The sequence below is a fragment of the Paramisgurnus dabryanus genome, chromosome 24 (genome assembly GCF_030506205.2).
Source record: "Paramisgurnus dabryanus chromosome 24, PD_genome_1.1, whole genome shotgun sequence".
Lineage (NCBI taxonomy): Eukaryota > Metazoa > Chordata > Actinopteri > Cypriniformes > Cobitidae > Paramisgurnus > Paramisgurnus dabryanus.
This window is the reverse complement of record NC_133360.1, coordinates 29,601,486-29,868,985: the sequence shown is the minus strand read 5'-3', so window position 1 is coordinate 29,868,985 and position 267,500 is coordinate 29,601,486. Positions and strand designations below refer to the sequence as shown.

Here is a 267,500-nt window from a genome sequence, read left to right as displayed (position 1 = left end):
ATGGAAGTAAAAGGGTTCCACAAAGGGTTTGGTTACAAACATTTCTCAAAATATCTTCCTTCATGTTTATCAGAACAAAGAAATGTATGTGGGTTTGTAACTACATGAGAGTGAGTAAATGATGACAGAATTTTTATTTTTTGGTGAACAATCTCTTGAATAGAAGGTATGCACATGACGTCACCGTCAGCGAGAGAGACTGCAGTTTCGCCCACTGAGTGGCAAAAGATAGAGCGGCAGCATTTGAGTACAGCGTGACAATGACGAAAACACAGTGAAAACGTGTCGAAATGGGAAAAAGCTGTTGTGTGATAGACTGTACTAACAGATTAACAAGAATTCAGAGCTATCGTTTTACAGACTGACAAAAAAACACAGAAAGGAGAAATGAATTGATCGTTCATGCCACAGACCACAGGTGGGTTGATAAGTTGGGTCACTATCAAGCAGAGGTTTTACTTTCTACTGAAACGTATTTTTTCAAGTATTTGTATTTTATCTGTGTTTTCCTTTGGAAAACATACATTCCAAAGCATATTATCATCATTTTTATTCTATTACATTTCATAAATAATACGTTTTTGTTTTACATTTAATATTTAAGTACATTAACGTACTTTTACTCAAGTAAAAGTACACAATTTTAATGTAATTAGGTATTAAATATTTTTTTATATGCAATATTAAAGAATACACAGTAGCCTATGATTCTATGCTTTAGAATGTAGTGAAGTAATTTTTTTCCCAATACAAACACCCTAATAAAGCACAGATGTTTGGAAAATGCAACTAATGTAACTAAGTATTGTCCACCTCTGCTATCAAGGCCAACTAAATTCAATGTAAGCTGATATAAGTCAGTTTTACTGGCATGTTCGCAGCACCCGCTATGAAAACCAGCCATTTTGTTGAACGTTTGCCACTCAACAGGGCGAGTTCATGCGGGGTCACGTGGAAAAGTGACGTCAATGCATACCCTCTAAAACCCAGTAGCGCCTCTGCAGAACACGACATCCAGGGGGCGGGGTTGGATTCAGATCCAGGGGCGGAGCTGGATCCAGATCCAGAGATCCCATTGGTCGGGAGTTTACCACAAGACACCTCATACACGTGTTACTGCCTTACCATTTCCGCATTAAGTCTTAACTAAATTAAGTTATTCTTCTCTGACATAAAAACGAACTTTACTTATGACTACAAATAAATTAGTGCCTTTAAGGTGAAATGTACGTATTTTGCTATAATGTTTTGGAGTAAAACAGTCGGGTGAGCCTACTACGAGTAATCTTACCACATGCAGTTTATGAATAGATACAGTATAAATATGCATAATTATTAAAATATATAGGCTATGGCATGTTATTTAGAAATTAATATATTGAATGTTTATCTTGTATGGACTTTGAACTTGTTTTAACGCGTCTTTGCTTACAGCCATTAGGAAACAGGTTTCCCTCGTAGATGGTTTATTTATTTTTTTAAATCTGCTAATAAAAGATATCAAATAAATTTGTTTTTATATTTACTCGTTTAGGAATAGCTGTGTAATAAGTGAGATAATGTACAAATAAATCCCTTCAGTGATATCACGCTGTCTGGGATACTTTCTAAATTATGAATCTTTCTCGACTATATTATTAATCAAAATTTAAATTGATAAGAGCACACGTTGGCGACCACAGGTTGCAAGTTGCAACTAATCGCGGGCTGCAACAACGCAAATATAACGTTACTGGTTCATTTGGCGATCAAAGTATATAAAGTGGGAGGAGTTGGATCTAGATCCAACCCCGCCCCCTGGTTGTTGTGCTCTGCAGCGAGGACCATCTCTCTAAAACGGCAAGAAGTTTTTTCTCTCTGCTCGTGTTTTCCTGTCCGTCTCTGCGCAGCTCTATAATTTACTTCTTTCATTGCCAAGTCATCAACTATTGCAAGCAGCATCATATTTAAATTTTGCACCACTTGGTGAGCGGAAAAAGGTGTGTAGTTTGTGTTTTATGTTTATAAAATGTGAATCTTTATTTATGTTATTGTCTATTTTACAAAATGCGTGGTCTGAAACACCTCACGTGTTAACAAAATGAAACTACTGTTCACATGTCGTAGGACCTACTTTTATTCGTCTTTAAATGTAATTTAATGTAGAAATAAACTGTGATAAACTTAAAGTGTTCCTTATATATCCATGTTAGGTTTACTTAACCTGCTATTTGTGTTATTATTTAAAAAAATCGATTGCACCCGTTGCAGCTACAGATCTAGTTAACTTACACGCGTAATAGTACTGTATAATAGTAATAAGGTTATTTTCTAAAGGATACAGAATTAACCTCTTAAGTTAATGTACAATTATGAGAATATTCGCTTGGCGAATGCATTAATTACTTGTTATTATTTATTCTGATAAAACAGTTCAAACCTTATCATTTTGTATAATTAATTACAGTTAATTGTACTTATTCCTTTTGAGCTAAATCGGTGAGTTCCCTTTAATTAAAGTCATGTTTCGGTCGGATGTTCATCAATCATAGTGTTTTAAATAACATTATTCACTTCCTCCCGCTGAATCGCTCATTTTAAATGTCTCTTTGTGAAGAACTTCTTTCTTCCACCACGGACTTAAAGCTCAGAATGACAGATAACCCTTTCAGCTGTTTGTTTTAAATCTCATTATAACTTAATATGTAATAGCCGTTTATCAAGGGTCACGAAATAGTTTTAAGATTCAGGCGATAATATTTATGTATAATACTCAAAGGTGAAATCGATTAGTAACGCCTATTTAAACATTTGCTTAGAAAAAGAATATGATTGTTTTATTATCATTTATGGATGTGTTTCTTTATAGGCTACCTCATGCTACTTCCTCACAGCAGCATAGCTAAAGGAGAAACGTGCTGTTCTTCTAATCATGATAACCCCAACGGACTCGAGTCTTTAATTTATCTAGCATTCACATACTGCTTCATCTGTGGCATGCATAGTATAAGGTGTGTGTGTGTGTGTGTGTGTGTGTGTGTGTGTGTGTGTGCGTGCGTGTGTGTATGTATGTGTGTGTTGACTTCATGACGCATATCATTGCTTTTGACAAATATCTTTGTGGGTTTCGGTCCATCTAAATAAAGAGGCTCGCAGAGAGAGAGAGACAGCCTGAGCATATCTTTAAGAGACAGCTCTGGTGCTCTCCCTCAAGAATTGTGAAACCCTTATTCGTGTCTTATTTTGTTAAGGGTTATTAGTAGAATAAACCTGACAGGGGATGATCATTTAATCCACAAATTCATGACCTAGTAAGCTAGGGAACTGATTGACACCGAAAGTTTTAAAAACAGCGTGATTGTGTGAGCGTGTGACCATCCGCTCTGTTGCTCAGGTGGTTCTCGTCCCCCTCACTCATTGTAAAATAAAAAATTATACGTAAATAATTCAAAGTGGTCAAGTACTGGTGGAATATCTCAGCCAACATTGCAAGGTGGGGCCCATGTGACCCAATATACAGTATATGGGCCCTAAATGGGTTTGTCTACAAGTACAACTATAGCCGCAGCTTGATTAGCTCACATGAATTTGATATAGAATCTGACTGGAACTCATGTGGGGCCCAGCTGGGCAACTTACATAGGACCCATATTGCCCCACTTAAAGAAGCCCATGTTATATAGCAGGGCCCAGTATGGGTTTTTAATGGGTACTGGACTGTTCCCTCATTATGTAATAATTATACTTTTAAATAGGGATGTAACGATTCAACCGTGTGTCCCATTAAAAATGCCTGTCTGAAATCGATTCTGAATCGCAAGGCTGCGATTCTTTGTTTCATACACAGCTTGTGCGTGTACCACGGCATTTGGTCTGTAGGAAGTCCTTATTAATCTAAAATCATAACTAGTCGGAGTCGTTTAAAACTTGCATTTAAAAAAGCAACACTCGTTAAACAAAATCATTTAAAATATTCTTTATTATCATGAAAATACCTGAAACAATTGGAAGAACAGTGATATAAATATTCCTGTAGACATTTCCTGGAATAGCATTCGTAATGCTACTACTTCTGTGGCACAAAGGGAGTTTCTGCACGGGAGCGCCCCCTGGCGTTCGGATGTGCCTGGATTTCACCGTAATTCATTCAAATTCATTCATTGAGAAAACGCGCATTTGCACGGTTAATCGTTACACCCCTACTTTAAAAGCTTAATTGTAATTTACCTTATATGTTTATTTAAATATCTGATTACAATTGATAACTGATAAAAGCAACATAATTTCAGTTTGGTAAATATCAGTTTTCAGTTCATTCATCTATAACATCACAAAACATGAAGAACTACTTTCTTTTTTTAACTAAACTACTTTTTATCTAATTTTATAACACTTTCAGCACTTAAATAATCATCAACATTTCAAAACTGCTAATGCAGGAAATGACTAACAATTTAACATAACACTTAAAACAAGCAATGAAAGAAGTTCATCAAAAGTTAAATAGTTGATGATCGAAACCCCAGTGCTCTTCGTAATAAACCACATTGACACAATGTAAAAAATGCATAAAAACACCAATGGTCAGTATTTAATTTCTTTTATTTTAAAATTTTATTTTTTTAGGTAAATTAAAGGAATAGTCTACTCATTTTCAATATTAAATTATGTTATTACCTTAACTAAGAAGAGTTGATACATCCCTCTATCATCTTAGCACGTAAGCGCTGGAGCGCGCTGCGACAGTTCGATAGCATTTAGCTTAGCCCCATTCATTCAATGGTACCACTCAGAGATAAAGTTAGAAGTGACCAAACACATCAACGTCTTTCCTATTTAAGACGAGTAGTTATACGAGCAAGTTTGGTGGTACAAAATAAAACGTAGCGCTTTTCTAAGCGGATTTAAAAGAGGAACTATATTGTATGGCGGAACAGCACTTTTGGGAGTACTTCGACTCGGCGCTGTAACACTCTCCGGTAACACTTTATTTTACGACCCGCAAAGTACCACGTAATTAAACCGAATTTACAGCGTACCTATTTGTAACAACAAAGTACCTCTACAGTACGTACTTGTAGTTATAAGGGAACAATATTTTAAGTTTGGGGTAATAAGGGGGTAAGAATATATGGAAAATTATTCTCTAAGTATTTCAGAACTACAGGGTACCTATTGTAATATTACGTGGTATGTATGACTTACGTCTATGGGTAATATGGTCTATGTGTAATATGTTTTTTTTTTCATATTTGCTACTTACCTGATGAAGTGTTTTGTATTGCCTACAGTTGATGTCTACAAGCCACGTCGGCAAATAAAATATAACACACAATAAAAATAATAGCAACTTGTACCTCTTTGATCTGTATATGTATACATGAGTTACGAGGTAACTCTTATATTTGCGGGCTGTAAACTAAAGTGGGGCTTATTCCCCCATTGTTCTGTGTATGTACCAAGTAACTCTTATATTTGCGGGCTGTAAATTGAAGTGGGGCTTATTCCCCGATTGTTCTGTGTATGTACCAGGTATCTCTCATATTTGCGGGCTGTAAACTAAAGTGGTGCTTTGTTCACCTCTTGTTATAGGGTAAATACCATAAACATACAGAATATTGTTATTTTTATTTTAAAACAACTTATTTCAAAACATCTTTAAAACACTATAATTAAGCCAACACTTAATGTTTATTATCACATAACTTTTATTTAAAATAAAAAGTCATGACAATTTTTCATTGTTTTTGCGGCTTGGCTTCCTCTGTTGGTGTTCTTGTCCACTCGGATGATGAGTTGATGTCGTCTCACAAATGCTGATCTGCATTACATATAAAAAACATAAATGAAAGCCTTCAGTAAATGTTTCTTCACTGTGTCTTGACAGAAACAGAGTTTTCTGAGCCAGTTACCTTAATAACTTTAGGCTAACTTATGTGCTAGCTAACCTGCTACCGTTAGCTAGCAACTTTCTTGAAAAAACATTGTTTGAAATGCGGGAGTCATGTATTAACAAAACCAGTCACCTTATCCAGCATGCGGATCCTGCTAACATCACTCGCAGCCGTACTCCACAGTGTCGAACGTTTTTAAAACCTCTTAAAGAAATTTCACCTCAGGATCGCGTTCCAGCAAACCTCCTGCAGACGGCCGCGCGCTCTACACCTGCGCAGTAGCCTACGCATGTAGTCGTCTTTTGCTTTAGCGCGATCTGATATCTGCTGTTGTTTCATTCTGGTTTGCCATTGCATAAATTATATTTGGCTAAAATACTTGTGTTTACAGTAAATAAATTGCAAAGCACCACTTCAAATATGTCCGCAAATGTAGGAGTTTCCTGGTAAATAGGGAATAAGCTGCTATTTTTATTGTACTTACCTTAAAAAAAAGATAACCACATTAAATCAGCTGGACTTTTGTTATTAAAAGCAAGTGATATAGGCTACTAAAATAAAAGTGATGTGCTGTTATATTTATTTGCCGAAGTGGCTCGTAGACATTGACTGAATATAACATTCAGTAGTCAATATGAAAAATTTACAATAAAAAAAATAAAACATAATTTCCCCATAGACTTGACTAAGTCATACATACCACGTAATATTACAATAGGTACCCTGTAGTTATAAAATACTTAGAGTATAAATCATTTATAATTCTTCATATTCTTACCCCCTTATTACCCCAAACTTAAAATATTATTCCCTTATACCTACAAGTACGTACTGTAGAGGTACCCTGTTGTTACAAATCATTACGCTGTAAATTCGGTTTAATTACGCGGTACTTTGCGGGTCGTAAAATAAAGGTTTACCCACTCTCCCTCTCCCATTATGAGAGGGAGAAGGGGAGCGGATTTTTCAGGCGAGATGAAGTATATGTAGATGTCGCCTTGGGGTTCTAAGCATGCGTCAAAACCGCCGCCATCTTAGAACAGGGGTCTTAGGAAGTAGCTAGGTAAAGCTGCTATCTCCGCCTGTACTTCGAATTAATGGACGATGCTGCACTTTTATGCTGCTTATGAATGTTAGGCCTACTAGCACTATGCATTATAGTTAGAAAAAGTAGATTTTCATAATATCACAACTTAATTTTTTTTTCTGGACTTAATGCTAAATACATGTCTGACTGTTGAAACAAACCAAAAGAAAACCAAGAAAATCGCATTCATAACGATTTATGGTGATTTTATTTCCATTACACCATTGCCTACAATGATGCGGGGTTACCCTGTTTCAAGATGGCGGCTCTAGTTGACGCATTCGGTCCAATGGACTGCCGTAGCCAAGGCGACATCAAGTGTACATATCTATGTAACGAAGAGACACGAGCATCAACCGCTGTGTTTACGTCAGTTTTGTTTTGTGATTGCTGATTTTCTGTAACCAAATTCTTATCTCTGTGTATTTTAGTGTTGAGACGTTGATGATGAAATCAGAAGAAACTGAAGAGGGCTTACAGGATGAGGAATCTACTGATCAAACCTCCACAGAGTCTCTGGATTTTGTCTGTAACGCTGGAGAACAGCAGCAGATCCTGCAGACCAAAATCAACATGTGTTCAGTTAAACTCATCAACTGCAGGGAACTCATGATGAAGATGAGAAGAGAAACCACAGCCGAGGAAGATCACACTGAGGAAGAAGACCGTTATGATTTTGACGGCGACTATGATTTAATTCCTTCGGGTAAGTTTCTTCTGTTGTCTTTTCAAAAAATGTAATTAATAATTTTATAGAGACTGTTGGACTTTTATCTCTAAGTCCACCACAGTTCAATGATCGGTCTGTAGCCAAATAGTAGATGAGTAAAAATGTGTTTATTAATCAATGTATTAGCAAGCTTTACTGAGCTCAGGATTCAGTACCACACACAGATAGCAATGGCTATTGCAGAATCAAAAGTTGCCAGGCAGCTTTTGTTCTCATAGGTTGTCTCACACAGGGATCCCATTCTGCACAGAAATATAACAGCAACATATCTCCCTCATTTTCCCACAGGGATTTTTTTCTTCCTTATGAAAACCTTTACTTAAGGGCAAACAACTCTTGATGTGTTCTCCTTAGAGAGAGTTGTGCTGCTGTGTCTCATACTGTAGTCCATTTAAAACACATTTGAAAAATACAGCACTGAAAAGCAACGAAACACTTTTCTCTTTATGTGGAGTTTATGATGCATTCCTTTGGAATTCGCCCTCCGTCTGTGTGTGTGCACACTCAAAAGTGCATACACGGAGAGATGCATTTCAAAAAGCAAGTGAACATAAAATCTTTCAGTTCTTGACAGGACACATTCAAACATTATGATCTGGAAAACCACAACATTCTTTTTCTAATAAAAACATTTGTTTATGTCTTAAAGGTGGGGTGCATGATCTCTGAAAGCCAATGTTGACATTTGAAATCACCTAAACAAACTCGCCCCTACCCCAAGATAGACCCGTCCCACACATACGCAACCCAGGCAACGATGTCGGTTAGTAGACACGCCCCTTACTGCTGATTGGTTATAAGTGTGGGTTTTTTTGTACTCTGCCTGAGTCACTTTCCCAAAGTGTTTTTCAAAAATATTTAAGAGACAGTTACCTCAATTAATCTACTTAAGTCTGTGGCTGTTTCTCAATATGCGTTCTTCAGCGATCTCGCGTCCTTGTGTTCTCGCTTTACGTCATCATTAACCGTCGAAGTTCAATTTCAATTCTCAAGAACGCAAGTACAGAGGACGCATGTAAATACCTGGATGTGTTCTTGATATTGAGGATGCAGCGAGTGCAGACTTGCGCGCTGAAATCACTTAACGCCCCAGAAGTCATTGCGGCAAAATAATGGCGGTCAGGTGAACAACAGGAAGATCGCACACATAATTATCACAAGTGCGTTCTGTGTTCTCGCGACCTCCTGAGTTCGTTCTTCCAGGGTCGCCTGGCAAGACCGATCTCCACAAGAACGCAAGTCTGTTCTTTGCGTTTTTGGAATTGATAAACAGCCTGTGTCATTAATGTTAATCAACAACCCCAGACAAAGAGAAAATCACTTCTGTAGCTCTAAAAAAACGACTTATATTTAATTAATACAATACAGATGGTGTTATCCGATCTGACATTTCTATGCGCACATACTGATCACATACAAAATCACACACTGAGGAGCGCAGAAACTCAAAAGCATGCACACAGTCGTGCCAAATTGAATTCCCTTTTTATTATCTGGACACACAAAACACCACATCTGTCTCTGCAAATATTCTTGTAAACACAATTGTTCATGTCTAAAGCCCAGAATACACTGCAGGATTTTTGCACTCCTAAGATCATTATCTTATTACACTGTGCAACATGGATTGTTTAAACTCTGGTACGACAGGCATGTATACTGTACGATGATGACACGGAAGCTTCTGCGACTGCGTGACATGTTAGTGCAACGTCAACAGCATGCGCCCGTGGTAAACAAATACCAGTACGGAGATTGTAGCAGCAAACCCACTGTGCGGTGATCATGCTGAATTTCTGACACTGTCAGAAAACTATCGTAGGGTATCTTTGGACGCAAAACCGGAAAAACAGCCGCTTTTGAATCTCTCTTACTGTACGACATAGGACCACCAATGAAGAGCCACGATCACAGAAATCGCGACGATTGTTTCACGATGGCAATCTTTCGTCTGGGACAGCCAATAATCGTGCTGTGCATCCGGGCTTAGGTCAGTTATCAAACTCCCGGCCCGCTGTCTATTTGCGTCCCTCCCTCCCCTTCTGTGCTGCCTGCGTCTGCTGTCAAATATATAACATTCCGGTCAGCAGAAAAATGTATATTTAGTTTTATATTCATTTGATTATTGTTGTAAACGTTAAAGAGGCCGTTAAGTCTGTAGACCTAACTGTTGACTGGGGTGATATTAAATCATGAATATGAAAACTGACATGTTTTTAAGGTCTTGGTCTCGACTCTGACTTTATTCCACAAAGACTCGGTCTTGACTTGGACTTGACTCTATTTGAAAACAAACGGACTCGGTCTCGACCCTTCAAAGACTCGGCCTTGACTCGGACTCGGCATTGTCTCGTCCCCATCACTATTTATAGGTTTGCTAAAAGAACCCAGCATAGGTTATAGGGCTGCGCAAAAAAATCGGTTTTTCGATTAATCGTTTTTTAAAATGTGGTCGATTCAGAATCGATTCTCAAAGAGCAGAATCGATTTTTTTTCTTTCATATTTATTTCTGCAAACATTGAACGAAAGATTAACTTTAATCAAATTACTAGTCTTCTTCACTAGATGTCACCCTATTTTTTGCTTTGCACGAGGTTACCAAGGAGCAAGAGGCAAGCCTGTCATTCATTAATTAAGTGCTTAAAATGGCGGTTTCAGGTGCTTCATCAATTTTAATAATTAATTACCCACTTGAAACCTGCTGTTCACTGTTCTTTTTATTAGTATAGTATTTGTATTTAATCTATATTTATTGAGTTGAGTCGAGAATCGAGTATAAAAAAACTGCCCGAAAACCGGAATCGAAAATTGAATCGAAATCGAATCGATTTGACAGCTTGTGAATCGAAATTGAATCGATCTGGAAAATCTGAATCGATACCCAGCCCCAATAGGTTAATAACCTAAAAGTTGGGTTGGTTCCTGTTTAACCTCCTAATACTTGGTGTGTTCACATACATAGACATGACATTTTTTGTTGTTTGCACCATAATACTTAATTGTGTGTAACTGGAACCTGTTGTACACAAACATGGACAATAACACTGCTTCATGTTCAAAGAAAAATATTTGGTTATTATATTTAAATGGCATAGCCTGTCGGCCTTTGATGTAAAAAGCCGTGCCGCCGAATGCCTGTTTATTGCAGTACACATGCGGTCGGATTGATCCATAATTTAATCCAAAAATTAGAAGGGTAACTTTGCAGTAACACATTATATATTTCCTACTATGTGATTTCCATATTATAGAGTATTCAACTGCAATATGAAAATAAATATCCTCACATCATTATTATTTCTCATAACTTTGACAAAAATTATTTTCAAAGGAACTGTATTCTTACAGATATTCAAAGATGCACACATTATTCCGCATATGATTTGAATATTAGAGGAGAGTATTTATATAACGGCAATGAACATCTCATATGGCAATAAATATCCACATATAACTTAACATAACAGCATAATGAAATGAATAAAAAGACAAGGAAGCAGAATTGGCATGTAAATTGTATTATTTTTACTGGAAAAACAGCAATATTACTGAATTAAACTCTGAGGTAATGCACACATTATTCCATATTTCTCCCGTTAATGAGCACGTTCATTTCTGGCCTCGCTCTGTTATGTAATAGCTGATTGACAGGTGCGCATCTCCGTCTTTCAAACAGGTATCATTTTATATAGTTAGGCTACTCATTGACGAAAATTAAAAAAAATTGGCAGATTAATTTACGATTTGTATTATCCTAGTTTTACTACAAATACGAGACCATTTTTACCACGGAGGGCCGGTGGTATACGAAATTTACGGTAGATTTTTTTGGTCCCACTCCGCCCCTGCATAGGGCAGACGATACGCCTACTTAATCCTGGTCGTAAATTTGCGGTAACAAAGGATACATCAGATAAGCTTGTAGCAAATAATTCAAAGTAAATTAGTCAAACATTCAATTGTATTTGGCAGGTAAGTTTCATGCCAATCACATAACCAATTCAAGGACAATAAAGAAAACAAAACATCAAACACTTACGGTGTCTAAGATTCATACAGAGGACTCTCTGCCAATTTGACAGACAATTTCTGGGATCAAACTGCTGGGTGAATGAGGTTCTTGACTCCGGTCTTACAGCCTGATCTTGTGACCTCCGCCTCATGCACGTAACATTCTGAGTGGTGAAGGTTGTGCGTTTCTGAATAATCCATGTGCGTCTTAAGACACACTCATTATAGTGCTCTTCAAAATGGATTATTGTGTAGAATTGACAGTTAAATACTAAAATCATACAGCAAAGTATATGGGTTTCTGCTAGGCCTCCTATGACCAGGGCCCTTAGAATCATCCTTATCTTCCCCAATTATGGCGCCCCGGTTAGGGGAACGTTATGCTAATGTTAGAAGAATGCATTACAAAAACAGAACGTTATTTTTAGTTTAGTAAAGTAACCTTCCTGGCAAATCAAACCATAATAAAATCATTGACTACCCCTGTAATGTTGAAAATACCTTACCCCCCCCATGAGAAACCATTACCGGCTGAATAGGGCTTAAAGTGAAAAGAGAATTAAAATTTTTATTATGTTTCTTTCAGATGTGATGAGTGACTCATGTTCTGATGGAGAAACGTCCTCAACATCAAAAGAGCGACGGACAGCACAAACTCTTTCCTGCATCACCTGTGGAAAGACATTCAGCTCACAGAGACATTTAGAGAGACATGAGAGAAAACACACAGAACAGAAACTCTTCACCAGATCTGAGATCAGCTTTACTACAGAGAAGAAACTTCATTCAGAAGAGCACACAGACAAGAAGTCGTCGTCGTCAAAGTTCTTATCTCATCAGAAATGCCACATGAGGACACACAGTGATGAAAAGCCTAACCACTGCAGCAGCAAACAAAGTCTTGTTCATCAGAGAATTCACACAGAAGAAAAACCATACAAGTGTCCTCACTGTGAGAAGAGATTCAGAGATAAAAAACTCATGAGGAAACACATGCGTTTACACACCAGTGAGAGACCGTATCAGTGCAGTCAATGTGACAAATGTTTCAACTCCAAAGACAATCTTGTTGTTCATCAGAGAGTTCACACTGGAGAGAAACCTCATCACTGTAGTGTTTGTGGGAAGAGTTTTAATAAACATGACCATTTAGTGTCACACCAGAGAACTCATACAGGTGAAAGACCTTACAAATGCTCTCAGTGTGAGAAGATGTTTACTCAGTCAAATAACTTAAAAACCCATGAGAGACTTCACACTGGAGAAAAACCTTACGTCTGCTCTCACTGTGGAAAAAGCTTCTCTGATTTAGGTCATATGAGAATCCATGAGAGAGTTCACACTGGAGAGAAACCTTATCACTGTAGTGTTTGTGGGAAGAGTTTTAAACAACATGCCAATTTAGTTTCACACCAGAGAACTCATACAGGTGAAAGGCCTTACAAATGCTCTCAGTGTGGGAAGACGTTTGCTCAGTCAAGTAACTTAAAAACCCATGAGAGAGTTCACAGTGGACAGAAACCTTACGTCTGCTCTCAATGTGAGAAGAGCTTCACTGATTTATCTCATTTGAGAATCCATGAGAGAGTTCACACTGGAGAGAAACCTTACGTCTGCTCTCACTGTGGTAAGAGCTTCACTGATTCAGGTTCAATGAGAAAACATCTGAGAGTTCACACTGGAGAGAAACCTCATCATTGTAGTGTTTGTGGGAAGAGTTTTAGTCTACATAGCCATTTAGTGTCACACCAGAGAACTCATACAGGTGAAAAACCTTACAAATGCTCTCAGTGTGAGAAGACGTTTGCTCATTCAGTTTCCTTGAAAGTCCACGAGAGAAGTCACACTGGAGAGAAACCTTACAGTTGCTCTCAATGTGGAAAGAGCTTCTCTGATCCAAGTTTTGTTAAAATTCATCAGAGAACTCACACTGGAGAGAAACCTTATTACTGCAATGTTTGTGAGAAGAGTTTCAGTCGACCAAGCAGTTTAGTGACACACCAGAGAACTCATACAGGTGAAAAACCTTACAAATGCTCTCAGTGCGAGAAGACTTTTGCTCGGTTATTTTCCTTAACAGTCCACAAGAGAGTTCACACTGGAGAGAAACCTTACGTCTGCTCTCACTGTGGAAAGAACTTCTCTGATTTAGGTTCAATGAGAATTCATGAGAGAATTCACACTGGAGAGAAACCTTATTACTGTAATGTTTGTGAGAAGACTTTTTATCAACATGGACAATTAGTTGTACACCAGAGAACTCATACAGGTGAAAAACCTTACAAATGCTCTCAGTGTGGGAAGACGTTTGCTCGGTTAAATCACTTACAAACCCACGAGAGAGTTCACACTGGAGAGAAACCTTACGTCTGCTCTCAATGTGGAAAGAGCTTCACTACTTCAAGTGCTGTTACAGTTCATCAGAGAGTTCACACTGGAGAGAAACTTTATGTATGCTCTCAATGTGGAAAGAGCTTCACTACTTCAAGTGCTTTTACAGTTCATCAGAGAGTTCACATTGGAGAGAAACCTCATCACTGTAGTGTTTGTGGGAAGAGTTTCAGTGGACATGGTGGTTTAGTGTCACACCAGAGAACTCATACAGGTGAAAAACCTTACAAATGCTCTCATTGTGAGATGACTTTTGCTCGGTCATTTACATTAAAAACCCATGAGAGAATTCACACTGGAGAGAAACCTTACGCCTGCTCTCACTGTGAAAAGAGCTTCTCTACTTTAACTCATTTGACAATCCATGAGAGAACTCACACTGGAGAGAAACCTTACATGTGCTCTCAATGTGGAAAGAGCTTCAGTAGAAGATATCATTTGAGAATCCATGAGAGAATTCACACTGGAGAGAAACCTTATCACTGTAGTGTTTGTGGGAAGAGTTTCACTCGAAGTCACCATTTAGTGATACACCAGAAAACTCATAAAAGTTAAAGACTTTACAAAAGACGTGTACTGGGTTAATATTCGTTTTTTCGTCTTTTCACTAAGATGCAGTTTAGTTTTAAGTCATATTTTAGTCATTTGAATTGTATTTTTAATTTAGTCTTGTTATAGTCAAATAAAATTGAATGGTTTTAAATGTAATTTAGTTAAGATAATGTTTTATTTGTCATAGTACAAGTACAACGAAATTGTAGCCATCAACCTGTCCATACATACAATACATAAAAAACAAGGTGGGTAGACAGAACAGGTCGACAGAGCATTTAGAAGAAGTACAGCATTACATGAGGGAGGGGAGGAGAAAAAAAAACAGACTATGCTCCAAAAGGAGTACAGTTTGGGAACAGGGAAAAAACACCTCAGCAACATAAGCACATAGTCCGTACACCTTACAACATGAACAACACACGACTTGCAACACGATAGGTAGGAATGGGGGTTTGAGATAGCCCAGCGGCTATTCGGCGCTGGTCACAGACCCGTCTGTCCGGCTGGGGGGTACAAAGCGGCGAAGGCTAGGGATTTGGGTACTGGGTGGTGATTGCATATATATGTGTGTGTGTAAGAGTTTGTGTGTAGGCCTTGAGAGAGTCGCTTCGCCCGGCATCCAAATCTCGGTGCCTCAGTCCGCAGGATGTTAAAGCGTTAACACAACAAATTGCAGTGGAGACAACCTTGATTAGGTCCAAACAGAGTCAACAATCATCAGGTATCTGTGGGAGAGGGGGTAGGGAATGCAAGAGCGTCTCGCTGCAGTGCTCTTCCGGGGGATTTGTTGTTCCAGCAGCGGCCTTGGCCAAGGCTAGATAAGGGGTGCCGAAAGCAGATAAGATTGAAATTATTTGGTCTTGGGGCGAGTAGCCGCATTCCTTTACACGACTACTCTCTTAGTCCATTCTGGTCCATCAGCTTTTCAAATCCGTGAGCATCTCCTTGATGTTATCCATATTGCGGGTCATTTCCAAGTTGTTATTCAAAATGCGGTTAATAGTCCCAGCCTGAGTGCTGACCGCTCTGCCCACTGCTTCAATCATCCCGGACAGATTTTTTGGGCTTTGGTCGTCTTAATTTCTCGATATACCAGGTCAAAGCCTAATCCAGTCAGCAAGCCCCATGTTATCATGGTTCCGAATAGGTAGATATCTTCAATGTCCTCCACGGAAAGAGCCGCCAGACACACGACCCGCCACCTCTCCCATGCGTCCATCGTGTAACCGCTGCGAACGTTCCGGCAGGGCAGACAAGTTCCCTCAAACCCAAGCTTCTTGTCGAGAATATGGTGTCAATTGCGTTGAGAGACCAGTTGATCAAATCCATGATTTTTAGTTTCGAGAGCAGTGCAGAGAGAGTCTCTCAAAGTTAAGACACATAAGACTAAGACTTAAAGTGTAATTGAATGTGCCACACTGACAAATATATAAGTGCTGTGATATAAATATTCTTTCATATCCTGAAAAAAGTCATAACCTTAATATTTCAGAAAAGTCTATTAATTAGAGTCCTGTAGGTTGTATTCAGGCAGATTATGACACTTCTAACATTTATCTCAATGCCTAAATTTACCTCACATTGTTTTAACACAGAGTCAGAGGACACTGGGCTATGAATGACATTATCAGTTTATTCAAAGAATGCATTGAAATATTATTGTTCGCTAATATCTACACAGAAGCTGTGTGGCTTTATTAAATGCAAAAGTTAACCAGAAACATTTTTAGATTTCCTTTAAGAACCCTAGGATTTGCCTGAATTATGACCTTATTTGAAAGGGTCATGAATAATAATGTTGAGCTTTGCTCTGATTGGCTGTTTCTCCTTCAGTTGCTCTGTGTGTGTGTGTGTGTGTGTGTGTGTGTGTGTGTGTGTGTGTGTGTGTGTGTGTGTGTGTGTGTAAACAGATCTTATGTACTTTAAGCTTGTATTAGGGATGTTGCTGTGTGGAAATTTTCCCACCGGTTAATTGGCTTGTGACAAACCTGGTGATCCTGGTATTACCAGGTGGGGGGGGCTTATAGATGCACGTGCAGTCGTGCCCATTTTACTTTCACTTTTGAATTAGAGGCAATTGTTTAAATGCAGCGCTTGCGTAAGCTACGTTAAATTGCTTATAAATCCGCGTGCATCAGTGAGCCTTTTACTAGGGCAAAACTTATTTTAAATAAGTGCTTATGCCAGTGTGCACTGGTACTTCTGACAATTTATCAGTATTTATAGAAATCAGACTTTGCTTTTGTCTTGTAAATAGTAAAACAAACGTCATGGACAAAAATGAATCCCTAACCTAATATTTTTCTGCAATCAAACGATTTCTGTAGCTCTCGAAAAGACTTCTGCACCTGTTAACAGATAGTTTGATGCACTGTTCCTGAGCAAACTGCTCCAGTTCTCTCAGTTTGATGGGTGTCTTCTCCAGACTGCAAATTTCAGTTCTTTCCATAGATGTTCCATAGGATTCAATTCAGGATCCTGCATAGAGTCATGGCACACTGTGCCAGGGGCAGCAAAACAGCCCAGAAACATAACCGAGCCTCCTCCGTGTTAGGGCGCACTCACACTATCCAAACCAAACCGCGCTCGGGCGCGTTTGACCCCCAAAGCCTGGTTTGTTTGACTAGTGTGATCGCCCTGTTCCGTGCCCGGATTGGTTAATCGCGCCGCGGCCGGGTTGCAGAGGTGGGCCGGAACGCGGTTCACTTGGGCTCAGGTGCGGAAGGCTGTGGTGTGAGCACAATCACGCCTGAGCGCGATTCAAAAGGTGAAGACGTCAGTTGCGCGACCACTCACCTTCATCTGCCTCCGTAAAAACCTTTTGATGCACGCAGCGGGGTTACGTGAATGTCTGAGCTGCACACGTGACAGATCAACTAAGCAATATGATGACATGTGAGAGGGCTGTCTGTAATCGCGCCACAAACGACTCCGAATAAAAAACACAGACTTAACATTACAGTGGGTTCCAGTGTTAAGAGAGAGCTTTACTTCCTGCTTTTTCAAAACAATGGCATCTTAATGACGAAAGCGCGCCCGGACTCGGATCGATAAGAAGTACAGTGTGAGTGCGTGCACCTGGGAGAGTAGGGATGGGTGACAATCGCGCTGGGGCTTGGTTTGGTTTGGATAATGTGAGTGTGCCCTTATACTATAGGTATGAAATATTTAAAGTTTAAGCAGACTTTCAAAGTAACCCATGGACATCCTGAAATACAGATGAAAATGATCATGATACAGTGTGAACTCTTGTAAGGTGCTTCCAATAATGCTGTCTTTCCTTTTCTCAGTCAAAACAAAATCTTCTCATCCTCGCTTCTGCTGCTAGAAAACTCCACCATACGCGTGTGTGTGTGCTCGTGCGTGTGTTTCCTTTAGTGCTATGAGCCAAGTTTAAATTATGCCGTCTTAGCAGTGAAAAATTTTTTTATCCACAACTTTTATCCATGGCAACTTACATTGCATTTAAGATATATATTTTATTAGTGTGTATTTTCTTTGATCTCTTACATGAAAGGCTTACATGAAAGAAGACAGTTTGATAAAGCAGCAAACCGTGCCTTCACATTAAGGACAAAATAATTGTTCGCCTTGAGCAATATCACATCTGGCAGATAGGTGTCGACGATCAAGACTGCATTTTATGCCTGTACGCTTGGTGCTGTAACCCACTTTTCAGATGTCCAGCTTATTATTTGTTTTTATTTCATTTATTACATATTGCATGATTTATCATTCATTTATTTTATCATTCACTTTTATTCTTATATTTATTATTCTTTTCTATTTTATAAACATTTAGTTTATATTATATTCATTTCATTGTATTTAGTTATTCTATTTTGTTGTTTAAATCTTATGAGCTGTATGATCATGTGATATGATATGAGTCTCAAATGGTCTCAATCTCAAGGTTTATATTAACGTAATGAACAGTAAATTTTCACTGTCTGTGTAACAACACCTGATAAATCTTTGCTTCTAGTCAGACAAAGTTAATCCGACAATCGACATCATCAGATAGATCATTGAGAATACAACTAAGATTATTCAATAAACCATTTTTATTCCATAACACTTTGTCTTTTGTCTACTGTTCTTCTCTTTATCTTTGATCTGTTGATTTGAAGTAAAAACTCATAACAGAGTTGATATTTGAGTACAGATTTAGTGATTTCCCGACAGACAGAAATGGGCAGAATTTTTAGATTGTAGTGGCAAAACGCAAGTGCGAAGCGCAAAGCGCAAGTGACTCTGTGGGCGGATCTTGGGCGCTGTTGCTATTTTCCCGGCGGGAGAAATAAGTCTTGCCCCGGGCGCAAATCAATAAGGGGTTGGTCTGAAGTAGGTTCATTATTCATAGGTGTGGTTTGGGCGTAACGTCAAATAAACCAATCAGAACGCTATCCAACATTCCCTTTAAACGCAAGGGCGCAAGTTCCATGGCGGGTTGCTATTATTATGACGGATTTACCAGGCGCACGCCAGGAGCGATTCACAGCCGAGGAGACCGACGTTCTTGTAAGAGCAGTCAAAGACAGAGAAGTTGTTTTATATGGGGATAGGAGAAACCCGCCCAAATCAGCGTCGGTTAAACAGGCGTGAGAGGAAATAGCCGCAATTGTCTCATCAGCTGCGCCAAGCACAACAATGATGCCAGGAGACGGGGGGATCCCAAGCTTGCCAGCATAAATCGGGCACGCCAGGCACACAGGAGGACATCGCGTCCACCCTCACCGCTGAAAGGGTTTGGGGGCTTTGAAATCGGACACAAGAAACGCAAGCAAGGTCCAACCCCAAAGTACACTTACAAATTAAGTTCACATACATTAAGGTTTCTTATGAAAACATTTTAATTATTATTTACATAAAATAAACGTAATACAGCCACACAACAAACTTATGAAAATATTTTAATCGTTATTTGCATGATAATTGTTTAACGCTGCCACACAAAATAAATAAAAACTATCACCACAATGCTCACCACTATGATTTCCCTTATCTCATGTATTAATATTTTTTATTGTAACAATTTATGATTTGCAAAAATAACTGTTGCATCTGTGTAGATTAAATAGCAATGCGCGTTGTGCACGCTATACATTATGGTCACGCATGCGCCCTTAAAGCAACACTATGTAGTTTCCATGTAAAAATGACTTACAGCTCCCCCATGTGGTTGAAAAGCGCAACAGTGCCTGGTATCAGACACTCTTGTGCAGGCAGGGGGAGGGGCGGGGCTGTGTGCTCTACCCTCCACCGCCACTTTCAGAGTGTGCTTGTAGCAGCTAGGAGGCTGCTCAGGTTGCAGCAACAGTACAATTTGTCCAGTTAAAAGTTGTTCTATCACTTAAATAATTTTAGAGACATTATTTAAAGGTAAAAAAACTACATAGTGTTGCTTTAAAATAGCATAATGAACAACGCGCCACTGACTTTAGACTAGTTTTTTTTGGTTAGTAGCGCAATTGTTTTTTGAAACTGCAAAATAGCATAAGAGATGGTTTGCGCCGGAGCACGCCTCCTTTTTGCGCTGAACCGCCCAGGGAGCGCAAGTTCATTCCCTAGTTTGCCGACGTGCGTCTGTGGAGGGAAAACCCCGCTGTGCGCCAGTGCGAAATACGAAATGATACATGCGTCACTGACAAAGTCAATTGCGCTGGGTGCAAGATAGGGCCCATGCTGTTATACTAGCTAAGGACTTTCATGAATCAAAGGTCCACAAGTAGATCTCTAACACAGACTCCGTAAAGACACCGCACTCCCCCTCAGGGAATCAGGCCCAAAAACCTTTTGTTTGTTTCATTGTTTGTATTATCTTAAATAAAGGAAGGGGAAAAATATCCTGGACCCCTATATAAACTAAAGAAGAAATATTTCCCTCTATAATATGCAAAATAATTTAAATTGCCAAGCAGCTTGTGTTAAATCTGGACGTAATAAGCACACACAGTATTCCTTCAGAGACCTCGTATTTTATTCCGAACAGTAACAGCACATGTTAACTCTGAGTGTACACACTTCTTCTCTTAGTCACTCCCTACTTCTCTCTCCTATTCAGCGTCTCTCGCGGCAAGATGAAGAACTACATACTAAGACACAACAGCTTGGTGAAAAAGGTCCACTGTTGGAGCAATCATTAGAAAATGGAAGAAGCTAAACATGAGTGTCAATCTCCCTCGGACTGGGGCTCCATGCAAGATCTCAACGCGTGGGGTCTCAATCATCCTAAGAAAGCTGAGAAATCAGCCCAGAACTACACAAGAGGAGCTTGTTAATGACCTGAAAAGAGCTGGGACTACCGTTTCCAATGTTACTGTTGGTTTGAAATCATGCATGGCACGGAAGGTTCCCCTCCTTAAACCAGCACATGTCCAGGCCCATCTTAAGTTTGCCATTGACCATTTGGATGAACCAGAGGAGTCATGGGAGAAAGTCATGTGGTCAGTTGAGATCAAAATAGAACTGTTTGGTCAAAGAAAGTCTTGTTGTTCATCTGAGAGTTCACAGTAGAGAGAAACCTCATCACTGTAATGTTTGTGGGAAGAGTTTTAGTCAACATGTCAATTTAGTGTCACACCAGAAAACTCATACAGGTTAAAGACTTTATATAAGACGTGTACATGGGTCAAGCCACTTAAAAGCAGTGTTAATTTTGACAGCAGATCTTGAATTAGTTTTAGTCATAGTATTTTGACTGAAATGCAATTTAGTTGTAGTCACTTTTTAGTCATCTAAATTGTTTTAGTCAACTTAATGTCATGAGATTTTAGTCAACGAAATCTATATAAGATTAACTAAATGTAATTAGGTAAAGTGTAATTAAATAAATACAGGGAGTGCAGAATTATTAGGCAAGTTGTATTTTTGAGGATTACTTTTGTTATTGGACAACTACAGAGCTCTTGGTCAATTCAAAATGTTAACAAACCCTCAAACCTGAAAATTTAAGTAGTAAAAGTGAAATTTTGGCTTTCTTAAGAGAATATTTCTATGTACATCATTATAAGGCAACTATTAGTGTGCAGAATTATTAGGCAACTAAATGAAAAACAAAGATTTTACCATCTCGCTTGTTTTTTTTTCACCCGTTAAAGTGATAATAATAAATAAACTCTACATTTACAAAAAAAATGAATATAACAATAAAAAATAAAAAAATATATAAACTCAGTGACCAATATAGCCACCCTTCTTTTCGATAACAGTCACAAGCCTTCCATTCACGGATTCAGTCAGTTTCTTGATCTGATCTGAACCAACATTTTGTGCAACCACAACCAACTTTTTCCTGTACCACTGCTTGAAGAAAGTGTCTTCTAAAAATTGGCAGTAGGTCTGAGAGTTATTTTTTATTTCTATTTTCAACCCAAAAAGGTCCAACAAGCTCATCTTTAATAATACCTGTCTGTGCTTGCCTGCCTGTAATGTAGAAGACACTTTCTTCAAGCAGTGGTACAGGAAAAAGTTAGCATCTTTCAAGAAGACTTTTTTATGCAAGACAACGCAGTTCCCTGACTACTGAACACAAGAGCTGATGACACAGCCTGTGCTTTTACATCAACAACAAAATAATTGTTTGCCTTGAGCAATATCTCACCATAAGCACGCGCTCTGGTGTGAGCCTGGTTTGAGCCCTGTTGGAGAAGAGGGTTATGCTTAAAAGCACCTTCCGTTGTGTTGGGTTAAGAAAGGTCTTTTCCAGTTTGATTTTGAACCCCATTTTCTCCAGGTGCTGTGCCTGTGTGCATAAATTTCCTGTTTATACTGAGCTAAAACAAACCAATTGTTGAGATGTAAATGTCAGAGGGGCAAACACAGCATCAGCAGATTTGGTAAATGTATGTGGGTTAGAGATTATCTGATGGGCAGGGCCTTCCCTGAGGAAATTCTATTGTAGTTATTTCCTGTATCAATCTATTCTGGTACCTTTTCCTCTCCATCCTAATGATAAGGAGGTGAAAAGTTATCTTTTGTAGGTGCTGCTATAATTTGATTTTAATTTTCTTCTAATAGCATTTCTCTTCTCACTTTTACACCTTAACATTAATGTCCTTAGTGTAAGGTGTTTTTATATAAATATTTAATTTGTTCATGATTCCTGTTATAGAACATTTTCTATTGAATTTTCCTAAATGTATAGTTCCATAAGATTTTGTGTACTTTTCTGGAAAAGTTTATCTTTTCTGTTTTAATTAGCGCCCGAGCAGCGAGGTGCAAAGCCCTATTGTTTTCCTTAAAATTATTTTTTAAAGGAATAAATTCAAAAAAAATTAACACTTTTGGGCACTTTAGGTTCCTTAACAGTATGATGGCACAAGTTTGATAAAGAAAACTAGAAAACAACTGGTCGAACGTCAGATGGAGGTCTTTTCGTCTGGATTGTTTAAGTTGTGACCTTAAAGAGTTTAACACCATACCACCAAGACGAGGGGGGCCAGGATCTGCTCATAATGCTTTCATTAAAGATCCTAATCTCTTCCCGAGTCCTCTGGTAGATCGTAAATTAGGTGACAATCTAATTAAATTAACACTTTGAGCAAGCTACAAATGAAATTCCAGAGAAACCTGAGATCTAAGAGACAGAGCAGGCATTGATACAGAGATGTGTCTGTAGCTAAAGATCACATAAGATCACAATAAGCTAGTTTAAATTGTATCTATTATATATCCTCGTTTTGTGTGTTTGTATCTGTAATGTATTAAAAATGGGATACAGGAAATACAGGACTACAACTTTATGAAATACAAGAAGTAGCAGTAGTGAGGATAAGCAAAAGAAGCACAAAAGAGGAAACTATTTTAACAAGATTAAGGCTGGGACATATTATGCTGAGTAAAACCTTAAAATCTATAAATAAACATTCAACAGGAAAATGTGAGCACTGTGAGAAATCATTTGAACATGTTATTTGTATATGTCAAAAGTATACTCATGAACGAGAAATAATGATCGGAGTGGTTGAACTAAAGCTTAAAAATAATTGATAATGGATTAAAAAGTTTATTTCTTTATCTCAAGACAACCGGGCTGATTAGGAGAATTTAGTGAGTTAAAACATATATAAAAATAATTTTTTAATAAAAAAATATTGTTTGCTTTTGTTTTTTGTTGGGTTTTTATTTGTTTGATTTTTTGTTTGTTAATAAAAAAACTGGTCCATATTCCTGTACAATACAGTAGGTGGCGATAATGCACCTTAAAGTTGGTGCCATCCGCCATTAAAATCCAGAAGAAGAAGAAGATCATAGATATGTATAAAGGCTAGATGTGTTACAGCGGAGTCTCTAACGTCATCACCTGGCTGGCGGCCATATTACCACAGGGCGATCGCTCGCTAAATGACCATAACTTGCTCCGTTTTCTACCAATTTTCAAACTGTTTGGTTTCTTACAAGCGTTATTAACGTGGCTATAAATCTGGATGCTTTAACATGTTTCATTATTTTTTTTTTGTATAAGTATGCAGTGTCATATGTACATCTTTGACGTTTATAACAAACCAAACCGTTTGAAAATCGGTAGAAAATTATGGTCATTTAAAAGTACCTGCACCATTAAACCACAAATGCTACGAGTGAGCGAGCTGCCTGTGGTAAGATGGCCGCCAAATGCGGACGTTCCACTCAATTGGCCAGCAGCGCGGGTGTGACATCTAACCTTTATACATATCTATGGAGAAGACTGTGAACCCCGGAACTTGAATAACGGCAAAAAGTTTTTCCTCTCTGCTCGTGTTTTTCTGCCCGTCTCTGCAGCTCTATAATTTACTTCTTTAATTAAGTCAGCAACTATTGCAAGTAGCATCATATTGAAATTTTGCACCCCTTGGCGAGCAGAACAAGGTGTGTAGTTTATGTTTTATGTTTATAAAATGTGAATCTTTATTACTGTATTCCTGCCAAATCTTTGTTACTCTCTCCAGAAGTGATTATGAATGCCTTTCAGTTTGAATCTTAATGTTTCTCATTTTCTCTGCAGCTATCTTTTATCTTCTATCATATTTTAAACCATTATCATCACCCATAACTACTTTATTTAGTACAATTAAGAAAAAAGAGAGAAAAGTAAAATCAAAAGCTCTGTTTTTAAAGATGAAATTAAAATCACTCAGATTCACAGAAATCTCTCTCACACAGCCAGTCTTTTGATAGCATGCAGGTGCTCTCTTATCTCTTTATACTCCCACAGAAAGATCTCACAGGCACTCAAGCGTGCTTCTCTTCTGTTCTCACGGCTCACACAAACAGCTTTTACTATGAAACTATTATTTACATGCAATACATATCACTTTCAGAAATATTCACCTGGGCCAGCATACAATATACACTAACTTCCTATTTTCTTTTTCCAGTGAATACTGTTTCAACACAATTTACCACAGAATATTATGGAAATTGGAGTGAGCTTGCCATCTAATTTATCTGAAGGTTTATGTGAGATTTAAGTTCAGTTTATTTACAGTGTGCTCCACTAATATTGGCACCCTTGGTAAATATGAACAAAAGCGGCTGTGAAAATAAATCTCCATTGTTTATCCTTTAAAACTTTTATTTAAAAAATCACAAAATTCTATCCTTTCATACACTGTAGTCAAAAAATTGAAAGTGTGGAAAACACTTGGTTGCGAAATGTTTTTCTCTAGTTCATGTAGGCCACAATGACAAAAGTAATTGGCATTTTGTGGACACAATTATTCTCCACCAATTATTACAACGTCATTTTCCCAAAATAACAGCTCTGAGTTTTCCTCTTTAATGCTTAAAGAGTTTGGAGAACACCTGATGAGAGATCAGAGATCATTTTCTTCATACGGTATCTTTCAGATTCACAGCTCTATGATGGTGCTTCTTCTCTTCCGTTCACTCCTCTTATTTTCAACAGAGTTCAGGTCAGAGGACTCGATGGTAAAAGTTTCATTATGTGCTCAGTGACCCATTTTGTGTTGATTTTGATGTTTGTTTTGGATTATTATCTTATCTCAGTCAAGTCTCTCAGTGAAGTCACCATGAGCTCACAGGATCCTCATAATGTGATCACAATGTGTGGGACACAGTAACCACACTGCACACTTACTGTGTGATCATACACATAAAGCAAATGATATACAAAGTTGCTTTATTGCAATAGAACTTGAAATATTAAACCTCGATGACACATGCAGTCTGGAGGACGCACCCGAAATCCTGGCCAGGACGCGTAGAGTGAAAATGGCACGTATGGCCACCCACATCAGCCTTTAAATTGCAAATGATATCCGGCTATGGCCTGTACAGGACTGACCAAAGTGCTGAAAAATAACCAATGAAAGTAATAAAACAATGCCAAATAAAATAATACTAAAACAAGAAAACAATAAGAGCAATTTAAAGAGCCCTCTTAACAGGGATGTGCAGAGTTACAAAGCTCGGAGTCCAATCTTAAAGGAAGATATTCTCTTTTAACCGAATGTATCACAGTAAATGCCTGAGATGTAGTTCTACAGTTATTTTCGTGACCTGATTACGTGGACGTGTTCGTTAGAATAATGCCCGCCCACTATCTGCTTATACCCGCCCACTTGCTGTTGCCAAGGAGACCTGATTTGTTAACTAGCCCAAGTCTGTTTGCCAGCAGTATTGCGGATTTATTGATTTCAGTATGTCTAGAAGAAGCCATTTTTTTGATGTGAGAGTAAAATAATATTGCACAGTATGCATAGGAAGGAAAAATAGTGGTGACAGCTTATGCAATAAACAGTTGCAGTGCAATTCTTTTGCACTGTAACCAGAAACTATATTTCTGCTCTTTCATTTTTGTAATCACTGCTTACTTAAACCATGAATGAAGAGGTCAAGGCTGGATTTGTAGGATGAATCTGCAAATGACAGTATGAACATCGACAATACTATTATTTGCCATTTTTCTTGAATAAAACAGATGAATAAATTACTTTTAATTATGATTTTGTTTTCATATTTTTCTCTATATTTTGAATATTCCACTTCCGCACTACTAATTGGAAACTGTTTGAAATAATGTGTTTTTACCTATAAAAGATCAATTTTACCAGCTGCTTTCATGTTTATTTAGAAAGGGTAGGCACGTGCCATCTTATTTGTTTACATTCAAACTTTACCTACTTCAGGTGTTTAGTTTTATGAATAGGGTTGTAGTGTAGGCTAAGATACGAAACCAGAGAATAAACATGACAATGTAAGCCAGTATTTAGTTATTATAGAAGTAAAAAGTAACTGACTTAATTAAAATATGATGTATAATTTCATCCATGACAAATGTTGAAACATATATAAACATATTTACACATGCAACATCAGTTTGAAGCTTCATGTTTTAATATATTTTGAAAATATGTATTTAAAATATATGTCAATATATATTTAACAGTGGTTTACACATTTGTGATTATATTATATTCTGTTAGGTAAAACGAGACTTGTGACAAGAAATTGACGTGATTGTGTGCAGGAGATAAACATCTCCAGAAGATGGCAATATAGAGTCACACTGTGAATACAAGCCGCCCTTAAAACCAATGAAGAGAAAAAATTATATCCAGAAGATGGCGCTAATGCCCTACGAGGAACCGCCAATAAACACAACACGAAGAAGAAGAAGAAGAAGAAGAAGAAGAAGAAGAAGAAGAATATACGGGTAGGCTAATAAGGGCAATAATGAGGTTCTTAAAAACATCGCGGTAATTAATAGAATTTAATCAGAGTCATGCAGACTATATTTGTCACACTCCAGTAGAGTAGGTGGCGGTATGCACCTTTACTGTTGGTTTGCAACCCGCCAGTAAACCCACATAAGAAGAAGAAGAAAAGACACGAGCTCAGCCGCTGTGTTTACATCAGTTTTAGATTCTGTTTGTTGGGAGATGAGATGGATGTGATTTGCTGTGAATCAGAAGAAACTGAAGAGTGTTTACAGGATGATGAATCTACTGATCAAACCTCCACAGAGTCTCTGGATTCTGTCTGGAACGCTGGAGAACAGCAGCAGATCCTGCAGACCAAACTCAACATGTGTTCAGTTAAACTCATCGACTTCAGGAACCTCATGATGGAGATCAAAACTGAACCCACAGAAATAAAAACTAAAGCTACAGAAATAAAAACGGACACTACGGAAATAAAAACTGAACCTACAGAAGAGGAAGATCGCACTGATGACGATGACAGTTATGATTTTGACGACGATGATCATTTTATTTTTTCCGGTATGTTTCTTCTGTTGTCTTTTCACAATTAATTACTAGCTCTCAAGCGATTAAAATATTAAATCTAAATTAATCGCAAATTAATCAGACATTTTATCTGTTTTTAAAATGTACCTTAATTAAATAATATTAATTAACAAAGTTTTTAATGTTCTAATCAACATGGATGTGGACAAATAGATGCTTTATGCAAACGTATGTTTAAACCATTTTCGACAGATCCATCAGCCATTGTTTTGTATATGAGTTTTCTTTTCTGAAGAACACCCTTTTCTTTCTTCATTTCTGTTTGCTGCTGCATTATTTGTGACCCGTGCTGGCAAACTGAGTCAGTAATGAGCAAATTCTCAAAAATGAGTTATTTATATTTTGACATTCTCAATTAACAAACTTCAACAATGATTTGTTGGAAGCTGACAAAACATGACAGAACTACACCTCTTTGAAGTTGACAGAGTGCAAGTTCGGATTTTTTCAGGCGACGTCCGAAGTAAAAACATTATTGAAATTGTAATATACATTTAGTTTTAATTGCTAAACTACAAGTGAACGAAATTTGAATTAATTTGAATGAGTTTTACCACCCACAAGATGAAAAACAATGGGACAAAATAAAGAAATGACTTTCGAGTGTTAAATGGCCAGTATTTTGTTATTCTTGAACCCATAGACAATGTCTTTGTGTCATTTTAAAGGATTTTTCAATCTCTTTTTATTCTGAATAACTAATTTGAGCATTTAACCATGTTGAAAATTTTACTCCCATAGTCCAAATTCACTACATACAAACCTTAAACTAACTGGTAAAACTACTAGATTTGGCAAACACAAAAAGTCAAAAACAAAATCAATATATGAAGAGTTCGGTTCCAAAACGAAATAAATCAATTTAGATTAATTTTGGTAAAAACTTGTTTTCTATACCAAGAATGTGACAAGATGAAAACCACTATTTTCTGTTAAAGACGTTCACATTGCATCTTTAGGTTATAAAAACATACAAAATTAAAATCCATAATTTAATTTTCAAAGATTTATTATAAAACGAAATATTTTTTCCACAAAATGCAATAAATCCAAATCCAAGTTTTTTTTCCCCAAAATGCTATAAATCTATTGAATCAATATATACATGTGCATTCATCTTTGCCATGATATATTCATTTAGTTGATTAGGCCAGTGGTTGTCAAACTGGGGGCCGCGAGATGGTGCCAGGGGGGCCCCAGTTTTATGACATTTTATGAAATACATTAATTTATCATGAATTCTGTGTAATTAAGCTGCAGGTTTATCCATGGCATTAAAGTATTATTTTGTTTTTGTTTGTTTGTTGTTCACTAATTAGCCTACAAGATGAGTAAACCTAAGATTCCGTGTGTTCAACGTGCCGCCATTGTTTGTTTACAATGTGTGGAATGGTGCGCTGTGATTTGTTGAGTGGATTTATTGCATTCTGCAGAAAAGGAGGAGTGGCGTTTATTGCGTTTTTGGGGAAAATGGAGAAAATATGACAGAATAACACGGCGGATATTGTATTTTGCGTAAAATTAAGAATTTATTTTTAAATACTGACCTGATAATACTGATTTTGGCAGTAACTCGTTTTTTTTTTTTTTTTTTTTGCGTTTATGGCGTTTTAGAACCAAACTCTTCATATCTTAAACTTTTTTTCTTCTTTTATTGTTTTGATTGACATGAGTGGCAGCTTTAAGATCTACTGTATAATGCGAGGATAATATGTTGTTACACATCACATATTTTCCACCAACACCAAACCCAAACATTAAATTAAGACATAACTGATTATATCTGTATATGTCTATATTGGGGTCGCGCTGCTCGCGCATGTGTCAGTCAGTGTGAGGAAGATCGTTTTTGAGTCTTCTCGCTCTTGATAATTATTTTAACATCAAGCAAGTGCTAGACTTTATTTTCTAATTCCTGCATGTTTTAAAGCTGAAACCAAAATGTCAGATGGATGGACGGGCATCATTTGTATTACGGTACTCATAAAACGTAAAAATACGTTTAAAGATACATAAAAAGATAATTAGAGATGTTTAATGACTATTTAGAGCATTGGATTCGCTAGACGAGAGCTTAATGCTTTTATTTTTATGAAAACATCAGACTCATTTAGACAGCAGGGGTCTTCAACATTTTTTAGGGCAAGGACCCCTTTGAGTGAAAGGCATGCAGGGATCCCCTGATATTAAATGTGTAAAACAGCAATATTTAAGAAGCAGTAAGGTAAGCTGGTTTATTGTATTATTCACAACGCAAAGTGGAGTAAAGTACAACTATTGACGAATCCGAATCAAGGACTGGAACTGTTTTATAAATAAAAACAAACCATATTGTCACACAGCCATATGTTAAGACACTACATTAGCATGATTATGCTGTTGTTGTACATGTGTACATTGTTGTATTGTAGATTTAAATTAATTATTTTTAGGTATTTGCCGTGAAATACATTTTCATGTTACTGTTAGATGGACAATCCAGCTTTCAGTTTATAAAGATGAGTGATCATGGTTCAAGTTCAAATTCTTTATTTGTCAGTGGAGCAATTCATTGTGCAACAGGTAGTAACAAATCACACATAATACCAATACAAAAATTGTCTACCATGCGGGCATGGTTAAAATAATAAAAACAAACCATCAATAAATAGTAAATCACCAAGTTATCTGTGGTTCTTTATAGGATTGAGAAGCAGAATGGCTGCAGGCACAAAAGAGTGTTTATATCTGTTGGTTAAGTTTAAAGTGTAATCCCAAACGGAACATCTGAAATTCAACCCTGTAAGGGATGAGAATTATCTAACAGGATAGATTCAACCCTTCTTAACTGATCATGGTGAATGGCACAAAGACTGTCTAATCTGGTGGGTCAGTAGCTACGTTTACATGGACACATTTTGCCTCCATCGGATTAAATTCCTTCCGATTAATAAATCCTATCATAGCGTTTACATGAACACTTAATAATGTGATCGGATTGATGTGCGTGTTTATATGACACAAGATTTACATCAGATTTGATAATTTGACATGCGCACATTGCACAAATATAGTTTCACGCTGTTTCAAGATTTCCTTTGTGCCTCACAGCAGCAAAAACACCCATTCACTTGTGCCCAAAAAGAGTATTTTACTTCATGCAGTGCTGCAGAGAGACCATTCGCGAGAGCGAGTCCAAACACGCACGTTTGTGGATCAGAGAATAAATCATGGACTGACCGGACAACGCCGTCTTGTATCACTTTATGGGGAATTGGAAGGATAATAGGAACAAGATTAACAAGACAATCACTTCTTGTGACTTCCTTCAACAAAACAAACTCGAGTTATTTGCGTCACATGTCATTACGGCAATTCTACGTCATTGCACGTGTGAATATGCTCCACACTCCCGTCCTGTAGGTGGCGGAAATGCGCCTTTCAGTGGGTTTGCCACACGCCATTAAAAAATAAAAGATGGCACATGCGCAGAGCGTCCCAGTTTCAGTTATCCATCCGATCAAGTGTATACATGTCCTTTTGAGCGGATTACAAAAGGTATAAACCACCCCTAACAAGCGGATTAGATTTTTAATCAGATTGGCACTTTTTAGTCCGATTGAGGTGTTTACATGGAGCATTTTTATTCAGATTGATCATTTAAACGGATTACAAATGTCCATGTAAACGCAGCTAGTGTTTAAAATGCATTCACTAGCAAGGACCATGCCACAACTGCGCAGAATTGCTATTAGCTTTATTAGTGAATAAGGGTCAAACAGAAATGGGAAAAGGAGGAGTTACATTGATTCTCCATCTGGCTGATCAGAGAGTTTGACCCGGGAGACTCAGAGTGGGGGCTTCGTCTCGGTAGGCAGTAAGCGGAGTTAAAAAGGTTTGGATGAAACGATGGGGGCTTGGGCTTGACGGAGATCGTGAATATTATTACGGATGTACGAGCGGTATGCTTCAGATGACCAGCGACCTAAGACCCTGATTGTCTCATCTGAGATGCCCATCCTGGCGGCCGTAGTGGCTGCTCCGATCCAGAATGAATGTAGAGAGTAAAGTTCGGAGATATGCCGGAGGCCCTGAGAATATTTTGGAAGTGTTTGTTGAAGAAGAAGAAGAAGAAGAAGAAGAAGAAGAAGAAGAAGAAGAAGAATATACGGGTAGGCTAATAAGGGCAATAATGAGGTTCTTAAAAACATCGCGGTAATTAATAGAATTTAATCAGAGTCATGCAGACTATATTTGTCACACTCCAGTAGAGTAGGTGGCGGTATGCACCTTTACTGTTGGTTTGCAACCCGCCAGTAAACCCACATAAGAAGAAGAAGAAAAGACACGAGCTCAGCCGCTGTGTTTACATCAGTTTTAGATTCTGTTTGTTGGGAGATGAGATGGATGTGATTTGCTGTGAATCAGAAGAAACTGAAGAGTGTTTACAGGATGATGAATCTACTGATCAAACCTCCACAGAGTCTCTGGATTCTGTCTGTAACGCTGGAGAACAGCAGCAGATCCTGCAGACCAAACTCAACATGTGTTCAGTCAAACTCATCGACTTCAGGAACCTCATGATGAAGATCAAAACTGAACCTACGGAAATAAAAACTGACACTACGGAAATAAAAACTGAAACTACGGAAATAAAAACTGAACCTACAGAAGAGGAAGATCGCACTGATGAAGATGACAGTTATGATTTTGACGACGATGATCATTTTATTCTTTCCGGTATGTTTCTTCTGTTGTCTTTTCACAATTATGCTCCACACTCCCGTCCTGTAGGTGGCGGAAATGCGCCTTTCAGTGGGTTTGCCACACGCCATTAAAAAAGAAAAGATGGCACATGCGCAGAGCGTCCCAGTTTCAGTTATCCATCCGATCAAGTGTATACATGTCCTTTTGAGCGGATTACAAAAGGTATAAACCACCCCTAACAAGCGGATTAGATTTTTAATCAGATTGGCACTTTTTAGTCCGATTGAGGTGTTTACATGGAGCATTTTTATTCAGATTGATCATTTAAACGGATTACAAATGTCCATGTAAACGCAGCTAGTGTTTAAAATGCATTCACTAGCAAGGACCATGCCACAACTGCGCAGAATTGCTATTAGCTTTATTAGTAAATAAGGGTCAAACAGAAATGGGAAAAGGAGGAGTTACATTGATTCTCCATCTGGCTGATCAGAGAGTTTGACCCGGGAGACTCAGAGTGGGGGCTTCGTCTCGGTAGGCAGTAAGCGGAGTTAAAAAGGTTTGGATGAAACGATGGGGGCTTGGGCTTGACGGAGATCGTGAATATTATTACGGATGTACGAGCGGTATGCTTCAGATGACCAGCGACCTAAGACCCTGATTGTCTCATCTGAGATGCCCATCCTGGCGGCCGTAGTGGCTGCTCCGATCCAGAATGAATGTAGAGAGTAAAGTTCGGAGATATGCCGGAGGCCCTGAGAATATTTTGGAAGTGTTTGTTAAACCAAAATCTTGTAGCCATTTTTCTGTTTTCTGTGAGAAAGAGTGGTTCTTTGGGAGATGAATGGTTGGCATATCTAGAAGAAACGTATTCCGAAATTGGCTCGTAAGGACTGAGGAATGAGTGGAGGCAAAATATGTATATTGGAAATGACTCTCCAAGTTGGTCGGTTTTGCTTCTCTTTAGGTTGTAGATCATAGAATCTGGCATATGAGCGGTGATTAGGGCTGAGTTGAAAAAATCGATTCATCGATTCTGAATCGATTTTCATGTTTATTTCTAAAGATCGATCCTTAACTCAGAGAATCGATTTAATAATTAATAACTTAAACTTGCCGCGTCATTGAATTCACGCATGCGCGCGAGGTGGAAGGACATTAAAACAACGAACATAGCAGTCAGTAACGTTAAGCAAGCGGTTGTTTTGAAAACTCTAGAAATGCTCAAAGCTGCGATCTATATGTAAAATAATCCACTCATAACAAATATACGAGTTATTTGTGTTATTTTTATAATAAGCGCCAGTAAATCCACCGCAGGTCTCCAGCGAAACTCTCTCTGTCCCTCCCTCTGTGCTCATGCAGCCGGTCTCTGACGGGCAGAGGTTTCTTGAGGCGCGCGCAACGGGACACCAAATAAAGAGTTCTTCTTTCTTACACATAATGCTTATAGTTGTAAAGTTTTCTGAACTTTAAGCAAGCTAAGACAAAACTTGCATTTATATCAGTGACACGTGCGCTGCTGGAGAATTAGTTTGACGCCTAATTCGCTTATAGTACAAACATCTTTGATCAGAAAGACGAGAAAGAGACGCAAATGTTAAGGTCCAATAGAAAGTAAAGAGCATCAAGACCTTAAAACAGACTTCATCACATTATAGCACCCGTCATAATATATATATCTAGAGCTCCGACTCTCATATACAGGTATTTATCCTGTCTGTAGGTTTGTGCATATATTTATACCTGTTCATTTTACATACTGCCTATTTTTTTATGTAATGTATTAGGCTTGGGCGGTATCCAAATTTTGATACCATCAAACCGCCTCCCTATTTTACCCCGGTATACGGTATTACCGTGAATAATTATAAAATTATGACGTAAGGCTCAGACAGCGTCACCATAATGTTGGCTTGTGCCTAAACCCTTCAGAAACTGAATACCAAACACTAATACTGAAAAAAATAGCAAAATAACATGCACAACAATATTAACAACTTTTATTAGCAACAACTAGCAGTTTATAAAAAAGTTAAATACAAAGGTCAAACAGAATTAACCAGTTGCTGGTTAAAAAGTGATCTCTTAATTAGGCTATTATAGACAGTGGACTAAACGCTACTACAGTTAGCCATCTCATTCCAATTTCCAGGATCTTTTTGTGTGAAGTGAACAAATCCCTCACACTCAATTTTTCATAACTCGCCTGTTTGTACTTATAAACCAATAAAAACATTTGGCGCAAGGTCAGGGCATTTGGGTTCTGGCGCGAGGTCACGGCGTTTGGTTTTGTGCACTCACATTGCATCAAGCTAAAATGTTATCAAAGCAAGACTTGAAAAAAATTGCTCAACATTTAAACCTATTTTCTGCACATTCCACCATATTTTAATGAAATAACGAAAGTCCTCCTTCTGTTAACTTATATTTCTGCATATTCCAGCATATAAAATAAAAATATTTTTTTGTAAAATCCAGCAATAAAATAATTAAAACGAAAGTCTTTCCTGGTTGTATTCCAAATTATTAACATTTACGTCTTTTAACAGTAAAGTGCAGATTAAGTTTTGTTTTTGTAAATCATTAGACATTTTTACCACTTAATTAGGTTTTGTTTTGTAGAAAGCCTTTCTTTAAAGTGAATTTCGTTTTGTATAAATTGTGTCTTAATTTTAATAAATGTTTCATCAACCAATTGCATGTATTTAATAAATAAAAAGTAAATATAGTAGAGAATATAATAACCGTGACATGGAGGCGCCGGCACGGCGCGTTCGCTTGCATTGCATTGTTAACTAGAACGCACGGATCTCACCATAAATTAATGAAACTCATACATTAGCATTAAATATCTTTGCTGCATTCTTTCTAAAGCAGACAAGGGCTTTCTTGCGGCTCGCATAAGCAGAGCATTGCATCGTCCATGTTTCACTTAATAGAAGTTGACACTTGTCTTTTTGAAAAATAAAAAAGTAATTATAATTATACAAAAGAGTTGTTCTAGTCGTTATTAGAAGGCACAGAGTGAGTTAGACCTGCCTTGGCGGTGCGTCTTTTATGCATTCTGAAGGTGCCTGTTTTATCCATCGTGTTGCAGTCTATTAGGCAACATTCCGCATAAGATGGGCTTAGATTTGGAAATAGATTACATCTACATTTCAGTGCTAACTGATAAGGTGATGATGATCATCATCTTTCTTTATTATTTTTAGCACTACCTCAAACTTAAGCGGCTTCTCTTCGGAGCTGTCATTTTCTTAAATAAGCCGCGGCAATGTTTCAAATGAGCTTCTACTGAGACAAACGCCTTTATTTTCCACGCGATCACCTTACTCAAACCATTTTGAAACTAAGGAGTCATTTGTCCTCCGATTGCATAAGCAGCATACAAGCTCCTCGGCGACGCGTTTGCGGGAATGATGTTTCGGATGAGCCGGAGGCAGAGCAGCAGAGAGATGCGACAGAGTTGCGAAATTGCATGCGCAGCTCGAAATAGCTGTTATTTCAAACAGCGTAACATATTTTAAACTCTTTGGTTAATGGCTCGATGGTAGGTAAAGAAAATTTTTAGATTTCGCCCTCCCTAATTTAATATTTAATCCTTGTCTGCTATATAAGTTCATTGTTTTTTTTTAAATGCCGGTATGGCGGTATAGAAACTGATACCTTTGCTATTTTTAGATCCCGCGGTATACCATATTACCGTATTACCGCCCAAGCCTATAATGTATGCATAAATACAAAATACAATGCATACTATAGCTTCAATAGTCTACAAAATTAATAACTCAATTAAAAACAAGATTCTGTCTATCAAGACTTGTTGTTATCCTCTGGGCATTTTCACTTTAACATTATTTACTTTAAATTGTCCATATTTTAAAACTGTGGTGAGCAGTTAAAAGCTAGAGTGAGTGACAAATAACTGCACATTTTTATAATCCAAAAACAATATAAACTGAAAAACATGTATACCATGAAATATACAGTTACCATGAAATAAAATGACTCATTCTGTGGAATAGATTTTTGGTCATCCCCCCCCATCTTGCACCATTTCGGGCTTTTTTTAAAACACTTATCTAAATCTCGAAGATGGGATCAGATCGGATCGAATCGAATCGAACAATGATAATCGATTCAAGATCTTGAGAATCGGAATCGAATCGATTCTTGAAATTTGAATCGAAACCCAGCCCTAGCGGTGATGTCTGAGAGGCTGGGATGGATGGCTGGATCAAAGGTTGAAGTCGACGGGGCGAATTCAGAGCATCTCAGGAAGCCGAAAAATGCGAGAAGGAACATGGATTCTAATGTTTGGTTGGTCGATGGGCTTGAGTAGCCGGAACGTAGTGTGTGTATGCATTGGCTGAGGAGGTCAGAAGTTAAGGCCAGGCGTTTAACGTTGGGGATTGGTTCTTGTTTTCGTAGACCTTTTAAAGGTGGAAAAGAGGATGTTTCCGCCGACTGAGAATCCAAAGACCGTTACGGAGTTTTTTAAATGAGCGCATGCGTAAGAACAGCCTCCCTCCTTCACAGCTCATTTCTAGGGAACGCCTTCCAAAACTCGTGCACGAGTATTTGAACACGAGTGTTTGTTTACCACTGGCATATGTTGTGTCGCGTGACTCGCGTCAGTGGATTCATTAATCAGTCTTTCCCACAGGATTTTGAGAGACTGTGGTGGTGATGACGCCACCCACTAATTAGCAAATATGTGACGTCATCATGTCGTGTTTCATTTGATCTCGTGTTGGCACCTGAAATATGTTTCACTTCTACTCTTTGATCTGTATATGTTTTTGATCTGTATTATATGTCAAAATATATTTTAAGCCGAATTAAGCTGTTTTAAATAGTGAAATAAAAATGTAAATGGGAATCATGAAAATTCTATTTGTGGGGGCCAGTGTTGATTCTGTGGTGGGCCACCACAAATAAATCAATGTATGGGAAACACTGGTGAAATTATATGATAATAAACACATAAGACGTAAAGTTAGATCATTCGACGCTACTCCCCATTTCAACTAGCATTTAGCAGACTGGTCACTGCCTTACAACTACAGTACACAAACAACGTCAATATACTTGAATAACAGTACAACAATAATTATTCCCCAAAGAAAGAATAATCACTGTTACCTGTCGGGAAGAATTTTTGCGAACTGCGCGTCTGTCTTGACACCTCTCTGTTCCTTCATTGCTCTCCAGTGTTGAAATGTTTCTCCAATAACGACTCTGGTTACATTAAGTTACGTTCTTATGCGATTTTCTCCTCTTCTCAGCGACTTAAAAAGTCTTTCTTTTACGTCCTCCTTCAGGTTTCTTCTCTTCCGTGGTGCAAATTCGAGGAGGAAAGCAGGATCGACAATGAAAACAAACCGAAACTTAAGACGGAGTTTCATGCGCTATGCGCATGCGTCACTCGTTTAAAGTTACTGGAGTTTGCACGTCTCTCACAAGGAACGTAATGGCAGTGATTGACAAGCCAGAGGGCCAATCGCTCATGCGATGATTACGTCAACAAGTGGCTGATGTTTTTAAGGCCCTACCTTATGCACAAATGACATATATTAAATTTATTACTTTCAGTGCACCTAATAAATAGTCTTTTATCATTTTGAATCTATTAACGAGTTTCAAGTAATATTGCAAAAATGTATTAAACAAACATCCTCTTTTCCACCTTTAATCAGCATAGATACATGGGGATGAGAAATGGTTTGGCATTGGTCGCCAGTGGCGAGTTTGTATATGTAGTTAATTCCAGATAGAGAAGTCTGAATGGAGGAAGCCCTGATGTTTTGGTAGGAATGGGCGTGAGTAACGAAATTGCAGATGGGCCAAACATTCATTAGAGGGAATGAGAGTTGGTAGAAGAAATGGTACGCCTTGAAACAATTCCAACCGGTCCAGTAAGCGGAGAGGGTACCGTTGAGAATAGCTTCTCGCGAAGCGTTTGAAAGGTTTTCCAGCAGTGGATTTAGTTGAAAATGGTGGCTGAAAATGGTGGAACTGGCGTGGGATGCATGTCTGACTCTGGAGCTAAGATTCTGAACTTCTGAAAAGAAAAACGGGACAATGAGTCAGCTATGCTATTGCAGTATCCTGGAACGTGTGCTGCTCTGATGATGAACTGATGTTGCGCTGATATAAGTGTCAGTCTGCGGACTAATTGCATGATAGCCAGGGAACGGGATCTCCCTTTATTTATGATTTCGACTATTGGGATTTCTAATGGGGCTGATGCGAAAAAGAGAGAAAGGAGGTTCTTTAAACGGGCCTATCATGAATCCTTCTTGGACTTCTTTGGCTATTAATGTGTCGACAATGTCTTGTTCTGAGAGGGCGGATTGAAGGTTATGTGAGAGATGAGAAGTGTCTTGGATTATTTCTATGCCTGGAAGGAAGCCGTTTTTTGAATCTATTAACGAGGAAGTCTACGAACTCTCTGTCAGAGTGGTCTAGTAAGGCGGTGGCTTATTCTTCTTCCTTGACTGGTGTGTTAAGATACTGTAATAGTCAGTCGGGTACAGTAGTTGGGTTGTGGGGGCAGAAGGGTTTGGAGTGGGCGCCTCCGCAGAAGGAGCAGGTGTGTAGGAATCTGCAGTTGGAAAGAGAGCAGCCAAGATGATTGAAGTTGTTGCACACCATTCTGCCTCCTTGGTAGAGGATCGGTCGTCCTCTTTTGTCGATGCTTTTGGGAAGTGGAACGTTGGCTGTGGCCTGTTTGTTGAGAGGTTTCGGAATTAAAGGAGGAGGTGGAGCTGCTGCGGATAATCTATTGAATACTGATATTTTGCGTGAGAAAGGTCGGAATTGGGAGGGTGTGATGGTGCATGCTGAAGCTGGATGTGATGATGCCCCGCATAGTTCACATGACATGGAAGTGCGTGCTGCAAAGATCCAACAGTAGAGTTCTGCATCAAGAGTGCCCCAGTATTTCCCCTGATTGAATTGCTGTAACCGGCCTGCTACTTGGGTGGCAAAAAGAACATGATAGTTGTAGAAGCCCGTCCCTCCGAAGCGCACGCCCATGTCTAAAATGATTGAAAGGTAATCATCTAGCTCGGTTCTTCGATCGGGAAAAACGGAGCAAATTATATCTCTGTAGATCAAGAAAGCTAAAGCAAATTTGGTGGGAGTGAGTTCCTTAGAACGAGAGTTTAATGGCTGACTGAACTGCATTAAGCCTTGACTGGTTTGCAGCTCTCTGGGCTGGCTGGTATTTATGAGGGATGGAGGGAGGAGCTGGGCTAGAGATAAGATCTGAAGACGTAAGGCTGAAGAGACTGGGGAGGGTCGGTGAAATGATGAAGCTGGACGAGGAGGCGGTGCGGCTGTGGCCAGGGTATATGGACTAGTATTTATTTGGAGGATGTGAGGGTTTTGAGGAAGGGAGGGGTATGGTTGGGGGGGAGGGGTATGGTTGGGGGGAGGGGGAGAAGGGGTGGATTAGTTGGGTAAAATTAAGAAATAGGAGAAGCTTGATAAGGTCCGCTGAGAGGTAGAAGTCCTGTGTTTGCTTGAGGGACTTGGATTGGGTTATTTTGTAGGGAAAAATCAGAAATTACAGGAGCTATGTGGCTGTTGATGCTGGAAGGAAGGGTAGAAGAAGGGATGCTGGGATGAATGACTTTGGAGATTTTGAGCTGTTTGTGAGTTTAAATATGCAAAGAAAGATGTCATAATTTGTGTTAAATCTGATGTGGAAGTTGAGGGTAGTATTGCTTGGTCTCCACTAGGTGGCGCACATATTGCTGGCTGAGGTCGCCGTGGAGGCAGTGCGGTGACGTCATGAGTGACGATGGGAGGATCGCGTGTCAGAGCCGGAAGTGTTGGAGGCTCGGGATTTGAAATTGGAGTCTGTGTAGATGCTGTGAAAAGCTGAAAAAGTCTTGATTTATTGTCAGATCGGCTGAAGTGGATAGCTTTGTCTTTAAGAGCTCGCTGGAGGCGAGCCACGGTCCAATTCTTGATGGTATTCTCTCGTCTGGGGGACGTCGCTGAGAATTACTGCGGTTTGTTGTGTAATGGCGCGGTTGACGAGGAGAGCGTTTGCGCCGGCGATCGTTGGTAGTTCTCGTCTGCGGAGGAGAATGGTCCTGTCGAGTTGGGGTTGGAGAAATCTTCGATGATGAACTGTGCCGTGAATGCCCGTTAGATCGAGGGATTTATACGATGGAACGCAACCGGTGTGAATTTTGGCTGCCTGGGGATTGTTGTGAAGACATGACGATACTTTGTGACGGAGAAGAGTTTTTGAATAGGTCGTCTTCGGAGTCAGAGGGGTTGATCTGCAGCTCGGAATCCATGTCGAAAAACTGAGACAAACGTGTGTTGAAGGTAGGTTCGTTGTATATATACACAAACAGGAAATGAGCTGATTAGTTGAGGCGTGGTCCTGCTCCTGAACCTTAATTAACTTGTTAACTTCATTAATAGGGGTGCACCGATATATCGGCCGATGATGCTTGCTATGCTTCTCAATGAATTTCGGTGAAACCGCTACATCCAAAAACCAGAAGGCGCTCTCAAACTCAATATGCGCTGTAGACGACAAACCATAGACATGGAGCTATGACACGCAGCTCCAGGAAGTGGCTTAGACATATATTTATATCCCTGTTCTTCAAACCTTTTCAGGTATTTTCATGATAATTAAGAATATGTATAATAATTATAGTTATAAACAGTTATAGTTATTTAAATATTTAAATGATAGTTATTTAGTTATTAAAAAGTTATCATCCAGGTATTATCGGCATTTATGGGTGCACCCCTAATAATAAACGATAAAAACTGTGAAGCGTGTGACCATACAGTGATATTCAGTGGTCTATAATGATGTGCAGAATGACTTTTGCAGTGACCATGTTTTATAAAATCAGAGATGTGGGTTTGGACAGGAATTAAATTACCACATTACTTTGGTGGCCAGGAAGATTAGATGGTTGGAGGAAACCACTGACATTCTGGATTTGGACACAATAAAATCATCAACTACCCCTTATGAATGTTTTTAAAAAAAAACTTATGTTCCAATGAGAAACAATTACTATCTGAATAAAGCTTATGAGTGAAAGGAGAATTTTAATTTTTATTATGTTTCTTTCAGATGTGAAGAGTGAATCATCTTCTGATGGAGAAACGTCCTCAATATCAAAAGAGCGACAGACAGCACAAACTCTTTCCTGCATCACCTGTGGAAAGACATTCAGCTCACAGAGACATTTAGAGAGACATGAGAGAAAACACACAGAAGAGAAACTCTTCACCAGATCTGAGATCAGCTTTACTACCTTACAAGAGAAGAAACTTCATTCAGAAGAGCACACAGACAAGAAGAAGAAGATTCACTGTCAGCAGTGTGGGAAGAATTTTGACTACTTATCTTGGCTAAAAAGACACATGAGGACACACAGTGGTGAAAAACCTTTCAACTGCAGTGAATGTGGCAAATGTTTCAGCACCAAAGGATATCTTGATGTTCATGAGAGAGTTCACACTGGAGAGAAACCTCATCATTGTAGTGTTTGTGGAAAGATTTTCAGTCAACATGTCAGTTTAGTGAAACACCAGAGAACTCATACAGGTGAAAAACCTTACAAATGCTCTCATTGTGGGAAGACTTTTGCTCGGTTATATTCCTTAAAAATCCATAAGAGAGTTCACACTGGAGAGAAACCTCATCACTGTAATGTTTGTGGGAAGAGTTTTAATAAACATGACCATTTAGTGTCACACCAGAGAACTCATACAGGTGAAAAACCTTACAAATGCTCTCAGTGTGGGAAGACTTTTGCTCGGTTATATTCCTTAAAAATCCATAAGAGAGTTCACACTGGAGAGAAACCTTACGTCTGCTCTCACTGTGGAAAGAGCTTCTCTGATTCATCTTATTTGAGAGGTCATAAGAGAGTTCACTCTGGAGAGAAACCTCATCACTGCAGTGTTTGTGGGAAGAGTTTCAGTCAACTTTACAGTTTAGTGAAACACCAGAGAACTCATACAGGTGAAAGACCTTACAAATGCTCTCAGTGTGAGAAGACGTTTGCTCGGTTATATTCCTTAAAAATCCATAAGAGAATTCACACTGGAGAGAAACCTTACGTCTGCTCTCAATGTGGAAAAAGCTTCTCTACTTTAACTCATTTGAGAGGTCATCAGAGAGTTCATACTGGAGATAAACCTCATCACTGTAATGTTTGTGGGAAGAGTTTTAAACAACATGTCAATTTAGTGAAACACCAGAGAATTCATACAGGTGAAAAACCTTACAAATGCTCTCAGTGTGAGAAGACGTTTGCTCAGCCAGGTAACTTAAAAACCCATGAGAGAATTCACACTGGTGAAAAACCTTACGTCTGCTCTCAATGTGGAAAGAGCTTCTCTGGATTAAATACTTTTAAAGTTCACGAGAGAGTTCACAGTGGGGAGAAACCTCATCACTGTAGTGTTTGTGGGAAGAGTTTCAGTCGAAGTCAACATTTAATGTCACACCAGAAAACTCATAAAGGTAAAAGACTTTACCAAAGCCATGTACTGGATCAGGTTACTTAAAGGCTCTCTAAGCGAATCTGCGAGATGTTAGTTATTGTTGACATTTGAAACTGTTTTCAAACAGACAGAGCGTAGCTAACTCCTCCCCCTCCCCCTCCCTTCCGTGCTTTCCCCACCCCCAAATCCTTTTTGTCGTTTATTGGCTGGAATACTTTGTTTTGTTTTGTGATGCTAGGTTTGGCCACTATGTTGATATTGCCGTTTGTGAAGCCTGGGCTGTCTACAGAGATCGCGTTTTTTTACAGTTTGATCAGCGGACAGGCAGCAAGCAGATAGTGAGGAGATGTTTCCGGTATGTAACAAAAAATGTTTTATGGTCTAAAATGCTTCAATTCGCTTAGAGCGCCTTTAAAAGCGGTATTAATTTTGACAACAGATTTTGAATTAGTTTTTTAGTCTTTTGACTAAGATGCAATATAGTTTTAGTCATATTTTAGTCATCTGAATTGATCAGCTGAATGGATTCCAAAACGGTAAAAATCAAAATGTAACTCTAGGGTAGCTGGAAAATGAGCATATTTTCAAAAAAAGTGTAGTGTCCCTTTAAGCAGCATTCTTGTGGTAAAATATATGTCCTTAAACAGTGCAGGGGTAAACAATGCAGGGGTAAACGCATAATCCCCTAACGTTATTTTTTTTTGTTATCTTGTGTTTATTTTTTTGGGAACCAAATAATAACGTTATGGAAATGTTCTTTTTAGGTTTTATTTTTGTAACCATACAATAATGCTGCAGGGTGGTTATTTTTAAATAACCTAAAAATAACTGACACAGAACGTTCTCTAATGGTTATTTTCTGGTTATTTTTGGAACCATAAAATAACGTTCCCATAACGTTGCAGGGTGGTTATTTTTAAATAATCTAAAAATAACTTATAACGTTCCCTAATGTTTTTTTTTTTTTTTTGAGGAAATGAAGTGAAAGCATAATTAAACCCATTATTCTTTTAGTGTGCATGTGTGATGTGCTTGAGCTCCTCTGCACGCGCTTACCCCTTGCTCTTCGGGACTACCCACTTTCTCGCATGCAGCAAAAACCGCGAAAAATATAATATGAGTGATTTCCAATCGATTTGAGGAGAATGTGCGGATAATATGATGTTAGAAACTTTTCATTGTTGTATAAATGGTTCTTTTAAACTAATTAAAGTGAATGAAATGTTTATTTATTTGTCATTTCGTTTTTACTTCAGAGTCAACTTATTCTAGCGCTTTCTTTTTTCTTCATTAGTAAGGATGGTAACGAAATGTGAAAACGAAAATATATTTCAATGATTTCCATGAAGAGAATATGATGTTAAAACTTTTGATTGTAGTAAAAACTGAAAGCTATGCGGCTAACGTTAAACTGATCTGTTAACCTAAAGTGAATGAGATGTTTATTCATTTGTCAATACGTTTTATCTCAGTCTAACATTCTAGCGATTTCTTTTTTTCTTCATTTAGTAATTTACGTGAGAATTAAAATATACTTTGATTCCCGTCTATATGAAGAGATGATGTTGTTAATTGTTGTACCTTAATAATGGAGATGCGGCTAACTGCTGTGGTAAGATGTTAACCTAAAGTAAATGAAATGTTTATTCATTTTCAATAAATATCTGTTTTAAGTCTTCTTTATCGTGTTGAAGTCACTACAGTTATTTATATATTTGATTAAATACAATGTGTAATGTGTTGAGGTATTTTTTTTTTAAATAATCTGTGTTATAATACATGTTAGTTTATAATATTTCAATAGACATTTTTTCCAGTAATAGAATAATTAAATTATTTTAGAGTTTGTATTAAATGTTTTATTCCTCCATAGAAATATGTTTTACTTATTTTAGATAGATATGATCAATAAAAACACAACACTTATACACTATATTACTAATAGACAGGCAGTACTTTAGTAAGTCATACTTATTCACTGCGGCTGAGTCTTTCCTTACGAAAATTAACCATGTTATTTTTAGGGTAAAAGTGTAGTAACCATGTTTTTTTGTGTGTGTGTATTGAACAGCAAAACTATGGTTTTGCTACAGTAACCATGTAACTATGGTTCTTGAAAACCATGGTTGTCAAAACCATGGCTATTTTGTGGTAACCATGTTTTTTTCTAACTGTAGTTAAAGCATGGTTAATTTTCGAGGGTTGAGCTCTGTTTGCTCCTTCAGTGCGTGCATGGAGAGCGGCAACACCTTGGCATGTAGATCATTGAAATGTCAGTAGATGGCGGTAATATTTGGATTATGCATGCGATCCGCTTAGAAAGAAGAGGAAGAAGTAGTCAAGAAGATTCACTTCCGGTCTTTGAAACTGCAGCATTGATCATAGATATCATATAGAAGACTAGATGCCCTATTGTCCCTTACGAAAATGAACCATGGTTTTACTACAGTTAAGACCAAAAAACCATGGTTACTACTGTAGTAAAATTACCACAAAATAACCATGGTTTAGACAACCATGGTTTTCAAAAACCATAGTTAAACCATGGTTAGTGTAGTAAAACCATGGTTTTGCTCATAGTAATCAATTGACCAAAAAAACATGGTTACTAAACTTTTACCACAAAAAAAACATGGTTCATTTTCGTAAGGGGTCAGCTGGGGACTGAGAAATACGGCGGCCATCTTAAACCGGTCGTTCTCCTAGTTTCGGTGCATGGCAGCAGATAAGATGCCAGAGCACTGTGGAGCATTTTCCTGTTCTATTCGGCAGACCATCGCAAATAGAGCTCGGAGGATTATTATCACAAGTACCTTTTAACATTGCGGTACTATTGGTTGTATTTTGTGAATAGAATATTACAAGAAAATTGAGAAAGAGCCAGGATTATTGATTTTACTTTACTGAAATCGTAGCCAGCTAATGTTCTCTAGGCTATGTTTACTGCACCAGCCGCTGTACACCCTGCAAGGAGAGATGGGGTAAAGTAAAGTAATAATTACAAGAGTTTCTCTGTTGTGAGTATTGTGTAAGGCGCTATATAAATGTGTATTTATTATTATTATTATTATTATTATTATTATTATAAGGTGCTGTGAGCTGCGTGATCCGCCGAGCTTTAAAAAGCTGAGATGTCAACAGTCATGCACGTTGTGCGGGAGGATCTGGAACAGAGGATGTTTTCCTTTCGTATGGAGGACATTGAGGAGACTCGGTTTGGAATCGACAACTATCAGTCTGACTCGTTGTCATTGGTTGTGCCTGTGTTTTTAAAGATAATGCTCTTGTTGCCAAACTCAACTCTCTTGAACTACAGAAAGGGAGCACGGGAAAGAAGCTCTGCAAAACAGTCCTCTTTCAGGGGTGTGTGTGTATGTGCGTGCGTGTGTGTTGGGGGGGGGGGTACAAATCATGTTTCTTCACCTTATTAAAAAGTCTTATTTTACTGCAACTATCTGTTTCTGCATCTTTGTCATATTTATAGTGTGTGATTTATAAAATATTTTATACACAACATATTTTGATTTTGGACTCACTTTATATCTTATATCAGAATATTTTATTACTGTTTAGTGAATTTTCATTCATTCCTAGTGTCACACTGTGAATACAAGCCGCCCTTAAAGTCGCAATGAAATTGAAATGAAAAACTATATATGTATTTTTAATAGTGTGGTATTATTAACAAATGACTTATCTGTGAGCTTCATTATTTTTTAAAAATTCGTGTGTCTCATAATCTTTAATCAAAAATGCAAATCTCCTCCCCTCCTCAAAACGATCTCTCTTCACTTCCGGTCAAAAGTATGGCAGGTGGGCGGGGTCCGGGGTAGGGTTGCACCAGTCGTTCGTAAGTTCTTACTTAAACTGGGACGTAAAGTCCAAACTAGAGGCTTAGTAACTACTAGCTAGTTTATAACTAACTCTTTACTTAATTCGGTTGCACCACTTGTTCTTAAGGAAGAACGTAGCTAGTAGGTCGTAAGCTCTCCATAAAGTAATGCGTTGTCGCATAGAATGACGTTTATTTTCCTTAACCCAATCACAAGCCTTATAATGGGCAAGCAGGAAATAGTCTGAACAGTACGTAATTTCAAACTCATTCTTGTCTCGCCTAAACTGAAAGTTAAAAAAAGACGTTAAAGCATATGTTATCGAACTCAAAACATTACACTTTTAATTGAAAATATATATCCCACACATGGAAGAGAAAATAAACAGGAAGAAATTTTAAATCTTATTTTAATTGATGGATACACAGAAAATTAAACAGTTCTTGAAAAGTGGTTGACGAATTTGCGGCTCTTCATAATTAATACGAGCTCATCGATGTTATATAATCTGGATGACATCTTATTCCAAACGTTATTCATGGACAGGGGCTTCCGTAAATATTTAGTTACAACGTATTGTTACGTTTAAACTAAGTTTAATGGTGCAACGCAAAAACATTTAGTAGTGCGTAAGTTGTAACTTAGTGCCTATTTACGTCGTAACTAAGCTACGTTGTAACTTACGCACAGCTGGTGCAACCGGCCCCGGGAGAAGATCGCAGTGATTAGCAATTAGCAACACGACCCAACTTCAAACGATCCAATCAGATCTCGATGGACAAATTCAAATCCAGCCCTGCCTTATTTCATCTCAAAAGCCCAGTAGCAGTTTTAACATAAAGTGGCATGGCATCTTACGCACAGAAGCCACTGGCACGTGCCACTATGTTTAGTGGCACTTCCGGGTTCCATTGGCTCGTACCAGTGGCTCGTCGAGTGGCACTTCCGGTGTCCAGTGGCTCATGCCACTTTTTAGTGGCTCGTCGAGTGGCACTTCCGATGTCCAGTGGCTCATACCACTCCGTTTGGTTGCTCGTACACTGACACATTTCAGTAAAACTTAGGTCTGTTTGATTGAGGCATGTGGCACTGATAGTCACTGATCGATCATTACAGATTCGAGCGTAACTTACGCGTGCTGCTGCTATGTTCATTTAATTGTGACACAATGATTTTGTGTGTCCTTTTAGACTCTGATGTTTCAGGTAACCGAATGCGTAAATTGAGTCGAGAGCTATCATCTTGACGCTCGTTCATAAAGGAATTGTATGATCACAATATTTAAAATGGAAATGCATAATATTATGAGTGTTTTCATTTAATAAAGCACAGTATTTGTCTGAGCCATGGTCGTGTGAACATTGTGCCTTTTCTTAATATTTATTCAGTTTTTGTAAATCTTTTTTTTTTTTTTTTTGCCTAATTTAGGTGAGTCTACTACCCTTTAAATGAAAGACGAGATCGAAGAAAAAAAACTGACCCCTTCTTAAAGCATACTGTAGGCAACATTTAGATCCATTGAAATGCATAAAATAAAGGAAAAACTGTGTTTGATTTAATCATTTGTAAAGTGTTTTGCTAAGTGTTTTGTAAATCTGTTTTGTTTTGAAATAATCCAACAATTTATTTAAAATAATTACTCTCTCATAAATGTTGTGAAATAATAATTTGTTCAAACCCTTATTTCTTATAGACAACAATCTATATAGACTATATAAAATTTAATTTTGAAGGGCACGTGACGTATCTGCACTGTCAACACCGTGTAAATATCAAGTTGTAAAAAAATAAAATAAATATCAAGTTGTAAAATATGTAATAGGACATTGTTTTTTTAAACATAAACATGGTTAGACTGACACCTACTGTTTTGGCGTGCATGTGTGTAAATGCGGTACTTGCAGAAAAAAATATTATAATATCCTGCGAGATTCTTATAAATGACACTTTTTATTAAATACAACACATTGGCACTGGTTACAAATAAAAACATGCCACTCACAGACTACATTTTCACAAATAATGCAATTAGAAAATTTATATTAAAAACTAACAGTATTATGAAATATAGCTCAGGCATGTTGTGCTTTATTAAATATATAAAATATTTGCCTTCCCATTTTAAATATTTACATTTTTAATACTTAAATTGTGAATTATGATCATTATGAATATCGATGCATTTCACGCATTCGGTTACCTGAAACACCAGACAGTCAAAAAGGACACACAAAATCATTGTGTCACAATTAAATGAACATAGCAGCAGCACGCGTAAGTTACTCTCGGATCTGTAATGATCGATCGGTGAATATCAGTGCCACATGCCTCAATCCAACAGACCTAAGTTTTACTGACATGTGTCAGTAGACAACCCACAAACGGAATGGTATGAGCCACTGGACATCGGAAGTGCCACTCGACGAGCCACCACTAAACAGTGACATGAGCCACTGGACACCGGAAGTGCCACTCGACGAGCCACTAAACGGAGTGGCATGAGCCACTGGACACCGGAAGTGCCACTCGACGAGCCACTGGTACGAGCCAATTGAAACCGGAAGTGCCACAAAACACAGTGGCATGTGCCACTGGCTTCTGTGCGTAAGATGCCATGCCACTTAATGTTAAAACCCCTTCTCCAAAAGCCGTTTCATTCGGATATACGTCACCACGGGGAAAATAAGGCAATCGCTACTTCCGTTTCATGGCGACTTTAAAACAATGACGAGAGAAAATTATATCCAGAAGATGGCGCTAATGCTCTACATAATAGTACGAGGAACCGCCAATAAACACGAAGAAGAAGAAGAACGAAGAAGGAGGAGAGGATACACGATCGAGCATCAGCCGCTGTGTTTACATCAGTTTTAGCTTCTGTTTTTTGAGAGATGAGATGGATGTAATTTTCTGTAAATCAGAAGAAACTGAAGAGTGTTTACAGGATGATGAATCTACTGATCAAACCTCCACAGAGTCTCTGGATTCTGTCTGGAACGCTGGAGAACAGCAGCAGATCCTGCAGACCAAACTCAACATGTGTTCAGTCAAACTCATCGACTGCACGAACCTCATGATGAAGATCAAAACTGAACCCATAGAAATAAAAACTGAAACTACGGAAATAAAAACTGAACCTACAGAAGAGGAAGATCACACTGGTGAAGATGACAGTTATGATTTTGACGACGATGATCATTTTATTCTTTCCGGTATGTTTCTTCTGTTGTCTTTTCACAATTAATTAATAAATACTAGCCGTCAAGCGGTTAAAATATTAAATCTAAATTAATCGCAAATTATTCAGACATTTTATCTGTTTTTAAAATGTACCTTAATTAAATAATATTAATTAACAAAGTTTTTAATGTTCTAATCAACATGGATGTGGACAAATAGATGCTTTATGCAAACGTATGTTTAAACCATTTTCGACAGATCCATCAGCCATTGTTTTGTATATGAGTTTTCTTTTCTGAAGAACACCCTTTTCTTTCTTCATTTCTGTTTGCTGCTGCATTATTTGTGACCCGTGCTGGCAAACTGAGTCAGTAATGAGCAAATTCTCAAAAATGAGTTATTTATATTTTGACATTCTCAATTAACAAACTTCAACAATGATTTGTTGGAAGCTGACAAAACATGACAGAACTACACCTCTTTGAAGTTGACAGAGTGCAAGTTCGGATTTTTTCAGGCGACGTCCGAAGTAAAAACATTATTGAAATTGTAATATACATTTAGTTTTAATTGCTAAACTACAAGTGAACGAAATTAATTAATTTGAATGAGTTTTACCACCCACAAGATGAAAAACAATGGGACAAAATAAAGAAATGACTTTCGAGTGTTAAATGGCCAGTATTTTGTTATTCTTGAACCCATAGACAATGTCTTTGTGTCATTTTAAAGGATTTTTCAATCTCTTTTTATTCTGAATAACTAATTTGAGCATTTAACCATGTTGAAAATTTTACTCCCATAGTCCAAATTCACTACATACATAGCTTAAACTAACTGGTAAAACTACTAGATTTGGCAAACACAAAAAGTCAAAAACAAAATCAATATATGAAGAGTTCGGTTTCAAAACGCAATAAATCCATTTGATTAATTTTGATAAAAAGCGTGTTTTCTATACCAAGAATGTGACCGTTTGTAACAGAAAATGGTGGTTTTCATCTGTTCACATTGCATCTTTAGGTTATAAAAACATACAAAATTATAATCCATAATTTAATTTTCAAAGATTTATTATAAAACGAATTATTTTTTCCACAAAATGCAATAAATCCAAATCCAAGTTTTTTTCCCCCAAAATGCTATAAATCTATTGAATCAATATATACATGTGCATTCATCTTTGCCATGATATATTCATTTAGATGACTAGGCCTATACACAGATAAAAAAATAAACATCAATGACATTAATCAAAACATTTACTTTGTCATATTAATTACACTGTCATTGCTGCGGTCATCCTTGGGACCTCGTCGCTTAACATTTTTCACAGCGATCAGCTGTAAAATGTTTTGGGCCTCGATTTTCGTTGACTTCGCATAAAATAATGGAAAGCATTTTCCATCTCCCAAGTGCCAAGTAAATTATTATATTTTGATGGCTTATGTTTCTTTCCCGTCACAGAAAACCACCGCAGGTTTATCCATGCCATTAAAGTATTATTTTGTTTTTGTTTGTTTGTTGTTCACTAATTAGTCTACAAGATGATTCAAACTAAGATTCCATGTATTCAACGTGCCGCCATTGTTTGTTTATGTGTGCGCTGTGATTTGTTGAGCAGATTTATTGCATTCTGCAGAAAAGGAGGAGTGGAGTTTATTGCGTTTTTGGGGAAAATGGAGAAAATATGACAGAAAAACACGGCGGATATTGTGTAAAATTAAGAATTTACTTTTAAATACTGACCTGATAATAATGATTTTAGCGGAACTCGTTTGAGTCTTGTCGCTCTTGGACGGGCATCATTTGTATTACGGTACTCATAAAACGTAAAAATACGTTTAAAGATAAATAAAAAGATAATTTTAGATGTTTAATGACTATTTAGAGCAGTGGATTCGCTAGACTAGAGCTTAATGTTTTTATTTATATGAAAACCTCAGACTCCTTTAGACAGCAGGGGTCTTCAACATTTTTCAGGGCATGCAGTGACCCCCTGATATTAAATGTGTAAAACAGCAATATTTAAGAAGCAGTAAGGTAAGCTGGTTTATTGTATTATTCACAACGCAAAGTGGGGTAAAGTACAACTATTGACGAATCAGAATCAAGAACTGGAACTGTTTTATAAATAGAAACAAACCATACAGCCATATGTTAAAACACTACATTAGCATGATTATGCTGTTGTTGTACATGTGTACATTGTTGTATTGTAGATTTAAATTAATTATTTTTAGGTATTTGCCGTGAAATACATTTTCATGTTACTGTTAGATGGACAATCCAGCTTTCAGTTTATAAAGATGAGTGATCATGGTTCAAGTTCAAATTATTTATTTGTCAATGGAGCAATTTATTGTGCAACAGATAGTAACAAATCACACATAATACCAATACAAAAATTGCCTACCATGCAGGCATGGTTAAAATAATAAAAACAAACCATCAGTAAATAGTAAATCACCAAGTTATAGAACTGAGAAGCAGAATGGCTGCAGGCACAAAAGAGTGTTTATATCTGTTGGTTGAGTTTAAAGTGTAATCTCGATCGCAACATCTGAAATTCAACCCTCTAAGGGATGAGAATAATTTAACAGGGTAGGTTCAACCCTTCTTAACTGTTCATGGTGAATGGCACAAAGACTGTCTAATCTGGTGGGTCAGTGTTTAAAATGCTACATCCAAAAGCCAGAGGGCGCTCTCAAACTCAATATGCGCTGTAGACGACAAACCATAGAAATGGAGCTATGACACACAGCTCCAGGAAGTGACTTAGACATATATTTATATCGCTGTTCTTCTAACCTTTTCAGGTATTTTCATGATAATTAAGAATATGTATAATAATTATGTTTGACGAGTGTTACTTTTTCACGTTTTTATTTTATAAACCACTCAAACGAACAGTGACTTCAAATTAATAAGGACTTACTGTTCAAATGTTTTATAAAATCAGAGATGTGGGTTTGGACAGGAATTAAATTACCACATTACTTTGGTGGCCAGGAAGATTAGATGGTTGGAGGAAACCACTGACATTCTGGATTTGGACGCAATAAAATCACCCTAATAAATGTTGAAAAAACGTACGTTCCAATGAGAAACAATTACTGTCTGAATAAAGCTAATGAGTGAAAAGAGAATTTAAATTTTTATTATGTTTCTTTTAGATGTGAAGAGTGAATCATCTTCTGATGGAGAAACGTCCTCAATATCAAAAGAGCGACGGACAGCACAAACTCTTTCCTGCATCACCTGTGGAAAGACATTCAGCTCACAGAGACATTTAGAGAGAAAACACACAGAACAGAAACTCTTCACCAGATCTGAGATCAGCTTTACTACCTTACAAGAGAAGAAACTTCATTCAGAAGAGCACACAGACAAGAAGAAGAAGAAGAAGTTGTTTCATTGTGAGCAGTGTGAGAAGGTTTATGTCTCTTCTTCTATGCTGAACATTCACATGAAGACACACAGTGGTGAAAAACCTTTCAACTGCACTGAATGTGGCAAATATTTCAGCACCAAAAGAAATCTTGGTGTTCATCAGATAATTCACACAGGAGAAAAACCATACAAGTGTCCTCACTGTGAGAAGAGATTCAGACATAAAAACCACATGAGGAGACACATGCGTTTACACACCAGTGAGAGACCGTATCAGTGCAGTCAATGTGACAAATGTTTTAACTCCAAAGACAATCTTGTTGTTCATCAAAGAGTTCACACTGGAGAGAAACCTTATCACTGTAGTGTTTGTGGGAAGAGTTTTAATAAACATGACCATATAGTGTCACACCAGAGAACTCATACAGGTGAAAGACCTTACAAATGCTCTCATTGTGGGAAGACTTTTGCTCGGTTATATTCCTTAACAGTCCATGAGAGAATTCACACTGGAGAGAAACCTTACGTCTGCTCTCACTGTGGAAAGAGCTTCTATGATCCATCTCATTTGAGAGGTCATCAGAGAGTTCATACTGGAGAGAAACCTTATCATTGCAGTGTTTGTGGGAAGAGTTTTAAAAAACATGACCATTTAGTGTCACACCAGAGAACTCATACAGGTGAAAAACCTTACAAATGCTCTCAGTGTGGGAAGACTTTTGCTCGGTTATATTCCTTAACAGTCCATAAAAGAGTTCACACTGGAGAGAAACCTTATGTCTGTTCTCAATGCGGAAAGAACTTCTCTGATCCATCTCATTTGAGAGCTCATCAGAGAGTTCACACTGGAGAGAGACCTCATCATTGCAGTGTTTGTCGGAAGAGTTTCAGTGGACATAGCAGTTTAGTGACACACCAGAGACTTCATACAGGTGAAAGACCTTACAAATGCTCTCATTGTGAGAAGACGTTTGCTCAGTCAGGTCACTTAAAAGCCCACGAGAGAGTTCACACTGGAGAGAAACCTTACGTCTGCTCTCAATGTGGAAAGAGCTTCTCTGATCCATCTCATTTGAGAGGTCATCAGAGAGTTCACACTGGAGAGAAACCTCATCACTGCAGTGTTTGTGGGAAGAGTTTTAGTCAACATGGCGGTTTAGTGTCACACCAGAGAACTCATACAGGTGAAAGACCTTACAAATGCTCTCATTGTGAGATGACTTTTGCTCGGTTATATTCCTTAACAGTCCATGAGAGAATTCACACTGGAGAGAAACCTTACGTCTGCTCTCACTGTGGAAAGAGCTTCTCTGATCCATCTCATTTGAGAGCTCATCAGAGAGTTCACACTGGAGAGAAACCTTATGTCTGCTCTCAATGTGGAAAGAGCTTCTCTGGATTAAATACTTTTAAAGTTCACGAGAGAGTTCACAGTGGGGAGAAACCATACGTTTGCTCTCAATGTGGAAAGAGCTTCTCTAATTCAAGTTGTTTGAGAGGTCACGAGAGAGTTCACAGTGGGGAGAAACCATACGTTTGCTCTCAATGTGGAAAGAGCTTCTCTAATTCAAGTTGTTTGAGAGGTCACGAGAGAGTTCACAGTGGGGAGAAACCATACGTTTGCTCTCAATGTGGAAAGAGCTTCTCTAATTCAAGTAATTTGAGAGTTCACGAGAGAGTTCACAGTGGGGAGAAACCTCATCACTGTAGTGTTTGTGGGAAGAGTTTCAGTCGAAGTCAACATTTAATGTCACACCAGAAAACTCATAAAGGTAAAAGACTTTACCAAAGCCATGTACTGGATCAGGTTACTCAAAAGTGGTGTTAATTTTGACGACAGATTTTGAATTAGTTTTTTAGTCTTTTGACTAAGATGCAATATAGTTTTAGTCATATTTTAGTCATCTGAATTGATCAGCTGAATGGATTCCAAAACGGTAAAAATCGAAATGTAACTCTAGGGTAGCTGGTAAGTGTCCCTTAGCAGCATTCTTGTGGTAAAATATATGTCATTAAACAGTGCAGGGGTAAACAATGCAGGGGTAAACGCATAATCCCCTAATGTTATTTTTTTGTTATCTTGTGTTTATTTTTTTGGGAACCAAATAATAACGTTATGGAAACCTTCTTTTTAGGTTTTATTTTTGCAACCATAAAATAACGTTGCAGGGTGGTTATTTTTAAATAATCTAAAAATGACTTATAACGTTCCCTAATGTTCCGTGTAATGCAGTTCTTTTTTCAATTTGCACCATCAAAATGAATCCAATGAAAATTTGGTTTCAAACTTTCATTTTTCAATCATGAGTACTTTACAAACGGATAATTGTCTTTTGGTTTAATTTTTAATTCTACGTGTTTAGGTTGTTGCTTTAGAATTTCAGGTTTTGGAACAAACAGAAAAATTACGAGTTATTCTAATTTTCCATTTCTGTGTTTGCGCTTGCGGCTGGAACGTACTATTATCGCCGGGGGTGGAGTGTAGTCTACAGCCAGTCACGGATCCACAGCGCTATCGCGTTAAATCTCACCATATTTATCTCCTCTATGTATATTACACATTTATTAAATATATTTTAATAACATTAATGCAGCAAGGCCTGTAAACATTTATCTATTGGGCCTCGGTTGCCGTTTTGGTTTTTATCAAAGATGGCGATGTAACGCCCTGGCAGTATGCATGCACTCGAGACGTGATGGATAAACTTGTATCTGCCGCAGTTCAGCCTGCATATTGGCTCGAAAAGTTTAATCATGTTACCCCGAGATATTACGAGTTAGCGAGTCAGGTTTGTAACCCGAAAGTTGCCGTTTCGAGTCTCACGGCCGCCCGCTTTTGACTGACGTGCTTGAGCAAGGCACCTTAACCCCATTGCTCCCCGGGCGCTGGGTGTATTCAGTCTAACATTCTAGCGATTTCTTTTTTTTTCTTCATTTAGTAACTCACGTGAGAATTAAAATATACTTTGATTCCCGTTTATATGAAGAGTTGATGATGTTAATTGTAACTTAATAATGGAGATGCGGCTAACTGCTGTGGTAAGATGTTAACCTAAAGTAAATGAAATGTTTATTCATTTTCAATAAATATCTGTTTTAAGTATTCTTTATCGTGTTGAAGTCACTACAGTTATTTATATATTTGATTAAATACAATGTGTAATGTGTTGAGGTCAGAGGCGTCATGCCCATTCAAACTGAGGGGGGCACCTGCCCCCTTGTTTTTTTTGAGCCAATGGATATTGCATCCAACCTCAAAATCAAATAAGCGTCCATTAATCTGTTATTTGACTTTTAATCTGTTTAATATGCACAATATTATACATTCTGTGCTGCATCCTTGTCACTTTTCGGAGATTTTCGCCGTTTTGATAGTGTTTTGATCATGTTACATTACTTTATTCTGGCGGCAGCTGGCGCTGCAGTCAGCGCAGTCGCAGACGCCATCAGCGTCTGGGCGCGCTCACGAACTCTCTGCTGTTGCTGGCTTGCATCTGCATTTGGCTATCTGAGGAATTAAAACGTGTTAGAAACGCTCACAAACCCCAGTACGGTAATGTACAGTTAACCTCCACTGTGTAGAAAATGTATGGTTTTTAAATGTGACCGTCTCAACGTTATATTAGTAGAGGTTCATCTTCTTGGCACAACGGCAGTTCGCCGGAGTTCACGCGGGCGCGGAATCTCACATGCTCACATGAGGTAAAATTTAATGCAAAAATCCGTTCCTCTAATAATTTTATCTAAACATATTTTTTTAAATCATTATTGAACATTAAAATCAATCACGTGGCTATAGCTTATGTCATTTTCGTTGTTTATATACTTTAAATTACATAAATTTTATATGATAATGTAGTTGTTGTGCAAAATGCATTAATGACACAATTAAACAAGCCATTAAGACTTAAATAAAACATGCCGTTTCAGATGTAAATATGATGCAAATGTGTAATTATTCCGATTGAATAGTATTTGATATTAAAGTTAGTCATCACTCTTATTTTGGAGGTTTTTGCATGAAAGCAGGGGTTTTAAGATTGTTAGAAATGTAAGTGCCATGGAAAAGACTGAAAGCTCTATAATATTTTGTTTGATGTCTGTACAAATTTCTGTGAGCTGTTGACACTGTGCCCCCTTAAAAAAAAATAGTGCATGACGCCCCTGGTTGAGGTATTTTTATTTAAAATAATCTACATTTTTATAATATTTCAATAGACATTTTTTCCAGTAATAGAATAATTAAATTATTATAGAGTTTGTATTAAATCTATTGTTTTATTCCTCCATAGAAATATGTTTTACTTATTTTAGATGGATATGATCAATAAAAACACAACACTAATATTACTAATAGACGTGCTGTACTGTAGTAAGCGGTACTTTTTCACTGCGGTCTTACCTTACGAAAATTAACCATGTTATTTTTGTGGTAAAAGTGTAGTAACCATGTTTTTTTGTGTGTTTTGTTTAGCAAAACTGTGGTTTTACTACAGTAATCATGGTGTATTGTTCTTGAAAATCATGGTTGTCAAAACCATGGTTATTTTGTGGTAATCATGTCTTTTTCTAACTATAGACCGTTTCAGCAGTAACAACATAAACAAGCCGCTGTCGCGGTCCGCACCTAACTTCCGGTAAACTCCGCTAATAATAAATAACAACAAATTCTTTAAACATAGTTTATTTATATAACAAGCAAACAAAACAACACATAGATTACCTAGGAAACCAAAACATTTGTTATTTTCGACGAGGCATTTGTTCAAGAGATCAGTTTAGCAACTAGTCAGACCATTAAAAAAACGAAACCGGAAGTAAGGTTCGAATCCAGACGTGTATCGCGTGCGTCCGATGAAACCGTCTATAATCAACCATGGTTGATTTTCAAGATTGGTTGTTAAACCAGGACTAGGCCTTAGACAAAATTAGAATATTTAAGTCATTTTTGAAAGCATAATTTTTAAATCAACATTACTGGTGTGCATCTTGAGACACAACCCTTGCACTGAGGTATTATAAAATATGTTAGTGCAAGTTGTTTTAGATCAGGACAACACTAACATGTTAACAAGTCAGTCAGGGACTGGGCTTAAGGAAACCGCCCTGTAGTGCTGTACACTTTTTTAAAAATCTTTTTCAGACTTTGCTTCCAAATGCTTCCCCACTGCCAACATGTTTGTTGCATTTATAAAACCATGAGTCTACTCTGATTGCTATGTAATCGCGTCATCAAAAACGTCGTCATTGTTCAGTCAAATTTACTTGTTCTTTTTATCTTCACGGTTGAACTTGCTATTTTCGTCCGAATAATTTCGTTGGCAAAACATTTGGCACAGAAATACTTCTTTATAGGTTCAATTGTTTTTTTATACTTTGCCTATGTTAAGCATGAGATTACAACTCTTTAAAAGTGTAAATAAGTTGGTTTATGTTTATTTTAGAGACAATGGAAGTAAAAGAGGAAACAAATGAAGTGGAGGAGAAACATCAGGAGCCTCATGATGTCATTACTGAAGAAAAATCTTATGATCACTTACAAACATCAACAAAGAAAAGAAAAATGAAAAATTCCCATCAGCGTGGAAAGAGTGTCCGAATGAAAGGACACCATAACAATAAAGAGAGATGTCGTACTTGCAAGCAGTGTGGAAAGAGTTTTACAGATACAAGAGACCTTCATGAACATTTGAGAACTCACACTGGGGTCACACCTCTTACATGTCATCTGTGTGGAAAGAGTTTATATGAAGGAAGACTTAAGTATCATATAAGGATTCACAATAAAATCAAGAAGACTTTTTCTTGCTGTCACTGTGGAAAGAGTTTCACACTGAAAGGAGACCTAAGGTCTCATGTACGAATTCACACTGGAGAAAAACATTTCACCTGTCCTCAGTGTGGAAAAAGCTTTGCACATAAAGCGACCCTTGACATTCATGCAGTGATTAACACTGGAGAGAAACCACACACCTGCACTCAGTGAGGAAAGAGCTTCAGACAGAAAAGTCATCCAACAACTGAGAAATGTTTTACTTGCATTCATTGTGGAAAGAATACACCAGAAACTTCATACCAATAAGAACTCTTACTCGTGACGTGTTCTGTTTGTGGAAAGAGTTTTCCACTGATTGAATATTTGAAAATACACTAGAGAAAATACATGGCGAGAAAACTCTTGTGTGCTCCGAGTGTGGAAAATCCTTTTCAACCGGCAGAGGCTTGACAGTTCATCAAAAAATACACACGAATGTTCGCAGTGTGGAGAGAGATTTACAAACTTTTATAGCTGGAAGAGTCATGAGACGATGCATACATGGAGAAAAACCATTCTACTATTCTCTATGTGGAAAAAGTTTTACTTTTTCAAATAGTGTAGGGCGACATCAAAAATTACATTGCAAAAAGTTTTCAGAAAACTTATCCTCCAATTAAAAATGAAAAGAATGCATTTTATTTTTAGTTTTACTTTTTTGTTTAGTGATTACTTAATTGTTTTTTTTAGGTTGTCCATCTCCACTTCATGTACTGTACACCTGAACAGTACAATTAAATGAGTGAACTGTACTTAAACCTATGAAAAAGTTTATTAAGTTTAAAGGTATATGTGTCTTCAACAAGTTCACCTTTTTTATTTTTTAGTTCTGCAAACTCAAATAAAATGAGTCCAAGAACTGCGTTATATACTACTTCCAAAAATTTGTCATCATTTTAATACCACAGCCTCATTTGAACAATCACTGCAAATAATTACAAACTTTTGCTAGGGAAGCTAAGAAAGATTCTAGCACTGCAAATTTACTTCAAGTTAAATCAACACGATTGGTTGCATGAGCCTGCATTATGAGAGCATTTTTTGAAATAAAGTGATTTTTTTTGGTTTCTAGTAAAGCGAAAGACTCAATTAAACACTTATTTATGTTGGAGATTTAGAAGAGTTTCTATTTTAACTTTTTGTGGTTACTATTGTTCATTGTTAGTGCCTGTGCTTAGACTGTGTGTCAGATATGTGTTGATTTATAAACAATAAATCAACACATTGCATTATGAAAAATAATGTAAAAGTGAGCACTGACCTCAGTCTATTCACACTTACACCGGTCTTAATTTTGTGCGTAACCCCTAATTATTTTTAAATAAGATTTAAAGTTTAGTGCAACAGAATTATTAAATAAGTTTTGATTTCAACAGATTAAGCCAAATCCTTGTTGGTGCAACCCACCATTAGGGGACAGAGATCAGACTAATCCTAAAATTAATTTAAAGGGACACTTTTTTGAAAATATGCTCATTTTCCAGCTCCCTTAGAGTTAAACATTTGATTTCTTACCGTTTTGGAATCCAGTCTGGCGCTAGCACTTTTAGCATAGCTTAGCATAATCCATTGAATCTGATTAATAGAGTTTCAATATAGTACAAAGGAGGTTTAGGGCCAAGCTAAAATAAAAAAAATAAAACCATCTCGAGATTAAAGTCATTAAAATGCGAGAATAAAGTAATTATTTTTAAATATTAAGTCTCAAAATTTCGAGAATTAACTCAATATATTCAGTTTAGGCTTATTCTTGTTTACTGCATTAAGACAGTGATATAAATAAACTAAATTCACTACACACTATAATATCTTATTAATAAGCATGTATGGTCAAGCAGAAAATGCATGCCCAGAATGTGCTCGTTTTCTTTGAACGAAACAAACGTGCCATTTAGCGGTTTGTATTCTTATTCTGGGATCTTCTGCTTGCCTGTACACAAAATGTTTTTATTAATTAAATGTTTGCTAAATTTGGTGTTTTAATATTACTGTGTAGATGCATTAACCCACATTCAATGTTGTCTTTTAGGATTTTATAAGGGTCTGCACTTAACGTAAAGCTTTTATATTGTTCCTTTCATAAGAACACGCCTAAAGTGAAACGTACTCGTTGCATTTATCTCAATTGTTAGTTCACAAAGCCGCAGAGTCTTGATTCCTCCCTCATCCATACTATTATTATCACCTGTCCTGTGCACTTTCATTTAGGTGCGCCTCCATGTGCATTAACAAAACCCATTATTCATCACGATATTCTGCATGCCTGTTTTATTAAGCTATGCACCGAATTTTGTTCGTTCACATTATCTCCCCCCATATTGCCTTTTATATGAGGGAGATTCCTTAAATTGCCTTTCTGAGCGCATCTCCCTCATACTGTTTTATTAATAAGACCGGTATAATTTGGTATCTGCTTTGCAGATCTGCTTGTTCACATCACTTCAAACACGTTAATGCAAAAATATGACATTATTATCAAAATATTACAACTTTATTCTCGAAATATAACGATTTTATTCTCGTTAAATAACGACTTTGTTATTCTCGTTAAATAACGACTTTGTTATTCTCGTTAAATAACGACTTTGTTATTCTCGTTAAATAACGACTTAGTTATTCTCGTTAAATAACGACTTTGTTATTCTCGTTAAATAACGACTTTGTTATTCTCGTTAAATAACGACTTTGTTATTCTCGTTAAATAACGACTTTGTTATTCTCGTTAAATAACGACTTTGTTATTCTCGTTAAATAACGACTTTGTTATTCTCGTTAAATAACGACTTTGTTATTCTCGTTAAATAACGACGACTTTGTTATTCTCGTTAAATAACGACGACTTTGTTATTCTCGTTAAATAACGACTTTATTCTCGCATTTACTGTCATCTCGAGATGTTTATTTATTTATTTTAGCTTGGCCCTAATCCTCCTTCGTATGTGAAGCCATGATGAAGTGAGTGTTTATTAATCATATTATGATTAATGAGACACTTTAATACAAATTAATACATGTAACATTTTTAAAAACAAAAAGTCATGTACACCGCGTGACAAAAGAATATGAATCTTTTCACTAGAAACCACTTAACCATTTCAAAAATCCCAAAATCAAATTTAAGGTAAATATATGTGTCAACAGTTTTTTAAAAATGTTGAGGATGAGATCAAAAGTCATGGACACATCTTTCTTGCACTATTTCTTAATTTTTATTACACATTAATATTCTGAAAATGCCCAGAGAATATAGTAAAATGTCCAATTATTGTTTTCATTTTTTATTGTACAACATATACATTCAGACATTGTGTAACACATTGTGTAATGATATTTTCAGAACAAAAAACAAAAACAAAAAATACAACTAAAACATTTCTACGTTAAAATTATTATTTTGTTATTGAATTATGTTTTATTCAAATCTTACTGCTAAAGTGAATGATCAAATAAATCAATATATAATAAAAAATGAGTAAATATATATAATTGAATTAACAAACAGATGTATGTTTCTACTCTGATCTGTCAGAATTTTTCTGGCAGTGATTGAGAAGAGAAATGACTGATACTTATTGATTTTTAGGTTTATGTAATTTTCTCTTTACAACCCTGAATTTTGTCTGGTATTTGCAAAAAATGTTTAGGCAGATTGGACGTACATAAAAGAAGAAAAAGTATCATCAGAAATCACTGGCTTTAAACCAACTTCAACTCCAATCTACATAAAAACTTGTGACGTTGACCTCCACTGGTAGAAAGCTTTTGGGTTTGACTGACTTACAGATTGAGACGCTGTGTTGATTTCAGTGTACTTTGTTCTTCAGTATCTTTCTTCAGATGAGTCTTAAAAGATCCTATATAAGTGAATCTCTCTCCACAGATCGATCAGACCTAAAGTTTCCCTCCAGTGTGAACTCTCTCATGAATTTTTAAGGAATATAACTGAGCAAACATCATCTCACACTGAGAGCATTTGTAAGGTTTTTCACCTGTATGAAGTCTCTGGTGTCTCACTAAATGGTCACGTTTTCTAAAACTTTTCCCACAAACATTACAGTGATGAGGTTTCTCTCCTGTGTGAACTCTCTGATGAACTCTGAAAGTACTTGGATCAGAGAAGGTCTTTCCACAGTGAGAGCAGAGGTAAGGTTTCTCTCCACTGTGACTTCTCTCATGGATTTTTAAGTTATTTGACTGAGAAAAAGTCTTGTCACACCGAGAGCATTTGTAAGGTTTTTCACCTGTATGAGTTCTCTGGTGTCTCACTAAATAGCAATGTTGTTTAAAACTCTTCCCACAAACACTACAGTGATGAGTTTTCTCACGGGTGTGAACTCTCTGATGAATTCTCAAATGAGATGGATCATAGAAGCTCTTTCCACATTGAGAGCAGACGTAAGGTTTCTCTCCAGTGTGAACTCTCTCATGGATTTTTAAGGAATATAACCGAACAAACGTCTTCTCACACTGAGGGCATTTGTAAGGTTTTTCACCTATATGAGTTCTCTGGTGTCTCACTAAATGGTAGCGTTTTCTAAAACATTTCCCACAAACACTGCATGGATGAGGTTTCTCTCCAGTGTGAATTCTCTTATGAACTCTAAAAGTACTTGGATCAGAGAAGCTCTTTCCACAGTGAGAGCAGACGTAAGGTTTCTCTCCAGTGTGAATTCTCTCATGGGCTTTAAGACTAGGTTTAAGACGGAAACGTTTATCACAGTGTGAACATTGAAAGGATTTCACTTTAGAGTGAATCTTCTGGTGCAATTTCAATGAACTTGAATCCCTGAAGGTTTTTTCACATTCACTGCATTGATATGGTTTCTCATTGGTGTGTAAACGCATGTGTGTCTTAATATACGAGACATTGGAAAATTTCATCTCACAGTGAGGACAATTGTATGTTTTTTCTCTCGTGTGAATTCTCTGATGAACACCAAGATTTCCTTTGGTGCTGAAATATTTGCCACATTCAGTGCAGTTGAAAGGTTTTTCACCACTGTGTGTCCTCATGTGAATGTTCAGCTGAGATAAGAAGTCAAAATCTTTCTCACACTGCTTACAGTGAAACAACTTCTTCTTCTTCTTCTTCTTCTTCTGCTTCTTCTTCTTCTCTGGGTACTTTTGTAAATGAAGTTTCTTCTCTTGTAAGGTAGTAAAGCTGATCTTAGATCTGGTGAAGAGTTTCTGTTCTGTGTGTTTTCTCTCTAAATGTCGCTCTTTTGATGTTGAGGACATTATTTCTCTATCCAAACATAATTCACTTTGCACTTCTGAAAGAAACATGATACAAATATTTTACTTTATACTCTCATATAAAGACAAACATAAATTCTGATGTATCTGTATAAATTAGGAAACAAAGTCCTAAAAATAGAGTCCTGTCAAACTATGACAGTTTTTAAGAAACTAGTTATCCCAGCTTACAGAATAAAGTTCTAAGAACGTTCTTTGAAAGATCCCAACGTTTCCAAAACGTTAAGCCAACATAAACATTTTTTTATGTTAATCCTCAGGGTACTAATGTTGTGTTCAGAGTCAGACCAGCCACAGTAGAGGAGCCAAGCGCGAGTGATTTCAATGTTAAGTCAATGTAAAGATGTGTTGGTTTCGCGGTGCGAATGATGCGTTTATCGCGGCGCGGTTACACGAGATTCCGCATCATTCGCGCGAATGGCGCGAATTGAGCGTTGCCGGGAAACACGCGAATTGAGCGTAGCCGGGAAACACGCTAGTTGAAAAATTTGAACTTTGACGGAAAAACGTGCCACGTTAACCAATCGGGAGCTTGCTCTAGTAGTGACATGATTACGGAAAGTGAGCAGAGTCGTAGAAGCCCCTCACATGACGCGAATTTCCGCGTAAAAGTCTCGATAACTAGAATTTCAGGCGCGTCTTTCACGCGTGAATTAAGGGAGTAAACTCAAAATGTTCAAGCGGCAAACTAGACACGGTAGACGCCTCAAATGTGGCTGGTGTGAACTTTGACCTGCACTAACATTTGTGCTTTTTCAGTTGCTTAAAAACACAATACTGGCAAAAGTCTCGTAACAATGTGTTAAACACAAACTGGGATACAATATTATGTGAGCAACATGTATGTACATGTTTGAAAGAAAAATGTTTATGCGTGTTTTTAAAAAGGCAACATTTTTAAGTAACTGATATGTCCACAAAAAATTTGATTAATCCTTACTAAAGTTACAAAGGTTATTCAGTGAAGACATGGACATTATGATTTGATTAAAATTAAAAACAGCATCAGCTCTAAAAATGCAATTTTAAAACCCATTGCACAAAACACAGAGCACATGTGTACTTTCACTTCAAGTGCACGGATCCAATATGTTGTTACACTCAATTTATTTCTCAACTGTTTATATTCATTTAGGTGTAAAATACTGTAATTACGGCATTTTTAAATAATTGTGTTAAAAGAAAACAAGCTCAGTTGGCATTTGTGCTGTCTTTTCCATTTGCTTGTAGCCTAGTGGCGTGCTGTCAGAAGCTTAAAGATGTTAACTCTTTCCCCGCCAATGACGAGATTTTCCGTCTTTCCGCAATACCGCTATTATCCACCAGGTGGCGCCCTTCCGCAACTTTTTAAAACCGGAAGTATTGCCCTATGGCAAGCTGCATCATGTCCGTGTCTGTTTTAAAGATCGCTCTGAATGGGATCTCTATGAAAAGTCCGTCACAAATATGGAATTATTTTTGCTTTTTGCTCAAAATATGGTGTTTTTGCAAAAACCTACCCATATTCAAAAGCTGATTGCAAAAGAACCACTAAAGGTAGGATGAAACGGTTTTTTTTGTTTAAAAGCAGAGGGTCTGTTCTTTCATTTGGTATATTGTATGTTTATTTATTTAAAAAATAACATTTTCTGGAAGGCATTAAACTTTGGTGAAAATCATGAAAAACGCTGGCGCTGGCTGGCAACTTTTTTTTAAAAACGCTGGCGGTGAAAGAGTTAATAGTCGTGATCTGTTTCACATCTTTTTGTGCTTGAATATTTAAATTGGCCAATCATGCCAGTGACTGTTGCATCGCTGCTAAACAATACACATTAATTTTAAAACGTTTGTAATAATTATTTTACCAATGATGCACAGATGCACAGAATATAATCCCTTATGTTGCAGTAAATTAGGTAAATATGTAACAAAATTCCAACAACGTTTAAACGCAAAAGTGCCTTTTTTGAGCAGTGTTATGTGCACATTTTACATTTTAATTGTATAAATACATACATATGAAGAGTTTAGTTGCAAAACGAGTTAACTCCGTTTTTAAGATTTTTGTCAAAAAATGTTTATTATTATGTTATCATGTTATTATTTTGTTCTATGGTGCTACTTAGCTGTAGTCTTTAAGTTATGAAGGTTTAAATCAAAACAAACCAACTGCAGTTGAATTGATATTAATTGAAATGCAAGATTTCTGAAAAATTAAAAAACGGAGTTATCTTGTTTTGCAACGAAACTCTTCATATATTAATATTTAAACAATATTTAGGAGTGTGGCCTAATCACAGCCGTGATAATAGAGCTATATCACACGACTCCGAGAGCAATATTTCTTTTATACAACAGTTCAACGGCACAAGTTTGAAAAACTTGCCCTACGATTTTTCATGAATACGGCCCAGATGTTTTAAACAATAAGAGAACATTAAAAAGATGACATTAATGAATTTAACGACAGAATGACAGAATTTAACATTAGTCTAAGATTTACACAACCTAAGATATGTTCTTAAAACATAACAAAAGAATCTTGGACACTTTTTAATGGTTTCTATTAACACCATTACACCCAATAGAATTTATGTGATGGTTTCTATTTTTTTTAGCAAGGCGTTCATAGAACTTCTGTTAGCTGGGATGATGGACATGAATATATATTCAAAATATTTTAACCCATAAATTAAAAACAAATAAGAAAACATACCTGAAGAAATAAAATCATAATCATCAGTGTGATCTTCATCTTCTGTAGGTTCAGTTTTTATTTCTGTGGGTTCTGTTTTAATCTCTGTTTGGTTTCCACTGTGCATGAGTTTGAGTGAACACATCTTGAGTTTGGTCTGCGGGATCTGCTGCTGTTCTCCAGCGTTACAGACAGAATCCAGAGACTCTGTGGAGGTTTGATCAGTAGATTCCTCATCCTGATCACACACTGTAGTGTCCTGAGTGTCTGTGGGATTTGATTCAGTATAACAGAGTAAAGTCAGACTGAGCTCGGAGTCCTGTGTGTGTCTGGATTTCTCTTCAGAGTCCAGCTGTGGTTGTGGTGTGCGGCTCTGATCTCTGCTCGTCCACACTGAATCCAGACATTCAGTGGAGCTCCCACAGGTATAAGCTGTACAAACCTCTCTGTTCAGTCCTTCATCTCCTCTTAACCTCAGCTTTGTCTCCAGTAACGCCACCTCTTTCTTCAGCTGAGAGATTTCTGTGATGAAATCATCAATATCCAGCATGGACAGATCAGTTCCTACTGATTTACAGCACATCTCATCTCTCATCATCATTAACACTGAAATACACAGAGACAAGACTCTGTTTAAAACACCCAAGAGAGAAAAACACTGAGGATACACAAACACATCACACGCGAGCTCTTTCTTTCTTTCTTTCCTTCTTTTCTGCAGCGCCTCCTGCTGTACTGGAGAGAGAAATTCAGACTGCAGGTCTCTACATGTTGGTTTAAATCTCACAGAAGTGTCTTTAAATTGCATAAATCTACACAACAAAAATGTAAAAGGTGGGACACATTTATTTAGACATCTAGACATGTGTGCTGGTGAACAGATTCTGAACACATTTACAAAACAATTGCAAACATATTGTTAAAAGTCATAAATTATCCTCAAATATTAGTGTCTGTATTTTGTTTCAAAAATTTCACTGATTGACTTGCCACTGATGATGACTTAACATTATTTGTTGTTTCAAGTTCAAAAGGAGATAAAAAAATATTTAGGCCTAGTTAATAATATTTATGTATTTTAATTGCATATAAAATTTCCATCCATTAGGATTACATATTTTAATTTAAACAAACTAATAAACATTTTGTGATACATATTTGTCTGTTATAAAACCGGTACGATTTACCGAGTGCTTAAATTCATAAGAAACACACCCAGTTTGATTTTAATTCTGTCAGATTAGATGTTTATGTTTTATTGAAAATGTTTGTTTTTTAAGTTGAAATTTTTTATAGTGTATGTGTACACAGTTCTTTAAAACATTTTTTCCCCTAAATACCACTCAAACTACAAGTAAAAATTAGCCCCTTTAAAAGTACTCAAGAGTAGTGAGTATTGAGTATTATGCTGTGACTGTTAAACCATGCGAGTTAAAATGTAGCTTTATATCAGTGTGATTCTCTTTTATGGTAATTTTTCAGTAAAAACAAAATAATATAATAACAGTTTTATTGAATTGCCATAGAATTTAAATAATTCTCAGAAAAACCTTAAACAAAAGTATAGAAAGCATAAAAAGAAGATAAACAAAAACAAAACTTAAGCTTACTGAACATAGTCAGTCATGAAAGAATGGGAATAGTAAATAGTATATGTATATATATCATATATAATCTCTTATTAAAGGTAGAAAAAGTGATTTAGTCAAGAGCAGTGAGAGATTTTCAATGCTGTTTGATTAAAATGCTCTTTAAGACAACGTTCCAAATGCGTTTTCTCTTTCAGTTGTTTCTCTTAAGCCCTGCATGGTCCCGTTTATGAGGATACCAGCAAAGACAGAAATTTTGACGCATATGTGTTTTTAAGGCCAAAAAAGCGGCAAAAAATGCGCACGAGCTTAATGAGCAGCGGATACGTGCGCGCTCCTCTCACACAGAAAAGGCACGCGCACATAGCACTGTTGTGTTTAAATAGCTTAAAACGGCGGTGCTTAAATACGTGTAGAAACAAAAGTTTTCATGGCCACGCGCACAGAAAAGTGACGTGGGCGCGGAGCCGAAACGATAGTCCAAAATCTTTACTGGTTGACAAATCACTAGACAGGAATAACTGGACTGATGATTCTCTTTAACCAATCAAAACTGACAGGAACAAATAAGCAGAAAATATAGTGACGGCAGGTTGAGAGAAAATAGTGGAGTAAAAGTACAGATACAACACTAAAAATGTACTCAAGTACAAGTACTCTGCTTTAAAACTAATAAAATGGACCCATCTATCTTTCACTATTTCTTAATTTTTTATTATACATAAATATTCTGAAAATGCCCCCCCCCCCATTTTCTCATTTGAGAATATCTAGTAAAACATCCAATTATTGTTTTCATTGTTTTTTTTTTATTATTGTACAACGTATAATGCACTCAAGAGACATAGGGACAATTTATGGTAATTACATTTTCAAAATTAAAAGTAATAAAATACAAAAAAATTTAAAACCAAAACAGATGTTTTCCTGTTATTCTTTACACATCATGTTTTTTCTTTATATTTCATATTTTTTCTACTAACAAGCACATGCTAGTTTTTTGGATACTAAGTCACACAGAGACTATTCACTGACATACACTAACCGATACGGACACTATTCTTATATATGTCCACTGACACTGAAACAACCTTTGTTAAAAAATCATCATTGTGAGAGCTTTTATGATAGCATAAAGAAGCAACACAAAAATGTTTGTGTAATGAATGAAATGAATGAAGTGTTGAGCGTCTTCTCTCTCCAGTACAGCAGGAGGCGCTGCAGCTCTTATAGTCCGCCGATAAACCCACTAAAGAAAATGAGAGCTCGCGTGTGACGCGTTTGTGTATCCTCAAGTGTTTTTTAGTGTTAATGAAGAGATGGATGTGATTTGCTGTAAATCAGAAGAAACTGATGAGGGTTTACAGGATGATGAATCTACTGATCAAACCTCCACAGAGTCTCTGGATTCTGTCTGTAACGCTGGAGAACAGCAGCAGATCCTGCAGACCAATCTCAAGATGTGTTCAGTCAAACTCATCGACTGCAGGAACCTCATGATGAAGATCAAAACTGAACCCACAGAAGATGATTATGTAGACAATCATAATGGTGGTAATGATTTTATTCCTTCAGGAATGTATACATTATTATTTAAATCTTGTCTCCATATGCTCATTGCAAAAAACATGCAAAATATGCATAGTTGTTTATTGTGTCATTTATTTGCATTAATTTATTTATTTCACTATGAATATTAGAATAAAGCCTCTTGCGCTGGAATGAGCTTATCTCCCATATTGGCACGGATTTATGATTAGGGCTGCGATGAGACTATTTTATTGATTAATCGATTATTCTAAATGAACAACTTACCACCAAAAATCAAACATTCAATCAACCTAAATCCTGATGTTCTTTTAACGTGGCATACTCTTTTTATATCTTATACCCTATTTAATAACTGTATATTAAAGCAATAAACCCCGAGAAGCAGTGGGTTACCAGTGCATTTTATAACAGCTAAGGGGCGTTGTTCGCGGAGTGCCTAAACCGCCTTAGCTGTTATAAAATGCACTGGTAACCCAACGCTTCGAGGGGTTTATTGCGTTTATAAAACGGTTATTTCATATGCCTAACGTTAGCGGGATTTTATAAAATAAAACCCAAAAAAGTTGTAATTATATTAGTACAAATATTACTCTTCCGCCAAACAAAGTAGTTCCTCAGAATCAAGTGTGACTGAAACAGAGCGCAGTACCCAACCAACACAGACACAGCAAAGACACAATGAAAATATGATTTAAGACTGTGGTGTTTATTTTATAAATCACCATTCATCTAATTTATACATTAACATTTATATCGTGCAACTGTTGAAGTGATGATCAAATATGCTTGGAAGCATGCTGAACTCTTTCCCCGTCAGCGTTTTTTTTTTTTTTAAAGTTGCCACCCAGTTTTAGTTTAATGCCTTCCAGAAAATTATCTTCTTTATATAAACATAAAATATCAAAATGAAAGAACAGACCATCCGCTTTGAAACAAAAACAAACAAAAAAACGTTTCATCCTACCTTCATTTGATCTCTTATCACCTCTCAAATTTTTTTATTAAAAGCGGAGATAATTCCATTTTTGTGAAGAACTTTAGTAAGAGATCAGATTCAGACGGAGCCATGAACAGTACTACACGGTGTTTTCAGTGAATGCGTCAGTGTTTAAGTTGGGTAAGATCGCCACCCAGTGGATAATAGTGGACGTATGAACTTGAGTTGTAAAATCCTCAGACAACGTTTTCTCTTTATCGACGAGATGACTCAACAATATTTATTGACATTCGTCTGGATATCGCCATTAATTGTGCAATTTTAGACAAATTAAAAATATGATTTAAGACTGTGGTGTTTATTTTCATAAATCAATACGCAGTAACAGTGGCGCAGTGATACTTATGTAATGTGGTCTGAACCGTGAGGTTACCGGTGTATTTTATCACGGCTTAGAACGCGTTTCAACCAATCAGAATGAAGAACCAGAACTGCCCGTTTTATAATTTGTATTTATAATGTATTGTTGTTATTCATTATGCCTCGGGGTTGCACAATTAATCGCATGCACGTGCATCTTGTCAGTGAAGCCAGTTCCTTGATTAGTAATAAATCGCCATCAGCTGCTTTCAGATGGAGCGGCATTTACTACACAGAGCCGTACACTGAAAAAAAATATTCATTCAATTTACTCAATTTTTTAAGGTTAGTGGTTGCAATCATTTTTTTTAAAGGAACACGCCCAGTTTTGGGAATTTAGCTTATTCACCGTATTCCCCAGAGTTAGATAAGTCCATACATACCTTTCTCATCTCTGTGTGTGCTGTAACTCTGTCTGATGCAGCCCCCGCTAGCTTAGCTTAGCACAAAGTCTGGAAGTAAATGGCTTCAGCTAGCAAACTACTCACAATAAGTGACAAAATAACGTGAACATTTTCCTATTTATGTGTTGTGATTTGTAGTCACACCGTGTACAAAAAACAAGGTGATATGAGACACAGCTATCTTTTAACAGTATACATACTGGGAACTATATTTTCAGAAGGCGAAGCACTGCTACGTGGGCGGAGTGATTTGATCGCAGTACCCGAGAAGCCCCTGGTGAGGAGCAGAGATTCGGTCAGAGTTGTGCAAATCACTCCGCCCAGTAGCAGTGCCTCGTCTTTTGAGAATATAGTTCCCAGTATGTATACTGTTAACAGATCACTGTGTCTCATATCACCTTGTTATTTGTACACGGTGTGACTATACAAATCACAACACATAAATAGGAAAATGTTCACGTTATTTTGTCACTTATTGTGAGTAGTTTGCTAGCTGAAGCCATTTACTTCCAGACTTTGTGCTAAGCTAAGCTAGCGGGGGCTGCATCAGACAGAGTTACAGCACACAAAGAGATGAGAAAGGTATGTATGGACTTATCTAACTCTGGGGAATACGGTGAATAAGCTAAATTCCCAAAATCTGGGCGTGTTCCTTTAAGGTACATTTAAACAAAAAAAATAGAAATGCAAAACAAAAAACTTTTGTTTAAATGTAGCTTTAATAAATTGATTGAAACCACTAACCTTAAAAAATTGAGTAAATTGAATCAATTAGTTTTTTCAGTTTAGAAAAGTTGTTACGAATCGCCTGCGATTATGAATGCAATATATTTTTTAGTTTTTCAGTGAACTACGGCTCTGCCAGAATTTAAGATTACATATTAATCTGTTCCCTAAAAAACGGCGTCTGGTCTCCATCCCTGTGTATAGAGGGTATGCATTGACATCACTTTTCCACGTGACCACGCCGGACTCCTGTTGGAGTGGCAAAAAATGTAACAAAATGGCTGGTTTTCATAGCGGCTGCTTAGCTTGCAGGCTTCAATTAGAGAGGTTCTGTGTTTGCAGTTCCGATATCAGATCCATTGCGGATGCCAGTTCATTGCGTTGGCAGCCAGCCTTATTTCGCATGACGTTAAAAAGCCCAAGTGTGTGCTTTGCATCAAGCGGTTTGATCATGGCTAGTTTAACTTCTGCTCGATCACTACATTTTTTATTAGTTGGACTGAGTGACAAATCAACGTTTATGGTTTCATTTTTCAAAATATCTGGACTTGCGTCATCACATCCTCAGGAGTTTGTTCTTCTGAGGCTGATCTTGCAAGTCTGAACTACAAAAGGATGCAAGTCTGAACTTGGCATTCTTGGTGTTGAGAGATGGCAACAGAATCTCAATTCATCCTTCTTTATGTAGATAAAAATGAAAAGATAATTTAATTCTTTATATTTCTTTCAGATGTGAAGAGTGAACCATATTCAGAAGAGCGATGGACAGCACAAACTCTTTCCTGCATCACCTGTGGAAAGACATTCAGCTCACAGAGACATTTAGAGAGACATGAGAGAAAACACACAGAACAGAAACTCTTCACCAGATCTGAGATCAGCTTTACTACCATACAAGAGAAGAAACTTCATTCAGAAGAGCACACAGACAGGAAGAAGAAGAAGAAGAAGAAGCAGTTTCAATGTGAGCAGTGTGGGAAGATTTGTGTCTCTTCTTCTAATCTGAACATTCACATGAGGACACACAGTGGTGAAAAACCTTTCAACTGCACTCAATGTGGCAAATGTTTCAGCACCAATGGATATCTTGTTGTTCATCGGAGAATTCATACAGGAGAAAAACCTTACAAGTGTCCTCAATGTGAGAAGAGATTCAGACAACAAGGCGATCTAAAGAGACACATGCGTTTACACACTAAAGAGAGACCGTATCAGTGCAGTCAATGTGACAAAAAATTTAGGGATTCAGGTTCATTAAAATTACACAAGAATATTCACTCTGAAGAAAAACACTATCAATGTTCACACTGTGATAAACGTTTTAGTCTTCAATACAGTCTTATAGCCCATGAGAGTAGTCATACTAGAGAGAAACTTTACATCTGTACCATCTGTGGGAAGAGTTTTAAACAACATGCCAATTTAGTTTCACACCAGAGAACTCATACAGGTGAAAGACCTTACAAATGCTCTCAGTGTGAGAAGACTTTTGCTCGATCAAATGTCCTGAAAACCCATCAGAGAGTTCACACCGGAGAGAAACCTTACCACTGTAATGTTTGTGGGAAGAGTTTTAGACAACGTGACAATTTAGTAAGGCACCAGCAAATTCATACAGGTGAAAGACCTTACAAATGCTCTCAGTGTGGGAAGACGTTTGCTCAGTCAAATAACTTAAAAGCCCATGAGAGAATTCACAGTGAAGAGAAACCTTACGTCTGCTCTCAATGTGGAAAGAGCTTCTTTGATCCATCTCATTTGAGGATTCATCTGAGAGTTCATACCGGAGAGAAACCTTACAACTGCAATGTTTGTGGGAAAAGTTTTAATCAACATGCCAATTTAGTGTCACACCAGAGAACTCATACAGGTGAAAGACCTTACAAATGCTCTCATTGTGAGAAGACGTTTGTACGATCATATTCCTTAAAAATCCACGAGAGAATTCACACTGGAGAGAAACCTTACGTCTGCTCTCAATGTGGAAAGCGCTTCACTGATTCACATTCTATCAAAGTTCATCTGCGAGTTCACACCGGAGAGAAACCTTATTTCTGTAATGTCTGTGAGAAGAGTTTTAGTCAACAGTCCAACTTTCTAATGCACCAGAGAACTCATACAGGTGAAAGACTTCATAAATGTTCTCAATGTGAGAAGACGTTTGCTCGATCAGATGCCTTGAAGACCCATCAGAGAGTTCACACAGGAGAGAAATCTTACCACTGAGATTTGCTCATTTCAGAAGTTTGCAGTGTCATCAGAAGAACAAACTACACTGAAATCATCATAGCGTCACAACCTGTAAACGATATGCAAAAGGTACAAATCCCAAAGTAAACGATGACGTGAAGCTCTTTTTCTGGACTACAACAAACACACGGATTGTAGGCAACAGTTTACTTCCTGGTATTGGTGATGTAGTAAAGACCGACATTATCATAATTCCTCCCACTTCAGACCCACAACCTGTAAGTTAATTCCTGTCAGCATTACATTGTGACTGAATCTTTCAAACATGGTAAGGAGCGTCACATTTCCAGCTGACGTCAGAGGTATTCAGGCCAATCACAACGTACAGATTAGCTGACCAATCAGGGATACAGCGCTTTTCAAATCTATGAGTTTTGTACAAAAATCTGCGCGTTTCAGGAAAAGACGGAAATCTGTAGCTACAGAAATGTACAAAACCAAATACACAAAACAACATTGTTTTTTAGCAATGAAATAGGTGCACTTTAATGACTTGTAAACTATGTAGAATTATGCACTAAATACTTTGTTGGGGCTTATTTTGCATGAATTACTGCTTCAATGTGGCGTGGCATGAAGATGATAAGCCTGTGGCACTGATGAGGGCTTTTTGAAGCCAAAGTTGCTTTAATAGTAATACACAAAAAGTACAACAACAGCATGCATAATAGTAGTACTGTCTTAATATAGTATGACTGTGTGACAATATGGTTTGTTTCTATTTAATAAACGGTTTCAATTCTTGATTCAGATTAGTCAGTATGTTTTACTCGATTTGCATTCTGCTTAATATGATAAAGCAGCTTCTTGTACCTAACTTAAATATTGCTGTTTTACACATTAAATATCAGGGGGTCCCTGCATGTCTCTCTCATCTAAGGAGAGCGAAAAAAAAACGTTGAAGACCCCTGGTCTACATGATTTCACTAAACATTATTCTATTCTACATTATTTTTTTTCTTGATATTGTTTAATCTCATGTTGAGCTGAGTTGTCTTTTATTTGTCTCCATCTCAAGGTTTTCATAAACCACACGATAATAAATTTCCACTGTCTGTGTCTGCTATTGTAACACCCCTTAAATCTGCTTCTAGTCAGACAAAGTTAGTCACAAGAATGCCACAAGATTATTCAATTAACCATCTTTATTTTATTTAACATCACATTCCCTTCATTTGTGTATCTGTCTTGTGGTTAATTTGAAGTATTAACCATCACAACAGAGATGATATTTGAGTACAGATTTGTGATTTAATGATGGTTAGAAAGAGAGCGAGATCTAATGAAACTGGACTCTAATTGGAACGATCAGATCTGTAAGCCATATCCATAGTTGGATCTATCACCTTCAACTTTTTGGGTTATCTTTACAAAAAGTGTTAACTTTACAATAAGGTTATATTAGTAAACATGAACAAACATACTCATTCTTGTTAATGTTAGTTCATGGTGCATTAATTAATGTTATCAGTTTCAAGGCTTGATTTTATACATGTATTAGCAATTAACAAATTAATAGATTTAAAAAAAATGTAGAAGTATTGAATGCATTAGCGAATGTTTTAATTAATGTTTACAAATACAACCTTACTGTAAATGTTTACCAACTTCTTTTAATCTATCTATCTATCTATCTATCTATCTATCTATCTATCTATCTGTTTTTTACATGTGCTGGGAAATATTCATACATCTTTGTGTGTCTGTGTATCAGTGGAAAATGGTTTACATGGATCACGTTGGAGGACTGTCTCTTTTATTAGGTATTAAATAAAAGTTTGTGTTTGCATAATACACAGTGTGGACTGTGTGATTATTTGCATGTATTTTAGATGCATCTTACGCACGTGTGGTGACGCAATAAGCGTCTGGTCCGAACTTTACTTCCGGTTTCTGTTTGTTTAATGGTCTGACTAGTTGCTGAAACTGAACTCTTAAACAAATACCTCGTCGAAAATAATTAATATTTGCAGAGTTTACCGGAAGTTACGTGATGACCACGAAAGCCGCGTGTTTATGTTGTTATTGCTGAAACCATCTATAATTGCTGCTGTATTGAATGTGTAGAAATCTGTCCTATATAGGAACTTTTTGTGGAGCGTCGAAGCTGACTTCTACTTGAATAAATCTATCTTGGTCATCAATAATCATTACCAATCTGTGGTTCTTCACTGTATATCCATTCACAATGTGCATTATCAATTATAAACAATTTATTAAACTAGTGTATGGAGTGTGAACATTGTAGGCAAATGTGATATATATTTGGTCTGATCAGTCTTCTCGTCACAGACTGTAACGTCTTGTTCAATATTGATCTGTCTGCTGCCTCTTCATTCCTCTTACTAGTGTTTCATGACAGATAAATGTCTCCAGTGCAGCAGGGGGCGCTGTGTAGCTCTTTAGTCCGCCGATAAACCCACTAAAGAAAGACAGAAAGAGCTCGCGTGTCCTCAGTGTTTTTCTCTCTTGAGTGTTTTAAACCGAGTCTTGTCTCTGTGTATTTCAGTGTTAATGATGAGAGATGTGATGTGCTGTAAATCAGTAGGAACTGATCTGTCCATGCTGGATATTGATGATTTCATCACAGAAATCTCTCAGCTGAAGAAAGAGGTGGCCTTACTGGAGACAAAGCTGAGGTTAAGAGGAGATGAAGGACTGAACAGAGAGGTTTGTACAGCTTATACCTGTGGGAGCTCCAGTGAATGTCTGGATTCAGTGTGGACGAGCAGAGATCAGAGCCGCACACCACAACCACAGCTGGACTCTGAAGAGAAATTCAGACACACACAGGACTCCGAGCTCAGTCTGACTTTACTCTGTTATACTGAATCAAATCCCACAGACACTCAGGACACCACAGTGTGTGACAGTAAACAGGATGATGAATCTACTGATCATCAAACCTCCACAGAGTCTCTGGATTCTGTCTGTAACGCTGGAGAACAGCAGCAGATCCTGCAGACCAAACTCAACATGTGTTCAGTCAAACTCCTCGACTGTAGAAACCTCATGATGAAGATGAGAAAAGAAAACACAGCTGAGGAAGATCACGCTGAGGAAGAAGATGACTGTGATGATGACGATGATTTTATACCCTCAGGTATCTCTTTTCTGTTGTCTTTTCACAATATGTAAAGGTGTTGTAGAATGTAAAACTGTAATTATGTAGGGATAGATGAATAATAAGAGTTGTGTAGATGATAATAACACATCTTGAGCCTAAAACACGAGTGTTTCCTCCTTCTTATGTAAACCTCGTGCATGCAAAAGACCGCTGGAAAACAGACCAATCACAACATAACACCAACTGTGACGTTACAGTCCAGATGTACACCCCAACATTAAATTAAGTACAGTGTTGTTACAATGATAAAAATTAAGTTGTGACTGCTGAGTTAGCATTATATGCTAGTATATGCAAAAGTTCTACTATTGACGTTACAGTTACGTTTTGCAGGTCCATACTGAAAAAAACACAAACTTATCACTCAGAAACGTCCATTAACAATCTCCAAACAATTAATTATTCCTCAAAATCTAATACAGACTCAAACATAAGATCTGTTTACACACACACAGAGCTACTGAAGGAGAAACAGCCAATCAGAGCAGAGCTCAACATTATTATTCATGACCCTTTCAAATAAGGTCATAATAGACCATTTCATTATAAAGACAAATCCTAGGGCTGTAAATGGACATGAAAAACTTTTTTGCACTTAATTAAGCCACAAACCTTCTATGTCAGGGGTCTTCAACTACTCTTTTCGGGGGCCAGATTTTAAAATCGTAAATATGAGGTGGGTCAAAATTTTACCCATATTTTTACTTTTTATATATATTTAACTTTTATCTATTTTATATATATATATATATATATATATATATATTTTACATATATAATTGAAAAACTATACTCTTCTCTGTTCGTTCATGTTAGTTAATCCAGTGGTTTTCAAACTGGGTGCCGGGGCCCCCAGGGGGGCCGCGAGATGGTGCCAGGGGGGCACTGTTTTACGAAAATTGTATGATATACATTAATTTATCATGAATTCTGTGTAATTAAACCTAAAAAATAAGGCTACTAACCAAAAGCACTACTTTTTGTATAATTTAATGTTTTTTTTATTAAAATGTTGAGTTTTAGAACAGTTTTTTGTCACAAATTTTCTTTGGGGGGCCGTGAAGGAATGCACCGTACACAAGGGGGGGGCCACACGCTGAAAAAGTTTGGGAACCACTGAGTTAATCCATTAACTAATGTTTACTCATAACAAAGTTATTGTGAAGTGTTACCAATATGTTTATAGGCTAGTTTTTAAGAATGATATGCTTTTAATGCATTTAAACAATAATAATAATAAAATGTTGATTACAGCTTTACATTTTACTTTTTATTCACTGTTTTTGCAGTGTTGATCATTACAGCAATCACAGATGTGACTGTTGAGCGCATGAGTTTTTCAGTAATGTGCAATAAATAAATAGCAATAAAATCATTTATAAACACTTCTCTTTTTGTTTGTGTAGTCTATAAAAATATGGCGTTGATGTTTAAATGACTATGATAATTCTGGTTACAGTATGAAGGGTATCTGTGCACCCCCTTGAAATTATTTAGTGCATGACACCCCTGGGTAAAATCATGCTAAATTTACTGTTTTTGCATTTGGTGGAAATGTAAGTCATAATGGATTTTTAATGTTGTTTGTTTTTCTTTTAGATGTGATGAGTGAACCATGTTCGGATGAAGAAATAACCTCTTCGACATCAAAAGAGCGTCGGACAGCACAAACTCTTTCCTGCATCACCTGTGGAAAGACATTGAGCTCACAGAGACATTTAGAGAGACATGAGAGAAAACACACCGAACAGAAACTCTTCACCTGCAAAAGATGTAAGATCAGCTTTACTACCTTACAAGAGAAGAAACTTCATTCAGAAGAGCACAAAGAGAAGAAGCCGTTTTACTGTCAGCAGTGTGGGAAGAATTTTTTTACAACAACGTCTAATATAAATGCTCACATAAAAAGACACAGCGATAAAAAGTCTTTCCACTGCAGGGAATGTGACAAATATTTCAGCACCAAAGGAAATCTTGTTCTTCACAAGAGAATTCACACAGGAGAAAAACCATACAAGTGTCCTCAGTGTCAGAAGAGATTCAGAATAGAATCAGGTTGGAAGAAGCACATGCGTTTACACACCAATGAGAGACCTTATCAATGCAGTGAATGCGGAAAAACATTTAAGCATCCGTGTAGTCTTGTATCACACCAAAAGACACACACTGAGGAGAAACTTTATCAATGTTCACACTGTGATAAACGTTTTAGTCATAAACCACACATGAAAGTCCACGAGAGAAGTCACACTGGAGAAAAACCTTACGTCTGCTCTCACTGTGGAAAAAGATTTTCAGATCCGTCTCATTTCAGAGTTCATAAGAGAATTCACACCGGAGAGAAACCTTATCATTGTAATGTCTGTGGGAAGAGTTTTAATCGACATCACATTTTATTGTCACATCAGAGAACTCATACAGGTGAAAGACTTTATAAATGCTCTCAGTGTGAGAAGACGTTCGCTCGACCAGATGCCCTGAGAACCCATCAGAGAGTTCACACCGGAGAGAAACCTTACGTCTGCTCCATTTGTGGAGAAAGATTCACTTATTTGGGAGGTTTTTATACTCACAAGAAGAAACATACTGAAGAACAAACTACACTTGAATCACATTAGTTTCTGTTTATTTAGAAGTTTCATGCTGATTGGAAGCCAAAAACAATGGGTCTCATTCACTAAGCATGCATATGTAAAAATTTGTGCATGAGATGTGTATGGATGTTTTCACAAACATATCATGATTAAACCAAAACTTTGGTATCAAAATTTATTTTAATGCATGAAAAAAATACATATGCTATAATCAAATACAAGGCTATTATTATATAATATGTTGATGTATAAAATTGACATTATTATATTTTATACAACAGTTCACAAATCTGATTTGAAAAATGATAATTATTGTTTTTAAGAATGTTAAAAATTAGGTGAAACAAATCTTATTTGTTTCAAATGCTTGTTAAAGAGAACTTGGGACTTATTTATAAAATGCTGCATAGAAAACGTCCTAAATTTGACCTCACAATCATTTCTTAAAACAAGTGCGATTCATAAAACGAACGAATGCACAGAACACCAATATGAAATTAATAAAGAGAATAAATCCAAAAACTTGCAGCAATCGTACAAGCAAAAGTGCATACGTCTGCTCAGACCCTGACGTGGTGCTTTTCCATGTCAAAGACAGTTTTAATAAATATGGACTTTGCCGTGGATTTTTGCGTATGCACACTTTACCATCAGATCTGTGCATACGCACCCTTTATAAATGAGGCCCCTGGTGCTGTACCGGTGGGCTTTATCTTTCACCATAAAAAGGACATTTTGTGTCAACTAACTAGCAAGACATAGTTGCATAATGGTCTATAATTTTGTAGTTTAACATTTAATTATGTTGGCTTGAGAAAGCCAACATACTGTTGTTGCACTTAAACTTATTATTATTATTATTATTATTATTCTTTTTCTTCTGAGACTAAAATTTCTAACTCTAACTCGTCCTAGAGCTTTCAAGCTACAGCCATCAAACTTTGGACATACCTTCGGTCTGATCTGACTCGAGTTGCTATATCTTTTCTAACTGATGGGACCTTCCGAATTCCTAAACGGGGCGCTGAAACACCCCAAAATTTCCATTGACTTAACATTGAGACAAACTTTGACAGGTCATAGCTGCGAGTGAGAAACTTGTAGAAACTTGTGGCTTACCACATTTAAGGAGGCTGACAGGCTGTGTAAGAACATACCTCACAATGGGGTGTAAGCTGTACCCCTGGGGTGTAAGGGGCCCCCAAAATTTCCCATTGACTTATAATGGGGCAGGAAACATGCCCATAAAAGGGAATAAAAGCGTCCCAGATGGAATATCTTCACTTTAGAGTGTCTTAGAGACATGGGGGTGGGCTCATTTTACTCAAGCATCCAATCAGTCTCTTAGGATCACCCCAGAGCTATTAAGCCACGCCCCTAGCAACAATTTTGGGTACCCTAGCAACATCTCCCATAGACTACCATTATAAAAAGCCCAGATGGATATCTTTGCACCAGAGTGTCATAGAGACATAGGGGTGGGCTCATTTTACTCAGGCATCCAATCAGTCTCTTAGGATTCTTATTGAGGTATTAAGCCACGCCCCTAGCAACAAAATATGAAGACCCTAGCAACATAATAAACAAAGCCTTATATCTCCGCATCAGAACATTGTAGAGACACAGGGGTTGGACCGTTTTACTTGTGGCTTGAAGTGTGATCATTATGGGATGCCAATTTTCTCCCTAGCAACCAAACTTAATACCCTAGCAACGGAATAAACAAAGCCTTATATCTCCGCATCAGAACATTGTAGAGACACGGGGGTTGGACCGTTTTACTTGTGGCTTGAAGGGTGATCATTATGGGATGCCAATTTTCTCCCTAGCAACCAAACTTAGTACCCTAGCAACGCAATAAATGTTAGCTTCATGCTAGCTTCCTGCTAATCATCCTAGCTTCATGCTAATCATGCTAGCATCATGCTAGCTTCATGCTAATCATGCTAGCTTCATGCTAGCTTCATGCTAATCATGCTAGCATCATGCTAACTTCATGCTAATCATGCTAACATCATGCAAGCTTCATGCTAATCATGCTAACATCATGCTAGCTTCATGCTAGCTTCATGCTAATCATGCTAACTTCATGCTAGCTTCCTGCTAATCATGCTAGCTTCATGCTAATCATGTTAGCTTCATGCTAGCTTCATGCTAATCATGCTAACTTCATGCTAGCTTCATGCTAATCATGCTAGCATCATGCTAGCTTCATGCTAATCATGCTAACTTCATGCTAGCTTCATGCTAATCATGCTAGTATCATGCTAGCTTCATGCTAATCATACTAGCTTCATGCTAATCATGCTAACATCATGCTAGCTTCATGCTAATCATGCTAGCTTCATGCTAATCATGCTAGCTTCATGCTAATCATGTTAGCATCATGCTAATCATGCTAGCATCATGCTAATCATGCTAGCATCATGCTAGCTTCATGCTAATCATGCTAGCATCATGCTAGCTTTATGCTAATCATGCTATCATCATGCTAGCCTCATGTTAAATTATGCTAGCTTCATGCTAGCTTCATGCTAAATCATGCTAACATCATGCTAGCTTCATGCTAATCATGCTAGCTTCATGCTAGCTTCATGCTAATCATGCTAGCATCATGCTAACTTCATGCTAATCATGCTAACATCATGCTAGCTTCATGCTAATCATGCTAACATCATGCTAGCTTCATGCTAGCTTCATGCTAATAATGCTAGCTTCATGCTAGCTTCCTGCTAATCATGCTAACTTCATGCTAGCTTCATGCTAACATCATGCTAGCTTCATGCTAATCATGCTAGCTTCATGCTAGCTTCATGCTAATCATGCTAGCATCATGCTAACTTCATGCTAATCATGCTAACATCATGCTAGCTTCATGCTAACATCATGCTAGCTTCCTGCTAATCATGCTAGCTTCATGCTAGCTTCATGCTAATCATGCTAGCACCATGCTAGCTTCATGCTAATCATGCTAGCTTCATGCTAATCATGCTAGCTTCATGCTAATCATGCTAGCTTCACGCTAATCATGCTAGCTTCATGCTAATCATGCTAGCTTCATGCTAACTTCATGCTAATCATGCTAACATCATGCTAGCTTCATGCTAATCATGCTAACATCATGCTAGCTTCATGCTAATTATGCTAGCATCATGCTAGCTTCATGCTTATCATACTAGCTTCATGCTAATCATGCTAACATCATGTTAGCTTCATGCTAACATCATGCTAGCTTTATGCTAATCATGCTAGCTTCATGCTAGCTTCATGCTAATCATGCTAGCATCATGCTAACATCATGCTAGCTTCATCCTAATCATGCTAGCTTCATGTTAGCTTCATGCTAATCATGCTAACATCATGCTAATCATGCTAACATCATGCTAGCTTCAGGCTAATCATGCTAGCATCATGTTAGCTTCATGCTAGCTTCATGCTAATCATGCTAGCATCATGCTAGCTTCATGCTAATCATGCTAACTTCATGCTAGCTTCATGCTAGCTTCATGCTAATCATGCTAGCATCATGCTAGCTTCATGCTAATCATACTAGCTTCATGCTAATCATGCTAACATCATGCTAGCTTCATGCTAATCATGCTAGCTTCATGCTAATCATGCTAGCTTCATGCTAATCATGTTAGCATCATGCTAATCATGCTAGCATCATGCTAGCTTCATGCTAATCATGCTAGCATCATGCTAATCATGCTAGCATCATGCTAGCTTCATGCTAATCATGCTAGCATCATGCTAGCTTTATGCTAATCATGATATCATCATGCTAGCCTCATGTTAAATTATGCTAGCTTCATGCTAGCTTCATGCTAAATCATGCTAGCTTCATGTTAAATCATGTTCGCTTCATGTTAAATCATGCTAGCTTTAATTTAAATCATGATAGCTTCATGCTAAGTTGTCAAACTCTACTCTCAGACTAGGCTTTCTCAAGCCAACATAAAGTTTGTTCCGACGAACTTTTCTATCTAGTTATAAAATATAATTTACTAGTGCACCACATGTTGAACACTTTTGTAGTGCTTCCAAAAAGTGAAATATTGGGAAAATTCTGAGATGAAAAAATGCCATGTGCACACAGTGGTCTTCAGTAACATGATGACCATAAATGGGTTTCTTTAACTACCGGTAATTAAAGTTGTCGGAAATCAGGATATGGTGTGAAACCAGACGACATGGATTTCAGTGACAAAATTTCATTTAGTTTTTAGAAATATATGGATGAAAAATATACTTTTTACTATAAATCAAAGGTGTAAAGTAATTTTGCTCACTCCTCAAGTACTCAACTACTACATCAAAAGGGGTTTTTCTTAGCCAAACTTTTATTTTACTAAATTCTGATGCATAAAATCATACTTTTCCACTACATTTCATAAATACAAGGTTTTTTTACCCTTAATACTTAAGTAAATAAAAAATTTTGTTCTTTCTAATTAATATTCAAGTAAAATTTTGTTACTTTTACTAATGATATTATATTTTTAATGTAATTGGGTATTAAATTTAATATGAAATGTACTGTATTCAAAACTATGATATTATGCTTTAGAATGTAGAAAAACACTGCAGATACTTGAAAACTACTTTTTTACAGTACTCTGTACTTACCACTAATAAACATGTCACACACGTTTCCCAGGGTGCTGCAGTGATAGATGCCCACTGCTCTGGGGTGTGCGTGAGATCACTACTCACTAGGATGGGTTAAATTCAGAGGTCATTAGGTGTTATGACCCCCGGGGTTTGTTAAGGAGTATGAAGGTATGTAACTATGAAATGATTATGATGTGTCTTTTTAATGGTTCGTGTGTGACAGCCAAGTATGGTTCTAAAACTGTAATTTATTATTTACAAATGATGGTGGATATATTTTCCTATATATTCCTTTGCCTGTCATTCCTGAGGTAGGGTCTTCTAAACCATCAGTATAAACTTGAATATCTTCATAATATAATATCTTATTTTTGTCTCCAAATTATTACAATCTCTGAAAAAATCCCCGCCATCACTCCCCATACAGGAGACAAATTACACTCAGTCTCAGCAATCTGAAATTTATCTGTTAAAGAATTTATTTTTCATCATATTCCAAGTGATTACTTAAAACATCCATAACAAATAACAATATGATTTTCCACAAAAGTTTTTATGCACTTCCAGTAAATTAGGCATAATTTTATTCTTCTCAACTCTAATATTTAAAGAGCTGCATAGGCCTGAATGAATGAAGTTTTGATTGTCTCCAGTACAGCAGGTGGCGCTCTGCACTCCGCCGATAAACTCACTAAAGAAACCGAGCGAGATCAAACATCAAACGCTGTGTGTTTACATCAGATTGTTCAGATTAAGTAGTATCAGATTTACTTTAATGTACTTTGTTGATTTTAATTCGTGTATATGTTTAATTGATGTGTTTGTGCTGGAATCTTTAAAGCATTCACAGAGGAGACATTTTTTTGTTTATTGCTGACATGTTAAGTAGTGATGGCCAAATGAGGCTTCCTGAACCACTGAGGCTTTCCAGCCCATTGGTTCGCCAAAAGGTTCAGTTACCCGAAGCCTCGTGAACAGTGTGCTCTCTAGTGACACCTGCTGTGGAAAGCAATGTATTGCACACAAATCTATTCATTCTAAGCAACCAAATTGTTGTGGTGTAGGCTTTATCTATTGCCTGTGTATTAAATAAAGTATTTTACTCTGCTTGTGTTAACCAATGCACACACAACTCATACATACACATCTTTGTGTTCAACTGTTCAGTAGTTCTTTGGGTTATTGATAACCATGAATGCCCCGAATGAGTGTAAATAAATTATTATGAGTGCAGTGCTGACTGGGAAGGCAATAGTGCAATGCTTATTGAACTGAGGGGTGCAATAGTGCAATGCTTATGGGACTGGAAGTGTGAAACAGCAAACTGCAACACAGAAAAGTGTTTACTGGTTTTTATTTAAAACAAAAGTTTTTAACAGTATTTGGATTGAAGCGGTTTCTCTTTTTAGAAAGCTCCTCTCAAGCCTTAGAAAACACCCTTTCACAGGGCACTGATGATGCTGGACAACATAAGAAGGTCAGTGCCAGCTTATATAAATTGGGATATTGGAGCTTCTGTTTGTTTCAATATCCCAATGGATCCTCAGTCCTCCTAGGCTATCCCTAATACAGTATAGTCTTATAATAATAATAAATAATAACAGCAATACTATATATAATAATAAAACTACTACTAATATAGGCTATATCAAAATATATATAGCAGAATAATTACGTATTATAGGTATTAGAACTAGATATATGCTAATTTACTCTACTAATCTACTTTCCTATGCTATGTATAATTTACTCTAATAATCGTCTAAACTAAGTGTAATATAATATATAATACAGGCTATGATATATAATGATAACTATACTACAAACTCACTACAAACTCGCCACTACGTACAACCAACACCTCAACACCAATGCAAACGTACTGCAAAACCCACAAGAGGCGCGAGTTTCGAACCATTTTTTTACGGAGGCGATACTCAGAGTGAAGCAATGACGTATTCAACAGAAAACGAGGCCTCGTTTGTCATCGTCACGTGATTTTCACGGAAACGATACAAGCCTCGAATCGGGGCTTCATCTGGAACGCCCCTTTTTGCTCGACACAAGCTCCGGAGCTTCGCTTCAGATGTCCCATCACTAATGTTAAGTCTAAGGGCAAGTGGAGAAGAAGGACTGAAAAAAGAGGTTTGTTAATCCTTTACCAGAATCACTCTGTCTGTCTGTTTGATTATTTATTAAGTGTGCTTGCAAAAGCACACTTGTTGTTCTTCTTAAGTTTTATTATTATTATTATTATTATTATTATTATTATTATTCCCGGGTAGATTTTTTGTGTCAGCTCTAGCGACCAGACCGTTTGACTCAGAGACGCCGTTCAAACTTTAAAATGTTCGGGCAGTACCGGTGTAAGTTGCTTGAGAAGATGAAGTCACAGATCCATGTCGTTCGGCCACCATATTGGATAGAACACAAAACCTTAAAAAAGTTTCACAGGTCACAAATTTTGTCGAAACTTCATGAAATTCCACGTACACGATCCTTGGACCGAGCCTCACAAAAGTTACTAGAAGGATTTTTGATTTTCGGAAGCATTTGCCCATCACAGACCAAAATATACTTATGGCGTAGTCGCCAAACAGGAAGTAGTTCAAATCTCAATATGTCTGTAACATTTATTAACCAAAAATTTTATATGAACTCTTGACTCCAATGTGAAGATGCCCAAGATAAAAAAATATTGCAGAAACATGTCTATATTATGTTATTTCCACTTTAAAATGTCCAATTAAAACCTGTGTAAAAATAAAAATGTCATTAGCTTTTACCACTAGAGGGCAGCCCAAGCGTGTTTAATTGCCTTGCCTTCACACGTGACTAGACCCAAACTAAGTCCGTGCCTATTGAAAACTATATATACTGAGGATTATTTGATACTAAATCCGATGGAATATTAATATTTCTCATATACGTTTGTTTACAAAACTGCAAATGGATTTTATATTCTGAAGGCGTGAATCAACGCGAGCTCTCTGGAGAACGTGCAGTCTCACATACAGGTATGTTTCGGGGATTCAGACGTAAAACCCTTTCTTTTATTTCAGTAATATATTGCATGACAAGTTTAATTCCCTTTTTCATCAATGTAATACATTGTAAATGTATTAGTTTGTAAAGACGCGTCAGTTTCGCGTCCTCGCGTAACAGTGATCGCTTGGCATCGGCTCTATAACAGCTGCATGGTTTAAATGATTGTGAATTGACGCGAAAAAGTGTCACTTTACCTTAAATCATGCATGTTATGCCAAGTGTATTTAAACAGTCATGACTTTGAGAAATGTATGACACATTAAAACACAGCTTGCCACAGCAAGAAGACTGCGTATATGCCATTTACATAATCTTCAGATAAGAAAAGCTATATATCTAAATCGTATGCTTAACTAACGGGAACACGATTGCATTATGCTGTCAATCATTATGCTGTCAATCACTCAGCGAAGCATTGATTTCACATGGAAAGCAAAAGGACAGGGTCGCAATCTTGATGCGCGTGCATCTTTTGCATGAAATGCAGAGCACGAGTCACCCCTTCACGTGTATTCGCGCTTTGGTCTGCCCGCGTCAAGATGCGAAGACTGACAGTGGCGAGTTAAGAGACCACAGACTCTATGGCTGTTTTAACTTTATTTATTGTATTTCCAGCTTACAATAACAACTCCTTTTCCAACAGTTGTTGTCTGATATGTCGGCTCAATTATGACTTGCTTATCCACAATGACATTAGACGTCTTAATAAAGGAAACATTTTTTGTGAACTAGCTGGCGTTTCTCCGAAGTTCAAAGCAGACAAAGGCTCCCAAAGGCTCAAATATTATGTGAGTCATCGTTCTCACACAAGAGTGCAATTTAAACGATTTACAGTTAATCGCCTATCGCTCACAGCCCAGCACCTGCACCACTGTATGCGTATCGCGCTGACAAACATACACCTGATTTAACTGCCCTGACGAAATCTAAAAGTATAATTTCTCTTATTAGAAGCTAGCTTAATGTTTGCCAGTTATTAAGATGGCGATTGTAGTTTAAATAGAGGTCGTGAAATAATTGCATTGACAAAACTGCATAAAACAATGTAATGTTCCATATTATAAACTTTTGGTTATGTGTACTTAAGTGAGTAAATAAATTAAATTCTCAATGAGTGTGATGTGCAGCACAGCCATTATAATTGGTTCTAGGCTAGCTAGAGCAGGTGATGTAGGCTAGTGATCCCTGTATTTACATAAAATGGTCTGGGCTAAGCCCCGGATGTCCTTCAATGCTGGAAACACCCCTGGTTACAAGCCTGTGTGTGTGTGCGTGTGTGTGTGTGTGTGTGTGCGTGTGCGTGTGCGTGTGCGTGTGCGTGCGCGTGCGTGCGTGCGTGCGTGTGTGCGTGCGTGCGTGCGCGTGTGTGTGCGTGTGTGCGTGTGTGTGTGTGTGTGTGTGTGTGTGTGTGTGTGTGTGTGTGTCTCAGCAATGCTTTCACAATGCGAGGATTTGATTTCCAATACAAGGATGCACAAGATAAAAAAATATTCTAAGATTTTACATTTCACAAATCACATTAGTGACCGCACCAGAGCAAGCACACTTTTGCAGTTCGTCCCGAAATGCATTTTCTAGTTAATCATATAATCTTACTCTATTTGTTGTTTCAGGATGTGGATGTGGTTTGTTGTGAATCTTCCACACAGGAACTCAGTCTGACTTTACTCTGTTATACTGAGTCTAAGCCCACAGATGATGAATCTACTGATCAAACCTCCACAGAGTCTCTGGATTCTGTCTGTAACGCTGGAGAACAGCAGCAGATCCTGCAGACCAAACTCAAGATGTGTTCAGTTAAACTCATCGACTGCAAGAACCTCATGATGGAGATCAAAACTGAACCTACAGAAGATGAAGATCACACTGATGAAGACGATAATGATTTTATAACTTCAGGTTTGTTTGTTTTTTATTATTGCTCATATTTTGTTATGAACTACAACTTTCACGAGTTTAGTGCCTATAATAAAAATAAGAAAATAGAAAAATGAGGCACTCCTGATAAATGTTAAAAAGCCTTTTTGATTATCAGGAGTGCCTCATTTTTTCTATTTTCTTATTGGTATTATACGCCCTTTTTTGAAGAGCACCCTGAATTGTTTATTCACTATTTATATATATTTTTTTCCCAGAGAAGCGTTCCTTTTTCTTTTTTCTAATTCAGATATTAATCAAAGATAACACAAAATATATTTGTCTCGACTGTCACATGCAGCAAGACTGACAGTGTGTGAATATAGATCGGGTTTTTTAAAATATTGAATGTTGTTGTGTTTCTTTCAGATGATAGAAATAACTCCTGTTCTAAGGGAGAAATAACCTCCTCAACATCAGAAAAGCGACTGACGGCACAAACTCTTTCCTCACAGAGACATTTAGAGAGACATGAGAGAAAACACACAGAACAGAAACTCTTCACCAGATCTGAGATCAGCTTTACTACCATACAAGAGAAGAAACTTCATTCAGAAGAGCACACAGACAAGAAGAAGAAGCAGTTTCAATGTGAGCAGTGCGGGAAGGTTTGTGTCTCTTCTTCTAGTCTGAACGTTCACATGAGGACACACAGTGGTGAAAAACCTTTCAACTGCACTCAATGTGGCTATTGCTTCAGCAACAAAGGAAATCTTGATGTTCATAAGAGAATTCACACAGGAGAAAAAACATACAAGTGTCCTCACTGTGAGAAGAGATTTATCCGCAAAAATCAACTACTAAGACACATGCGTTCACACACCAATGAAAGACCGTATCAGTGCAGTGAATGTGGAAAAAGCTTCAGGGATTCAGGTTGTCTAAAGTCACACCAAAAAATACATTCTGATGAGAAACTCTATCAATGTTCACACTGCGATAAACGTTTTCGTCATCAATTTCAGCTAATACCCCATGAAAGAACTCACACTGGAGAGAAACCGTACCTCTGCTCTCATTGTGGAAAGAGCTTCTCTACTCCAAGTTCTATTAGTGTTCATCTAAGACTTCATACTGGAGAGAAACCTCATCTGTGTAATGTTTGTGGGAAGAGTTTCAGAAGACTTGACGTTTTTAGGAAACACCAGAGAACTCATACTGGAGAAAAGCATTACAAATGCTCTCAGTGTGATAAGATATTTGCTCGTTCAGATGTCCTGAAAATCCATGAAAGACTTCATACTGGAGAGAAACCTTACCAGTGCTCAATCTGTGGAGAAAGATTTGCTCAGTTAGGCAGTTTTAAACCTCACCAGAAGAAACATGCGAAAGAACAAACTACACTGGCATTGCACCTCAGTCTGGAAAAGGCGGAGTAAGTGTTTACTGTCAGTAGAGGTCAATGCTGCGTTGAGTTTTCAGGTGGATTGAGGTTTCATGATCCCTGGAAAATCAATGTTTGCAAAATGTCTTTAGTTGTGGTTGTGGCCTTTAACTACACCATGCTGGATCAACAATGAAAGCAACAATCAGTCAGAACTGAAAGCACATAACGGCATGATTTTTTTGACGTGTTTTCTGCTATATATGCAATAATGTGACAAAGCTTTTATTTTAACTGATGTGATTTTTATTTTAACTGATGCAATTTTTATTTTAACTGATGCGATTTTTATTTTAACTGATGTGATTTTTATTTTAACTGATGCAATTTTTATTTTAACTGATGCGATTTTTATTTTAACTGATGTGATTTTTAATGTAATTGCATTAATCTATAAAGCACACACTGATGATTGATCTGTTAAGTACTTGAGAAAACAGGGTGTGTTTGAAAGATCTTGTTTGTGAATAAAGCTTTCTTAAAGATATACAGTGTGCAGTATTCATTGGTAAGCATTACATCCTGAATACAGCCATGACTAAAATGTCCAACTGTCATTACTAAACTGGAAAATGTTAATATTCCGATGTAGTGTTGTGCCGATAGCCGATAGTATCGTGTATCGACGATCGTCCGACATATCGCCAATGGCAGGCTTTCATGGCGATAGTCATGACGATAGTTGGCGAATGGTTGTTATTATCATCATCATCATAGTTTTGCATGCTTTTCCTCGCATGAGGGTTTGTGCTTCACTTTACGCTGAGAGCTTGTAGAGAGAGATCCTTCTTGCACGCAGATGTACTTAATGCGCGCGCTCGGACTCGTTCTAGCACCTAAATCCAGCGCGTGGATGAGCAGCTACGCTTCCCTCTGTCTCACATGCACGCGCTCTCGCATCTGTCCGAAGTCTAAACATAAACTGAAGTAGTAATCCTTATGTATTTGTGCGGTTTAATGCGTTTCATGCGAGCTGAGGCAAACTATTCCTTTTGTTAAAAATATAACCCGCTGCATATTGGCGCCACTCTCGCGTACGTGCAGAGAGCTGCGCTCTGTCTGAACTTGAAGTCAGATAGTAATCCTGTTTATGATATGCTTTTCAAGGAGTTTTAGCAATACATCCCTCGTGTTTAAAATATGATTGTGTTCCGCTGGACCAGTGTGTTTAAAAAGGCACCTCTGAGAGCACCACTGCTTGACACGTGTAACCTTCTGCAACAGCACTAAACAAATGCATTTAATTATTTTTATGTGCGCTGCGTGTGTCTGCGCAGGTGCATGTTTTGACAGTCATTAAGTAATCGTGTTAAAAATCAGGATTATGATTTTTCCCATAATTGAGCAGCCCTATCTCTGACATTTCCTTGCACTAGAGAGGTTGTTAGCGCGCAGAGGGTTAAAACCAGCGCGTGTCCTGTTCTCGCTCTCTGGCACGCAAAGAGCGTCTGGGCTTTAATGACGCACTCAGATTAATGGCATTAGTTTTAAGAAAGATGCATTCATGACGGTGTTGCTCTTGTTCTTTTTTCCACCAATCAAGTCTTGTCATAAATGAACAAATAAATAAATGAGTAAACTACTGCCCCGCCCCCCGATACTATCGTGTATCGCCGATCTCACAGGCTGACGATAGGACGATCTCAAAATGGGGCATATCGCCCAACGCTATTCCGATGGCAGTATGCTGGTCAAAATAATTTTCACAGCTGTCACGCTTACAGCATCCAGTGTTTACCCATCCAAAATAAAATGGAGCACACCCATGTATACACTTTTTTTTACACGCATGTACATCCGCCTTTCCCTGGCCTTAAGGTGTGTTTTCAGTCACGTCTAATTGAACCCCAAACTCCTAAACTCTTCTACCAGACAGCCCTAACCAAAATGTAAATTAAATTAAATCTTCCCATCTTATTTTCTGGTTAATCAGGAATGTCACCAAAGAATGATTGCCCGCATTCTCCACCATTAACTGTTGGGGAAATGCAGTTAAAACCTGTATATCTGTGATGATAAATAAAGACCAGAAGTCAGAGATGACGTTTATAGAAGAATTTTTTACTGAAGAGACTTCTTTGCAGTTCACACAGCAGAATTCAGCTTCAACACTCAACAATAAGTTCCCAGGCCGATCTGCTTACACATTACAATACAGAAGTATTTGTACTCTAACAGAGATAATAAAACATTACGTCAAACTTCATGATTCTGATTGGTTGAGCTATACATAAACTTAGAGAACTACATGGACGTCCCGTTCAGAGCATATCTAGTTTGAGTAACAATATAAAAGCAAGCAGGCAGTTTAGGCACAGAATGACCACAGGTCAGACCATCTTTAGCCCAACCTTCCTCAGAGCGCTGTTTGTTTGGGAAGTGTAATAAAAACATTATGATAAGAAGTGCTCTCTTTTCTTATATTTGAAGACTATGGCAACTATGGTTTTACTTATGAAATAAGCTTGTTTCTCTGGATTAAAATCACAAGCGTTTGCCACAGGATGAAAATGTCATTATTGAGATAGCAAAATGGCAGAAACTACCATGTAGGGGGATCAGCTGTGTATGTAGATAAAACGATTCATTCTAAGGCAATAAAAACAATACAGTTCATTATGAAAGGTCTTTATACACCACTGATATAGTTATGTAAGATATAGACAGACTTAGAAGTCAACAATATAAAAAACTGCTGTAAAGTTAGAACATTTAATTTAATCTTCAAGACAAAATCTTTGGGTTTTTTCCCCCCAAAACACACAACTACATTCACTGTCTCACACACAATGTTTTTGGCTTCCAATCGACCTGAAAGTTCACTTAACTCATTCTAAATAAACATAAAGCTACAATGATTTCAGAGTAGTTTGATCTTCAATTTGTTTCTTCTGATGAGTCTTAAAAGGTCCTACATTAGCGAATCTATCTCCACAGATGTAGAGGTAAGGTTTCTCTCTAGTGTGAACTCTCTGATGGGCTTTTAAGGAAACTGACCGAGTAAACGTCTTCTCACACTGAGAGCATTTTTTTACGTTTTTCACCTGTATGAGTTCTCTGGTGCAATTGAAAGTTTGATTGTTGATTAAAACCCTTCCACAAACACTACAGTGATAAGGTTTCTTCTCTGGTGTGAAGTCTCAGATGAACTTTGAAATGAGATGGATCAGAGAAGTTCTTTCCACACTGAGAGCAGATGTAAGGTTTCTCTCCAGTGTGAACTCTCTCATGGATTTTTAAGTGACCTGACTGAGTAAACGTCTTCTCACACTGAGAGCATTTGTAAGGTTTTTCACCTGTATGAGTTCTCTGATGTGTCATTAAATTGTCATGTTGACTAAAACTCTTCCCACAGACATTACAATGATGAGGTTTCTCTCCGGTGTGAACTCTCTGATGAACCATGACTTGAGATGGCCTAGCGAAGCTCTTTCCACAGTAAGCACAAATGTAAGGTTTCTCTCCAGTGTGACTTCTCTCATGGGTTTTTAACGAACCCGACTGAGTAAAAGTCTTGTCACACTGAGAGCATTTGTAAGGTCTTTCACCTGTATGAGTTCTCTGGTGTGTCACTAAATTGATATGCTGTTTAAAACTCTTCCCACAGAAACTACAGTGATGAGGATTTTCTCCAGTGTGAACTCTCTGATGAACTCTAAATTGAGCTGGATTAGAGAAGCTCTTTCCACATTGAGAGCAGACGTAGGGTTTCTCTCCAGTGTGAATTCTCTCATGGACTATCAGATAAGACTTATGACGGAAACGTTTATCGCAGTGTGAACATTGATGGAGTTTCTCTTCAGAGTGAATATTCTGGTGTGATTTTAATGAACTTGACTCGCTGAATGTTTTTCCACATTCACTGCACTGATACGGTCTCTCTTTAGTGTGTAAACGCATGTGTGTCTTCAAACAGCCTTTTTGTCTGAATCTCTTCTCACAGTGAGGACACTTGTATGTTTTTTCACCTGTGTGAATTCTCTTATGAATATCAAGATTTCCTTTGTTGCTGAAGTAATAGCCACATTCCCTGCAGTTGAAAGTTTTTTCACCACTGTGTGTCCTCATGTGAACGTTCAGACTAGAAGAAGAGACACAAACCTTCCCGCACTGCTGACACTGAAACAACTTCTTCTTCTTCTTCTTGTCTGTGTGCTCTTCTGAATGAAGTTTCTTCTCTTGTAAGGTAGTAAAGCTGATCTCAGATCTGGTGAAGAGTTTCTGTTTTGTGTGTTTTCTCTCATGTCTCTCTAAATGTCTCTTTGAGGTGAATGTCTTTCCACAGGTGATGCAGGAAAGAGTTTGTGTTGTCCGTTGCTCTTCTGATGTTAAGGACGTTTTTTCTTCATCCAAACATAAATCACTCTTCACATCTGAAAGAAATATGAAACAATTACATTCTTTTTTTACTCTACACATTTACACAAAGAAGGATGAATTGAGATTCTGTATCTTTTTCTATGTTCCCACAGAGACAGAAGACAGCTGGGTCATTGCACACTTCCTCCAAACTTTTGATAAAACTTGAGAGCCCTTGATAACAATGATTGTGTAATAGGGTATACTGTGATGTTTTCTGAGACGATGATTACTATAACGTGGAAATCTCAAACCATTACAACCCTACCCGCATGATATTTATGTAACCAAATGTTTAATTACCAATAAGATTGTGTCATTTATTCCACTCAAAAAAATGTTTTCTAACACAAAATTCATATCATAATATACATTTAATAAAAATATTTATTACACGGCTCTCTGGAATGCTTGATTCTGATTGGTCAGTTGAGACATTTGCAGGTTCGTTCTTTTCGAATAATAACCGCTCCAAAATAATAACGCATAGCCGGACTACTTTTACGAGTAAGATCGCTCCGCGCCAATAAAGATCAATAAAGATTACTGTTTGTTTGGCGCCATCTTGTGACAAACACTGGACAACCACGACAAGACACAGAGAGCTTACTGAGACTGAACTTGACAAAATAGAGCATGACAGCTACGAAGCCAACACACAAAAAAATACAGAATGGGCATTAAAACTTCTCAAAGACTGGCTAAAAGAGAAAAAAATGGAGACAGACAAGTATGAAGCAGAGGATCTTAATAAGGTATTACGATCATTTTATGCATCTGTGCAAAGTTTCGCGGAAGGATAAAAATGTTAATTTAAAACAAATATGCCAATAAAATGTTTCAAATTCATATTCATGTCCAGTTTTTTTCTTATGTGACAAGTAGCCGTGTAATAAGCGGGATAATGTAGAGTCAGCCGGTAGTTATTGGGAAATAAGCCCCTTCAGTGTGATAAAAGACCCTCCGCTTCGCGTCGGGTCCTGATCACACTGTCGGGGCTTATTTCCCGATAACTACCGGCTGCCTCTACATTATCCCTTACATAAAAACATACCTGAAGGAATAAAATCATGATGATTGTCTTCATCAATGTGATCTTCCTCTGCTTTGGGTTCAGTTTTTATTTCTGTAGTTTCAGATTTTATTTCTGTGAGTTCAGTTTTTATTTCTGTAGCTTTAGTTTTTATTTCTGTAGGTTCAGTTTTGATCTTCATCATGAGGTTCGTGCAGTCGATGAGTTTGACTGAACACATCTTGAGTTTGGTCTGCAGGATCTGCTGCTTTTCTCCAGCGTTACAGACAGAATCCAGAGACTCTGTGGAGGTTTGATCAGTAGATTCATCATCCTGTAAACACTCTTCAGTTTCTTCTGATTTACAGCAAATCACATCCATCTCATCATCAACACTAAAATTCACCGAGACAAGAGATAAAACCACTGAGGATCCGCTACGCAAACACTTCTTCTTATAGCAGTCGGATTGCAACCATGACTTATAAGGTGCTTACCGCCACCTACTGTATCGGAGTATGCAGAATGGAAGTGATCTACTTTGTATTTCTTTTAAATAATAGTTAAAAAAGGGAAAAATAATTTAATAAATAACCTAAATCCGATAATACATCCATATATTCTTCAGATATTCCACAACAGCGTTCTGGGTATTTTTAACCCTTTCTGTAACCAAAAAGTCCAAAAAAGGCTCCATTTTCTTCCCGTTTGACTTATGCTTATATTATCCTCTCTTCCCTATTTTTCTGGCGATGCAGTTATGTCATGTGAAAGGTCCTACTGTTTGTATTTTCATATGTACACAAATGAGATACAAAGCTTTTTTCCAGATAAATCCAAGAATTTATCCTCGCTGAGGCAACAAAACTCCCACACAACACACCAGTTAAGGAGCTGCACACAACTCAAATTTTTTTATTCATATAATGACAGAGAAGTGATTTGTATGTTTAACCTGAAAGATGACATTTATCAAAATAAATAAATACATCTATTTATAAATGTAAAAATGTTTGCAATAAATGAGTAATATTTTAATTGACATAATATTTTAATGACCAATTTATGATCATTCACTGAATATCCATGGGTTTAGGACACAAACAAAACATTTGCAAAAAATTAGGTATTCATGTATTAAAACTTCACGTTTATTAAAGTCACTTCACTCTCTAAGTCACTTAAAAATCTTTCAATCTAAATGTGTATGGTTACATTCTTGAAATTTCTTTTGTAGACAAAAATATACATGTGGGACGTAAATATATTTTCTAGACTTAAAATATTGAGGACTATGTATAAATATTAAAGTAAATGTAGCAATGTATTTTGTGGCAATTTTTTGTATATTTTGAAATATATTTTAAAAAATATAAAAAAATTTGCACTATGAGTTGGACGAGTTTATTATTATTTTGTTATTCTGTTATGTGGAAAAAATATAAATTAAGAACGAGAGAGTGTTTCACAGAGGTAGTGTATATAATTATATTAGCAGTAGTAGTATGATTATTTTCTAGGATCTGTGGAATTGAGCTGAATGGAGGGGCATCTAAAATCTGATCGATTCTCAGTTATGGCGCAAGTTATATGCATGCATGCGAGCCGCTTATACAAAGGTAATACACCATAAGTTGGCTTGTCAACCGCCAATAAACAATACAAGAAGAAGAAGAAGAAGAAGAAGAAGAAGCTTATACAAAGAAGAAGAAAAGGACTTCCGGTCTTTTAAACTGAAACAGCAGCAAGCGGTAAAATAAATCCACACACGCATGGTAACTATACTTTCACTTTATTTATCAACATTTAAACAAGTCTGCACGAGTATTTTAAATGAGAACATTATCATGATGATGTCACTGTTATATTTCTGTACTGTATGTGTAGAGTTGACTGAAATCTGCTCAGATCAGTTAAAATATAAAGCTCAAGATAAACATGAATGTATTTACTGTTGATGTTATAGAGAAGAAGAGGAAATTAATTCAGTCTTTAGTTTAAAACGAAGATGTGTACAACAAACACCACAGCAGATTATCTTCTCATCCTCATCTTCTGCTTTATAATATAATTTTGTTTACTTCACTCGGTTTCTGGTGCACATTTTTACATTGTGTGCACATAATTTGCCCTATTATAATAACTAATGTGACATTTTAATTGACCTTTATGTTTTATAAATGTTTATCGTTTAAATCCATACAATTTACATACATTTTATTATATTTACTTTTTCATTTCTCTTCAATTATTACAGTAATTTACATAAACTACATAAATGTTTCCTTTTAACTCATGCCTTTAACAAAATGATATTGGATGTTTACTGTATATAAGAGATCATCTAATAAGTTAGTTGATTTGTATTCAGGGGATTTATCATGCAGCCCTATCATCAAATTGAATTTAGTTGGACTTTTGATATCAGATGTGGACAATACTTAGTACATTTGTTAAATTTCACAAGCTTTGTGCTTTATTAGGGAGTTTGTCTTGGGAACATTTTACATTTAAAGCATAGAATCATACTGTGTATCCAACATAACAAATTATACATCGTTTTAAAGATTTTATTTATAGAGAATGTAAAATATAAAATAACTCCTTTTTGAAAATGTGGTCATTCTGACCCGGTTTGCCAGCACGTGTCACAAATAATATACTGAATGTAGGAATTGTTTTCCGTGAAGACACATTACCTGTCAAGAGACGGAGGGGGCACAAAATAGAAAAAACTAAGTGAACCGACCCAAAACACGTCTTATCAGACCGAGAGCATTGGTTAAGGCTTTTCACCTGTATGAGTTCTCTGGTGTTTCACTAAATTAATATGTTGACTGAAACTCTTCACACAAACATTACAGTGATGAGGATCTGCAGTATGAACTCTCTGATGAGCTCTGAAATAAGATGAAGTGGAGAAGCTCTTTCCACACTGAGAGCATTTGTATGGTTTCTCTCCAGTGTGAAGTCTCTTATGGATTTTTAAGGAACCTGACTGAGTAAACGTCTTTTCACACTGAGAGCAGAAATAAGGTTTTTCACCAGTGTGAATTCTCTCGTGACCTTTCAAACTACTTGAAGTAGTGAAGCTCTTTCCACATTGAGAGCAGACGTAAGGTTTCTCTCCAGTATGAAGTCTCTCATGGGCTTTTAAGATACTTGACTGAGTAAAAGTCTTCTCACACTGAGAGCATTTGTAAGGTTTCTCTCCAGTGTGAACTCTCTCGTGACCTCTCAAACTACTTGAATCAGTGAAGCTCTTTCCACATTGAGAGCAGATGTAAGGTTTCTCTCCAGTATGAAGTCTCTCATGGGCTTTTAAGATACTTGACTGAGTAAAAGTCTTCTCACACTGAGAGCATTTGTAAGGTTTCTCTCCAGTGTGAACTCTCTCATGAATTCTCAAATGAGTTAAAGTAGAGAAGCTCTTTTCACAGTGAGAGCAGGCGTAAGGTTTCTCTCCAGTGTGAATTCTCTCATGGGTTTTTAAGAAACCTGACTGAGTAAACGTCTTCTCACACTGAGAGCATTTGTAAGGTTTCTCTCCACTGTGAACTCTCTCATGGATTTTTAAGGAACCTGACTGAGCAAACATCTTCTCACACTGAGAGCATTTATAAGGTTTTTCACCTGTATGAGTTCTCTGGTGTGACACTAAATTGTCATGTCGACTGAAACTCTTCCCACAAACATTACAGTGATGAGGTTTCTCTCCAGTGTGAACTCTCTGATGAACAAGACTTTGTTTGCTGCTGCAGTGGTTAGGCTTTTCATCACTGTGTGTCCTCATGTGGCGTTTCTGATGAGATAAGAACATTGACGACGACGACTTCTTGTCTGTGTGCTCTTCTGAATGAAGTTTCTTCTCTTGTATGGTAGTAAAGCTGATCTCAGATCTGGTGAAGAGTTTCTGTTCTGTGTGTTTTCTCTCATGTCTCTCTAAATGTCTCTGTGAGCTGAATGTCTTTCCACAGGTGATGCAGGAAAGAGTTTGTGCTGTCTGTCGCTCTTTTGATATTGAGGACGTTTCTCCATCAGAAGATGATTCACTCTTCACATCTGAAAGAAACATAATAAAAATTAAAATTCTCCTTTCACTCTTAAGCTCTATTTAGACAGTAATTGTTTCTCATGGGAAGTTGTTTTTATGATCACAAAAATGTGAAGCTCTGGCCTGCCATCTCAGTTTCTGACTTAAACTGTTCCCGCTCAGGCGCACAGAGTGCGTAATTCTACATTAATATGTTTAATTAATTTCATTATTATTTAATTTTAAAATTTAATTAATTAAACTGAGAAGTAACTCACATTACTTTTATAAAACAGTAACTCAAAAATTATTGTGTACATTTATAAAGTAATGCGTAACTTGCATTACTCGTTAATTCAGAAAAGTAATATTATTACGTAATGTGCGTTACTTTTAATGGGTTACCCCGAACACTACACAGTACACGAACATATATGATGTAAACAAAAACTTTTATTCTGCAAGCAATTAATAAATATGCAGCCGTAGATTAAAACAATATATTTAATTAAAAGTATCCAAAATAATTATTGTGAAAATAGAACATAAGAAATATACCCGAAGGAATAAAATCATCATTGTCCTCATCTTCATCAGTGTGATCTTCCTCTGCTGTAGGTTCCGTTTTCATTTCTGTAGGTTCAGTTTTTATTTCTGTAGGTTCAGTTTTTATTTCCGTAGGTTCAGTTTTGATCTTCATCATGAGGTTCCTGAAGTCGATGAGTTTGACTGAACACATGTTGAGTTTGGTCTGCAGGATCTGCTGCTGTTCTCCAGCGTTACAGACAGAATCCAGAGACTCTGTGGAGGTTTGATCAGTAGATTCATCATCCTGTAAACCCTCATCAGTTTCTTCTGATTTACAGCAAATCACATCCATCTCATCTCCCATCATCAGTATATCCACACTAAAATATAGATGGTTTCATCGGACGCACGTGATACACGTCTGGATCCGAACCTTACTTCCGGTTTCGTTTTTTTAATGGTCTGACTAGTTGCTAAACTGATCTCTTGAACAAATGCCTCGTCGAAAATAACAAATGTTTTTGTTTCCTAGGTATGTAGGTCTATATGTTGTTTTGTTTGCTTGTTATATAAATAACCTATGTTTAAAGAATTTGTTGTTATTTATTATAAGCGGAGTTTACCGGAAGTTACGTGCGGACCGCGACAGCGGCTTGTTTATGTTGTGACCGCTGAAACGGTCTATACCGAGATAAGAATCTCTTTACAGAAAATCAACAAACACAAACTAAAACTGATGTAAACACAGCGGTCGATGCTCGTGTCTCTACGTTCTTCTTCTTCGTGCTTATTGGTGGTTCGCAATCTTAGGTAGAGCATTAGCGACATCTTCTGCTCGTTGCTGGATATAGAGGGTATGCGCATGACGTCACCGTCGGCCAGAGGGACTGCGGTTACGCCCACTGAGTGGCAAAAGACAGAGTGTCAGAAGTAGTGTACAGTGAAATCAGCGAAAACACGAGGAAAACGCGTCTAAATGAGAAAAGGCTGTTGTGCGATAGACTGAACTAACAGATTAACAAGAATTCAGAGCTATCGTTTTACAGACTGCCAAAAAAAACACCGAAAGAAGAAATAAATAGATCGTTCATTCCAACGTCCACAGGTGGGTTGATAAGTTGCTAGGGTCAATATCTAGAGGAGGTTTTACTTTCTAAGTATTTTTTTTCAAGTATTTGTATTTTATCCGTGTTTTTCTTTGGAGAACATGCATTCCAAAGCATAATTTTAACTCTATTATATTTCATAAATACATGTTTTTGTTTTACATTTAATATTTAGGTACATTAACGTACTTTTACTCAAGTAAAAGTACACAATTTTAATGTAATTGTGCATTCAATACATTTTAATATGCAATATTAAAGAATACACAGTATGATTCTATGCTTTAGAATGAGAAAGTGATGTAAAAATTTTCCCATTACAAACATCCTCATAAAGCACAGATACTTGGAAAATGTAACTAATGTAACTAATATTGTCTACCTCTGCTATCAAGGCCAACTAAATTCTATTTAAGCTGATAACAGTCAGTTTTACTGGCGTTTTCGCAGCAGCCACTATAAAAACCAGCAATTTTGTTGAACGTTTGCCACTCAACCGGACGAGCTTTCGTGTGGTCACATGGAAAAGTGACATCAATGCATACCCTATGTAAATCCTGCACGCAGTCACGTCAATTTTTTGTCATAACTCTTGTTTTAACATACAGAAATGTAAAATATTCACATATATGTAACCTATCTGTTTCCTCAGAATTATTCCACTTCAGAATGGTAGTACACCCTCTCAGACTGTTATTCATTCAATATAATCATAATTTGGTGTTAATAAATTAAACAGCTCTAAAAGGTGTTATACATGCTGTATTAACCAGCACCTTTGGATAGATGTTAAAATGCCACAGGATACAATGCAGAGGATTGTTTTAACATGTAATAGTTTATTTTTAATGCCAGATGAACATATAATTCAAAAATATTGTTTGCTAAGCCATATCAGTTTTTATTTGCTGAAGTAAATAAAAGAGGAGTCATGAGGAAAAGTAACACAATACTAGATGTTTTAAACCTTCCAGTTGTGCAGTGTCCTATGGTTGTTAGCTGGGATAACACACCACACATTTTCAGCCGTGATGTCCGTGTTTGCTGAACTCAAGATCACCTCTGCTTATTTGCGATCCTGAACTCATATGCGGAAACCAGCTGCTTTTTTCGTAAATAACCCACAAATATTAACACACTCATCAGCGGTTTTTTGGAATTGCGCTTGCACGCTAATTTGCCCCGTTTAGTAAATCTGGCCCTATAACTAAAACTAATTAAAAATCTGTTGTCAAAATTAACAGCTTTTAAGTGACCTGACCCAGTACACGTCTCATGTAAAGTCTTTGACCTTTATGAGTTCTCTGGTGTGTCACTAAATTGTCATGTCGACTGAAACTCTTTCCACACAAACTACAGTGATGAGGTTTCTCTCTGGTGTGAACTCTCTGATGGGTTCTCAGGACATTTGATTGAGCAAAAGTCTTCTCACAGTCACACTGAGAGCATTTGTAAGGTCTTTCACCTGTATGAGTTCTCTGGTGTGACACTCTTGATATGTTGTTTAAAACTCTTCCCACAAACACTACAGAGGTAAGGTTTCTCTCAAGTGTGTGAACTCTCTCATGGATTTTTAAGGAACATGACCGAGAAAACGTCTTCTCACAGTAAGTACACATGTAAGGTTTTTCTCTGGTGTGAAACTAAACTGCCATGTTGACTGAAATTCTTCCCACAAACACTACAGTGATGAGGTTTCTATTCAGTGTGAACTCTCTGATGAACAACAAGATTGTCTTTGGAGTTAAAACATTTGTCACATTGACTGCACTGATACGGTCTCTCACTGGTGTGTAAACGCATGTGTCTCCTCATGTGGTTTTTATGTCTGAATCTCTTCTCACAGTGAGGACACTTGTATGTTTCATCTCCTGTGTGAATTCTCTTATGAACATCAAGATTTTCTTTGGGGCTGAAATATTTGCCACATTCAGTGCAGCTGAAAGGTTTTTCACCACTGTGTGTCCTCATGTGTCTTTTCAGACAAGCAGAAGAGGCACAAACCTTCTCACACTGCTCACAATGAATCTTTTTCTTCTTCTTGTCTGTGTGCTCTACTGAATGAAGTTTCTTCTCTTGTAAGGTAGTAAAGCTGATGTCAGATCTGGTGAAGAGTTTCTGTTCTGTGTGTTTTCTCTCATGTCTCTCTAAATGTCTCTGTGAGCTGAATGTCTTTCCACAGGTGATGCAGGAAAGAGTTTGTGCTGTCCATCGCTCTTTTGATGTTGAGGATGTTTGTTCATCAGAACATGATTCACTCTTCACATCTGAAAGAAATATAAAAAAAAAAAATTAAATTCTCATTTCACTTTTAAGCTCTATTCAGACAGTAATTGCTTCTCATTGGAACATTTATAAGGGGTAGTCAATGAATTTATTGACGTCCGAATACAGAATGTCATCGTTTTTCTCCGACCATCTGTGTAAAGTTCCCGGACACCAAGGTCGTGTGGTAATTTAATTCCTGTCCGAATCTAAATCTCTGATTTTATAAAACAGGGTCACAGCAAAAGTCATTCTGCACATCATTATAGACCACTGAATATCACTGTATGGTAACACGCCTTACATTTATTATCATTTATTATCCATTATAAACACAAGGGCTGCCCTCAACCAAAGAATTTCCTAGTTGACAAGTCGTAGTTAATTTTCCACATTTAATGATGTACCGCATCTAATGAAAACAAAGAATGCAAACAAACTAAATATTGTCTATGTATTAACAAAAAATTAAAAAGATATAACGCAGAAAACGAAAACACTAAAAAAAAAGAGTCACTTTCTCCTCAGATGTTGTCATTACATCCTAACTTAATCCTGGAGTGAGTAAGTAACTGTTACATACATCTATCTAAAATAAGTAAAACACGTTACCATGTAATTTGGAGGATTACATCAATATATTTAATTAAAAGTACTAATTCACTATTGTGAAAAGACAACATAAGAAATAGGGATGCTAAACAATTAATCGCGATTAATCGTTAGCAGAATAAAAGTTTTTGTTTACATCACATATGTGTGTAAACTGTGTATAATAAATATGTATATATATATAAATATGAACACATTCATGTATAATTTTAAGAATTTTTTTTATATATTAAGTATTTATATTTATATATAATATAAATTATACATAAATATACAAATGTATATACACATGTAAACATTTCTAAAACATATACATGCATGTGTGAACATTTATTTATACAACGTTATTAGTTCATACACATAGGCCTATATAATGTAAACAAAAACTTTTACTCTGCCAACGATTAATCGCGATTAATCGTTAAGCATCCCTAATAAGAAACATACCCGAAGGAATACAATCATTGTCATCCTCATCTTCATCTGCTTTGGGTTCAGTTTTTATTTCTGTAGCTTTAGTTTTTTTTTCTGTAGGTTCAGTTTTGATCTTCATCATGAGGTTCCTGAAGTCGACGAGTTTGACTGAACACATCTTGAGTTTGGTCTGCAGGATCTGCTGCTGTTCTCCAGCGTTACAGACAGAATCCAGAGACTCTGTGGAGGTTTGATCAGTAGATTCATCATCCTGTAAACCCTGATCAGTTTCTTCTAATTTACAGCAAATCACATCCATCTCATCATCAGCATATCAACACTAAAATACACAAAGATAAGAATCAACAAACACAAACTAAAACAGCGGTTGATGCTCGTGTCTCTTCGTTCTTCTTCTTCGTGCTTATTGGCCGTTCGCAATCTTAAGTAGAGCATTAGCGCCATTTCTTCTTCTATTGTTTAAATAGCGGGTGAAGGTGCATATACCGCCACCTACTGGATTGGAGTATGGAGCACTACTTGGTTGAAAATATTTGGTGAGAATAGAGAAAAAAAAATAATTAATGAATAACGTTATATATTTTTCACCAGTTCTGTATCATTAAAAAATTTTAATAGTTCCTAACGTATTTTATAATTTGTTCCTTCTCCTAATATTTCCTTGAGTGAAAAACTACTTAAACCCCCATCCATTAAAGGGACACAAGGCAGCATTTTTATGTTAATAAATCATCTTCGTAAGTCGGTATATAGTTAAATGACTCATTACATGACGAATGAAGACTCTTTCGCCCGCCCCTACCGTCTGTAGGAAGAATACCCCACTTGCAAGTTCGCTGTATCCGACCCGGTGTCCTTCAGTCTTGTAAAGTCTCAGATGTAGAAAGCATTTACTCCCAGACACTAGGGGGAGCTAGTAGAGAAATAATACTCAGACTTGCCTTGTGTGCCTTTAATAACTGAACTAGTTCAATTCTTTCTCTGTTGTATGGCATTAGTGCCATCTACTGCTCTTTGCTGGATATAATCTTCTTCTTCTTCTTTTATTTTTAATGGCGGTTGGCAAACCCACTTAAAGGTGCATTTACCGCCACCTACTGGACTGGAGCACTTATATTATAATAAAAAATAATGCTGCATCCGAAAACTCTAAATTGCCTTCCGAGGCAGCATTCAAAGGCAGGAAGGCATCAACAAAGAGCATAGAGGAACAAGAGACAAAACTCTGATGCGTTTTTGGAAAAATGGTTGTCAAAACCATGGTTATTTTGAGGTTACTATGGTTTTACTACAGCAACCATGTTTTTTTGTTTTGTTTTAACTGTAGTAAAACCATGGTTAATTTTCGTAAGGGATTCTCACAGCAATTTATTCTCAATTCATTCTCAGCGAATCTCACAGCCAAATCAGAAGCGCAATAGGAAATTTCTTAAATTAAGCCATCAGTAAATTTTGTTCATTCGCTACAGTACACCTACAGTAAATGCTGTATTGTCTTTTATGTATGTATGTATTGTGTTGTTGTTGTTATCAGTTGTGGAATCCAATCATTAAATAGATAGACTTTTTAGTTTTTTTCTCGCTTTATTGAGTAATTCCATTTTATGCTACTTTATACATTTACTACTATTATTAGTTACCAACTACTATATATATTTGTGTGTGTATGTATGTATGTATATATGTATAGACCCTTTTGTATACAATGATGATGTGGTAACGTATGCGTGCGCAGTTTGGCAATGGAAGTATGGTAAGAATCAGCAGTGAATCAACACAGACAGAGAAAGTTATTTTAAAAAGTTAACTTTATCAGCTTTTTCAACACAGCTACCAGATCCGTGTACTGTAGTGGAGTGGATAGAAGACGTTAGCAGATGGCCAAAAATAAAGCTGCCAGATACATATATACACGTGTATATTATATTAGTGCAACCAAATGCAACAACCAGACATTTTGATACTGAGAAACCGTTTTAATAAACTTTCTGAGTTGATAACACGTTAGAACCAATGGGGAATAACACCACTTTTGTTGCCGAAATGCGCGCGCAGGCTATTTGATCACATGAGCTGTAAAAGGGTCTATATGTATGTTTGTATGGATGTATATGTATATGTATATGTATATGTATGTGTATGTGTTTCTTTTAATTGCTCTTTTCTTTTTTTATTGCTAAAAATAAACTTCAATCAAATCAAATTTCATATGTTGTTTGTAATGATTTAGTGTTCAGCAGCTGTAAAAAGGGATTTGATGATCACTAATCTAATTGTAAGTTATTCTGTGTTATCATCATTCAGTTTGGATTTGATCTTTAATGTACTTTTTTTTACAAAGTAGCTGATATTGCCATAGCGACAACAAGAAGCTACTGGATAGTGTTGGGAAGTCGCCTGTTTGTAAACGCCACATCACTTCTAGTCGACTCCTGAGTCGCTCTCATTCCAAAATTGCGGAAGCGCATGGCTGCTGCTGGGCGCTGGTGTTGCAATGGAACTATTATTCTGCATCTGGTATTTTTGTTTTGTGTAGGTTTAGTTTTATTTAGCCTAATTTCACAAAAAATAAGCCAGCCTACTCTGTTTTTTCTTTAAACCTTTAGAATATAGAAAATATATAATTATAATTATTATAGAACAAAAAAAAAAAAACGTATACCATCTCTTGATTCATTTACAAGATGTAATATGGGGACAGTAATGAAGCAGCACCATCGGTGAACACAGGCAAAATATTTTCACATTACCCCTCATCACACAGTCTAGAAAAAGTCAGAGGGTCACAGACACTTTTACAACCAGCATGACACTGTAAACATTAACCCTGTCAAGCTACTGAGTAATGTAAAGGTGCAGCATCTAGGATATTTCACTTACTTAAGACTACATGTTGATATAATTTAACTTGGTTTGTGCAACATCAAGACTTAACTGGGTCATGGTAGCATTATTTTTACATTTCACATGAGCTGGATGGATTCAGTTTCAAACATCAGTCTTTAATAACTAGGACAAATCTTCATGTATTTCATATTTTGAGCAAGATTGTAGGCACAAACATTACTAGGTCAACAACTCCTCAATACACCACAAACATAAGAGCTTTAACTTTGCTCGTTGAATGGCTTTGCACTTTGCCCATCAAATAAATCTGACTTTTCCATATTTAAGTGCTATCATTGGGGCCCAGTGCTTTTTCTCATACTTGCTATAACACAATTAATAGTAGGTTATTCATCTTCTAATGAAAACACGTTCCCGTTAATTTTATTACGTTTTTGCTTTAACGGCCTTCCATAGAGACGAGACGCATGATATGTATATCAGGTACGTCACAACAATGCATCTACTACGTCATTACGCTGCAGTCCGGAGCGAGGAGTTTTCATGATCGAGTTTAATAACTAACCGGTTAATCTGAGATCCCTGGACTAAAGGTAAATTCTGAATGACTTTACAGAAGCGATAGAGAGCGATAAACACTTAGTAAAGCGTTTCCTCACTAGTTTAAGACACAGATTATCTCTCTGCTCGTTTTGAGGTTGCCGGTGAGTAAATCTATGAAGCAAACTAGCGGCTGTTATTGACTGTTTGTTGTTTACGTTAGATGTGTCTTGTTAAGGACGAAACTGTTTGTTTTGTCTTATAATATTAGATCCGTTCACAAGATTCACTTGAAATCTGACCCGTGTTTACGGCTGATATATTGTTCCGCACATCATGGCGATATCCAGTTGTGCACGCATCATTTAGATTAACTGTATGGTTTTGTGCTTCAAATATGATAAAGATCATCACAATTTGTGTCCTAGATCGATTACATGTTTTTAACCTTAGGTGAAAAGTGACATGACTAAGCTAGTACACGCTAAGTAGTAGTAATAATGTTATTAAATGTGCGTATACTAGATCATCGCTTATATTTTACCCCACCAAGAAATGAAATTAGCATAAAGAAGCGAAGCTGCTTTAGAACCATTAAGATCATTTGTATTATTTAAATTTAATGAAAGTATAGGAGTGTGTATTAGATCAGACATCTGTTCCTGCAGGACAGTGGATCAGATGTTGCCTGATAAAGATGGACCGAGTGGAGGTGGAGTCGTTCAGGATAAGACGGGCCCAGAAGATCCATCAGTGACTCTGTTCAGAGAATATCTGAGACTGAAGACCGTCCACCCTGAACCTGATTATGGTACCGTATTTGATTTACAGAGACACTGTTACATTATAGGGACATTTAATGGTTCACCTCTGAAGTTTGGGTTTATAATAAAGATTAACCTTCGCCCAGTAATACATCTTTGACCCCTAAATGCTAAAAACAATCCCCCCTCACAGAAGAATATATTTAATTTGTGTGTAGACAGAGGCTTTCAGATGTCAACCTTTCTTTTTCTAATATTTTAATCTATTGCCAGTTAGATTAAAAGATGACAAAACATACTTAAACTTAACATTTTAATTAAACAAAACATATTTAATAATTAAACGTATTGATGTTGGTTAGTAGCCTTATTTCTGAGGTTTAATTACACAAACTAATTACACAAATGAGTGTATTTTATAACATGTCTATGTGTTTATTAATCATATATTCTGACTAAATTAATATTTTCTTGTTTTCTGTGTAATGTGTACCCGTGAAGCTATGCCATATCTTGTCGTATCTACCTTTACAGTAAATGTTTGCATGATCATGGGCTGTTGTATATAGACTTAGATCATAGGGGATTTCTAAGTGGGCTATTCCCATCAAGCCAAATATTGAATTCATACAAAGAAATCAGAAAATGTAAGTATACAAGTTGAGTCATAATAAGTAAAGTGAAATGACACAGGAAATAAGTATTGAACACATGCAAAATGGCATAGAAAGCAGGAGATCACCTGAAATCTGTCAGTATTGAGAGAGAGAAACCCTGTCCCTTATCAGTACTAATTGATATCAGCTGCTTTAGTCCTAATTGATAGCATATAAAGGCTTCTCATTACCCAGGAGGCACACAGGAAAGACTTCATGATGGGTAAAAGCAAATAATAGCCCACTTAGAAATCCCCTTATTGATAAAAATGCGGATGTGTCAAATATTTATTTTCCCCACTGTATTTGGGTGGTCTCTTCAATGTGAAAATGTTTTGTCACCTGTCAATCATTGTTAGACGCTGCATTAAGATTTCTGGACCGGTTGGCAAAGGAACTTGGTTTGCCTATGAAGAAAGTGGAGGTAGAAACATTAATCTGTTACTTTAAGGAGTAAATGTATCCGTGTGTTTTGAACCCATGTCTTTGCTTTTGATTGTACCATGTTCTGCTAGTTACATTGATCTGACTGTTATCATGTTCTTCATCATGCATATTTTAATAGTTTAATTAGTGTGCTAACCAGACATGATGACACAACAATCAAATCCCTTTCAGTTTTCCCCACAGATCTGAAATATACTTGTGGTGGTAGCCGCTGAAATTGCAATTATTACCCCTTGACAAAAATCGGTCTACGTAAATCGAACCACCCCATCGAACCTCTCTTTGTCATGAACGAAGCTGACACTGTTTGACTAAGCAACACAAAAACACTTTAGGAAGTGCTTCTGGAGCAGTGTTGTTTAAATCTTGAAAATGGTCTATAATGGTTTCTTCACTTTCTATTAGAGCCGAAGCAGTAAAAGTGCCTCTCTTTCTTTTCCTCTCTTGCAGCTTAATCCACTTGTTATTTCAGATTCAAAAGTCTACTTGCTGTCTCGTTGACGGGTGACTTTACATTACAGCTTTGTGTTTTTTAGATCTAGAGTCAGCTTGAGCTTTGCTCTTTTAGTGCAATGAGCTTGACATTAGCATTGCTTTTTTGCTACCGTCTCTGTGCTCTATGAGAAAACTTTTAAGGTGGTTCATTAATAATTATATTATAAAAAATGTGAAAAAGAAAGTGCAGGGCATGGTTCTGACATTCAAAACGAGCCAATTGTTATCGCCATAGAAACCAGAGGCGCGGTTGAAACTGCACATGCGCTTTAGCGTGTTACCGTGGATTCACACCAGCCGCGGTTGAGGCGTCAAAATCACGTCTAACGCTTCTAGTTTGCCACTTGAAAATTTTGAGTTTACATGGGAGGGGCTTCTGCGACTCCGCTCGCTTTCTGTAATCATGTCACTACTAGAGCATGCTCCTGATTGGTTGACACGTTTTTCTGGCAAAGTTCACATTTTTCAACTCTCGCGTTTGTTGCGGTAACACTCAATTCTCGTGGACGAGGTGGAATCGCGTCTACCATGCTACACTAAACGCCTCATTCGTGCCGCGATACCTCCAGATGCGCGTCAATGCGTCTTCACGCTTGACGGCTCTACCGCGGCTGGTCTGAATGCAGCATTAGCGCTGACTGACTCTGATCATGGCCGTTCTCCGATCGACTCTGGTTTAATACACACACTGTTAATCAGACCCGGGACCCGAGGTAATTAAACTGGGACACACCAGGATGCGACTGCCCATTGTGGAAGACCTGGAACCGTACAGGTCCTGGATCCTCCGTGAAGAACAGGGCTCTTAAAGGGCCAGTGTCCTGCAAACTTGTTCGAAATTTGTTGATCAGAGCTGAAACTAAACTCAGAACAGTGTGAACAGCAAACTTTAGGCCCACCCAAGTAAGTCAAAGTGTGGGAAACACTGACTTTTATTCTAATCTGAAATTTTCTCCTATGCATCTGAGTTTGAAATGAGCAATACAACAATTCACGTGTCTCTTAAACCCCATTCACACAGCACTTTGATTCCAGAAAATTTTGGTACATTATCAGAGCCTTCTGTGTGAACACAAACACACCTGTAAATGATCTGGGATCGCTCCGTTACATTGCCTGGATGAATGAACCAAAATCAAATGATCCCCAGACAAATCCCAGATGCATTTCCGTTTATTTTCCGTAATCTGTGTGTATACATGGTTTGTATTTCTGTTAAACATTATTGGTGTGCATGTGATACCTGTATGTTAATGTGTGCCAAATCCCCTTGGAAAGCCACTGATCTGAGTTTAGTTTAAGCTTTGATCAACAACCTGAACGAGGCTGATCAACATCTTCATTATTACTTGTACATTACAGGCAGAGGTTAAAGCAGAGTTTGCAGGACACTGGCCCTTACATTGCATAGATGAGTGTTTATAGCATGTTGCTGTGCAGTTGTCTGGTTTTCTTGGTATTTGTTGTTGTTGTTCTGTTCATGGGGGTTGCTCAAGTTACATAGGTCACTATGATATTTTGGTCTGTAGATATTGCTCAGGTCCCCCTCCAGTGTCTTGTATATATTTTGTGCATGTTATCCTCTGCCAGATAAACATATGACCGATCACTTTGGAAGGACATTATTTGTATCCTTTTCATAATACATATAAGTTTATTCTGAATGACGTGTGAAGAGTGTATATAACCGAGTAAAGAGTGTTTCTTTGACTCTTCCTCAGGTATGTCCTGGACGAGTCATTGCCATCATGACGTGGGTCGGCACCAGGCCGGAGCTGAAGTCGGTTCTGTTAAACTCACACACTGATGTTGTGCCGGTTTATGAGGTATTGTGGTGTAACACAGCAGATACCCCCCCACCCCACCCGATCAGATCATAATGTGTCAGAAACTCACTTTATGCCCATCTGTCTCAGGAACACTGGAAATATGACCCATTTGCTGCCGTTAAAGATGCTGATGGCAACATTTTTGGCAGAGGAGCTCAGGATATGAAATGTGTAACAATTCAGTAAGTTTAAAGACATTTACAGCACATGAAATGTTTGCTTGTGTCAGCTGCTTTTGATTTAATCGATGTTCATTTTGGCCTGCAGGTACATTGAAGCACTTCGCAGACTGAAGACCGCTGGGAAAAGATTTCCTCGCACTATACATTTAACATTTGTACCAGGTCAATACAAAACGATGCCATATTTCATTTGATGAGATTGAAATCGATTTCTGTGTAAATTTATTGATTTGTACAAAACAAACCAATTTTGCTAATTTTCAAGTTATATTTTTATTTATTAGGACATTAAAAAAAACATTGAAAAACACCTTCAAACCAACAAATAGCGATATATCCAGGGTTCCCACAGGTCCTTGAAATCCTTGAAAGTTTGTGAATCTTGGGGAAAAATTCAAGGCCCTGGGAAGTTTTTGAAAATATACATACATCGATACAGGTCATTGAAAGTAAAAAAATAAAAATCCATATTATTCCCTTTGTAGTGTAGTATAATATCATAAAAATTCTAGACTTTTTAAGCACACATGCTAAACTGTTCACTTTAATGCTTATATCTTTTGTATGTGAATGTTGATTCATACCAAAATGTTTTTTTCATAGTTGTGTTTGACACATGAAAACGTCTCGGGTTACGTATGTATCTGTTGTTTCCTAAGAAGGGAACGAGACGCTGCGTCTCTCTTGTCATACTTCCTGCGTCCCTGTAATGCCGTCTTTGGCAATATTTCAGATAGCGATATACTTCCTGCATCACCCTGTCTTTGTCGTTAAGCCTCACCATTGGTTGAATTTGATATACACATTCAGACGCACTTACCCCTGGAGGCGTCCCCAAAGTGTCACCGCAGTAGGAAACTCGATAGGAAACTGAAACAATGTATCTGTAAAGGTAACACAATGTAACCTTGCTCTCACTTGAAATGTGTCCCCACATTTAGTCTTCAAATTCAAGGACCTTTCAAGGACTTTCCAGGTCCAATACCCTTAAATTCAAAGTTAACTAAACTTCAAACCCAGTATATCCCTTACGTAATATGTTGGCCAATCAGAAGACATTGCAGAGGCTCACCTTAGCACGAACGGCAACGTCACAGGCCAAAAGCTCCGGTTTCACCAGCTACACGATAACACTACTACAGGAGTTTATAAAAAACTTCACCCTAGCAGGAGTTCAGTAACTTGATATTGTGTTTGGCCGATTATGAAATACTTGTGTACGTTTGGACAGGGCCTCAGTTTGTAAACACAAATCCATAACTATTCAAGAAAAATAATGTGCTTTAAAACAAAATCAAGCATAATAATAATCCTTTTAACACCCATGTTGTTGTATAATACATGTATACATGTTTGTTGGCTAAAATATAATGAATAAGCTCAGTTGGTGTCTTGAGATATTGATAATATTTGTCCGATTCTTTCCAGATGAGGAGGTGGGAGGTCATAAGGGTATGGAGACTTTTGTGCAGCACGCTGAATTTCAGAAGCTCAATGTGGGTTTTGCTCTTGATGAAGGTAAATACGTCTGTAGATTGAAGACTTTTATTTCCTGTAGTTGCATCAGTTTATTACAAACATTTCAGGATAGTTTTAGTGATGAATGCACACAGGCTCCTTCTTTAGTGTCTGTATTTCTGAAAAAAATTTGTTGATTAGGTAAAGACACAAACAAACCTATAAAGTAATTTATAATGTTGACATTAATTTCAGTCGTGAAACTTTGTTACAATGGTCCTGTTTTTATTGTTTATCAGGCACAGTGCATTATACTTTTTCATCTTCCCTTTGGACTGCTGCTATATTAGGTGTAATAAAGATAGCTTGCAGTGAAAATGTAGTAATACATGGTGACCCATTCTAGGCCTGCTTGATACTGGGGTTAAACTGACATTGTAATATTTTGTTTTCTGAAATTACTGGATAACTGGTGAAATACTGGATGACTTCACCGGATGACTTAAAAGCTCTGTTTAAGAAGAATTAACTTCTTTAAGTATAATATATGGCTTGAAAGAGATCATGCAAAATGCCGACTCTGCAATCATGGTTTGACTTTCAAACATGAAAGCGGCGTTAAGGTAGCTATGCTAAGGTTGCAAAGCACCTATTTGCACACAAAGAAACTTTGAACCCCATCACCGGATTTTTACTCTGATGAACGACTTCACTTCAGTCCTCCATCAAACAAGACACCATGTCAAGAAACTAAGCCCTATCTGCAGAGGTATTGTGGGCACTAAAGGTGGCTAATTCTCACTATTCCTACAAATCGTGTGAGGATATAAGCCTAGTTTTTCAGGTTATGTTCCCCGACAGCAAGATAGCTGCTAGATTTGCATGTGGCGAATGTAAACGTTCATATATTTGCACGTTTGGAATGGCTCTATATTTTAAGAAACTAACTTTTTCAAACATACCAAAGCAATTAGGTTGATGGTAAATAGGAGGCATAGTTTGTTTAAAAATGAATTGTCACTAAATCGTGTATTCAGTTTTTTAAGGTAATGTCAGTGTTTCTGGATATTTTATTCATTTTATGTATTAATACTGCTGCCTCCCAGTTATTTACTGTGGGTATGTAAACTTACTGACTGGTTACCATCTTACTGGTTCTGTGATCTTTAAATAAACTTTTATTCTGTCATTGATTGTAGTTTAGGTGTGGTACATTTTACATTTGGGCGCTTAGGAGATGCTTTTATCCAAAGCAAAAGGAAAATTTTCATTTCATTCTGAGTACTTAAGTACCTGAAAACATTGTATTGTATTGTAGTGTATATCTGTATAAGATCTTTTCTCTATATTTAAACCAGTGCAACATGAACAAGCCTTTCCCTTCTTTCATTTTTACACAAAGGTTTGGCAAATCCCACAAACAACTTTACTGTCTTCTATGGAGAAAGAAACCCATGGTGTGAGTATCATTTCATTTTAGTAGTCACATTGATTGAGCCCCTGTGATGTTAAAGTGTCTGATGTTAATTCTGTCTTACAGGGATTACGGTTAGCTGTCCTGGAAGTCCAGGTCATGGCTCCAGGTTTGTGGAGAACACGGCAGCAGAAAAACTAGTGAGTGTGTTTGAACCGTAACTAAAACTAATCTCTGTGATCAGAAACTGATTATGTCCTTTTTTATTGTGTCCACAGCGGCGAGTCATAAACTCCTTCTTGGATTTCAGAGAGAAAGAGAAATGTCGGTTAGTCCAGCTTCTTTGTTTTAATACACCTTAGCCTGCTGTTCAGTTCTCATATAACTAGGAACTACCTCAGACGATAATGCAAAATCCCAAAGATGCAACCTGATTCCAAGGCTTTGATTTGTTAGAGAGGTGGTTAGAGTCATGTGTTCGTGATCAGACTGGTTGTGTTGAAGTGTCTGATTCACTAAAACGAAGCAGTTCATAAGAGTCGTTCATTTGGACAATGCATCTTTCTAGTACTGCGTATTCTTGTTATTTACAGGTACACGACCTTCTATCTCATCAACATTGAAGTGTAAATTGGTCGTAGAAACTGATTAAATATTTTTATACATCAGGATACCAGTGCTGGGGTGGCATATGGCGTGGCAATGCTTTTTCTTAGGGTGGCACTTGCCAACCTGGTAGATCAGCCCATGCATTAAATATTTTTTGTGCTCAGAGCAATCATCATTATGAAATAAAATCATGCTTTGGAGGCAAATACTGTGAATATTTTTATATCAAGTGTTTTTCGTCACTTTTAGGCTGAACACCAGCGAGTGTTTCACACTTGGTGATGTCACGACTGTTAACATGACGATGGTGAAAGGGGGAGTGGCTTACAATGTTGTACCAGCAGAAATGGATGTCAGCTTTGATTTGAGAATCCCGCCCACTGTCGACCTACAGGTTTGCATCTGAAGCTTAAAGCGGCAAGCTAATACCAGAATGTTTTATGAAATTAAACAAATATTTTCAGCTAATAAATCATTTAACAGAATTATGTATATATTAAGATTACATGTGTCAGCCGTCAGGCATGATGCTCTCTTGATCTGAATTGTCTGCTGTAAAATAATTATCAGTAACACAACTGGAGTCCACATGAACTACAATTTTACACCATCAGATAAATATTTACATTTATTCATTTAGCAAAAACTTTCATCCAAAGTAATTTAGAAATAAGAGAGCATTTAATATTTCGTCTAGTCAGCCAACAATATGCATAGTCTACATAGTTATGACCACCAATAAACGACTCAAAGCTGTCACTAAATTTTCTAATGTCTCATTCTTTAGGAGTTTGAAAAACAGATAAAAGCTTGGTGTAAGGAAGCCGGTGAGGATGTGACCTACAAATTCGCACAGGTCAGTTTAACATTTACACCATTATTCCAACATATTTCTCTCATCTCTCTCATGCATATTAATAAACTGAATGATAGACAGACACCCAAATAACTTTAAAAATCATTGAGATTTGATCAAAATGATGGTTTTCCTAATGTTTTGTTTCATTATCTTTCTCAGAAACACATGGACCAGAGCACAACGTCCACAGAGGAGAGCGACCCCTGGTGGCAAGCATTTAGCTCTACCTGCAAAGCTATGTGAGGAGACAAATACACAAACACATACATTACTAAATGTTTTTAAGTCTGTATATGTGACTTATTATTATTATGTGTTATAACAGGAATATGACTCTGATAAAGGAAATCTTCCCTGCTGCCACAGACAGTCGCTTCATCAGGGAAGTAAGTCCTAAAAACAAACCATCCAGACCTTTAACCAAGTGACCTTTTATTAACATAAAGAAAGCACAATATATATATATATATATATATTTTATGTATTTATATGTGTGTAGAATTTGAAAAAGTTTGGTTCTCCGATTTAATTTTCATAAGTGTTTCCCACAGGATTTTTAGAGACTGATGACATCACACATTAATTTGCCTATTTGTGACATTGTTTGCGTTTGATTTAGTGTTGAAATCTGTTTTTCTACTCCCTGATCTCTATGAATCTTTTTCTGTTTAGTTTGCAGTGGTTTGGCCTGTAGCTCATAATTGTGTTTCTTTGTTTAGTTGGGTCTTCCAGCTATTGGATTCTCCCCGATGAATGTCACTCCTATCCTCCTCCATGATCACAACGAGTACCTGAATGAAGGAGTATTTCTACAGGGCATCCAGGTGTATGAGAGACTCTTACCTGCGCTTGCCGGTGTGTCACCACTGAGCGGTGAAGAGTAAAAATCAATGCATCTATCAAACGCTTCTTTCTCTTGCGGTTTTAAGTATTGGTGCTGACTTTCGCACATATCAAAAAATTGCCATAACACCAAAGAATGGGTTAAGCCCATCACATTCATACATTTGATTTACTTAACTCAGGAGTTTATTTGTTTTAATAAAGTCTTAGATACACTTGTTAGACTGAAGTCTTACTGACCTTTACATCTGTGTTGAGTGATAAATCTAAAAATTAGATGTTGTGTTTCATTAACCGTTTAATGAATACACATAAATAATTAGGCATTTAGTGTCATTATAAAAAATCATTTCAGAGACACAACTGTATATTTGCTTGCAATAGATGCATTATATATTCTAAACATGCACACTTGATGCACAGATACAATAAATGCTATATGCTGCAATGCATCTATAACCTCATGATTACTGCGTGATATGAAAATTTATTAAATTATGCAATGTCTTAAGTTTCTTCATTTTAATTTTGTAATACATTTGAAATCTTGTAATTTCTTGTACAAATGTAAATGGTTAAATTTAAAATGATAGTAACAACAATCATGTTTTTTTCTTTTTTATTTAAGCATAAATATTGAAATGAATGCTTTTAGGGTAAAATGTTTGGCAGGTGCTAAGTTGAACTTGATTAAAGTTAACTGGTACATATATAAAAGCTTATAAGTGCCTCTAAAAAGTATCTTGTGGTTAAAAAGAATAAATTAAACCAAATAAAGAAATACTGAAGAAAAACTGTTGTGTAATCACTTTTCTGAAAAAAAGAAATTTGAAGATGTAAAACTTCCTGACACCAATGTTTTGCAAGATCAGTCTAACATGTTAGCAGTAAATGTGATCTCTCTGATGAAGCCAATACAAAAGTGACTTGAACTGCAATTCATCATGTGGCCACTAGAGGCTCCAAAAGGGAGTCAATGCACACAGACCTCTATGTTAGAATGCACAACTTTACAGCAGAAAATATTATGTTTGCAGCCTGGTGCAAAAAGTGTTTTTGGTCGTTATAGCTAATTTTGCCATTAATGGCAACTGTGAGGGGGGGAATTTTTTTGTAAGTCATCAATTCAAATGATATTACGACTAATATACTCAGCTGTGTATTCAATTCTTCTCAGGATTTTAAAAGTGACAAAATTGAAAACAAAGTATTAAACGATGCAATATTTAGCACAATTTGCTGTCAGTTTACAGGTAAAACTGAAAAGTTGGGAACCTTTTCTCGTTGGAACATGTCTGTTGTATATGTATACAATTCCGGTTAACTTTTGAATTATTCTTTTTATATATGTGACACTGAATTTTTTTTATGGCAAAAAATGCCATCTTGTAAACCTGAAAATTTTGGCAGGGCAAGTGAAAACCTCAACCACCGGCCCGGTTGAACCCTGACTATGGTACATGCATTTGAGGACTGTATCTCCAGTTGTCTGTGTATTTGTCCTTATACAAATTTTTTTTTCTTAAAATATATCAAATTTTTAGCAAAAAGTTGAAATAATTGCATTTTTGTAAAAGAATTTTGCTAGAGATCAAATTCAGAACGATGAAAACATAGTATACACAGAGTTTAAAATTAATAAAATTAGTTTTTGCATCAGTTTTTTTTATAAATTAGGTAAGAGACATCTAGTGGATAATAGCAGAAATACAGATTACTGTTAAAACTCATCCGGAAAGCGTCATTGGCAGGGAAATGTTTTCTCTCAATTGACGAGATAACTCCTCAATGGTGGTGAAAGAGTTAATATTGTCTGGGTAAAAATACTGATCAAGGTAAAAAGACCTAGAATTAAGGTGTGTAAATTAAGGGTAATTGTCAATTTTCTGCTAACTATTTCTTTAAAGTAGTAATCCCGTCATGAAATCAAGATTTCCTTGAGCTTTTGGCATATTTGTTTTATGAATACACTGCAAATTTCACAGCGTAAAACATCCTTCTTATGTTATCAAGCTTTTAAATGGTTTGTCAATATTGCTCATTTGAATACAAAACATCATTGCATGAAAAACCCACGTCATGACCCCTTTAATTCCTCGACAAAAATGGAAATGTTTGATTCTTTTTAGTATTTTTTTAATAAACCTGTTTGCATGAGTTAATTCAGAGTGCAAACGTGTATGTGTCATTATATTGCACTTAAATGAATTTTGGCTTTACGGGAATTTCTCAGGATTTAATAAATGACGGTGTGACATTTAGTTTATTGGATTTGTCCCCCTTTGATTGTATTACCCTGTGTACTTTTGTTTTTAATACCTGCTTTAAAACATTGTGACAATTGTGTTGCTTGTTTATGCTACCAACACACCACCGACCATTTGGACGAAATGAAAGAAAAGATCCGGTTCAGATTAGTTTTTTAATTGAAGTGGTCTACTGACCTGGAGATGAGACGAGTGGTGCAGCGCCCTCTAGCGGCCGCGCGCAGATCACATCTGCTCCACTTTAATCTGAAGCTCCGCCCCTCACCATCGCAAATCTGTGTGTGTGTGAGAGAGAGATGAGCTGAAATCCATCCGGACCGTGTGCATGAAGAGTGAGGTCCAAAAACAACACAGTCCAGCTCGAGTGTCGCTTCGATGATGGCCGCGGCTATGGAGAGAGGAGGAGTCCGGGCGGCCTTCATGAATCCGGGTGTCGGCGTACCCGCGGCCGCTCCCGCTGCGCCCGCAGGATCCGTTATGGCTGGTGCCGCCGCGGGTTTGGGCTCGGGTTCGGTGGGTTCGGCTCCGATCATGCCCGTGCCAATGAATTTGTTCGCGACGTGGGAAATTGACCGCTCGTCTCCGAGCTGCGTTCCGAGGTACCTCAGATGATCTAATGCGATTGTTTATATGTGTGCATCAATAAATCTGTAAGGTTTCATCAAACACACATGCATTTGTTTGATTGCATGATTTTCAACATGCGCCTTTAACTTTTAACTTACATGTACAGCATGTCGGGGTTCACCACGAAACGCATTCATGCACTGTTGTGATGGAGAGCAAATATCTGCAAATTATACCATAAATATGTTTATGAACGGAGCATAATGTGAACTATCATAATTTGCATGCTTATTTCAAAAATACATGCATGCATAAATGACACGCAGAGTTAAATATGAGCCTAAATAAGCACAGGGACATAGTTATTATATATCCAGTTGGGATTTATCATCATCATGTGTACAGTATGTGTGTCATATAAACACAGTTGCAATAGTTGTGTTGTTCATACATTGATGTTCTTCCGTTGTGTTATGATGCTTGATTGGGTTAATGCATTAGTGACCCAGTTAAAGATCCCTCACCCATGCTTTATATCCTATTGCAAGTGGAATATTGAACACATTTATTTCTTTGTTTTGGTTTTTAAATTCGTTACTGATTACTTGGGAGTTTTCTCAGTATTGAGTCCAGTTGGTGTCCCTTACAGTCAAATCAATGCAAATTTCAGGTTGTTGTGATGAGCAGCATAAATGTCATTTGTTTATAACAGCTCGTCCATCACCAGTTATAGTTAAAAGCTGTGTATCACACACACATAAAGCATATTAACTGTTATAAATGCTGTATTACGGCTTTTTATCTGGTTTTATGGAGTTGGTAAAACATATCCTACAGTATGGTCCTATAATGTGTGATTCATTTAATGAAGAAATCATTTTGAGCAGTTTCAGGTTATTTTTATTGTAGTAATGTGCTTTGCATCCTCTCTACAGTTTCGGTATTTTCACACAGTCAGTAAACACCCCGCAGATTTTTCAGAGGTGCTAAAATGACATAATAGGGATGGTTTCCCAGACAGGGTTTAGATTATTTAATTGTATTAGGAAATGTATGAAGTTTTTACAAACAAAAATAAATACTGGTGTGTATATAGATTAGAGACAAAATCACTGATATATGTTAAGATATTTCAGTACCAGCTAGAGCTGTGCAATTAATAGTTTGTAATTTTTATTTAAATCTTTGATTCTAACAACTAAACAAGATAATCAATGTAAAACAATTATTGTGTAATTAAAATATAAAATGCGTGGTCCTGGACTGATGTGTTTGTAAGGCACCACCGCTTTGATACTTATAGCCTATTGCAACACTTTATTTAAAAAGGTTAAATAAATGCATGTTTAATAAATGCATGCAAGTCACTGAGTAATTGTGTTAAATAAAAGTTTTACCTAAATGTTTGTGATTATGATATTGCCCATAACCGAGCAGCCCTACTACAAGGTGTTTTGAAATGAAGACATGCATTTTAGTCTGTTGGATAAGCCCTGTCTGGAAGACCACCCCTTAATGTTCATGCCTTGATTTTCATACAAGTGTTTTTCTTTACATCACTTCATTGATACACATTGACCTGCGTTGTCTACCTGTTAGACATGCGATTCAGAAATAATTGTAAGATACAGTCAGGTGTAGTGTACAGTTTGTATTGGGTATTGTGAAGCAGATTTTGCATTAATATATTCATAGCAAGAGTTTGTTTTCCTCTCTAGGACTTTATCCAGCTGTGGTGGCAAAGGGCATAATCGCCCCCCCCCCATGGTTGTTAAACCTCCCCACCCAGGAGTCGCACTTACACACAGGGGGCATAAATAAGTGGCCTAAATAGCTCATAAATAAATAACGTTAATGTTAGCTGTAACTCAGGGAGGGCCCAGCGCTGGTCAGACCAGTTAATGCACAAATCCATAATGATACACAACAAAATGTCTTAAAAACTGTTTAACTTATGCAGGGCCGGCTCAAGCCTATCTGTCGCTCTGGGCAAAACAACCAGCTGCAAATGAATATTAAGAGTATTTACAGAATATAAGCGAACAGATAGTTTATCACTTTTCTTTATTTGCTTTGCCTTGTTTAATTTGCTAATTATTTAAGTCAAATGTTATTTTCACCTGAAACTAAACACATATAAATGTCACTAAACCCATAATATATATACATATATTTTAGGAGATTTATTTATAATTGCATACCTCCAAACTAAATTTGTCGTTTTGAAAAAAAAATGTCATTAATGTAAATTGTGTAGAACCCACAAGATTTGTTTTTTGGTGTGTGTGTGTGTGTGTGTGTGTGGGGGGGGGGGTTGTTCAGCAAGCACATAAACAAGTGTCGTGACCACATAACTTATTAGTCGTGGTAACCAGAAAAGTGCAATTCCTAGAAACGTTGCCACATGTAACTTTTGGATGTTGTGCCAACATCATGTGATAGTTGTTGGTTGGTAATAAGGATGCAACTAACAATTATTTTCATAATTGATTAATCAGCCGATTAATTTGGCCAATTATTGTCTAATCGGAAAAAAAACTTACTTGATTCGATTTTTCAATTCTTAAATAAGGCACTAAATTCAACTGTAGAAGTGTCCTTTTAAAAGTGCAAAAGCTTCACACTACTACAGAGTTTTACCTAAATATATTTTTTGAACATGAACATAAATAAATGTCAAAATATAAATAAACAAAACAAATTAAGTCTTTAGAGGTGTGCTAGTGAGAAAATTTTGCCCCGGATAAATAAACTCATTTAAATCTTCAACTTTAGACCTTGATGAGATTTAACATTAAGCCATTATGATATGAAAATTATATACAAGTGTTGTTACAGTAATAAAATCCTTGATTTCTGCAAAAAAAAAATTGTGGTTCACACTATTTGGATGAAAACCCAACAACAATTAAACAAATACAAACTCGCTTATATTAAAGGATGAAATCAAACCTCTATAAACCAGCGTTCGTTTGCACTTTTGCTTCCATCATTGTCCTGTCAGGGTTGCCAGATTTGCGTAAACAAACCAGTCCAACCAGCCCCTTTTAGAAATATCAGTTTTTAGGCAGAATCCATTAAGAGTCTGATTTAAAATGCTAATTATCAAGAAATCATGCCAGACGCACTTAGCAGGTTTTGCATTGATCTCTTTATTTAAAGCCATATATAAATCTTTTTATTTCAGTATAACAGTAAAGACACTGTTTGTTCAACATTAAACAGAACATGATCACATGGGTCACCTTTCTGTTGATTTTGTCATTATTTTTGGAAGTCGTAACACATGAAGTAATTATCTCACCAAATTCAAACCTAGGGCTTTTTAAGCTCCACGGAGAGCAGGAAGAGCTGAGATTAATCTGTGTGGCCCAGATGTGTCTCATTGGCTGTGATAAGAGCAGATCTGTTTCTTCCTACAGGTATCTGTATCTCAGTGCTTAAGACCTGAAAGAAAAAAAAAATGTGAACTGTGGTTTCATTCTAGATGAGTGCTGAGGGCTGACCGGTCCAGACAAGTTAGGTTGTCCCAAGAAATGTTCATTCAGCATTTTTTAATAATACGTTGTAAATGTTTTATTACAAAGTGCTCTGAAATGATTGATTCTGATTGGTCAGTTCCAGCATTCAGAAATATATTATTCCCAGATAACAACCGTCTGAAAACTAATATTATTCCTTTGAAAAAAATGTAACCCTGCTGGTGAAATCCATGATAAAGTCTTATAATCTGATGATTCACAGTTTTTTAAACTAATTTGAGAGAGAGAGAGAGAGAGAGAGAGAGAGAGAGAGAGAGAGAGAGAGAGAGAGAGAGAGAGAGAGAGAGAGAGAGAGAGAGAGAGAGAGAGAGAGAGAGAGAGAGAGAGAGAGAGAGAGAGAGAGAGAGACTGTAGCCTTGACTTACTGTGCTTCTGGTTGATTCTGGTGTACAGTTTTGGCACACACACACACACACACACACACACACACACACACACACACACACACACACAGTTCTTATCCTTGCCAATTGAATGACTACTCCACATGATACAAATGTAATCATCCTTTGGAAGTGGAAATAACCGGGATTTGCTTTCACAACACAGAACACAGCGCCTTCTCACCATGACGCAAACTAGCTGACGTGTTTCAGGGTGGGTCAGAGTTTTCATTTCTCGTGGGCTAAGATTATGATGATGTGTTACCTACATATAGACATGATACAAGGCCTGAGATTTCAACAGATTTTGACTCTTCAAGGCCGTTCAGAGTTGATTTTTTTGAATGCTAATAACTTTATTATTCTATAATAATAATAATGATAATTATTAGTATTATTCATTAATCATTAATATATATATATAAATATAAATAATAATAATATAATAATAATAATTAGCACAGTAAGTTTTATTATTATTATTATTAATAAAATTAATTATAGATATAGATATAGATATAGATATATATATATATAAATAATTATTATAATTATTATTATTATTATTATTATTATTATTATTATTATTATACATTTTAACAAATATAATATTTAAGTTTAACTTTCATTTGGCACTTTACAGTACATTACAGTTTTTCTGAATTGAAAACACATTTCTTAAAGACCAGCACTCATTATCTCACAAATCCAAATTTTCAATCTAAATTCACAGAACCCCTGACTCAAAATCAAACAATCCCTTCAAAACAATTTATATAAAACCATTATATTGTATTTTTTAACATATCATCAGTTTAATAAATGAATAAAATAAAAGTCCTACCTTAATGTGGTCCAGTTTCTACCCCAGTTATGATATTAGGATGTGTTGCAGTGCAATGTTTTTGCTAATGTGAGGTGAACAACTGAGCCACAGCTCCCAGTCCCTGTCAAGGCATTCAGCATCTCAATAAATGCACAAATATTAAGAGTCTTATTAAAGTGATTTATTGACCTCATATTTCCCAATTTTCTCCTCCTGTCCCTGTAAAGACTAATGAGTGTTAACTTACTCAGGCATAAATCAGACTGCAGTAATTACACGTGTGACTTCATTCTTTATTCTGGCAGTCGCGTGTCAATTATTCATGCTTATTCATTTGATCTTAATTGGTGTGGGACTCTGCGTAAGGTCATAATGTAAATTGAAATGGTAGCTGATGTTGTCCGGGTACATGATGTGCTTCAAGTCTTTTCCCGGAATTTCAGGAGGTGAGAATGTGCCAGACATCACCAAACATCTTGGAAACCTTTGGGTTCCTTTGCATCAGGATCCCTTGGGAAATAAGCTAACGTGTTATTTTTGTTAACGATTAATGTAAACTACAGGAATTGGTAGATGTCTGAAGGTGATTAGGATGGTTAACGTAGGATTACTTAAGATATCTAGATATGCTTCAATGGAAAACGTAGCCATCCTTCAGTTGTGCAGCCTGATAAACAAATGAATTAATTGGATACTCACCCTATCCAATCTTAACCACACCCAAACCCATTTAAAGTGTAGTTCATTTGACTACTGTGATTGTTCTGTTTATTTAAATGCACCCTGGCCCATTTGAAGAGGTGAAATCCCGTTTAGGTTTAGAAATCTGTTTTAAGGCTATGACGATTAATTCTCATAGATTTTTTTGTTCATGAAACAATTTTCACACATCGTTGTGATTATTACGCCATTAGATACAGTCTCACTTTTACAGGCATTGCAGCTCCCCCTTGTGTTTTTTAGAGAGATGTGCAATCATTGTGGTGATCTGAAATCATTGTGATGAGGTCAAACAAATGCGATGAGACGATTATTTATCATTATTACACGGCTCTCTGGAATGCTTGCTTCTGATTGAGACATTTGCAGGTTCGTTCTTTTCAAATAATAACCGCTCCAAAATAATAACGCATAGCCGGACTACTTGCACGAGTAAAATTGTTCCGCGCCAATAAAGATCAATAAAGATTACTGTCTGTTTGGCGCCATCTTGTGACAAACACTCGACAACCACGACAAGACACAGAGAGCTTACTGAGACTGAACTTGACAAAATAGAGCATGACAGCTACGAAGCCAACACACAAAAAAAATACAGAATGGGCATTAAAACTTCTCAAAGACTGGTTAAAGAGAAAAAATGGAGACAGACAAGTATGAAGCAGAGGATCTTAATAAGGTATTACGATCATTTTATGCATCTGTGCAAAGTTTCGCGGAAGGATAAAAATGTTAATTTAAAACAAATATGCCAATAAAATGTTTAAAACTCATATTCATGTCCAGTTTTTTTTCTTATGTGGCAAGTAGCCGTGTAATAAGCGGGATAATGTAGAGTCAGCCGGTAGTTATTGGGAAATAAGCCCCGACAGTGTGATCAGGACCCGACGCGAAGCGGAGGGTCTTGTATCACACTGAAGGGGCTTATTTCCCAATCTCTACATTATCCCTTACTTGTGACCCCCCCTAGATGTAATACAAGATGTACCCCAAACAAGACCAGATGATTACAGCAGCAGATATTACAATGTTATTTGTAAAAATCAAATAATAATCGTCTGATAAGAGTTCTTAATATCGGTTTCCGCCATTACAGGCAACACTACATTTGAGATAAACAACAGTTCACAGATAAAGTAACTTAAAACACTTATTTGACAACAGACATTTTTATGCTCAAATAAGATGTGTTACATAAATGCTTGATGTGTAATTTATGCATGGTGCTTAGAAACAGAGAGGAGTCACGAATGAGAAATTAAGTTGGTCCCAAAGACGTGACTTAACATAAAAAAAATGAAAGAACCTAGGATTAGTGCCTGATGGAAAACTGTTTAATTCTCACTATGATGTCTGCACTTGTTATTAATCTTGTAAAGCTGCCATTCAACTCCCCAGGTTGATGCTCAGGGATGTTTCAACTCACAAGGATTCTGTCTAATATATCAAATAAGAGCTATGGCCCGGTCCTGTTGCAGAGGAGGTCCTGCAGCTTTGTCTGTGGTGACCTTGAAGAATCTACCCAGGCACTTTAAGACAGACATAGTATTTAAAATTAAACCTTGGGGTCCAGGGCAGAGGTCTTCTCGAGTAGCTCTTGTACGGCTGAGTTTCTGTATTTTTCATTGAGGTAATCTACTATCTTCTGTTTGTGCTTTTGGCAAGGTCTGTGTTTTATCCTCTTGCACTGCCAGTATTAAATTGTTGAAGAGGTGGAGGGTTGGTTTCAGAAAAGACGCACTTATATATTTCTCTCCAGAAAGTGCATCAGTGAATTTAACCAGATGACTAATACACTTATTGATGGCCTCCAGTACTTTAAAGTTTTAAGTTGCTAGAAAGTACTTGGGTGATGGCCCGTTGCTGCTCAAGGACTCTGTTGATCATGGCCTGCTTAGATTCCCATCTGGTTGGACATTCTGTCCGGATTAGCCCAAGTATCAGGTTGGTGCATCCCTAGAAACAATGACTTAAATCAAACTTTGATGCTTTAACTCGGATTTCTCCTGGATTGATACATTGGCCAGCCCTACTCTTGTTTCTTTTTATCTAATGTGTGTTTAGGTCAGTTCAACATGCCTGTGAGCAGTGAGATTATGATAACTCATGAATGCATGTTTTGTTTATATTACAAGCCTTTGTTCTCTTTCCTTATGGAGAGAGCCACATACATAGGCAAGCACATGTCTTGAAAGCATTTTGTTTCCTGTTTGACTCAGATCCGGCCTGCAGGGTGGCAAACCTGCGGCGTGTGAATAAGGACAGAATGTGGTATTTGATTGCCACACAGTCTGCCAATGTGTGTTCTTATTATCAGAAAAGTAAAGCGGGGCAGCCAGTCTCAGGTGGTCTAATTGAAACACAGAAGGTAGAATTATACTGGATTTATATATTACTCTGATGTCTTAGGTTACAAGGTTTCTGAAGAACTTCTTCAATACAGGTAAAGTATACCACACCAAAGCAACATGACATTTTGTCTTTCAAATATTGCAATTTATTTTCCATAAAATTGCCTGAACTGAAAGTCGGAATGATTGGATGTTGTTTGAATGGAAACACTGCAGGTTGTTGTTCATTATCCTTGAAGTAATAATCCTGACCCCTCAAGAGAGAACACATGAGGTGTTTATGCAGACATAGACTTTGATATGAGCTCTTAAATGAGAAACATGGAGCACTCAGATGTACTCAGATACTGTCTTCAGATGGGAAACATGCTCTGCAAAGGTTATTAGCATAAGGCGATATGATTGGCTGACGCACGTGTTGCCCCTTGAAAAGTTGAGAAATGTTCAACTTCTGCCATGAGCAACGCACTGACACGGCGCAGACGGATCCACAATTCAGTTTGGCAATGCATCACATCACCCATTAAAGTGAATAGGAAGCATTAACGCTTACGCCCCATGTGAATGCTCCGTTATGCTACATACACACTAAACGCAGGGCATTACTCGCTCTAGATCAGTGGTTCTCAAACTTTTTCGCGTGGGGCCCCCCTTGTGTACAGTGCATTCCTTTCGCGCGCCCCCCAAAGAAAATTTAGGACAAAAAACTGTTCTAAAATGTTACATTTTAATTAAACAAAACATATTAAGTTCTCAAACTGTTTATTTGACAAAAGTTTTATTGTTATGAATGTACACATATAAAAGAAGACCCTTTACAGTTTGGTATGATGTCCTACAGGTAAGTGTATGATTATTTAAAATATGAGTATTTTAAGTTAATTCCACTTTGATGAGGAAAAATCCATCGTTAAACCGCAGGAATTAACCTCAGGTCTTGAATTTTATGGAGAAAACACTCAGCAATGGTGTTACGTGTTAAAAACACCACATAGACATATAAACACCAATAAAACCCAGATTTTCCTCACAGTTTGACTTTAAGTAATGGTTAGTCCTGTAATTTGCTTTTGCCTGTGAATGTGATGATTTAGGGTTCAGTGTCTGTGAGTGGTAATAATGAAGCTCATTGATTGGCGGTGGTCCTAATGAGTTTTCTTCTTGTTCACTTCTCTCGTGATAATGTGATTTCCATTAGTTTCAATGCCTGAGGCCATGCTGAAAATCACTGCTCATTACAACCATGAAGAAAACACAGAGCTTGAATTTCTGTTTGAAATGTTACTTTATGGAAAAGAATAGAGTCCCACCGACGCACAGTTGATCTATTTACAGGGTTGTAATCAGGTTTGAATCAGGTATTAATGTCCCGCTGAGCATACCGGCTTATGTAGTTTGATTAGTGGCTATGTTTACATGCACTTATTTTCATCAATACGAATGAATTCAATCTGAAAGTACAGTTTATATCAACCTTAAACGTTCTGATCAAACATTTGTGAAAGCGCACATGGGAGAGTCTATTTTCAAGTTGGTTTAATCCAGGACCATGTTTAAAATAGACGGTTTGCATCATATTACTATCTGATACTACTCTATCTAGGACATGGAAGATATTACAGACATGTACTTAAGTTCTGTACTTGTTGGTTTTGATCCAGATGGTGGGGTTGTTTTTTACCTTATCTCTGCACTTTACATTGTAATTGAATTACGTGTATATATAATGGACAAAAGCAGTCTATCCATTTACATTATATTTACAGTAATGTAAAGTGTTCTTGAGCACTGAAAAGGCGCTATAGAAATATCACAAAATATTGGAGTTTTTAAGGTTTAGACACTGACTCACATAAACACACAGATTGGCAAAGCAGTTTTTTTTTTGTCGAGCAGTAGACTATTTATCATGACGTCAAAACATTCCCCAAACGCCAGCATCATCTTTAATTTATTCAGAAAATAACCACAGTTTTATGTGTCCTCGTCTGTGTGTTGTCTGTGCCGTGTTCATCTCTGATTAGATTTTATAGTGAAGAAATCATTAGAGATCTGTGTCGTGAGATGAGGATATTATAGGAAAGTGTTAAAACTGAGTTCTGAGTCACTCAGTAAAGCAATCATATGAGGTATTGGTGAGCTAACAAGCAAAAGTCCTCACTAGGTACACTGCATGATGCATTGTAATCTGATTGGATGAATCTGTCATCATCAAATAACAAATGAAAATAAATTAAGAAACAGACCAAATTGGTTGCAAGGCCACCACGGTTTCTTTCTGTCTGACTGGTGCGTGTGGGGCTACATTCAGGTCCAGTCGGGTTAAAAAAACTCCCACTGGGTCAGGTCTGACTTGGGTCTAATTTTGTTTTGTTTGTCTTGGGTCAGGTCTATCTTTAAAAAACAAATCATTGGGTTATGTCGGGTACATTTTAGTGCCCGACCGATAAAGGATTTTAAGGGCCGATACCGATACAAGTGTTTGTTGGATATTCTGATATATCGGCTGATTTTTTTTTCAGAAACGCACAACAAAACATTAACAGATTTCCCTAACATTAGTTATTTGTAGTTATTTGTGAGTTTTAACTAAAATATGATATTTACTAGGTAATTCTGCTTCACTCTCGGCTTATTTAACAGCAGCAAAACTGGACATGATAGTCACAAATTTTGTCATGCTTATTTGAGTTAAGAGAACTGATTGGGATGTTCTTTTAATTGTTATTCAAGCAATGTATGTCTCGTGACCAAATCATCATGAACTCACTTAACCGTTGTTAAGGCTGTTTCATCCGTTTTTTTTAAATATCCATTTATCGGCCATTATGAATGCCGATACCGATAGTTTGGAAAATGCCCAGTATCTGCCGATAATATTGGCCTGCCCGTATATCGGTCGGGCTCTAGTACATTTCCTTGTAATTTTGAAGAAACTATGACAGACAATGAACACATACTAGATTATTAATGAATTAAATGTTTTTTACCTCTAACGGGAATAGCTGCGTGATGAAGTGAAATTAAAGGGTTAATAAACACAAACTAAAGCAGATGTTGTAGAACGTCTGGCGAATGATGTTAGATAGCACAAAAATTTAATTCGCAAGAACTATAGACTAATATAATAACAGGCTTAAATAAACCCAAAACATAAGTCCACTTACAGTTCTCACAGACACCCGTTTTATCAACTGGCTATCCTCCAGACAGTGATGGTCTGGATCATGTCTTTTTCATTTTGGCTGTGTGGCGCGCGTGCCCACTCATGGTGTGAAGCGCGTCCGCACTTTTCTCAGAGATGCACTTGACGGTCTTTTGTGCAGCTAAATGTTTTTTTTTTTGGAGTAGACCTGGTTAAGGCGGTAGGGTTTCCCAGCTTAGGCGGGCCGCCCAAACTGCAAAGTGCTGTGGAAAATCCTGCTGTAACCACGTACACGCGATGTCGCACCTGCAACCCCCTACACGTGGCAGTGCACCTGTAACCGCGTACATGCGACAGCGCACACGAGACGTGCACCTGTAACCATGCACACGTCACATCACGCCTGTAACCGCGCAAACACGACAGTGCACTTGTAATTGTGCAGATATGCAATCCCATGCTGAAATATGTAGCCCATGTAAACACATTTACTGTAACCCAAAATTAGTTTACAGGTTTACTGAGAGTTCTTGTCTCTCTGTGACAATGTTTTGAGTTTTATCAGAACTGATTTTAAGACATTTATCCTTGATGTCATAAGGAGACCTTATTATAATAATACCGCCCCTTTAATCTGCACTATCCAACCACAGCACTGCCATTTACAGTGCAGAGAGAAAGAAAGAGAGAAAAAATAATTGACAGCACAATTGAGTTTGAATTGCATCAATCCACCATCATTGTGATAAGTGTTTGCACTTCATCTGCTCATTTGCATTTTAAAGGACACACCCAAAACAGCACATTTTTTGCTCACAACTACAAAGTGTCAATGCTAACATTATCATGCCATGGGCCCTTTAAGTTGAGGTAGCCGGTTAACAGTTGTTTTTCCCTGATTCCTGGCATGGAATGTTCCTGCTGTTTTCGGCGCTTTTCATGCCACAGGGCTTTTCAAAGACCACAGCTAAAGAGGGTCAGTTGGGTGGTTGTGTTTTAGCTGACCCAGCACAAATGTTTCTCTGCATGTTTTCTATCAGAGCCGTTTGTCTTGCACTGTTTGTGGCTCAGACAAGGATTATATGACTTAAAACATGTGTCTGCTTTTATAAATTATCGACTTACATTATGGTTCTGGTGAGCAGAATATTTGTCTGATGCACACACAAAGCGGAAGTATTTCAGATATTGAAACATGAAGATAAAGATTTTGAGATGTTTTTATCTTTCAAAGGTTTTTTATTACATTTTCATTCTGCCTGAGCTGCAGCATCTCTCTTTTAGAAATCATCATCAAAAGATTTAAATCAGTGCAACTTGAAGATGTAATGATGTCACAGGATTTGGAGGACACAGCTTTCTGTCTGCACATTAATGATCCGGTTAACCACTACAGAATAATTATAGCTTAGACATTGTGTTGACATTCACTACAGTATTCTAGTATTCAGATCCACACGCTTTATTTCATGTTGATCATGTTGATTTCTAGATGACTGTAATAACTCTCTCTCTCTGTCTCTCTCAGGCTGTGTAGTCTGACGCTGAAGAAGTTGATGGTTCTGAAGGAGTTGGATCGTGAGCTCAGTTCTGTGGTTATCGCTGTCAAGATCCAGGTACAAAACACTTGTGTGTGTGTGTGTGTGTGTGTGCGCGCTGATGGTGTGTTTGATATCACTGCTGAGTAACATCTCTACACAAGACACTGTGGAAACTGTGTGCTGTTGCCAAGGTGACAGCTTGCTTAGTGAGAAGATGGGATTGAACGCAATGAAATGACATATGGGGGGGCAGTGAGGTGCATTATGGGATACACTTAGAGTACTTGTAGACACTCAGCATTCCAGACGGGTCACTTTGGTTACACAGTGTGTGTGTGTTCGTGTGTGCGTGTGTGTTTGTGTGCATGCTTTCAGATTTTCAGAAATAGAGATTTTATATTTCAAATATATATTACAGTTTATAAAGTATTATAATTATACGCATTGTAAATATTTTAAAATATTATAAATAATATTATAAACCTTCGGATGTTTTGGTACCTATTATTATTGTGGTTTATAAAATAGATGACATAAATTTGTACTAGATTCCCATCAGGAAATACCAGTCACTGATTTTGTGAGGATTACAGCACATCATCTGAGGTTCAGGTGTTTTATCCACTCAGTAAAGCTTTCAGACAGATTGGTGAAGGTTTGAATCTGATTCATTGTGTGTTTATCAGGACCTCAGTTATTTTCATATGTTGATGAACATTATTTTTGACTGAGTTGGAGAGGATAGTGTTTTATACCACGGGACTGTTGAATGCTTGATTCTGATTGGCTGAGAAATGTTGCATGGGTGTTGATTATTTTTCAATAACCGCACACCTAACCTTAAAAATAGGCACCAAAACAGTATTTTTGGTAATCGTGGTATAAGCTGAATAAATGACTCTGGTCCTTTGAATTATTTGAAAATAATGAACACCTGCAGCATAACCACCTTGGGTGTTCATTATTTTCTTATAATTCGGCCCGTCATCAATTATTCCTTACTTAATATTGTAAGTAATTTTTGTGAAAAATTGATATGCATGTAACTATATGCAGCCTATACCAGAGCCGTTGCTAGATGAAAGTAAGTATAAATTAACTTCAGTTTTGTCATGTTTAGAGCTGCAACTATCGACTATTTTTTCAACCGATTAATCTATCGATTATTTTTTCGATTAATCGAATAGTCTAATGATTTTTTTATACATATAATTCCCCAACAAATAATAAATGTAACATCTGCCATTAACGCTAACATTTTATTTAAGCATTTTCTTAATTAAACAAAGACACAAACCAAAATTTTCAACATGAAAAATAAAGTGGCAGTGCCACTTTAAAAGAGGCATTATTCACCTTAAACAATAAAATAGGCATATATTAATATTTTAAACATTAGTTTATGATTAGTACATGCATTAACTCAGCATTAGTTCAGACTGAAGTAAAAATAAGTTCATTGTGATTCATGAACCCTTATATAAGATGTAATGGTTATATTATTACTGTTAATATTATTACTATTAGTAGTACTGCATTCTCATTTAACTTTAACATTTAACTTTTCTTAAAGCTCTACTGTGTACTTTATTGAGTTATTTCTTAACAAAAACCCATGTTTTCTTTCAAAAGTATGTGCTCATTCATGTGTAATTACTTCCACCCCACTAATCAAAGTATTCTCGTAAGTGTAGAATCTGCTATTTAAAATGCATACCGTCGAAGCGCTCTCTGGTTGAATCCATGTTGTGCCTCCATCTTTGAAATACATTCGCCGACGAGGGACATTCCTGAAATTCAAGCTCCGCCTTTCGCGCTTTCACTCTACACTCATGCTGGCTGCTGGCTGAAGCCTTCGGAGGTTGCATGTGTAGGCGGTATACGTCATCAAGACAGTCTTATTTCAGAATATTAACAATTATAAAGCTGACAATTATTCTTAGTTAATTGTAAATTGATGTAATATGCTTATGACTTGCGAATGTAATGCTCAGTTAATTTAAATAAACCAGGTTTAATAACGTATGCAGCCTGCGACCTGCGTAGCTGAATCCTTCGGATTTTACAACAACCGCACACCGTCATGAACCTGCGATCTAATGCTTTGATTTGAAAGCCTGTTGAAGACATATTCCGAGGACATTAAAACAAGTCGCCAAGGAAGGGAAACAGGGATTTTAAACGACAACGCGACAGGAAAAACATCAAGACCAAAGTCACTATTGGAGTTAGTTTTTCAAGATGGGACTCAAGGGAGACAGAAGTTGCACTTTATATCTTCTCCACAGGTAATTCAGCATATTCGTTTACATCGATACAGTCCATGTTGTAAACTTGAAGTTTTATAGTTCCTTGGCTAACTATTGCATGGTTATGCAGTTAGTGTAAACACGCATGTGGTTTAATGTGTTCGAACAGCCACAAGCCGTCTCTCCGCCCATTTATGTAATCTGAGGTACTGAGATAAATGTTTTTCATCTTTTCTGACCTCTAGCGCTATTTTTAGCCTTTCATTGATAAAAGCGTCTGATCTGCGCGTCTTTCGTTTCATTTTACAAGCGTGTGAATGTTGCGCGATCTTTTTTCACCAATATGAGAGAAAGCTCTTACATATACACGGACATGTAACATGTTTACTTAAAACATAAGCATTGTACTTTGACATAATATTAGTTCGCGTCCATTTAAACCCGTCATGGTTGCTTTTTGTATGTGATTTTAAGCGGACATATCATGACAATCAGACTTTTTTCATGTTAAACATAAATCGGTGTGCTTTGATGGATCACAGGCAAAGGACATTGCAAATTGTTAATTTTTTCTCATTGCTTTTGCTTTGTAGCTACTGGAAGCCATGTTAACCTTGGCATGACACGGCCGGGCCACCGTACGAGTTAAAACGCGTTCCGAATGGGGAGGGCTAGAAAGTAATATTCAGTTGCTTGTCATATAGACTTTCACCGCTAGATGGGAGTAGATCTTACACAGGGGAGCTTTAAGTTCCGGGTAAAAAACAAGTTCAGTTAGTATGATCTTCTAATATTTTATAAACAGCGTTTACGCCGCTGTTACTTTAAATAAACGCATGTCAGGAATACCTTACAAGACGAGCTTCTGTAATATCTGCGCACATATTCGCAAAAAAGACGTTCATTGGGAACTCCGCACTGCCAGCTGGCTTTCAGTGCACGCGGGCTCATGCCTATCAGTTCTCAATGTGGCAGTAACTTATTATTTCATAACTTCTTAATATAAAAACATGTCCTGCTCTTTATTTACTGTTTCAACATACTGCCCAGAAGCGATGCAATGTCGCGTCTGTCAGGCGTCTCGCAGCTCGTATTAAACGAAGATGTAAACGCAGCTGTATTAAGCACAATATGTATTGATTCTATTGTTTATAGAGTAAGTATAAAAACTTACTGTAATAGTTCAAATTCTTACGCTGACGTCTCGTCATTTTGAGGTCGGAGAGCTCCAGGTTTTCTTCTTTTAAGATGATCATACACAGGTGTTGCGCTGCTGTGGTATGCCATTTCAGTTTTACACAGTATGTGTTTTATTTGGTCTCTGCTTAAAGTATTCCCATACTTTTGATCGCGTTCTGTCTGTTTGGTATATCACCCGGTCGGAGCTGAAGCCCGCCTTCATTTCAAAATGTAAACAGTGCGACGCATCGACGCATTTCCGGCAAATCGACGTAATTACGTAATCGACGTAATCGACTACGTCGACGCGTCGTTCCAGCCCTAGTCATGTTTTAATAACTTTTTGTATGGCAGTTTTCATATGAGATTTAAAGCGATCAGTTTTTGTGTTTTTGCTTAAAGAGCGATTACATTACTTTTACATGCATGAATTGGTTTACTATGTTGCACATAGATTCATTTGTTTTTGTTTTTTCGCAGCGATTATCAATAGCTGCGTTAATCCGCTCAAAAGGACATGTAAACACTTGATCGCGTTGATAACTGAAACTGGGACGCTCTGTGCATAGATATGTATAAAGGCTGGATGTCTCGCCCGCGCTGGCAGCTCGCTCACTCGTAGCATTGAGTTTTAATGGTGCAGGTACTTTTAAATGACCATAACTTTCACAATTTTCTACAGATTTTCAAACTGTTTAGTTTGTTATAAACGTCAAAGACGTACCTATGACACTGCATACTTGTACAAAAAAAAGAAACACGTTTAAGCATCCAGAATTATTTCCACATTAATAACATTTGTAAGAAACCAAACTGTTGGTCGAAAATTAAGCAAGTTATGGTCATTTAAAAGTACCTGCACCATTAAACTCAATGCTACGAGTGAGCGAGCTGCCTGTGGTAAGATGGCCGCCAGGTGATGATGTTAGAGACTCTGCCGTAACACATCTAGCCGTTATACATATCTATGGCTCTGCGCATGTGCAATCTTCTTTTCTTTTCTTTTTTAATGGCAGTTGGCAAACCCACTTAAAGGCGCATTTCTGCCACCTACTGGACTGGAGTGTGGAGCATATGCACATGATGTAGAATTAGCGTAATGACGTGTGACGCAAAGAATGTGAGCTTTGTTGTTGAAGGAAGAAACATGAAGTGACTGTCTTGTCATTCCTAAATTTTCCTAATCTTGACCACCAAATTTCTTAACCACAGATTTTTGATGAGATTTAGATCTGCACTCTGGCTAGGCCATTCCAAAACTTTGATTTTGTTTTGGTGAAGCAATTCCTTTGTTTGATTTGGAGTTGTGCTTTGGGTCTGTGTCATGCTGAAAGGTGAACTTCCTCTTCATCTTTAGTGTTTTGGCAAAATCCTTTATGTTTCGAGCCAAAATTGACTGGTATTTCTAGCTATTCATTATTCCATCCACCCTGATTAAAGCTTCAGTTCCAGCCGAAGAAAAGCAACCACAAAGCCTGAAGCTGCAGCTTTACTGTGGGCATGCTGTTCTTTTGGTGATGTGCTGTGTTTTTTGCGCCAAACATATCTTTTGGTATTATTGCCAAAGTTTAACTTTGGTCTCGTCGGACCATAATACATTATTCCACATGGTTTGGGGAGAATTATTTTTTTGCAAACTTTAGCTGGACTTGGATGTTTTTTTGGTTAAAAATGTCTTATAGCACAAACATGAAGAATTCAGGAGATTATTGTCACATGTAGGGAGCAACCAGTACTTGACAGATATTGTTGCAATTCATTTAATGTTGCTGTAGGCCTCTTGGCAGCTTCCCTTACCAGTTTTCTCCTGGTCTTCTCATCAGTTTTAGGTGAATGTTCTGGGGCTCGTTCTTCGTACGTCACTAACTCAAGTTAGCTGGATTTGATTGTTGTCAGTTTGGCTTGATCTTGGATTATTTGGAGCAGGAGCAGGCTTATTTCATGTAAAGATTAGATAGGACCTTTTTAACTCTTTCACCGCCTGCATTTTTCATGATTTTCACAAAAGTTTTATCACCTCTCAAATATGGGGAAGTTTCTTCAAAAACACAAAATTTTGAACAAAAGCTGAAATAATTGCATTTTTATAAAGGACTTTTGATAGAGATCAGATGCAGAGCGATCCTTAAAACTTAGACAGACATACAGCTGTTTGCACTGTTTTCCAAAGACAAGAACGGGTATTGGGAAGTGGTTTTTAAGACATATTTTATGAAAGGTTTTGATCCCCTTCAAATGTTGACTAGTATATATTGGCTGCCAATACATTGTGCACTTCTAAAATAATGTCATGTGATAAAAATAATGAGATAAAGATGAGGCTTTTTAACAAGTGTACTTTCACCTTTTAAAGAGTCAAATGTCTTACAATTTACTAGATTACTCTAGACGGCTACATTCTTCATAACCTTGTGCTCCTGTCCTCTAAGAATGAATTTCACTGTATTTATTTAAATCAGGTTATTGGCATAATTCTGTAAGTAATTTGGTGATAAAATTCTGACAGACAAGATATGCAAACAAACAACATTATCACATAATCAGGGCTCCAGACTAACTTTTTTCACTAGGAGCACAGTGGCCCCCAACTGAAAATTTTAGGGGCACAACCAGAAAATTTAGGGGCACACACCGTAAATCAAGATGCTAACCAAATATTCACATTTCTACTAATTTCCACTGTATTACTAATAAATACTTGATGATAGATGCAGAAATTACAATGTGCTTTTTCAAATTCAGTGTCACATTTTATTGTGCACTTTTGAAAAAAAAAGGTCAAATTTACTGGTTGCACATGTGCGACTGGATGTAAAATTCAGTGGCACACTCTCAAATTTTAGGGGCAAAATGCCACCATTTGGGGGCAGTCTGGAGCCCTGATAATGAACTGAGACCTAGGTCAGAGTAAAAACGTTACATGAATATTTATAATATGGCGGTAATATTTTGTATAATAAGAGAGCAATTTACACCTGCTGGATCTTGATTGATGGGCACATTAGCATTTATGGTAATGCAGAGGTGAGCTATTTGTTGGTTGACCAAAAGAACAATGAAAGCAAAACATGCAGTTCCAAAAAAAGGTATATTAAACACATGTAGCGTGACAGAGAGAAAAATTGCACCTTGTATTAAGATGCATTTTGGTCGATTGGATCACAAGTGGATGAGAGCGATGCATGGTCGTCCACACCCTGCAGCCACTTCAATAGACATCATGTTTTGTGTTTCAAACCACTAAAAATTTATGTTTTTATGGATTGGTCCCTGATTGAAGAGTAAGTCTCAAGAGTAAATCCATCCCTTTTGCCCACTTATGTCCGGATTACTTCGAGGGGATCGTCTATGAGTTCCTCTGCTTTCATTAACACACAAGTGGAAACACACTAATATTATGTTAGAGTATTGCTGCTTGTGTTGTTCGATCAATAGGCGGAGACAAAAGCAATCAACCACAAAAGCACAAAATCCATTTGAATGTGTTTTTGACTATCTCTGAATATGGTAGAAAGTAGACGAGCTAAAACATTTTCACACCCCGTTTACACCTCTCCACTTGAGATCCGATCGACCAAAACACATCCTTATACCAGATGTAAACAGGGCCTTGATGTTCTGTTTTATACTTTTACAGAAGTTGAATTTACAAGATTTTTTATTGTGTGGTGTTGATTTTAAATCCATTTTTTCCTGAGAGAGCATCAGACTGAATGTGTGTATTTTTAAGATGAGATCATGTTTTTTATGTCGTCAGGGTTCGAAGCGCGTCCTGAGGTCAAACGAGTACATGCTCCCACCCAGCGGCCTCATGGAAACAGACCTGGAGCTCACCTTCTCCCTACAGGTGAGGTCTTCTTAAATCTGTTTGAGTTAAATTATAAATGTGTCTGTAGTTTCTTCTTGTTAAAAAATTTCTGTCTGTATAACCTACCTATACCAGGAGTCTCCAACCTTTTGTGAGCAAGGGCTACCACAATGGATAAAACACAGTTTTTTTTACACAGTCTACTTTATTGTTTGACTTGATTTTAGTTTATTTTACTTGTTGATATGTTTGATAATTGTTTAAAATGTTAACATACATAAAAGAAGCCAAACTAATAAAAAATATCAGGGTTTCCCGCAGAAAATGTGTTAGTTAAGGTGGTAGGGTTGGGCGGGTGGTTCGGGACCGGGACGTGGCAATCAAAGGGGCGTACGTGTCATGATGAAAATTAAAATATTTTTATTTAACACTAAAATAAAACAATTTTAAAGAAACTATGACAGACAATGAACACATACTAGATTATTAATGAATTAAATGTTTTTTACCTCTAACGGGAATAGCTGCGTGATGAAGTGAAACTAAAGGGTTAATAAACACAAACTAAAGCAGATGTTGTAGAATGTCTGGCGAACGATGATATATATCGATTTCTCTCATTTCGGCCGTGTGGCCCGCGTGCCTGCTCGCGGTGTGATGCTCCGAGATGCACTTGACGGCCTTTTGTGCAGCTATTTTTTTATTTTTTTGGATGATCTAGTTAAGGCGGAAGGCAGTAGGGTTTCCCAGCTTAGGCGGGCCGCTCAAACTGCTAAGTGCTGCAGGAAACCCTGAATATGAAAAAAAAATTATATTAAAATTAAGGCTATTAATATAATGTGCTTTGGCGGGCACCTCACAGACTCCCCGCGGGCACCATGTTGGAGAACACTGACCTATATACTTTTTCATGCTGTTATTAACCCTTAATTTCCTAAGTCTAAATGAAAGAACATGGCAACGTGTTTGATGACAAATAGAAAGTAACCAATGAAGAAATTCATGATCAGTATTCAGGAGAGGGTTCCCTCTGGTGGTCGGCTGAATGAACCCTAACCCTGTTACAAAAACTTCATTGCCAGTTTTTTTTTTTGGTTTCTTTTAAGAACTACTAAAGACAGATCTCATCAAATGAACTGTGTTTGTGTATTTACATGATTTATTAGGTATCCATTTGATCAGTATGTGTGTTTAATGACCCATGACCTGCTAACACAACTCTCTACCATTGGAGCTACAGGAATCTAATGTGTGTCAGGAAATGTCCATGTGTGTGTGTGTGTTTATCGTTTCGCTTGCTGCCTTGTTTTTGTTGGAAATGATGTAATCCCAAGCAATAAACCAGTGTTTAACTTGCTTTCTCTAGTACCCACACTTCCTGAAGAGAGATGCCAACCGGCTGCAGGTCATGCTTCAGAGGAGGAAACGCTACAAAAACAGAACTATTCTGGGTTACAAGACGCTGGCCGTTGGTGTTATTAATATGGCTGAGGTGCGAGTCAGATGACAAAATCACACACACATCCCGATGTGAACTTCAGTCAGATCTTTTTTAGACAGACTGTGATGTATTTTACTTGACTGCTGTCTAATAAATACTCTCTTAGGGATAGCTTTTATGTGATATGTCAATACTGTTACGGGCATTTAGTTGTGGCAGACGTTTGTCAGAGGTTCATGAACTGTTGGTGATTTCCCAAAAATATCTGGCAACCAAATCCACCAATTAAAAAAAAAAATGTGTACCTTACTCGGGTAAATCTTCATTAGTGTCTCACTGAATGCTGATTCATTTCTAATGTTTAAGTGTATTCATAAACATTCACTTTAGTGGAGACCGTTTTCTTCTTTTCACTTTCTGTAAATGCCTCCAATTAATCTCGGCAGTTTCGCCCCCTCAAATTCCTCTTGGCTGAGGTTTTCAATAGAGACCTAACACATACCGACATCAGGACAATAGGCAGTTCAGCCTCCTTTAGCCCAGGGGTTGATGGGTAATTTAATGCATGATACAGAATTAAAGTTTTGTAGGTTTTGTCTGCGTGTGTGATTTTATGTATGCGTTTTATTGTTGAAAGGTTATGCAGCATCCCACAGATGGAGGACAGATTCTAGGTCTTCATAGTAACGTGAAGGAAGGTCCGGTGCGTGCGGCTGAGCTGAGTGTTTTTTCATTGTCCAGTCAACCTATTGACCCGGAGGACGGCAGCGGACAGCCAGAGGCCAAGACCAAAGCATCAGGTGACTCTCAAACACACTTCACTTCATTAAACTTCAATACATATGTATGATATAAGTGTAAAGTATGTGCTAACTTTTGCCCATAATGGGCCACAATTCTGATGTGTACTTAATTTAAGATTGTTAACTCATTCCCCATCAGCCATTTTTTTTAAAATGTTGCCTACCAGTATTTTTTGTGATTTTCACAAAATGTCATACAATGTTTTTCAGGAAAATAATATTCTATAAATATATAAACATATAAATATATCAAATGAAAGAACAGACCCTCTGCTTTTTAAACAACCAATACACAAATGAACAAAAACAGGAACAAACGTTTCATCCTATCTATATTTTATCTCTGCTTATAAACTCTTATATTGAAATAATTGCATTTTTGTGAAGGAAGTTTGTTAGAGAATTACTTCTCCATATAACTCAATGTACAGCCTGAGAAATTAGGCTCTTTTTTTGCACAGGCCTACTAAAGGGTTAAGGCTGCCACATGGTGATCAACAGTAAAAATGACAAATTTGACCTCTTAGCAAAAGGAAAAACTGCCAACAATCAAGAATTGATGATAATAAGGTGTCATGGCTCTGAAATAAAAAAAGCCGTTATAATGGAAGTCAAGGGGGCAAAAAAAGGCCACGAACAACTAATAAGGGAGAAAAAAAACTGATGCTACACAAAAAGTAAAAATGCATCAAAGCCAATGTTTTTACCAATCTTTGACAAGCCCAAGACTGTGAAAAAGGTAAAAAAAATCCAGTCCACAATTAATTTTATATTGAAAATCTGTCATTTTGTGTGTGTTTTTTCATCAAATCAGTGACACCATTTATGAACCTGGCAATTAAAGAGTTAAAATCATGGAAATTTTGTAAGCATTTGGTAGTTTTGATCAGTACTGATTAACAGATTTATGATTTATCAGATACATTTTTACAGTTGTTTAATTTAATGGCTTTTTTGTACACAAACAACCCGAAAGTGTAGTAAATTTGCCCACGGTATATTCAAAGCATTTTCTCAAAATATAAGATTCGTCACCAAAAATCATTCCATTTGCTGAAACACAGAGAAAGTCGTGGCCAAATTAAGTCATAAAAAACCCCAAAATGGCCTCAACAACCCATAAGGGTTAACTACTACGCAGAACACACGGTATACTAATCCATCAGTGAGTGATTGTATTAATGTTCAGTCATTACATGAACTATCAGATACTAATGGGAAGTAGAAGTGCATTAAACAGAGATAAAAACTCACTCCTTTATCCAGAACACATAGGAAGAGAGATGATGATGATGACCAATGACCTTACAAGAGGAAGAGGCTTCTCACCATTAAACAATACAATCACTGTACAATGTTGTTTTTTTCACAAATGAATTTAAATGTATAGTTTTGCATTTTTTAAAATATCCATAAGCTATAATGAGGACATTACCTGTCTCTCTGTGTGCTGTAGACCGATCTCCGGATTTGGATAATTATTCAGAAGATGATGATGATAGTTACTCTTCAGAGCAAGAAGGCAGTGATGATGCTGTTCAGGGTCAGGTCAGTTCTCATACACGTCTCATATAATGACTTTTACCTGTGAAAAATAATAGTGCCACATTAAAAGTGCACAATTTTTACTAAGATTAAATGAATCTTTAGAATATGATACCGACAAAAAGATTTAATTGAAACTTTCTAAAATTCAGGAATATTCCTCTGTTTGTAGGACCTTTATGATGAAGATGAGGAGGTTCAACGAAAGCCCAAAAAATCTCGAAGGAAAATGATAAGAACCACATCTATGACTCGGGTACGTACACATATACAATACCTCTCTGTGACCAATGACAAAAACACCAGGCCTTACTCAATAAAAGCTTTAAAGCAAACACCAGACAGACGTGTTATCTGATCCAGAAGTCATGTAAGGTGATGTCTTAATCTTCTTACCATCACGAACACAAATGTTAAACAAGGAGTGACACTGACCTTCATTCCTAAATCTGTTTGTACATCAAGAATATTTGATTTGTAATGAATGTTATTTCAGTAATAAGTTAACTAAACAAAGTTTTGCGTATATTGGAGTATCTTGTGAATGAATGTGGCAATCATTTCTTATCATGGTATAACTATAAGATAAAGATATCCATGCATGTTCTGTTTTCTTTCTCTTTAGCAACCGAACTTCAAACAGAAGTTTGTTGCTCTTCTGAAGAGATTTAAAGTGTCTGATGAGGTGAGAAATGTTTTGTTTTGTCAAGAAAGCTTCAGTTCAGTGCTTTTCACTGCAGTGGTACTTTAAAAGTCATTAAGTGATACAGATATAAGTGATATTTCATGTTTAAGATTAACTGTTCCCAGCTGTCCTGTTGAACAGACCAGCATCAATGATCATCATTTTTAATCCTATATTGTGTTTTATGTTAAAGGCATGGCAACAACATAATAATATCACACAGAGACATTAGACTGTAGCTGAATCAGTGAGTTTCTTGGTCAAACTTGTTAACCAAACTGTCAAAAGCTTTGCTTTGCTGGTCTATCAGCACTGGTCCTGGGCCAGTATGCAAATGCATGTTGTTTATTTCAGCAGGCTTGAATGGGACACTTTAGATGTAGCAAATGTTGAAACACATGTGGTTGGCATGTAAAATAATGCAAAACATGTGGAGGAGTTTTTAAACATCAGTAACATCTTTATTAAACACATACATGATGAATTATATTGTATTGACATTACAATGTTAATCATTTATTATTTTACATTGAATAAATAATATCCTCATTAATAGAAATATATATAAAATACTTTATTATTTAGTATTAAAATGACACCTACTTTAACTCATAACAAAAGTTTCACAAAAGCCTTCCAGGAAAATGTTCTTCTAAAAATATATAAACATACAAATATATCAAATGAAAGAACAGACCCTCTGCTTTTTAAACAAACAATATACAAACAAACAAGATCGTTTCATCCTATCTATATTTTTTTCTCTGCTTACAAACTTAAATATGGGTATTTTTCTTTAAAAATGTGATTTTTTTTTAAAGAAGATCAGATTCAGAATGATTATCAAAACACACACAGGGTAAAAAATTATTAAATAACGTTTTGGCTTCAGTTTTATCATCAGTTGGGTAAGTGCGCCATCTAATCACGGTAATACACATTATTTTTGATCTTTTGAAATGTAAGAGTTTAATGTACTGTGTAGACAGCAGCATCAATTTTATTCTGTACCCGACACAGATCACTTCCCGAACCGCATCTGCATTAAAGCTACTAATATTTAGTTTGTATCCCCCATCATCAGGTTTTGGACTCAGACCCAGTTGATCAGACACAGGAGGTTGAAGATTTGGATCTTCTGTATGACAGTCTGGAGGTTTATAACCAAAGTGACAGCGGCCCAGAGATGGAGGACAATGAGAGTTTACTCAGCACACCCAAACCCAAACTAAAGTAAGATCCATGCACATACAGTATTATACTCAAATGTTGTGGGCTAATATGAGTCAGATATCATCTTTAGAAAGTCTCCAGAATGCTACATTGAGCACTGAGAAATAGTTTACTGTATATGCATGACTCCTGTATTAATGAATGCACTGTTTTAAAAGCTAAACATGTGAATGTGTGTCTTCACTCCAGGCCATTTTTCGAGGGGATGTCTCACTCCAGCTCACAGACAGAGATCGGGAGTTTACACAGCCAGAAGAGTCAACCGAGAGAACAGCCATCAACTGTACGTCACAGAAACAAATCATTAAATATGTCTGCGTTCAACATCTTAAAATATCTAGATTTTATTTGTATAGTCACTGACTTATTGTTTTATATTAAATAATCATTTATGAGTACTGTGTGTCATTTAGTGTTTATATGTCAAAAAAAAATTTGGTGTCCCCAGAGCACACATGTAAAGTTTTAGCTCAAAATGGCCCATAGATAATTTATTATAAGATGTTAAAATTGACACTTTGTAGGTGTGAGCAAAAATGTGTTGTTTGTGTGTGTCCTTTAAAATGCAAATGAGTTGATCTCTGCACTAAATGTCAGTGCTGTGGTTGGATAGTGCAGATTATGGGGTGGTATTATTATAATAAGATCCCCTTCTGACATCACAAGGGGAGACAAATTTTAATGTTCTGTTTTTCACATGCTTGCAGAGGATGATTTACCAAAACTAAGTTACTGGGTTGATCTTTTTCACATTTTCTAGTTTGATATAAGCACTGGATACTCAATTATAGCACATAGGGCCGGTTTCCCGGACAGGGATTAGACTAGTCCTAGATTTAAACACTTTTAAGAGCTCTCCAAACTGAAAACAACTTGCACTGACATATCTTAAAATACATCAGTGCCGTTTGTTTTACCTCAAAATGCACACAGGTAACGTTTTTAGTAAGGCATGTGTCAGGACCCGTCTGAATCATGTGTTAAATTAGATCTAGTCTTTATGTTCGGGGTCCTGGCAGTACCATGTTTTATGTGGGAAATGCGTGGTTTTAGTATTGAATTATTCTGACCACGCATTTCCCAGGTCTCGTCACTTTTCCCCCGATCCCTTACTCATGATTCTTTTCAGGTGTGTGTGTCATTAAGTTTTCCCTATTTAAAGTCCTTGTGTTTGGTGTCTTGTACTGGTCCGTTTTGTCCTGTCAGTGTGAGTATTTGAAGTCTGTTTAGTTTAGTTTAGCTTAGCTTAAGTCCAGTTGCTTGTTATTGTTTTTTGTAGTTTAGTCTAGTTAGTATAGTCCTGTGTAAATCCTGTCTTTTGTTCAGTTTATTGTTTGTTATTTGCCCCATCGTGGGTTTTGTTTTCTAGTTTTATATTTAATAAAGTGTTAAGTGTTCATATACGTCTGCGCTTGGGTTCGTCTCTAAAAATCCTCACAGAACGGACCAGTCAACATAGAACCCAGCAGACCTCAATGAGCGCTTCACCGGACGCCCAAAGGAGCCAGCAGGCTCATTTTCTTCTCAGCCTCAGACAGGGGGAGGCCGATGTGCGGTCCTTCGCCACTGTCTTTGCCGCTGCTGCTAGGGACTCAGGGTTCAATGAGGCAGAACTAAAGACTATCTTCAACAGCTGCCTCAACGAACCCCTCAAGCCCTCAGAGATGAGGATGCTCAGGCCCCTGGACTTTGTGGATCAGGTCCGATTCACTATGAACCGTGAGGAGTCCAGTGGTCCAACTGTGGCGAGACCACCTTCCCAACTACCCTCTGTCCCGGAGGACTGCATTCTGGAGGGTCGCATCATGGGAGTGATGACTCTGGGCGACCCTACACTCACCTCTCCGACCCCAGAGAGCTCCTTCCCACCTGTCAGCCTCCATGGAAAGCGAGAAAGGAGGATCTCCTGGGAGTCGACGTCCGGGGGGTCCTCCTCTGACTCTGCCACGCCCGTCACAGTGCCTTTTCCTCCTGCACTTTCTGCGCCACGGCTAAAGAAGAAGAAGAGGAAGAGAGGCTCTTTGGCTTCGGAGCCGCCGCCAGCGCACCCAGAGCAGCCGCCGCCAGCGCACCCAGAGCAGCCGCCGCCAGCGCACCCAGAGCAGCCGCCGCCAGCGCACCCAGAGCAGCCGCCGCCAGCGCACCCAGAGCAGCCGCCGCCAGCGCACCCAGAGCAGCCGCCGCCAGCGCACCCAGAGCAGCCGCCGCCAGCGCACCCAGAGCAGCCGCCGCCAGCGCACCCAGAGCAGCCGCCGCCAGCGCACCCAGAGCAGCCGCCGCCAGCGCACCCAGAGCAGCCGCCGCCAGCGCACCCAGAGCAGCCGCCGCCAGCGCACCCACCCTCGCAGCCCTCGCAGCCCTCGCAGCCACCAGCCCTACCTCCTGAATCTGTTTTGTCTGTGTCTGCTCCGCTGCCATCCGTAGCACCACCTGTCATGGTTCCTGCCTCGTCCCAAACCCCTTTCATTCCCACCCAATCTGGACCTCCCTCCATGAACTTTGTTGTTCCCCCACCCCCCCCTCCCTTGTTTGTTGTTTTTGTTGTCCCACCCCAACCCATTGGTCATTTTTGGTTGTTTGCCTTTGTTATTGTTTGTAATGTTTTCTTGGTTCTTATCTGTTTGTCAGTCTCTTTTGTCCCGTGTTTAGTGTTCCCCTTGAGGAGCGTCTGGTAGCCGCTCCTTAAGGGGGGGCTACTGTCAGGACCCGTCTGAATCATGTGTTAAATTAGATCTAGTCTTTATGTTCGGGGTCCTGGCAGTACCATGTTTTATGTGGGAAATGCGTGGTTTTAGTATTGAATTATTCTGACCACGCATTTCCCAGGTCTCGTCACTTTTCCCCCGATCCCTTACTCATGATTCTTTTCAGGTGTGTGTGTCATTAAGTTTTCCCTATTTAAAGTCCTTGTGTTTGGTGTCTTGTACTGGTCCGTTTTGTCCTGTCAGTGTGAGTATTTGAAGTCTGTTTAGTTTAGTTTAGCTTAGCTTAAGTCCAGTTGCTTGTTATTGTTTTTTGTAGTTTAGTCTAGTTAGTATAGTCCTGTGTAAATCCTGTCTTTTGTTCAGTTTATTGTTTGTTATTTGCCCCATCGTGGGTTTTGTTTTCTAGTTTTATATTTAATAAAGTGTTAAGTGTTCATATACGTCTGCGCTTGGGTTCGTCTCTAAAAATCCTCACAGCATGTTTGTTAAAACTAGTTATATTTCCTAATTAAACTAAGGCCTAGTCCTGGATTAAGCTAATCCTGGTCCGGGAAACCGCCCCTTAAAGATGAAAAACGTCTGATTTGTGCTGTTTAAGAGAAGAAGTGAATTTTTGTCTGTTTCTCTGATTTTTGTCATTTTGATCTGGTCAATTTAGTTAATCAGAAATCCAAAATGAATAAATCTTGAATATTTTCATTGTTTGTGTTTGTAGGGTGGTGATGTGTTAACAGTGGATAAGAACAAAAGCGCTGCTGCTCGATATTTGGATGAGACCGCATTGTTGGACTCTACAGCTGTGGTTGGTACATGATTATTCAGTAATAGTGGTGTAAAGTGTAGTAAAGTTGTAACGTTTGAATATAAAATATCAAACAACCATCAGTATTTGTGACACACTATAATCAAAGACAGGGTTCTTCAATAGGTGGCCTGTGGGCCACATCCGGCCCATGAGAGAAAAACATTTGGCGCGCTAAACTCATATGAGAATTGCTATAACAAAATATAGCCCCAACATTAGAAATATGGATGAATTGATAGAGCCACAATCTGCACACACATAATTCAGTTTTCTTGAAAAAACAATTAAAATGAACATAATCTCACTCTCATTTCAGTTTTTTTGTTATTAATATGTGTGATGAAGAGAGAGAGAGAGAGAGAGACAGCGCTTTGTTTGGAGACAGAGAGTGCGCATGCAGAGCAAAATTTGTTTTGGCGACTACAAAATAAAAATTAAATGCTTGTTTTATATTTAAATGTATAAAATATATAGTGTATATATGGTATACATGTTAATAGTATCTTGTATACATTTGCATACACCATTTTCTTTTTCCGAGCCATCAGCACTTGTGTTTTTCTTCTTTGTGGCTAAGTGGCCGTGACCACGGCAACATGACAATTTTTCTGAGCCCTTAAAGTGATCCATGTTCCCTGTCGGGTGTTTATTTCTCCGTGCAGGAGCTGATGGAGGAGGAGGCGGGCGGGGGATCGGTCACATGTGATTCCAACATGAGCTGGGATGTGAACACAGAGAAATTAACAGGAAGTGTTGGCAAACTCTGCAAGGCCGAATCTCAGACTCTCATGTCACCTAGGTAACGCTTCAATAGTGTTGTATTCTAGTCCTCCTGGTTTCATTCCATCTTCATTTCACATTCATTTTTTACACTTTAGCAATTATTTGTTTCATTTCTCTATAAAATTCACATGAATATAATTTTTAAAATTTTTTAAAACCAGCATCTCTGTTGTAAAAAAACAGCTCTATCACCCTTGCATTTTATACTTTATCCTGTTTATGTATCCCTTCTTTCTTATTTTTATGCTGTTTCCCTGTCTCTATTGCTAAGGGTCTAATTTTCTGTAACGCTGCTTTACAACAATGCAGATTTGGAAAATGTGCTATAGAAATGGAAAATTGCTAATGTCCAGCTCAGTCATCTATCACTTTAATTTGATGGGATTTTAGTGATTTGATTTGAGTTTTCCAGCATGGACTTTATGTATACTTGCTGGAGTTGTGATGAGGTTTAACAGACTATAAAGCCCTTTTTACACAGATATTACGGAAAATACACAGAAATACATCCGGGATTGTTAGATTTTTGGTTCATTCACACTGCCAATGATTTCACGAAATCTGTGTCTATGTTCACACACGTTCCATAAAGATCCTGTTAAGTCACATGATGTGTTTAACTCATTCACCGCCAGCCTTTTTTTAAAAAGTTGCCCACCATTATTTTGTGTGATTTTCACAAAAGTTTCACAAAATGTCTTCCAGGAAAATTTTCTTCTAAAAATATATAAACATACAAATATATCACATGAAAGAACAGACCCTTTGCTTTCAAACAAACAAAACGGGGGAAAACAACGTTTCATCCTATCTATATTTGAAGAGTTTCGCTGCAAAGTGAGATTAAATTTTTTTAATTTTTCAGAAATCTCGTATTTTGGTTGTGCATTCCAATTAATGCAATTAGTTTGTTTTTTATTTAAACCTTCACAACTAAAAAAATACAGCTAATTAGCACCATAAAACAAAATGATAACATTTTAACATAAAAATAAACATCTTTTGACAAAATGTTAAAAACGGATTTATGTCGTTTTGCAACAAACTCTTTATTTTTTCTTTGCCTATAAACTCATAAATTTGAGTATTTTTCTTCAAAAATTATTTTTTAGAAAATAAATAATTGCATTTTTGTGAAGAAATTTTGTTTGAATGTTAATCTGCATGTAAATCCCTCGTTTTAAAAAGCTGAACCATAACTTGGTTGTTGCGATGTCACGCCCCTTATGTCATTATTTCTGCATCTTGTTCACACAGAATGGTTTCTGTAAATGTTACGGCAATGTTATTAGGTCCTCTTTATATGGAGCAATCCCAGAACATTTACGGGACGTGTTTGTGTTTACACAGAAGCCTCTCTGACAATTGTACAAAATTTTCTGGGACTAAAGTGCTGTGTGAATGAGGTTTAAGTGTGTGTTATACTTGTGTTAAAAGATGTTCAATTGTGATTATATGCTTGTCTCTTTGTTGTGTGGACAGTAAAGCTGACAGTAAATCACAGCGTCGTCCACGCAGCACATCGATGAAGGACAGACAGAACTCAAAAGCTCAAAGCGATCGAACCAACAGCATCGAGAGCGAAACATCACCCGACTCCAGACTCATTACACAGGTAAGTGCGTGTTAGTGTCTCTATATTGTTAGTGTAATGAAAGAGATTTGTGTGAGCACGTGTTTATTATCTGCGCAGGTGCCGAGAAAATCAGTATACGATCAACTGAATCAGATCCTGAACTCTGATGAACATCTGCCAGAGAGCATGATCCTTATCAACACTACAGACTGGCAGGGACAGGTGTGTGTCTGTGTGTGTGTGTGCGTGTATGATCTTGTATTGTGTGTTTGGATTTATTTGAGAGATGAAAAGGAAACATTATATTTCTCTGTCAGTATTTGAATGAGATCCTTCAGGAGCATCAGCAGCCCGTTGTGTCCACCATCTCACCTGCAGATGTCCAGGGTGCGTTCAACACCATTGTCACCAGGATTCAGCGATTGTAAGTCAAACACACAGACTGAAATAATTCACTGTATTATACATGGAAAAAAATCCAGCTGGCATTTTAATCAATTCAGCATGTTTTTCATTCAGTGTATTGTAATGGTCTCTGTTGTTGTTTTGTCAGCTGTAACTGTAATGCACAGACGCCGCCAACCATTAAGGTTGCTGTGGCGGGTGATCAGAGTTACCTCAGCACCGTTCTTCGCTGTTTTGTGGAGCAGCTCGCCAACAAGACGCCTGATTGGTTGAGTTATATCCGTTTCCTGGTCATTCCTGTGGGTAAGCAGAAACATCTGAGTCTGAAATGACCACACCTAACAGCAGCTATATGGTATCTATAACACATTAAAATAAATAAAATACAAATATAATATTACACAAATGATACAGAAATAAAAAAAAACACATATAACAATGGTGGATGTTGAAAGTTTAGTTTTTTGACTTGAAAAATAATTTACTCAGCCGTGAGTAACTGTGCCCATGTTTAGCATGGGAATCCAACTCTTTAACACGGATTGTTTATAAGTCAGAATGCATTTTATACATACCAAATTATAGTTTTGCATTTAGTCTACGGCAAAGCCTGACGTACACCTCTCCAAAAATGTTACAGTGCGTAAATTCTATGTGAACCACAAGCTTTGTGATTGGTCTGCAAGAACCCCTCCCTCAGGTATCACATTTCCTTATACGCATTTCCACTTGCAAGGTAAAAACAAAGATGACGATCAGCATGTGTAATTGCACTTCGACACAAATGACACATAGCCTACAATGTAGAGGCTACAGCTAGGGGTAACATACATAAAAGTATAAATCACACTTTACAGTTTGTACTGTTTCACCCCTAATATATATTGACTTCAATTTCAATTCAATTTTATTTATATAGCGCTTTTAACAATTGGTAATTGTTTTAAAGCAGCTTTACATTGCAGGGAAAAACAGAAATATAAGTAGCAAAATACAGCGGCTATGAATAAACTTTACAAGCTAGCGTATTAATAATGTATCGTTGTGTTTTAATATATGCTCGGTTCCAGACAGGCTAGCTATTGCGGCATTAGTATATTACCCAGACGAGTTATGTGAATGCTTTGTTACGTACAGTTTAACTATTGCAAGATAAGTACATTTACTAGACAAATTATGTGAATGCTTTGTTAAAGAAAGAAGTCTTAAGATATACACATAGAAAAAAAATTTCAGCTGGGATTTAACATATTTACCAACTAAAGCTAATTTCAATGATCATTTAAATGCTGTGTTTCTGGTCAGGTTGTCATCCATTGGCCAAGTACATCTCAACATTTGACAGTAAATTCAATAACATCTTCATGGACGCAGGCTGGAGGGATGTGTTTGGGAGGTTGGAGGCACCGACTTCAGGTTTGACTTTGAAACTAACATACTTTCTGTTAACATAAATTCTTCAAATATGACAAACAAAGCTTTAATTTTTGTTATGTAATGTTTTATACATAAAAATGCAAATTTATTTAATCTTTTAATTATAAAAACACAAAAAATATTCTTCAGGACATCAGGATAGCACCTTCACCTAATTTTGAACCAGGGAAAAAGTTTATTTACGTTAAGAACATCTTATAAAATCTTAATTTCTGGTTTTTGTGGTTTGATGATACTCAATGCATGTGATGTTTAAAAACCTCCTCAGATAATATTGATGTGGCCGGACGTGTGTCACAGTATCTCACCGGAGCAAATCTCTCCCATCAGTTCCCGATTTCTGAGGCCATGCTCACCTATAAACAGAAAAGGTAGCGTCTTGTTTTGTGTGTATGAAAGAATTCATTAAATGCATGTAATGAGATGTGTTATAATATTAAACTGTTTCTTCATCATCTTCTGCTGATACAGTAAAAAAATCTGTGTTCTAAATAATAACAAAACCTTTATAGTAAAGACGCTGTGTGTAGATTTTAGTGCATAGAGAAGCTACGGTAGCTGCCACAGGACAAACATGTCGTCGTCTGAGAGAACGTAGTGACAAAATGTGCTGTGTAAAGCAGTTTGTCTATTTAGGGCTACTGTACAAACATGGTGGTTCAAAATGACGACTTTCATGTCTGGGGTTCCCATGGTGTATGTAGATAGAAATGACTCATTCTGAGGTAATAAAAACAATACGGTTCATTTTGTAAGGTCTTTACACCACTGATAATATAGTTTATTGCATTTCTTTCAAGAGTTAAACAGTTACACTGTGCACCTACGCAGGGTATTGTATTTCAGTACAGCCTATTTTGACACAATACAACCAATTTGTGACCATGCCTGTGAAAAACAAAGCTAAAGCCATTTCTTTGGTCATTTACTGTTTATGTGTTGCATACAGGGTTTGAAATGAACACCTGCCTAACCCTAACCGTAACCGTAAAAAGGTAAATAGCTGACCCACCAGCTTTGTCAGGCTGGGAGGATCAGCTACTACCACCTTAAACCAGTTAAAACCAGCTACTAGCTTATGCTGGTGTTAGCTGGATTTTTCAGTAGGGCAAGGTTAAAAGAGGAAGAGAGAAGATGGCAGGATGACAGAATTGTGTTTGAATAATACACCATTCATATTTATAATAAATTAATAACATGTTCAATAAATGTTTTATAAATAAAAATGTGACATAGTTAATTTGATTATTTTCTTGCTTTTTGGCTAACAGAAGTTCTTAAACTTAATTTAGTAGCCAAATTGGCTGGTTAGTATAAATGTTAATTTTAAATCCTGGTGGGGACATAAATGAAATAGGTTTGCAGACCCACATTGTCGCAAAGGTTTAGTGCTGTTTACTTGACTTGAACAATATTTAAAATAGTTTTTGGTGGTATAACCTGAAATGACAGAATTGTTCTGCAATTCAGATTTAATAATAAATAATAATAAAATGTTAAATAAATGTAAAACTTACTAAAATAAAGATATGACACAGTTAATCTTGTTATTTTCTTTCTATCTTTGGCTAGTAGAAGTTTTTAAATTGGCTGGTGAGTGGAAAAAGTTCATTTCAAACCCTGGTCGCATTCCACGTGAAAACGGACATTGTCCAGTTTTTAGTGATATATGACGCATTTATAGGAAAATTCTTAAAAGTCTTATAAAACAAATGAATTTTTTATGATGTGCATGTCCAAAAAGCAGAAAAACATTGAAATTTTGCACCGGGTTGCACGCTGAATATGCTGAATGTTTATGGTCATGACTACTTTCTAAATCTTATACAATATTTAGATTACGTGACTTAAGCTTTGGTTTCACAGGCGTGGTCACATTTTATATAGACTTATTCACCTTTTAAGTTAATAGTAATTACACTAAAATAAATTAAAATATGCAATTGTCAAAGTACCAAAATTTAAGTTAGTCTGTACCAGAAAACTCAATTTTTGGTTACAAATCAAACCACAAAAACATGCTAATTAAATAAAACCATTTTTATTAATAAAGTTATATATCAATATAAAAGAGCAACGAGATTCTGTATAAATCAAGTATAAAATATAGCTGCTGCTGTTTAAGAAAACAAATCAAATAAACGTTATTCAAGCAACTGGCTGAACATACAGTATATACACATGCAATAGAGACATTCTCAACAAACTGCATTTTGATATTTTAGTAATGAACTTGACAGTGTGTTTTAAGGCTGATTTAAGACCGTACTGAGCCTTATAAAGTACAGTGCTAACCCCACTGGCCCTGAGATACTGTATGATAAATGGCTTTTAAACATTTTACCCTACAATCATGAAAGTTGTTGCTTGTGATTTATATTTTTTGATTTTAGGGTAAAAATAACCTGGACGTGTTTAAGGAAATTATTTACAAGTACATTATCATTATCTTCAGTCTAAACAGTAGATCAAACCAAAGTCTTTTGAATCATAGTTTGCATGTTTGTTTCTCGTTTGTTTTATTTTGTCTTGTGTTGAGAATGACGCCGTAACCGCTTTGCTTTGGGTTTTCTCCTCCTTTTCTTTTGTTTTTGCCTTCAAGGAAGAGAAGTTTGTATTTTGATTTTTACATCAGGTACCTAACTGTGTGTTTGGGGTGAAGTGAATGTCACCTGTCAGTCTAAATCACTGTCTGTTTTCATAATCCAGTCTTTGCTGTCTGTATCCGATGTAGGTTTGGTCTGGTTTGACTTAGTTCAACAGGTTTGAGAAGATTTCAGCCAGTTACACGCTGTATGACCTTTACAATCTCGTCAATGATTGTTGCATTGCTTTGAAACGAAATAATCCCATTAAATTATTATATTGTATTGAGCTGCAGCCTCCTGCTTCTGTCCTAATTACAGCTGTGCTGATATAGAGCCGTATCACATGACTGCGATGAGTTTTTAAAACAATATAACCACTGATGTCGGTCTGTGTCTTTTGTTCCCTTTCGAGGGAACTCTACGCTGCATCATGAAATTTATGGAAGTAAATCTGTGCCGTTGGGTTTTGAATTCTAATTCTTAGCACTGAATTTTTTTACATCAAATTTTTAACACTGAATTTTATTTTGCATCTAAATCAGACTTTGAATTTTAAAAGCCATCGAATTTCTAGCACAGTTTTTGTGCCTATGACATTTTTTTCAATGTTTTAAAAAAATTCAGTGTAAAAAAAATTCAATGTCTAAAAAAATTCAGTGAAAAAAAATTCAATGTGTTTTAAAAGATTCAGTGTAAAAACATTCAATGTTTCAAAAGATTTTGTGTAAAAAATTCAATGTCTCAAAAAATTCAGTGCAAAATAATTCAACGTCTCAAAAAATTCAGTGTAAAAATATTCAGAGTCAACATCCGGGGAAGCAAGGAGAAGCAATCGATCCCTGTATCAAATCATTCAACATCCAGCCAATCATTTACGCTCCATTGGTCACGTGACACCGAAACGGGAAGTGGGTGAAGTTCAGGCTGGTTCAGGCAAAGGGTTTATTTGCATTAACATACGAACACATTTTTCACATCAGGCAGATCGTATCATCAGTATATCAGGACACAGTCCGTTTACATTTATCAACATCAAAGTGACTACTGTAGCTGGATGTGTGATCGATCCCGTGCGGGGAGACGCGCTGGATGAATAGCTGTCAATCACAAATGGCTACAACTGGCTTTAACCATATGATTTAGGGTTGTCGCGGTAACTGCACTCCCGTATTGTACAGTTCTACTGAGAAGCAAACAGCAGAGAATAACTAGCAACCCTAATAACCGTGATTCACCTTTTTAGCTTTATATTTTAAGCTTTAAAGGTTTTGTCTTTGTTTATTAATATTTGCAGCGTCCGCACCGCGTACTTTACCTGAACTCGACTTTCACCCACATGCTTTTTACCAGCAAAATTAATGTGAAACATGAGGATGACAATCCCGACTTCACTGTTTTAGTCTGCCTTAATAACGTGCTTTAGGCTCTGTCTGAACTTATACGTTTTTGTTCTGTAGCCTACTTTGTTCACTCACATATTTCTATATCAACAATAAACTGTTACCTTTGTTTCCTGATAAGTTTAATATGATTTAAATAAAAGAGCTAACAATTTCCTAAATTTCCTGTTCATGTCTCCCTCTAGTCTAGTGTGTAAGAAGTGAAGTAATGTAATTTACAAACACATTTAGGTATAAGAAACTTACTTTGCATAAAACCAACACTGAGCAAATGTATTTGGTCAATGTTATTATGGTTTGTACGTGTTTAACCTAAAACGTGTTAAATGAGATAGAAACAGCTGACTGACCAGCGCAACATTCACGTACTGACCCTATGTCGCCATGGAAACTCAAACATTAAAACGATCCATTAAATTCTGCTACTAAATATTAAATCTCTACATGAATAGTTGGAACGTATTAAACATATGCCTGAATAACTTAAAAATACGAGCAGGAGTTTTAAAATGCGCTCCAACCTCCTTTATTTTTGACAGCTGTCAGGGAGAAGATTAATGATAGTTAGCGGTGTTTTGTGTGACGTTGACCTGTAAATGCAGATTCCATGGCTGGATTGAGTGAGATCCGTCCCCGGCTGCGTTTGTGATCGGAATGTTATCCGTTCTTGCGCCACACATCAAGATGGATAAATAAAACACAACGAAAATTCTTCTGTGTATTTTGTTTAATGATTTGCCTAAAGCGCCATCACATTTAAAGCCCTGTGTTCTTAGTTTCTTAATTATATGAATGAGATTTTTAATGTTTGAATGAAAAGAAATTCCAAAACATTTTCCCGCAATCTTTTTAACACTTTAGGGTCAGTAAAATGTTTTATGATTTGTTGTTAAAAATCTGTTCAATGATTGGTTAAAGCCTACGGGACTGCCGCTCAAGCAAAGATAAAGGGCGTATTCCAATAGCTTATCCTATGCCATATTCCCTTCGAAGATCAGAACACTTGATGTATAAACTCTAGAGAAAGTTGCACAATTGTCTCATGGTGTGGTCAATTCAAATAGACTTGGCGAATAGAGCAATGAAAAACGCACATCAGTTTCTCTTTATTTGGATCGACTGTGTGACATCCCCTTCCTGAAGTGCCCTTCAAGGGCGCTAAAACGCCATTTGGAATTCACCTCGCTTTCAGCATGAACTTGACTGCCGCGTCCCATCTTAAAGGCCGATAAAACAGCTGGAGTACTAATAAAAACATCAGTAAATTAATAGGTTTCAGCAATTCTTCTGAAGAAATGTTACCATATCTTTCTCTGGAAAAATAAGCTGCCTTCAAAGCAAGTGTAATTGCGGATTCACGCGCTTCTAATCTAATTTTCCAAATTGTTCTTTTAAGTCATAATGTAAAAATAACACGGAGACTTACGTTCTTACATAGATGTGTTGTATTATTAGGGATGGATTACCTAAATACAGGTAAGGATTTTTTCACCTTCTGAACTAAACAAACCGCATATTTTATAGGAAATAGCCATTTGGCAAAGCCGTTCATCTGTAGATCACTTTTGCTTTTAAAGTCAGATTATTAAATATTTCCATTTCTTGAATTAAAATAGTTTTTAAAAATGTTTCTTTATTATTATTATGAACGAAAAACTTAAAACCAATAAAATAGTACAATGACAAACTCGCTAAACAGCTTGTTTATTAATAAAACAAATTCGATGGATGGTATGCGTTCTAACACAAATAAATGAAAGACATAATTTTCCATTACTACGAATGCTTAGTGTTTGTTTATTATTATTTTATTATAACAGAACAACAATAAATTACTAAAATGACTCACTTATATAAAGGAGAAGGTTTACCAAAAAGGAATAAATGGAAAATATTTTACCTGCCTTAATACATAAATACATCTAAAGATCCTTAGATTTATTTAAAATAAGCAAACCAATCATTTGTTTAATCAATATAAAACTACAACAATATAAACCAAGGACAAACTCGCAAAAGTTAGATAAAGAAATTCAATTTAAATCCTGTCTATTCTATTCATATTTGTGGAGCAATATAAGCTTGAAAGTATCTTGAAATAAATCGATATACAAAAGCATTTTAACACTGCTTGTATTTTTAAGTTATTCAGGCATATGTTTAATATGTTTAATATGTTCCAATCTCTACATTATTATTAATGTAGAGATTTAATATTTAGTAGCAGAATTTAATGGATCGTTTTAATGTTTGAGTTTCCATGGCGACATAGGGTCAGTACGTGAATGTTGCGCTGGTCAGTCAGCTGTTTCTATCGCATTTAACACGTTTTAGGTTAAACACGTACAAACCATAATAACATTGACCAAATACATTTGCTCAGTGTTGGTTTTATGCAAAGTAAGTTTCTTATACCTAAATGTGTTTGTAAATTACATTACTTCACTTCTTACACACTAGACTAGAGGGAGACATGAACAGGAAATTTAGGAAATTGTTAGCTCTTTTATTTAAATCATATTAAACTTATCAGGAAACAAAGGTAACAGTTTATTGTTGATATAGAAATATGTGAGTGAACAAAGTAGGCTACAGAACAAAAACGTATAAGTTCAGACAGAGCCTAAAGCACGTTATTAAGGCAGACTAAAACAGTGAAGTCGGGATTGTCATCCTCATGTTTCACATTAATTTTGCTGGTAAAAAGCATGTGGGTGAAAGTCGAGTTCAGGTAAAGTACGCGGTGCGGACGCTGCAAATATTAATAAACAAAGACAAAACCTTTAAAGCTTAAAATATAAAGCTAAAAAGGTGAATCACGGTTATTAGGGTTGCTAGTTATTCTCTGCTGTTTGCTTCTCAGTAGAACTGTACAATACGGGAGTGCAGTTACCGCGACAACCCTAAATCATATGGTTAAAGCCAGTTGTAGCCATTTGTGATTGACAGCTATTCATCCAGCGCGTCTCCCCGCACGGGATCGATCACACATCCAGATACAGTAGTCACTTTGATGTTGATAAATGTAAACGGACTGTGTCCTGATATACTGATGATACGATCTGCCTGATGTGAAAAATGTGTTCGTATGTTAATGCAAATAAACCCTTTGCCTGAACCAGCCTGAACTTCACCCACTTCCCGTTTCGGTGTCACGTGACCAATGGAGCGTAAATGATTGGCTGGATGTTGAATGATTTGATACAGGGATCGATTGCTTCTCCTTGCTTCCCCGGATGTTGACTCTGAATATTTTTACACTGAATTTTTTGAGACGTTGAATTATTTTGCACTGAATTTTTTGAGACATTGAATTTTTTACACAAAATCTTTTGAAACATTGAATGTTTTTACACTGAATCTTTTAAAACACATTGAATTTTTTTTCACTGAATTTTTTTAGACATTGAATTTTTTTTACACTGAATTTTTTTAAAACATTGAAAAAAATGTCATAGGCACAAAAACTGTGCTAGAAATTCGATGGCTTTTAAAATTCAAAGTCTGATTTAGATGCAAAATAAAATTCAGTGTTAAAAATTTGATGTAAAAAAATTCAGTGCTAAGAATTAGAATTCAAAACCCAACGGCACAGATTTACTTCCATAGAAATTACACTATGACCGCATGTCGGTTCTCCTGCCTCGACTAGTTGCCATGGCATCACTGTTTGATGAGTCAGACACATATATGAGGAGTTGATAGAGGTTATAACTCATGACACTGCTAGATTAAATCAGTTTGACCAGCGGATAAGAAAGAAATTATATCATCCAGCAAACTAGATGAGAGATTTCTTACATTGGGTGCAATCTTAAAACCTGGGGCTTTCTTTCTTTCCTGATCTCCATTCTTCATGGAATTATTATTTTTTTAAACACAATAGGCTTTAAAGAGAATGGGACGATGGCACAAGTGGGAGAAACTCTTAATACATATTATCCCCCAAGCTAAGCTGGCATCATCCCTGAAACCTTTAACATTGACTACAAACACCATGTCGTAGTACATCTAATTAGTGAGCAAGGCTTATATGTTACCAGCTCATCATAGCAGTAAAACTGACCTCAGAACAGTTATTATAGCTAACTGTAAGGCTGCCACCCAGCCGTTAAATGACGCTGCGGGTTCATCTGTCTCTACCTGTAGAGGTTTTTAGATATATTTTCAAAAGTCTACTGGAAGTTGGGTCATAAAACCAGTTTTTTTATGTTCTTGTCGCTGAATCTGTCTATAATGTCATGATAATTGACTGTTGCCTATGACTTCATTACTTAAAGATGTTGATAAATTGTGATCCAAATCATGTTTCTGTTTTAGTGCAATGTTTTGCACTGGGCAGGGGTTATGTTTAATGTGATAATTTATAAAATGTGACTCATAAATGTGTACACATACATGAGCCTTACAAAGAAATTAACGATTAAACATTATTTATAAAAAGTAGCCCACCAAATTGGCTAGTAGTTTGGCAACTGATTTTTAACCTAGCGTGTTAATTTCAAACGCTGGTCCCCACCAATCAAAATCAAACAAAGATACGCATTTAACAACAATCGTTGTGTTTTATATGTAATATTTATGATTTAAGATTTATGTAACTTTAAAATGCAAATATAATGAAATGTGTTTTCAGAAGATTTCAAGCTGCTACAATGAGGTGAAATTTATGGCACTGTTTTATTGAATGATTTTTAAAAAAAAGTTTTGTTTGAGACACATAAATGAGATATAATTTAGCACATTTAAATTATAAAAAAGACCCCTTAAGTACCAACATTACGATTAAGGCAAAGGAAAAACATATGGAAAACTAAAGGAAGCAAATACAAGTCAATTGAGTCAGGTACACAAGTAATGCAAATTAGTGGCGGCTGGTCAATAGGGGGCTCTGGGGCACCGCCCCTTTAACTCATTTATCACCAGCCTTTTTTTAAAAACTTGCCCGCCAACATTTTTGTGATTTAAAAAAAATTATTCTACAAACATAAAAATATATCAAATGAAAGAACAGACCCTCTGCTTTGAAACAAACAATAAACAAATAAACAAACAAACAAATGGAAAAAAATCCTTTTTTCATCCATTTACTTTAATTACTTAATTTAACCACTGATATATGGATATTTCTCTTCAAAAATACAAAATTCTGAGCAAAAAGCTTATAAAAATGCATTTTTGTAAAGGAATTTATGTTAGAGATCAGACTCAGAACGATTATCAAACATACATGCAGTTTAAAATTCATTAAATCACTTTTGCTTCAGTTTTTTAATAAATTGGCTATCTAGTGGATAAAAGCGGTATTGCCAGTAAATTGTCAAAAAGGCATATTTATCAGATAAATATTAACTCATAATTGATGAGATAACTCGTCAGTGGTGGCGAAAGAGTTAAAGTTGGCCAGAGAGGAAAGCTACTTTAACATGTCACCAAAAGGTTAAATATATAGTGCAAATTAATATAAAATCATTTAGTTGTACTATTTCACTGTTAGTCATGTTGTTATTTATTAAAAAAAGTGTGTATGTAGGTCAGGAAACTTGTTAAAGGATTGGCTTGTTGCAGATCCGCTGCGCCCCAAACCCTCCCACTTATGTTGTAAGCGAATCAATATTGTTTTCATGTGATTGTATTGCTCTCATATGAGTCTCATAACTGCTTTGCAGATTGTCATGTAACTGATAGTTACAGTACTGATCAGTGGAAGCAAGTGAAATATCTCCAGATGACAGAATCAATCAACAAAAACTCTCGCACTTGCAGCGCACACTTCTGCACCCATTCAGCACATAATTATAGGGCATTTAATGATTTATACTCTTTACTATACACGCTGGGTTTCTCTATGAGATAGATAATCCTGTCACATCGGTTAGCTGTCTTTCTGCCTCTACCTAAACTCACCCACCCAAAAAAAGTCTGGTGAGAGTTTGTTAGTTGCAATCTTTTGAAAAAATGTTGAGGTCTCTCTTTTGTTTGTTTTTTGAGACTTGAAGAGCAGATCAGGGATTCAGTCATTAGACTGCTTTGAGATTATATAACAGTGAGTTCAGTAATGTGCGTTTAATGTATAGCCTGTGGCCTTACACCATCACTGATTGGTGGAGGATGTAAGAAGCTATTCCAGCATTTTGTCATGACCCTCAGCCATGGCATGACTCACAAGATGCACCACCATGTGTTTGACTATGAGATCTGACACCACCCATTCTCACCCTCCACACCCTGACAGTCCTCACACACATCTCCCATCATCCCAATCTCACTGAAAGCCTAAGCTTAGATTTGTGTAGTTATGTGTACTCCGTAATGATGTTATCTTTCTCTTTGACAGTCCTGATGAAGACTCCTGTCAGAAGTTTGTCCCGTTCATTGGGGTAAGAAATGCTTTTTAATTTCCGCTCTTTCTGAAGGGTTCCATTATTCCTTTCCATTAATAGATTTTTTTTTGTAAATAAGTTCCCCAAGTTTTATGTCATTTATATGTAATTTAAGTGCCCTGCATTATGCATGCATTGCTGTTAGAGAAATAATTAAAATCATTAGGACCTTTACCAAAAGATGTCATTCCATTCTTGATTTTACACTGTTTGTAGTGTTAATTGCATTCATATAAATCAACCCCCCTAAGTCAGTTACCAAAGTTATTGTAAGAAAAATTATTATTGAAAAATACCTAAACAGCATTTTGCAGAAATTGTAGCAGTATTAAATATATGAACCAGTTGAACATTTGTATTATTCCTGCAGTTGGTGAAAGTGGGAATTGTAGAACACAGCTTATCTACATCCGGTAAGATTTACATTAACACGACACATCCATGATACAGATCAAGAGAATAAGAGCAGTGAAAGTGTTTCTTCTGTAGTGGACTCTGATGATGTGATGGTGGGAAGCGTGAACATGCTGTCCTCACCTCCGGCCCAGACGGGGACCTCACACAGCAAAGACATGACCTCTACACCTCCATCATCTCCTTCTGTCTCTGCCAGTCTCTCTACAGCAGGGTACAATACATGCACACGCACACGCACACGCACACGCACACGCACACACACACACACACACACACACACACACACACACACACACACACACACACACACACACACACACACACACACACACGCACACCATTTCAATTGTGTTAAGGTGTGACTGGGCCAATGCAACACATACATTTTTTTTTCAGCCATTTTGCTGTATTTTTGTTTGTGTTTAAGCTCAGTGCAGACTGCACTTTAGAAAAAACAACTTGATGATTTAACAGAAAATACCAACGAGAGGGCAAAAACAGCAAAATGAAAACATAGCTTAACTGGATCTGAAAGCAGCACACAAGACGACACATCAGATTTGCATTAAACAGTAAAGAGCTAAATAATAAGGAAACAAGAGGGCGGGGTAACAACACACGTTACTTGGTTATTGGAGAGCACATGGCACACAAAAACATCCAATCGTCTTGGGGACAAGGAAGACAGGATCGTGACACCTCAATAACTCAATAATGACTCAATAACCACAAGGTGCCCAGGTTCTGTGGCTGCAAAACAAAACCAAATCATCAGCCATAACATTGCAAAGCCTCTGGTTATAAACCCTACATAGATTTATATTCCTGAAATGCATTGGGTATTTTTTCACAGGTGAACATGTGTTATTTTAATGTGTGTTTACTCAATATTACAGGTTTTTAACTATAGTAACTTTAATGTTGAGTTAACTAACACGTTGGTCTTTTGTGTTAGTTTAGTAATTATAAAGTTTGGTCTTCTGGCTTGGAAGGGTTGCCATATTTGTGTAACAAAGCAAACCCAATGGCTAATCAAATCTACCCCAATAACTGAAATATTTTACTAGCTTAATGGAACACAGATCTGTGTGGTGACAACTTGTTAATGGAAAACAGGATAAAACAGGCTGGACAGGAAGCGGAGGAAAGAAGCAGGAGACCATCATGGTTTCCTGGTCAGGGGCGGCCATCTTGGTTGAGGCAGTGAGCTCTGGAGTGGACTCATGGGCTGTTTCTCAATGTCAAGGATACTTCCTTGGCAGGACTGGTCCTTACAAGTCACTTCCTTCAGAGGCTAGGCGAGGCTCCTCTTTAGCATTTGGAGAACACATAAATGGAACAGGCTAGCAAGTGCACATCATTGCGTCATTACGGCAATAAAAAGGTGTGCTTTTGGCGCATAGGATTGTTGGTGATTTGAGAGCGCAATGGTTAAATGAAGGACTCTGTGCTTGGTTGCAATTCCGAGGATCCTCAACATTTGAACAGTCCTTCGATGGATGTCGATGACGTAGCGTCCTTGAAATTCTGGCTTCCGAGAATTGACATTGAGAAACAGCCATGGGCTGAGATTGGTGCCGCTGGCTCTGTCCAGCTGTTGTGGTAACGATGTGAAATCACTGGCAGGTTATATTTTATAATTTGTAGTTAGTTAATTTTCTGCAGAAGTTTATGCAATCTGTGCAGATTGAGCGCATATACTCAACCCATGAATCAATGTTAGATATAGTTGAATTGCACAGCACCTGCGCATTTCTGGATTATGTCTACACAACTGTCACCAAACAATAAGGGGAAGATGCCCGGGTTTCTTTGCCTTGAAAGAAATGGTGCAGACCCAAGAAACAATGTAGATTAAGTTAAGCCCCAGGTCGTGTTAAGTTTAGGGAGTGTAAACCAGAGTGACTGCATTTATGGAGAAGCCTTTACTGCTGTCACTTTAATTGTGTTCAGTTGTTCCTTCGTTTATTCAGTTGTGTGATCGCATTTCCAGGCCCACACCTGGAAGAAAATGCTGCTGTCCATCCCTTAATGTGTTAACAGAGCTAATCTCTCATCATATTTCCTCTGAGCCAAATTGTGTTTGTGTGTAGTTCTCCAGGCTCTGGCGGTGAGGTAATGGGTCTTCAGGTGGATTACTGGACACTTCAGGGATCAGAGAAGAAGAAAGAAGGTGACAAGAGAGATGTGGGAATTAAGAACACACTGAAGAGTAACTTCCGCTCACTGCAGGTGTCTAGAATTCCAAGTGGAGGCGAACCGACACCTCCTCCCGGCATGGCCATGACTGTTGTCATGAAGGAGAAAAACAAGAAAGGTAATTCAAAGAGACTGCTTCGCAATGGTTTATTAACCTGGAAACCTCTTCTCATATGGACACGTAGCCCTGTCACAGGGTTTTTGGATTTATTAACGCACGTTAAAAAGATTTATTGAAAGCTACTTTTTCACACATTACTTGCATAGCATTATCATAATAGGTTGTATATAAATGTATTGGGAAAAAGTTGTTTTATGTGAAATCAGATCATGTGCACCCTTATATAGCCAAAGTTGAATGATCCTCATTTCATAACAAAACTGCTCATGATGCACAACATTAACTCATGACAATCATGCAATTCATCTAGATTAAATATTTAAATCGATTAACAACCCTTATATATGTGTGCATGCATACATACACATAATACATATACATACATACGTACATATATGTATACCTACATATATATATACACACATACTCTTTGGGTGAGAATGGAGAGAAATTCATAGAACTCAGCACAAATCTGAAAGCGTTCCTCTGGTTTTATGCGAAGGCAGATGATACCCGCGAGTGGAGAGGTTGGTGCTTGTGCATCATGTTAATGCAAATGTGGGCACTTATGCCTTCGTTTACATAAGTGTCTTACTTGGTCCATCTACACTGGCAACATTACAAAAGTCTCAGTTTACAAGGGTCAAAAATTCCTGAGTAGTCTGAATGCCAGGCATAACCATAAATGCACTAATATAAATGCTAAAATGTCTTGTTATTCTGTCTAGCTTTGGATACGTTCTCATTATTGTTTGAAAGATTCCGCAAGAGGCGTTTTTATGTGTGGTTATTTCTCTTCTCAGTTATTTTTCTAAGCAAGAAGCCGAAAGAGAAGGATGTGGATTCTAAGAGTCAGGTGATCGACGCCATTAGCCGACTCATCTGCACCGCCAAACACCAGCACACTATGCTGAAGGGTAAATAATCACACACTATTTAAATGCAATGAACAAGAAACACAAAACAATCACAACATGACATGTGCTGTCAAAGATTGTATTTTTTTAAGGTGTTTTAAGGTAAGTTAAAAAGATTCTGAAAAACATCTTACAATTGAGATTAAATCACATTCATCCACAGTGAATCTGAGCCATTCAGAGCCATTTCAGTCTTCACAACTGACTCCCTTACTAAACTTTTATGTTTTTATTATATTTGATCATAAATTAATTAAGGGAAAAACAAGAGTTTCCATTTTGTCACTCACTTTGACGTTATGTCAATGTTGGAGCATGCCACTCGCTGCCCCGGATATCCAGGTATAAATAGGAGATAGCTTGCATACAGACTTGTTCTTTGGAGCCGAATGAATGCTATTATTTGGCCCAAAACCTGAGTTTTCAACTTCTCTGCTGGACATGAGGAGAAAATCAGCAGTTGCTCTCCAGCTTGAGCTTGATCTGGGTGCTTTGGCAGGTGTGGCACTGGCACCCTCTTCAGTATTGCTTTGGAAAGGCCCACATCTCACTTTTCAAATAAATGCCTGTAGATGAGAGGTGTATTTCTGACATGAAAGTACTTCCTCTCAGACCTTCGTCAACAGAATAGGGATCCTTTCAAGTGTCTCGACCGGCCTTCATTGAGTATGGCATAGTGAGTATTTTTGGAGTCGAATACTTGATGTTGCTCTTCAGGAAATGCAAAGTGTTTATATTTGCTGTAGCAAGAGAGGTACACTAGTTCTCCAGAGCAGGTCAAGACATACTAAAAGCACACTCACAACTAACTGGGGGCTGGTACACATCATTACACAGAGTTTTTGATATTCAAGTAGACATTCGACCATCCACATCATCCCACTGGCTGAATTTCACATACTAATCATCCACTGCAGCACATTGTGTGGCTGTGACAGTAATAGCCAAAACATAAGGTTCCTTTTCTGTCAGTAGCAGTGGGAAAGCTGTACAAATTGCTACGGGCACATTGGTATATTATGTCATTAATGAACATGTGGAGTTGCTCAAACTTTTGTGTTTCCAGTTGCTGGTGAGGGCACCCGGTATATAAGCATGTTGAATCTTATCAAACACATGTTAATCTATTTTTACATTTAGGCAGGGTGCGATTTGTGAAAAAAATCATAGGGGGGTTTTCTCAAATATTTTTATTTATGAAAAATTATGAACTACGGGCCGATTCAGGGTATTAAGCTATATTTTTATAACTGTTGAAATCGATTATGAAAAAATTTAACCAGTCCTACATGCACAGGCCCTGAGCGGGATTCAAATCACTCCTGTATGCCATAAGAGTCGGACGCTCTAACAAGGAGGCTAAAGCCTTTAGCAAACCAAAACATTTTATTTTCGACAAAGTATTTGTTTCAGAGATCAGTTTAGCCACACTGATATATGTACACAGTCTGAAATTTTTTTTCGGTTCAGACACCTAATCAAGACAGGATGCTTGCATCTGATAAATCTCATCTATATGGAGCTGGTTAGGGCGTGTATTATGCCAATTACTAACATTTTGCACATGTCTGCTTATTCAGAACACTCCAAATGTACTAACGTAAAAACGAGTTTTGGACCAAACTCAAAGTTTTCATGAGAAGTTTAACTTATTCGCCGATAGCCTTTTTTTAAAAAGTTGCCTGCAAGCATTTTTTGTGATTTTCACCAAATGCATTTCAGAAAATTTTTCTTCTAAAAATATATAAACATACAAATATATGAAATGAAAAAACATACCCTTTGCTTCCAAACAAACAATAAACAAACAAACAAATAAAACGGGGAAAAATGTTTCATCCTATCTATATTTTTTCTCTGCTGATAAACTCTTAAATATGGGTTTTTTTCTTTAAAATATTTTTTTAGCAAAAAGCTGAAATAATTGCATTTTTGTGAAGGAATTTTGTTAGCGATCAGATTCATAAAAAAATTGCGTCAGTTTTTTATAAATTGGGTGTGTCATCTAGTGTACAATCGCTCCGTTTTTTATAAATTGGGTGTGCCATCTAGTGCGGCCATTCCCAAAATGTGGTCCGTGAGGGTACTGCAGGTGGTTCGTGTAAAGGCAAAATAAAATATAAAATAATATATATTTTTTAAGAATATGTTTTAAGAATCTGTTGTACTGATGTGATGACCAGTTAAAGTTTTAGTGCTAGTAAAGCAGGTGCAGATAAATTCAGGACTTTGTGTAGACATATTTTATTAAGAGTATTATGAGGTGGTCCGCGAAAATCTTTATATCAAATAGTGGTCCACACACACAAAAGGTTTGAAAACCTCTGATCTAGTGTACAATCGCTCCGTTTTTTATAAATTGGGTGGGCCATCTAGTGTATAACCGCTCAGTTTTTTATAAATTGGGTGCGCCATCTAGTGTATAATCGCTCAGTTTTTTATAAATTGGGTGCGCCATCTAGTGTATAACCGCTCAGTTTTTTATAAATTGGGTGCGCCATCTAGTGTATAATCGCTCAGTTTTTTATAAATTGGGTGCGCCATCTAGTGTATAATCGCTCAGTTTTTTATAAATTGGGTGCGCCATCTAGTGTATAACCGCTCAGTTTTTTATAAATTGGGTGCGCCATCTAGTGTATAATCGCTCAGTTTTTTATAAATTGGGTGCGCCATCTAGTGTATAATCGCTCAGTTTTTTATAAATTGGGTGCGCCATCTAGTGTATAATCGCTCAGTTTTTTATAAATTGGGTGCGCCATCTAGTGTATAATTGCTCAGTTTTTTATAAATTGGGTGCGCCATCTAGTGTATTATCGCGGTATTACAGATTAACATAACTCATCAGGAACCCTTTTTTTTACAAATGTATTCTCTTAATTGACGAGATAACTCGTCAATGGCGAGGAAAAAGTCAAATTAATGTATAAATAACAATGTGGTAAAGTTGCTTTGTTCTTTTGCAGTTTCAATTGATGGCGTGGAGTGGCATGACGTAAAGTTTTTCCAGCTAGCAGCACAGTGGCCAACGCACGTTAAGCACTTTCCAGTGGGAATCTTTAGCTACAGCAAACCTGTGTGAACTGCCATTCCAGAAACCCCTCCTGCACATTAAACATTACAAATGAGGGAGTGAAACAGACTTATGGATTTTCCTGTGGAAATTTTTCCTTGTTGATTTGAAAGCCTGTGTCAGAAGTATTGTTGCTCATCATTTTTGTTAATCTGGCAGTGAAAGAAACAATGAGATGTTTAAAAACAAGCACTGTCTTTTATTTTATGGTAAGCAGTAAGTGTGTGGTAGGAAGTGTACAGACACGTACAGCTTCAGTCGCACTTTGTTTGAATTATAGTTCATTATTATTATTTCTGTGAAATTTTCAGTGTCAGTAATTGTTCTATGTACAATATTATAGAATGGGATTTAAGAAGTGAAGTCAAATGAGTTTTTGTGCAACAGGTGTGTTTGTGAGTTTTGTGAATTTCGCAATGATGCGTGATTTGCAAGTGGGAGGGGTTAATGCACATGTGGGAGGGGTTACATTTATGTTGCAGAATGATTTAATTGGAGCTGTGAAAAAAAGGCACGTCTTTTTATTTTTTTAATAACATGCACACTTTGTGATAAAGAAAATTGACTTGGATTTACTAATAGTTAAAGTGTCATTAACTGGATGAATTGAGAATGTGTTTGGGGGATAAAACACATGTCACAGTGTGATAATTTAAGTAAAAGAGTACAATCTAAAGGGAAATCAAGTTGCGAGGTAACAGGTAACATAGATTTATATGAAAGTGATTTTAAAGGCCCTTTAAATGGTTTTAGTCCCATGTATGTGGATTTGTGTGTGTGCGAGAGTGTGAATAGGGTTAGCATGTGATCATGTGTGTGTGTATGCTCTGAATACAGGGTCCAGTCACTGCCAGCTAACAAGGGCTCATGTTTGTTAGGATGAGAACAAAAAATGATTTGTGATCTCATCCTATTGAGTGTTTGTGAATATCTGTGGTAAATCTCCTGCTTTAAGTCCCTTTACAAAGATCTCCTGTTTATACAGTACATATTGACAAACAGTGTTTATAGCAGCTTTACCTGTGATTTTGTGTGCTTTTTGTATGAAAGCATCAGTATTCATTTGCGTGGGTTATTTTGCTGTGGTGTTATTTTAAAGTCAAGAGGAAACTGCAATATTGTTACATTTCTCAGAGAGTAAACGTTTTGTTTAAGCGTCTTTCAGAACTGTTACTCTTATTTTCCATGAACTCTGTTTGTATTGATTTTATGATTAGTTTATTTAATGTGGGCTGCTGAAGTCTTTAGTTACTCTTGTTATTTTTAAGCACTATTTTTGGCATTGGGAGATTCTTTAATCTGGAGAACACTAATATTTAAGCTGTCTGTTTGAAATAGAAATACAGACATTTGCACAAAGCATCTTTTTAAAGTATGACAGTATTGATTTTGAAGGATTCACAGAGGAAAGATTTTCTCCTGTTGTCTTTAATACGTGTATAGAAACATAAACTGCCATTTCATATCCTTTCTACTGGTTTTAATTGTCATATGAATATGAAAATGATTTTAACCATAGCTGCATTGTGAGTAACACATTTAATGTTACTATTTGTTTTTGTATCTCTTTTTAAAGGAGTTGATCTCTTATATAGACATGTTTTTTTTGTAATTTAGACATGTAAATGAAACTAAAGTGAACCAGTGTGTTCTTTTCATTGTGTGTAAAAACACATTATTTTCAGTATTTGATAATATTCAGAATATTATTTGAGTATTGTGGAAATAAATTAGAAAAAAAATATGTGTTTGTGTTGTTTCCATGCTGTTCTCTCAATGGCCTGATTGTTAATGCAGATCCTTTTTCAAATCTGGTTACTTTATACCTGCTAAACTTTACAGGACAGTGGCCCTCCAGGACCAGAAATGCCCACTAAAAACTATTTTCAATCTCTCAAGTTATTGGGCTTCTGTGTAAGAATATAACAATGTTTGAAACAGCTGATCCCTAAACATATGTTCCATCAAACGTTTAAATGTGCTTGGGGAATTGCACAAACCAAATGGCATTCGATTACATTCAAATAACCCAAATGGTGTGCAAAAAATGGTCTTACCCAACTTTTTCTGCCACAGGAACCTGATTGTATCCACTTACATATTGAAATTATCACCTAATTTATGGGAGAACGTCCAAATGCCAACCCTGATGGCAATAGCGTGGATGCTGGCTTTCTTGAGGATTAGCCCACAGAGAACGAGACAGCCAATAGTACAATTGATAACGTAGGTAAGGCAAACTAACCAGCCCTGACTATAGAAATATATGTTTTGTGTAAATTAAGTACTTTAGGTAATCCAGGTAACATTTTTTGTGGCTCCAGCACGTAACTGCAGTCTGCAATGTAGGGATAAATCTGATATTCTTAAGAGTTGGGTCCTTTAAAAAATTCAATGTGTCTTCACATTCATGTAATGACTTATACCTGGGCCTGTATTCACATAACATTTTAGCTACTTGCTGATTTAATAGAAACTCAATAAATTAATAATGGCCTTATGCATACTGCATTATGAATCTATGATATTTGTGTAAAGCGCAACATGCATACAGTTGTTAACATGGGCACCGAATAAACCACAGGCCACTTCTGCGCGTGAAACCGGCATAACGTGAGACGCGCTTGCATTTCCATGTTTAGGGTACATGTAACCTGCAATCAAATCAAATTAGGTTGAATTGACATCCAATGGTAAGAGACGGGCACTAACAGTAAATTCATTGTTAAATGCAAGCAAATCTTCTGCACAATCATTGAAAATTCTCACCAAATGCAATTTTTAATTAAAAGTTTTAATCGAAGAACTCAAACGATAATGCTTCTTAAGTCCAAAATGTCAATATTGATCAATGTTTCTGTATATTTTAGAGGCTTATATAAAAACAAAAGAAAAACCTAAATGTCTAATCAATGCTCTTCTCTACATTTGTGAATACAGAGCGTGTTAGATCGGTGCCTGGAGTCTGTTCCATCCAGAAGGACAACATTAGAAGAACTCTTACAACATAAATGGTTTAATGAGGAATAAAGGTCAGGAGCAGATCAAAGACAGACATATTCAAAGGAAAGAAAAACTAAAGTAGAATGCTTAATGCAAATTGACTCCAGCGAGCGAGAGCAGAAGTAGAAGTCATTCATCAAAGTGTAGAAGTCAAACGAAAATAAAGCACAGAGAAAAAAATACAAAAAAAAAAATAAAACATTGTCAATGCACACAATACATAGAGTAACAAGAGTGCATGAATAAATTGAAAGATAAAATCTGTAGTTTAGTTTGAGAAATTTTATCCTATCTGCATGATTTTCTGCACTGTTGCTACTTCAGCGGCTGGTTAGTGCAGGTGTTCCTAAAAGTGTTCCTAAATTTTACTGTTCTAGGTCTTAACTCTTCCCCCCCCATTGACAAGTTATCTCGTCAATTAAGAGAAAACATTTGCATGAAAAAAAAACGTGTTCCTAATGAGTTTTGGTAACATGATACCGCGATAATGCATTTCAACATTATTTTGCTATGGGAAGCAGTTAGATAAAGACCAAGAGGATGAGGATTTGAACATCAAACGGAAAGAGATTCTTATTTGATTGGAAATGTGTTTTTTTATTGTGACCTTAGCAAGGATTTCAAGTAATTTACTGTCTGTTGTCTGACACCAGCTGCGACTCTTTCTCTCGCAGTTTATCAGTGTATTTCTATCAATTATATTGTCATCTATTTTTCAAAACCCTGCAAAGGGAGAATGTATTAGAAAATCTTTACTAAATGCAACCTGATGGTTTAATGATGTCTAAATATGATATTGATCTCTGTCAGATACAGTGAGGTCATTAGCTTGGCAGAATATTGATCAATCCGCATAATGAGTGGCACCTGGTGAGCATGGCAGATAGTCAGTCAGCATGACTTTATTAAGCACAGAGGTTAAATGTAGTGTTAATGCATCGTCTCCCATAAGACTTGCATAACATTGTTGGTTAAATACAGATGATGCATGCATTTGTTTTGTGATTCTCCTGTTCTGCTCTTTCATTATTTTAACAGACAGACAGACTTTAATGTTTGTTTGATTAGTTTTTGCTCAAATGTATTAATTCACTGCACTAAATCTAACCTATGTGTAACAATCAATGTACATCCCTTTACCTATGTTGCCGTCTCAATGCTCTTAAACGGTTTCACCCATCCAATCTCAGTCCGTCATGGTTTCAGTTCCAATGTTGTGCTCCACAGAGCACTACAGCTTTTTCCAAATGGCATTGAGCTTCAGGGAAAAGCTGTATCTGTGGTTCCCTTCATGTAATGTAACGGATAGTAAAAGCCCAAACACTTCATGCTCTCTGAGCGGATATAACATGTGGGCCAGATAGAGAGCCAATATCAAACCTCAACACCTGGATTGACCCTCCTGATGTCTGAATGAAAGTATTTATTTTGATATCACAGTAAGCAGATGACAAAGGCATTGGAAGGGTTCAGCCAGAGTCAGTTTAATAGCAAGATAATATATTTTTTAAGTTTATTAAAACTGATATTTATGTACGGTTCTAATTTTCACATTCACATTGGCAATCCCAGTGTTAATCTATTAAACCATACATTTAAAGGCACTGTCTGCATTTTTGTACCTTTTCCTGACAGTGTGCGCTACAGTATTAATGTTGTAAATAATACAATGTTCCTGGGTCACCTCGTTGTTGTAGTGTATTTTTCCTCTTCAAAATGAAGATTAGATGTTTAGCTTCAGGTGCCTTTCAGATCAGAAACAAATGCATAGGAAATGCTCCTGTAATATTTCATCTGCCTGGATTCCCGGCTTCCCGATTGCCTAGAGAAGATGATGAAGCTGCCAAAAGACTTGATGTGACATCACTTACATCAGCCCATCATCTCAGATGATCACGTGGCTCTCTGCATGCACTCGATCTGCAAAAGCAAGTTCGGACAGCAGATGGTGCCAGTGTTATTCACAAAAAAATAATTTTCCAAGCAGGAGGATATGAGGACATTCAGTCAGGTTGAGCTGTCAGCGATGCTTTGATGGTGAAAGTGAGCTTCAAGGGAAACAATGTTTTCTTTTAACCCCAGATGAATTTGATCTTGTTTATGCAAGCAGCCTTGAAATGCACGCTGTGTGTGAAGCCGCTCAGAGCAAAACTCCCAACAAGAGAGATTGGCAATGCAGGGATGCTTGTTTACACTTAACATTAGAGAGGATGGTGTACAATAAATACAGCTGTAGTCAAGTGTGCATGTGCATTGAGTATTCAAGACAAGCATAGAGAATGGCTGAGATGGATCGTAGCAGAATGAATTGAAGAAAGAAATAAAAAAATGAAAATAATTGTACTTAATAAACACAATGTAAACCATTGAAACAAAATTAAAATAAATGTAAATGCAAAAATAATATAAAGCATATATAATAAATTCTTTGATTCTGTAGTTTTTATTATGATCTTTATCTTTTATAAGGGATTTTCTAAAGAGATAAATCCATTTATTTTTCCTCTTCACATTCTTTGAACGCTTCGTGGTTTTCTTTCTCTGTTGTACAAGGACAAGTTGTAAAGTTAAATGTTTTACAAAACATCTTAACCATTTTACATTGGAGAAATCAAAAGCCTGTACATTTTAATTAAAGCCTTTAGGAAGTCAAAAAGGAAGAACAGACTCCATGGAGTCTAATGTAAATGAATTGCAGCGGTGTGTTAATATTCAACAGATTGTAACGACATCTATGTTAAAAATGTCAAACATGCTCTTCTACATAAAATGTAATACTTTAATGGTGGATTTGCATATTTTAAGATTTTAAGTACACCACTGAAAATGACTACAAGCTCAGAAATAAAGGTGCAAAAGGAGTGTGTAAATATAGATGTCTGTTAAAGTCACAATATTAGTTTAAGCAGTTATTTTTATATTTAGCAGAATGCAGACATGAAGGTGTTACTTGCAAAGATGATGAATTGCTGGTCTTGGTCTGGTTGTCATATCTCTGGTGTGGCAGATGTGACCCGGGTCACAACTGGACAGAAACCACGTCCTTCAGCTTTCAGCCATGAATGTCACAGAGTCATTGAGCGACCTGCGCTATGAGCAAGAGGATGAGTTTACAGGTTTGTCTGGCCAACAGAAGACTTAAGAGAGTTAACAGTTATTACTTGTGCTTGTTTGGTGATGCTAGTGGTTTACAAATCAGTGCTATTTACAACTATCAAATCTCAGACCCATGCTGCATCCAAAACCGCCAACTTCCATACTATATTAGATTAGATTATGAGACGTTAGCCTGGATTTCAGAGACAGGGTCAAAATTGTAACTATAATACTGATTTAGTTTACATCAAGTCATATTTTTCATTTATTTTACCAAAAGGCTCATGGCAATCAGTTATCAATAATAGCTTTGTTGAGACCCTCCCTATTATAGTCAATAGACCACCACATATATTACAAATGACATTTGTAATTTGGCCTTTAATGCTAAATCAATAACCTCACATGAGTGGCCACACTTACATACTAAGATGCATTACAAATCTAAACACAATAAATTTTCTGTTTTACGAGATGGATAATTTCAGGGATAACACAAGCTTGAGAAATTTGAGCCTCTTGTCAAGCACAGCATTAAATCTAATGTTTTATTGTGATGTAGTGCATATTTCCATCACTACGTTCTCACTGCCGCTGGCGAGAGCGTCATAAAACGCTCAGGCTGTTCTGCCAATGATGCTATAGATTAAGAGTAGAGAATGCTCTGACGCTCGAATGCATTCTCTGAAATCACTTCAAGCGGAGGACTTCTATTGGTCTCCACTTTCCTCAACGCTCACACCATCCAAGACGCACCGCTGCTCGCCGGACCTCACCACCGGCTCTCATCGACAATAAATGACTTCCGGACACTCTCGCCGGCACAGTTGGAGAAAGATGACTAAAGGCTATGTTTAGGTGTGCTACCATGATGATTTACCACAAAATTGAAATACTGCCATTTTTAAAATACTCTAAAGTACTTAACTCATTCCCCGCCAGACATTTTTTGAGATTTTCACAAAAGTTTCGAAAAAATCCTTTCAGGAAAATTCACTTCTAAAAATATATAAACATATCAAATTAAAAAACAGACCCTCTGCTTTCAAACAACAAACAAACAAAACAAACCAAACCAAAAAAAAAAATTTTTGCGAAAAGCTGAAATAATTGAATTTTTGTTAAGGAATTTTGTTAGAAATCAGATTCAAAACAATATTAGATTAAACATTAAACATTAACAATTAAACATACACAGAGTTCAAAATTAATAAATAATATTTTTGCTTCAGTTTTTTTCATAAATTGGGTAAATCGCAGTATTGCAGACATTAACATTTATCAGGAACACATTTTTTATGCAAATGTTTTCTCTTAATTGATAAAATAACTTGTCAATGGCGGGAAAAGAGTTAAGATAAGATAAAATGTACTTTTATTTTAGTGCTTATGTGATGGGAGTCTTGTGACATGAATAAACACACAATGCCCAGTGACATCAAAAATTTTTCGGTTACACAAAAGCCTTAAAGGTGACACACAGTGCACATGAAGGTCATATATTACTCAGTTTTAAATGGTTTTTTTTTTTTGTATTCATGTCACCCTTTCAACTACTAAGACCCCCTCCAAAATAGATGAACTCATCATGTTTACCATTTTGAAAGGAGGCTGATAAGTTAAATCAGGTGGTGTTAAATAAGGAGACATCTAAAAGGGAGTCCTTAAGTACCAGGATTGGGAAGCACTGTACTAAACCATCTGTTTATATTTTCAAAACCCCTGATGATAGAGTCCAGACATCAGAAAAATCTCACTCTATTTCTGTTTCAGAGGAGGGAAACGAGCATGCATTATGGATGTGACACAAAAACGACAAGTTTTTGGGAGACTACATGCTAGGAAATCTGTAAATTAAAAGGCTTAACCCAGAAACGCAGAAGGGAAGGCTCTACAAAGAACAAATAATATTTATTTTCATTTTTGTATGCACATTTATGAAGAAGAAAAAGCACTATGGACATGACAATTCTGAAATTTGCAGTTGCATGGAAAATCAAAGAATAAAATGCATGGATAATGGTATTTAAACCACAAAATATTGACATTTGAGATACCAATATGGTTAAAAACTTTACTTTTCATGATAATATACATTCATTCTTATGTAACTATGTAATATGAAGACACATAATATAAAAAGTGATCACCACTGGCATGGTATATCAGGTGGTGCTTTGATTATTTTATTATTTATTATTATTTAACATATTGGTATACCATGGTATTTACATGTCACTCTAACAACTAAAGTATAACTGTGGTACATGATCAGAAACACATATACCTTCATTCAATACCTTACTTTTGGAGTCAAATACAGTATCACACGGAATGCTAGACATTTTTTAGTAGTGAGATGGCACATCTAAAAATCCACAGCACAGACCAGCGTTCAGACATTTGTTTAAGCTTGGGATTATTTTCCATCACGCTCGGCCAAGAAGCCGTCCCAGCTGAGATCCAGATGACTCACACACTTAACAGGTGCTCAGGCACTCAGCGGCCCGCAAGCTTTGGGGATCAAAGTGTAGCTGTGAAACCGCAAGCCTCTATAATTGCATACAATGAGCTGGCGAGTCAGGCAGTCCAGGTGTTATTGAACAGGTGCATTTGCATGTCACAATACAGATGGCAAAGGCCTTCACGGCCTTGATCACAATTCGAATACAATTTACCTGCACCGTGCCCGCAACTGTTCTCCAGACCGGCAGCGTTTGCCAGCGTAAACAGAATACACAATGCCAAACGCCTTTTTGCTGCTTCAAGGATTTCTTTTAAACAGGCAGCACATAGTAGATCTGAAATTTTCCAATACTGCTTTTTCAAAAGCCAAGCTTAATGTATGCAAACATGTCTTGTTTGACAAAAATCACATGAAATTACAAAACAGTTTGTTAGCCAATCACATTTTAAGTTTGACAAGCGAAGACAATGTGAGAAAGATGCATTATGATAATATTTTAATTGATTTAAATCCAAATAAAAAGCACAAATATTTATAATGGCCTAAGTTTTTTTCTGGATACAGGACAATTGCTATACTTTAGCAGTTCAACTACAGTATTAACATAATATTAACATAGTAGTAAAAGTTAAGATAACATTTTGGGGCCTGGTTGATACTAGGTTAAGAGTTTACTGCAGCTAACCACTGTATGTAATTAAAAAAATTTTTTTTTAAGATGACTATTTTAACCATGACCATTATAAAGTCTATGTAACCTTAACTTGTTACAACAAATCAAATCCTGTCTTTTGAAAATAAAATAAAAATCATTAACCCTAACCCCCAACTTTACCCTTTATTAAAGGTGTACTGTGTTTTTAGCGACATCTAATTGTGAGATTGCGAATTGCAACCAATCTCAATTTTAAAACGCACTGAGAAGCTACAGTAGCTGCCATAGGACAAACATCATCTGAGACAGCGTAGGGACAAAACATGCTCTGTAGAAAGGTTTGTCTGTTTACGGCTACTGTAGAAACATGACGACGACGACTTCCATGTGTGGGTCACCCACAGTTTATTATGTAAGATCTTTATACACCTACTTTATACAACATAGTTAAGTAGATTATATTGCATTTCTGTCTAGAGCTCCTTATAAAAGTTATACATTGCACCTTTAACCAAGGGCATAAATTCCAGGGGGTTGGGGGGACAAATCCCCCCCAATCTGAGGGTTGTCCCTTTTAAAAATATTATTAAACCATATGCTTGTTTTAAAAATATAAAAATATGTAAGGTAAATAATTGTGTTAGTAATAAAACAATACCAATGCAAACTGAGCAAAAATGCTTTGTAAGTTTAGAAACATCTGAGTGCCGTTTTACTTAATCTGGTCACCTTAGTTTAAAGTTAAGTTCAAGTTTAATCAGTGGCTTGATTGTAAACAACAAAACAGCAATAAATGAATGGTTTTGAAGAAGAATGTAGGCTTTCCTTTGTGTACACTTATCCTTACAACTCCAATTCTGGCTGTATTATTTATGTCCGCTCTTGAGAAATGTTACGTTTATTGTCCCCCCACTGTCAAATGAAATTACGCCCATGCCTTTAACTTTCTTAAGTGTCTTATTAGGTAGATAAACATGGCCAAAAATACTTATAATAACTTGACCTCACCAACCGCTCAGTTACATGCAACTTTTAACTTAGTTTTATACAAAGTCATACTTTTACTCCTGGGGTTTTCTTAGTTGAACCTATATTTTAATTTCAATCCACCTTGATTTTCTTCTGGATTGAATTTTGTTATAAAAGTTATTTAAACTCATCTCTGCACATTCATAATATATTCAGTAAGTTTACTTCAGGTTATCTTCAGACCATGCCAAACAGTAACACTCGGGCAGACAAAGTTCAAAACTTAAATATTTATGAAGAATTTACTTATCTGCTAAATTACTTGTTTTTTTGCCAAGTGCAATGTGTTAAAGTTTAATTTGCAACTATAAGAAATTAGAATTTTGTTATTTATTTATGATGGGGTCAGTTGTCATCTGGCATTACTTTCACTACTCTTACCTTTTGCAGTCATGGCCGAGCGCGAACTGGCTCAGGGAATTCCCTCAAGTTAGGGGGCCGGGGAGACACTTTAAAGTCTTAAATCTTAAAAAACACTGACTCTTTCCCCATGCACCAGAATGGCTTAAAAAACATTTCTGTGCTGTTACTTTTAAATCAACAGCATCAATGATGTTCTTATCAAGCCTGGGAAAGAATGCTGGCATCTTCATTTAAGTAAAATCACTCTCCTTCAGCGAGAAACTGATCTGTTCGGTTATATCAAAGTGCAAATTTTACCTATAGATCCCTGGATAAGAAAGTTATGTGGCACAGAGACCCAGTGATATGTCAGGAGAAGCAGAGATGGATTGTTATTGAGTGTCTCTGCATTGATTTTACGTACAAGGATTTTTTCGGCTGGCGGGGAAATACAATAATTGTCTTGCTGGCAAAATGAGTATTTTTAGGCTTTTAAGTAGCTCTTTTTAACTGCTTCTGTGCCGGGTATACAAAGTTCTCATGCAGGCTATCAACAGAACAGAACAGTAAAGTTTACTGTGAGTGATCTTAAAAATATTAGTTTGCATTTTGAAATTTGTTATTAAGAAAGTCTTCTGTTTCAGTTATGCAAACAAATAAATCAGAGTCAGCTCAGATGTCTGAGTGCAATGCATTGTGGGATACAATTTTCTGTGCAGTGTGCTTTGTTGTGTGCTGCTTATCTTGGGAAATCTAGTCGGTCATACTGAAATTTCCCGTTCTGTTCAAAATATACAGACAGACAATGTACAACAGAAATAGTAAGAGTAATCGTGTTAGCAGCTATTACAAACATTACCCATGAGATTGGAATAAGTGCATCACAAATAGTAGTAAATTGGAAATAGCATGAAAAAGGTGACTGGATGGTGTACTGTTTTCATATGGATTTTTGATGGTCAATGTATGTTTGCTTTCCAGGCTAATATCACCCACAAAGCTGTTCACATAAAGAAAAGGAGTTTGTGACAATGCCCTTTCAACTTTATCAGTAGACGACAACTAAGAAATGAGAGTCTAAAGTATGATCTTAAAGTTGGAAAATAATATATTTTTACCACGGGGTGCTTTAATCTGATATTCCTCAGGTATGCATTATTTTTTGATAAATGCAAAGTGACCTGTCAACTCCACTAGTAATACTTTGCATCTTACACTACACCTTAGATGTGCATTATTTTCAAATAATTCAACAGCCCATTGTGAATTATTCCTTAGTTTTATAGATGCCAACAGGGTTGTGTGTCATCAAGACTGCATTTTTTTGTTAACAAATTGTTTCATATTGATGAATACTAACATCTAACGTTTAACACAGAAGGTTTGTTTTTGATGTGCAATTGGTTGTAATTCCTATGAACCTCAATTTGCTTAATCACAATCATCTTATTTAAAAAAAAGAGAATAACATCAATGTGCATATATAGCTACATTTCCTATGCTAACCAGTCAAAATGTGACCCATTACGCGGCCCCAATTACCTCTGTAGAAAATCTTTTTGTGCAGCTGTACTCTCGTCTGCCAGCTAAAATCTCATCATCGCTCCCCGATGAGTCTTATTTTAAGGATTTGTTTCAACAAGTGAGCGTTTGGCTTATCGGTACCCTAGGTGAAGAAATTTTAGTGCTTGAAAGCTATGCGTGTATTAAAAATCATTGAAATAAAATACCCAGATCAGCGGACATTCTGAAAGCCCGAAACGGACCTCATAAAAATACTGGAGTCAATAAGAGAGATAAAAGTTTAAAAGGCTTCATTCCCAGACTCCTCTTCACCAATCAGACGGAGAGATGATTGGGCCTGATTAGCCACAATCAAAGCTGGCGCTCACACCTGACTTTGTAATCCATGTCTGGCTGGTTCGACCAGCAAATTTTGGTCTGAACACCGCTGAGATGCTATCACCCTCCTACTGCCATAAGCTGTAATCCCTCAGTGTTTCCAGACTCTCCATCAGCTGGATGCATCCCAACAGTATGTGTAAATGGATCTAAAGACTATAACTTTGAATGAACTCCTCTAACTTTATCTTTAATGCGTGAATAAGAATCTCAAATGACCCCATTCATGTTGGATGGGTTTTGAAAAGACAGAGGAGCAACAATACCTGGAAATGCAATTTTATGTCTCAATATGTACAGGTCAACTGAGAACCTTAAAAACAAACAACATCTACTGTAACTGATGTCTCCAAAAAAATGCTGTTAACCATCAATGATTTATCACTACAATGTAGATATGTAGAGACATTTTCCAACAATAACCGATTACTTAGACTTATATCTGCCGATACCAATGTCAATACCGATAGTTTGGTGGTTATATTAACTTGCATTAACTAAATTCTGAAAATGACATGTTATTCATTCATATAATGGCCTTTAATATTGAACATTAAACTTGCAATGTTTCGTCATGTTCCTCTTTTGACGGGATATATCCGCCATGACTATCGGCTGTTTTTAAAACTTGACAATAGCCCATAGTGTAAAAATTGCTTTTATTGACCGATACTGATTATTGGCCGATATATCTGTGCATCTATACTACGATGTAATGTAGCTTTTGGCTTCCCTGGTTTATTTTAATTGTCCAATCACAGCCTTGTATCCTGCGCTATAAAAATATAAATGCATAATTTAGTTGTTTTACCTATGCTGCAAGTAAAGTTTTCAAGTTTTGACCTGTGATAACTTATAAAAGTTGAAATTGTTTCAACCAATTTATTTAGTGAAAGTAACATAAAAATACATGTAGATATGATATAATTTTTTCCAGTGTGAGTCTCTCATCCAATCAGCATCTTAAGCAATCATCGTCTGCACCCTTGAATCTGCAATTATGCTGTGGATTAAATTAACAGTTTTTCCCAACACCAGGCCTATACTGTAAATCTGATACAGTTTGATGGAAAGGTCGGAATGCATCCATGCAACCAACAGCATAGAGGATTGGTGACATATGGATTAAATGTCATTATAAATCACCATCTACCTCCATTGTGTGGAAGACTGCAGAATGGACATTCAGCAAAATATCTGGTTCCACACAAAAACCAATGGTATACAGGTAAGTAAATGATGAAGTTTTAATATCTGAGTAAACTAACCCTATAACATGCACATAGAAAGGCATTGTTAATTGATAAACTATTTAATGTTTAAAGGAAGTTAGTGATGAAGACGACTATGGGCTCTATTGTAACAATCTTGGTGTAAAGTGCACAGTGCAAGTGCACTTAGAGTGTTTCTGAATTCACTTTTGCTAGTTTAACATTGGGAAAAATGGTCTGTGCGCCTAGCACACAGTCTAAAAGGATTGTTCCTGTTTCCTTAATGAGTAATGGGTGTGTGTTGGGCATAATATGCAATAAACCAATAAGAGTCTCATCTCCAATCCCCTTTAAAAGCCAGTTGTGCTCGCCCAATGCCGATTCCCTATTTACATGAGAGACATTTTTAGAAGAAAAAATAAGTGGAGGAAGATCACCAGTTTAAAAGTGATGTAAAAAAAATTGCATTGGTTTTTATTTATTGAAATGGTTATTTTTGTAATAAAAGCTTTGGTTCTTGTTTTTAAGAGTAATATTTAAAAAAGCAGTGTTTTAATTGCTGACAAAGTATGGATGCATGATCACTGTAATCTCAAAGGTTTGTACTCTAAAATACTTTATTTGTAACAAAGAGAAGATAAAGAATTTACAAACGTGCAGCTCTCACAACGTTTGACAATTCTTTATCTCTCTTCAGCACCTTGGAGAGCGCAGTTAATGTTTGGATTAAAGTTGCCTTTTACTTAAAAAATGGTTCTCATCTCACCAATGTCTTCATTTACAATAAATATGTGGGGTAGCATTTTAAAAAAAAGCACTAGATTTAAGATTAACCTTTCGAGTAATAAAATGATCCGCTTCATAGTTACATTAATTTGAAAGTTTTAGCTGTTTAATATTAGCACTATAAGAGAAAATGAAGGCGATGAGCCCTGAACACTTGAATATGAAGCCCTCTGTCTCCCATGGCACAAGAATCATAAAGATAATGGAGGTTAAAATCAACTGCTCTGCTTTAATGTTTAACTCATGAGACAGATGGATGCACCACAGCAGAATTATTACATCAACCTTATGTGCATCACAGTACAAGAAGAAAGAGAAAGAAGGAAAAGAAAGAAAAGGAAAATATGTAAGTGTTGTGTGACAACAGTCTTTCCGTATCTATCAGTCTGTCTATCCATCCATATATCTATTGTGTGTGTCTGTCTGTCTACTATCCACTGTGTCTGTCTGCCTGTCGGTATATCTATCCATCTACTCATCTGTCTGTGTCTATATATTCATCTACCCATCTATTTGTCTGTCTATCTACTATATCTATCTGCCTTGTCGGTCTGCCTTTCTGTCCATATATTATCTACTCTATTTGTATGCATGCCCATCTGTCTATCTACGGTGTCTATCTACTTTGTCTGTCTACTGGACCTGTCTGTCTGCCTCCATCCATCTACTGAGTCTGTCTACTATATCTTTCTGTCTACCCATCTGTTTATCCATTTTGTCTGCCTGTCTGTACTGAATCTGTCTACTTGACGTATCTGTATGTCTACTGTGTCTATCTACTTTGACTGCCTGTCTGTCTATCCATCTATTAATCTATCAATTTATTGTGTGTGTCTGTCTGTCTACTATCCACTGTGTCTGTCTGTCCATCTGTATATCTATCCATCTATTAATCTATCAGTATATCTGTCTGTCTATCTACTTTGTCTGTCTGTCTGTCTATTCATCTGTCTTCTGTAGTTGTGTGTCTGTCTGTCTGTCTGTCTGCCTATCTATCCTACATATTTGTACAATATGTCTACTGTCTCTATCTACTTTGACTGTCTTTCTGTTTATCCATCTATTAATCTATTAATCTATCTATCTATCTATCTATCTATCTATCTATCTATCTATCTATCTATCTATCTATCTATCTATCTATCTATCTATCTATCTATCTATCTATCTATCTATCTATCTATCTATCTATCTATCTATCTATCTATCTATCTTGCATCCGTACATCCATCCTTCCATCCTACTCTGTCTGTCTCTCTTTTTCTATGTCTCTCCCTTTGTCTGTCTCACTTTCTCTCCCTCTCTGTCTGTCTTTCTCTGTTCCTCCGCCAGTCCGTCCATTTAAAGCTTCATGAAACTTCCAGATGAGACTTTGCCAAGCAAGCATGAAGTTTGTATTGACAGACTTTTATTTATTTATTTGTTAAATTGAAAGTTTCATTGTGTTTTGGATGTATTTACTTTGATATTGGCAGATGTGACACAGTAACACGTTCTCACTCTAAAACTACAGTGACATGGATCCTTTTATTTCCAGAGTACACTTTGGAAGAGCACTCTATTTAATTCAGTGCAATTTTGATTTCTATTGTGCTTCTGCCAGTTTTGCTTTGTTGCAAAGCAGCTTTACACAAAATACAGACAGAGGAGAGAACAGGAAAATATAAAACACATAGAATGCATGGCATTAGAATAGATGTTGAAACAAACTTGACATTATACAGTAGCATGTTTCTAGCTAACAGTGTGAAGCTCTTAGAAGTGGATTGCATACACAAATAGTTTAAACTTAAAAGGTGTAAAAAAATGAATGTTTACTTCACAGGCTCATCGTATTACATTTTGGATGCATTCTTGGATTGCCCTCTTTGTGATGGATACATGCAGATACATGTGATGTTCTGGGATACAGCAGGTATGATGAATAGGAATAATAGTTTTCCATCGACCAATTAAACCTTTAGCCTTTGCTGCCAGACTCGCGCACATAAACCGTGTTACTCGTGGATTCTTTCTGCAGAAAGGTTTTTGATTTGCAATATAAGATGGTAACCTCTCAGACAGGTAAGGGGTCGCTTCAATTGTCTATCAGTCACAGAAAATGACTCCCGTGCTGTAATAAAGGCACCTAAAATAAGCCCGCGTGACACCGGCTGCCCGCCGTGGCCTCTATCGAGCCGACACTAAATGACACTATTCTGTTTGCAAGAGAAACATTTACACTTGTGAAAGTCTCATCTCTCACTGTGCAACCTCAAGGGCACCAATAATCATTTCCAGCATAAAGCATAAAAACAGCTGGATTGGACGTGGAGCAGCATTTCAAATGAAATACTTTATATGTCCAGTGAAGTGTATTTAGGCTTGGAGCTGATAAATGCTATGAAAGCATTTATGTTGAAAACCACTTAACCAAGCGAGACGATGTAAATCTGTGATTTATTCTGGCTGTGAGAGTCGATGTGGAACAAATGCTATTTGTTTCTTACGGAAGGAAAGCTGTGATTATTTAATGCGTAGTTATCCTGTTCTGTATTTTATCATCAAGATATTTATGCAAACTATGGCAGGATGAGAAGAATGGCACAAAAAGATTTGCACTGAACAAATATGGTATTTTACAAATAAGGAGGATTAATGGATGGATAAGACATGTTTTGGATAAATCACTGTTTAAACCATTAATTTAGTTTGCAGTGTTTTGTTTGTTTTCTTTGAAGTGCTGTAGTAAAAAGGAACTATAGTGAGGATAAGAGAATAAATGAAGACACACAGCCTGTATCAGTTTCAGTGATTTTCTAGCACTGTACCTCAAGCTGTCACCTGTAGCAGAAACAGATTTAATGTCAGACTCATATTACGTTTACACAGGCTTGCTTTGTATTTTTTGTGACTCAACTTGTGATTTATGGGGTTCCACACTGAGCATTTTTTTTATAAACGCTAACAATTACAAATTAGTTTTTGAGCGTAACTTCTGAGATTTGATATGTAAGGAGTAATTGATGATGGGCCGCTGAGTTATTTGAAAAGAATGCACACCCAAGGTAATGGTAACGTGGCACGACGCATGTTAATAAAGGTCGTCTGTGGGTAATCGATGTGATTTTGTTAGAAAAATATCCGTATTTTAAACGATAATTACTTGCTTCCGGTAATGATGCCATCTTGGACTCATTGTGCAACGTACCTGTGACAACCAACGCTTACTGCGCTAAAACTCTCTTATGAATCACGTCAGTCCAAGATGCTGTTGGCTGGAATATCGCTTTTCAGGACCAGATTTACTAACAGCTTGCGCCAGCGCAAACCAACATTTTGGCGTTAAATAACAACGTTGTGATTTACTAAAGATGCGCAGTGGATAATTTGCGCTGAAAAGGTGTGGTCTAGTATTTTTGCGAATGATCTTATTGCATATGCATTCATAGGAGTTTCTTTTTCAGACGCAAAATTTATGGGACGAGATTATTTGAATGATTCACTTTTAAATTATTTTGCACTAGAAATGGTGCTTAAGTGCATATGGTACATTGCAGAGGATTTTTCCACACATAAGTTTTTTTTTGGAATGTCAGAGAAACATATTATTCAAAATATTTTTCGCCAAGCCATGTTATTTTTTTATTTCCTAGAGGAAATAAAAGAGAAGTCACTAGAAGACACACAATACCAGGTGTTTCAAAACTTCTTGTAAACCTTCATTATTTGCCCTCCAGTTCTTTTCAGTGTCCTTTGGCTTTGTTAGCTGGGATTTTAAACACAGTGTTTTCAGCTTAGATGTTGGTGGTGCTAAACTAAAGCTCATCAGGTGTAAGTAGATCACCCGCACCTTATGATCATCAGTTTTGATGATATATAGCTGTTAATAGCTGTTTCTCTTAAATTCTCCATATTTTACTTTGAATTATGTTACTGTGCTATTTTCCGAATTGAACGTGAACATAATAATGCATGCTCGATCCTGAGGTGTAAGATTCAAGGTGCACATAAAGTCTGCACTGATATGAGCAACACTGCCCGATACAAAAGCAGAAAGTATCTTTAAACACTTTATAGAAATGTCATCAATGCTATTTTCAGTTTGTCCATTTCCAAGCTCATAGAATCATGAACTCTTAAAACAAGCCGGTCTTGAAGTACTTTATTGCTTTAAGCCGTCCACTCACAGTTCACCTTACTTGAAACGCTCTGACTCTGGCAATAAGAAACCGTCACCTGTCCTATCAAGACCTTCACTGGACTTCTCTGGCAAATGAAAACGTAACTCAACAGGCGGCTCAATTTCGTTTCCAGTCTCCTGTGGATGCCATCCACTCAGTGGGTTTCACAGTTCAGTGACTAGACCGCAAGAGTAGCAGTCACCGGAGATCGGCGATGCACGATGTATTGTCCCAGACAGTTCCTTTCACCCTTTAATGGCTCCTCAGATAGGTACGCTTCTGTGAAAGAAGACCTTTCTCCACCCATATTCGATTTTGCCACCAAAAGTGGTTGCGAGTGCTCTCAGATTCACAGTCTGTAATTCTAGCTCTATGAGAAAATGTTTTATTTATTTCATATTGTAACCATTCCTGAACAAAGAGACTCTGGAGACCAAGTTGAGGTCAGAATGAAGTTAGCCACAAAATATCACTGGAAAACTTTTACACTCTTCTACATCCCATCCAGAACCTTGCGTTCAGTGAATGACAGCGCCTTCACCTTCACAAAAGGGCACTAAATAATTTTCCTGCTCATTCTCCTTCACTACTTCTAACTGGTGGAACAATCTTCCAAATGCAGTCCGGTCAACCACATCTCCTGCAACATTTATAAAACAATAAAATAGACATTTTCTGTAAACAAGTATGACAAGTAGAAGTTGACTGTGTGTGTCTTTTTCATCTCTTTCAGTGAGGTCTTTAGGAGGCGTTCCAACGCTATCTCATGGCAATTCGTATTTCACAAGGTGGCTAATTTGACCACATTCTTAATTTTTTTATACGACTTGCCTTTGCCTCTGTGACATTGGGGTTACGGGTTATACGAATTCGCTAACTCGAAAATGTACAAATTGTCGTGAGATCAGGCCAGGCATTTCTAACTCTGGTAATCCTCCTACCAGTGACCGGGATCTCCACTGCTTTACTCCCATTGGTTGTCACTCCCAAAAGTCACTCATTATTTGCATGAAGTTTAACTTTTCTTAACTTTAGGAAACTACATAGAAAATGTATGAAAATGTAAAGGAAGCCACTCAGCAACTACATAACATCCTAGCATCAAGGCAGCGAGTTTTGCATAGACAAGCAGCATTCACATTTTCTGAAGGAAATATAAAAACTTTCAGCAAAATGATTGATTTATGTAATAGTGCTCTGGTTTTCTAATTTTACACAATTCAGTATCTCCTAATTCAGGTTTTCAGAGAGTTAAGTTTTAAACAGATGTAAAGATTTTTTCACTGTTCATTTCAGTTTCTGTTTAATAAGACTGGTCTAGCTGATCTCCCAACTTGATAAGCCAACATGCACCCAAAATCTCTCTTAAACCAGAAACCGAATCAATAGGCTGGGAGACCAGTTAATATCAGAATAAACGTTTTTATTTATTCGGAATGGGAAGTGATGTCATGAATAATGGTTATGGTCGATGCATTGGACAAATCCTTGAAATGGCAGCACTGACTATTAGGAAACATGTTCAGGCTTTTAGCATCAAGTTGCTAGGGCATCTCCTCTGTGCAGTCATACAAACAGTTTCTGACTAAATCAATTCTTTTTAGGCATTTGTCTAAGGTGTGATCAATAAAAGTTTTTTTTAGTTGAGCATCCAGTCTGAGATAATCCCCATCTAGCCGCTCTAATAAGTCTCTGCTCCATTCCACCCGTGTACGCCTTGCCATTGATTTTTCTTACCTTGCACTTGGCCCTGCCTGCGTTTGCCAAAGTGTTTGCTCACGCCATGTAAAGTCTCTCCTGTCCTTGTGTTCTTCCTGAGGTGAATTCGGGACTGCATTTAACATATCTACCACCTTCTGTCCAGTTTAACTAGGTGCTATATTAACTTGTATAGTGCTGTGCAGTATATTTTAATAAATCATAGTGATTTTACATTTATTTACTGTGACTTACAGTAATCTATTCATTCTTTTGTGGTCTGCATCTTCCCTGCGTTTAAACGTATGATGCTTTATCAGTTGAGATACATGCATGTGAATTCTGATGCATTTTATGTGCATTGTGATGTATTTCAATGTAAACATGCCTTCATATGAAAATCAGCCAATAATTCACTCACTTTAATGCTATCCTAGCTGTTTATCACTTCCAATCTTCAGCGATTTATATTAAATAATATCCTGTCTCTTATTTGTAATGGCTTTGAATATTACCTGTTTTTTGAAACCCATCCATCATCAGATAAAAAAATCAATATGACTGCGGTGGGTTGATATATGTCTTCTGAAGCAATCGGATCAGACACGGGAGATCCAATTATCATCTTGTGTACTGACAGGGATCTGGCGTGCAGACATTTCTGATCAAGATATTTTTATATTTAAAAGCGATGTACTGATCGTAAAATGAAGTCAAAACATGAATTGCTTTCTCTCACAAACATATGTGATGTATATTAACACAGTGATTAGCAAACCGATTACAGCAATCTGACAACAATTACAATTACAATCAGCCAATAGAATGGGATGTGCACCATGCAAACTGCATTTGATGCAAATACCATTCAAGTCTTTTTGGGCGTCTGTTCCATTACCTGATTTGCATTACTTATGTGTGCATACAAATAAAAGTGGGCGCTAAGTGGGCACAGTTAATCCCTCCTGTGTTTCTCAGTCCACTGCACGAGTGTCCCTCATGGCTGGTTGTCGTTCACCTGGATCCAAATCAAATGAAGCGAAACCTCTCTGTGAAACCTCAGAGCTGTTTCTGAACATTTCCTACTCGCCCGGTTTTCTCCGAGTACTGATTGCATCTCAAACTTGGACCCTTTCAGATAGGAGGGTGTATATTATATACTAAATAGAGCGTTAGATGGCTTTGGGAGAAAAGAAATAGATGGAGACAAGGAAAAGAAAAGATGGGTTTCTGGGTGCAGAACGTTTGTGTCTGCTAGGCATTGAAAGTCTCTTTATCTGTGTACCTTTCAATGCATGACAGTTGTAATCCAGGGTAGCTAAACATTTGGACAGTATGAAACCCTAAAGAAAAATTCTGGCAAAATATCCAAAGGGTTACTTTGACCTTCTTTTTTTTACTATGGACCAATAAAATAGGGGCTTAACCTTTGCAAACTGTTCTTCCTTGCCAAGGAGGTCAAACTAAATATGAAATAATCAATGTCATAATTTTTCAACTGTGTTGCCAAAACTTAGTGCATATAAAGTTTAAAATCCTGATGGTGTTGTTATACTCTAAAAAAAAAAAAAAAAAAAAAAATGCACAAATTGTCAACAGTGATGCAGATTAAGGATATAACCACACATCGGTCAGCTTCTTTGGGACAAAATGCTATTTTGTAGATTGTAGAGAAAAATGCAATTATGCAATTGCATGATTCAACACATAATCAGCCAAAGTTCACATATTTATGCAGGGGCCGCATTTTTATAATTGCCGCACTTTCGTCGCATAAATTGCAGATATCCCCTGTTGTCATGGGAACGTTAGGAAGTGACGTAGTTATTTGACATGAACATCAATAAAAAGCTGCAAACTGTTTTTGCAAGTTCAAGCAATTTCATTGCATTTTTTAAGAAAACTTGCCGTAAGATCAAGGATTACAAAAGATTCTGGAAGGACTGCTTAGTAAAGATGTAATGATGAGATGAGCATCAAAGTATTCATTGATTTCACATTGACATGACCTTACTAAGTCAATATTAAGGTTATATAGAGATCACAGAATTTTCTTTACGTTACATAAGATGCTTTTATGTGGAAAACATTAAATCTTTAGCTGGGTTTTAATAGGTAGGGTCATATATTTCCTTTAAATTATTCTTATACAGTCAAGAAAGTGCCATGTCTTTCCCTAGTAAAGAAATCTTTCCTCTAAATTGCTACCATAAAATATAATACTGCTACTCTCTCTAGTTCATTTCCACCCTGTTTGACATAAAGGTGCCGACCTCCCACCCTCATATTTAACTTCTTAACACTTGCCAAACACGTCCGTTTCCCATGTGACAATTTGCATGCACTTGCTTTATGCAGAGCTTTATTCAGGAGTGCTAATGCTGTTGATTTGTTATAAACCTGATTTGGTTTAATTGGGCAATTAGCTGGGATTGTACAGAGAAAACAAGAGGGCTTTGCCTCACCAGATTAGAGGTTATTACCATCCGGCAGTTTAGGGACAGCTTGTAGTCCTGCGAGGCCCCTCCCTTCACTTTGGATTAATAACTTATTGTCACAGGCGTGCATAACTTCTCTCGTTCACCCTGTAATTGTTCAGAGGCCAGAGCGGAGATAAGTCTTGAAATCTAATTAAACATGACCTTTTCCCAATGTAGACTCCCTAGACTTCAAGATCATATTGTGCAAAAATGTAAATAATGAAAGAGATAATGGGACTTAAATGGAGTTGATAATCACCATGAGGTGAATTTGTTTCGCCTCTCCTCAGTTTTGGGAATTCTTCCAGATGGCTCATGTATTCCCAGACCATTTTGGCGTCCTGAACTGAACCGCAGAAGCTGATCTGGACATTTATCATCATTTAGAAAATTTGTGTAAATCAGTGCATGGTCACGAAAGTTGTCAAAAATAGTCCCTAGCTGTGACTGGGGCAGTATCCTTTAAATAACTACACATGTACATCCAAAGAGTGCACACTAGTTCCTCTAATGGGGCTTTTGCATTTCATATTACCCCATGGGTCAGGTTGTGTCAGCTCACTTTACTTTGGCTTGGTTAGCTTTCCATTGAGTAAGTACGAGTTCAGAGTTGGAGGGATTATAGGAGTGCTGTTATATCTGCGTTGCCTTCTGCTGTGACATCACACGAAAAGTGGGAGCGAGCATCTTTGGCAGTGTTTCCCATACAGTCATTTATTTGTCACAAAATCAAACTGAACACTGCAAATAGATGTTTGCACATTGCGTTTATCACTACCTCTGTCTCACATGACAGTTTCTGTACAAACACCTGTGGATGTGCCGCCACAAACTGCAAGGAAAACACCAGAGTATGATGTTCCTGATTCTCAGCCTGTGGATGTTTTTCACCTCTAAAAGGGAATTTGGGAACTTACAACAAGGCACAGATGACAACTCGAGACAGCATAAGCACGAAGGTAAAGCTAATGTTGCGTTAGCAATGATGCTAATAGTGACAATTCTCTCAGACCAATCAGGGTACAGTGTTTGCACCTCACATTTTAGTATCAGCTCAGCTTAATTGGAACCCCAATCGAAGTGGTACTAAAAAAAGTATCGGGTACTATGTACTGTACCTAAATGATACAGGTTAGGCCCTTTTTAACGGGTACAGACAGCTCGGGACCATTTTTTTCAGCATGTTGACCCAACACAATGCCAACAGGTTGGTTTTTTCACATGCTTGCATCTTGTAGTAATTGACAGAAAATGTTCTGTTCTTGTAACTCATTTGGTAGAGCATTGTGCCAAACAGTCATGGGTTTGATCTCAGGATAAAATATACGCCATGTAATGCATTGTAAGTTTTATTACTTCAACTTAAGATCCTGCAAACGTTTTTGTATTGCAACCCTCTCAGAATCACTGGCGCAAAAGATCCCACATCGCAATGCTTCGGTTGTTTCATAAAGTCGAAAACCCTCGGAAATCAAGTCATTACCGTTTTCATCGACATATGCTAGAGATGACAGGTTTCATATGACAGAAGAATTATTTGGCATCAACGCAGAGATGAAATGCATCAGCCGTTCATCACTGCCAGTACGTCTCGTCTGGGAAACATTTGTTCCGACTCCTGTGCTTGGACAATTTGCTCAGAGGGAGAAAAACACTCGGAAACAGAGACAGAAAAATAAAGAGGATTCTCAGTTCTCAGACAGAGATGGTGTAGTTGGCCCCAGGTGCACCTCTGTTTCATTCTCCAGCAGAGAGCAGCAGGCAGGAGACAGTAAAATGATTGCGGCCTGTGCTATTATGGCTGCCGAAAGAAGAGGTGGGGGGAAATTACATGATCAGGTTTTCAATGAAAAGAGGAGCCGTCAATTTGCAGAGGCGGGTGAAAGAAAGAGAGAGAGAGAGAAAGTAGAAAACAAGAGGGTGTCGGTTGGAATATACTGTCGAAATGGGCAGCTATGACAATCTGTAAACATTTCTATTATTGCTCAAATCCCCAAACAAATCATAAAGCCTCCAGCTAGCGATCGGAATGATGGCTTTTCCCGTCTAGTTGGTGCAATGGGTCGGCTACTTTAATTGCAACTGGCTGTGTTGCTTTGAGTTATTACTCAATTACCGGTGGAGGGTGTTGACGCTCGCCCTCCGTCAATGCTGCTCAGGGACTTTGCAGTACCCACAAAAGCAACATCTAAATGTTGCATGATAATGTCAGTCTGAAATGGGATCTATTTTGAGGCAGAGGTAAAGAAATCACTGTATGGAAAGTTGAACTCCTTCACATTGAATGTGCATCTGAGATCTAACATATAAACATGAATTTGAACCTCTGTACCTCCCTACCGCAGAGACAATCAGCCTTACATAACCTGCATGCAACAAATCTCCCAAAACGTGAATAAATACTAGATGTATCCAGAACCTATTTGTGTTTTGTCGAGGAGAGTGTATTTACACTGCATTTTGCCCTGGGTCTCTTAGCAGCACCGCTAAGAGAAACGATTGACATTTAGCTTGTATTTTTGTTTGGCTCTTCTATGCCAATTTGTTTAAAATGCTGAAGATCCACCATCAACCTTTTGGCTTTCAAAAAGGGCGAGTCCTCGGAGCCCAAACCGAGACGAGCGGTCTTTATTCCCATGCTTTTTCATGTCAACTCTCCAGTTGAGAGCAAACGTGTAGGAAGAAAAACGTGGTGTGGTCTAAAGCCAAGCGGGTCAAGTCAGTCAGACGCTCCTTCCTCCGTCTTCTTTCCTCCGCCCACCGGATGATTCAACCCACGGGGGACAGACTTACAGCCGCCGATCAATAATGTCACTTTTAAGTGGGCCGAATCTGAAAGGTGCTTTGAAAGAAAGCGAAATCTCAACTTAAATGCTGTAAGCTTATCTTGCGTCACTCGACATTAGACGGCCGTTGGGAGCCGAGGCTTGCGGGGGGTTTGATGGAAGAAGGGCAGAAGAAAATATCTCAGACTGAAGATATCTTTGAGATATGTAGGTCAAGATCTGCAGAGAAACTCATTCGAATTGACTGTGAAACAAAGTCTTTTAAAATTTACTGACTGCTGAATTTTGAACTTCTCATCGGAGTACCCGTTCAGTTTCTACACCGTTTATAAGAAAAATGGACTTAAATACGTCTGTTAAGAAAAAAAGTGAAGATTAAGTAAAATCATGATGATCTGTTTTGAGAGATGGGTATTTTTTGTTTATTTTGTCTGGGAATTTGGTGATTAAGTGCAGTGAACATGAAAGCAGTTACTGAGTAAATATTCAAAGCGAATACTTTAAAGTTTTAAATGGTACAGTAGAATATATTGATCTGCAAAATGTTTGCAAAGTGAACCTTTGTTATATCCCCCCCCCCCCTTATATTACGAATGTAAATTCATCTTTTTGTATTCATACGGTGTTACTGTATAATGCACCAGTTTTCTTGCCTTTTCAAAATTTCCAATCTCAAAATAGGAAATGCAAATGATTAATCCAATGAAATGGTTTGGCAGATGACTTTTTGCATGTGAATGTATTTTCTGTTGAAATAGCAGATTTGTGTGGGGCACATCAGAAGTCATGTTTTATATTGTTATAGGAGCTAAATCTAATCCTTTAAGCTACTGAGTTATTTAACCCCGTAATAATGAGGTTGAAACGCTTTCTTACGTTGATGGTATATTGTTTACATCTCATTGCATCTCTCCATAAAGAACGAGAAGTCTATTCTTTTGTTGCATCACCATACGAGGGTTTCAAAAATGTTCAGTTTCAATGCCCTGATGGAGGAACAGCCAAACCGCGTTAAAAAAGTCACTGTAAAATACCCATGTCTGTGTGGACTAGGCCTTTGTGAATACCAAGTGAACTTAATTGTTTAAGTGCACTGTACAAACTCCAAGTTGACTGAAGTTAATAATTCAAGGTCAGTTTATATGGCCACCAAGTTAAGTGAACTTAAATATGCAAGTTTTTGGGAGACCCATTACTCATTTGATTGAGTAAACTTGTTCCCTTAATTTAATTGAGTTCAGTTAACTTATTAGTGTTTTCAGTGAACACAGCACAAGTTTATTTATAACCTAGTGGTTTAAATTTAGCCAACAAGTTTTATTTTTGAGTGTATACTTCCATTTTTTTTTTGTAAATGTTTAATGTGCACTAGCATGTCTTTAAAACAAAAAGGATTACTTTAAAAATCTACTTCTTTTGCTGAATTTTCACCCGTCTTGGTGGATGTGCTAATTTGAACGGTTTCAAAAGTTTCTTTATACTGATGCCCCAGAGGATCTTTCAATGTAGATCAAGCTTTACACCAAACGGTTATTCATTGTCTTTGCAATATGCTCCTTCCTCGTGTTATCTTGAAGTGGAACGCAACCATATAAACTTCTCTTTCTATAAATAAAGAGGAAGCTCATCCCTACAGAAACCAATTTACCTGCTTGGTGTCCTTCATCACCTCTTTTTTTTTCTTTGGTAGCTTCAAACTATCTTTTCTATCTATTAGGGGTGAACCCAATTTAGCTGTGAACATACTTCACTTAACAATCCAATGAATGTCTCTTAATCAGAGTCTTTGTTGCTGAAAGAATCTGCCATCAGCTGTTAACATCAATATTTGTTGGACTTATGAGGGAGCTGATTCGGTCCTTCATTACTTACCGGTCAATAAATGTTGCTATATGGTTTTAAGTTTTTTTTTTATGCGGTTGTTGGAGGATCTTGGGTGGATTAAATAGGGCATATTGTTATGGAGTTATTCAGTGTACAGGGATGCTTTCAGACGGTTGCTAAGGTGTTGCTAGGTGGTTGCTTGCTTCTTTAAAAATGTGATGTGAAAACCCAACTAAAGTCATTTTTTGGTGATTTATGGTAATGTAAAGTAAATTTTGTGAAAAATAACCTTGATATGTTTAATACTGATTGAGTAATGTCTTGTCAAAAATGGAAATCATAATAAAATTAATTGGCGAAATCATTTTTTTTTTTTTGGACTTTGGCCTGGTTTTCACATTTTCACAAATTCCTCAACAAAAAATGGCTAATAATGTAAAAAAAATGGTTATTCTAAAATTACAAAAATCTTAATTTATTCCTTGACTCATCCATGGTTTATTTTGAGTGTTATTACTCAAAAGATAAACATACCTCAATTTCTAGGTCTTTAACCACTGTGTAAGACTCTTACTGACCTTTATTTGTAAAACATAGTAGTGGATTATGAACATCTAGATAAGATATTATACAGTAAAGTGTATTGAAAAAACATACATAGTCTTCTTTGAAACCGCAAGACTTTCAGCATCAAGTAAAGGTCAGGAATCTTAAATAGATCGTCGTGCAGAATAAAGATGCCATCGTGTGCTTTGAAGCGAGCATTGATTCTTGTATTTGATGTATAAGTGAGTCGAATGGCTTTGTCCTTACAAAGTTTTACTGAAAGTAAAGAGAAGTGATTTTGTGAGAAACAAGCAATAAGACAAAGGTTACTGCCTGTGCAGTACATCTATCAACTTCTCTTTAAAAGTGCAATCAATTCTTTTCACATTAAAAAGCTGTACCCAAAAGAAATGAATAGTACCTTTGACAAATATGTTTGAAGTGATGTATACCCACATGAGACTCTGCTCATAACAGTAGACTAGAAAAAAATTATACCGCAGTGTCTACTGGTAACGCAGCTTCCCTAAAGATATTTACAATATGTTTCTGTTTTCTCAAAATATGCATTTGGGTGGAAATCAAACCCATGACATTAATGTTTGGAGGACTGAGCTACAGAAACATCACAACCAGTTCCTTACTAAAACTACTAATAAATAGATTTTTAAAGTGATGCTTGCCTATGCACAACTTGTTATCATCATGCAAGGGTTTCCTGGTTGGTTTCTAGGCAAGAGGAAGGTTAGACGTTTGGAGAATGATGACTTAAATTATGTCTAGAGGGAGTTTCAAACAAAATGTGCTAAGCGGTGAAATCACAGCATGTCTGCCGCTTTTCTCTTATAGTAACAAAAAGACTGGCGGGTGGGCGTTGGTTACAGTGAGCAATGTCACATTTGCACTTAAAACTAAAACTACATAAAACACACACAAACACTCTACGTGTCATTTTGTCATTAATTATTTAATTACTGTCTATTAATTTAATACATTTTTTCATTTGGCCCAAGTAATGACATTTTAATGATTTGTCTACAACACACCCCTTTTTTTACCACCACTACACTCTTGATTTCTTATTCAATAGTTCACGCTTACAAATAAGTCAAAAATGATTAATTATATGCATACTTGGTGTGCTGTCCGAGGAGAGGGCTCTGAGCTCTGTATTAGGCCCGAACCCAGAACACCCCCACCACATTCAGGTTTATAACCAGGTGATTGTGAGGCGATAGTGTGGTGGTGGGATTCTGAGAACTGTTGAGGAACATGGGTGAGTTGGCTGCTTGTTTATATACATGTAGACTTCCACTCATGCTGATCAGGTGGACACCTGATTGGTGATTGTTGACAGCTGGTCATAATTACGAGACCAGTAATGTGAAAAAACGTAGTTTTTTATAAAACTTTTTAAATTTTTAATTTAAAGTGAGAAAATACAGTACAAGTCAAAAAATATTTTTATAATTATTAAAATATTTTAAGTTATTATTCCAACTTTCACTTAACTGTGATGACACGCAACTCCCATCAGGAGAAACACATCCATGTAGGGGTGGCCATTTGTTCCAGTTCCGCCGGAACCGTCCCGAACATGTTTTCGGGTACAATCTCCGGAAGTCGCGTTGGTTGACCGCATACGTCATCAAGGTTTAATATTTCGGGTTCAATATCAGAAAAGCAACCATTACATTTCAGGGTAAGAATGAAAATACAATGATTGTATGTCTTAAAAGAAATTAATCTTAATTTTCTAATGTATTTTAACTGAAATGTGAGAACCTCGATGACGTATGCGATCGAGCAACGCGACTTCCAGAGAACGCACCCGAATGGACACCCTACATCCATGTTGTATAAACACTACTAAACACTAAAAAATTTACGTAGACAATTAAAAATCACTAAGGTCTAGATTTACTAAATTAGTAAAATTAGCATGAAAGCGCAATTTCAAAAAAGTGCCATTGAGGGTACAATTTCTCCTGGTGATTTACCGACAAGACGCACGTTAAAGAAACATGTGCATGAAATCTAATTTCCATAATGACTAATGCAATTTAAGAGTGCAAACCTAAGTAAATCGCATTGCATAAATAATTTAAATATTCTTTTCCATTAATGTTTTGTCTGATAAGAGAACCTACAAAGAAATGGCTATGTCCATACCGTTTCAGCATTACTTTTTCATTTCATGTCTTTAGTAAATATTGACAGTAGTTTTTAAATCCCAAAAGATAGGTTTGCGCTGTTGGTAAATCTGGCCCAAAATATTCACCTGAAATCTGCACCTGAATTTTTTCACCACTCCGGTAGCCTTACAAATGTCACCCTGTACCACAAGACGGTTAGGTTCAATTTTTGGAAATTGAGATACATACCCAAAAGCTAAATAAATAAGCTTTCCATTGATATGTGGTTTGTTAGAACTGGACAATATTTGGCCGGGATACAACAATTTCAAAATCTGGATCTTGAGAGTAAAAAAATGGAGTATTGAGTAAATATTGAGAAAATCACATTTAAAGTTTAAAGCTTGTTGACTGAATGGGGGAAGTTGTAAGCTTTACATAAACCAAACTAAGATGGAAAATCTCAAGCAATGAATAGCAAAGCAAAGTTGGTAGACGAGTTTCTGGCAAATTTTGATCACAATTTTGCTGCATACACTCACAAAAGTAAAGTTTTAAAATATTTATGGTGGAAAATGTACAAAATATCTTCATAGAACATGACCCTCGAAATACTAATGATGTTTGGCATACAAGAAAATTTGTAATTTTGACCCATGAAATATATTTTTTGCTTTTTTTACAAATATACCTGCATGACTTACAACTGGTTTTGTAGTTCAGGGTCACAATTATTACTTTGTTAACACTTTTGTTCTAACTTGAGATGCCAGGTCTCTTTTGTTAATTCAATCATTTGTGGAGCCCCGCGTAACGGTGAGTTTACTTTCAATAATTTATACTGACTGTTAAGTTTATCAAGAAATATCTTTGAATTGAAAGCAGAATATCGATAGTAGGGTTTGCACTTGACAATGTTTTAAATATTTAAATACATTCTTAACATAATAATTTGTGAAGTTATTTTAATGGTGTGTATGTAATTTTGAAGCTTAAAACATTTGTTATATCTCAGTACCCATCCTAGAGGTACTATATGATGGATGAAAGCCCACCAGTTTATTATGCCTTCATAAATATCTGACCTTTAAAATGATTTTAATCTGAAATTAGAGTCCCAATAATGATGTCTTTAATGGCTACTGAAATATTAATCACAGTGATCTGTAACTCTTGACTTTGTCTCCTAGGGGAGGCATTGACTGAAGTAAGAGGAGTTCTGTAGATCACAAGTAACAGTTTGACCATTTCTGCCTTATGTTATATAAGGTTTCTGTGAACAAACGCACCTGCTATGATGAAGTACTACTTTGATAAAAAGTTGGCTTGAAATGTTAGCAGATAGACAGTCATTGTGGGGATATTGATTCATCTCAGTGACTCTGTGAATCTTTTGAAGACATTCACTCAAATTTATCGATTTTGATTCCAAATTTGATTCTGCTGTTTGTTTTAGGGGTTCATTGACCTAATAAATTATAAAAGGTCTGAAAAGTTATAGTTTGTTTATTATGTCATTCTCAATTCTGCCTAAAATTGCCTTGTGTTCAAAAACAACAATAGCACGATATTGCCATACTTGCTCAGATAAGGGTGTGATAAATGAAATGGCATCTTGGTATCTTATGAAAGTACCTCAAATATAATTTCATCTTCCCATTTTCTTGCCCAGTCAATCAAATTTTCCCAGCAACAGTTTATTCCCCTCCATCATGTGGTCATATAAACCCCCCCAGAATTAAACACGGGGTCATTTTTCACGAGTGTCTACCGCATCTTTATTTCTCTCCTTGCTTCTCTTGTTTACCCTCTTGGCACTATCCAGGGCTTTCCATACATCTCTCTAACAGATAATACCTGACAAAATCCAATTTAGTGGTTTTCCCCTTCAATGTCAAACCTTGTAGGCAGATGGCTTTGGTCTTAAGATAATAATGATCGCATCTCTCTCGCTGTCAGGCTGGATTATGATGTTTGGTCGAGTCTGCCGGGGGTTTAATGACAGCTCTTGATACGTTTCTGGAGGGACGATCTCAATCCATGTGGAGGGCACTTTAATAGTTAAATAATGTAGTACGGATTCATCTCATATTTAGTACGCCTGCAGCCCTCGGCAGCTGGTTTTCCATTGAAATGCATCATTGATTGAGAAAGGGAGGGACATTTTTGTCTTCCTCATCTGCGTGGGTTCTGCCTGTCATGCACATGTCGTATCGGTCTTGGCAGAGATCATAGAAATTCAATGAAAGGTTGCTGGTCTCTCCTCTCTTGCCCCTGCTGTTTGTCAGACCATGAGTTTAACAATTAAAAAGCCCACTATTTGTAGTGCAAAAGCAAGCAGTCAGTCAAAGAGATGGATATTGCACAGTGTCTGTATAAGCGAACCAACTCTTTTACAATGTAGTCTTTCTTAATCAGCATAAAATTGTATGTTCGACCCGTTTTATTTGCGTAATCGTGCACATTTCCAAGTTAAACTGGACAAGTGGTCCTTTCATTCAGAAATGTGAGTTTACTAAAACAGTACACTTATCCCACATCCACTGTTATGGGACGTACAAGTAAAAATTTTTTCGCTCAAGTTAAATTTTCAATAGCGCATGTTTGCGACAATCGCGGCACCTCATTTACATCACCCAAAGGTATGTTTGTAAAAACTGCCTAAATGTCCTGATATAACTAAAGTCTAGTCCTGGATAAATCTAAACCCTGTCTGGGAAACTGACCCATAGTCTCTTAAACACAAAGAATCTGAGAGGACCACATCTTGCCTTATAATTACGGTTTATCATACCCAAAAGGATGAAAAATTACTCTTTCCATCGGCAAACAATCGAGGGGAGGTTTGTACCTTGCGGCAGCTACACGCTTGATTCACTGTCACGCAAGAGCCATTGGGAAACCCGGCCGTTGGCATTCAGTAACACGTCTTCAGGCCACTGTTCAGTATTTTATGTGGGGCTGTCGACAGAATGCTTAATGACTATTTGACCAGGTTGCCTGGTAACAGAACATACTCCTTATTCTCTTAGTGTGACTCTACCAACTTATTTATAAGAGCCAAACACAATCAGCAGATGGTTGATTTTATTTGTTGTGGTTTGACGCATTTATTTCCACCGAGTGACGTATTTGTGCAGCTGTACGGATTCAACAGGTTAAAGGAAACGAGCTACTAATTGCTTGAGGAGAAACAAAACATACTCACTTGCAAAACATATCGCCAGCTGTTTTTTATTTCTTTTTTCTGACAGACAAGACGGTCATTTTCGTGGTCATGCATACACGTGCACAATGAAACCCCAGCAAACATAGACTTTCATTAAAATATGTGTTACTCTTCATGGAAGAAAAACCTTTACCAAGATTAGTAGTTGTGTTGACTTTTACAGCTTAGACTGTGGGTGGCACAAGGACTCGGTGAGTAGCACTGTCACCTCACACCAAGAAGGTCCCCAAGCAGCGCCACCGCTCTCATAACGGCAATCACACGCTGTGCGTAGGGCACCAAGTGCTAGGGGGGCACCAAAAATAATAGCCTGATGAAAGAAAATTATAATGCTGATATTATTTCATTAGCCTATAGAAATATTATTAGGCACTTTAAAGCCATGTGTATGTAACTAAAAGGGGAACAAGATAATTGAATTGCTCTAATCTAGAAAGTATGCCCCCTTCGCCTTGGATGGTCCGCGCCTATTGATCACGCGGGCGCCTGACGAAGTTTGACAGACAGTAGGCAATTTTATGGAAATTGCTCCAAAAAGACAACAGGAGTCAGGATTTTAGAATTATAACTTATGGAAAGGTTGGTGCATCAATCCCCATTCCAGCAGCACTGTCCCCAAGCCTCGTCTGGGTCAAGAGGCATTGTGAGGTTTGCACGTTCTCCCTGTGTCGGTGTGAGTTTATTCTGGGTACTCTGGTTTTCTTCCACAGTCCAAAGACATGCAATTTAGGTGAATTGCCAAACTTGTCACCCTTATATAGATTAACTGAATCTCACCATGCATACAGCAATAGATGCTGGAATAGCATTAAAGCAATACTCCGGCCAAATATCAAAATAACCCCAAGATTTACTCACCCTCAAGCAATTTGAGATACACATGTCCATCATCTTTCAGACAAACACATAATGTGCAACATACATGTTTTACGAGCTTTGCATTCGTGTCACACTGGAAAAGAAGTCAATGCATGCCACCGGTCTACTCAGTTATCTCATCTGTTAAGTTCCTAAAACTAAAAATGATGCTATAAAAGTACAAGAGAAGTCAACATGTCCACAAGTCTACTGAAGCCGTGTGCTTGTAAAAAATAGGCTAAAATTGAAGTCATTATTTACTAAAAATCTTCCTCTTCATCATCCCAGAATCAAATTAAATATACCGACTTGGGGTATGTTGCGTCAGGTTGAAAATGTCACAGTAACATCAAACATCATGGTGGTTCTTGCATGAGACTGCATGATTGAGTGACTAAGGGTCAAACCTGACACTGTGAGACGTCTCTATAGGGTTTGGAGATAAAGAACAATGAATTCAGAATTCTGTTTGAACATTTGCTTTAATGTTAGCATGTTTCCATGATACATAGCTGTTTGTGTTTCTCATTTTTTGGCTCGAAAATGAAAATCTTATATATCTGTATGTTGGTTATGGCTGTTGTCAACTGAAGGGCTTTCAGCTGATCCAAAAATCCCACTTTAATGGGATCATGATAGAGTTGGTAACCAATAGATATACAAGTGCTCATCATAGCTGCCATCTCCAAGGAGACCAAATGGACTAAATTTCCACCAACAATAGCAAATGTGTTCTCTATTGTCAGCTTTAAAATGAGATGGCCGTGATGGAGGGATGTGATTCTACCGTAATAGTTGAAATTTGCTTATTTTATGTGTACCGTGTGTCGACTACATAGTTGCAGGCTAGAATATACAGTATTGTGATGTTTTCTGTGCCAAAAGTTGAGTTGGATGACCTGTCTCCTCTGTTGTGTTATTTTCAGTCACAGTTGTGAAGCTTTACATGGTTCAATCTCACCCAGGCCTGTAATTGCCTACTGCCACATCACTCCACCTCAGATCCGACTGGCAAATTGGAATGCTGCTCAGAATGGGATTGTGAGGAAGGGACAATGCCGTTTTCGGCATGAAATATCAATGTCGGGAAGGTCACGGCAGTCGCGGCCTCATCTGTCAGCCGGGTTTTCAGCTTCACTCTAATGCCGGCCCTTCATGGCAAGCCTGAAGGCGGCAAATGAACCTCCATCAAAAAATTAATATTCATGCTCACTGAAGCTTTTGCCACCGTTGTGAAGTTATGAAAGAGGTGTGAATCAGGAACGCCGTCCCCTCCACCTGTGGCTTGGACCTTATTTGAAAGAATTACAGGAGAAATGGAGCCAGTTTTATATCATATTGCTAATAGAGAGCCGTATCAAATATTTAGGCCATACGGGATCGCATTTAACAGTTGATCATCAAGACGCGATATCTTTCGTAGCAATAGACGTGCTGTGTCACGGAATGTGTGCTGCGTGTTATTTAGTGGTTGGAAAATGAAAAAACACAGCTTGGGGAGGTAGAAACAGCCTGGGCAATAACCTTTTTTTATTAGCGCAATTTATCAGAAATGTCACATGACTCTTTTGCCTTTATTTTTTCGACACTTGCCATCTAGCCTCTTAAAAAATGTCAAAATGTGGGTGCATGTCCCTCAAATACCCGAGTAGATGTTTAAGTAGTGCAACTAAAAATGGAGTTAATGTTTCTTGTTTATAAACGAACTTCTTGCAGATTTAAAGACTTCACAGTGACCAGAGCTATCAAAAAACCCATTAAATATGTATTTTATACAACTAGAAAATGTTATATTCTTCCAGATATCCTGGCAATGCCTCGACAAACCTGACACACTGCATCACCATGACTTTTTCTTTTAATTTTCAGTCCTTCGTAGAGGGAAAGTTTGTCCAGAGATGTAGCACAAACGTTATATATAAAATGCTTGTTGATGTTTTTAGGTGTGGTGAAAAACTCATGCTCATTTGGTAACCTTTCATTTGGTAAACTTTCATTTGGTAAACTTTCATTGAAGTTTATCAAATGAACCAAAAGTTCTTTAAAGATGTAATGTTTTAGCGGCATCGAGGGGTGAGATTGCGAATTGCAACCAACCTCAATTTTGAAACGAATAGAGACGCTACAGTAGCTGCGACAGGACAAACATACAAGACAATGTAGTGACAAAATGCGCTTTATAAGAACAGTTTGTCCATTTAGGGCTACTGTAGAAACATGACGGGAACTTCCATGTAAGTAGACCTGCAGTGTATGGAGATAAAACCACTTAGGTCGACCAAGGTCTTTATACACCATTAATAATATGGTTATGAATATTAACGTCTTAACACATTAGCCATTAAGATTCAAAACCAAGTGCTCTACTAACAAGATCCTATTAGCTATGGGTTTCTAGAAAGACTAGCCTAGCACAACATTTTTTTTAAAGATGATGAACACAATAATAGAGTAATTCTGCTGACTGTATTTGTTGACTTATATGACCCTACTTCTGTACTTTCCTGGAATGACAACAATGTAAATACAGTGCATGCATTTGAATAATGTAAATGAATTGAGTGCTACACTTTGCATTTTAAGTGTAATTCAGGGATGCATTAATTACCATATATACATATTCATAACGTCTGCGTTTTTGCTGATTAACAGGAAGTGTGTGAGAGACAAAAAATCTTCCTAGTCGAATGGAAGAACCTTGAATTCGTTTAGCCACAATTCATCTGTAAATGCATACAAAAAGTCAGCATTTTTTTTCTAATTACATATCACAATTTAAAAAAATGAAGAGGATCCGCAGTTGTGTTTGTATCAAAGAATCCGTTTATTGCAGTTTTTGAAAAGCAGTGTCTGAAACTACATTCAAGAGAGCCAAGTGCTTGACTGGGGTTTCTTGGAAACAAAAATTCAAATGTTGGTTGTTTTAATCTGGTTTTGTTTCACACTGCTGGATGACTGCCACGTACATATACTACATATCAGAAAAACTACCGAGGGTATTAAAGAGACTCTGAAGCAGCTCTGTCTTTTATGCTTCACATGCTGTGGGTTAAACCCAAAATGCCTTCCAGATATTGTGTATTGTGCATCCACTTCTGTTTTAGCGGCTTTAATCAAACATATTTTTGTAGCCATTGGGTTGTGGATATAAAATTGCCAGACCTTGATAATAAAGTGTTAATTTTCTTCAGATGGTGTATTTATGCTTGGATGCCTAACATAAAAAAGTTTAGAAGTTTGTTGTGTTATTTTGTCTTGTCAGAGCCTTGCTTTGAGTAGTTAGAGTTGATTTGAGAGAGACCTCAGAAGATTTCTCAATTTTAGAACAAGCAGTAACATGAAAACTTCAATTTAGTTTCTTACTGAGATAAATGTGCAGTTGATCCTCTTTGAAATCACGTTTTATTGCTCATGATGTATCATTGCACGTTGTTTCATAGAGAACATATTGTTTTGTCTCCTCATAAACCTTCTTGAAAATGTAATAACTTGCACCTCTTCTGAGGGCTGTTAGATGTTATTAACCAACGGCTAGCTATTAGCTTGTCACACATTGTTATGCTACGTTGAATTTAAGCCTTTTTATTTGCAATAATGGCAACAGTATTTCAGTATTTTACTTCATTCCCTGCCAGCCAAGTTTTTTTTTAAAGTTGACCAACAGCATTTTTTGTGATTTTCACAAGTTTCACAAAATGCCTTGCAGGAAAATTTTCCTCGAAAAATATATAAACATACAAATATACAAAATGAAAGAACAGACCCAGTTGAATAGTGCAGATTAATAATAATAAGATCCCCTTCTGACATCACAAGGGGAGCCAACGTTCCACAAGCTATTCTTGCTGAGAATGGTTTACCAAAACTAAGTTACTGGGTTAATCTTTTACACATTTTCTAGGTTGACAGGTTGATTATAGCACTGAAACGAATGGAAAAGTCTGGATTTCAGGGTTTTGAAAGTCAGTTTAATCTACTATTTTAAAGGGGACATAACAAGTTGTTTCAACTTCATGCTGCATTTTTTACAGTGTAGTTTTTTATGTGATATTGTTTTATTCTCCACTCTCTCCTTCTTACCTCTCTGATCATTTTTATTTTGATCATCTTTCATTCAGATGTTTCCTTTATTGTTCATCATTTATATCATATTGAAATGGTTGAACAGAAGGCATTGATGTTCTGGTATTTTAAAGGCGTATGTACTTTATCTTTTGTTTTACATTTATTTTACAATCTACGGATTGAAGACTTGTTTACGCCACACAACATAAAGTCAATCACACATATTTTTGTCAGTATAGCCCGGAGAATGCCTGAAATGCTCGCATGATTTTAAAGGCCACATCTGTACGTCACTGTAGCGTTAATGGAAGGAGTTTTGATTGCAACCTTTCAACATCATGGTACACTGAAGTTAAAACAAAAGCTTTACCATAGGGTAACCTTTAACCTTTACATCAGAAAGACTGTAGAATTTAGTACTAGCTGTTTCAAAACGAGAAAATCTCATTCAGGTTGTGCTGAATAGAAATCAAGTCCTTCTCATTTTTATTCCCATTATAGTGTTTCCTTCAGTACTTCAAGGTTGAGGTTATGTCACCGTTGTTTTAGTAAACATAACAGGCATTTTGGTGTTTCACATATAGGATTGAGCAGGACTATAGTGCCATGAGTCTGTTCGGATTGTTTGTCCACCACAAATGGTGTCATGTTGAATCTCCTGAGGTGTATGATATTATGAAAACACCAGACCTCTCCATGCAGGCTTTGATATGGCTGGTTGAGCAGTCAGAAATCCTGTCTCATAATAAGGAAGACGTTATATCTCCTAATTAGGTAGAAAGGGTGTTTTTTCATCAGTTGGGAAAGGCAAGGCCGATGTAGACGTTTAATTACATCCATAATTCAAATCTAATGTTTCCCCACTTCTGGTATAAACAATACAAGAGGATCTCGGGACCAGACGCTGATCAGTCCTGCTGTTTTAATTGTGCTTTTCATCTTGGCAGGTGATTCTTGTGTGGTATTAAACTCTGCATAATTTCAGCTCCCTACTGACGGTGAACAAAAACACTACCAACTTAACGCGCCTTTGATTATTTCCCCTTATAGTCATGATTACAAATATGTTTATTAGAAATGAGTCATCAATAAAAACAGTGGCTACATGGTGTTTTATATCCACATTGGTGTAGAATAGCTAAACTGTCAGAAAAAGATCAAGAAATGATTCCTAGCTGTCACTGCGGTGGTACCTTTTCAGAAAAGCACACCTTGCACCCAACGAGTTCATATTAGTATCTTAAGAGGTGCATATTGGTATCAGGTAAATGAAACATATTTTTAAAGGGTACTACCCAACACCTTAAGAAAGGATGGGTTGCCAGGTGCTCTAATGGAGGCGGCGATTATTCTAACAAGTCCTTAGGGCAATCCAAAAATAAAGTGGCTCACTGATCTTGGAAATATCTTGGTTGGTTTAATTCCTCTCTCCATTCAAAATCTTTTTGTGCCATGTTTCATACCGTTAATATGGGTTTTCTTTTGTCTAATCTTTCATCATATTAGGAAGATTATCTTTCTGACTACCGCGATTAAGCTCTTAGTTTACCTTATTTTCTCAGTTCTGGATACGGGGGTTAGCAAACATAGTGGCTTAGAGCGAGCACGCAACATTTGCACACATGAAAGAGCAAAAATTACCCATCTGCCACATGATGGCATGCAAGTACAGTGGAAAGACACAGCTGTAGTATTAACATATAAACATGAATGTGCTTCACATGTATAGCTGGAGAATTGAGATCCAAATTGGCTGAGCTGAAAGTCGACATGTCAACCCAAGCAAATAAAGCAATGTTTAGAAATGTCCACAAAGCCATAGTGTTTTACTCCTATTTGTCGTAGCCTTTAATGTTCCATCAAAAAAACTTTGACTTTGAAGTCAATGGCAAATCAAAATTTACCTTGTTTACGTTCTTAATATGCTTTTGTTATTATTGTCAACAATTTATTGATGGACATCATTGGTTCGGCTTAAAAATGAAATCACTTGCTTTGCCTCCAAAACGGTTTCCTTTATGTTTCCCATAACCCATTTCACTCGAGCCCTCCTTTAATGTTCACCAAGTCACTTACATGGAGAAATACTGGATTCAGCACAGGCTGTGATGCCATGTATTGTTTTTAAAGGCTATGGACTGTAACCCAATACATCCATTTATGTCCTAATGTAGTGGTCAATCTGAGCAGTAGGTCTGTGAGCATATCCAGACTCCTCGAAATTGAAAGATTTACTATTATGACGTCTTTTATAATTGGCAATGCTAGTCCATCCACTACTCTTCAAGATGCCAGTAACTATATACCCTCTCGAGATGATATCATGTTTCCTCCAGCCAGCGATAAACACGCCTGAAAGCTTGGCAGCAATCGTATCTGTGTGAAATGATCTTCCGCCGTGAACAATATCTTGCTTCTCTCAAAGGGGAGTTGCTCTTCAATATCCGTGGGGAGGATTTGGCAACCCTGTGCGCTTCTTTGAGGGATTTTATTTTGTGGAACAGACATGATTTCACCAGAGATTTGCTATTGTTTTGGAAAAGGAGAAATGGAAGTAGTGGGACAGAGAAACGAAGAAGCACATATATATTTATATATTTGCAAGGAGATAAAAATGCGACTTGGCATGCGAGCGTGGAATCCGTGTGGGAAGGTAATGGCGGAGGTGTGCATACATAAACATGAAGGTGCATCAGGTTTAATTAGAATTTCACAATGCTTAAGAACAGGAGCATGAGATCCAGAAAGCAAGTGTGAGGAGTGCTGGACCGGCACACTTCCTGTGGTGATAATGCAGAGGATGAGAGAGAGAAAGAGACAGGGAGAGATGCTACCTGTGGCTGGGAAATGATCAGTCTTTGTGAGACCTGCATTATGGGAAATAATGGAATGAGGGGGCTGTAATTGTACGTCAATGAAACAAAGTAATAAAAAAAGAATATGTGAGGGGTGGGGTATAAACCATTATAAGATCTTTTATAACATGTTTTAAATGACTTTCATTAGATTTCATTAATAAAAAATGTAGTATTGCATACTGAATGACATGCATTTAAATGCTTAACATATTTTAGTCATTTTCATATACACTGGCACCCAAAACTCTTAAGCTGCATTCAAAATGTTTTATGTGCATTTTATAATAAAACATCAAACCAAGTGTGGTGATTTTAATGAAGTTTAGTAAAATATAAACATTTTCTTTGTTAATTTCAGCCCAGCTGCTGTGCTCATCCCTTGTTCACCCAACGCTGGGTTAAAAATATCCCAGCATTTTTGAATGAACTTTAAATGATCTGTTCATTATATCAGGCTCAAAAACAAATTAAAAGTTATTTAAAAATGTTATTAAATCCTGTGAAATAAGCAAAAAACTAAGTTGAAAGCAACTAATTAAGATTGCAGCACATAAATAAATAAATACACCTAGTACAAAGAACAGTCTGTTTGGGCTCATTGTTATTTCCTCATGAATAATATTGTTTCAAAATACTTTCTTTCACAGCGGTAATCCGTTTAAATAACACAAGAAAGAATTTAAATGAGAGCAAATAAGTGATTAACTAAACACCAAAAACTTCAATTACAGCAAAAGACTCCTGAGAATACACATTTATTGTTTGAGGCCATTTAAAATAAACAACATATCATTAGTAGCATGTTTAGAAATCACAGGAGTGAGGTTTCACTTTCCCTTAAAACATTGTCAAATAAACATAGCCTACATGGACTTTAAGGCTGGTGGGAAATATTTTGATGATAACCTGACACTGTACCTGTACCACACAACATATCAAATGTCTAGACTGATTGTTTTCACAATCCCAAGATTAATCTATGAAAACAGAATAAGATTGTGAATCAGGGATGTCTAGCCGCTTGCCTTGAAACTTGCAGAAAGCAGGCGTTGCATTCATCCAAGTCTTTTGTTGCCTATAAAGCAACTGAAGTCTTGTTTATTTTACATGAGGATACAAAACAAGTATGCTCTTAACATAAGTGGACATACTCTCCATTAGTTGTATTTCACTACTGTGTACTTAAAAATGAATAAAAAGCATTTAATACAATAGTACTTATTGTGCACGTGTGTGCTGTTCAATCTAACGTTAACGAGGAACTGCCCCATTGTGTTTGTGTCTACACAACAGCACGTTATATTTGATAATCGTACAAATATGTGTACAGGTACAGTTGCAGACACACAGCTTGCATGTATACCTGTTGTTATGTAAGTATAATGTATAATGTATAATTTACTGTTATTATTACTATAATAATTACATGTTATGCATAATAAAGACACCCTAAAATAAAGTGTTACAGACTATAAGAAGGAAAAATGAAATGACGAGTTCAGGTGCAAAAACCTCTAAGTGCCTAATTTTTAATCAGGCTCTTATGTTCAATAATTTCACTTAAATGGCAATAAATATTTTATTAGTCAGTAACTAAAGAGACATTTGTGAAAACAAGACCTTTTTAGTCATTTTTATTGGTATTTTATAAACTTGACAGCAAATTTGTCTTTTACTGCAAAACCATCTAAGTGCATTCAAGCTTTTTTGGCAAAACCTCCGCTTCTTTGAAACAGACAGTTGCAAAATAACTAAAGATGGAATGAGAAACATTGCAAATGCTAAAAGTCAGAAATTAAAAAACTAAACCACACATTAGGGGGCACTGTGATTCATGTGACTCCCACATCTGGGTTGAATTTAGGTCCAACGGAAACAAGTTTGAATGTGATACATGGTTGTTTCACTGTTGCACTGTTGTTAAGCCAATTCTTCTAAGGATTTTAAGGAATTAAATGCTAAAAATTTTATTCCCCCAAATCTTTTAAGGAAATTTTTCTCAGTTTTCACAATTATTTATATTGACATAGGGTAGAAAGAATTACATATAATTTACACATGCAACAAGTTTAGAACTAATGGACAAAAACATAACGTGCTTTAAGTCAATAGAAATGAAGGTCAACAGGTTATTTCCCTCCTAAACTGTGGTCAATTCCATGTCACAAGGTTATTGTTGCCAATGTCAGGATGACATCACAAGTATTTTTACCCATCATGCACCTGTCAGTGATCTTTTGTTATCGGCCCTGCACAGAATTTACTTATCTCGTACAAGCCAAATGGAGTCAAATGGAGAAATCTATACAAGTGCGTCAATTGTTAAAAATCATTACTTAGTAATAGTAATGTTGTGGTGTGGAGTCAGTAAGAGACCAATTTCTAAAAGCAAACCTGTTTTTTCTTTCAAGACTTCAATAGTCTTAAGTGCCTGTTTCTATTCAAGTCACAAAGGCCACGGGGTGAATTAAAGTGCTGTGTAATTACGTGAAAAAACAGAAATGAAAAAAAAAAAAATGAAGGAAAGCATACATTATCGTAATCACTTTTATTAATATGCACGCATGTTTTAAACGATGGGAATTAAAAGCCTCCTCTAAGTGCCGGTGGAGGAAAATTAAGAATACATCCACACTCAATGGCATATTAAAAATACAGAAACAAGGAAAATAATTGGAAGAAGGTCCAAATGGGAAGAAATATGATGAATAGCGGCTTGAAATAAAGTGAGTTCTTGTTAAGAGTAATTGAATTTGATGTAAAGATGCTTTAGGAGCGGAGCAGAGATGGACTGTTCTATTATTCTGCAGGTGGACAGGGAGTGATCGTGGACTCGGGCAAAGAAAAGAAAATGCGTAGAGATTTTCTGTCAACCCGTGATGAAGTTCATGGTTGATAATGAGGCAGTAGCAGGTGCGGTCTCCATCAAATGATGGGCCCTGGCCGAAAAGGCCATTTGAGACACTTGCAGTGGACCACAGCTCCAGGAAAGTGCTGATTGATTGATCGTGGTGGTAATGTCGTGCACAGATGGATCTTCAATTTAAAGACATCATGTATAGGTATCCTACAGCTTCTGGATCTTTTGTACCCTTAAAGATTGATCAATAACTCAGATTCCAGTTAGGTTCCAGTACTGGTGCAACACAAATGTGTGTTTTTGGATAGTTTTTGACTATGATTTTATTGATTATTCTGTTTAGATTTGAGTAACTTAAATAATGTGTTTATCTGAAATTACTTATGTTGTTTTCGACGACTTTTAGTCGATTTCTTGGACAGACTTCTTGTGAGTGTGTGGCACTCTATATTTCAGTAAATGTCAAATGGGTTTCCTTTCGAACCATAGTAATTCTGCAATTTAGTCAAGCAGGGCAACCTGCCCCATAACAGCAAGCCCATCGCGACTCAGCCTGTCATGAATTTCACCTTCCTGTCAGAGATTTTCTATTGCTTGTTACATAAGCCCACAAACTATTACCTCTAACTACCCGCAGTCCTGTTCTCAAATCACCAAACTACTGTTCGTGGAACTGAAAGGGTAAAGCACTGTGTTATCAGCACAAAGACTGCGGGTTTGACACACATTGTGATACAAATATGTACACCGCAAGTCATTTTGGATGAAAGCATCTGACAAATGCATAAATGTAAAACTTCTCAGTTTCAAAAACATATTGATTGGTATACTGTATATGAGCCAGGTGCTTCATTGTATGGAAATGTCAACTAATGCAAATTATAACATATTGATGTGTTTTCATTGATTTTGTCTTTCGTTTTCCAGCAGGAGTGCCAATAAACAAAACTTGTCATTGACTGCAACAAAGGAAATATTTAATCAAAACTGTTTGGCTTGATCTTTATTTGCACTTCAATTTGATTTTCCCAGGGCTTTTGCAATGCTTGTTTGTTTACTTTTGTAAATATGACCTACAGTATATGATAGATTAAAGTCTGTGTGGCACACAGTTCACACTACACTTCTAAGCTGTAAATACAGTAAGCATATTTACATACTTCACATATCTGTTTTTCTGCCCGTGAATACAAAAACGTCTTGCTTTAGTGATGATTGATTTATAATTAACTTTAAAACAAACAATATGGACAAACATTTCAGACATGCAAACCAAAATGCTAACAAATGCTAACATGCAATGACAGGAACTGTTACACCTGGAATTAAGATACGTTTTGATCGATAGGATCACAAGTGGACGAGAGAAACTCATTCACGGTTACACCTGGTGTTTTAATCTGTCTCTTTTATCCACTTTCAACCCCCTTTGTCCCGATTACTGAGGGGATGGTCTTTGGGTGCTGCTTTAGTTTTTAAAAATTATATAAGAAATGTTCCTGCGGCTTAAATGAGTTAGCACAACAAAAGGTTATGGGTTTGATTTTAGAGATCACACATTGCATTCAAGGGACACATTTTATTAATATAAGTCGCTTAGGATAAATGCACCATTCAAATATGTACAGTAAGTGCAATGTAACGTAAATCGGGAATCAGCTGCATTAACAATAATTGATGAGCATTAAGCATGAACAGATACATTTACATGTAAAAAAATGGATACACCCGAGTACTTTATATAAGCTCAGTGTAAAGCATTGGGCTATGGAAAGCAGTGATGTCGAGATCTTCTCTTTAACTGGTCATGTGTGCTCTGCTAGTTGCTATCAGCTATTTCTTTTCTATTTATCATGTGGAACGGTAATGCCAGTCATATTATGTGTCTATGGTTGCGAAGCCTTTGAAAGGGCAGTGAGGGGACAGTGATGTGACAGAGCTGAACAAGCCACAAACACCTATAGCACTAAAATTAAATCACTTTTCTGAGCTAAATTGCTTGAAAACACATGAAGAGTCTGTTTGGCAAGATCTTGTTGGTGTAAACTTGATGAACGCCTACGCTCAAAAGAATCCCCAAAAAGATCTCTTTAAAATCTATATTTTTTGTAAAAAGTAAATAGATTAAACAAATAACTTTTTCTGAAGTCTTTTGCTCATCAGATATTTCTCCTGAGAACAAGACTATCTGACACAGATTTACCCTGGAGTATTTTAAACAATCGTTTTAGCAGTTCTCAGATTTATGAAGATACCAGTCTGCAGTCAAATCTGCAGGGATCTCAATATACATGCAAACCCTTCTCATCAAAGACTCTCAAAACCAGATTATCTGAGCTTTGCTATTTGCATTATTTGTGTCATTTGGTGTCTGTATTGATACGTAAAACAAAACCAAGAACTGTATTATGTCTTCTGAGCTCTTAAGTATGGAAGTTTTTCTGTCAATTTTATTTAAATATTTTAAATGATTAAATAAAAATTAAAACAACAAAATAAGTCCCAAAATTTAAATTTAAATGATAAATGAAAAAGGAAAAACAACAAAATATTTGCCAAAATTGAAAATAAACAATTTTATTTTAATTTTCAAGGTGATAGTGCATCTTTCCTGTCAAATAAAAAAATAAAAAGCAATTGATGATTTGACCTTTCTTTTTCACTACAATCTCAAAGCAAATTAAGATATTTTTATTTAATTTAAAATGTTTGGACATATTTTGCAGTTTTAACTTTTATGTTATCATTTAACTGAAATTAAAATTGGCAGAACAAAACTTCAATATTAAATTTGTATTTTTTCCATAGTTGGCATTGTGACTTAAGACAAGACAAGACATTATTCACGCAGTCTCATAGAAATTCATAACTATTTTACATTTCAGAGAATTAGTAGCTATTTTTGTCAATTCGTACAATCCTGTGCATACATGTTTGCACACTTTGCTTTCGCCCCAGTTATAGTTGTGTTGAGGTGTTGGGTTTTTGGGTAAACCCTCCAGCTAAACCAGCTGACCCACCAGCTTAACCAGGCTGGGAGGTCCTGCTTAAACCATCTACTTCTATCAAAGATCAACTAGAACCAGCCAAGCAGCTACTCTTTCAGACAGACCAAGCTGGTTTTAGCAGGTCGTTCAATTGCTCTTCCTGCGTGAGTGGCTAAAAAATTTACCAAAACCCCTCTAAAACCAGCCTACTACACAAGCTAAACCAGCTAAAACCAGATGAGGAAACCAGCCAAACAGCTTAGGCTGGTTTACCTGTAGGTTTTTTCAGCAAGGGTTATAATCATAAATTTTTGTACAAATTACATCACACAAATACACTTATACAAAAGTTACACTTGTAAAAAGTTATGCTCTCCTGTAAAATCAAGTTGGCCTTCTATAAGCTGATTCCACATCAGCTGGAAGAATGGGTTCTTAATATATATCGCACATAACAATCGCAAGTGTTCTTTGTCTCCATATGCACTGAAAGCCAATGTCGCTTTTGACATTGAATGTGTCCACTATATAAATATATGCGTGTCTGAAAGTGAAATGAAGGTACCTGGGAAGTTGATCATTATATCACTCAGTGGCACTAATAGGATTAATTTAATCTAACACTCAGGTTGCCTTCGGCCCAGACACCAGTTCATTACTCAAGCAGTCTCCTAGCAACCTTTGATTGGCCATTTAAAAATGACCCAAATGATGTTGAAGAAGAAGAGGATGCGCCATCATTTCTTTCTACATTATGTAGGTGTTACACACACAATATACAGAAACCACTTTAGATTTAAAGTCAGACTTACTTGATTTGTGGTGTTTAGTAAAGACTCATATCTATAAAGGCTCAAATCTATCATGATCAGGCTTGATGACATGCACACTTTTGCACAATAATATGTACACAAAATGTTAAAAATAAATATTTACATAACAGAAGAGCTTATAGATGATGCCAATGATTAATTAGATATAATAGAGAAACAAAAATGAAAGTCTGAAAGGTAGGGTGGGACTGCTTTCTTTCTCTTTAGACAAACTTTATTCCCTTCTTATCTTGCATTCACACCAGCCGCGGTAGAGGCGTCAACCGTGAGTGATTTTAATGTTAAGTCAATGTGAAGACATGTGACGCGCGTCTGGAGGTCTTGCGGCGTGAATGAGGCGTTTAGCGTGGCGCAGTAGACACGATTCTGCCTAGTTTGCGCGAATGCCGCGTTGCTGCGGCAAACGCACAAGTTAAAAAATGTGAACTTTGGCGGAAAAACGTGCCGCGTTAACCAATCAGGAGCTTGCTCTAATAGTGACGTGATTACTCAAAATGTTCAAGTGGCAAACAAGACGCAGTAGACGCGATTTTGAGCCTCAAACACGGCTGGTGTGAACCCATGGTAAAGGTAGTTTCTATAAAAGTCAAAAATGGGGAAAAGTGTTTTTACTGTGTAATATAATCTGATGATTTTAAAAATAAACATTTAAAAGTTTAGGGCTTCTCCGAGGCTCGTTTCACAAAGGATGGAGCACCAGGTGTATGGTGCAAAAGGGTTGTACCTTTTCTCTTAATGAGTCATGGGTGTGTTTTGGGTTTTCATATTTAGCATGTTTGTTTGCTTCTGCGTGTGTCTGTGTGTGTAATAAACGTAGTGTAAGTGCATTTTGCACCCACCTATAGGCGCATTGCACTAATGCACCCTTTAAATAAATACAAACATATTGCGGAATTAACTTTAGACCAAGTTTTAGGTCAATGGCACCTTTGCCGTTCACACTCAGATTTGGACTGACAGTGTGAACATGGTATAATGCTACACTAGTAACTAAACATAAATAAAGTTAAGACAAAAACCTCATGTTTAGTGAGAGCTAAAACATGTTTTGCTCATGAGTAACATTCGAGTTTTCACCATCTGCATAGTATTTTGAAAACAATGGCGATAGGAAGTGTGCAGTCATGCAGTTCCGCTTTGGATGGACCATAGAACATAATAACTCGAAAAACAAGTCATGCAAGGGTATGGTTTAGCAAAGGGGTGGAGTATCTACACACAAACTTAACTGCCCACTAGGAAAAAAAAACAAAAGCCTGCATACACTACTGTACAATAGGCAACCAGGATTTAATGATGTGCTCAACATCGAAAGGTGAGTTTATCATCAATATTACAATAATAAAATGACCCCAGCAGGCTTTTACATGTTAAGTTTGAGTTTTTTGATTGTACAACAATTTCGACTTCAGTTTCTTAATAGTCAAGATGGGTCCTGGAAACTCTACAAGACAACAAGCAGCTTCTTTCGCCACTATGCCACAACTGCTTTGTATGATTGTCCTCATTGCAATAGGAGTTCAGGTATGCTTTAAAAAAAATCTTGTCTTTTGTATGTCACAAAATATCAATGAAAAACATACATATCCTTGATTTGGAGGGGAGACTTTATTCATTTCAACTGCATTTCCAGAACACAGAAACACATGCACTTACTGAAAATAGATTTGTTTTTGTTCTTTTTATTTTTAGCATGCATAACCAACCATGTTTTAATATTTTCTAGATCTTTGATCAACAAAAAGAAGATTTGGGTGATATAGGTATAGTATTTATTTATTTCTATCTACAGATATATATAAAATTGCAGTAGCGCTATAATATTCACAATATTTAAGCAATATGACTGGAGTAGGAATGTGATAAAGCTCTCATATATCTCATCACGGCTATAGGCCAGAGGCACGAGGGCACAGGCCGAGTAGAGGAATCAATCACAACCGTGATGATATAGACCGATATCACATGACCCCGAGAGCGATATTGCTTTTATACAACAGTTCAACGGTACACGTTTAGAAAACAACAACAAAGTTATTTTAAAAGCCTCTTTGTTGGGCAACTACTTTCGCCACGGATTTGAAGGCAAGAATGACAGGTAACCCTTTTGGCTGTTTTAAATCTCATAATAACTCAATAGACAGAATAGCCGTTTCTTAACATTACCATTTCTTGGTCACAAAGTGTAGTTTTAAGATTAGTTCAGTTGAGAATATATATATATATATATGTGTAATCTGCAGTCGATTAGTAAAGATAGTGCCTATTTGAACGTTTGCTTAGAAAGATTCGGTACATGAGGACCAGAGCCATGAGCGGACCTCAGTGTTTACTCGCCCCGCTGACCACCACCCTATCTCGGCTACATCTCTAACAGAGATTCCCTGGCTCTGATGTTGGCCCTGTCTGTGTTTGATGGTCAAAAATTAGATTAAACCAGCAGTATTTGGTGTCATTAAACTATTACTTGTTTTTATTCATATTTGTGTCTTTTGTGTTGTTATTGTTTTGGCACGAAGTAAAAGTTAATTTTCCATTTCATATTAACACGGTACAAGCACTCACTTTATTACTGGACTTTTTTCTTGTCAGTACTACATAAAACAGATTTTTTATAAGTCAGAGAGATGTTTTTTGCGTGCTGCGCATAATAGTCACGTCACACGAAAATAAATTAGTATCCTTACCTGCAGTTCCATGTTGGTTTCCCATCCTTTTAATGGGAGGAGAGAGATTGCTCCAGAGAAAATGATTGTTTTTATACTTTATTCCAAGTGTATGTTAAACGTCCACACGATGTGACATTATTGCACTTGAGACACATGGAGAGTGTTTAAAAACAGCGCGTCTGTGTGTGTCCATGTGTGCGGGCAGCTTTTCCAGTCAGAGATGAGCGAATGACTCACGTGTTTAAAGGAACCTCACTTAAAAATACTAAAATTACCAGTAGGTGGTGACGAAATTATACAAACGGTGAAGCGGTTACTGTTATGTTTTCAGGAAAATATCACACGCCTGGGAAGAGCTCTAAGCCAATCAGATTCGAGAACCATATATATATAAAACAAGATGATTGTTGAAAATTTGAATTTAAAGATAATAGCAAGATATAATATAACATCAAATGTAAAATATTTGTTTTTTGAACAGAAGAACTTCCTGAAGAACAACATCCTGAAGAACATTCTGAAGAACATTCTGAAGAAGAAGTCAAAATTCTTTTGGTTGGAAAAACAGGGGTGGGTAAAAGTGCAACAGGCAACACCATCTTGGGAAAAAAAGTTTTTAAATCAGAGATATCATCTTCCTCTGTAACTGGACAATGTGAAAAATTTGATGCAATAGTGAAGGGAAGAAAAATATCAGTCATTGGGCTCTATCTTACACCCGGCGCAATGCAGCGCAATGCGCGACGCAAGTGTCTTTCGCTAGTTTCCACCCAAATTTTCACGTTTAGCGCCGCGTTGTTTAAATAGCAAATGCATTTGCGCCCCCTTTTGCGCCCATGGGCGTTCTGGTCTGAAAACGAGGTGTGTTCAGGCGCATTGTTGGCGCGTTGCTATTTTGAGGCAACTAAAATAGCGCAATGTGTTTTATGTTATTTAAAGAGCGCATTAGTGATATGCGCCTATAAACGGGAGGACAACGCAGGTTTGCTTATCACAAAGTACATGAATGCGCAGCAGCACAAAAATGCTTTTAAATATGAAAGATTAAAGGATTGAATGTAAAATATTATTATTGAGTCTCTTGGACATAAATGAGGACTAATTATGAGACGTTAGAAGGCACAAAGAGCTGCTTCACCTGTAGCCAGGTAAGTAAATAAATGCTTTGCTTTGAACAAATGCATCTGTTTTTAAATGTTTTTTTTTAATGCTACCTCACGGATTTGTTATATGATGACTCTGTACCTGCGGATATGGTGAAGTAATGCTTAAAAAAACTCTTTGCTAAAAAACGCTGTCCAAAGTGCTGAAATGTGAGGAGAGCCGTTTGTAAATTCTTTATCTCCTGTTTGTTACAAATAAAGTATTTTTAGAGTACAAACCTTATCTTACATACTTGAAAATTATTTTTTGATGATATTGGATATAGCCATACATTTAAAGCAATTACAAGCCTGCTTTTTACTTCCATGACTAAAAGAAAACTGGTTTTAAAGGTTTTAATAAAAAAATAACAGTTTCAATACAAGTGAAAAACAACACAATTATTTAACATTAATCTTAAACTGGGGATCTTCTTCCTCCGGTTAGTTTTTCAGTTTACAAAGGGATTAGATATAACGCCAGCGCAACTGGCTTTTAAAGGGGATGAGAGCTGAGACTCTCATTGGTTTACTGCACGTTACGCCCAAAATACTCCCATTACAATAGGACCTACCCTTTTCGACCATGCGCTCGGCGCACAAACCATTTTTCCCGTCATTAAATTAGCAAAAGTGGATTCGGACACGCCCATTTAGACGTTGCGCTGTGCGCTTTAGACAATGCGCTTAGATCGTTAAAATAGGGCCCATTGACTCTCCAGGTCTGTTTGACACCGGCTTGAGTCAAGATGAGGTGATCAACAGAGTTCAACGCTGTATCCCTCTCTCTGCTCCTGGTCGACATGTCTTCTTAGTTGCACTGTAAAAAATTTCCGTAGAAATTGCAGCTGGGTTGCCGGTAATTTACCGTAGATTTAAATTTATGTTTTTTACTGGCAATATTTTGTTCAAAATTAAATTAACATTTAAACATTTACAAGTCTTTGTCTTTACAGAGTAAAACTAAAAAAACAGCATCAAGCAAAACATTCTGGGAAACAAAATCTGAAGCAAAAAACAGAAAAAGGTTGATGATGATTTCTGGTTCCCAGAATGCTTTGCATGAGGCTGTTATTGTATAGTTTTATTCTGTAAAGATAAAGACTTGTTAATATTTAAAATTTATTTAACTTTGAACAAACTCTTGCCAGTAAATAACATAAATGTAAATCTACGGTAAATTACCGGCAACCCAGCTGCAATATCATTGTAATTTCTACGGATTTTTTTTACAGTGTGTGATTCAGGTGGGCCGATTCACAGAAGAAGAGGGAAAAGCTGTTCAAATCATCCAAGCAGTTTTTGGCCAAGAAGCCTCCACATATGCCATGGCCTTGTTTACTCACGGAGATCAACTGAAGGGCAAAAGCATTCATAGATTTGTTCGTGACAGCCCAGAACTGGTCAGTTTCATCAAAACCTGCAGTGGACAATATCATGTGTTCAATAATGAAGATAAGAGTCCAAATCAGGTCATTCAGTTACTTGACCAGATTGATAAATTGGTGACTGGAAACGGTGGGGAGCATTACACCAGTGAGATGCTCGAGAGGGGTGAGAGAGCAGTTGAGGAAGAGAAACAACGTATCCTAAAAGAGACTTAGAAGCAGAGACAGAAAGAGATTGACGATCTGAAGGAAAAAGTTAAAGCTGAGATGTTTGAAGAAGAAAAAAAAACTAACCAAAAAACACGAGGATGAGGCAAGATATAAACCTGAAAGAAGCGAGTCTGTTCTAACAAAAATTTGGAATTTTATAAAAAACCTTTTTGGTTTTTAAAAACAATTTTAATTGAACTACAGACATTTTAAAGCTCATGGTCTCAGCGTTTTAACATTATCTCAATAAAGGTTTCTTGACACCTCCTAAACAACATTCTCACTTTATTTTATCAATTATAAGGGGCAGTTGTAGCCTAATGGTTAGAGAGTTGGGTTCGTAACCAGAAAGTTGTTGGTTCGAGGCTCATGACTGTGGTACTCTTGAGCAAGGCACTAAATGCTCAGTGTGTGTGTGTTCAGGACTTGCAGTGTGTGTTCATGGTGATGTATTAAATGGATTGATAAAAGTACAGTGAAAGTGCGTGCTTCTGGGGGAGTAAGGAGGGGAGACAATCGCGCCGGGGCATGGTTTGGTTTGGATAGTGTGCCTTAAATCCATTTAACATTCACAGTGCTGGAGGAAAATGTGTTTTCAAAAAATTCACAAGAAATTAGAATTATTTGTGTGCATATCAGCTTATGCACATTGTGTTTGTCTATTGTTGTGACTTAGATGAGAATCAGATCACATTTTATGGCAAATCACTGTAGAAAACCAGTTTATTAATAGGGGTTCTGATTTGTTGTTTAGGACTTGATGTTGATATCCCTTAATGTATACTTGAGGCACCGATGAGACTCTGTGGGATGGTTAATCTGACACACTACTTCTCAGCCCTTCCATAAACCCTTGACATGACCTAATCTCACCACAACCCGATCATACACGCCAACCCGTTTGACTAAGGCCAGAAGCCCCACTGTCGCCGTTAATGCAGGTTCAGTGGCAAACGGGATGGCAAACTATCTACTGCAATTATCCAACAACACCGATCTATTTTGATGTTGATATCCCTTGATACTTACCTGAGGCATCGTTGAGACTCCGTTTGACGGTCAATTCAGTGAAGGCGCCATCAACTCACTTGAAGACCCAGGCGGAGTCTTTTCTCTTCACCCACAGCCATTGGCTTCCCTTTTCCGCAGCCAATGTTTTTTGCATCTTTAAAATGATTCCGCAGTTGGTATACAAACTGAATTTTTTACAAATTAGAAGGGAAAACATGTGGGATGAAAGTAACAAAGAGAATTTCTCATAACATTGACTACATTTGCACTCCAAGCTATTACAGCATGTTTAGCCGCAACTCTTGATGGAGCTGACTGATTATGTCAATGTTTCCTTCGTTTAGGTCTAAAAGGTACTGGAAATGTAAAAAAAGTACAGCTTCAGTCATTTAAAATTGTGTTTATTGTTTCATGTGTCACTGTACTAATCAATCTAGAAGTTATTTAGCGCTGTCACACATTCTGAAATTTGCTGTCTCAGAGTTAAACTCTTTGGTCCCACTGCTAATGTGGCGACATCCTGCATGTTGTAGCATTTGTTAACACATCTTAAAGTCATATCTTAGATTTTCCAGCTCTACCTAAAATGTGCAGTTTTTTGCACAGGCTACACTTTAAAAAATGATGCTAAATTGCACTAAAAGTGGTTCACTGGCTCGTAATCATACCCTGTAAAAAATACAGCATTAAGTTAAAAAAGTTAATTGAATTAAAACAAAACCAGCAAATACAACTCTGTAGAGTAGTCGCTTTGAAACTGTAACTGAACAAAGCAAAGACGTGCAGAAGATTGACCAGATGAATTCGCTTTGTGATTTGTGTTGAGAGATGATTTGCTGTATACCAAAGCCCTTCTGAAGATGGAAGGATTGTCCTTGACTTGCATCATTAAAATGATTTTATTATTATCTGAGGTGTGCTTAGAGACGGTGAGGACGCAACTCTGCATTTCAATGTTTATTTCATTCACAAGCCACAGCGGCAATCAATCAGCAACTGAAAGATACATATTAGTCTCGCCCAAGGCCACTTTGTAATTCATCAATAAATATTTAGTAACGATCGATGTTTAAAATACTAATAAGATAAAGTTAAAAATCCCCTCTGTTTAACAACAATGTACATTATTAATAAAAAAACACGTGATTAATATATTCTACATTTATTCAATTGACAGATCACCATATTCATATTCTGACTAAAACGACATGAAATCAAATTCAAGTTTGTTTTTGCTAACAGTGGGTTACTCATAGCCAGACCATATCGTGCCTATAGTTAACCTAGACGGTGAAATGACAGCTAGTGCTTGCTGAGTAAGATATTGATCAACAGTAACCAATAGCCTGTGTCTATCAGGAGGTGACATCAGCACATTCTTCATTTAAGGCATCTATCATGACACCCATAAAAGAAACACTGTTAGATTTTTTTTTATAGGCACTACTAAGCAAGTTCAAGATGTAACAACATTAACATTTAAGCATTTGGTTACATTTGTGTGTTTCTTGGAATCAAACCCATTTGTAGCACCTTGCACAACCAAGTGAGCTATAGGACCATAATAGTTTTATAATAATTTGATTTCACCACACACATAATTACATTAGCAAAATATGTGAGCGAAAAAGACTTTGTCACATAGCTTAACATGGTGGCAGGGGTGTAACACTGGAGATTTTCACTTTATTATAACAATTTACTGCCTGTGATATTACTACAGATAATATTTAGAGCCTCGATAATTCTCAAGGGCCTCAATAGGAAAATTAACCATCATTAAGAGTCATCAGGTGAATATTGATTCTTATACTGTATATCATTTTGAATATGTGTCTTAAATTTATATATAAATATTTTATTGTTACACTTGGAATATTAAATGTAATAAACGTATCCGAAACAGTATTTTAACAACAAAATATGAAATCACCTTTTATAACAACAGATGGATTAGACTTTGTCACACATTTATTGCCTTATTTGTTTTAAAGCCATCTGGTGCTATACAGTATGATGCTATTTACCTCCGCAAATAATTATACTAAGCAAAGCATCAGATGAGACCCACCAACACTAACCGGTATTATTTAATGCTTTATTGTACATATTTTCAACCCAAAAAGAAGTGATTCTATCTTTCAATAGAACAAGTGTTTGTATGGATTTACATTACAGTACCCAACATTGCACTTATTGCTGACAACCCTTTTATATCTCTCACTCGAGGTCTGATCTGTTTTGTTTGTGAAGGGTCTGCGGTTTAAAGCCGTCTTTATTTTCTGTAGAAAGTCACTGATGCGTTGTTTTTTTTTGGATGGTCTTTATATATCACTGTCATAAGAGAGGTCTGGTGTAAGGCCAAAGGAGTATTTTGTTCCAGTGATCAGACTGGAGTTCAACGCTAATGTGTCAGCTTTCATGACTCATTTCTCTCGGCCCTTCAGTGGGGAAACATACAAACCCCTTTTCCACCGGGGCTGACTGCGTGTCGGCACTGAAGTTGGAGCAAACGCTCGAGCAAACCCATCACTCGCTCAGTTCTGGCCCAGAAAGAAAGCTGAATGCACTTTGCCACCAGTGACCAGAATCAGAATACAGTTACATGCCATATTACTGTGGGGAAAATCAGGGTTTATTGTTGTTTATATGTCTATGTGGTGTTTTTAATATTTTAAAAGCCATGGGCTAATTCCTCATTCAACCCACTTGCACTAAATATTTTCTCCATAAAATTAGAGATAGTTTAAAAATCGCCTTGGTTTCTATCATCACAAACATGTTACCAATCATATCAACACAACTGAATGCGTGGGTCAGAGTTATAGATATTTTATGTATGGATGCCTCATAGACCCGCCTCTGAATGTAGCATCTGTTAACATATTAATCTATGGTCTATCATGGGGTAAAAAAGTGGAGGTGGGGACTAATTTGAATATTTATATCTATCGTCTGAGCTGTGCTACTGAGTACAGGCGGGGACAGGTTAATGTATTTCCATTCTGATTAGATTTGTACATTTATTTCACTTCATGGCTAGCGATCAGAGATCTTTAATTTTTTTATCAATGATTTGTACATGGAGTGTACAGAATGTCACTGCATTTTAAACCCATCCTTTCCCAAACACAGTGAAAATTCCCTACGAGACTATTTTATCTATCACAAAAAGGTCATTTTGAACTTCATGTTCCCATAAAATCCTCATTCCACATGATTGATGTCATTTTTAAAGCTCAGTTTAAAGGAGTATGTGGTTGTTAGCAACTGGTTGAATTGGTTTGGCTTGTAACTCAAGGAAGGATTGATTCTGGAAGTGTCAGAGATGTGAGATGCAGTATAAGATAAATAGAGATCTTTAGACACGTCACAGCAGGTTGATGATAGTTTCAGATGTGATTGGTTCTTGGTACAGTGGAGAAGTTGTTTTTTTTACTTTTACAAAACAACAACTTTTCCTTGCAACCAGTGTCTGGAATCTTAACTAAAAATTATGGAACACTTGAAAAATATCTTCCAACTTATACAACTATATAAGCATTTCTCAATTACTTGAAATTTGTCCATAGGACTGTTATCTAAATAAGAGCCTCACTGTGGATTTGATCATTCAATAATAAAAAGTAAGTCTTGAGAGTTCAGTAAATCGCTTATTCAAAGCATCTGGTATGTGAATGAATGTAAATGAAAGTTTTGTGAATTAAAAATAAATTATGTAAAAATGAACAAAAAATGTTTATTGGCAGTGGATGTAATACATCATTTAAACGTCACATGCAATACAACCAGTGTTGTGTGTAATGCGTTACAAAGTAACGCGTTACAGTAACGTAACTACTTTTTTTAGAAAAAAGTAGTGTAACGCGTTACTACTGAAAATTTGGTAACGTAACGTAGTTCATTTTCCAATTCAGCGCAACGTTACTTTTGGTTAGATCTGACAGCGACACTGCCATCTGCGCGTTTGCGCAATAGTCACAAGGTCCACACACATGACAGAGGCTCGTATCAGTCTGCAAAGAAATCATGGCAAGCAAGAAGCAGCTGACGCTAACTTTTGAGGGATGGAGGCATCTTAATTTTAATCAATGTTTTATCAACCAATTGCCTGATTTTAATAAATAAGAAATAAATTAAAGAAAACGATTCAGCTTCATATTTATGTTTAAATGAAATATTTTTTTTAAACATAAATATAAAACTAAATCGTTTTCTTTTATTTATTTCTTATTTATTAAATTCAAGCAATTGGTTGATAAAACATTGATTGAAATTGAGATACAATTAATACAAAACTAAATTCACTTTAGAGAAAGGTTTCTACGAAAACAAACTTAATAAAGTGGTCAAAATCATGTCTACCCACTCCGTTTGAAGTGAATTTCGTTTTGTATTAATTGTATCTTAGCATAGTATCTCGGAAGATCGTGCTTGTTAAATAGCTCTGTGGCTATACTGCACTGAAGCGGCAGTTTAAAATATAAACCCAGAATTCAGCGAACGTCAAGAACAAGAAAACGGAAACAACAATCAGACAGAGACGCGGAATTTACATAATGTTACACAGAGCATGTTTAAATTTCAATGTTTCTGCACAGAAATACCAACTTGTTCACTTTGTTTGGTATTAATAAGCTGCGCATTGGAGTGCTGGCCGCGGTGCTGAAGACGCGCTCGGACGGAGGGCAGCACAGATATTTACGTGCAACCTATTGGAAACTATTATTCGTTATTATATAATTATTATTCGTTATTTTACTTTATTACTTCCACTTTACTTTATTTACAAACCCTTTTTTTCACTTAAATCTATAATTTCATTATTTTACTAACCCAACTAACTCATCTGGGCTTTCCGATAGGTTGCACGTAAGGGGAAAAGTATAGCTTTCTTCCCCTTGAGAAGAGTTCTGCACTTTTAAACTTAAAAAAATATATCTCTTTACAAAAGCTGTAATTTCGTTATTTTACTAACCCAACTAATCACTCCTCCACTTTCCAATAGATTGCACGTAGATATCTGTGTATATGTGCCATCACGCGTCTTCAGCACCGCGGGGAGCAGCCAGCACTCCAATGTGCAGCTTATTAATACCAGACAAAGTTGTTATTTCTGTCCAGAAACATTGAAATTTATACATGGTCCGTGTAACGTAATTTAAATCCCGCGTCTTGGCCTTATTGTTTTTTTCTTGTTCTTGACGTTCGCTGAATTCTGGGTTTATATTTTAAACTGCCGCTCTAGTGCAGTATAGCCACAAAGCTATTTAACAATGAGCACAATCTCCCGAGACACTACAACATGCTACTAATAATTCATTGATAAGAGCTGTTTTCTTGTACACAATTAAATATTTTAAGTTAAATGTACAGTGTTAAAACATGTAAAAAGGACAAGATTTTAACAATGTCAAGATCAAATGCCTGAGTAACAGGGTATTGTGTGTATGTGTTCGTGTGTTTGTGTGTGTTTCCAAAATATTTTCAAAATACAGGCAACATAAAAGTAACGTAAAAGTAACGAGTAACGTAAAAAGTTACTTTCCAAAGGCGGTAACTAAGTAAAGTAATGGATTACTTTTTTAAAAAGTAACGAGTAACGAGCAAACACTACTTTTTTAAAGTAACTTCCCCAACACTGAATACAACAGTGTCAGTTTTTTACTGTTTTACTTACTGTGACTATAACTATTACTGTAACTATCTGTGCTGTTTGCACAAATGTCCTATAGGGTCGTATCATTTTGAAACAGTCTCAAAATTGACCATTAAAACCTGATCTCATTGAAAATTCTACCTATTTTGCTAATTTGTATACATTTGTACGATGCAAATCATATAAAAACACATGATTATCTGAACTAAACACGAATGAAACCCTGACCCTAACCCTAAAGTCACAATGGCGAAAGCAGATTGTAATAAAATACGAATGAGTATGATTTCATATGAATTAGCCACATTGTAAAATAGGTACCAATTGCCATAAGTTTGTGTTGGATTTTTCAGTACTCCCAGTGCTTTACATAATTTTATTTTTCATTATTGGTTTAAATCTTTTAAATTTTTTGCAATGCTATCTCATGGCAATTTGTACATATGCAACATGAATCAGGTTGACATAAATTAACTTATTCCCCACCAGCCTTTTTTTTTTTAAAGTTGTCCGCCAGAAATTTTTTGTGATTTTCACAAAAGTTTCACAAAACGCCTTCCAAGAAATTTTTCTTCTAAAAATATATAAACATACAAATATATCAAATTAAAGAACAGACCCTCTGCTTTCAAACAAATAAACAAAATGAAAAAAAAGTTTAATCCTATCTATATTTTTTATTTTTTCTCTGCTTATAAACTCTTAAATATGGGTATTTTTCTTTAAAAATATTTTTCTTTGGCAAAAAGCTGAAATAATTACATTTTTGTGAAGGAATTTTGTTTGAGATCAGATTCAGAACGATTATCAAACATACATGGAGTGTAAAATTTATAAATATTTTTTTTGCTTCAGTTTTTTTATAAATTGGGTAAGTGTGCTATTTATTGGATAATCGCAGTTTTACAGATTAACATAAAAACTCATCAGGAACAGGTTTTTTTCATGCAAATGTTTTCTTTTAATTTACAAGATAACTCGTCAATGGCAGGGAAAGAGTTTAAAGGTTTTATTAATTCATCTGAACACATTTGTTCATTTTTGTACAATTTGCCTTTGTCTCTGTGACATTGGGGTTAGGGTTTTGTTATTGCATTTGTATGATGTTTTTGCATGATTTTGTATGAATTCATATAAACTTGCCAACTTGTAAAATATGTATGAATTTTCATAAGATTAGACTGTTTTTTTTCACTACAGTGCTGAAGTCTTTGGGATCTCAATGATTCCTCAATGGTTTATTCATATGAAAGAACGTAAAGAAATACTAAGGATTTTCACTTGGTTTGTTTGTTTGCTTACTTTCATGTCTTACTGTTACTTTTTTGAGTTAATATGCATCATGATTTCTTTAAAAATACTTCTGTCTCACCTATAATCACTTTAGTTCTTTATTATTTCCCAGTTATAGTTAAAGGGGTCTAGTCTTGTTTCACTGTGTTCCCTGTTAACACAACATCTATACTGTAAAGACATATAGACAAAAGACAAATACCCACGTATCCTCAATTCTTCTTGTTGATGAATATGTTAATGAATAGGGTTTGGCTTCTTTCGATGTTTTGACAAATTACCATTCGATATCTCCTTACAGGCAAGCCCGACTGCCGATAGTTATGCATTTCTGGTTTTCGGTACTGTTGGCCAGGCTCTGTCAACCTTGTAAGAGGAACTGGCACCTTGGAGACCCCAGCTGTCAATGTTGGCTTCTGTAGACCTTGTACTGCCCGCTCCTCTATGCCCTTTAAATGACTCAAATGCTGAAAGGGACGGACCTGACCGTGAGCATTCAGCAGAAAAGAGACCCAGTTATCTCCCTCCGCTGACATAAGGGTCGGTTTTTATGTTCGCAGAGTCTCTGTGATGGATTCGGTTTATAGATAAAATCACTGAAGTCTGGAGAAGTTTCAAGTGCTTTATTTTAGCTGAGCCATGTTTAGCTGAGAGATTTCTGCTTTCAGAACGTTAAGTGTATTTCTTTGCAAACTTCTGGACATGAATAACCTGTCAAGTTTTGAGAAATTGCGTCTTTATTTTGCTTTTATGACCCCGGCTTTGTGAATAACCCCACACTCGTGGCAAGGTTTGCCTCTAGCCTTCTGATGAACTCCAAAAGGACATTTTTTATTATTTCTAAGCAAGAATCACTTTATGCCCTGACTTCTAACACCTCATCTCTGTTTGCGTGACCCTGCACAATATATTTGGAATGCATAACCAAAAAAATCTGCTGACTTATTCGCAGGAAAACATCAGAAAGGACTAAGACTTATATTTTCTGCAATATGAGGATCCAGACGCAGCGGTTGAAGAGTACTTTGAGGTTTAAAGGCACGGAAATGAGTCTCACTGGAGTCTAATAAGCATAGGTGAATCATTTTCGACTTTTTGCCTATTGACGTAACTGAGATTAATCAGTTAGCTAAACAGATCTGTTCCACCTAAAGAAAAACACGTCATTTACTAACAAATGTGATGTTTTGCTTGTGTTTATGAGTCATATATATTTTTATACACATACTTATACAAATCCTCACAGCCTACCTGTAAAGATTGACAGTTTTATGAACAAACAGCCACATTATGCCACATGTAAACAGGCTTTTTGAATGAATACCACATCACTAAACAAAATGTGTTTGGAGTCTGAACGACTTCATGGCATTGAGTCAATTCATGAACTAAAAATAAAATCAGGCATGTTGTTCGTGATGTTCCAAATGAAGGGAGACCAACATGAGGAAAGTGAGGAGGAGTAATGATCCCAGTTTATGAATAGTTAAAGATGTTTGAATGTCATACACAATTGAAATGATGTTAATTTGTGTACCAAGTTATGCATTTCAAATGGGTTACACATATGTAACATGCAATATGTAAATACGTTTCCACAGAAATTATTCAATTATTGAGCAATTTTGTCAGTTCCCTCCCAGTATTTGACAAAATAAAAAATATACACAGGGCAAATATGTCATTTATATTTAACAGCTTATATGTGCATGAGACTTTTAGTGGATTCTGCCAACAAATCTGTATTTCTGAATGACCTGAGGCCAGACGTAAGCAGATTTGAAGCGAAAGTAATTGATGAACGTATAATACGTGCCAAAAGCATTCGGTTAATATCATTATATTATTTTAGACGGAGGTGGCGTTTAGAGGCGTTTGCATTGTTTTTTCATAACTGTGACATTTATAAAGTCTTTTTGCTTTTTTAAAAATCAACGATTCCCAGTGAACACACATACAAGATATAACTTTTTTAAGTAATACAGCGTGAATTGCTTTGGATACAAATGCATATGCCAAATGCTTTATACAAATGAACATTGAACCAGTCAATAGGAGTGTTAAGAGTTGGGATGCACCGATACTGATACTGGTATCGGGTATCGGCCTCGATACCACATTTTCTAAAGTACTCGTACTTGTTAAAAGTCCCCCGATACCAGGGATCGATACCACGGTCTGAGAAATGTCTATGTTTGAGCGGCGTGTAAGGGGTTAATGCCTCTTGTGTTGTCCAAAGAGGCAGAGTTAACAACAAACTGGAAAACTAGTCCCTTGTTTTTTTGTTAAATTATATGACTAAAGCTGTTACCTGTAAATTTAAATCATGTTTTTTTATTAAGTACTCGGTATCGGTATCGGCAAGTACTGAAGTACTTGTACTCGTATTCCAAAAAAGTGGTATCGGTGCATCCCTAGCTAAGAGTGCATCAAGAATGTTTGAAACAGCAGTTGGATAAAAAGCAAACTAGCTTGGTCACTGTATGACGGTTTGGTAAACAGCATATCTTTGCATGCTTGTTATCATTTTATCTGGGTCGCTTTGCTGCTTCTTTTCATCCACTGTGATGTTGTTAATGGCGTCAGCGCAGTGGATTTGCTAAATTCATTTTAGGGCCCATGCCTCATTAGATCCACTTAAAGCAAGAAAGAATTTCTCTCAGACTTTTTTATTTATCTCAGACGCATGAATCTCACCCTCGGGCCTGAGCATTGAAATCTTATACGTACATCTGCAGTTCTGTTTAAAGTGAAGAATGCAGTATGCAGAATGAAAATCATCTACAGTACCTGAACCCAAAAGTGTTTATTTTTATATGTCAAGATGTTGAAACTTCGGTGTATTCTCAGACATTTCTCCTTAAAGCCGTACAAGAAATAAAAGTAGACACAAATGAGACAATCGTTGAAATGCATTACGAGTGCAGAGCTATAACATTTCTGTGGATAGCTCATATAACTTGAGTTTGGAAACATATGAAATATTCATACTGAGAATTTGGACAGCAAGCTTTTGTCATCTACACTGTCTAGAAATGGTCAAAAATTGTCGCATAGCTGTCAACCCAAAGGGTTCTTATTAGTATACCAAAGGTACATTTTGCTACCAAATGTATACATATCTTTACCTAAATGGTACATTTTAGGACCATTTTTTAATGGGTACTGCCCCAGTGACAGCTTGAGACCATTTTAACATTTTATTTTTTGACAGTGTAAGCAAATCTGATTGTAGTATAAAATCCAGTTTATATCTTATAGAGAGCTTCAGAGGAAACTCACAAAATTGCCAAAGTGTTTGTCTCTGGGAAAAATCTGAGTAGATGAAATCTTACTTTTCTTTCATCTTCATTTCTTTCAATTTTCTCAGTTAGAGAGATTTAATTTGTGATTGTTCTTTCATAATGGTTTGTGTACATCCCCGAGCAAAAGACAATCATTGCTAAAACATCACTCTTTCAAAGCTCAGGAGAAATAACCAGGAGATCTTGCTTATATTTCATTTAAGTATCTCAGCTTTTTCTCCTAAAATTGTTTAAAATATGAATAAGTCTTTTGTTGAGGAGTGTTAACCTTCAGGGGTTAAGGGTAGGGAGGGAGCAACCACCTCAAATTCTTCTTATCACTGCAAACAGAGACTTAAAGGTGCAATGTGGGACTTTTGAAAGGATATCTTGACAAAAATGCAATATAATATACATATCTATATTACAGTGATGTATAAAGACTTTACAACATGAATTGTTTTTATGACATTAAACATACAAATACCGTTGGTTTTCTCTTCCACGTTGGGAGAAAGTGAAGAAATGAGCAAAAAGCATTCACATAACTCATCTGGGTAATATACTTATGCAGCAGTAGTTAGCCTGTCTGGAACCTGTCTACAATTAACAATTGTTTCAAAAGCGCTATATAAATAAAATTTAATTGAATTAAAAAACAAAAAAGGTATCTGATATTTCTGAATGCCAAAAAGACAAAAGCGTCATAGGGGTGGTTTCCCGGACATGGATTAGTATGTCAGGACTTTAATTATGAAATATAACTAGTTTTAACAAACATGTCTTACTAAAAACATTACTTGTGTGCATTTTAAGGCGATTCAAAGGGCACTGCAGTATTTTAAGATATGTCATTGCAAGTTGTTTTCAGTTTGGACAGCTCTTACATTTATTTTAGTCTAGGACTAGTCTAATCCCTGTCCGGGAAACCACCCCAAAGTTTTATATTTGCTACAATAGACACTTACATGTGTCTTTAACCAAACTTCTCAAATGAATCTTAATGCTGTCAATAGAAACTATTAATGGTACAGTAACACAATGTTTCTAACATATTTTAATAATTCGTTCAATGCACTGCACTGGGTTTTGATAAATAATCTAGTAAAAGGATCACTCTTGAATCCCACAGACTCAGTATGAAGTCTAGTTAGCAGATATTTCTCAACTCGATGTGTAGTTTTGTGTAATAATCTCTCTCTGAACTTCTGTTCGTATCTCATTCATTCATATTTTAGCTTCTACTTCTTATAGTGTGATGTTCACAGCGGGTGACTCTTAGATTCATAATCTCTCCTTTTCCATTTGGTTGCCATGGTGATCTGCAGCACTTTGATGTTTAAGTAATGTTATTATTATATCCCAGGGAATATAATATGGATTAATGCTATTATAATCAGCCAAAATACACTCGTAATGAAATCCATTTTTTCCACCGCAGTTTCAGACGGACTACTGGGCCGTTCTGTAATGGAACCACCGTGCATTATTTGATTTTAATGGTGTGGCGTTAAACCACTGATGTTGAAAAACTGCTTGTCAGATTTTGGCAGTAATTAACACTGGGTTAAGTTTTGCTTTATTAGCTTGCCAAAATCTTAACACTTGGGGACCTACTTTTAAAACTTGTGGCACCTATAAAGGAAAAGTTCATCCGAAAATGAACTTCCTGTCATAATGTACTCAGTCGGAAAACCCATTACTTACTTTTCTTTGTGGAGCATGAAATGTGAATCCTGGCTGATGTTTTCTTTTTAATTAAAATGAATAAAACAGAATGACAAAAATGAAAATGTATCACATAACATTTATAAAATTATGGAAATTGGCAGGGGTGCCCAAACTTTTGCATACGACTGTATAATCAATACCTGGATGCACAGTTTGAAAACCCCTGTGGCTAAACTGTTAAGCACTAAGTTAAGTTAGTTTTCAAAGTTCTGCAGCATTTTACCTGGTGATCATTTTGTCCATATAAAGTTGGTCTGATCTGATTTTCCATCACAGTGCAGTTTTATTATCTGACTCTTCAAAATTCAAAGAGTGCAATTTTATTATGAAGGTTTTATCTTAACTGATTTGTGGAGTATAGAGAATCGCCACTTTATCTCTGAGAAACCGTAGGACATTTGATTGGACCTGTTAAGATAACGCTCGATTCGGCCAAAGTTAGCCAGTTGCCTGCTGGCATGAGCAGAAGTTGTCAGCTGTGAAGATTTGGCCAGATATCGTCTTTCACCTCTGATCTTGGTATTTTTAGACATGAGGAAAGGACGCTTTCATTAGCGCTCTGCCTAATGAATGATGGCTCTCATAATGTTTATTGCTTTTATACTGTGAATTAATCTGTCACCATCAAGGACCATATTAAATAGAAGCAGAAAATTTACTTTCTTTTTCTGTAGGTCAGAATATGAGATTACTTTCTGGCAACATGAACAGACCCTCAAGGATCGAGTCAGCGGGTCAACTATGCACTGTATATTTAATCCGAAGTTGTACAGTTATGCATCTGGCAGACGCTTTTTGATAAAATCCCATTTGATTTTTATACTCAGCATTTAAGCTGTGCATTTAACTCTCCCCCCCCCCCCATTGACGAGTTATCTCGTCAATTAAAGGTGCAGTGTGTAATTTTTAGAAGGATCTCTTTTTACAAAACTATATGATCAGGGATGTATAAAGACCTTTCATAATGAACCATTATGTTTTTATTACCTTAGAATGAGATGTTTTACTCTACATACACAGAGGGTCCCCTTACATGGAAGTCTCCATTTTGTGCAACCATGTTTCTACAGAAGCCCTTAAAGGACAAACTTTTTTTACTAAGTTTTCTCCGACGATGACATGTTTGACCCGTGGCGGCTAATGTAGCTTTTCTATGCGTTTCAAAAGTGAGGGGTGAGCAGTGGACTGAGCTGTTGGTTGCAATGCGCAAACTCACCACTAGATGCCACAAAAATTTACACACTGCACCTTTAAGAGAAAACATTTGCATAAAACCAACGTGTTCCTAATTATTAATTTTATGTAAATCTGCAAAACTGCGATTATCCGCTAGATGACACACTTACCCAATTTATAATAAACTGAAGCCAAAACGTTATTTACTAATTTTAAACTTTGTGTGTATGTTTTGATAATCATTCTGAATCTGATCTCTAACAAAATTCCTTTATTTCAGATTTTTGCAAAAAAAAAAAAAAAATTATTCTTAAAGAAAAATACCCATGTTTAAGAGTTTATAAGCAGAGAAAACATTAAGATAGGATGAAAAGTTTTTTTCCCGTTTTGTTTGTTTGTTTGTTTGAAAGCAGGGCGTCTGTTCTTTTATTTGATATATTTGTATGTTTATATATTTATAGAAGAACATTTTCCTGGAAGGCATTTTGTGAAACTTGTGAAAATCACAAACCCGTGACCTTTGCACTGCTTTAGAGACTATAACAAAAGCTGTTCAATTACAAAACTACACTAGTCAACATTTGAAGTGGATCAAAACCTTTCCTAAAAGTTGCCTTAAAACCAATACCCAATATCCGTTCTTGTCTTAGGACAACTTGGATGAAAGTTTTTGATCCACTTCAAATGTTGACTAGTATAGATATTAAAGTTGAGGACAAACTTTACGTTGGCTTGGACAAAGCCTGGCCTGAATGTTTAAAACGTTTTGACAGAAGTTTAGTTTAGTAGGCTATCTGGCTGTTAGTATGTTTAAGTATGAAGCTAGCATGATTAAACATGAAGCTAGCATGATTTAGCATGTTTAAAAAAACAAAATGAATTTAATCTTGAAGAAAAACAGCAACATCAGGGTTTACTTACAACCTGCATGAAGTCTATTAGGCCTATATTTAAATTAAATGTTAACTGTGTTAACTTAAAGTACCACCTGCCGTCAAATTTAAACCACTATATCAGAAGCTGACATTCAAGATTCACCTTTGTAATGTGATCCTTTTCCCTTAGTGAGTTTTGAACCTTCATCTTACGCAAGACCTGCATCTGAGACCCTGTTCTTAACCCTACAGAGGAATTCAGTGGTATAAAAGCGTCAAGTTAAATCCCCAATGACAAAGCAGTGCCAATCTCAGCCTTTGGCTTGAGAGATAAGTCCTATCGTCTACAAAAGGACCGTGTTGCCATCTGTGTATTAGTCAACCTGTCTTTCCTCGGACATACACTTGAGTGACCATCTCTCTTTGTGGGCTTTATTTCAAAGCAGGTTTGTGCTGCGGCTGTGAAGTGTGTAATAAGAGATGCTGAAGTTCATTGGCTCTCTCTGTTGGTCTCATTTCTGTTTTTTCTGTGTGATTTCACTGGAGATCTGAACACATCCTTGATGTGATTATTAAATATCATGTGAAGTCATGTTGGCGAAAATATGGCAAACAGTTAGATGACCGATAAACCAATGCTATCTCATGGCAAATTTTACATATTTTACAAGGTGGCTAATTCGTATGAATTGAAAACGACCACATTTGTAAATTTTTGTACGATTTGCCTTTGCCCCATGATGTTGGGGTTAGAGATGGGATTTTGCATGATTAATTAACTTGTAAAATATGCATGAATTCCCGTGAGACCAGGCTGGATAAACCTAATGCATGCTTTAGCACCCCTTGTGGCAACCCTGAGAATAAGGCATATGCACTGGCAGTGCTGGCTTGATTAAACTTAACACATCAAATAAATCAATATATGCATATTTTGTAAATGAAAAGGAACAGGTGTGGGTTTTTCATGATATTTCAGAATCTGATTAGAGTTTACGTACTGTAGGTTTTATTATTTTGTTTAACTGCAGCCGACTTTGTGTTTTCATTATAATTTTATGCAGCATGAAGTTACACATTTGTGTATTTTTATCTCCCTAAATATATTCTGTTCTACCCCCGTCTACAACCGGATATCTTCTACAGAGAAACCAGATATTACATTATGGAATAAAGAGCTCTGTCCAATCTAAGTTGTTTGATTATGCAAATTTGTCTCTGAATAGCAAAGTGCACATAAGAGGCTTGTCGTAAAGCAGCAAAGTCTCGCTTTGATTTGTTGCAATGAGAATCCAATGGCTGTAGCAAATGCATTGGTAATGAACTGTCAAAGTACTGTAGCTTTAGTATTGATTCTCATCTCTGAAAAGAAAAAGTGTCTTCTACTGTAGATATTTGGATGTGCTTTTCCACAATAAGGAATATAAATTCATGTTGATTTTAAAACGGTTTACTCAGGTTGCCTGAAAATTTAATTTTATATGAAAAATTCACTAGTGTTTTTGAATTACTTTGAATTTGACAGCTATATTTTTTTAAAGGCCAGAATATTCTACATTCAATAACAAGCATGCATTTAAAAATGTGCCAATTGCAGTAGTTGTATTTCTTTTAATGCCTTCCCAATTTAATGTCTGCACCAATCAGAGATCATTTTTTCCAAATGCAATAAGATCAATGCTTCAAAGCTATTAAATGTTCCCTCTGATCATGTGAGACAAGACCTGCTTTGTGTTTGTGATCGCTTGTGCTATGTGAAGATACCCAGGGGTTTGGCTAAAGAGCTAAAAGCATGCAGTGGGTCATTAGCGGTTTTTATGACTTCAAAGTGCAACGTCCCAATATCTGCTCATTCAGTCACTTCAAACTACAGTACTTTGTCAAACCCTGCCAGTACAGGACAGGCTGTGCTCTTTGATGTGTTGGTTATCGTTAAAAATTAAGAGGGAAACAATTGGACCGGAAAGAAAGCCGATCAGGATGGGAAAATGTACCTAAATGTATTGATTGAGCTTTGGGGAAATGTAAATGAGTTCTGTGCAACTGAAACATTTGTAGGTTTAGTCTTTATACAGAAATATACTAATACTACTACTATTACTATTTGACAAATAAATAAGAAATAGTACCTAAAAATAAAATAAAAGAAAAAACACTTAAGTATTTTTCACAATTTTTTTAGGTGTTACCATTTTTAAAGTTAATAAAACTTTTCACTTTTTACGGTGTAGTGCATACCGTTAAAATACATTGCTTTCTGTTTAAAGTAAAATTCACAATGCAGAACGTGCTTTCCGTATAATAATACTCTTTAATATGAATGACACATCAACCAACAATCCTTCTTTATTATTTATGCAACTGTACGTTCCACATTTACGAAGGCGAAAAGTACTTCTATAATTTGAAGTGTTTTCTCTGTGGTGAAGATTTGTTATGTCCGACCATAAACATGTCAATACCACGACTTTAATGGACTCCAAACAGGCACTTTAGCCAAAGCGCATTTGTTTGTTCACAGTTTGACTGTCCCCTTAAATTTACGACGACCATCACGCGCCCATAAATCTCCGCAAATGCGCAGAGGCAACGTCAAATAGTTTCATCGTATTTTTTCTCTGTTCAGCCCCCATAACCTCTTGATCCATCATAAAAAAAAAGAGAAATCACGTTCTCCCCTCATTTTTCATTATGATCAATGACTCCATTATAAAAGACTTCCTGAGATTCCATGGGTCGACATCGTACCTCACGGGGTTTCTGATGCGTGTTTGGGTTGTTTTGATGGTCTCTATAAAACTCACATTAGTTAAATCCTCATGTTCTGATGGTTGTTATTGTGAATGCGAAGTGATTTCTGTCTATATATTTGTTAGATGTATGTTTTAAACCCCAGCTGGTGGGATGTTATTGAAGTACAGTATGGTATCTGTTCCCGTGTTTTTTTTTTTAGACAAATATATATTGTCCCTATCACTTTCCTCATCTATCATTTGTCAGATAAACAGATAGCCCCAACCCAAAATCACATCATTGATTCAGTTAGTTGCTATATCGAGCTGGTCGAGATGCTCAACCACACAGAAACAAAATATTTTGATAGCACCACAGACGGTAGCTGGGTTTCCATCACCCTGATTTTATGCACATTTTGAAGTATTGCATAATAAACGAGTTATGGAAATGCCACATTTTGAATAAAAATCCTTAAACTCTTTCCCCGCAGCATTTTTATTTTTTAAGTTGCCAATCAGCACCAGTTTTTTTCTTGGTTTTCAAAAAAGTTGAATGCCTTCCAGAAAATTTTCTTCTTTCTGCTTTCAAACAAAAATGATTCATCCTACTTTTTAATAGAGATCAGATTCAGAAAGATCCTCAAAACTTACACGGACATACAGCTGTTTACTTCCGGGTAAGTTGTGGAAGAGCACCACCTGACAGATAATAGCGGTATTGCAGAAAATCGGAAATACTCGTCATTGACATGGAAGCGTTTTTGCACGAGAAACCAAACTTTATTTAATTTTTGATCCATGACTTTTGACTTTGTGAAAAAGAGTAAATGCGAATAATGGGAAATGGAAATGCTTTTGCAGAATAAATTCTGATGCAGCGAACATTAAACCCACATGACTGATCGTCTAGCTGTTTGCGCTGAAGTTATCTTTACTATATATGGGGCTTGACGTCGTTTTAATGCCCTTGCTGCTAGTGCCTGCATCAAAAAATCGGCATTCCTTCTTCTATTCACAGCATTCAGTTCGGCAATTACAAGCTGCACTGTTAAAAGCTACATTTATAACTTGCCCAATCGTAACTCGTTTTACTTACTAGGTTAACAATACCACCGTCATTTTCTCGAACAACTTAATGGAAACGCACCTAATTCGCATTTGCTTGTTTTTCTTTTTTGCTTCACGTTACGCTTCATGTCCAGCTAGTGTTTATGGTTTTCAAGAACGACAACATACAGTTCGATTTTCCATTTCATTGTTTATTAATATTTATGCAGCAAAGGATAAAGTATACAACACGCTTTGCCTTTAAAGGTGGTTTTTACAGACAGATGTATGGACTGATATTGCCTTAATTGATTACAATGTTTTACTGCAGTCTGAAAGCCCAGCAGAGTATTTCTGGGAAGAGCGGTGCGGTATAAAGATCCATGCTTGGTTTGAGGGACGAGAAGAGAAAGAGAAAAAGTAATGGCTCGAGAAGAGCTGAATGGAGATTGGTGGACATTCCTCACAGGATCTTTATATCCCTTGTGATTACCCATAACAGGAAGCCATGAAACTTTAATGGAATGGATCTCACACTTCCAGCTGAAGAGTTTTACGATTGCCGAGTTTAGGATTCAAGTCTAATGTAGCATCCATTCCTAACCTGCCACAGGAAACAAAGTTTTTCCTCTTATAAACAACAACAGAACGTTTTATCATACGTTGTTTTTATGAAGTAACATCGTAGATCAAACCGGAGTTGGAAGTGCGTTATTCAAACGTTGTTGACATTTGACAAACACAGATTGCAATACGGTTCAATAACACCGCTAATGATAAGTATGATCGCGCTGGGTTTGATGGATGATACTTTTCTGAAACTGATTGATTTTTATGAGAGCCTGAGAGCACCAGCCTGGCATGATCACAGCGAATATTTACAGATAACCATCACGACATCTCCAAATATCAGATCAGTCATTGTTTTAATCGCAAACGCCAATTCCCACAAGAGCAGGAAAAGTGGCATAACGGGATTTGCTGCTCTCTTAAAGAATCGAATAACACGGGCGGCGTCTTGTACGTTCTCTCTGCGTGCAGCTCATCGAATGCTGATTTAATCAAGCATGATTGCCACTCTTGGGTTTCACGCCCACCGCAGGGGAGGAATGGCAAGGGAAGTGCATGCTGTGACGCTGGAATGATGGCACGCTGAATCTCTCTCTGGCCTCAACCGTGCCTGCTCACAAGCACAGGGAGGTTTAAACAGGCAGCTATAGCGATCAAACTCCTACAGAGATGTTTCACGCGAAATTAAAACAAAAATATATTATTGTCATTTACTTACCATTATTTTATTTCAAACCTCTATGACTTCATGTGTGGAATAGGAAAGGGAAATTTTTAATAAGGTTGAATCTGATCTGTATTCTGTTGAAGTAAGTGGGGACTGGCTGTCAGTCACTAACATTCTGCACAAAAATGTTTTATGTTCTTTTTTGAGTGAACTATCCATTTACGACAGGGATAGTCAACTGGTTGTCCACGGGCCAAATGCAGCCCTCCAATCATCTTCATTTGGCCCACCGTTCATCTTTGTGTGATTTAAATTTAGTGTGGTTAGTTTACTTTTCTTGATGTCTTTCCACTGTACACAACAAATGACAAATTAAACTGAAATTTAATTACAGCTGCCACTAGGGGGCGAACTCTGACAGTTGTGTCCAAATGTAGTGTACAATGGAAAGGTGGTTTAGCCTATAAATCTGTAAAATATTAAAAAAGAAAACATGAAGTGCAATTTTAGTAATCAGGAAAAGACTGACTGTATGTGGTGAGTACTTAAAATTTAACAATTTATGAAATTAAACAGTTAAATATGTTTAACAGCTCTACATGTGTTGATTATTTACACTTGCACTTGTTTAATAGTTGAACTATTAACATTTGGCTCTTACAATGTTAAACTGCAATCGTTTTTTTAAATATAAAAAAGAAAATGATTTATTTTGTAATTCAAAGACTAAATACTGAATGCAAGATGTGTGCATATTGTTAGAAAATGCATGTTTTTAAAATGTACATTTAGTCATTTAGCAGACGCTTTTGTCCAAAGCGACTTACAAATAAGGTAGCAATGCAGCAAATATAGCAAAAACAGCAAATATATAACAAAAACAACATAAGTTATACATATAATAAAAATAATAATAATAATAATAATAATAATAATAGGTCAAAGGTAAAAGTTTGGCCCGCATCATATTTAGATTTTTTGTTTATATGTTAATGTTAAAGATAAGAGCTTGAATTAACCTGGAGTGTTACTTTCTAATGTATTTACTGTAAATGATTTCCATCAAAAATCTCTTCCTTTCACATAATGTAGTCATTAACGAATGGAAAAAATGTACTGCGAATAACTAATTAAAACCAGTGAATACAGATAAGCCCTTGTATGACACACAAAAAAAAAACATTAAAATCAATCTGAAAATGAAGATTTTGAGCAGAGAACAATATTGATGTGGTGCAGATGTAGCACCATTGGTCTCTCTAAGAAACAACATAAGCATTCAAGCAAGAAATGTTAATGGGCCTATTGACCCGACTGTGCGTGCCAGGCAAATGTGCAGATCTACAGAAGAGAGCTGCCAACTAAAGTGCTTAAAATATTTCCAAGATCCTTGTTTTTATCCTAAATAAGGCAAAGCTCTGTAAATGAGACATTGTTTGGTTTGGATCGATGTAGGAGTTTGCTAAGAAAATCAATATGGTGTGCGGGCAGTGTGTCCATTTTTTTTTACACTTTTTAGCAATAGTAGCATTTTTTAAAATTTTGGTTATTTACTTTCTGTGAAACATGTATTTATAATGCATTATAATGTAGGCATAATGCCTTATAATAAACATTGTATTAACTAATAAATAATAATAACAACAGCTACTAAATATTATTTGTGTTTATAACTTTTGATGATTTATACTGCATATAAGTGCATGCATTATAATGCATTAGGAATGCCCCTATAATGCATTATAAATACAGCCTTCATAGAAAGTGTTAGCGGGATTTCTATTTTGAACTCATGTGCATTATGGTAAATAACCTGTTCTTCTCGTGATCCTGAATAAAAATAATTCACCTGTCTGAGACAACTGTAAGGGGAATCATCTGAGAGAAGCTGGACGGCCCTGCAGTGTCAAAACTCTCCATTTGAATATAGTTACTCTTTAATTGGCGCCCTGACCGGGATGTGCATCTTTGATGTGCACAGGTACTAAAGACACAAACTGCAAATGGCATCCTGAATCCACGGCATTCGTTTGTGTGGGAAAACTGTGCCTTTGTACTCGACACCCGCTGTGACCATCTAAAGGGTGATGTTTTAAAGAGCACATGAAAGAGCCAGTGAAAAATCAGGGAGATTTGGTTGTAAACTGTAAAGTAGACCGACATTATTTCCTTTTGTAATTAGACCGAGGGCTGTTGAGCACACAGAAATTTCATTGTGTTCCTGGTTCTTTTTGCCGTGTGAATAAAGAAAGAGGAATTGAAAGATGCTGCAGAAAAAGAGCTGTACTGTAGATTGAAAGAGATGTTGATTATGAGGTAGGAAATTGTATTAAATTGCTCTAACAGACTGTGCTATTAAGTCTAATGCTACTACTGTATTAAAAAATGAACAGTTCTTGGAATGGATGCATAAATGCGTAAAACCCTTTCAGCTGCATTATGTGAGGGGATCAATGCACCGCACCCATACATGCTTTACTAGAACTAGTAAAGGATGAGTAATGGACAATTTTTACTTTTGAGTGAGCTTTATAGAGTTATAACACAGAAGAAAATCTTTTCTAAAGGTCTTCTTTGATACAAAGAAATGTACCCCACCCAAAATGACCAAAATTACTTTTTACCCATTTTTTTTTTTTTTAAAGAAAGACACAGCCCGAGACAAACCTGGCAAAATTAGACCCGAGTCCGAATTGACCAAGTGGCTTTTTTACCCGACTGGACCAGAATATAAAGGGCACTTATGTCCAACACGCACCATCTGCAGATGACAGAAACCAAGGTAAACATTTGATTGACAGGTCTGGCTCAATGAAAATTTGTTTCAAGCTCTCTTAGCAAACAGAGGATGGGTTGGAAAATGACTTGATGCACACACACACACACAAGATAGTTTGGGTCTTCTCTGGTGCGTTCGTTTCATTTTAAATGACCTAAGACTCAAGGCTGCTAATATTATACCTGACCTGTGTCCAAGGCACAGGTGAAACGTATAGGACTTTGGGTTTTCAGATCTAAGTGGAGCCCCATGAAGACCTCTAATCCTCTCTGTAAAATCTTATTTGGCTTCATGTTCAGATTTAAATGTGGCACAATTATGCACCCCGTGTATGGAATTATATGAATAGTAGGAAATGAAAGATTACCGTAAAAACTCATCAGGGAAGCGTCATTAGCAGGGAAATGTTTTATCTTAATTGATAAGATAACTCGTCAATGGCAGGGAAAGAGTTAAAACCAAAAAATTACTTTAGACCAGGTTTTACAGAGGTTACACATTTTAAGATTACTATTATAGGACTAAAGCAGACAGACAACGCTACTCCACAGTGAGGTTGCTAGAGATTTCAGTTTTATACCCGTAGGCTACACCTATACTGTATATAAAACATGCAGTTGCCTTTGCGCTTGAAATATGATGTAAAATCTAAGGTACAACAGGACCCGGACGCAAAGGTGAACTCAGTGTATCCACTTTGAACACAGATATATATATATCGTCTTACTCAAAACATACTCTACAGTTTGGTGCAAAGCAGAATTCAACACTTTTGTTTGGTACAAGAAGAAGACGGGTCCTTGTTTACCGTGTAGAAAATATGAGATGTCTGGATCCAAACTTTGACAAGATACAGAGCAACACACAAGCCCAAGCTTCTTATCAGACAGAATAGGTTTTAAGATGTTCTGCTTAAGTAAAGTTTGAAAATTGACTAAATTGTCTAAATGTGTTGTTATTCTTAACATGACTTGTATTTTTGTGATATGAAAGGGAATGCAAGTGGCGTACAAATTTTGCAAACAAAAATAAATGAGGGTGATGAGAAAGCTGAAAAAGTTGAAAACTGTTCTAGTAAAATTATGGCCCAAAATGAATTTTTAAAAGGTGACTTTTTTAATATTTAAGACAAATCCAACATAAAAATCATAGTTGGCAATATGTATATTGTATGACACCTTTATGATAAAGTTTTATATTGCATTCTTCCCATTCTTTAGATCATTCCAACGCACATGATTGTGAAGACACATCAGACATTAAGCTCCACTGCTGGTATTAAAGTCATCATTTAATGTTCATCTTATAATGAAGATACTGCTGAGAAAAAGAGAAAGATGAAGCAGGGAGACACAGAGCAATGAGACAGCAGAAAAAAAATGAAAAAGGGGATTGTGAGGACACAAGATATTTTTCCAAGGGGAATGCTCTATATACATCTTCTGATGGCAGACCACTGAGAGTTCACACTGATGCAGGGAGAGGTATTTTTAGATTGTGTATGAATTTCAAATAGATCCATCTGGAGGTTGATCAGACTTGTAAGTCAGTTGATGTTTTAGCAAGCTGGCTGTGAAATGAGGTGGTGAAACTTTTGGAAATACAGATGCAACGGATGCAAGCAAGCGCAATAAAGATGTATGTGCATACTGGATATACGCCAAGGTTATAAGCATTGTGTTTCAGAGTCATGCTGTGGTTAACGTGATAATACATTAAGATGCTCACACAGGTGAGACATTATTGGATGATATACAGTAGTGGTCAAAAGTGATGTCTAAGGGGGAAGTCTAAGTTTGTACAATGTGTGCTTTTACAAACTTTAATGCCCTTTCGGGTTAAATTAAACCAATGGTTCTCAAACTGGGGGTCGCGAGTTTTATGACATTTTATACATTAATACATTCTTACATGCTACTAACCAACAGCACTACTTTTTAATATGTTTTGTTTCATAAAAATATTAAGTTTTAGAACTGTTTCTTTTTGTTATAAATTTTCTTTTGGTGGCCAGTGAAGGAATGTGCCGTACACAAGGGGGGGCCGCATGCTGAAAAAGTTTGAGAACCACTGGATTAAAATATGAAGTTGGGCAATGCTAAACTTTTAAGGTATTTATTAGACAAAATCGCAACCAAAAAAGCGCAACAAATTAAGTTTTTTTTTTTTTTAAATGTATTGAAAAACAAAAAGCTCACATTAACTACAATTGTATCTGTTATTAATATTTGTTGATCCTCTTTTGTGGAAATATTTGTAGTGATTGTCCTGGGCTATGTCTTTATAAAATTTGCAAGTGTTCCTCCTTGAATTCAGTATCAGTTTATACTCCACATGCATCATGCAGACAATTTTTAATTCACCTTTAATACAATATTTGAATAAAGAGCCATGGTGTTCAAAGATGGACATCAGTTTTGGCCACTATTGTACATCTTTGATTATGATCTGACATCTTTGACAAATCCAAGCACAAATGTTGACAATGTGAAAATAAATGAAACTGGCTTGGGAGGATAAAAAGAACTTCTGCTCATTTATTATAAAAAAAAGTTTTATAAGTAAAGTCATATTATAATAAAGTACATAATATGCACTAATTATGTAAAATAAACTTCACAACTCATTTTAAATAAGGAAAAATGTGTTAGGAAAACATACTTAACACAAACGCAGAATAATCAAAACGCATCGTAGATTAAACATTTCTGAATTAATACATACCAATGAAAATAAGAAAACAAATGTACAATGCAAAAAAGCAAAAAGGGAGGACATGAATGCCAAAATATTATAATTGCATTTTTAAATACTGTATGTGAAGGAATTAAGTGTCCCATGTGAAATTGGGTTGCAATTTGTTCCATTATTTTACCTGTTTGACTGCCAAATGAGTAAAGAAACCACACCAGCATGTTTGTTGGGAATTGTGCAAATGGTGGGCACAGTGAGGGACCATGTAAATCGCTCACATGCTGCATTTAAACAAACTTGCATTTTGATTGGACAAAATGGGACACTTTGACCACTTTCAACCAAAATATCCTTACAAAGACTTTTCATTGCAATTATAGCCTACATTTCTTAAATGCTTCTTAAAGAAATCAACATTGTTGACTTTTCTGATTATACGATGCTACTTTTTCACAAGGAAAAACATACATGCCAATTTTTAAATGTGTTTCAGGCTCCACAGTTTCCTAAAGTCATTTTTTAACCTTGCAATGCTGCGACTAACACGACAAAAGATCATTTATGAAGTTTTTTTTTTGCTACAGCTGTCAAGAAAACTGTGAGCAACCCTCGTCTAACCTTTTAAAACCTTACACTTCAGTGCTTTTGTTGGACGTTGTTCGTAATGGCCAGATTGCGCGATTACCCTCTAATTTGTCATCATAGTTCTCGGTTTGAGTACTTGGAAGTCCTTTCTGATGCACGCTTCAGTCAATGTGAATACACTACGCCATTAACATGACAAGTTCAAATGGCTCTTTCTACTTTGAAGACCGTTCTCACGTCTATCTCCTGAGCAGAACAGATCACATCCTTATAAACAGGCTGTTCATTTCCAGTATATTCAGTTTTGACAAAGTTTCATGCCCATTACACTCTTTTCTAGGTGAAAGGGGTGAAAGTGAAATCAAGGCCGGGAGAAGTTAGGAGTTTAGAAAATAAAAAACTTTCGTAGCTCAATTAAATTTCAGGCTTTGCTGGGCAAACAAGAACTCTTTGAGAGGGAGCGAACAAATGCAATGAAAATGGAAGAAGAGACTTGATTAAAAGTGAATACCTCTCACCAGCAACATGTAACATCTTGCTGTAGTAAATCCCATTTTAATTTCCTTTTCTATTTGGTGTCATTCTGCCTGTTTGCTCATGAATGGGATGTTTATGCTGCAATTCTTATTCCCTAATGCCGTCTTTGCTGTCCTCTGATATACAGATCTGTATAACTCACAGCCTATTTCGCTCTGCAGAGTATTTTTTCTTTATTAAAGTTTCTGTGAATAAGTTTGTTGGTGTTCGTGATGATATAAAGCTATATCACAATCCTACTCCAGCCATATTGCTTAAGTATAATAGAGACAGAAAATGACTAACAGCTGGGACCAGAGGCGTCATGCCCATTCAAACTAAGGGGGCACGTGCCCCCTTGGTTTTTTGAGCCAATGGATTTTGCATCCAACCTCAAAATCAAATAAGCGTCCATTAATCTGTTATTTGACTTTTAATCAATTTAATATGCACACTATTATACATTCTGTGCTGCATCCTTGTCACTTTTCGGAGATTTTCGCCGTTTTGATAGTGTTTTGATCATGTTACATTACTTTTATTCTGGCGGCAGCTGGCGCTGCAGTCAACGCAGTCGCAGACGTCATCAGCGTCTGGGCGCGTTCACGAGCTCTCTCCTGTTGCTGGCTTGCTGCTGCATTTGGCTATCTGAGGAATTAAAACGTGTTAGAAACGCTCACAACATTTCCAAACCCCAGTACAGTAATGTGCAGTTAACCTCCTCTGTGTAGAAAATGTATGGTTTTAAATGTGACCGTCTCAACGTTATATTAGTAGAGATTCATCTTCTTGGCACACACAAAGTTCGCCAGAGTTCACGCGGGCGCGGAATCGCACATGCTCACATAAGGTAAAATTTAATGCAAAAATCCGTTCCTCTAATAATTTTATCTAAACATATTTTTTAAAAATCATTATTGAACATTAAAATCAATCACGTGGCTATAGCTTATGTCATTTTCGTTGTTTATATACTTTATGGATTTAAAATTATATTAATTTTATATGATAATGCAGTTGTTGTGCAAAATGCATTAATGACACAATTAAACAAGCCATTAAGACTTAAATAAATAAAACATGCCGTTTCAGATGTAAATATGATGCAAATGTGTCATTATTCCGATTGAATAGTATTTGATATTAAATTTAGTCATCACTTTTATTTTGGAGGTTTTTGCATGAAAGCAAAATTAGATTGTTAGAAATGTAAGTGCCATGGAAAAGACTGAAAGCTCTATAATATTTCGTTTAATGTCTATGTATGCACAAATTTCTGTGAGCTGTTGACACTGTGCCCCCTTAAAAAAAATTGGTGCATGACGCCCCTGGCTGGGACTCAATATGCATTGTTATTGAAAATGTCGACCTGATACTCGAGGTAAAATGTTGCTGCACGTAAAGTGATGCTGTGTGTCCGGTTAACTGTTGCTTACTGTTGCCATAGTTACCAGTAATGTGGGCGAAAAGGAGTATGCTGTTGCTAATACAAAAATCCTGTTATTTACAGACACCGGGTCACACAAGCATCTCCAGATAATGGCTACATGAAAAATGTGCTGCAATACAGGGAATGCAATATACAACACTGCCTAAGTGGAAACGTTAAAGCGTTTATTTACAGAAGCAGAGATCTTGTGTATGAAATTATATTATATAATGCAGTTCATCTCACCTCGTGAGAGTAAAATGACTCAATGGTCAATGTCAAAGAGATATAAACAACTGAAAAAATTATGATATATAATTATGATATCTATACATTTCAATGTTTCACATAACCTTACTCCGGTTCATATTTTCACTGAATGCTCCTTACATTATGTAGGATCATTTTAAGTAAAACAGTAGATCACAATAGGTTTACACGGGCAAGGTCACATATCTGTCTCATGTATTAAATAATATTGCAATATCCAGTAAACATCACTTATACAGTAATCTATGAGTAAAAGCACAAGATGTTATTCATGTCTTCAGCATTAAAGTGTGGGACGAGTTGAAATCGACCTCAGAAAAATAAAAACCATGTCTCAGCCTCTGTAACATGCACTGTAAATTATCTTCATCTTTAATCCTATCTTTCAGACGCACACCTTATCATGTGTTCCTTCAGGTCCTGTTCTGCAGGGGGCATCACAACTTCACCGCACAACTAACCTCTCATGCATCTACGGCTGAGCGCTCTTTATTTGTTATAAGTCTGAGTTGAAGACTCTGCGGTCCTTTTCCCTCCCACACAAGACTCATGACTCACTCTCTGAGCCTGCATCGACCATCGCCAAATCCCTACTGTTCAAACCGGCTTGATTTTAATACAGCCGCTGACGTGTCGGTGCACTGCTGGATTTACAGAGAGAATTAATCAACTTTTAGTTGAATCAAAACAGAGCGGGCGTCGAGAAGGAAAGAGGACGGCTTCCTGGGTCCTGTGACTGAAAAAAAATGGGACACTCATGAAATTTTAACTGGGACCCTGTGCTTTTTAAAGAAATAGTTCACACATACTTTTATTCATCATTTACTCACTCTCATTTTGCTCCAAACCCACATGCTGTTATTTTCTCAGCAGAACACATGAAGGTTATAAATAAACATGAGCGCATCGTCCCCTAATTTTACATAATGATCATGTGACATGAGAATAAAATTTGGTGTCAGTGCTTTTGTACACCAGCAAAAAAGGCCTAATATGTATGGTTTAGGTACTGATATGTATTTGGGACCGATATGCACATCTGAGGGACTAATGTGTACCTTTGAGGTACCAGTAAACTCTTTTTAGGGCCGATATGCACCTCCGAGGGACTGATGTGTAACTTCGAGGTACCAGAAAGCTCTCGTTGGGACCGATATGCACCTCCAAGGGACTGATGTATACCTTCGAGGTACCAGAAAGCTCTCTTTGGGACTGATATGCAACTCCAAGGGACTACTGTGTAACTTTGAGGTACTAGTAAGATCTCTTTGGGTCCGATATGCACCTCCGAGGGACTGATGTGTACCTTTGGGACTGATATTTACCTCTGGGGTACAAATATGAACTCTTTAGGTGCGAAGCTGTACTGGACAGCTGGGGTATATATTTTGACCATTTTTTATGACAGTACAGGGAACTGCCAAATGCATAAATGTATATTATTATGATTATTTATGGGCATGTTTTTGCCCTTATTATACAGTGTAGGGGTGTTCATAAAGAAAACAACATTGAAAGAATGTTGGGATTAAGAAGACCTTGAACTCCGGTCACATCATAATGTCAGTGCGTGATATGTCAGAGAGCTGCCTGTAATGCCACAGCTCCATCAAATTCATTCAGTCAGCGATGGCCTGAATAAAAGTTTGGAGGATTTTCTGCTTAGAGGTGAAATTGTCTAAAATGCAGTGTTGACTCAAGGATGCTGGGAAAAGCCAAGAAAAGTCGAGTCAACTATCCTTTCATTTTCTATATACTGTACATGCAACACCCATCTCAGCTGTTTTTATATTTTCACTTTTCTCTGCAGGTCACAATCCATCACCGCCTCGGGTAAACGTCCTTACTTTTCTTTTTTTCAAAATAGAAACCATTATTGATTCTACTCATGCCCGGTGCAATTCTTTGGTCAATGCATTGCGAGGTGCGTGTGATGGCAGATTGACACGTCACATGCTTACACCCTCATCTTTTATTTAACTTCTCGCTCCTGGTGGTGTGAGAGGAAAATTTATAGACGTCTGCAAGGGACCCTAACCTCCCCATAAACCTGTCACACGTTCAGCTTTGATGCAGTCGCAAATTTCTCTGTGCCCCTTATTATTCTGACATTTGCCTTCTTACTGTCTTGGCTTTGTGCAACCATTTTCATATAAATGGTTTTTCGGTGATGGACAGACAAATTTAATCGTAAGGTCACGCAGAATTCCTGCTGATGGAGACCCTTTGCGAATAAACTTCGACGTGTTATGAGATCATTTTTGATCGCTGGATCAGTCGGTTTGCTGTGTAACTTTTATGGTTTTGAAATGATATGATGAAGTGATAGATGTGAAAACACTCTTATTATCATTTCTAGGCCTGCATGATATTGTGTGATGTACACTTTACTGAGTTGAGAGCAGATTTCTCAGTCTGTAAACTGGGTTCAACTTCAAAATTTAAGGCAACAAGGTAACTTATTTGAGTTAATTCAACTTAAAAAGTAATGTCAACTAATCGTTTTTGAGTTACTCTTATATAAAAGTAGTTTTACTGTGGTATTGGATTATGGTCATATCACCTATCTTCAAATGGATGTAAAAAAAAAACTTTTATAAATATGGTAACATCAGAGAAAAGTTTTTTAAGTTTATAGTTTTTGTCCACATGGACCGTCTTTTATCAGATGTGCCAAACAAAGCAGAAATGTTGTACCTGTAGGTTGAAAAACATTTCTGTAGTTCTTTTTCAAATGTTGCAAATCTGATTTATGTTGTATTGTATATGTAATGACTATTTTGTACATATTTGAGTGCCTGACACTTATTTCTCATCATTTTTATTATGCTGAAGTATATTTCATATTTCTTTCTCATGTATAATCTAAAGTACATTCCTCTCAAGTTCAGGTTTGCTTTATCACTATTATGTTTCATAAATTGAATATTCTTCCTTTTGCAGTTTTTCATTTTAAGTGGAAAATGAACAATGCCTGTTCCTCACACATTTCAGTTTGTTCCCCACAGAAAGTTATTAAACGACTTCAAACTATATAAAAATATATTGGCATGTAGCACATAAGTGATATGGACATTTTTCAAGTCTGATAGCTGTAGAAATTTTCACTTTTCTTTTTTATACCGAGAAGAGCAGCTATACACGCTGGGTTGTTTTTAACCCATGGTTGGTTAAATATTGGAAAGAACACTATAACTGTTGGGTTATAAATAAACTTATGCTGGGTTGTTGTTACCAAACCACGCATTAAAATCTTTTTAGCTAACAAAACGAAAGCATGATCAAAATAAAATGTGGTAAACATACCAAATCAGCACTAGGTTCCCCAACCCAGCATATATTTATTTATAATCCAACGATCTGTTGTGTCTATTTATCCAGCAATGGGTTAAAACAGCCCATCATAGAGTGTATGACACTGTGCTTAACATCTTTATATGTCGTGAGTAAATAATTGCATAAATTGACACTGCCACTTTAAATGTGTAGTAACCCAGTTAAACCACAGGAAACCTTGTGTTTCTAACAATCTTCACAAAATAATTGACACATAGAAACCCAATGGATCGCACTTGTGCTTAGGCGTGAAACTCACCTCATTCAGTGAACATGTGATTTTAATTACCTGCAGGTGAAAGTCACAGCAGCTAATGGGCACATCATCTTCAACATAACATAACAAAATACTGCATTACTTTAGCAAACCCAGCATCTTATAAACCATTCTGTAAACAAACCATGCTGTTTATTGCTTTGAAGAGAAGAACGTGAAGTTTAAAGGTGCAGTGTGAACATCTGTCAAGTTGATCTATTGACAGTAATTATAATATAATAAACATAACTATACAGTATTCTACAGTAGCCCTAAACGGACAAACTGCTCCACAGAGAGAGTGTTTTGTCAATATATTAACCTCATTGCATGTCTCAGTTGATGACATGTTTGTCCTGTGGCAGCTATTGTAGTTTCATGTGCTTGGAAAGGAAGGGGAGAGCAGAGAAATTTTTTTCCCCCTTATGGTTTGTTTGTTTATTGTTTGTTTAAAAGCAGAAGGTCTTGATATATTTGTATGTTTATATATTTATAGAAGAACATTTTGAGAAAATCACAAAAAATGCTGGTGGCTAACTTTAAAAAAAAAAAGGCCGGCGGGGAATGAGTTAAATAAAAAACAGTGGCAATATTTTAGTATCAAGGGGGTAAAAAACATGTGCATTATTTTCTTATAATTCAATGGCCCGGGTCAATTATTCCTTACAAAAAATACATGGACATGGATGTTTAGTTAAAGTCAATGTCGGGTGTAAAAACAAGACAAGTAGTTTTAAAAAGCCCATTAAAATATTAACACAAATACTGGCTGTTCAGTCAAACATCAACAGCACTGAATGGTTTTATGCATCAATCTAACATCCCAATAGCATTTACTTATATTGCAGTCATGGCTATGTAATGATTTAAGTTAGACCCCGAAGCCATTTGTTTTGAGAATAATGGCTGGCTGATGAAGTTATTAGCTGGCTAGCCGGCTCAGCCGAAACCTAAATGGCTGCTGCAGCCGCCAAACTTTTCATAGCTGCAAATGGCTGAAGCTGCCACATGTCTACAGATGTCTACGTTATACTGATTAACAGTGTTGGGAAAATTACTTACAAAGTGTAATACATTATATATTACAAAATACTGTAATTTGAAAGTAATTAGTTACATTACAATATTACTGTCTCTGAACTGTAATGAGTTACGTTACTTTTGAGTTACTTTCATAAAAATAACAGAAGTATGACTAGGCATTATAAAATGTTAAAATGTAGTTTATTGCTGCATAAATCTAGAAGTTTTGTGTTTGCCCTCGAGCTTTGAATAGACACAGTGAAGACTTATGGCAAAATACATTAACAATCACTGTCAGAATTATAAACATAGACAAATGATCTGGTAAAAGTCTGGTAAATTATGGTACACATAACCAAACACAATAGAGCTAGAGCCCATTATAATGCTACCTATAGACTAATAACATGGCAAAACACGCAACCTCTTCATTTCTATTCTTTAATTCACTTTTAATTCAGATTCACAGCACAAACCTGGCATGCACTGGGTTGAATGAATGAATAAATATAGGTTCCCATACAAAGGTTGGTAAAAACTTTTAACATTGATGTTTAAAAGTCTACACTAATTTTACGTTGTAGTTTTGGTTGCTGTTTGTAATAAAACTGTAGATAGCATAGCAATAGCCTAGCAATCTATTATGTATCTGGACTGTAACCATAGCAACGTTAGCTTACCTTGTCATTGCTGGTGTGATATGGATTTTACTGGCAAGCTTTTTAAAAGTCTCTTTACTTCTGGAGTTCAAGCAGCATGGGAGACCGATAGAAAGAAACTTTCTGTTGCTTTTACGTGCTCTCATTCGCAGAATTATGCGTGTGCGACGCTACCGGACCTGATTGCGACCACTTTAGTCAATGTTATACAGCCACGGACTTCCCCGAAGAAACGCTCTTATAAGAAACGCGTCTATATTTGACTTCACCGATTCCAAATCGCAGTTACAATACAAAATTAAAGTAAAAATGAACATGCTGCATACAGCACCCGGAAACAGACATACAAAATTTTACCCGCAGCTTTTTCCTGTGTGGATGCTGGTCGCGCGCATTGGTCAAAATTAAAAATAACACGGTCTATTTTTGAAATGTATTGTCGTGACGCGCACGTTACTAATGCATCACTTCTTCTGTACGGAAAACGAGCAATTTTAATTTCCCAATCCGAAGACTGCAGCCTCTGGAGGTCGCATTTTTACGCTGCCTACGTCATCAACACTGTCTTATTTCAAAATATCAACAATTGTAAAGTTTATTCTTATTATAAGTTAATCGTAAATTGTTGTAATATGCGTATGGCTTGCGAATGTAATGCTCAGTTAACTTAAACCAGGCTTGATGACGTTTGCAGCCTGCATATGCAACCTCCACAGTTGCAACCCCTCTGTGTATTGTAGCAACGAGCGAGCACAAGACTGTGCTGTTATGAAACCAATCGGAAAATGGATCTCGTGTATTGTTTATATATTTTGTGTGTGTATGTCTTTAAGTGATAGAATTATTATTTGATTGCAAATAATTCTAGCCGGCTCAGCCAAACTTTATCAGCTGGCGGCTCAATTTGGCTTAGGAAATTATTGGCTGATGGCGGCTGAACTTCTAAATGGCGCAAATGGCGGCGCCTGGCGGCGGCTTCGGGGTCTAATTTAAGTAGCTTTGTTTGGTATTTGCAACTGTTACTTTATTAATTTTTACTATTTTACTTACTTAACTGAATGCTTGCTGCTGTTAGATACTTTTACTTACTGGGTGTCAGAATCCTGCCAGATCCTTGTTTGTATTTAGATCTAGTTTAGCATGGCAGGGTTCTGACAGTACATATGTTCTATGTGGGAGATGCGTGGTTTAGTATTGGTTTATTCTGACCACGCATTTCCCGGGTCTCGTCACTTTTTCCCCGATCCCTTACTTGTGATTATTTTCCAGGTGTATGTAATTTGCTTTGTCCCTATTTATTGTCCTTGTGTTTGCTGTTCTGTGCACGTTCGTCTTGTCACACATCTTGTCGGTCTGCCTGTGAACATTTGAGTATAGTAAGTCTTCGTCATTGCCTGTTTATGTGTTATAAAGTTTAGTGTTAGTTTAGTGTCGTGTTTTCCCTTGTCTTGTTTTGCCCCCTCGTGGGTTTTGTTTTTCTGCTTATCCCTGTTTTGTTCAATAAATCCCTTTTTTGTCACGTTTGCATTTGGGTTCGTGTTTTGTGTATCCAAATTCCTGACACTGGGTTTGCCTTAAATCAGTAATAGATCATTTGGTGATGGTACAGAACGCATGGCACTAAAACCGTGTGCACATTACACCTGTGCTGGCTTCTCTTTACCAGTTACCCGTTAAGCTTGGCATTGATTTTAAAACTTTGCTTTTCAATACATTTGCGATCTTCTTATCCCATACATTGCCTCAAGACCCCTCAGATCATCTATTCAACTTCTTTTCACAGTTCCCTGTTCCCGTTACAAATCTAAAGGTGATCGGGATTTCTCGGTGGCTGCTCCTAGGCTCTGCAATAATCTTCCTCTCTCTATCAGATCTGTTCCTTCCATTTCTGTTTAAATCCTTTCTGAAGACTTATTTTTATTCCTTGTGTTTTTATCTGGTTTATTTCTTTTATAATGGATAGCTTTAACTTTGTATTTACTGTATCTATTGTACAGCACTTTGGCTACAACACCTGTTGTTTAAAATGTGCTAAATAAATAAACTAAACTTAGTAACAAAACTTTACTTTTTTATCACTGTTTATTTGGCTTAAACAATTAGGGCCTAATTGAAAAAAAATAATCCAATTTCTCAGTTAAATAAACAGGGCTTTAAGGCTGCATGCTGTTTAATTTGTAGTTATTTATATTCGCTGTTAACTTTTTGAATAAAGGAGTTTAGTAGCATATAAAATGACACTGGGTTTGGTATCGACTGCTGAGATATTGTTACAACTCTAATGCATTGATCCAGAGTTCAGGACGTTCAATCCATTCCAACATAGTTAAATAAATTCAAGTTCCACAAAGACAGTTCACATCCCGAAAAAGATTATTAAAAACATCAGGTTTGAAAATCCGCTCAACTAATCTTTTCCCCAGCACCTTTTACAACCATTTCTGCAAGACTATTTCACACCAGGAAGTTTTTGGCTTATCTGTTGAGATTTTTCCCACAGAAGATCCATATTTTCTCATTCAAAACTCCATTACCTGCTCGTTTCTTCTGCTGATGTGCTGGATTGAAACTCAAAGATTTATCCAAGGTGCTGATGCCGACTTTTCACAAAAATGTGTCTGTTTTTGAATGCTTCTATATAGATTCCTATAGCGTACAAAAAAAGACCAAATCAAACTGTCTGACCTGAATTAATGACTAAGGTTCCAATTACACTCAATGTTCTCCTTATTTCACAGTCCCACGCTGCTTGATAGCAGATTGTTTCAATATTTAGTAAGGACTTTTATCTCGGTTACTGTGCCGTGGTGCATTCATTCAATTTCGTGCATGGGATTCGCAGTAGATAGATTTCACAAAATTAATAAACTCCTTTTAACATGGGTGGGACTATAATCAGTTCCTCTGTGGTGCATGCCGAGATGGCTGCATGGATTCCTCAGCATCCGTTGGCTTGGTTGAATCTGTTGCCATAGTTACCCAATCATCCAGGAGGAAGAAAACCTTCAGGGAAAATTCTGACTGTACAAGGAAATTCAACAACTGTCATTCCGCTTTGAAACGTGGGCCAGATCTCAAAGCAAAAGAATCTGATCTTAGATCAGTTTTTGCCTTTCATGTCCAATTTAGCAGAGCAATAGTGGCTCAAAGAGAGCTCAACCTACCCAAAGCACTTACATAAAGCCAATAGATACGAGATTGGGGGTTTAGCAAGGGGGAAAAAAAGGAAAATTAAATTTTCATCCTTTGGTATAAATAACCAGTCGTCCCAAGGAAATATCCCAAACCAATCAGTTTTCAGTATCGCATGGTTACAGTTAAAGAAAATTACACTACTAGACACCAACATTTAGCTTCCTATGGTAGTTTCAAACTATGGTAGCTTTTCTATATAATAGTTGATCTGGAGACCCCTTTAAAACCAGACACACTTACCCAGTCTTTTCATTTTAGTTTACAAAAGTCCATGATGGGCATATGGGACTTTTATGTCTACGTGGCTAGAATAACCTACCAACCAGGGGTGCGTTTCCCGAAAGCAACTATGGTCGCAAGTTCTGTCGTTACCAATAGAGTTTAATGATAACAATGACCATAGTTAGCTGACAATGCTTTCGGGAAACGCACCTCAGGTGTACTGGATTTTACGTGATAGTCAAAAGTCTGGCTCTTGCTCACCAGCAGTTTCTCGAGCTTCCATGTTAGCTTAAGAAAGCTATTACTTTTATGGAAATTTCATATCTTCCTGGCAGCTGGAATGATTTATTATTGCCTTAACTTGAGAAGCCAATGAACAAAAGAAAACACTGTGGGACGGGGGCCACTTTGTTTCCTTATGTCAGCCAGAGATGAAAGCCTGAGATGTCTCTAATACACATAGGAACAGATGTTAATAGCGTATAGAGCTGCACTGTGAGGTTAGTGAAGAATCAAGACTGATACAGTATAATGAATCCGTGTTTGGGAAGTCAGGGAGGTGACTGCTGATTTTAATAATCAAAATGTGTCTTATTTTCATATATACGCTATATGTCTGAAGCTCATGCAGGGGGTTCCCTGGTGGATGTAGACAGGTGGTTTAAAATATGAAGAGTGAAGGTACAGGAAGATTTATGAGGTTTTGAAGGTTTATAGGTTGGGATAAAGATTGGATTTCTCACAGAGCCACACGTTCAACCGTCAAGTTAACGGGTTTCTTGCCAAGAATAGCCCAGAAAGGTTTTAAAAAAATCTTAAATGTGCAAAATAAATTTTTAGTAGAACGTAGTGAATTCAGTAATTCAGGAGACTTGACAATCATGGGTGGTTTAGATGGTGTAAATATTAGAGAAAACCAACCAATGGTTTTGGGTTATCAATAAACCTACTGTATGCTGGGTTGTTTTAACCCAGGGGTGGGCATTCCTGGTCCTGGAGGGCCACTGTCATGCAAAGTTTAGCTCCAACCCTAATCAAACACACCTGAATGTCATTTTCAAGTCATACTGAAGCCTTTGATTGGGATCCAGAACCAGGAATGCCCACCCCGTTTAAACCTGTGGTTGGGTAAATAATGGACAGAATTAGCCATTGGGGTATAAATAAACCTATGCATGTTGAAACAACCCCGCATAGGCTAATTTATAACCCAACACTTCGCATCCAGCATTGGGTCAAAAAGTAATAAACCCAACCCATTGGATTGTTTCAATTCAAAATGATGGGTTGTCGAGTCAAATAGAGTAAATTGCTTATTCTGTCCAATATTTACCCAACCACAGGTTAAAACAACCCAACAAATATTAGGTTTATTTATATCCCAATGGTTGGTTTTCTCCATTTATAACAAACCCTACTGTGTGCTAGGTTGTTTTAACATTAGGTTGGGAAAGATTATATACACACACTATATAACAGTGTTTTGTTTTGTTTTATTTGTCTTAGTTTAGTAATTTTTTGTGCAGTGCACATTGGATGGTCTGTAAACTGATGGTGTGTGGCCAATCTGAGACTGTTTAAAGTTATTTTCAATGATGTTTTTGTACCTGTATACCATGTAGATGCATGTAGGACTGTAAAATATGGCACTTGGCATATGCTGTTGTTTTTTTCCTTTACTGGATTGGCAGATTTTCATCCCCCAGATGATGATCATTTTTATTTAAAGTTTGATCAATTAAACACTCTGAAAGTAAATTATACGAGGGCAGTGAAGTGTGGGGTTTTCCAATTATTGACTGTTGTAAATGACTGGATGTCTTTGAAAGCCAACACCTCAATAATTACACAGTTTCGGGGTACGTTCTTCCCTTCTGAATACAGAAATATGGCTCAATGCACTCGGATGAGAAATGGTAGCGTGTCATCACACGAAAGGGAACATAGAGTATTGCTCCTTTGAGAAAGACAGTAGATAAAACATGAATCTTGTTCTTTCTTTGACCAGACTGAAAGATTTTAACGGGTGTCAGCTTGTCATGTATTGGTTGGCTTGTGGAGACAGAGACATTGTTTTGCAATCTGTTACCAAGGGATAAATTTAAGATGCCCTACCTGCACAAATAACACATTGTATGTTTAGTTTCAAAGAGTGGTCTGACGGGTTGTGGAAGTGTAAATTTAAGGACTATTTCAGGATAAGCTGATTGTCTTCCCCTCTCTTCTATGTAAACAACTTGTAAACAAAGCACAAATGAACATCACTTGGATAGGCTAATCTTGCTTTAGGCAATGGCGCTGTTAGTGATGATTCTCTCAGAGCAGTCAGAGATCTGCAGTATTTACACATCAGTCCAATCCCCCTTTCCACCACACTGCATGTAGTCTTCTTGTGGACACCAATTGGCAAAAACTTACTCTTGCCATTTTATTAAGCAGATTCTTGTAATTTAACCTCAAGATTATTTTTAAACATTATTGATGTCACAGGCCAATCGATCTGCACACCGTTGTATGCGGAAGTAGCGTCAAGCATGTCACTCTGTTGTTTGGACAAACTATAATTGCGAATTGTTTCCACCAGCACCCAATTAAGAACAGCAAAACATGCTTCAGTAATTCTCACTGTGTTTTCTCCCCCTGGGCTGCCTTAGTCAGCTGAATTAAATGAGCAGTCTTAGCATTTAAAACAAGTTATATACGGACACATTACAATGAGGCACCTCAAACACCAAGAGATTGGATAGGGAGTAAATAATAGGCAAATCCTTTTTTTGCTGCAATTTTGAGAGACACTTCTTTTTGATTCTTTAAAAGTTTCTCTCTTGATGTAGATTAGGTAAAACATGGTTTAGACATGTAGAGGTTTTTATCTTCCTACCTCATCTTTGGGGTAACACTGGTGCCTTAGGACAGATGATTCATTACCCACAATGCATTACAGTTTAGTTATGAGCCTGGAGTAGATGCACTCCCCCACAGCAGCATACAATGGACCGGGTCTTTCTTGAGGGCTGATCCAGAATCAGTTTTTTATGTACAGTAATTTAATGATTTATATTTTGAGCTTTTGGGTAGGATTTGGTGGAAAATGTCAGTTTGACTTTGTTTAAAACATGAAATTACAAGTTACCTGCAGAGATGGTACTGTAATGGGGTGGATCACACAGAGAGTGTTAATGGCAGTGAGAGATGCTTTTTAAATTGTTTAGTATTAAAATCTCTGGGTTCCAATCACTTTTTAAAGGGGCCGTGGCACAAGACTTTTTTAAGATGTCAAATAAATCTTAGGTGTCCCCAGAGCACAAATGTGAAGTTTTAGCTCAAAATACCATATAAATACTTTATTATAGCATCTTAAAATTGACACTTTGTAGGTGTGAGCAAAAATGTGCTGTGGTGTGTCCTTTAAAATGCAAATGAGCTGATAAAATTCAAACACTGATCACAATGATGGTGGTTTGTTGCAATTAAAAGTCAATTGTGATTTTCTCTGCCCTAAATGTCAGTGCTGTGGTTGGATAGTGCAGATTAAGGGGCGGCATTATTATAATAAGAGCGCCTTATGACATAAGGAGAGAGAAATTTCATGTGCTTGTAAAGAATGGTTTACAAAACTAAGCTACTTGGTTGATCTTTTTCACATTTTCTAGGTTGATAAAGCACTGGGGACCCAATTATAATACTTAAACATGGAAAAACCCATAATTTTATACCCATGGTCCCTTTAAAAAAGAATCAGAAAAGGCCCTGCAAAAAAGAGAAAATATGTGCCAGCAACCTGAAGGCAGTACTTTGCATGAAGCAATTTAAATCTGAGAACGATTTCAATTGAACACATTAACTGCTTCATCATTTAACACCAGGGCTTTATGTTGCAAAATACCAAGGATTTTCACCATCTGCTGGATTTAACATTAACATTTTTGTCTGTTGTGCATAAACAGCTGGGATGGATTAAAATATGTCACCATTGTGAGAGTGTTGCTCCTGTGGGTTTAACATTTATATCTTTGTTCCTATCAGGAAGTTAAATAGTAATTATAAAGACGGGCAATGCCACAATTTTTTTCCAAGCATTAACAGGAATTCAACACTAAAGGTGCGAATGAATACTTAGAAGTTGCTGTACTGATTACTATAAGATATTGGATAAGATTGAGAGGGGGGACAATGCAATGAAAACATCCAAAAAAATAATTTTTATAAAACTGTCTTTACCCCTCCAGCATTCTTGGCCTGTGAAGCATACAAACACCATCATGAACAAACAGTGCATTAAAATAATATCTGGGGAGATAGTCAACTCTCTGCATATCCACGCAACTGTAAAGGATTTTACCACCATGGCAATAAAACATCAACAAGTGTGTGCGTGTGCGCTTGTCTGTGTGAGACTATGAGAGCTCCAGCCAGCTGCCCGGTCCATAGGCGGCACAAAGCGGAGAACTTACACTAATCAATCACACTGCACACAGCTGGGCTTGGCAGCAGTCGGATGACTGTGGATATTGAATCCGGTCCGTATTGCCTGAAAATTTATGGAAATAGTGGACGGGGGAGCTTGCGGGGTCACAGGTGTTTAGAAGGTGGAAAGAAATCTCAGGTCTCAGACCAGACTAACATGTACAATGTTGTTGTTTTTGGGTTAGCTTGCACAAAAATGAAATTTTCCTTATATCATTCTGAATATTCATTACATTCTCACACAACAATTGTGTTTCTAAGTGTCTCATATTCTTATATATATGTGATGCATTACAGTAAAATCGGGTGTTGTGCTTGGACATTTTTAGAAAAATAAAAAAAATTATTGAATAATTTTGTCAAAATTGTTTTTTGATTAAATTGTTACTTTATAAAATCTAGTCTTTAAACTGAAAAAATATTTTGGCAAAATTCACTTGCAAAAAAAAATTGCAATTATAGTGACAAGCTGAAAAGATGTGCGCCCTATTATACACCCGGCACAATGTGGTGCAATGCTACGGAGTCCCAGCACATGAAGGTTTCGCGTGAGCACATGAAAGTTTCGCGTGAGCATATAAAAGTTTCACGTCAGCACATGAAACTAAAC

General features: G+C 36.9%; 7 protein-coding genes and 2 pseudogenes across 11 annotated transcripts; 7 read left to right on the top strand and 2 right to left on the bottom strand.

Annotated features, from left to right (window-relative positions):
• The first annotated feature begins 1,846 nt into the window (after window positions 1–1,846).
• On the top strand, window positions 1,847–21,288 carry LOC135741157 (uncharacterized). 2 transcript variants are annotated; one of them, XM_073813608.1, is made up of 4 exons: window positions 1,847–1,979; window positions 7,392–7,666; window positions 12,289–14,307; window positions 20,713–21,288. In XM_073813608.1, exons 2-4 carry the CDS (start codon window positions 7,405–7,407, stop codon window positions 20,730–20,732), a joined length of 2,301 nt encoding a protein of 766 aa, XP_073669709.1. In that variant the 5' UTR covers window positions 1,847–1,979; window positions 7,392–7,404; the 3' UTR covers window positions 20,733–21,288. The 2 variants fall into 2 exon arrangements, with proteins under 2 accessions (XP_073669709.1, XP_073669708.1); XM_073813607.1 differs by lacking the exon at window positions 20,713–21,288 and having other exon boundaries at window positions 12,289–20,696.
• Window positions 21,289–32,017: 10,729 nt separating this feature from the next.
• LOC135741156 (uncharacterized) lies at window positions 32,018–60,955 on the top strand. The gene is made up of 6 exons (XM_065259807.2): window positions 32,018–32,620; window positions 41,712–43,150; window positions 48,117–48,131; window positions 49,703–50,138; window positions 53,283–55,271; window positions 58,944–60,955. The coding sequence occupies exons 1-6, from the start codon at window positions 32,284–32,286 to the stop codon at window positions 59,483–59,485; spliced, it is 4,758 nt and encodes a 1,585-aa protein (XP_065115879.1). The 5' UTR covers window positions 32,018–32,283; the 3' UTR covers window positions 59,486–60,955.
• Window positions 60,956–62,174: 1,219 nt separating this feature from the next.
• LOC135741173 (uncharacterized) lies at window positions 62,175–68,145 on the bottom strand. Of its 2 annotated transcripts, XM_073813609.1 has the most exons (3): window positions 67,687–68,145; window positions 67,266–67,563; window positions 62,175–64,587 (listed from the first exon to the last, which is right to left on the bottom strand). In XM_073813609.1, exons 1-3 carry the CDS (start codon window positions 68,107–68,109, stop codon window positions 63,206–63,208), a joined length of 2,103 nt encoding a protein of 700 aa, XP_073669710.1. In that variant the 5' UTR covers window positions 68,110–68,145; the 3' UTR covers window positions 62,175–63,205. The 2 variants fall into 2 exon arrangements, with proteins under 2 accessions (XP_073669710.1, XP_065115917.1); XM_065259845.2 differs by having other exon boundaries at window positions 62,177–64,587; window positions 67,266–68,133.
• A 1,945-nt stretch (window positions 68,146–70,090) lies between these two features.
• Window positions 70,091–81,640, top strand: LOC135741176 (uncharacterized). Its single transcript, XM_065259850.2, has 4 exons — window positions 70,091–70,387; window positions 73,602–75,092; window positions 77,550–78,224; window positions 79,848–81,640. Exons 1-4 carry the CDS (start codon window positions 70,153–70,155, stop codon window positions 80,864–80,866), a joined length of 3,420 nt encoding a protein of 1,139 aa, XP_065115922.2. The 5' UTR covers window positions 70,091–70,152; the 3' UTR covers window positions 80,867–81,640.
• Window positions 81,641–86,558: 4,918 nt separating this feature from the next.
• LOC135741178 (uncharacterized) lies at window positions 86,559–92,388 on the top strand. Its single transcript, XM_065259852.2, has 3 exons — window positions 86,559–87,601; window positions 90,118–90,403; window positions 90,791–92,388. Exons 1-3 carry the CDS (start codon window positions 87,557–87,559, stop codon window positions 91,798–91,800), a joined length of 1,341 nt encoding a protein of 446 aa, XP_065115924.1. The 5' UTR covers window positions 86,559–87,556; the 3' UTR covers window positions 91,801–92,388.
• Window positions 92,389–93,543: 1,155 nt separating this feature from the next.
• On the bottom strand, window positions 93,544–102,565 carry LOC135741177 (uncharacterized; annotated as a pseudogene).
• Window positions 102,566–109,449: 6,884 nt separating this feature from the next.
• On the top strand, window positions 109,450–119,886 carry LOC135741171 (aminoacylase-1A-like). 2 transcript variants are annotated; one of them, XM_065259841.1, is made up of 15 exons: window positions 109,450–109,595; window positions 110,211–110,353; window positions 111,322–111,386; window positions 113,626–113,730; window positions 113,821–113,915; window positions 114,001–114,077; window positions 115,344–115,433; window positions 116,776–116,832; window positions 116,914–116,987; window positions 117,066–117,115; window positions 117,646–117,790; window positions 118,184–118,252; window positions 118,415–118,494; window positions 118,581–118,641; window positions 118,975–119,886. In XM_065259841.1, the coding sequence occupies exons 2-15, from the start codon at window positions 110,224–110,226 to the stop codon at window positions 119,137–119,139; spliced, it is 1,263 nt and encodes a 420-aa protein (XP_065115913.1). In that variant the 5' UTR covers window positions 109,450–109,595; window positions 110,211–110,223; the 3' UTR covers window positions 119,140–119,886. The 2 variants fall into 2 exon arrangements, with proteins under 2 accessions (XP_065115913.1, XP_065115914.1); XM_065259842.2 differs by having other exon boundaries at window positions 109,559–109,706.
• Window positions 119,887–121,611: 1,725 nt separating this feature from the next.
• LOC135741170 (phosphofurin acidic cluster sorting protein 2) lies at window positions 121,612–173,929 on the top strand. 2 transcript variants are annotated; one of them, XM_065259839.2, is made up of 25 exons: window positions 121,612–121,964; window positions 134,428–134,515; window positions 141,626–141,715; window positions 143,043–143,168; window positions 143,755–143,917; window positions 145,377–145,468; window positions 145,638–145,721; window positions 146,091–146,150; window positions 147,235–147,383; window positions 147,573–147,666; window positions 150,804–150,890; window positions 151,556–151,692; window positions 153,159–153,291; window positions 153,370–153,474; window positions 153,570–153,676; window positions 153,806–153,960; window positions 154,963–155,073; window positions 155,363–155,465; window positions 157,697–157,729; window positions 165,420–165,462; window positions 165,836–165,878; window positions 165,955–166,093; window positions 167,976–168,199; window positions 169,006–169,119; window positions 172,083–173,929. In XM_065259839.2, the coding sequence occupies exons 1-25, from the start codon at window positions 121,741–121,743 to the stop codon at window positions 172,196–172,198; spliced, it is 2,820 nt and encodes a 939-aa protein (XP_065115911.1). In that variant the 5' UTR covers window positions 121,612–121,740; the 3' UTR covers window positions 172,199–173,929. The 2 variants fall into 2 exon arrangements, with proteins under 2 accessions (XP_065115911.1, XP_065115912.1); XM_065259840.2 differs by lacking the exon at window positions 157,697–157,729 and having other exon boundaries at window positions 121,613–121,964; window positions 172,083–173,928.
• Window positions 173,930–221,231: 47,302 nt separating this feature from the next.
• On the top strand, window positions 221,232–229,006 carry LOC135741155 (GTPase IMAP family member 7-like; annotated as a pseudogene).
• The last annotated feature ends 38,494 nt before the right edge of the window (window positions 229,007–267,500 follow it).

Bases quoted from the DNA above. Each gene is read 5' to 3' on its own strand.
- LOC135741157 (XM_073813607.1), top strand. From the start codon at position 7,405: ATGATGAAATCAGAAGAAACTGAAGAGGGCTTACAGGATGAGGAATCT. The intron at 7,667-12,288 runs GTAAGTTTCTTC...TGTTTCTTTCAG, and splicing joins CTATGATTTAATTCCTTCGG to ATGTGATGAGTGACTCATGT.
- LOC135741156 (XM_065259807.2), top strand. From the start codon at position 32,284: ATGGATGTGATTTGCTGTGAATCAGAAGAAACTGAAGAGTGTTTACAG. The intron at 50,139-53,282 runs GTATGTTTCTTC...TGTTTCTTTTAG, and splicing joins TGATCATTTTATTCTTTCCG to ATGTGAAGAGTGAATCATCT. The intron at 55,272-58,943 runs GTAAAAGACTTT...TGTTTATTTTAG, and splicing joins ACACCAGAAAACTCATAAAG to AGACAATGGAAGTAAAAGAG.
- LOC135741173 (XM_065259845.2), bottom strand. From the start codon at position 68,109: ATGTCTAGATGTCTAAATAAATGTGTCCCACCTTTTACATTTTTGTTG. The intron at 64,588-67,265 runs GTATGTTTTCTT...TGTTTCTTTCAG, and splicing joins TTATGATTTTATTTCTTCAG to AAGTGCAAAGTGAATTATGT.
- LOC135741176 (XM_065259850.2), top strand. From the start codon at position 70,153: ATGGATGTGATTTGCTGTAAATCAGAAGAAACTGATGAGGGTTTACAG. The intron at 70,388-73,601 runs GTAATGATTTTA...TATTTCTTTCAG, and splicing joins TGTAGACAATCATAATGGTG to ATGTGAAGAGTGAACCATAT. The intron at 75,093-77,549 runs ACTGAGATTTGC...AACCCACTAAAG, and splicing joins CACAGGAGAGAAATCTTACC to AAAGACAGAAAGAGCTCGCG.
- LOC135741178 (XM_065259852.2), top strand. From the start codon at position 87,557: ATGTTAAGTCTAAGGGCAAGTGGAGAAGAAGGACTGAAAAAAGAG. The intron at 87,602-90,117 runs GTTTGTTAATCC...TTGTTGTTTCAG, and splicing joins AAGAAGGACTGAAAAAAGAG to GATGTGGATGTGGTTTGTTG. The intron at 90,404-90,790 runs GTTTGTTTGTTT...TGTTTCTTTCAG, and splicing joins TAATGATTTTATAACTTCAG to ATGATAGAAATAACTCCTGT.
- LOC135741171 (XM_065259841.1), top strand. From the start codon at position 110,224: ATGTTGCCTGATAAAGATGGACCGAGTGGAGGTGGAGTCGTTCAGGAT. The intron at 114,078-115,343 runs GTCAATACAAAA...GATTCTTTCCAG, and splicing joins ACATTTAACATTTGTACCAG to ATGAGGAGGTGGGAGGTCAT. The intron at 116,988-117,065 runs GTGAGTGTGTTT...TTGTGTCCACAG, and splicing joins ACACGGCAGCAGAAAAACTA to CGGCGAGTCATAAACTCCTT.
- LOC135741170 (XM_065259839.2), top strand. From the start codon at position 121,741: ATGATGGCCGCGGCTATGGAGAGAGGAGGAGTCCGGGCGGCCTTCATG. The intron at 155,466-157,696 runs GTAGCGTCTTGT...TTTGCCTTCAAG, and splicing joins CTCACCTATAAACAGAAAAG to GAAGAGAAGTTTGTATTTTG. The intron at 165,879-165,954 runs GTAAGATTTACA...TTTCTTCTGTAG, and splicing joins ACACAGCTTATCTACATCCG to TGGACTCTGATGATGTGATG.